General features: G+C 35.6%; 11 protein-coding genes across 13 annotated transcripts; 5 read left to right on the top strand and 6 right to left on the bottom strand.

The window, feature by feature from the left end:
* Positions 1-29,992: 29,992 nt before the first annotated feature.
* LOC133324523 (rab3 GTPase-activating protein catalytic subunit-like) lies at positions 29,993-115,658 on the bottom strand. Its single transcript, XM_061533359.1, is given in 9 exon segments — positions 29,993-30,129; positions 30,169-30,430; positions 30,506-30,592; positions 30,660-30,692; positions 30,694-30,786; positions 33,495-33,733; positions 33,796-34,235; positions 114,121-114,293; positions 114,361-115,658. Coding segments are annotated over 9 exon segments (2,754 nt in total). The 5' UTR covers positions 115,651-115,658.
* Positions 72,959-93,756, top strand: LOC133324513 (leucine-rich repeat and fibronectin type-III domain-containing protein 3). The gene is made up of 8 exons (XM_061533349.1): positions 72,959-73,138; positions 75,355-76,305; positions 76,370-76,753; positions 76,981-77,576; positions 80,306-80,444; positions 84,891-85,015; positions 85,380-85,688; positions 93,472-93,756. Exons 1-8 carry the CDS (start codon positions 72,959-72,961, stop codon positions 93,599-93,601), a joined length of 2,814 nt encoding a protein of 937 aa, XP_061389333.1. The 3' UTR covers positions 93,602-93,756.
* Positions 115,659-118,538: 2,880 nt separating the features above from the next.
* Positions 118,539-131,437, top strand: LOC133324512 (chorion transcription factor Cf2). Of its 3 annotated transcripts, XM_061533347.1 has the most exons (4): positions 118,539-118,692; positions 124,250-125,403; positions 126,223-126,401; positions 131,231-131,437. In XM_061533347.1, the coding sequence occupies exons 2-4, from the start codon at positions 124,307-124,309 to the stop codon at positions 131,404-131,406; spliced, it is 1,452 nt and encodes a 483-aa protein (XP_061389331.1). In that variant the 5' UTR covers positions 118,539-118,692; positions 124,250-124,306; the 3' UTR covers positions 131,407-131,437. The 3 variants fall into 3 exon arrangements, with proteins under 3 accessions (XP_061389331.1, XP_061389332.1, XP_061389330.1); XM_061533348.1 differs by lacking the exon at positions 118,539-118,692 and having other exon boundaries at positions 124,217-125,403; positions 126,223-126,317; XM_061533346.1 differs by lacking the exon at positions 118,539-118,692 and having other exon boundaries at positions 124,217-125,403.
* An 11,583-nt stretch (positions 131,438-143,020) lies between these two features.
* On the top strand, positions 143,021-144,618 carry LOC133324510 (PAT complex subunit CCDC47). The gene is made up of 4 exons (XM_061533344.1): positions 143,021-143,409; positions 143,473-143,914; positions 143,976-144,323; positions 144,379-144,618. The coding sequence occupies exons 1-4, from the start codon at positions 143,027-143,029 to the stop codon at positions 144,616-144,618; spliced, it is 1,413 nt and encodes a 470-aa protein (XP_061389328.1). The 5' UTR covers positions 143,021-143,026.
* Positions 144,619-144,906: 288 nt separating this feature from the next.
* On the bottom strand, positions 144,907-147,738 carry LOC133324522 (227 kDa spindle- and centromere-associated protein). Its single transcript, XM_061533358.1, has 2 exons — positions 146,747-147,738; positions 144,907-145,766 (listed from the first exon to the last, which is right to left on the bottom strand). The coding sequence occupies exons 1-2, from the start codon at positions 147,736-147,738 to the stop codon at positions 144,908-144,910; spliced, it is 1,851 nt and encodes a 616-aa protein (XP_061389342.1). The 3' UTR covers position 144,907.
* A 2,081-nt stretch (positions 147,739-149,819) lies between these two features.
* On the bottom strand, positions 149,820-151,517 carry LOC133324521 (coiled-coil domain-containing protein 158). Its single transcript, XM_061533357.1, has one exon. It carries the CDS (start codon positions 151,515-151,517, stop codon positions 149,820-149,822), a length of 1,698 nt encoding a protein of 565 aa, XP_061389341.1.
* A 5,439-nt stretch (positions 151,518-156,956) lies between these two features.
* LOC133324520 (uncharacterized) lies at positions 156,957-159,050 on the bottom strand. The gene has a single exon (XM_061533356.1). The coding sequence runs from the start codon at positions 159,048-159,050 to the stop codon at positions 156,957-156,959; it is 2,094 nt and encodes a 697-aa protein (XP_061389340.1).
* A 3,876-nt stretch (positions 159,051-162,926) lies between these two features.
* Positions 162,927-172,114, bottom strand: LOC133324519 (ATP-dependent DNA helicase DDX11). Its single transcript, XM_061533355.1, has 3 exons — positions 170,209-172,114; positions 163,714-163,911; positions 162,927-163,637 (listed from the first exon to the last, which is right to left on the bottom strand). The coding sequence occupies exons 1-3, from the start codon at positions 172,102-172,104 to the stop codon at positions 162,927-162,929; spliced, it is 2,805 nt and encodes a 934-aa protein (XP_061389339.1). The 5' UTR covers positions 172,105-172,114.
* A 1,026-nt stretch (positions 172,115-173,140) lies between these two features.
* Positions 173,141-176,702, top strand: LOC133324518 (protein Spindly). The gene is made up of 6 exons (XM_061533354.1): positions 173,141-173,691; positions 173,755-173,920; positions 174,051-174,266; positions 175,110-175,251; positions 175,698-175,796; positions 175,862-176,702. The coding sequence occupies exons 1-6, from the start codon at positions 173,161-173,163 to the stop codon at positions 176,700-176,702; spliced, it is 1,995 nt and encodes a 664-aa protein (XP_061389338.1). The 5' UTR covers positions 173,141-173,160.
* Positions 176,703-178,059: 1,357 nt separating this feature from the next.
* LOC133324517 (cell division cycle protein 23 homolog) lies at positions 178,060-181,272 on the top strand. Its single transcript, XM_061533352.1, has 5 exons — positions 178,060-178,837; positions 178,904-179,083; positions 179,152-179,316; positions 180,233-180,669; positions 180,730-181,272. The coding sequence occupies exons 1-5, from the start codon at positions 178,060-178,062 to the stop codon at positions 181,270-181,272; spliced, it is 2,103 nt and encodes a 700-aa protein (XP_061389336.1).
* Positions 181,273-186,000: 4,728 nt separating this feature from the next.
* On the bottom strand, positions 186,001-191,981 carry LOC133324516 (ATP-binding cassette sub-family G member 4). The gene is made up of 8 exons (XM_061533351.1): positions 191,936-191,981; positions 191,746-191,872; positions 191,494-191,683; positions 187,320-187,704; positions 187,143-187,259; positions 186,900-187,075; positions 186,417-186,842; positions 186,001-186,345 (listed from the first exon to the last, which is right to left on the bottom strand). Exons 1-8 carry the CDS (start codon positions 191,979-191,981, stop codon positions 186,001-186,003), a joined length of 1,812 nt encoding a protein of 603 aa, XP_061389335.1.
* Between the last annotated feature and the right edge of the window lie 11,655 nt (positions 191,982-203,636).

Below are 203,636 nucleotides of genomic sequence, written 5' to 3'. Positions count from 1 at the left end.
TGCGCACGTCATTCTAGACTTAATTCAGTACGCTATGCCAAATTTTGTGCAAACTGAAAGATATATAGGGACTTTGGTGCACCATTTACATAAAATCGGACGAAACTATATATGGGAGCTATATCAAAATCTGAATCGATTTTCAGGAAACTTAACACAGCAGTTAATTCAGTACGCTATGCCAATTTTGTGCAAATCGAAAGATATATAGGGACTTTGGTGAACCATTTACATAAAATCGGGCGAAACTATGTATGGGAGCTATATCTAAATCCGAACCGATTTTCATGAAACTTAGCACACATCATTATAGACGCAATTCAGTACGCTATGCCGAATTTTGTGCAAATCGAAGGATTTATAGGGTCTTTGGTGCACCAATTACCTTAAATCGGACGAAGATATATATGAAAGCTATATCTAAATCTGAACCGATTTTCAAGAAATTTAACACACATCGTTCTAGACTTATTTCAGTACTATGTGCCAAATTTCGTGCATATCGAAAGATGTATAGGGACTTTGGTGCACCATTTACATAAAATCGGACGAAACTATATATGGGAGCTATATCAAAATCTGAACCGATTTTCAGGAAACTTAACACAGTTCATTCTGTACTTAATTCAGTACGCTATGCCAAATTTCGTGCAAATCGAAGGACATATAGGGTCTTTGGTGCACCAATTACATAAACTCGGACAAAAATATATATATGGGACCTATATCTAAATCTGAACCGATTTTCACGAAACTTAGCACTCATCATTCGGGACTCAATTCAGTACGCTGTACCAAATTTCGTGCAAATGGAAAGATATATAGGGGCATTAGTACACCATTTACCTTAAACCGGACGAAAATATATATGGGAGCTATATCTAAATCTGGACTGATTTTCAGGAAACTTAACACACATCATTCTAGACTCAATTCAGTACGCTATACCAAATTTCGTGCAAATCGAAGGACATATAGGGTCTTTGGTGCACCAATTACATAAAATCGGACAAAAATATATATGGGACCTATATCTAAATCTGAACCGATTTTCACGAAACTTAGCACTCATCATTCGGGACTCAATTCAGTACGCTGTACCAAATTTCGTGCAAATGGAAAGATATATAGGGGCTTTAGTACACCATTTACATTAAACCGGACGAAAAAATATATGGGAGCTATATCTAAATCTGAACCGATTTTCACGAAACTTAACACACATCATTCTAGACTCAATTCAGTACGCTGTGCTAAATTTCGTGCAAATCGAAGTATATATAGAGACTTTGGTACGCCATTTACCTTAAATCTGACGAAAATATATATGGAAGCTATATTTAAATCTGAACCGATTTTTCCCAATTTCAATAAGGTTAGTCCTTGAGCCAAACAAATAAGCTGTGCCAAATTTCATCCAATTGGGATCATAAATGCGATCTGTACTTTGTTTACAATTTAACATCTACTGACGGACATACGGACGGACGGACATGCATAAATCGACTCAGAAAGTGATTCTATGCATATTCTCAAAAAGAAACCATGGGTCTATCTCGATTATTTTTGCCTGTTACCAACATATGCACAAAGACATTATATCCTGTACCGCAGTGTGGTGAAGGGTATAAAAATCCACGCCTTGGTATGTCCCTTGAAAAATATTTTTAAAAAATCCACGAGGCCAAAGAAAAATCATTCCTGTTTTGATAAAGATCGGTCAAGTTAGATTTTCGTGGAAGTTGTGTAGGGTTTCATATGGTCTGCCCCGTCCGACTATATTGCTCCGCTAACTGGTTTTAAATATTTTTTCAAGAGCCATATCAAGTCGTGCGTTATTTAGAAATATCTGCCAAACATGAAGTGCCATCATTTAAGTTAATATTAACAATTTATGCAGATTCGCAACAATAACATTCTTTTGGTTGAAGGAGTGGAGAAAAACTTACAAACAACTTATGTCACAAACTATTATTTGCATCTAATTAAAACGCCCTAACCCAAACTGAAGACAACGATGACGACGACAAAAAAGACTACGAATATCAAAATTGACATCAGCCAAGCCAGGCGAGCAATGAACGTTTCTGGCAGTTACCACTTTCATATAGAATTCCGCAAGAAAACGCACCCATCGCCATCTTCATCATCATCGTCGTCATCCTCACTCACAACTGCTGCCAAATATGGCCAACAATCGTCATTGCAGCCCGTCATCGCTATCATCGTCGTACTCATCAAATGTCTGTCGTCTAACAAAGAATTCTAGCTGGCTTTGTGTCTAAGTCGGTCGGTCTATGGGTTCCGCTTGTCGTCTGTTTGTTGTCTTTTGTCATTATTTACATATGCCCATACCCATGCTCATGGTGGTTGTATTAAATCAAATTGCAGTTGTTGTTGATGATGTTGGTGTTGCACCTACACCCCAATTAAAATGACAATCTATAAAACGCATTAGTATTTGCCGCCAACCATCCAACTAACCGCCTAGACATTTGTCACTTTGGCGAAAAATAAAAAACAGAAACAAAATAGAAACAAAAACTACAAAATGCAACGCCAACAGCCAACAGAGAGGAATGGCACGCATCGACACAATGCCGTGTTTTTGTTACAAAGCTTCGAGCCATCACATGCGATTTTTCCCTTCCCAGCCCTGGAACCAAACACCCAATCCATCCATCATGACACTGCCTTAACGTCTGTGATTTTCCATAGAGAGTGTCGGTGTGTGTGTGTGTGTGCGTTTGGTGTGCTGTCGTATCTGCGGAATTTTTCGCTTTTGTTTTAAAATTCTGTCAGGTTTTATAGTTTTTTGTTTTTTCAGAAAACAAATGAACACAAAATGCAAAAACATGAAAGGAATACGAGTGGGATATGTTGTTTGCAACATGTCTGAACCGAACATAGCAAATAACAATAAAAAAACTAGCAAACCAAAATGCAAATCCCCCTTGTTATTGGGAGCGAAAGCACAACATTAGAATACTCCCAGGAGAGACGGGGAGTGCTTTGTAGGTGTGAAGAAGCTCAAGGGAGAAGATATATTTTTTATGAAACAACATTTTGTTCAGGATTTTTTTTTAATATTTTTTTTATGAATCACCCAAAGGCGTGGATTTTTTTAAAATATTTTTTAAGGTTCACAAAGTCGTGTCATACCAAGGCGTGAACGAGGTGGAGGTGTTTTTCTCCATATAGGAGAGCTGGAGGTCTTCTTGTTCTTATGGAAGAGCTGCAGGTATTTTTCTTCCTGTGGAAGAGAGCTTCCTTTGAAAGAGTCGCAGATGTTCTGTTACCTTTGAAAGAGCTGGAGGTATTCTTCTTCCTGTGGAAGAGCTGCAGGTATTCTTCCCGTGTAGGAGCTGGAGGGCTTGCATGTAATTTTCATCGTATTGGAAAGCTGGAGGTATATTTCTTCCTAAGGGAGAGCTGGAGCTATTTTTCCTCCTACAGCAGAGCTGAAGTTATTCCTCTCCCTGTTAAAGGGCTACAGGTATTATTCTTCATGTGGAAGAAGAGGAGGCCTTCTTTTTCCTATGGAAGACCTGGAGGTATTCTTCTTCCTATAGGAGAGCTGCATGTAATTTCCTTCCTATAGGAAAGCTGGAGGTATTTTTCTTCATATAGCAGAACTGGAGGTCTTCTTTCAGTTGAATAGCTGCAGGTATTTTTTTTTTCCTATGGAAGAGCTCCCGGTATTCTTCTTCCTTTGAAAGAGCTGCAGATATTTTGCTTCCTTTCAAAGAGGTGGAGGTATTTTTCTTTCTAGGTATTCTTCTTTCTAGAGGAGAACTGTAGGTATTCTTCCTCCTGTGGAAGAGCTGGATATATTCTTTCTCCTAAAGCATAGCTGCAGATATTCTGCTTCCTTTGAAAGAGCTGCAGGTATTTATCTTCCTGTGGAAGAGTTTTTTATACTCTACACAACTATGTTGTCAGGGTATTATAGCTTTGTGTAGCACCAAAAGTTTGTAACACCGCGAAATAGACCCACCTTTAAGTATACCGATCGTCATATCTCGACTAGCTGAGTCGATCTAGACATGTGTGTCCGTCCGTCTGTCCATAATAATTTGTAAACACGATACAGGCCACAGTTATGGACCAATCTTCACGAAATTGTGCATGTAGGATGTGTTCTGGCCAATGAAGACCCCTATTGTTTTTGGGACAGATCGGCTAATATTTAGGGGATGAAATGGACCAAATACTAAATTTTTTTCGGTTTTTCTGGTCTCTCCAGAGGCCGCAATAATGGCCCGAACATCGTGAAATTTTGCATGGAGAAGGGGATCGGGCAAAATAATAAGCATGTCTGTTTTGATAAAGATCGGTCAATATTTACCTGGTCAAATGGACCCTGACTTTTGTGTGAAAAATTACAACATTTTTATTCTATAGCGTAAAGATTTACCCCTGAACCGAGAAGTTGATATTATATCCAAGAGGAGTGGTTGACCTTTAAATTAATAACCCATTATCTCTCTAGAGAGCGGAACTATTGCGCTGATCGCTTTGAAATGTTCCATGAGGTTCCAGTTATGGTCAAGGACAACGCCTATAATTTTGGAATGAAGTGGACCGAAAACTTAATTCTTTGTATTATTTTCGAATCGATCTATAGACCACAAATGAAAGCCGATCATCACAACACAACCCACGGTGAAGGGAATGTGGACAATAGCTGTACTGAACACTCGTAATATTAGGAAAATATGTCCGTGTGAGGAAGAGATGCTGTTCACCTCAAATCGGGCAAGAGGGTGCAAATATCACGAAATATTGCCCAGGCTCGGATTAAACATCCGCATAAAATTTTAGTTTCGTGGTAGTTGTGTAGGGTATCATATGGTCGGTCACGTCCGACTATACGACTCCGCTCACTGGTTTAACATTTTTTTTCAAGAGTCATACAAAGGCGTGGATTTTTTAAAAACTTTTTAAGGATCATTCACAGGCATGGAAAAAATATTTAAAAAAAAACCTCGCCTTTGTATGACCCTTGAAATTTATTCTTCAGAATATTCCCCAATTTTTAATTAATTTTTTGGCTCTTATTTGTATTTTGTTTTTAGATAAATTATTCAAATAAATTATCCTAATTGATTATCATCTTTGTAATCGAATTCATTATCCTTGTTTTTGTCCTCTGCAAAAATTTGGACACCCCATAATTTTTTGGCTCACGCGTTTTCCCCCAAAGACAATGAAGAAGTGAAGAGCTCACTTTACGATACTGTCATCGTCAATCATTGCCACATTAAATTAATGCTGATATTTGTCACATTCATCGTTGGCTGTCGTGGTTGTCGCTGTTCATTGTCGTCGTTGATGTTGTTACTGTTCTTCTTCTAGGAGTTGGCGTTGTTACAACTCCTCCACATCACTATTCGTGGCGGGACTCCATGAGTGGCATAGAAAATTTGCATTGGCTTCATTGTCGACTCAACGTTGGCGATGTTGTCGTTGTTGTGTTCTATGCAAAATACAAGATATGCACGTAATCTCTTCGCCGTGGTGTTGGCTGTAATTCCACCGAAGTGAACAAAGACGAACCTCATCTGCCTTGAATGCCAACGAAGCCTAAGCTCGAACGGCTTGCCTGATATCATGATGACATTTTCATAATCAAGATAATGATTAAGAAAATACGAAAAACTATTCATCGTAATCATGTTAGCGAGTTACTTTTAGGATGTTCTTGTGTGTGTTCTTCGACGAGCAAATACAACATTTTTGTGGTTTAGTCGAAGACACTCCCCTAACATTTTCTAACTGCCGAACAGGCGAAGTAAAAAATAAAATAAATGCGATTTATGCAAACGCCAAGAAAAACAGCTTGAGGATAGATTGGTATGCGCTTAAGATCCCTATTTGAAATTCCCCTTAGACACCGATCCCCACATCCCCCTTTTGGTCTCAGCATTTTTTCGAAATGTCATTGGCGATGTTGGTTTTGCTGAACTCCTAAACTTGATGATTACCATCATGTCAACGTTGTTGTAATGTTGACATTATGATATTTTTTCGGAGGGGGGGTATTCGACTTCTTCTACTGCAGATTTTTGTGCATTTAAGAACCACTTAAATTGATGGTCTCTAAAAATACTGCCAAACCACAACAACAACAACAACAGAAACAATAACATGGCATCAGTTTAGTCTTACACGTACATAATAAATCTTTGGGGTACTGCTGGAAAAAAAATCTCGGTAACATACAACAACAAAACATACATTAACAAAGTAACAAATACTATGCAACATATATTTCGAAGTTACACAGTGGAACGAAAAATAAAATTAAAAAATTGAGACCTTAAAATAATATTTCTAAAAAATCCGCGCCTAATGCTACACCTTGAAAAAATACTTTTTAAAGTTCCGGGCCAAATACTTACTTACTTAGCTGGCTTGTTACAGAAGGGTTGTTCCATAAGCCGAGCTTAAAAAGATTTCCAAGCGCGTCGGACTTGTGCGCATCTCCACCAGTTAGAAAGACCACGTTCCAAGATGTTGGTTTCTACTTGGTTTTTCCATTTGATTCGTGGCCTTCCCCTTCTACGGGAACCATCAGTCGGCTCGCCTTTATAAGCCTTTTGAGCTGGAGTATTCATTCACACAACATGTCCTAGTCACCGTAGTCGCTGCAGCTCAATACGACTGACTATGTCGATGTCCGCGTATAAATTGTAAAGCTCATGGTTCCTTCGACGCCGTTATTCACCGTCGACGCAAATCGGCCCGTAGATCTTTCGGAGAAATTTTCTTTCAAACGCCCCAAGAGCTGTGTCATCTGCTTGCGCAAGAAGCCATGCTTCAGATCCATATAATAGCACGGGTAGTATCAGCGTCTTGTAATGTGTGAGATTGGTCTGGCGGGAGGTGGCCCTGTTAATAAACTGCTTACTTAGATCATAGTGGCATCTGATGGCCATCACTATCCTTCTCCGAATTTCAAAACTAATGTCATTCGTTTTATTTATGGCGGTACCAAGGTATATAAAATCTTTAACTACCTCAAAGCTGTAGTTCTCAAGTTCCACAGTTTGTCCGAGTCAACTAGACGTCTACTGGCGCTTTGATACCATCAGCTTGGTCTTCTTGCCGTTTACTGCCAGACCCACTTTGGCAGACTCTCCTTCTCAATTTGTTCGAAGGTGGCTGTAACCGCTCGCAATGTTCGACCCATTATATCGATGTCATCGGCGTAGGCGAGTTACTGGTGTTGTTTGGTGTACAGAGTGCCATTTCTGTTTACCTTTGCGTCCCGTATGATATTTTCCAGCAGGACGTTAAAAAGATCACACGACAAACTGTCACCTTGTCTGAATCCTCGTTCGGTATTGAAGGGCTCTGATAGGTCCCTTCCGACTTTAACTGCTGACCTTGTGCCACTTAAAGTTATCCTGCACAGTTATTAATTTTGCAGGAATGCCGAACGTAGACATGGCTTTAAACACCTCTGAATGGATAGGGCTGTCGAATGCGGCTTTATAGTCGACGAATAGGTGGAATGTGTCGATGTGTTTTTCGTGGGTCTTTTTCTGGTCAATTGTGGATTTGCCAGGTCTGATAGGTCCTTTCCGACTTTAAATGCTGACCTGGTGTCACTTAAAGTTATCCTGCATAGCCGTATTAATTTTGCAGGAATGCCGAACGCAGACATGGCTCTAGCACCTCTGAACGGACAGTGCTGTCGAATTCGGCTTTAACTGCTGACCTTGTGCCACTTACAGTTATCCTGCATAGCCGTATTATTTTTGCAGGAATACCGAACGCAGACATGGCTTTAAAGACCTCTGAACGGATAGGGCTGTCGAATGCGGCTATAGTATAGGTGATATGTGTCGACGAATAGGTGATATGTGTCGATGTGTTTTTCGAGGGTCTTTTCCAGGATTTGGTATGGTATGGTCCAATAATGTCATTGACCATTGGCTTCAACCGTTCATACAGCACAATGGATAAAACTTTATATGCGATGGGAAGAAGGCTAATTCCTCTATAGTTGACACATATCGTCTTGTCTCTTTTTTTGTGCACGGGACACAGGATCTTGAGGTTCCAATCATTGGACAGGCATATTCCTCTAGCCAAATTGTACTAATCAGCATGCTCCTGACCAGCATATGACCACCAGTCTTGAATAGTTCGGCTGGTAGCCCATCAAATCCTGCTGCTTTATTTTTCATGAGCCGATTACTTGCTTTTATGGCCTCATGGTATATATGGCCAAGTGGTATACACTCTATTCCGTCATCTATTAATTGTTCTTCCTCTTCACCGCCACTATTTGATACCAGAAGTTTTTCAAATAGTCCTTCCAGATCCTGAACACTCTGTCTGTATCTGTCACCAGGTTTCCTTCTTTTTCTCTACAGGAGGATGTGCCTGCACCAAAACCTTCGGTTTGGTGTTTTACTCGTTGGTAAAATTTCCGGACTTCATTCTGACTCCTGTACATCTCGATTTGCTCACGTTTTTCTTCCTTCTTTTTTTCTGAAAACACGTTTTACCTCTCTGCTTTTCTCCCGATAGTTCTCCATTGCATTGCGTGTTGCTACTGTCTGCAGGGTTGCCCTATACGCTGCGTTTTTCACATCAGTAGCATTACGACACTCCTGATCGTACCACGGATTTCTGGATGGTGGTCTTTGGTACCCAAGTGTTGCTTTTGTTGCAATATGTAGGGAGTGGGCATATCTTTGTCATTGTGCTTCTATATTATTATCGGGACAAGAAGTGCATTCGTCAGCAGGTGGGTAAGTTGAACGGAGTAGGTCCCGGCTATCTGTTGTGTTTGCAGCTTTTCGACGTCGAGTTCCCGTCTTGTGTTAGATCGCACCTTGGCTGCTACAAGGTAGTGGTCCGAATCGATATTCGCTTCTCGGATCTATCGAACATCTAACACACTGGATGAATGCCTTCCGTCTATCACAACAAGATCAATTTGATTTCTCGTTGCTTGATCAGGAGAAATCCAGGTGGCCTTGTGTATATCGAGATGCTTGAGTCTGGTGCTGCTAACTACCATGTTTTTTTTTTTTTTTTTGCTTCTGTGATGTTAATCAAACTCATGCCGTTGTCGGATGTTTCTTCGTGGACGCTGAATTTTTTGACGTTATTTTCCCTTTCGTTTTTTGCTCCTAGCAGAATTTTAATGTCATGGCCAGGGCAGCGATCATATGCTGTTTCTAGGCGCTCGTAAAATATGTCTTTGGTCTGCTCATCTTTATCTTCGGTCGGAGCTTGGGCGTAAATAATACTGATGTAGAAGAACTTTGCTTTTATACGGATTATAGCAATTCGCTCATATACTGGAGTGAATCTGCAGACGAGGTCTTTTATTCTCCTGTTGACCATAAATCCGCAGCCAAATTCATGTGTGGTGTCATGGCAGCTATAATATAGTGCGTAATCGTCTGATTTACTTACGCCTGTCCCTTTCCATCGCATTTTCTGTAAGGCAAAAATATTGGCTTTGTACTTCTTGAGTACACCTGCCTAGGTGAGAACTGCGCCTGTTCTGTACAACGTGCGCACATTCCAAGTGCAGATTCGCAGATCGTGGTCCTTTATACGTTTGCGGGGGTCGTCAACATTAGGGGGATTTGGTTTGGTTTTCTTTTCTTTTTTAGTTTTTTCATAGTAGGTTGGGTTTTCCGAGTGCGTGCTACTAACCCGACGCCTCAACCCATTTGTTTTTAGTTCTTATGGGTGAACTCGCGGCACATATCAGCTCACTATTTCAACGGGTGATGAAAATATCTACCCCAGGTGATACCACGGGAAGGTCAGTGTCCAAAATTGAGATGAAAGAGGGACCAAGATAAGCCTGGACTTCGCCATGTTAAAGCCAATCAGAGCCGTTGCTTGGTATCTATCATCCCCTACGCCACCCTACACCTTAAAAAAGTATTTAAAAAATTGGAAAAAAATATTTAAAAAAGAAATGGAAAAATGTTTTTAAAAAATCCGCACCTTCTTATGGATGAACTCGCGCCACATATCTGCTCACTATTTTAACGGGTGATGAAAATAGCTACCCCAGGTGACACCGCGGGTAGGTCAGTGTCCACTATTAAGATGAAAAAGGGACCAAGATAAGCCTAGACTTCGCCATGTTAAAGCCAATCAGAGCCGTTGCTTGGTATCTATCATCCCCTATCCCATCCATCACCCTACACCTTTAAAAAATATTTAAAAAAATCCGCGCCTAATACTACACGTTGCAAAAAATTAAAAAAAAATCGGGCCTTTGTTTGACCCTTGAAAACATATTTAGACCTTTTTTAAACCACTTCTGTTGTTACCCCTTGAAAAAAAATTAAAAAAAAAAATCCACGTCTGTTTCTAACCCTGAAAAAAAATTGAAAATTTTCGCGCCGGTTTATAGGCTTTAAAAAATTATATAGGTCATTTTTAAAAAAATATTTCTAAAATATCCAATCCCATTTTTATCCCTTGAAAAATATATTTTTGTTTAAAATCTAAACACTATGCTTGCTCACTAAGACCTTAACATAAATAGCATGGGAGGTAACATATTCCAAACGTACCATGACTCTGCACCAGTCAACGGAGGAACAAATCTATGACACTCTGTGTGGCATTTCAGCATTGTCATTTTTTTATCTCTGCTACATTGAAAAATGTAATGCAGTTGAAATTCCCCCCGAAAAAAAGAACAGCTGAAATGAAAATTGAAATACAATTGCATGGTTTACTATCCGCAAAAAAAAAATCACCCAGAATTATGGAGTGGATTTGCTGTATAGAGTGGATCAACAGCAGTAAAAAATGCCACTCACCACCAGCGAGAAGAACAATGTTAAGAACGGCTTCATGGCTGGTTCAGCTGCATTTCAACATCAAGACCATTCGCCAGCCAGCCATCATCATCATCGAAGCCATGGTCGAGCGACCAACCATCCGTCCGACCATCATCCACCATAAACGACAAAAAATCTCAACGAATTGGTATTTTTGTGACGTTTATTTCGTATCGTCGTCATCGTTGCCGTTTTGTTGTTTTGTTTTATTTCTTTCATTTGCCATTCTTCAACTTTTTGAATAATTCATAACCTTAAGTATGCGAAAAACGAAAAGAGCCAACAAAACTACGAGTAAAACAAACGGAATACCCCAAAGTCTTTAACGTAATAAAATGCAATTATATAAAAAATATTCTTTAAAATGTAACAAAAACAACAACATAAGGAACAACAACAACAGTTGTTGTAAAATAGTTACAAAACATGATGCAGAAGAAAAAAAATTAAATAAGACTGCCAGCCACTAAAGAAGGAAAACAAAAATTTAAAAGGCAAACTTTTAATGGCATTTTATTACCATGTAGGTTTATTTTACTGGAAAGGGAAATGAGAGGAAAGGGTAATGGAGGCCAGGGGGAAATTTAAATATGTCTTCCAAGATTTTTAATTTTGTCAAAGATTAATAATTGTAATAATTTATTAGGCTTTTCATTACAAAATAAAGATTTAATGATCCACACGAGGCGTGGATTTATTAAAAAATATTTTTTCAAAGATCCACACGAGGCGCGGTTTTAAAAAATATTTTTCCAAACATCCACAAAAGATTTGGATTTTTTTTAATATTTTTTCAAACATCCACAAAAGGTGTTTTAACAAATTTTTGAGGTTTTAAGAGTTATTTTTAAAAAATCTACGCCTTACATAGGACTCGAAAAATTATTTTTTAAAAAATCTACGCCTTACATAGGACTCGAAAAATTATTTTTTAAAAAATCTACGCCTTACATAGGACTCGAAAAATTATTTTTTAAAAAATCTACGCCTTTCATAGGACTCGAAAAATTATTTTTTAAAAAAATCTACGCCTTAAATAGGACTCGAAAAATTATTTTTTAAAAAATCTACGCCATACATAGGACTCGAAAAATTATTTTTTAAAAAAATCTACGCCTTACATAGGACTCGAAAAATTATTTTTTAAAAAATCTACGCCTTACATAGGACTCGAAAAATTATTTTTTAAAAAATCTACGCCTTACATAGGACTCGAAAAATTATTTTTTAAAAAAATCTACGCCTTACATAGGACTCGAAAAATTATTTTTTAAAAAATCTACGCCATACATAGGACTCGAAAAATTATTTTTTAAAAAAATCTACGCCTTACATAGGACTCGAAAAATTATTTTTTAAAAAATCTACGCCTTACATAGGACTCGAAAAATTATTTTTTAAAAAATCTACGCCTTACATAGGACTCGAAAAATTATTTTTTAAAAAATCTACGCCTTACATAGCACTCGAAAAATTATTTTTTAAAAAATCTACGCCTTACATAGGACTCGAAAAATTATTTTTTAAAAAATCTACGCCTTGCATAGGACTCGAAAAATAATTTTTTTTTTTTTAATCTACGCCTTGTATAAAAAATAACAAAGAAACATTTTTAAAAAAATCTACGCCTTATATAGGACTCGAAAAATAATTTCTACGCCATATTTAGGACTCGAAAAATATTTCTTTAAAGCTCCGCTTGTTTTACAACTCCGAAAATATTCTTTTTAATAAATCTACAGTTTTCTAGGACTCCAAACATATTTTTTTTTTAAATCTACGACTTTATAGGAGGCATTGAAAAAATAGTTGTTAATAGCATATGCCCGCAACTTCGTTTGCGTTCGTAGGAAATATGTAGACATGTATTCCCGTACTATTTTATTTTCATAGAAAACTGCATATGTCAGAAAAAAACAATCCACACATTAAAATCGGCCATAAATTAAATTTCAGTACCATTTAGCACCATATTTCATGATTCGAGTTCTAAAGGTTCACCCAAATCCAAATATTACCAAATTATGCATTTAGCACATTTTATTTCCATAAGTAACCTCCTCAATCATTTAACATAACTTCCTGCATACCCCGATCCTACAACCCCACAATGATCCTAAATCCCAGTTTCAGAATTCCAAATCTGTCGGTTCATCCACAATTCAAATTGTACCACATTTAGTACACAGTAGTACGAATTTCAAAAACCGGCAACTTAACCCAAACCAACACCCCACAGTGATCATAAATCCAAGTTTCAGAGTTCCAATTCTATCAGTTCATCCACAATTCAAATTGTACCAAATTTAGTACACAGTGGTACGAATTTCAAAAACATTCTACATACCCCAATTCTCCACAGTGATCCTAAATCAAAATTTCAGGATTCCAACTCTATTGATTCACCCACAATTCAAATTGTACGAAATTTAGTACGCAGTAGTACCAATTTCCAAAACTTCCTACATACCACAGATCCTACACCCCCACAGTGATTATAAAGCCAAGTTTCAGGATTCCAACGCTATCGGTTCACCCACATTCAAATTGTACGAAATTTAGTACACAGAGGTACGAATTTCTAAAACCTCATTCTTACCACAAACCTACACCCCCATAGTGATCCTAAATCCAAGTTTGAGGATTCCAACGCTATCGGTTCACCCACAATTCAAATTGTACCAAATTTAGTACACAGTGGTACGAATTTCCAAAACATTCTACATACCCCAATCCTACATCTCCACAGTGATCCTAAATAAATATTTAAGGATTCCAACTCTATCGGTTCACCCACAAATCAAATTGTACCAAATGTAGTACACAGTAGTACGAATTTCCAAATCTTCCTACTTAACGCAAACCTTCACCCCATTGTGATCCTAAATCAAAATTTCACGATTCCAACTCTATTGGTTAACCCACAATTCAAGCTGTACCAAATTTAGTACACAGTAGTACGATTTAGTACTTTTCGTACACATAAGTAAAAAAAATCCAAAACTACGTACCAATCCCAATCCTACACTCCGACGGTAATCTTGCTTTAAATTTTCAGGATTCCAGCTAAAATTTGTGCCAAATATAGTACCAAATAGTACTTTGGTACACATGAGTGCACGCTTTCCAAACCATCTTCATAAATAGACCCTACACTCAGCCCTTATTCGCATTCCAAATTCCAAGTTTTTAGCTCTACCCATTCACATGCTACGAAATTGTACCAAATTTAGTACATTTCAGTACTTTTCGCAAACTTATAGTTCGAATGTATATCTATTCTACACTCCATCAGTGACCCTCATTCTAGCTCTACCAATTCGCCAAATACAAAGGGTACCACATATAGTACTTTTCGTGCCGTTCTAGTAGGAATTATCGATTATTTTGAAAAAAATATCTTCTTTTTTATAAATCTACGCCTCATCAAGGCCTTGAAAAAATATTTTTTTTATAAATCTATTTTTGAAGCCTTGAAATGTTTTTTTTTTTACAAATCTACGCCTTATTTAGGACTCTAGAATTAATTTTAAAATATTTGTTTAAAAATCTATGACATATTGAGGCATTGAATAAATTGTATGTATATTTTTTTTAATCTATTTTTTACAAAGCTTTCAAAAAGTTCTGTTTTGAAAATCTACACCTTAAAGACCTTAAAGATTCATTTTCCACATCCACCACTACAGCTTTATCACTAATGTCAAATCTTCTTCACGATGCAGGATGATGTTCCAACCATTTAACAACGTTGATAAATAAACTTGTCTTGCCTTATCTTCTTCATGACCTCTACCAATACAGACAGTCTGACTTCGGTGCTGGTGGCTGTCGTAACATCTGAGAGTTTTTTCTTGTTGTTGTAGTTTTTTTTTTTTTTTGTATTGTAATTGTATTATAACAAAAATTGACATTTTAAATCAATTATTGTTGATGGTTATGTTTGTTATGTCTGTATGGGTGTTGGCATATGAGTTGTTGTTGTTGTGGTTGTGGTATGAGGCGGTCAACTGAAGAGCCTTAGGTTAATAATGAAATTTAACCAACAAAAAAAAATTGGAAAATCTAATAAGAAAACTGAAGAAGTTTGAAAAAATTTCAAATGTATTTTTTAACTTTATTAAAAACATTAAATCTGATGATTTTAAAATTTAATTTAAATTAAATTTAAATATCTGCACACTTAGAAAAAATCCAAAACACATTTCAAATCAGATTAAAATTTAATTAAATTTGAAATGGAAGCGGTTATATATACTTTTTATATTGACAGGAGACCTTTAATAGGCCTTGGGTCGTAAAGAGTTAAAGTTCCTTTTTAGGGACCTTTATAAGATATGTCCTAATTAAGTTTCTGATTGGTTTGCTGTAGCCTATTCTACTAAACGGGTAAAAAATGTGCCTAGGAAAAATTAACGAATTTGGTCCATGTTTTGCTACTCATATTCGGTAGTTTTTGGGTTCTCATTGGGTGTGAAATTTACCAAACGAAAAAATATTAACATATGACCCCATTTTTGTGGTATGGAGCCCTTACTCTTATTTTTTGTTACTTCGCAGATGTCGGTATGTTCAAAGCCCTAGCCCAATTTTCCAACCTGGAATGACGTCTGCCTATAGAATAGCTCGAAAAGCATTCTACCCTTAGAAGATCTTTCGAAGCTGTACTGACTCTATAAGATCTTCTGGCTATTGTAGTAGAAAAAAATTTAGCTGCTGGATAACTATGGGAAATCTTTTAGCCACCGCAAACCTACCCTTGTATTGTACACTAAAAATACCAATAAAGGGTATTGACGCTACGGACAGGCACATCTTCTAGCCACCGAAGACCTACAGAAGTTATGTCAGGGCACAGATAACTTATAGGAGGTATTTCAGCTACAGATGACTCCTAGGTGTTCACAAATTACCTATAGAATTCTATCCACATAGGTCCAATAATAGACCTTCGTTGAGCCACAGCAAACCTGGCCTCGTCCTCCCGTTCTTCAGATTTTCTAGTCTCAGAAAACATATAAATAGTTTCCCAGCTACTGAATGCCTATAAAAGATCGTCTAACAATAGGTGACTTATAGAGGATCTATTGAAGGATTTCTTGCCTTGTTGTCTCAGTAGGTCACAAATGACCCATATAAGTTATTCTAGCCATATTTGTCATATAGCAGGTCTTTTAGAAATAGGTAGGTCTTCCAACCTCAAAAGACTTATACCTTGTCTTCTAGCCAATAAACGCCTTAATAAGATCTTCTAGCCCTAGAAGACCTATGAAAATTTTGCCCAGCTACCAAGTACCTAAAAAATGTCATCTAGCAATAGAGAACTTATAGAGGGTCGTCTAGAGATGTCTCCTAGCAACAGAGGACCTATCGAAGTATTTTTAGCCTTGTTTCAGTTCAGAAGATCACAAATTACCTATATTTGGTACTCTAGGCGCATAGGTTCTATAGCAGATCTTCCAGCCACAAACGACTCATACCTGGTCTTCAAACCTATAAAAGTTTGGATAAAATCTTCTAACCTCAGAACAACTATAAATAGTTTCCCAGCTACAGAGTAGCGATAAAAGGTGGACTAGAAATAAAGAACTTATGGAGGATCTCCAAATTTTGGCTATTTTGTTTCAAAGCCCATTTTTTATCCTGAGAGTTATTAGTTTGAAATTTCGTTTTCTCTTGGCAGCAATTTGCCATGATGTAGCCTCCATGGCATAGTCCCCATAAAAAGTCCCCATCGATTTTAGGTATTTTAGGAGAGTATAGATTTTTCATGTTTAGGGGAGTATGAGGATATGAGAAGTTCTACCCAGCCTATGTTAAAAATTTTTTATTGTTACTCTTAATTTACTAATTGTTATTATTTTTTCTCTTTCCAGATTTTTTAAACCTGAATAAATAAAAAAACAAAAACATATTTCATATAGATCCTAGTTTTAGGGTGGTAAGTAAATAAATTGTGATAAAATTTCTAGTTCCCGTTATTTTTTAAGGGTCTTTAAATAAACAGCTCAAAATTCACATCGATATTGGTATTTTGGATATATTTTGCACTGCAAGAGGGGCAAATATGATATTTTTTACTCTCAGAATCGACTACATGGAACTCCTGACACTTAACCTACATACCTCTTTGTTTAACCATATTCTGCCGTAGATTTTTTTTCTCTCTCCCAAAGGATAGAAAACTAGTTATGAATCCCCTGTGGCTGGAAGACCTGCTACAGGTGTTATTTGTTGCAATATTTCCTATAGATCATTTATGACCTTCTGAGGTTTATCTGTGCCTTATGCTCTTCTAGCTTCAGATGACCTCTTGAAGGCCTACAGAAGTTATTCCACTTACCGAGGATCCCTAGATGGACTTCTCAGCACACAGCATCTATATAAGAAACCTCTTATAACAAATAACTTATGGAAAGTCTGCTGGCCATAAAGGAGCCATAGAAGGCATTTTGAACACAGATGACCTATTTTTGTTATCACAGCCACAGAAGACCCATAGAAGCATCAGAATACTTTCAAAAGTATTTTCAGCTACTGAGGGTATTCCAGCCACAGAGGACCTACACAAGGTTTTCTAGCTATAGAAGCCATATGGAAGATCTTCCAGCCTCAGTAGATCTATAACAGATCTTCTAGCACCAAAAAACTGCTATGGATACCAAGCACTTTCAGCCGCGGATGATCTCTTGAAAGTTTTTAGTCAGGAAATCCCTAGAATGTGTTTTTTAATCCTCACAAGTCCCATAGAAAATCTTCTAGCCACCGAAGATCTATAGAACTTGTACCAGCTAGAGAGGACACATAGGGAAACCTCTCAACACAGAGGTCATCTGGTAAGCAAATTAAAGAGGCCTTCCAGTAAAGTCACAGAGTAGCTATACAAAAGTCATCTAGCACGAGAGGTATTTTAGATAGTCTTCTATACGCAGATAGCCTTTAAAAGATTTTCTACAGGTCGCTTAGCCTTTGTATACCAATAGGATCTCTTTTAGCCTTAGAAAATCTATGGAAGTTCTTCAAATCTTCTACTCTCAGATTATATTTTTTGACCTATGAAGACAAATAAAAGTTTGCTAAGCCCCTCAAGCCCTATAGAACGTGATCAGTCTCAGAAGTCCTTTAGAAGTTCTTTGAGCGAAGCGAAGCCTTGTAGAAAGTCTTTTAGAAGATCCTCTAGCCTGAATAAAAGTATTTGATTTTATTTTACTCTCTCCAACGAATACTCAGAACACCTTTCGCACTAGGTGTTCCGTTTAAAGGACATTGGCACCAAATGGGTTAATATACTTTCCCTATTTTCGAAACCTCTTTGGTCCACCATATTCTGCCGTCGATAATTCCCATATACATTTATTTACTTTTTGCCTGTGTCTCTCTCAAACACTTCTTAAATCTCAGGATAAGTAAGTATCCTGCACACATAAATTATATTCGTAAATCCACAATATCATAGGTTAATATACTCCCTCGCACACACACAGAAACATTTACACATTCATATGCCCTGTCATAGTCCATTGTAAAGCCATTGTTAACAATAAGCGAACAATAAAGTCTACCTCTTTTGGTTCGCGACTTTTTTTCGTGAAAACCAACCACAACAACAAAAACCCTTTGAATCGTTTTTTTTTTCTTTCTTCTTTCCCTGATTCCATGAGTCCTTACTCTCCTCACACATGTCAATGACACATGAAAGTGCCTCTATTTTATGGACCCATTCGTTCCGCGAATATTTTGTAAAAAAAAGTGTGCCAACAATCACCACAATGGCTCTATGACAAACAACCGCACACACACACACATACTCTCGAAAAGGTAAAGTTATGACCTACAAGTCAGATTTTTTTCATCCCGTTTAAACCAGCCAATAAATAATAACCCGCATACTTCGAAACGGAACAAAAAATAAAAGAAAAAACAATGAAAAAGAAATGTTGATGAAAACTCTCACACAAAGAAGCATTAAGAAAATCACAAGAAAAAAAGAGAAAATAAAATCTGAAATCTCCACTTCGCTTTGTTTACAATTGACTCCATTAACCGAATGTAAACAAAAGATATGACTATAATAGGCCTCGAAATAATACAGGGTCTAAAACAATGGGGTGTGGGGAAGGAAGGGCAATGAAAATCATTGCAGCTGAAAATGGGTGATAAGAAAAAAATAGAAAATCCTTTTTTGCCTCAGAGGACCTATTGAAGTTTTTTGAAACATACAAGACCTATAGAACGTAGTTTGGTCTCGGAAGCCCTGCAGAAGTTCTTTCAGTGATACAAGGCCTGTAGAAAGTCTTCTAGTCACAGAGGACCTAAAGAAGATCCTCTAGCCTCCAAAGAAAGCCTTCTAACTTCACAGAGGACCTAAGGAAGATCCCCCAGCCTCAAATAACCCATTGAAGGCCTTCAAACTTCTATACAAAAAAAAATCTAGTAATAAATGTCCCTCTACAAAATCTTCTACTTTCCGATTATATTTGTTGGCCTGTGAAGACATATAAAAGTTTGTTAAGCCCCTCAAGCCCTATAGAACGTAGTCTAATCTCAGAAGCCCTCTAGAAGTTTTTTGAGTGACAGAAGGCCTGTAGAAAGACTTCTATCCACAGAAGACCTCTAGCCTTAAATAATCCATAGGAGGCCTTCTAACTTCTATACTAAAACATTTTTAGTAATAAAAGTCCCCTTCAAAGTTCCTCTACTCTCAGATTATATTTTTTCACCTATGAAGACATATAAAAGATTGTGAAGACCCTCAAGCCCTATAGATCGTGGTCTGGTATCAGAAGCCCTTTAGAAATTCTTTGCGCGATAGAAAGTCTGTAGAAAGTCTTCTAGTCACAGAGGAAGACGATCCTCTAGCATCAAATGACCCATAGAAGGCCTTCTAACTTCTATACTAAAATATTTCTAATAATAAAAGTCCCCCCACAAGGTCCTTTACTCTCTGATTATATTTTTGTACCTATGAAGATATATAAAAGTCTGTTAAGCCCATCAAGCCTTATAGAACGTCTGATATCAGAAGATATTCTTTGAGCGATAGAAATTCTGTAGAAAGTCTTCTAGTCACAGAGGACCTGAAGATGATCCTCTAGCCTCAAATGACCCATTTTTAAGTTTTTTTTTAAGTTAGAAGGCCTTAAAAATAAAAGTCCTCATAGCTTTCTGAAAAGCCCCCAATCCACAGCTTTGGAAATAAGATATTCCAATATCATCTAGCAATAGAGAACTTATATATGGCAATCTACCCATAGAGGATCTATATACGGATTTCTAGCCTTAGAAGTTTTATAGAATGTCTGCCAGCAACGATGGATCTGTAGATGACCTGTAATAGGTCCTCTTGAATGTCCTTTAGCCAGATCCAAATCCTTCGAGCTACCGAAGACGACATATAGAAAACATTCCAGCTAAGGAGGCCCATAGAAAGTCGTCTTGCCACAGATCATCTACCGAAGGTCTGCAGGGTATCAAGCCGCAGAGGTCCTACAGAACGTTTTCTAGCCTAAAATGGCATATGGAAGATCTACCAGCCTCAGGGTATCTGTAGAAGCTATTCTAATCACAGGAGACCTATAATAGCTTTTCTAGTCACTGAAGGTCTATAGAAAGTACTCAAGCTACAGGAGATCTTCTAGATATAGAAGACCTCTTGATGGTATTTTAACCAGAAAATCCTTAGAAAGTCTTCCGAAGGCCTCCGAAGACATTCCTGCTACATAGGATCCATAGAAAGTGTTGTTGCCACAGAGTATCTATCCAAGGTCTGCAGATCACAAATGAAAGTCTTGTAGAACAGAAGATCTAAATAAGGAACTCCAGCCACAGAGAATCCACAAAAGGTCTTGCAGCCTATGAAGGCCCAAAAAAATCTGCTAGCCTGCTATATAGAAGATCTGCCAGCCTCAGTGGAAGGTACTTAGCCAGAACATTTTTAGCTTCACAAGTCGCATAGAAAATATTATAGCCACCGAAGATCTATAGAACTTAGTCAGCTATAGAGAACCCATAGCAGGACTTCTAGCCACGGAGTCTTCTGGTCACAAATAACCTATAGATCTGCTGGTCACAATGATACTATAGAAGCCCTTATAGCACAGATAACCCTATAGATATTCAGCCTCAGAAGACCTATAAAAGGTCTTATAGATACAGAGAATCTATAGATGATCTTCCAGCCTCAAAAGCGTATACAAAATAAGATCTTCTACATACAGAGAATCTATAGGTGGTCTTCCAGCCTCAAAAAAACCTCAGGAGACCTGTAGAAAATCTTTAGCGGCTAGAAGACCTGTAGAAGGTCTTAAAGCCTTAGGTAACTTCTAGAAGGTTTTATAGCGTTAGGAGACCTAAACATGATTATCTAGCTATGTAAGGCCTATAGATGTTATTCGATCTATGTAGAAGGTATTTTAGCTTCCGCAAAAATATAGAAAGCATTCTATCCTCTGAAAATCAATATATGGCATTCTAGTCTCAGCTAAAAAAAAATCATATAGAAGCCACAGAAGGTGTTATAGCCTTAAAAGTCCTATGGAAAATATTTTTTATACAGACAATCTATAGATGGTCTACTTACTCTAGAAGATCTCCTGGCTTTCTAAATCCAAAGAATAAAGGCCTTCTAACCCCACTGTAGGAGGTCTTCTGGAGCAAAAAGGCCTTCTGGGGCTAGAATAGAATAGAAGGTCTTATAGCCTTTAGAAGTTATATAGCTATACAAGACCTATAGATAGTATTCGATCTATACAGAAAGTCTTTTGGCCTCCGAACACATATCGAAGGCCTTTCATCCCCTAAGAATTAATAGAATCAAAATATCATATAGAAGGGTTTTTTAGCCTCTGAAATCTTGTTGAATCCCAGAAGCCACAGTAGCCCTTCTAGAAGGTGTTAAAGCCTCAGAAGACCTACGAAATGTCTTCTCGATACAGCCTGGAAAAGCCTTCTAAACCTACAGATGGACTTATAGCCATGGAAGACTTCTAAAAATTTGTAAAGCCTTAGGGCCTAAGTCATGTCGGAAGCCTTCTATCCGCAGAGAATCAATAGATGGTATTCCAGCTTCAGCAGCAAAAAATAAACACATAGAAAGATTTTAGCCTCAGAAGACTTGTAGAAGACCTTCTATCCTCAGAAGACCTATGGAAAGTCTTCTAAATACAGAGAATCAATAGATGGCCTTCCAGCCTTAAAAAGTCTGTATAAAATCTCCTAGCTTTCTAAGCTCACAGCAGAAAGGCTTTCTAGCCCCAGAAGACATGTAGAAGGTCTTATAGCCTCAGAGGACATAAACAAGTCACATTGAAGGCTTTCTACCCGCAGAGGATCCATACATAGTATTCTAGCCCATATAGGAGTTATCCCCCCCCCCCTCCGGAAGACTTGCAGAAGACCTTCTAGAAGGTGTTATAGAAGGTCTCATTATACAGAGAATCGATAGATGGTCTTCCAGCCTCAAAGATCCTATAGAAGTTCTCCTGGCCTCAGAAAACATATAGACGGATTTTCTCGCCTTAATAGAACTCTGAAAGGCTTTCTAAACCCAGAAGACCTATAGAAAGTATTTCTGCCTCAGAAGACCTATAGAAGTTTATCTACCCTTGAAAGACCTAAACAAAGCTCTCTAGCTATGCAAGGCCTATATATGGTATTCGATCTATTGGTGACTTCTTCAGCTCCGATCATTAAGTTACCATATTTCTTATACCCTCCCCCTTCAATCCACTACTTTATGCCCATAAATCTCTCTTCCGATTTAAAGTAGCATTCAATGCATCCACACAAAAAAAAAACGAAAAACCAAAAAATTAATCGGCATCAACAATTATACAAAAGGACTTTACCGAAAAAAAACAACAACTATCAAAGGATACGAATAACAAAAAAACAACAACAAATAAATTTACCTCAAACTAACCAAAGAAAATGAAAAAACATTTTTTGTGTTTTTAGCCAAAATGCAGGCCACAGAACACAATACCTGCTGCTGTTGTACTCAGCCACCATGCCGGCTTTGGATACCGTTCGGCCGACCAACTGGGTAATGTTCGGCTATGGAATGGAAAATATTCTTTTTTGTTCATAGAATTCTTACGACACAAAACAAGACAGCAACATCAAAAGAATGCCACCGTGAATGAGTGTTCACTTTGTTGTCGTCGTTGTTGTTGTTGTTTCTTTGCTGGCAGTTATTGTTCTTTGTTGGAGTTAAAAAAACATCTGCAAGCTGTTTGGCCACCACTGCAGGTGATATGGAGGAGGCAGGGAGTTTGGAAGCATCGAGCTTGGGAGTTTACCAGGAAGGTAGTTGGCCATTACTCAACTCAGTTGGCAATTGCTTTGTTGTGAGGTGGCTTTAGGCCACAGGTACCGAGATATGCTAGAGTTTCAAACTGGGTTGCCCGGCTAGCTTCATTAGTCATCTCCCCAATGGATGAGGGGGGGAGGGGTTGGTCGGTCGGTCGGCTCGTTTTTGGGCAATTTGAAATATTTAACTAAAAATTACTTCAAATAGGACTTACTGGTTAAGTTTGTCTATGTCTCTTTTTTTGTTGGCTGTCCGATTCGGTTCGGCATGGTTGGGTTCTTGTTTTTCTTTTTTAAGAAAGAATTCCTTTGCAAACACAAAAATTGTTCCCATTCTCGGTTAGGGAGAAACCTAGCCTGCGGTTGTGGCAAAATTATTGTGAGAATATGCTAACATGTCAGTCAGTCAGTTAGTTACTTTTTTATAGTTGTTGTCGTTGTTGTACACAGAAACATATTTTGGACAGTACTGCAGAAGACAGCTAGGCCTGCAGACGACGGCGTGAGGGTTCCTAACTATAATCGGTTGTGGCATTTTCTTGACACAAAAATGAATCTGCCAGACCACTGTTGAAAATTATTCGCTGTTGACGGTTCAGAAGAGTCCCTTAAAAATTGCCAACTAGTTGTTGTTCTATTTTTAGCATAGCTTCAGGAATAATTAAACTGAAAAAAATGATTCGTTGGTGTTTCTTACATCTGAAGGCTGTCTGGGGGAAACTGATTTTTTTTCGAATGAAAAATTAATGGTGACAGGTTTAAGGAGTTGATATTTTTTTAAAGATAGTAAAATGTTGGCTTCAACGGACCCATAGAAACTCTTGCAGCCTTAGAAGATCGATAGAAGTTCCTCTAATTATAGGAGATCTGTTGGAGGTCTTCTAGCCTCTGTGTCAAAAAGAAGACTTGAGGAAGCCCTTCTAGCCACAGAAGTCCTTCTAAAAGGTATTCTAAATACCAAGTGTTTAGCTCAGAGGGGCTTCGCCGATGGGAGTCGATACGCCAAATTCGTGGAGCAGTGGACCGAAGGGGAGGGGTGTACGTGTGCCGTAAAAATAAAAGAAATGAAAGCCTATAGAAAATCTCCTGGCTTTCAAACCCATCGAAGAATGGTATTCTGTCTATATGGAAAGTATTTTAGCCTCCGAAGACAAACCGAAGGCCTTCTATCTGCTGAGAATCAATAGATGAAATTCTAGCCTCAGAGTCACAAACGATATAAAAGGGTTTTTAGCCTCAGACGACTTATAGAAGCCCTTCAAGTCACAAAAGCCTTTTTAAGGTCTTTTAGCCTCAGAGGACCTATAGAAGGACTTCTAGATAGATAGAACCTATAGATTGTCTTCCAGCCTTACAAATCCTGCAGAAGTTCTTCTGCCCTCAGAAAACACATAGGCGGATTTTATGGCCTTAGCAGAACTGTGAGTGGCTACTTGTAGAATATATTTTTGCCTCAGAAAATCTATAGAAGGTCTTAGAGCCTTACAAGACTTCTAGAAGGGTTTAAGCCTTTGAAGACCTATATAAAACTCTATGCAAGGCGACGTATAGATGGTGTTCCTTCTATATAGAACGTATCTTAGCCTCCGAAGACATATCGAAGACACTTTATCCGATGATTATCAAATGAAAATGAACTGCAGCCCAAGAGTCAAAAAAATCGTATACAAGGGTTTTTAGCCTCAGAAGACTTGTAGAAACCCTTCTAGCAATAGGAGACCTATAGAAGGTGGAGTTGTCTCAGGGGACCTATGGATGGTCTTCAAGACACAGCGAATCTATAGATGGTCTTCCAGCCTTAAAAAGCCTATAGAAAATCTCATAGCTTTCTAAACCCACAGAAGAAAGTCTTTCTAACCTCTAACGACCTGTAGAAGGCATTTTTGCCTCAGAAGACCTATAGAAAGTCGTATAGCCTCAGGAGACTTCAAAAAGGTTTTATAGCCATAGGAGGCCTGGTCATGATTCTCTAGCTATGCAAGGTATCTTAGTCCCGAAGACATTTTGAAGGCTTTCTATCCGCTGAGAATCAATAGATGGTATCTTAGAATATATTGCCTCAGAAGACTTGTACAAACCCTTGTAGAAGCCACAGAGGCCCTATAGACGACACTGAAGACGCATAGAAGATCTATAGATGTTTTTTCCCATCTCAGAGGATCCTGTAGACGATCTTCTAATGATAGAGGACCTCTAGAAATTCTTCTAGCCTCAGATGACTTTTTGTTATGTTTTCTTGCCTCAGAAGTCTTCTCAGATTTTTGCCATAGAATACCTTTTACTCTCAGAAGACCTGTAGAAGGCCTTCTAGCCTCAGATGACATAATAAGCCCTGTAGAAGGTATTTTTGTCATGGCAAATAGGAGATCTTCTAACCCCAGGTGACCAATAGAAGTTTTTCTAATCTCAAACGACCAATAGAAGTTCTTTAACGCAATACTAAACTTATAGAAGATTATCCAGTATCCTAAGACTTATAGCAGTTCATATACCAATAGAGGCTCGCCCTATAAAGGGCATACTAGAAAAAGAACAACAGGTCTTCAATTAGTAGATATTTTAGTGGTAGAAGACCTCTAGAATGTCCTGTAGCCAGTCTCAGATGACCTGTAGAAGATCTTCTAAGATCTAATGACCTATAGAAGCCTCAGGATACCTATAGAAGACCTGATGGTCTCAGAAGACGTCTAAGAAGTTATTCTAGTCTCGAAGGAGGACTTATTAAAGTTTTTCCAACGATTTAAACGCCACGGAAGGTCTTCTAGACATAGCAGAAAATCGACTAGCTCAGAATGAAACATATTTTAACCACATACGCCCCACAGAAGATATACTAGCCGAAACATTTAAATATACCTAGAGAAGACTTTTTACAGGTCTAAAAGGCAACCTCTAGGTGTATTTAACTGTTTCGGCCTCGTATTTGTATTCTTCTAGAGGAGAGTAATACAGATAACCTATTAAAAATATAATCACATGTAAAGGACAAATCGTTCCACAAATATGTTTTCAAAAAATTGTATTACCTCTGTATCTGCCTTGTAATGAATTTTGTTGAATATTTTGAAATAAAAACAAATTTTTACAAACAAAAATGTGTGTTTTATTATCGTATGCTTGGGATCTATTCTGATCTTGACCTTGAATTTAAACATATCACAAACCGTTCGAAAGTTTCGCTCATTTAAAAAGTATATATCGATTACCCAGCGATATGAATTTCTGGGTGCCCACAGCGCCATCTGTTGACAACATGAAATATGTATGCTTCACTTTATTATACCCTCAGACTTTTGGTTTATGAGGGTATTGTTCGGCGCAGGGTACTTATTAGCTGGAAATTAAGAATCCATGGAAATTTTTATATTATATTAATGTGACAATTCTGTTAAATATACGCTGGGCATAGAGGATATTCTAAAAATATGTTCTAAGCTCTTAATATCCATTTGAATTATTTCTGTATCGTTAGGGATTCAAAAGTTATGCAGAATCAAAAATACCGATGATTTTCTGTAAATTTGCCAGCACTCACAAACTGACCCGTCGCCAGCGCCATCTATTGAATACATAGATCCAGCAATATTTTGACAACTTAAAAAATGTATGCTTAACTTTATTATACCCTTACCTTTGCCTGGTTTATGATGGTATTGTTCAGGTCACTTATTACCTGAAAAGAAAAAAAGAATCCATGGAAACTATAATTTGTTATTAATGTGGCAACTCTGTCAATTATACGCTAGGCACTAATAGATAGAGGATGTTCTAAGCTAATAATCATTTGAATTTTTCTGTATCGTTGGGGATTCAAAAGTTATGCAGAATCAAAAAATACCGATGATCTTTTTTTTTTTTTTGTAAATTTGCCAGTACTCACAAACTGATTTGTCGTCAGCGCCATCTATTGACGGATAGATAGAGGATCCTCTAAGATATCAGTATCCATTTGAATTATTTCTGTATCGTTGCGGATTCAACAGTTATGAAGAATCTAAAAATAGCGATGATTTTCTGTAAATTTCCCCAACACTGAGAAACTAACTTGTCGTCAGCGCCATCTATTGATGGGTAGATTTGATTATGTCAAATTTATACCTGTACCTTTTATATGCACCACTTTCATTCGAATATCTGCCCTACGAAGAAAGTTATGGTAAAAAGAAATGAGTTATGTAATTTTTATAAACCCCCTGTCATCAGCGCCATCTATTGATGGAGGGGGCAGATTCAGCAAACGATTATGCAAAATATAAACATGTTCTATATTGAAGGGGAATGATTCAAATCAGGATCATCAGTATTTCAAGCATAACTTTGGCCCAGATAATCGTCAATTAGTCGACATTTAAAATATCTTTTTCAACTTTCACATAATGCCAATTTCTCTTATAAATCATTGACTAAAATATGTAATGTCAAAATGGCCAGAACATATAATATAGGTCATCTGAGGATATATAATATTCGACTTAGCTAGAAACTGTATATTTTAAGCTTAAATTATCCCTTGGAATTTTCAATTTATCTCAATCCGTTCAAAAATTATGGTCATTTGTAAATTTTGATTTTTTGGCATCTCTGACAAAGCTATGCAGTTTTTTGCCTCCTCAGGGCCATCTATTGATTGGGCATGATCGCGTTATTCAATAATTTTTAATATTTAACAACAACAAAAATAAAAAATAACCAATATTCGCAAATATCTTTCAACTTGCACATAGTGCTAATTTTCTCCTATAAAACATTGACTTAATTATATATTGTCGATATGGAATAAAACTTTGCATTTCCCTCAATCCATTTCTGCAAAAATCATGAAAATCGTTTCGGTAGTTCCCGAGTTATTCGCATTTAAAGTCATCGATGTTCCCAAATATCCCTACTGTTCGATACTGGGCGCCTATTAGCTAAAAATAAAAATCACACGAAAATTGGTCGTAGAAAAAGGGAGAAAAAATTGTTTTCGTTTCTTCATAACGCCTTAAAGTATGCTCTGCTTTGCTATGGAACCAACCACAAAATTTGCCTTTTGTGAAAAATGCATTTTTGCTCGGTTTTTCATTTTCAGCTAATAGGCGCCCAGTATCGAACAGTAGGGATATTTTGGAAGATGGTTGACTTCAAATGCAAATAACTCGGGAACTTCTGAAGCGATTTTCATAATTTTTGTAGAAATGGATTGAGGGAAATGTAAAGTTTGATTCCATACGGACAATATATATTGAAGTCAATGTTTTATAGGAGAAAATTGGCACTTTGTGCAAATTGAAAGATATTTGTAAATATTGGTTATTTTTTTGTTAAATATTAAAAATTAATGAACAAAATGATCGTGCCCTATCAATAGATGGCCCTGAGGTGGCAAAAAACCGCATATCTTTGCCAGAGATGCAAAAAAATCCAAATTTACAAATGGCCATAACTTTTGAACGGATTGAGATAAATTGAAAATTCCAAGGGATAATTTAAGCTTCGAATATACAGTTTCTAGCTAAGTATCGAATATCGTATAATTTCAGATGACCATATTGACATTACATATTTAAGTCAATGTTTTATAAGAGAAAATTGGCATTATGTGGAAGTTCAAAAAGATATTTAAAATATCGACAAAAGATGCGAGTATGTGTGTCTAATTTGAATCATTCATTCCCCTCAATAGATGGCGTTGATGACAGGGAGGGGCGTGGTTTATAAAAAATTACATACCTCATTTCTTTTTGCCATAACTTTTTTTCGTAGTGCAGATATTCGAATGAAAGTGGTATCATATGAAGGGTACAGGTTTAAATTTGACAAAATCGAATCTACACATCAATAGATGGCGTTGATGACAGGGGGGTTTATAACAAATACATAACTTGTTCGTAGGGCAGATATTCGAATGAAAGTGGTGTCATATGAAAGGTACAGGTTTATATTTTGCATAATCGTTTGCTGAATCTACCCCCCCATCAATAGATGATGACAGGGTGAGGTTTATAAAAACTACATAACTCATTTCTTTTTGCCAGTGATGCAAAAAAAATCAAAAATCAAATACAAATGACCATAATTTTCTGGCCTCAGAAGACGTATAGAAGACCAACTAGTACGAGAAAACCTATAGAAGTTTTTCTGGACTCAGAGGACCGATAGTAGTTATTTTAGCTATAGAGGATCTATTTTGACCTATAGAAGGTCTGATTGAGATAAATTGAAAATTCCAATGGAAAAAATCAACATTTTTTACAAATGATCATAATTTTTGAACGGATTGAGGTAAATTTAAAATTCCAATGGATAATTTAAGCTGAGAATATCCATTTTCTAGCTACATCGAATATTATATAACCTCAGATGGCCTATATTATATTTTTTGGCCTCAGAAGACGTATGGAAAATCTGCTAGTACGAGAAGGCCTATAGAAGTTCTTCTAGACTCAGAGGAACGATTGTAGTTATTTTAGCGACCTATAGAAGGTCTGATTGAGATAAATTGAAAATTCCAATGGATATTTCAGAATATTTTCAAAAGTTTAATAAAATATAACACCACATTTATAGAGAAGTAGATGTAAAAGTTACAATGAAATATTACCTTTATAAAGGACAGTATTTCATTGTGACAATACACCGAAAAATTTTGAAAATTTTATTATTAGAATCGCCTAGAATAAAATGAGTATAAAAATGTTTACAATTTTATAGAGAGATACAGATATTAAAGGTACAATTAATTACATTAAAGAAAATTTTAAAGAAAATACTTTAAAATACTTTTTTTTTTAAATAGAAATACCCTACACCAGGACAAGACCACAAAGAATAAATAAAAAATAAAATAAACTAAAATCTTAAATTCATTCCAAAAATGTGGTATTTTCCGTGAAGGCACCACACAAACGCAATTTTTCACCCGTCACAATTGCACGTAAAAATTGCGGCATAATGGCATTGGATACGCCAGCTGATGATTTCTCCTTCCCCCCATCCAAATCTCTGGGACTCTCATCGGCCACCAAACCATCACCCAAACGTATAATGTAATCTTTACTCAACAGCTTATCACGCATATCATCTTTGAATAGCGATTGCAAGGAAAATTCCAACACATTTTGATCATCCGATTTACTAACAATATTACAGCTGCCATTATTTTGTAATATTTCACGGAATTTCGAATGTAATTTTTCTCGAGGCAAATTACGTATGCCCGGTAAATATTCAAAACATATATAATGGTAGAAATCTCTTTCCAATTTTTCGATTTTCTTCAGGAGGGGCTGAGGATTCGGCAGCTGGAGAGTGTATTTATTTTCATTGATTTTGGGGGTGTCCGTATTGGGACTGGGCAATGCTTCGACCAATTCAACATCACGTGAAAAACGACTTAGATCGGCCAGAATTTCATCCAAGCACTCATTGAATAATTCCAAGACTTTGGAATTGGCAAAGATGTCCTGAAATTGAGGAAACGAATTTTTTTATTAATATTTTGAAAAAAAAAAATCAATTTTTTTTAATTACCTTCAATTTCAGTATGGAACTATGCAACAGTGGGTACAATGGTAAGGCCAAATATTTCTCCCAAATTACGGGACTCCAAATAGTTGAGAATTTTATAGCCTTCTTGGGTGTCATCGAATAAACGTTTCTGGAAAGAACAAGGAAGATGATATGAAAAAATATTGAAAAAAACTTTAGATAATTTTGTTAAAAAATGCAGGCCTTAAAAAAATATTTATAAAAATAAATATGCCTTGAAAATAACTGTGGAAGTTCCTCTACAGGTCAAAATAGCTAGAAGAGCTTATAGAGCTCATCTAAGGCGAGTGAGCTTCGTATGCTTTACTAAGGGTAGAATACTTATATAAATCTTCTATACATAGATTTCATTCCAGGAAATTGGTCAAGGGCCTTGAACCGAAATCTTCGAAGTAGTAACAAATAGGGGAAAATGTTCACATTCAATGAGAACGCAACACCGAAACCCAACCACTGTAGAAAATCTATTAGCAATAACAAACCTATCTTAGTATCTATTCTACAGAGTATCTATTCTAAAGGGTCATATGGCTACGGAACGGGCACATCTTCTAACCACCGAAGAGGACCCACAGAAGTTATTTAAAGCACAGATAACTTATAGGAGGTATTTCAGTCACAGAGAATCCCTACATGGTCACAAATGACCCATAGAAGGTATGCTAGCCACAGAGGTCGTATATGAGGCCTACTAGAAAACTGTCGAGAAATTAGGACCTATAAAATAGCCACAGCAACTCTTTCCTATTATTCTACACTCATAATAAAAGGCATTTTAGCTGGCGGAAAACCTCTTTGCAGATCTTCTAGCCATGGAAGACCATCGATACAAGTTATTTCAGGCAGAGAGGGCCCATAGAAGGTCCTCTAGCCTGGGTAGGGCCTATAAAAGGTATTCTGGTCATAAAAGACTTCTTGAAAATTGTCGAGTAGTTAGGGCTTTAGCAGGTCCTCTTGTCATATATGGCCTATAAAGTTTTTTTGGTCACAAATAAGAGCAACCCTGCGGACAGTAGCAACACGTAATGCGATGGAGAACTATCGGGAGAAAAGGAGAGAGGAGAAACGTATTTTCAGAAAAGAAAAAGCAAATCGAGATGTACAACAGTCAGAATGAAGTCCGAAAATTCTACCAACGGGCAAAACACCAAACCGAAGGCTTTGGTACAGGCACATCCTCCTGTAGAGATAAAGAAGGAAACCTGGTGACAGATTCAGACAGCGTACTGAGGATCTGGAAGGAGCATTTTGAAAAACGTCTGGTATCAAATAGTAGCGGTGAAGAGGATACCCCAGAACCAATAATAGATGACGGTATATAGTGTATACCACCTAGCCAAGATAAAGTCAACACTGGTGGTCAGATGCTGGTAAGGAGCGTGCACCAGCTGATTAGTACAATTTGTCTAGAAGAATGCATGTCCAATGATTGGAACCTCAGAATTTTTTACCCGTGCACAAAAAGTCTATATATGCCAAGTCTCCTTCCCATCGCATATAACGTGCTATCCAGTGTGCTGTCTGAACGATTGAAGCCAATGATCAATGGCATTATTGGACAATACCAATGCGGCTTTAGACCTGGCAAATTCACCATTGACCAAATATTCGCTCTGCGAAAAATCCTGGAAAAGACCCACGAAAAACACATCGACACATACCACCTATTCGTCGACTATAAAGCCGCAATAGACAGCCCTATACGTTCAGAGGTGTATAAAGCCATATCTGCGTTTGATATTCCTGTAAAATTAATTCGGCTATGCAGGATAACTTTAACAGGCACAAGATCAGCAGTTAAAGTCGGAAAGGACCCTTTAATACCGAACGAGGACTCAGACAATCGTGTGACCTTTTTAACATCCTGCTGGAAAAGGTTATACGAGAGGAAAAAGTGAACAGAAATGGTAATCTGTACACCAAACAACACATGTTACTCCCCTACGCCGATGACATCGACATAATGGGTCGAACATTGAGAGCGATAACAGCCTCCTTTGAACAAATTGAGAAGGAGTCTGCCAAAGTGGGTCTGGCAGTAAACGGCGAGAAAACCAAGCTGATGGTATCAACCCGCAAGACGTCCAGTAAACTCGGACCAACTGTGGAACTTGAGAACTACAACATCGGGGTAGTCAAAGATTTTATATACCTTGGTACCGCCATAAATAAATTAAAAGAATGATGGCCAACCGATGCTACTATGGTCTGAGCGAACAACTCAAAAGCAACGCCACCTCCCGCCAGACCATACGCCATAGACTTCAAATTTTGTAATTGTTCACACAAATGTCTCAGGGTCAATTTAAACCGCTAAATAATGGCCGATCTTTATCAGAACAGGCATTCGTATTATTTGCCTCGATCACCTTCTCCTTGTAATATTCTTGTCGCAATATTTGGGCCATAATTGCGGCCTGTGGAGCGACCAGAAAACCCGACAAAAATTTAGTATTTGGTCCATTTCATCTCCTAAATATTAACCGATCTTTACCAAACACAATAGGGTCTTCATTGGCCAGAACCCATCCTGCATTGCATTGCACTTCGTGAAGATTGGTCCATAACTGACAGACGGACATCCATGTCTATATCGACTCAGCTAGTCGAGAAATGACAATCGGTATAGTAAAGGTCTAGGACCATTATTTCGCGGCGTTACAAAGACAACATTGTTGTGTAGCGTATAAAAATCCACGCCTATTGAAACACATTGAAAAATTATTTTTAAAAAATACACGCCTGTTGTTACCCCTTGAAAAAATATTTAAAAAAAATCCACCAATTGAACAAATTGTATTCTATATTTCTACATACCTGACGTGATGCTGGTACCGGTTTGGCCTGCTCCCACACCTTTTGCCACGTATTACCGGGAGCCTGCATGCGGGCACTTAATTTATGCCGAGTTTCCTTGGAATCCTCATCCACAAACTCTTCCCAATCGTTGGGACTGAACCAACGTATAAAATCCTCAAATTGAGCCTTGGGATTGGCAGCCTTAAATGCCTCGGCATCGGAGACCACAGTGGAACACATTAAATCGGTTATGAATTCTGCAAAAAATATTTCATTTTTTTATTTTATATAATTCGAATAAATAAATGTGTAACCTTACCAGAATCCGAACCCATTTTCAACATTACATCCGAGGCATCCTGTAGCTGATCTTCGGTTTTAGGTGCCAAATCCTGTGTAATCGGAACATATAAATAATCCTCACCATTGATAAGTTTTAAATTGTTTAAACGTTTCAAACGGCCTTCCGCTTTAAACGGATGCTTTGATGTTTTTTCCTCTTTATCCTTTGGCTCATCATTATCGTTGCCATCTGCTGCTGCATCATCTCCATCATCGGTCAGATCATAAAACTCTTCATCGGTGTCCTCAGCATCGTCATCCTCTTCATCGTCTGTTATGACGATTGTATCCTGAGGCATGGCCATTTCCGTTTTAATGCCCTTTTCACGCTGTAATCGTTTCTCAATGCATACATTAAGCATTTGCAGCTTTTGATGCAGCAAACAAGTTCGAGTATCGGGTAGGCCAGGAGCAACTCTGTAACACGAAACGAAAAGAAAAAAATCGTGATAAATAAAACAAATAAATGACTATTAAATTAAAAGAAGGTATTTTTATTTTTAATTCGTTAATTATAGTGTTCTTTATTTTCAAAGGATTTTTAAATAATTGCACACACACTCATACATACACCCACAAAAATGTACAGTGGAACTCTCATAATGAAGAAAAATTAAAAAATGTTTGATAGACTTTGATAGTTATTGAAAAAATATGCAAAATTTCGTATAAATCGGAGGATATATAGCAGCTTTGGTGCACTATTTATCTAAAATCGGACGAAAATATATATGGGAGCTATATGTAAATCTGAACCGATTCTCACGAAACTTAGCGCAAATCACTCTAGACTTAATTCAGTACGCTATGCCAATTTTCGTGCAAATCGAAGAATATGTAGGGACTTTGATGTACTATTTATCTAAAATCGGACGAACATATATATGGCAGCTATATCTAAATCTGAACCGATTTTCACGAAACTTAATACACACCATTCTCGACTCAATTCAGTACGATATGCCAGATTTCGTGCAAATCGAAAGATATATAGGGACTTTGGTGCACTATTTATATAAAATCGGACGAAAATATATATGGGAGCTATATCTAAATCTGAACCGATTTTCAAGAAATTAAACACACATCGTTCTAGACTTAATTCAGTACGCTATGCCAAATTTCGTGCAAATCGGAGGATATATAGGGACTTTGGTGCACTATTTACCTCAAATCGGACGAAACTATATATGGGAGCTATATCTAAATCTGAAACGATTTTCACGAAACTTAATACACACCATTCTAGACTCAATTTAGTACACTATGCCAAATTTCGTGCAAATCGGAGGATATATAGGGACTTTGGTGCACTATTTACCTCAAATCGGACGAAACTATATATGGGAGCTATATCTAAATCTGAACCGATTTTCACGAAACTTACCAATCATCGTTCTAGACTTAATTCAGTACGCTATGCCAGATTTAGTGCAAATCGAAGGATATATATAGGGACTTTGGTGCACTATTTACCTAAAATCGGACGAAAATATATATGGGAGCTATATCTAAATCTGAAACGATTTTCACGAAACTTAATACACAACACACATCGTTCTAGACTTAATTCAGCACGCTATGCTAAATTTCGTGCAAATCGAAGGATATATAGGGACTTTGGTGCAATATTTACCTAAAATCGGACGAAAATATATATAGGAGCTATATATAAATCTGAACCGATTTTCACGAAACTTAATACACACCATTGTAGACTCAATTTAGTACACTATGCCAAATTTCGTGCAAATCGGAGGATATATAGGGACTTTGGTGCACTATTTATCTAAAATCGGACGAAAATATATATGGGAGCTATATCTAAATCTGAAGCGATTTTCAAACTTAACACACACCATTCTAGACTCAATTTAGTACGTTATGCCAAATTTCGCGCAAATCGGAGGATATATAGGGACTTTGGTGCACTATTTATCTAAAATCGGACGAAAATATATATGGGAGCTATATCTAAATCTGAACCGATTTTCACGAAACTTAATACACACCAATCTAGATCCAATTTAGTACGCTATGCCAAATTTCGTGCAAATAGAAATATATTTAGGGACTTTGGTGCACCATTTAAATTAAATCGGACGAAAATATATATGGGAGCTATATCTAAATCTGAACCGATTTTCAAGAAATTAAAGACACATCGTTCTAGACTTAATCCAGTACGCTATGCCAAATTTCGTGCAAATCGAAGGATATATAGGGACTTAGGTGCACCATTTACATTAAATCGGACGAAAATATATATGGGAGCTATATCTAAATCTGAACCGATTTTTCCCAATTTCAATAAGGTTTGTCCTTGGGCCGAATAAGTGACCTGTGCAAAATTTCATCCAATTTGGATTATAAATGCGACCTGCACTTTGTTTACAATTTAACATGGACGGACATGCATAAATCGACTTAGACGACGATTCTATGCATATTCTCTAAAGGAACCATATGTCTACCTCGTTTCCTTTTGCCTGTTACAAACATATGCACAAAGACATAATACCCTGTATCACATTGTGTTGAAGGGTATACAAAAATCCACGCCTTTGGTAGATCCTGAAAAATATTTTTTAAAAAATTCACGCCTATTACTATGCCTTGAAAAAATATTTTTAAAGAATTCACGTCTTTGATAGTCTTGAAAAAAATATTATTTAAAAATCCAGGTCTCCCTGTAAATCCCTCCGAAGAAAAAATTCCGCCCATTTGATTTAATGATTGCCTAGATGAAAACCACATAAAAGAAACAAGTAAGTAACACCACAACAGCTGTCGACCATGAATGGACTCGCTGCTCTCTCTCTCGCTTCCTGAATCATTGCAGATGGTTTGCCAAGAATGGAAATCAATTTTAATGGCATTTTATTCGGGAATGATTGTTTCCAATTAATTGACTTTGGTCCTCTCTGATGATGATCATCATCTCAACAATGAATGAGAATTTCCGACAGCAACCACTTGAAGAAGATTATAGAGTTTCAAGCCAGCATGCAGTCACACACACACACACAGATATATACATGTATGTATGTATATGTGAAACCATATCAAACAAAGAAAAGGTTTTGTTTTCCCTTTTTGTTGTATTTTTTCCCCACCCATCATCATCGTTCGCAAAAGTCTGAACATTTTTCTGACCAAGATTCAAATGAATTCATTAACTGTATTGATTCAATAAGGATGAATCGTACGCACACACACACACATCCAACGAACGACTATAAGCCTACCAGCCCGACCAAAAATCCTCTCTTTTCTCTGTGCCATTTTGAAATTTTTAAAATGTTTATTCATTTGTTCATTCCTTCACATTGATTGTACATACATAAATATTGTGGTCGGTCGGTCAGTATTCTCCCCCAATATGATGCTTGTCAGTAGCTGGTTTTCCGGTGTTGTATATTTTTATTGTTGTTTTTATTTTATTTTTTGTGTATGCTTTTCAACAACTCTGTCCTGGCCAATTGATGAAGTTATAAAACAATATCCAAAATTTATTGCTTTAAAATTGAAACAACGGGGGACCCTAAAGAATATCGATAGGTGATAGAGAAGGAGAAGTGAGGGATAATAATTGATCTTGACGCCTTGTGTTGGTCCTGGTAAAAAATTAGAAACGCACGCCTTCTGTTAGATTGCAAAAAATTGTGTGCCAATCGGAAACATCGGGTCTTTTGTGCACAATTTACATAAAATCGGAAAAATATATATGAGAAATATATATAAATCTGAACTGATTTTTAGGGAACTTAACGCATCATCATTCTAGACTTTATGCAGTACGCTGTGCCCAATTTCGTGCAAATCGGATGATATATAGACACTTCGGTGCACCATTTACAATAAATCGGACGAAGATATATATGGGAGCTATATCTAAATTTGAACCGATTTTCAGGAAACTTAATACACATCATTCTAGACCTAATTCATTACCCTGTGCTAAATTTCATGCAAATCGAAAAATATATAGGGACTTTGGTGCACCATTTACAATAAATCGGACGAAAATATATATGGGAGCTATATCTAAATATGAACCGATTTTCACGAAACTTAACACACATCATTCTAGACTTAATTCCGTACGCTGTGCCAAATTTCGCGCAAATCGAAATATATATAGGGACTTTGGTGCACCATTTACAATAAATCGGACGAAAATATATATGGGAGCTATATATAAATTTCAACCGATTTTCACGAAACTTAACACACATCATTCTAGACTTAATTCTGCACGCTGTGCCAAATTTCGTGCAAATCGAAAAATATATAGGGACTTTGGTATACCATTTACTTTAAATCGGACGAAAATATATATGGGAGCTATATCTAAATTTGAACCGATTTTCAGGAAACTTAACACACATCATTCTAGAAATTTCGTGCAAATAATATTATTAGGTTGTATATATGCCAAAATTCGTTTTTACGCAACACACTCGAAAGATATATAAATCGGATATATAGGGACTTTGGTGCACCATTTACAATAAATCGGACGATAATATATATGGGAGCTATATCTAAATCTGAACCGATTTTCACGAAACTTAATACACATCATTTTAGACTTAATTCAGTACGCTGTGCCAAATTTCGTGCAAATCGAAAGATATATAGGGACTTTGGTGCACCATTTACAATAAATCGGGCGAACATATATATGGGAGGTATATCTAAATCTGAACCGATTTTCACGAAACTTAACACACATCATTCTACACTTAATTCCGCACGCTGTGCCAAATTTCGTGCAAATCGAAAGATATATAGGGACTTTGGTATATTATTTACTTTAAATCGGACGAAAATATATATGGGAGCTATATCTAAATCTGAACCGATTTTCACGAAACTTAACATACATCATTCTAGACCTAAATCACTAGGCTATGCCCAATTTCGTGCAAATCGAAAGATATATAGGGACTTTGGTGCACTATTTACTTTAAATCGGACGAAAATATATTTATGAGCTATATATAAATTTGAACCGATTTTCACGAAACTAAACACACATCATTCTAGTCCTAAATCATTAGGCTGTGCCAAATTTCGTACAAATCGAAATATATATAGGGACTTTGGTACACCATTTAAAATAAATCGGACGAAAATATATATGGGAGCTATATCTAAATCTGAACCGATTTTCACGAAAGTGATTCTATGCATATTCTCAAAAAGGAACCATGTGCCTATCTCGTTTCTTTTTGCCTGTTACAAACATATGCACAAAGAAATAATACCCTGTACCACAGTGTGGTGAAGGGTATAAAAATCCATGCCTTATGAGGATTCTTGAAAAAAATATGTTTAAAAAATTCTCGCCTTATTAGTCCTTTTGAAAATTATGGTCATGTATTGTTCCTTCAAAAATCATGTTTTAATAAAAATTCAGTGTGCTAGTATTGCTTACCCCCAAGCACATATTCAAATTCCTTCCATTGTAAATTATTTAAAAATTTCGATCTCCACCCACCTCTCCCTCTCAAAACCCATTTCATTTTATCCATTTGCACCATATATCCACCAACATATAGCATTGCTATGTTTTTGGCCACCACCACCATCATCATCATTCGCATCATCAGGACACAATGAGCAAGCAGCCAGCCTAACCACAAGCAAAACAATTAAAAACTAAATGAAATTGTTTCCTGGCAAATGAAGCGTTAGATTGTCCCAAAATCGCTCAATATGTGAGTGAGAATATTTTCGATTTTCAAACACCAACCAACAAAAAAAAATGGAATTGCAAATGAAGACCTATTTTGGGAAACATTGTTGTAGTCAAATGTTTTGCGGTAGCCGTTGATTGCCTGCCAGCCCAGAGGCTGCCCGGGTGATAATGTTGGTGGTAAATGGATATTTGAATAACTATCTGGTCCATGTATCTATCGATCCATCCATCCATTCAACTATCTATGCACATATTTATTTGGATTGATTTTGTATAGGCGGTTTACCATATTTGAGTTTCAATTTCAAACGAAACGAAACCAAAAACGAAAAAATTGGCATTGGTAAATTGGAAATGAAAAAGCGATACACGATTGATATGTAAAGGAAGGAGGACTACCACAGAACAGAAAGGATGGAGGCGAGGATTTAAAAACAAATAATTTAAAAAATATTTTTTTAAATTTTAAATTAAAAAAAAAATAAGTCTTAGATATTTAAAAAAAATATTTTTAAAAGGTGTGGTTTTAAAAAAAATCCACGCCAACTTAAGGCGTACAGGCGTAAGTAAATCAGACGATTACGCACTGTATTATAGCTGACATGAAACGAGACATGAATTTGGTTGCGGATTTATGGTCAACAGGAGAATAAAAGACCTCGGCCCCAGATTCAATCCAATAAGTGAGCGAAATCCTATAATCCGCATAAAAGCCAAGTTATTCTAAATCAGTCCTATTTGCGCCATGCTCCGACCGAAGACAAGGATGAGCAGACCAAAGACATTTTTTACGAGCGCTTAGAAACAGCATATGACCGTTGCCCTGGCAATGACATTAAAATTCGCTAGGAGATTTCGATACAAAAAATCGGAAGGGAAAATATATTTGGCCCCACGGTCGGAAAATTCAGCCTTCATAAAGAAACATTCGACAACGGCATGAGGTTGATTTCGCAAAAAACATGGTAGTTAGCAGCACCAGATTCAAGCATCTCGATATACACAAGGCCACCTGGATTCCTCCTGATCAAGCAACGAGAAATCAAATTGATCATGTTGTGATAGACGAAGGAATTCATCCAGTGTATTAGAAGTTCGATCGATCAGAGGGTCGAATATCGATTCGGACCACTACCTTGTGGCAGCCAAGGTTCGCACTCGTCTTTGTTGCAGCAAAGGTGCGATCTAACACAACACGAAAACTCGACGTCGAAAAGCTGCAAACACAACAGGTAGCCGAGGCCTACTCCGCTCAATTTACCCACCTGCTTGACGAAAGCACTTCTTGTCCCGATAATAGTATAGAAGCACAATGGCAAAGAATTGACCACTCCCTACATACTGCAGCAAAAGTAACATTTGGGTACCAAAAACCACCTCCAAAAAATTCATGGTAAGATCAGGAAGGTCGTAATGCTACTGATGTGAAAAACGCAGCGTATAAGGCAACCCTGCAGACAGTAGCAATACGTAATGTGATGGAGAATTATCGGGAGAAAGGGAGAGAGGAGAAACGTGTTTTCAAAAAAAAGGAAAAGAAGAAAGAACAAGAAAATCGTGAGCGTGAGCAAATCGAGATGTACAGGAGTCAGAGTGAAGTCCAGAAATTTTACCAACGAATAAAAAACCAAACCGAAGGTTTTGGTACAGGTACATTTTCCTTTAGGGATGAAGAAGGAAACCTGGTGACAGATACTGACAGCGTGCTGAGGATCTGGAATGAGTATTTTGAAGAGCTTCTGGTATCAAATAGTGGTGGTGAAGAAGATACCCCCAGAACCAATAAGAGATGATGGTATAGAGTGTATACCACCTAGCAAAGATGAGGTCAGAATAGCAATTAATCGGCTAAAGAACAATAAAGCAGCAGGCGCCGATGGGTTACCAGCCGAACTATTCAAGACTGGTGGTCAGCTGCTAGTCAGGAGCATTCACCAGCTGATTAGTACAATTTGGCTAGAGAAATGCATGCCCAATGATTGGATCCTCATCATTCTGTGCCCCGTGCAAAAAAAAGGAGACAAGACGATGCCAACTATAGAGGAATTAGCCTTCTTCCCATCGCATATAAAGTGATATCCAGTGTGCTGTGTGAACGAAAGAATGGTCAAGACATTATATGTGCCAAATCCGCCAAATCCTGGAAAAGACCCACGAAAAACACATAGACACACACAACCTATTCGTCGACTATAAAGCCGTATTCGACAGCCCTAACCATTCAGAGGTGTTTAAAGCCATGTCTACGTTCGACATTACTGTAAAATTAATACAGCAATGCAGGATAACTTTAAGTGGCACAAGGTCAGCAGTTAAAGTCGGAAAGAACGTATCGGAACCCTTCAATACCGAACGAGGATTCAGACAAGGTGACAGTTTGTTATGTGATCTTTTTAACAACACATGTTACTCGCCTACGCCCATAAGGGTATGGCATAAACGAGTCGAACATTGTATCAACGCGTAACAGCCACCTTGTGGAACAATTTTTTAAAAATATTTTTTGGGGCCATAAAAGGCGTGGATTTTTTAAAAATATTTTTTGGGGCCATAAAAGGCGTGGATTTTTTAAAAATATTTTTTGGGGCCATAAAAGGCGTGGATTTTTTAAAATCATTATTTTAGGGCCACGTCTGGAGCTACCAGAAAAATCGACAAAAATTAAGTATTTGGCCCATTTCATCCCCTAAATATTAAGCGATGTTTACCAAAAACAATAGGGGTCTTCGTTGACCAGAACCCATCCTACGTGCCAAATTTCGTGAAGATTGGTTCATAAGCGTGGATTTTTTAAAAATATAAAAGGCCCTGAAAATCATATTTTTAGGGCCACAAAAATTGTGATTTTTAACCATATCCATAAAAAAAAATAATTATCCTACACATCACCATGATTTTTTTCCAAAATTTATTTCTCCTACCTTTAACCTTCCAGCTAATTAAATAATTTTAAATTTATTTCATTATTAAAAAAAATGACTTTATAAATTGTTTCAAACTTTTCTCATTCACGAAAATTTAATAGAAATCTTGAGCTTGATGCTATGCTGGTTGCGTCACACCTTATTAAGAAATCGTAAATGACTTAATTCATCAAGAGGGAGCGGCATGGATGGCGAGGACAAACATAAAGGTACAAAGCTGGCTGGCTGTTTCCCTCCGGTTTTCTTGACAACATCTGTTTTAAGTTTCCTTCTTTTGAGCACAGTAAGATATCCTGAAGATATGGCATAGCGACAACATCAACACACACGCCCACACACACATATATATGCACACTACATGATGGTGCTGACGATGGTAGCAGTTCCATTCTAATTAGATTAATTGTATTGCTGCACCATATATAGCGAGAGCGAGAGCGCGGGAATAAGCCAAAGCGTTCTAGCCATCATCACAGCATGACATAGTTCATTGAGATTTTTCCATATGGAAAAATGTGCGTTAATTTGTTACATGGTATCATTTTGAAAAAAGAAGGTTTTCTTTTTTTTTTTTGCTGTTCCAACTGCTTTGCAAACGCGTCTTAATCGCTGTGAGTTTTTTGCTCTACGTTTTGTTGGCTAATTTGCCAAAAAGGTGTTTTTATCACAGTTCATAAAAGGAAGGAGAAAAAAAGATGAACATACAGCTTTCTTCCGGTTGGTGGGTGTATCAGCAGTCATAGGGAATCGGAAATGACAGCAGGATAAATGAACACACGTTCATACAGACACATGTTATCCATGATTATGATGATGGGTGATAAAGCTTTACAGAGATAGGATAATGACTCATAACATTAATAAAAATTGGCGCTAATAACTTTTGGGGAATTTGAAAACAAATATCCACACTAAAAAAGTTATTTAAACGGGATAGATGTAAGTCGTTGAAAACGACATTTAAACAAATCCATATCTATGTTGGTGTTTGAAAAAAAACAGTTTAAAAAAACCACACTTTTCGTGGTCTTAAAAAAAATATTTCAAATAATCAATATGTATTGGTTGTAAAAATTTGGTCTTTAAAAAATTATTTTTCAAATTATTACCGTTTGCTGGTCCTTAAGAAATATTGTTTTCAAATCTACACTTGTTTTGGCCCTTAAAAAATAATTTTTAAAAAATCCACGCGTATGTTAGTTCTTGAAAAAAAAATTTTTCTTCAAGGATCAACTTTGAAAAAATCCTCAGTTGAAAGGTCTCGAAATGTACTTTCAGAATATATACACCTTATACCGAAGGAAAAACTTTGCTAAACGGATTTTCTCGATTTTCCAGTGACAATGGGGAGTCTGTGTAGAACTCAGTGACAGTGGGGACTCTGTGTAGAAAACGCCATATTGCGCAAAAACTAAAATGGATGCAGTATGGAGACCCATATCAATTGAAAGGTCTCAAAATGTACTTTCAGAATATACACACCATATTCCGAAAAACAAACCTTCGCCTAACGGATTTTCTCGATTTTCATTGCAAGTCTCAGTGACAGTGGGGACTCTGGGTAGAAAACGCCATATTGCGCAAAAACGAAAATGGATGCAGAATGGAGACCCACATCAATTGAAAGGTCTCGAAATGTACTTTCAGAATATATACACCTTATGGCGAAGAACAAACTTTGCTAAACCTTATGCCGAAAAACAAACTTTCGCCTAACGGATTTTCTCGATTTTCATTGCAAGTCTCAGTGACAGTGGGGACTCTGTGTAGAAAACGCCATATTGCGCAAAAACGAAAATGGACGCAGAATGGAGACCCACAACAATTTAAAGGTCTCCAACTGTAGACTCTGTGTAGAAAACGTCATATTGCGCAAAATCTAAAATGGAAGCAGTATGGAGACCCACATCAATTGAAAGGTCTATTCTAAATAAACAAAGGCATGGATTTCAAAAAAAATATTTTGTTTTTAAAAAAGTCAAACTTGGATTTAAAAAAATACGTTTTATCCAAACAAACAGAGCAAAGATTAAAAAATATTTTTTTTCCATCACAAGTATGACATATTATCACAACAGGCAAAAGGAAACGAGATAGACCCATGTTTCCTTTTGAGAATATGCATAGAATCACTTTCTAATTCGAGTTATACATGTCCGTCCGTCTGTCCATGTTAAATTGTAAACAAAGTACATGTAGCAATTATTATCCGAATTGGATGGAATTTAGCATAGGTCACTTATTTGGCCCAAGGACGAACCCTATTGAAATTGGGGAAAATCGGTTGAGATTTAGATTTAATGTAAATAGTGTACCAAAGTCCCTATATATATTTCGATTTGCGCGAAATTTAGCACAGTGTAATGAATTAGGTCTAGAATGATGTGTGTTAAGTTTCCTGAAAATCGGTTCAAATTTAGATATAGATCCCATATATATTTTCGTCCGATTTAAAGTAAATGGTGCATCAAAGCCCCTATATGGCTTTCGATTTGCACGACATTTGGCACAGCGTAATGATTAGGTCTAGAATAATGTGTGTTAGATTTAGATATAGATCCCATATATAGTTTAGTCCGATTTAAGGTAAATTGTGTACCAAAGTCCCTTAATATCTTTCGATTTGCACGAAATTTGACACAGCGTATTGAATTTGGTCTAGAATGATGTGCGTAAAGATTCCTGAAATCGGTTCACATTTAGATATAGCTTATATATTTGAACAAATGACAAATTTAGTATCGGTTGCCCTTTAAAATTGCGACGTCTGTAAGGATTCATCTAGCTGAATATAACCAAAGTGGTGAAGGATATCATATAGTCGGCCCCGCCCGACTTTACTGCTTTCCTTACTGGTTATGATATTTTTGTTTGTTGTTGTATTTAACAGTGCTCGTGAGCATACGCGAAAATTTGTTTTTTTGAGATTTTCAAAAGAAATTTTATCGTTCGTGATTTTTTCGTATAATGCGAACATTCGCGACAGATTGAAAATGCTTGCTCATTCATTGTAACTTTATCATTCGCGAAACATTCGAATTCTCACCCGTGAGCATTCGTGAGAAAGAGCGTATTTTAATCATTCTTCGCACCCTATTTTTTTTTTTTTTTTTTGTCAATGAGGATTCATGTATGGTCAAGGACAACGCCTATAATTTTCGGAAAGAGGGTGCAAATACCGCAAAATATTGCCCAAGCTCAGAATTTAGTACCACAGAAGATTAGATTTTCGTGACAGTTGTGTAGGGTATCATATGGCCGGCCCCGTCCGACTATACTGCTCCGCTCACTGGTTTTTTAGCTTATTTTGAAAAAAAATATATATTTTTTGTTTTAAATCGTAAAAAAAAATTTTTGGAACATTTTTTTTCAAACCCCCATATTTTTTTTTTATTTTGAAAGAAAAAGTATTTTCCAAAAAAATATTTTTTGAAAATCCATGTTTCTGTTTATAAAAAAAAAAAAAATTTATAAAAACTCACGCAAAAAATTTATTTTTGTTATAAAAATCCACGCTTTTCATAATATTTTAAATATATTTTTTCCCAATCCCATCGAATATTCAAAATCTAAGATAACACAATTCAATTATTTTTTGTTCTTCTAACAACATCCATTTTTGATATTTCATTCCAACACTTGGTGTTTAGTCATCATAACTTCTGTCTATAAGAGACCTGGGGTCTGGGCGGACGCTCGGTCGGCCGGCTTCCCTTCTTCATTCTACAGACAGCAATGTGTTAAGCATATCAATAAGGTTCGTTGTTGTTATTGTTTTTTTTTTCTTTCTCTTGATTCGGAATGTGTTTGGTCACCATGTAGCTGGACATTTTTATGGTGTTCTATGTGGCATATAAATACTGTTATTCTTTTTCCAAGTTAAAGTGTCTGAATAATTGCCAAGGCGGATGGCGAGTAAGTGGGTGTTGATGATGACTCGCCTTAGATGGTTTTGGCCAAATACCATGTGGCTGCCGGTATTTCGTTTTTTGTTTGGAGGTAGGGACACATTTTTCTTTATTCATTCATTCATAATTTTAATAATGTGTTTTTTTATATCAATGACTACTTATTTGCCATTTAGATTTTAATTGAGTAGAGGGTCGTGTGCGGCCAGAAATAATGGGCATAACACAATTAACAGAGTTCACTGAACCTGAGGGACGGACCGAACTTAGTAATAATTATGTATTAAAGACCATATTACATACACGACTTCCTTTGCCAATTTTCGAGAGTCGGTATGTTTAGGGAGGCTAATTTATTTTCGAAACACGTAGATTATCTTTTTTTGTTTGCTTTAGGGCAGGTCAGGATTTGTATTTCGAAAGAATTTTGGAAAATGTACATTTCATTTGAGGAAGACTTAGATATTTTAAGAATTTTTTTCATATGCCATACAAGGCGTAGATTTTTTTTAATTATTTTTTTCAATGCATATAGAAGGCGTAGATTTGTTAATTTTTTTTTTTCAAAGGCCATACAAGGCGTAGATTTTTTAAAGATTTTTTTTTCAAAGCCGTAGATTTTTTAAAGATTTTTTTTCAAAGCCCTACAAGGCGTAGATTTTTTAAAGATTTTTTTTTCAGTGGCCATATAAGGCGTAGATTTTTTAAAGAATTTTTTTTCAAAGCGCATACAAGGGGTAGATTTTTTAAAGAATTTTTTTCAAAGGCCATACAAGGCGTAGATTTTTTAAAGAATTTTTTTCAAAGGCCATACAAGGCGTAGATTTTTTAAAGAATTTTTTTTCAAAGGCCATACAAGGCGTAGATTTTTTAAAGAATTTTTTTTCAAAGGCCATACAAGGCGTAGATTTTTTAAAGAATTTTTTTTCAAAGGCCATACAAGGCGTAGATTTTTTAAAGAATTTTTTTTCAAAGGCCATACAAGGCGTAGATTTTTTAAAGAATTTTTTTTCATACAAGGCGTAGATTTTTTAAAGAATTTTTTTTCATACAAGGCGTAGATTTTTTAAAGAATTTTTTTTCATACAAGGCGTAGATTTTTTAAAGAATTTTTTTTCAAAGGCCATACAAGGCGTAGATTTTTTAAAGAATTTTTTTCAAAGGCCATACAAGGCGTAGATTTTTTAAAGAATTTTTTTCAAAGGCCATACAAGGCGTAGATTTTTTAAAGAATTTTTTTCAAAGGCCATACAAGGCGTAGATTTTTTAAAGAATTTTTTTCAAAGGCCATACAAGGCGTAGATTTTTTAAAGAATTTTTTTTCAAAGGCCATGCAAGGCGTAGATTTTTTTAAAGAATTTTTTTTTCAAAGGCCATACAAGGCGTAGATTTTTTAAAGAATTTTTTTCAAAGGCCATACAAGGCGTAGATTTTTTAAAGAATTTTTTTCAAAGGCCATACAAGGCGTAGATTTTTTAAAGAATTTTTTTTCAAAGGCCATGCAAGGCGTAGATTTTTTAAAGAATTTTTTTTCAAAGGCCATACAAGGCGTAGATTTTTTAAAGACTTTTTTTTCAAAGGCCATACAAGGCGTAGATTTTTTAAAGAATTTTTTTCAAAGGCCATGCAAGGCGTAGTTTTTTTTAAAGAATTTTTTTTCAAAGGCCATATAAGGCGTAGATTTTGTTAAAGATTTTTTTTTCAAAGGCCATACAAGGCGTAGATTTTGTTAAAGATTTTTTTTTTCAAAGGCCATACAAGGCGTAGATTTTTTAAAGAATTTTTTTAAGGATAGATTTTTTAAAGAATTTTTTTTAAAGATTTTTTTTCAAAGGCTCTACAAGGCGTAGATTTTTTAAAGAATTTTTTAAAGGATAGATATTTGAAGAATTTTTTTTTTAAAGGATAGATTTTTAAAGAATTTTTTTTGTCCAGAACCACCGAGGCTTTAAATGTAGATTTTTAAAGAATTTTTTTAAAGGATAGATTTTTTAAAGAATTTTTTTAAGATATTTTAAAGAATTTTTTTTAAAGTATCAGAAGTAGCTCCCATAAAAAATGGCATGTGTACGTGCAGCATTTTACTTAAGAAAACAAAATCTCATCCTCCCCTCAGTGCTGTACCGTATGATTAATTAACTTAAACATTTAAGGGAGCACATATATAAAACATTTTCCAAAAATGTAACATCATTGTTAATTAAGGTTAAATTTTCCAGAGCCATTTTTTTCGACTTCTTCTCCATGAAAGTGATTTATAATAGGGCATTGCTGCTGCTCCAGCTTCGCCTGAGCAGAGCTAGGAGCCGAAATATAATTTCGTGATTATGAATATAATTATGTGGAACAAAAAAAATAAAATCTTGATATTTAAATGCTTTTAACGTTGAGGAGAAACAAAAATGAAAAAATAAAAGAAATTCCTTTGGAAAATCAAGGACTGGAAGAAGGGCCACACAATGTCCTCGAAGTCAATGTCGTGTTGTACAAATTGCTGAAGAAAATTTACTCCATATTCAATTAAGAAATATATTTTAAGGGAAAAAAATAAAAAATACATTGTAACAATTTGTTTGACACCAATACATGCACACACTCACACATGAAACAAATACCTTATAAAATTCTCTTCAACATACTGGCAGCATAATTATGTTGCTATTTTTTCGCTTTTTATTTTTTAACATGCCTGGCTGGTAGGCAAGGCTCTCCGCTGCAATTTAAGGGCAGAAAAAAAAACAACTACAAACTCTCATAAGCTGGTAATGCAATTTTATACTCCGAACATGAGTGAAAATCATATTTAAGCTTCACTGATTCGAACATAAGATTTTAACTCCTCAGCCATTAAAGCTGGGCCGTGACATGAAGTCCTTTTTGTTGAGAGCGGTTGAATGTGTGTGTGAACAGCAACTGTGACTGTTGCGATTAAAGGGTTCAAAATTGCACACACAGACAAATAGTCCACAATATCAACCAATCCAACACTACTTCACCAACAGCAGCATATGTGTGAACCTATACATGGATAAGGAGGAGCAGTCAGGAGGCACTCCACATGCTACAAGGTTAAATCATGACATGAAAGTAATAATAAAAATTAAATCCAGTTTTTTTGCGCGGTTATCATTAGCTCAAAATTGCCAAAAACTAAAAACAGAACGGAACACATCGTGTTCCTGCAGCCGGACAAATTAAATTAAAAAAATTTCAATTAAAAATCCACATCCTTTTTTCGCTAGAATGGATGGTGGGTATTTCAATTTAGAAAATATTTGCATTCAAGTGGCATACGGAAAGGATAACTTTCAAATAATTAAAAAATAACAATAATGAACAAACAGAGGAAATTGTCAGTAGAGCCCGAAAGGTCCCAAGCACTGTCAGAAAATTTTTCACAACAACCACACAAACCCTTGTATGGACCCCAAAAAAAATTATTTAAAAAATCTACGCCTTGTATGGACCTCGAAAAAAAATTATTTAAAAAATCTACGCCCTGTATGGACCTCAAAAAAAATTATTTAAAAAATCTACGCCTTGTATGGACCTCGAAAAAAAATTATTTAAAAAATCTACGCCTTGTATGGACCTCAAAAAAAAATTATTTAAAAAATCTACGCCTTGTATGGACCTCGAAAAACAATTATTTAAAAAATCTACGCCTTGTAAGGACCTCGAAAAATAATTATTTAAAAACTCTACGCCTTGTATGGTCCTCGAAAAAAAATTATTTAAAAAATCTACGCCTTGTATGGACCTCGAAAAAAAAATTATTTAAAAAATCTACGCCTTGTATGGACCTCGAAAAAAAATTATTTAAAAAATCTACGCCTTGTATGGACCTCGAAAAAAAATTATTTAAAAACTCTACGCCTTGTAAGGACCTCGAAAAAAAATTATTTAAAAAATCTACGCCTTATATGGAACACGAAAAAAAAAATATTTAAAAGATCTACGCCTTGTATGGATTTCGAAAATTTAAAAAAAAAAATCTATGCCTTGTATGGACCTGGCCATACAAAGCGTAGATTTTTAAAATAATTTGTTTAAAGGTCCATACAAGGCGTAATTTTTTTAAATATGTTTTTTTCAATAGCGTAGATTTTTTAAAGAATTTTTTTTCAAAGGCCATACAAGTCGTACATATGTGTACAAATATGATAGATACCAAGCAACGGCTCTGATTGGCTTTAACATGGCGAAGTCCAGGCCTATCTTGGTCCCTCTTTCATCTCAATTGTGGACACTGACATCCCCGTGGTGCCACCTGGGGTACATATTTTCATCACCCGATGAAAAAGTGAGCTAATATGTGCCGCGAGGTGAAGAGGTTACCCCAGAACCAATAATAGATGACGGTATAGAGTGCGCACCACCTAGCCAAGATGAAATCAGAATAGCAATCAATCGGCTGAAGAATAATAAAGTAGCAGGAGCCGACAGGTTACCTGCCGAACTATTCAAGACTGGGGGTCAGATGCTGGTAAGGAGCATGCACCAGCTGCTTAGTACAATTTGGCTAGAAGAATACATACCCAATGATTGGAACCTAAGCATTCTGTGTCCCCTGCACAAAAAAGGAGACAAGACGATACGTGCCAACTATAGAAGAATAAGTCTCCTTCCAATCGCATATGAAGTGCTATCCAGCGTATTGTGTGAACGACTGAAGCCAATGGCCAATGACATTATTGGACCATACAAATGCGGCTTCAGACCTGGCAAATCCACCATTGACCAGATTTTCACTCTGCGCCAATTCGTCGACTATAAAGCCGCATTCGACAGCCCTATCCGTTCAGAGGTGTATAAAGTCATGTCTGCGTTTGGCATTCCTGCAAAATTAATACGACTATGTAGGATAACTTTAAGTGGCACAAAATCAGCAGTTAAAGTCGGAAAGGACCTATCGGATCCCTTTAATACCGAACGAGGATTCAGTCAATGTGACAGATTGTCGTGTAACCTTTTTAACATCCTGCTGGAAAATGTCATACGAGAAGCAAAAGAAATGAACAGAAATGGCACTCTGTACACCAAACAGCACATGTTACTCGCCTACGCCGATGACATCGACATAATGGGTCGAACAATGAGAGCGGTACCAGCCACCTTTGAACAAATTGAGAAGGAGTCTGCCAATGTGGGAGAAGCTTGGTCTTCTGGTGGTATCAACGCGCGGACGTCCAGTAGACTCGGACCAACTGTGGAACTTGAGAACTACAGCTTCGAGGTAGCCAAAGATTTTATAAACCTTGGTACCGCCATAAATAAAACGAATGACATCAGTCTTGAAATTCGGAGAAGGATAGTGATGGCCAATAGATACTACTATGGTCTGAGCAAACAACTCAACGCAAGGCCACCTCCCGCCAGACCAAACTCACACTCTACAAGACGCTGACACTACCCGTGCTGTTATATGGATCTGAAGCATGGGTAATTGCGCAAGCAGATGAGGCAGCTCTTGGAGTGTTTGAGAGAAAAATTCTCCGAAAGATCTATGGCCGATCTGCCGTCGAATGAACCATGAGTTGTACCAGCTATTCTCGGACATCGACATTGTTAGACGTATTGAGCTGCAGCGACCACGTTGGCTAGGTCATGTTGTGAGAATGGATGAAGATGCCCCATCCCAGAAGGCATATAAAAGCGAATCAGCTGATGGTTCACGCAGAAGGGGAAGGCCACGAATATGATGGAAAGATCAAGTGGAAGATAACATTGCCGAATATGGTCTTTCCAATTGGAAAAACTGGACCGACGCTCCTGGAAATCGTTTTTAACCTCGGCTTATGGAACGAAAGTTCTGTCACAAGCCAGCTAAGAAGAAGATTCCAGGTGTAGATTTTTAAATATTTGATTTTCAAAGGCCATACAAGGCGTAGATTTCTTAAATCATTTTTTTTTCAAAGACCACACGAGGCGTAGATTTTTTAAAGAATTTTTTTCATAGGCCATACTGTTAGCGCAATGAAACACGGACACGTAAACGTTTAATGAATTCTTTATTAGAACTAAAAATAGGTATACATAAGTTTATTCGTGAAAGCGAAAGTGGAAGATGACAAAATAATATTACAGTTATTTCACTCGATCAATTGTTCCTCTGTTTACTTATGAATTTGAGTTGAAACAAACTTAGAATGAAACAAGAAAGCAATTGCAATATCTTACATACTCCACCTCAACGAAAATTCATACAATCAGAAAATTATTTACAAAGACGAAAATTCAATAAATTACATATATAATGATGTCTTACTTTAGGCAAACATTTAGTCAAAATATCAGATACATTTTCGTTTGAGGAAACATATGTTATAAAAATTTCATTTAATTTAATCTTTTCTTTTATAAACTGGAACCGAATATCAATATGTTTGCTCCGCTTTAGGGTCATCTGGTTCTTTGCTAAAAACTGCGCTCCAATATTATCGCATCTTATTTCGGTAGGATTTTCCACCAGATAGCCAAGCTCCATTTCCTTCAGTAGACTTCTATGGAATGCAATTTCTTTGGCACCTTGGCATAAAGCGATATATTCGGCTTCCATAGAACTTAAGGCCACAACATGTTGTTTTTTCGACTCCCAGCTGATAGGACCTCCTGCGAAGAATATAAAGAAACCACTAAAAGATTTCCGATCAATTGGATTAGAGCCCCAATCAGCATCGGTGAAACATAATAGACAATCATCATTCTTAAATGATATTACCAACTTTGGATAACTATTTAGATATCGTAGCACATGTCTTGCAGCGTTATGATGCTCCTTATGTGGATGGGCGTTAAATTGTGATAGACGAGAGACAACATGTGAAATATCCGGACGAGAAATTGTAGCTAAATACATTAAACTCCCAATGAGTGATTGATACGATTTTATTTCTTCTCCTACACATTTCTCATCATCACAACTTTTTAGCACAGTACCCGATGGTAGAGGTGTTGCTGCTTTCTTACAATTTAACATATTCCAATCTTCTAGAAGCTCCTTGACGAACAAGTTTTGATGTATGCTTATACAATCTCTCTCACCATCCCTTTCAACTTCCAAACCAAGAAAATTGCTCACTGGTCCTTTGTCAACTGCTTCAATGTGATCGTTCAGCATTTTTATAATGTTCTCCAATTCATTTCTTTCTTCACAAACGATCAGCATATCATCAACATAAATGGCAATAATGCTTAGCAGCTCTTTCTTTTTGCTGACGTAGACGCACATATCAGTTGCACACTGTTTGAAACCAATAGCATTTAAAATTTCATTTATTCTGATGTTCCAATCCTTTCCTGCTTGTTTCAGCCCGTACAATGATTTTCTCAATTTACACACCTTATTTGCATTTTCCGCATCCACAAACATTTTGGGTTGATACATGTAAATATCTTCCTTTAAAATTCCATTTAGATATGCCGATTTCACATCAATGTGATTTACCAAAAACTTAAATTTTGATGCAATGGCCAATATTAATCGAATTGTGCTATGTCTTACCACGGGCGCAAACGTATCGAAATAATCTTCATCGGGCTTCTGGAAACATCCAAGGGCAACCAATCTAGCTTTATATTTAATTATTTTACCATCAGCGTCTCTCTTTGTTGTAAAAACCCATTTGTTTCCAATTACGTTCTTATTCTCCGGTTTATTCACCAAATCCCACGTACAATTCTTCAATAACATTCCATATTCCGTTTCCATTGCAGCTTTCCAATTATCAGCGTCATCTCTATTCATAGCTTCATTCACCGTCTTTGGATCCAATATTATTTCACTCACTTCATTTACAACTTCAGGTGTTGAGTCTCTCAAATAATATTTACTTGCTCTTTGCACATTTGCATCGTCACTTCTTTGAACACGCGGTCTTCCTACGTTGCCTGTACGTATTATACGAGGTCTTCCCCTCTTCCTTTTTTCTCCGCACTCGCCATCATTATCACTCTCTTCTTCAAACATTTGCTCGCCAGATTCATAAATCGACAAGTTTGGGTTAACTGTTTCTTGCGTTGTTTGTGGCGGCGGCGGTAACAGCTCTGCATGCTCTCTTTGAGTGTTGCTGTCTTGCTTCCCATGAGTGATGAACCAATCGACACTATTCTCTTCATCAGCATTCTCATCTCTGCCAAACATGTTCTCAAAAAACACAACATCTCTTGATATAACAATGGATCTCTTTAATTTGTTGTACAGCCGATATCCCTTTGTTGTTGTTGAATAACCGACAAACATAAGCACATCACCTTTTGGTTCCAATTTATTTCTTCCGGGCTTCTTATTCAAAACAACAGCATTACAACCAAAAACCTTAAAATGGGAGACCGATGGATTATGTCCGTGCCATTTTTCATGTGGTGTAATATTTTTCAACATTTTTGTAGGTGAACGGTTCCTTATATAAACTGCTGTGTTGATAGCTTCAGTCCAAATATTTTTAGGTGCGTTCGATTCGGCCATCATACATCTCGCCATTTCCATCAATGTTCTATTGGCTCGTTCAGCTGTGCCATTCTGCTGAGGTGTATATACGGTCGTGGTTTGATGTATGATTCCACGTCTCTTTAAATAATTTTCAAAATCAATCGACAGATATTCGGAACCGTTATCACTCCTTAATACTTTCAGCTTTTGTCCAGTCTGATTTTCGGCCATGTTCACAAAATCCTTAAAAACTTTAAACACATCAGACTTGTGATTCAAAAAATAGACAAAGATATGACGCGAAAAGTCATCAATAAATGTCACGAAGTATAGTGAGCCACTTTGTGAAGCAACACGCATAGGACCGCAGACATCACTATGCACCAATTCCAATATTCTTTTCGTATGTATTTCATTTATTGATTTGAATGGGACATTTTTTATTTTACATTTAGAACAAATCACACAAATATTGTCTGTCTTTGAAAAGTTTTTATTTATATTAATACCGCGAACCATTTCGTTATTTATTAGTTTTTCAATATCGCCGTAGTTTAAGTGTCCGTACCGTTTATGCCATAAATTCAATTCCGAGTCGTCAACATTCAGCATCGCGAAATCACTTTTACTTTCCAAATACGTTTTAAAAAGTCCGCTTATTAATTTAGCTTCCAAAATAATTCCATTTGATGGGTTATTTACGATTGCTTTGTCTTTTGTAAACCGAACAGAATTACCATTCTTAATTATTTTGCTCACCGACAAAAAATTTGATTTTAATCCCGGCACATATAAGACGTCACATAGTGTAATGTCAGTATACTCTGATTTGACCATTACATTACCTATGCCTTTCGTATTCACACTTTCTCCTGAGGCTAAATATATTTGTTGTTGATGCTCTCTCAGTGAGGTAAATAGATTTTTGTTTCGACAGATGTGAGAGGATGCTCCGCTATCCAAAATCCACATGTTATCATCCATTTCTTTTTGATCTTGATTCGCACAAAAAACAACGGGATTATGAGTGGAACTTCTGCACTCCGATTTAATGTGACCACGTTTTCCACATGCGTAACATTTTATGTTGCTATCCCTTTTACGCTCACCGTACTTTTGATATTTTTTCTTGTTCTTTACTTCTCCTCTATTTTTAACCACCAACACGTGTTCTTCTGCATTGTTCTGCTTCTCACCTCTACGATTGTACTCCTCTAAAATCTTGACCTTCAAATGTTCCAATGTCGGCAACTTATCTCTGCTTTCCATAGCTACAACGAAGTTCTCGAAACTTTCCGGCAAACTGCAAAGCAGGATCAGGCTTATGAATTCATCTGACATGGTACTGTCAATTTCTTTTAGGGATTCAACACAACCACTAAATTCATTAATTTGTTGAGAGTAGGGTGAACCATCCTGAATTTTGAAGCGTACTAACTTTTTAAATAAATGTACCTTCCGAGCTGGTGTTTTTGCCATGTAAATACTGCTGAGTTTTTCCCAAGCACCCATTGCCGATTTGCAATGCTTAATATGTATCAATTCAGAGGGCTTCACACTTAATGTAATTGTAGCAAGGGCTTTTTCATCTATGGCTTTAAAACGTGCCTTGTCTTCTTGTGTGGCTGTTGACGGACAAACATTCTCACACACTGACCAGTAATCCAACGTTACCAGGAGACTCTTCATTTGTATACTCCAACTCGAGTAATTTTCTCCGCTCAACTTTTCAATTGGCATGGAACTTAACATTTTTAGTCAGGAAATATTATAATTTTCGACAAACGAAAAACATGAAACTGTCGACAAACACACAGTCAATTTTTTCCTTTTCAATTTCTTTTCAAAGCGCGACTTTTCGACAAACGAAAATACAATTTTAGGACGAACCAAGTTTTACATATAATTACACAATTTTTGACACACAAAAACAAATATGTAAAACGACACGAGGTTATGATATTTTAATTATGGCTCTGGGCCCATAACCTTTGTTAGCGCAATGAAACACGGACACGTAAACATTTAATGAATTCTTTATTAGAACTAAAAATAGGTATACATAAGTTTATTCATGAAAGCGAAAGTGGAAGATGACAAAATAATATTACAGTTATTTCACTCGATCAATTGTTCCTCTGTTTACTTATGAATTTGAGTTGAAACAAACTTAGAATGAAACAAGAAAGCAATTGCAATATCTTACAAGGCGTAGATTTTTTTAAATATTTTTTTAAAGGTCATACAAGGCGAACATTTCTTATTTTTTTCATGTACGAAACCTCTTCTGCCATATTAAACTGACATTTATCTAGATAATCATCATCAATCTTTTTCCACTGTCATGATCTGTGTATATTTGTCTCTAAATATCCATTTTGTGGCTATGATTGTCTTGTCTTGTTGGGGTCATTTACGTCTTTGGCTAGGAAAACATCCATCAAAAAAATGGGTATGGAAAAACTAATCACTCACTTACTTCATTATCATGCCACACACAAACAGAAACAATAACAACAAACAACATTCATTCATTCATTCATATATTGTTGTTTACAAAGTTAATTGTTGTTTTTATTGTTATTAAACAGCGTTTGGACATGACACAAAACATGCACACACGCCTCCCTCTAGCCTCCCGCCCTCAAGTTAGGCAAAATTTAACTTTTGTGGAGGAAACGCTGGCAATAACATGACAATGACATTGCCCCATTGACCATTCCCTGAAGGCATTTTTTTTTTTTTTTTTTGTTGGCCGGTTGGACGTTGGTTTGTTTGTTGTGTTTGAGTCGTGTCAAAGGTCATGTTGGTCACATAATCCCTTAGCACTGGCGGCTACTATTTTTGCCCACAATTTGTAGTTTTTTTGGTTGGTTGTGTTTCCTGGTAATTTGTTATTGTCATGGTGGGCGTGGTAATGTGTGGGTGGGTGTTTGGTTGTTTATTTATTTTTTTGTTTGTGTCCATTTCTCTGTCGCTCTGTGTAAACCATTTAAATTGCATTCGAACAAATAAAACATAAAAACCAAAGGGGAAAAATGAAAATTTGTTTCTAACTTTATTTTGTCCATTTGAAGTTTTTGTCTGTGGCGGACGGCCGGCAGAAGCATATTCTCACATTGTATCCGAGCTCAGTGACAATTACATATGCCATACAACAAACCCACCGGCCCTGGCCTCTGTGACAAATGGTCGTCTCTGTTAGGTTCTAGGTTCTAACAGCAAAAAGCCTGTGTCCAGCCAGTAGCGGCAGAAAAAAAATTGCCCAGTAGAGAATATCCTCGAAAATATTGCATTTTTTGTTGGTTCCGTACAGTGGAACCAAAACAATATTGCCACCTGTCTTTCAAATAAAAATCTACAATTTTGAATAATTATTTTTTGGACTCGGCAGGTTCCACTGTTGTTTTTCATATTCATGTTTTTCTCGGTTTGTGGCCTGCAGTAACAACACCATTGTGAATACTTGTTGTGAATAACTGAACTTGAACATTTAACAATAATTTAGTTTTGTATCTCTCTCTGGTGGTGTGTGTGTTTTAAACCAACCCCAAAAAAATATAAATAAATAAAATAGTCAACAATTATTCGTAAATGGTTTAGTGACATATGTAAACTTTGTTCACAAAACAAATATTTCATAATAAACACAAAACATTTTGAAATTTTTATATATATTTTTAAGAGGAAATAAGATAACAAACATAATTGATTGGAAAACTTGACAATACCGCAATGTATGGCCTTTGAAAAAAAATCTACGCCTTGTATGACCTTTAAAAAAAAAATCTACGCGTTGTATGGACCCCAAAAAAATTCTTTAAAAAATCTACGCCTTGTATGGACCTCCAAAAAAAATCTACGCCTTGTTTGGACCTCCAAAAAAATTCTTTAAAAAAAAATATGGGAGCTATATCTAAATCTGAACCGATTTTCACGAAACTTAACATACATCATTCTAGACCTATTTCATTACGCTATGCCAAATTTCGTGCACATCGAAAAATATATAGGGACTTTGGTACACCATTTCCATTAAATCGGATGAAGATATATATGGGAGCTATATCTAAGTCTGGACCAATTTCCAGGAAACTTAACACACATCATTATTATTTCAAAAATATGCGCCTGGTAGGGACCTCGAAAAAAAATATTTAAAAAATCTACGCCTGGTAGGGACCTCGAAAAAATTATTTAAAAAATCTACGCCTTGTAAGGACCTCGAAAAAATCGAAAAAAAATTATTTAAAAAATCTACGATCTCGAAAAAAATTATTTAAAAAATATGCGCTTGGTAGGGACCTCGAAAAAAAATATTTAAAAAATCTACGACCTCGAAAAAATTTATTTAAAAAATCTACGCCTTGTAGGGACCTCGAAAAAAATCGAAAAATAAATTATTTAAAAAATCTACGCCTTGTAGGGACCTCGAAAAAAATCGAAAAATAAATTATTTAAAAAATCTACGCCTTGTAGGGACCTCGAAAAAAAATATTTAAAAAATCTACGCCTTGTATGGACCTCCAAAAAATTCTTTAAAAAATCTACGCCTTGTATGGACCTCCAAAAAAATTCTTTAAAAAAATATGGGAGCTATATCTAAATCTGAACCGATTTTCACGAAACTTAACACAAATCATTCTAGACCTAATTCATTAATTCTAGACCTAATTCATTGTAGGGACCTCGAAAAAAATCGAAAAATAAATTATTTAAAAAATCTACGCCTTGTAAGGACCTCGAAAAAAATTGAAAAAAAATATTAAAAAATCTACGCCTTGTAAGGACCTCGAAAAAAAATATTTAAAAAATCTACGCCTTGTATGGACCTCCAAAAAATTCTTTAAAAAATCTACGCCTTGTATGGACCTCCAAAAAAATTCTTTAAAAAAATATGGGAGCTATATCTAAATCTGAACCGATTTTCACGAAACTTAACACAAATCATTCTAGACCTAATTCATTACGCTATGCCAAATTTCGTGCAAATCGGAAGATATATAGGGACTTTGGTACACCATTTACGTTAAATCGGACGAAGATATATATGGGAGCTATATCTAAGTCTGGACCGATTTCCAGGAAACTTAACACACATCATTCTAGACCTTATTCAGTACGCTATGCCAAATTTCATGCAAATCGGAATAGGGTTCGTCAATAGGGTTCGTCCTTGGACCGAATAAGTGACCTATGCCAAATTTCATCCAATTCGGATCATAAATGTTTACAATTTAACATGGACAGACAGACGGTCGGATGGACGGACATGCATAAATCGACTCAGAAAGTGATTCTATGCATTTTCTCAAAAGGAGCCATCGGTCTATCTCGTTTCCTTTTGCCTGTTACAAACATATGCACAAAGACATAATACCCTGTACCACAGTATGGGTATACAAATATTTAAAAAAATGTAAGCCTTGGGTAGACCTCCAAAAATTTTGAATATATTTGATTATTTCACTCTAATCAATAGCCTATAAATGTCGATTATTTATATCTGCTGTCGTTGGTCTATTGATTACAAATTTCTCACTTCCCCAAACATCTTCTAATAAATCTATCCTCCACAATAATAATATCTACCTAGATGTCTCGATGTAGTATCGTGTGTGTGTCTTTTGTTGTATTACTTTCGTGTTGTCACTTATTGACAAATGAAAATTGCTTTTTGTTTTGACAGTCATGGCTAAAAGTAACATTTCCCAAGGACCAGGACACTTAATGTTCAAGCAAACACTTTAAAAAGCTTGTAAACTTTGCCATAACCACGGGGAGGAAGGGGGGCAATTTTTGTGGGTAGGTATGTTGGTGCAATTGACAATGGTAAATAATAAAGCAAATGGCTTCATCACTTCTCTCCTCCAACACAGCTTCAATTGAAGATATTTTTAGTTTATTTTCAATACTTGAACATAAAGACAACTACTAGAAGTTCTACTCCTTGGTCTTGTGGACCTATGTGGTGTATGGTCAATTTATTATTGCACAATGGGGAGAGTGGATGGGAAAACGAGCACATACACTCACACATTTGACCACCATACGTTTTGAAATGGTATATAAAATTGATGATAATCTTCTTGCACTTGACGATCCAAACCGAACATTAATGGAACATATTTGGGGCCAGTATGTTCGTGGTTATTGATTGGATACAGTGGTGAAGAAATGTTCAGATAATCTACCTTTGAAAAAAATTCTTTAAAAAATCTACGCCTTGTATGGCCTTTGAAAAAAATTCTTTAAAAAATCTACGCCCTGTATGGCCTTTGAAAAAAATTCTTTAAAAAATCTACGCCTTGTATGGCCTTTGAAAAAAATTCTTTAAAAAATCTACGCCTTGTATGGCCTTTGAAAAAAATTCTTGTAGGAACCTCGAAAAAAATTCTTTAAAAAATCTACGCCTTGTATGGCCTTTGAAAAAAATTCTTGTAGGAACCTCGAAAAAAATTCTTTAAAAAATCTACGCTTTGTATGGCCTTTGAAAAAAGTTCTTTAAAAAATCTACGCCTTGTATGGCCTTTGAAAAAATTCTTGTAGGAACCTCGAAAAAAATTCTTTAAAAATCTACGCCTTGTAGGGACTTCGAAAATTTATTTAAAAAGTTCACCATCTGTCCTCTTAACCACCCTGCAGCATTTGAGCAAATGACTTACAAATGTAATGGCTTTGGAATTTATGGCTCCTAGAAAATGTAACCTCCCACCACGCTCCAACAACTAAACTTCAATTCGATTATTTACTACAACACACTAAATGTTCTGTTGGGAGGAGAAGTGACTAAGACGACAAGTTTCTACTTATGGACGTGTCATCAGTTCCCTGGACGATGGGAAGGCAAAGTACAAACCAACAATCCTCGTTTCTATTTTTGGCGAGACCATGACCATGTGCTATAGATTTAAAGATCCCTTTATAACCCCTTCAGATATTTGAAGTACGTACATTTACTGTTAACTATACTGCCGGTTGATCTAAACGGTGGTCGTTGCTGGTCTTTGCTTTGGTCCATTAATGTGATCTTCTTTCGAACTTATGTATGTGTGTGTGAGTTTCTTTTTTGTTACTTCACAGTGTATTGAATTGAATGGCCAAACGAGAATGCCAAAGTGTTTCTCTAACAACATCATTTTGAGGTTATCATCTTCGACATCATCATCCGCATCCTCTTTACTTTATCCTAAAGGTTAATAAGAAGACACTCAATGGCTTATGAAAAAAGAGGAATAAAAGCAGTCCTTCGGTTCCTAATGGAGTAAACGACAACATTATGACCAGGTTTAGTATTAGTATGGCCATAAAGACGCCACACATCTGATAGCCAGCCAGCCACATAGTTTTCGTATTAACTGAAAAGATTTTTGGAGTTGTGCAAAAGTTTGTTGCTTGAAATGTGTTCGCAAGTGAGATGAGGAGGTGGTTCATTGTTCTTATTGTCGGCCATTTGAAAAAAAAAATATTTAAAAAATCGATGACTTGTAGGGACCTTGCCTTGTATGCATCTCAAAAAAAAATATTTAAAAAAAATTAAAAATTATTTTAAAAATTTACGCATAGTAGGGACCTCGAAAAAAATTATTTTAAAAATCAACGCCTTGTAGGGACCTGGGAAAAAATCGAAAAAAAAAATTATTTAAAAAATCTACGCCTGGTAGGGACCTAAAAAAAATTATTAAAAAAATATAAGCCTGGTAGGGACCTCAAAAAAATTATTTAAAAAATCAACGCCTTGTAGGGACCTGGGAAAAATCGAAAAAAATTATTTAAAAAATATACGCCTGGTAGGGACGTCAAAAAAATTATTTAAAAAATCTACGCCTGGTAGGGACCTCAAAAAAATTATTTAAAAAATCAACGCCTTGTAGGGACCTTGAAAAAAAATCGAAAAAAAATTGTTTAAAAAATCTACGGCCTCGAAAAAAATTATTTAAAAAATCTACGCCTTGTAGGGATCTGGAAAAAAATCGAAAAAAAAATTATTTAAAAAATCTTGTAGGGACCTCGAAAAAAAATCGAAAAAAAATATTTAAAAAATCAACGCCTTGTAGGGACCTAATCGAAAAAAAATTATTTAAAAAATCTACGACCTCGAAAAAAATTATTTAAAAAATCTACGACTTGTAGGGACCTCAAAAAAATTATTTAAAAAATCTACGCCTTGTAGAGACCTCGAAAAAAATATTTAAAAAATCTACGCCTTGTAGAGACCTCGAAAAAAAAATATTTAAAAAATCTACGCCTTGTAGCGACCACGAAAAAAAATATTTAAAAAATCTACGCCTTGTAGGGACCTCGAAAAAAGTATTTAAAAAATCTACACCTTGTAGGGACCTCGAAATTTATTTAAAAAATCTAAGCCTTATATGGCCTTTGAACAAAATGATTTAAAAAATATACACCTTATAAGGCCCTTGAAAAAAATATATTTAAAAAATCTACGCCTTGTAGGGACCTCGAAATTTTTTTTAAATCTACGCCTTGTTTAAACCTCGAAAAAAATTATTTAAAAAATCTAAGCCTTATATGGTCTTTAAAAAATCTTTAAAATAGCTTTTTGATTTTTTTTTCCAATTGTCCTTTTCCAAAATCTTCTCACATTTCCTATCCTACTACATCCTCCAAGGCGAATATTGCAAGTCAATTTTTATTTCGATTGCCAGTATCTTTGGCATGCCTTTTCCCTTCGTTCGGTCGTTCGTTCAAGTTCCCATTTTGAAACCAGTTGACTTTCACATGATTATAGATTCAATAAGTTTTGGAAATACAGCTGCAACATCGTTGCCATTATCATTTTTTGGTCGTTGTCATAGATATGATTGTCATGTGAGATTCCCGCAACATGACCGGCCCCGGGGGGAAACAAATACAAACATACACACACACCCCAATGTTGTGTGTACAATTGTAAAAGAAAATCCTAGGACAAAATGCAGCATGCATGCATAATGTCTCCACAACATCAGCCACTCCGACAAGGATTCAGTTTCGGGAAGTTCGCCAGGCAACTTCAGACATTGTTGCAATAATGGTCCAAACAACTAAATGTACAAATGTGTGTGTGTGTGTGTGTGTGTGTGAATGTTCTGGCTAATGTCATTGTCGTCATTGTTATCATCATCAGCATCATTTCATTGATCGTTTTGGGAATAATACAAAAATCATTTTTGTTCGTACATTGTTGTTGTTTTTGAGTGGAGCAGTGTATCTGGCACCACGATGTTGCCCCCAAAATTCAGCACCACCACCACCACTTAACATACAAGCCATTTTCGAATGTTTTTATACCCTCTACCATAAGGTGGGGTATAGAAATTTCCATTTCGTTTGTAACACCTTGAAATATTAAAGTATTGACCTATAAGGTCCCGGACCTCGAAAAAAATTATTTATAAAATCTACGCCTTGTATGGACCTCGAAAAAAATTATTTAAAAAATCTACGCCTTGTATGGACCTCGAAAAAAATTATTTAAAAAATCTACGCCTTGTAAGGACCTCGAAAAAAAAAATACGCCTTGTATGGACCTCGAAAAAAAAAATATTTAACAAATCTACGCCTTGTATGGACCTCGAAAAAAAATATTTATAAAATCTACGCCTTGTATGGACCTCGAAAAAAATTATTTATAAAATCTACGCCTTGTATGGACCTCGAAAAAAATTATTTATAAAATCTACGCCTTGTATGGACCTCGAAAAAAATTATTTATAAAATCTACGCCTTGTATGGACCTCGAAAAAATTTATTTATAAAATCTACGCCTTGTAAGGACCTCGAAAAAAATTATTTAAAAAATCTACGCCTTGTAAGGACCTCGAAAAAAATTATTTAAAAAATCTACGCCTTGTAAGCATCTCGAAAAAAAGTTATTTAAAAAATCGACGCCTTGTATAACCCCCGAAAAAGTTATTTAAAAAATCTACGCCTTGTAAGACCTCAAAAAAAATTATTTAAAAAATCTACGCCTTGTATAGACCTTGAAACTAATTATTTAAAAAATCTACGCCTTGTAAGGACCTCGAAAAAAATTATTTAAAAAATCTACGCCTTGTAAGGACCTCGAAAAAAATTATTTAAAAAATCTAGGCCTTGTAAGGACCTCGAAAAAAATTATTTAAAAAATCTACGTCCTCTACCACATTTCGTAGGGTAAAAAAATGTTCGCTCCGACCTGTTATTGGAGTTGTTGTTGCTCTTATTGGAAAGCAAATGTTAGTCAATTGCAACAATTTGAGAGCCATTATTATGTCAATAGATATCATATGTGTATATGGATGTGTTTTGCTATTATTTTCCATGGAAAACTATTCGATGATGTGCCTTTGGAGCACAGCTACAAATAAGAGGTAATCGAAGTTCCAATTTTTGTGGAGGTGGGTGAAACAAAATACCTTGAGGAACTTATGACAATAGTTCCAAAGAAACTAGCAGTTCTTCGAATGCATTTTTTGTGGGGGTGGGAGTGATGCTTGCAACGCCCCTGTCATCATCGATTCTCCACCCTCCAGTCCATTATTATTGTTATCTATCCGATTTTCGTTGAAGTGAAAACAATAAAAGAACAAATCCTTCGAAATAATTGTTTCGATATTTGTTAGTGGTAATAGTTTTGACTACTATTATTTCATATGCAATGCACATGGGTTTTACTGTGAAATTGTGAATGCCATTATCCTTGCTGTGCGACAACTTAGTGTGAAGTGTGATATCCTGATTTCATTTTTCTATATTCATTTCACAACAAATTGATATTTGTTTGAAAATAATCATTTCTTTTTGAGTTCGTTTCCATTGGAGAACATTTGAAGCTAATTTGGTGTGTGTTATTTTGCTATGTGTAGATGTTCGGCTAGAGAGGTTGATACTAGGAAATTATGTAGGTTAAATTGTAATAATATGAACAATGAATGTTCATGTTCCATCATCTACCCCCTCCAAGAATTCGCAATATTCAACTTCGATAGGAACTATTTTTTCCCCCCATCATTTATTAAATGGCGATTATGTTCGGTTTTTTGTTATCTGACTGATAGATAAATACGATTTAGTAATCCATCAATGTTATCTCTAATAGCCTTGAAGGCTAAAAAATGTAATACATCATGGCTAGTTGTGGCCAACATACAACAGCATATCTTCCTTCCTTTTTGGAGGTCAAATACATAAAATGGCCTAACGCTGTCAGAAGATAGTTGTTTTAATGTCAGAGAAAGATATTAAAGATGGTGTTGATGGAGAACTTCGAAATACATTAAAAGATCTGAAAATACACTTTTTACGCTAGTAGATAATTTATCTACAATTTTTACTTCCCCATCCAGTTTAAATTCATCCGAAGCCTATTAGAAATTCTAATAACCAACTTCGAACTTAAAATCAACACACGAGGATAACACAAAAAAAAAACTAACGACATCCAGTGGAAACTGTCAATACTAAATAAGTAAAGACAGCAACCAATGTAAAAAAGTTCAAGGAGACTTTGTGTCTAGGCAACAATAGATGGCGGCTCAATTACCTAAGACATATTACAGCAGACCAAGTATCTACTTAGATGGAATGGAAAAAACAATGATTAACGAAACAAGAACAAGGATTAATCGAGTGATTAATCCTTGTTCTTGAAATGCATCCGAAGCTGACATTCTGATAGCTAACTTCAGAAACAAAATTCATTCATGAGAATAAAACCGCCGACATTCTGATAGTCAACTTCGCAATAAAAATCCACACATGTGAATAAAACCAAATAGGAATGACTGGAGAGAGATATATAGCGCCATCCAGTGGAAATTGGCAACACTAAATAAGTAAAGACAGCAATCACTGTAAAATTTTTGATGGTGTTGTATCTAGACAACGATAGATGGCAGTCCCATAACCGAGGACAAAGCTACAACAGAATACTCATGTACTTAGCTGGAATGACAAACAAATTATACAAGATAACACCAATATTTTGTCGAAAGCTATTAGAGCAAATAAAGGTTTTTTGAATAAGCAAATCTCTCAAAGATAATCGTAAAAAAATCGTATATGATCCAATATTGACACGTTTTTCGTAGGGAGATATGCTATCCAACAAGTAACCAAAATACCAAAGCATAAGCGTTCCGAACATCCCCAAAATTTCCAATATTTGGAGATATGGTGGTATGGTAGCTGCTACGCTTAAACGGTGACCGATATATCTCATTTGCAATACCAAAAATCCTATATGTTCTAGCAATGCCTGTGCAAAATTCTAGAGCTCTATCTTAAATATTTCGAATTCTGTCGCCAAATCAACAGACAATCAGGATAATTGTGGATAATTTATCTACAAAATTTTAAAAGGCTGAACCATTTATTTATATAGCTTTAAAGGGCTTGGATAATTTATTCATATGCATTTTAAAGGCCTAGATAATTTATCTAGACAATTTTAAAGGCGGGTATGATTACTCTAGATAATTGCAAAGACCCACAACGATCATTTTAAAGTCTTGGATAATTTATCTATATTAATTTGTATGCTTGGATATTTCAAGGAGATAATTTTAAAGGAGTATATCATTTATCTACACAATTTTGAAGGCCTAAATAATCCATCTAGATAATTTTAAAGGCGGGGACTTCTACTAATTTTAAAGTCATGGATAATTTATCTATGTAATTGAAAGAACGTGAATATTTCATTCAAAGTGTCCAATAAATGTGGATAATTTATCTAGATTGTTTTAAATGCGTGGATAATTTATTTACAACATTTTAAAGTCATGAATAATTTATCTATGTTGCTTAAAGGGCGTGGATAATTTATCTACATCATTTTAAGTGTGTGGATAATTTATCTAGGTTGCCTAAAAGGCGTACATAATTTATCTACAACATTTTAAAGGCATGGATAATTTATCTATAACATTTTAAAGGCATGGATAATTTATCTACAAAATTTTTAAGGCGTGGACAATTTATCTACAACATTTTTAAGGCGTGGATAATTGATCTACAACATTTTTAAGGCGCGGATAATTTATCTAAAACATTTTTAAGGCGTGGATAATTTATCTAAAACATTTATAAGGCGTGGATAATTTATCTACATTATTTTTAAGGCGTGGATAATTAAGCTGCAACATTTTTTAGGCGTGGATACTTTATCTACATTATTTTTAAGGCGTGGATAAGTTATCTACATTATTTTTAAGGCGTGGATAATTAATCTGCAACATTTTTAAGGCGTGGATAATTTATCTACATTATTTTTAAGGCGTGGATAATTTATCTACATTATTTTTAAGGCGTGGATAATTTGTCTACATTATTTTTAAGGCGTGGATAATTTATCTACATTATTTTTAAGGCGTGGATAATTTATCTACATTATTTTTAAGGCGTGGATAATTTATCTACATTATTTTTAAGGCGTGGATAATTTATCTACATTATTTTTAAGGCGTGGATAATTTATCTACATTATTTTTAAGGCGTGGATAATTTATCTACATTATTTTTAAGGCGTGGATAATTTATCTACATTATTTTTAAGGCGTGGATAATTTATCTACATTATTTTTAAGGCGTGGATAATTTATCTACATTATTTTTAAGGCGTGGATAATTTATCTACAATTTAAAGATGTGGATAATTTATCTAGGTTGTGTTGATATTTTATATACAACATTTAAAAGGTGTGGATAATTTATCTACAACATTATAAAGGCGTAGAAATATATTTACAACATTTAAAGGCGTGAAAATTTATCTTCAACATTTTAATGGCATGGATTTTTTCAATAACATGAAGGCGTAAAAAATGTATCTACAACATATTGAAAGTCTTGTAAAATTTATCTAAATAAATTTTAAGGCATGGATAATTCATGTAGATAATTTTGAAGCCATGGATAATTCATCTAGAGGCTTGGATAATTCATCTAGATAATTTTCAAGGCATGTACAATTGTTGAATATATTTTCTATTCTGCTGCTAGTGGATGAAAGGAAAGACACTTGTGCTCTGGCTGGTGGCTTTATTGAGAGTGAACAATTTTCAAATTACACACTAGACAAGAAATCTTACTACTACGAATATTTACATTGTTGTGTATAGGTTACACTAGGCGAACTAATCGCAATTACTCTACGCATGTATGTTGTGTGTTGGAAGTCCGTAACGCGGACATTCAATAATTACAACACTCCTCCTCAACACACATACATACATGCCCATATCGAAATCTCTCAAATCATATCTTTATTAACATACATTCAAAATTTGTACACCCATTACAAATTATAAATACACACAGTATTTTTCTTTACTATGATCAGCAATTCATCTCCTCCTGCATCTTGTCCCCCTCCACGGGTTCGACAATGGTTGACCTAACTGTGCCTTCATCTCATCGAAACACATTCGATACCGTTCGTCGTGGGCTCTCCCCATCAGTTGACCGTAACGGTATTGGCACTTCATTGGATTGTTTTTGTTTCGCCATAATCACATTTTTACATTTTACAAAAACAACTCCCCTCTCGCGGTCAGCAAACTCCTTTTGCTCGTCGTCTATTGCGCACATTTCTTCACGACATCTTACCGCTAGTCTGTCAACCGTCTTCAAAATTTTATTGCAGGTTCTACACGAACAACACACTATGAGATCTACCTCTTCTTTTTCGCCAGAGACTTCTTGCAAACAAATTACGCATCGTCGTCACACCGCTAGACAAACACACAATGCTCTTACTTGCATTGTTGTTGTCAAACACATCACTAATGGTGTACGCATGCTCGTGGGGATTTCTCTGCTCGACCTTTTTCGCTGCCTGCAGTCTCTGCTGCCACTACTTGTGCGCGAAATATTTTCTGCTACCTGCGTTGTTGTTGCTGAATTATTCTTGTGCGCCTCGGCAATCGCACCCTGCTTTTGTTGTTGTTGCCATTCACTCGCCTTTTCGAGTTTTCCAAATATCAACATTCTTATCTGCATTTTCTTCCATAGAATCACCTCCCAAACAAATTGGTGGACCAGCACTGATTCCCTTGCAGATTCTACCAGCCGTAATTGTCCCCTGACAATTTCTCTATGCAACACATGCATAATTCCATGTTGCGTATGTTGTCGACACACGATCAACATACCCGACACACAGTTATACAACATGGAATGACTCTCAATGCCCTTTTCTATTCCGCACACTTCGATCACACAGATCGGACACTTTCCACTGTCTTCCTTTCTCACACCATCCACTAGTCTCATTAGGATTCACTCTTTCCGGGCCGTGTGTTACTGATACACAAGTAACATAATCGCTGGTTTTCGACACACGAACAACCATGATCTGCTGGAGGGACACACTTCTCCAGAGGCCTGCCGGATACTACTCACTTTGTATTTTTCTCCATCAGAGTGATCCTGAACGTACACTATTTATCTCCTTCAGAGTCATCCTGGATTCAATGCTGCGACTGCTTCGCATGGCTATGCCTGGGGTGACTGGGCCCATAACCTGTTGAAAGTATTTATATTCTGCTGCTAGTGGATGGAAGGAAAGGCACTTGTGCTCTGGCTGGTGGCTTTATTGAGAGCGAACAATTTTCAAATTACACACTAGACAAGAAATCTTACTACTACGAATATTTACATTGTTGTGTATAGGTTACACTAGGCGAACTAATCGCAATTACTCTACGCATGTATGTTGTGTGTTGGAAGTCCGTAACGCGGACATTCAATAATTACAACAACAATTTATCTAGATAATATTAAAAGCATATGTAATTTATTTTGATAATTTTGTAGGCGTGATATCTAGATAATTGTCAAGAATATTTTTCTAGATAGTTTTTTTAATGAAGAGTTATCTACATATTGGCTGAAACGGTATAGATTATTTATCTACACATTTTTCGTAAATAAAATACGTATTTAAATAATGATTTTCAGCGTATTAAAAAATATATTGTTATATTTATCTGATTTAATATTATCTGAATTTCAGGCTTTTTCTATAGATTATTCTAAATTGACTAAATACATTTTTTTCAGATAATTCTTCGACTGCGAAAATGTATCTGTATAAATTGTAACGGTGTGAAAGAAATATACATATCATTTCACTATGTTAATTTCAGGATTTATCTAGATAATATTTTAAATTTATAAGGGAATTTGTTCCACTGTCTGAATTTATTTGGATATTTTTTGTTGACTGCGATTATTATTTTCACATAGTGAATAATTTATCTAAATAACTTTATAAAGCCTTGCACAATTTTTTAGATAATTTTTCAACTATGTGAATTTATCTGAATATTTTTTTTTTAAATCGAATATGAATTTATCTAAATATTTTATTTGAGTCTGAGCATAGTTTTCATTGAGTAGATAATTTATCTAAATAATTTGATAAAGGCTTGCAACATTTTTTTAGATAAATTTTTAACTACTTAAATTAATTTTCCACTAAGTGGATAGATAATTATTTTAGTGCATGGATATTTTATTAAATTCCTTGTGATTATAAATTATCTCTCAATAAAGGATACATTCTTTAATTCAGTGAATAAATTTCATTTTTTCTCTCCAAGGACCCAGCTGTTTCCCCTAAGACCTAAATGGCTCAATTCAATTTTAAATACCTCACAAGAAAATTCAATTTTCAATTTTGTCTTTACACGAAGAAAAGTTAAGCCTACCGCTCTCCTACCTAACAGGTCATGGAAAATTAAACCCTAATGGCCTTCGTATTTACTCAATCCTTAAAAAGGACTCTCTCTATTTAGATGGGTTTTCATTTTTTATTTACATTGTCATTCACCTGCTGGAGGAACTGTGATTTTTTTTTTTGAGTCAATAAGTTAAACATGTGTGTGTGTTAAATTTTTTTTCTATTTTGTCAACAGATTTATCATCTGAGGCATTCATGAACTTTTCACTGAAAGATACAACAACAACAGCAACAAAAAATCAAAAGCTATGACAATAAAGGAAAGAACGAACATAAACAACAACAAAACCGACTAACATCAAATAACAACATTAATTGTCCACTTTTTTTCTAAAGTGGGTCAAGTTGACCCAGGAGGGGAGTTGGGGGGCCACCTATTGTCTCCCACACAGTAGACTACTCTCTGAGATGAAATGTTCCGCTTTAAGGAGAAAAAATGACTGCCTAGGCAGGTCATTGATAGAATGGATGTGGAACAAAAAAAAACCCGACTAAGAAGGTTTCAGGAACAACAAAACAACAACAACATGGTGGGAAAAAATTACCACCTGCCATTTTTTTCTTTGGGTCTTTGGAAAAAAATTGTTACTTCATTGCAGGTTAACTGGTGCTGCTGCTGATATTTCATGCCCAGTAACCATACTAAGCTACCGAACGTCCGACCGACCGAACAATTTTCCCCATGTTCAATATATCTTTTGTCGTTGTCCCCTCTCCATACCCCTCTCACAACAAATTTTCACAGACGGACTATTTTCATTCATGTGCTTCACACTTTTATGTTTCCTTTGCTTTCACACTTTTTTCCTTCTTCTTCGACTTTTTTCTTTCAATCTGATACTTTATTGGCTTTTAGGAGAAAGAAGACAACAACAAAAAACGAAGCGAAACCCTGCTCACTGTCCTGTCGTTAAGTTGATTAATTTCTTTCACCTCAGTTTTTTTTTTTTTTTTTTTTTTTTGCATGCCGAGTTACCTTGGCACCTGTCAAGAAAGTGAGAAAGAGAAAGGGAGAGTGCGAGAGATATCTTCATAATAAAAGCTAACAAATGGATAAATGTCATCAAGATTTCAGAATCTTGATAAAAAAAAACGTCGAAGGAAGATATCGAACAATTTGATTTTTTTTAATTTTTTCTGAAGTGAATAATAAAGAAAAGAAAAGGGACCAATTATTTTTGGATAAATCAAGGGATAAACAAATCAGTTTTTTTTTTTGCAACCAATAAATGGATCTATTTACAGAGACCTTTTTCGATTAGGGAATCAATAGATTTATTATATAAAAAACTAATTAATTAATTAATGCCATTATTTTTTTTATTTTTTCAGTTATCTCCATCCCTATGCACCGTAGATGAAATTCGTGTCACTTCGTTCCTGCAGCAGAGCTCAGCATATTATGAATAGTGAACGCCGAAACAATATGTTACCGATGAAAATGCCTTCCCACCTATCCCTAAAGTCAATTTATTTACCGTTATTTGTAACACTGCTCTCGCTGAGCATTGTCACACCAGTTACCGCACAATGCCCCTGGCATAGAGATTTACCCGATCTACAGACATCCTGTATATGTTCATATAATTTGGGTCGTGAGCTGTCGGTGCAATGTGATCAGGTATGAGAGGCAATACTAATATATGATAAATTATATAAAAACTCGATAAAATATACTAAATTAATTAATCTTTGGTAGACAAATTAATTTTTTTCTACGATAGATAAATTCAATAATTCAGCTATGGTAGATAAATTCAAAAATTTATCTACGGCAGATAAATTAAATAATTTATCTATGGAAGATAAATTAAAAAATGTATCTGTGGTAGATAAGTTAAATAATTTATCTATGGAAGATAAATTCAATAATTTATCTGTGGGAGACAAATTAAGAACTTTATCTATGATAGATAAATTCAATAATTTATCCATTGTAGATAAATTAAATAATTTATTTATGGTAGATGAATTAAATAATTTATCTATGAAAGATAAATTAAAAAACTTATCTATGGTATATAAATTAAATAATTTATCTATGGTAGACAAATTCTGCTTTTTCAGCTCGTCTATAGACACTCCCTTCAGTTCGTCCGTAAAGTCCGTCTACAAAGACTCCTCATTCTCGCTTCAGCTTGTCTAAAAATGACTCCTTGTTTAATGTATCTATTGTAGATAAATTAAAAAAATTATCTATGGCAGATAAATTAAACAATTTATTTATGGTAGATAAATTCAATAATTTATCTATGACAGATGTGTCTTTATCTAGATAATTTCTAAAATTAGGCTTTTAAACATAGATTTATCTGCATAATTTCCTTTAAAAAAATGTTATCTTCAAAAGTTTAGATAATTCATCTAGATAAAATCTAAACAATTTTTAAAGGCGTGGATAATTCATCTAGATAATTTATCTACATTATTTTAAAGGTGTGGATAATTCATCTAGATAAATTTAAATGCGTGAATAACTCATCTAGATAAGTGTAAAACAGTGGATAATTCATCTAGACAATTTTTGAAGGCAGGGTTAATTCATCTAGTTAATTTTAAAAGCGAGAATAATTCATCTAGATACTTTGAAGACATAGATAATTCATATAGATACTTTTAAAGGCATAGATAATTCATCTAGATACTTTTAAAGGCGTAGATAATTCATTTAGATACTTTTAAAGGCGTAGATAATTCATCTAGATACTTTTAAAGGCATAGATAATTCATCTAGATAATTTTAAATGCGTGGATAATTCATCAACTTACTTTTAAAGGCATAGATAATTCATATAGATAATTTTAAAGTCATAGATAATTCATCTAGATACTTTTAAAGGCATATATAATTCATCTAAATACTTTTAAAGGCATAGATAATTCATCTAGATACTTTTAATGGCATAGATAATTCATCTAGAAAATTTTCAAAAATATTTATATAGATATTTTTTCAACAAGGAGTTATCTACATATTTGCTGGAACGGTATAGATAATTTATTTACATAATTTTCAATAATATTTATCTAGATATTTTTATCTAGATATTTTTTCGCTTTTTCATCATTAAATCTAAAATCTATCTTATATAAATTTTACAATTTATCTATTTCAGATAAATTATATTATTTATCTATTTCATATAAATTATATAATTTACCTATTTTAGATGAATTATATAATTTATCTATTTTAGATTTTATCTATTTCAGAAATTAAATTATCTATGTTAGAAAAAGTAGGCAATTTATCTATTTTAGGTAAATTAGACAATCTATTTCAGATAAATTAGAAAATGTATCTTTTTTAGATAAATTTGTAAATTTATCTATTTTAGATAAAATTCACAATTTATCTATTTTAGATAAATCGCACAATTATATTATATATTTTAGATAAACTATGTGATTTGTTTTTTTAGGTATACTATATAAATTATCTACAATAGGTAAATGTGGCAATTTATCTATTTTTGGAAAAATTAAGAAATTTATCTTTTTAAGATAAATGTGGCAATTTATCTATTTCAGATAAATTTGACCATTTATCTACTTTAGATAAATTTGGGAATTTATCTACTTTAGATAAATTTGGCAATTTATCTATTTCAGATAAATTAGGAAATTTATCTATTTCAGATAAATTAGAAAATGTATCTTTTTTAGATAAATTTGTAAATTTATCTATTTTAGATAAATTTGACAATTTATCTATTTTAGATAAATTAGAAAATTTATCTATTTTTAGATAAATTATACAATTTTTGCCAATTAATTTATCTATGTTGATTATCTAATTTTTATTTTGTATCTTTTTTCTCCTCCCCTATTTTGCAGGTTCACTTCCCCACCCTATTGGAGGCCTTAAATAAATACGTAAAACAGAAACCCATCGATTTGTTGTACATCAACAATTCTACAGTGGGCGATCTGACCGACGATATGTTCGCCAATCTGAGTCTACACAATGTCCAGTTGTCGTCATGTAAAATTTCCAAAATCAGTGACGGAGCTTTCCGGGGGCAAGAGGAGGTGCTGAAAAATCTCAATTTACAAGATAACCTGCTGGAGGAGGTGCCCACCACAGCTTTGAGGATATTGAAAATTCTCAATTTATTAGATTTATCGAAGAATCGTATAACCGTGATACCAGATGAGGCCTTTAAGGGTTCGCTGCGTTTGTCCACCTTGAAATTGAATGATAATAATGTCACCTTGTCGGTGGGGGCTTTTCGTGGCCTAGAGAATAGTTTAAAGAACTTAAATTTGAAGGGCACAAAACAGAGAAGGGTTCCGGAAAGTATTCGAGGCCTCAAGAGTTTGGCATTTTTGGATCTATCGCTAAATGGTATTAAGGAATTGCCTGGGCCGGGAGGTATACGAACCTTTGATGGTTTGGATTCCCTGACCGCCTTGAATTTGGAAAGGAATCTGATACAGAGCCTGGGAGAATCTTCGTTTGTGGGTGTCCGCAAGACATTGAGTTCGTTGAGTTTGTTGAATAATTTATTGGCGGATTTCCCTGTCGGAGCCATTCATTCCCTGAAAGAGTTGAGGGTTTTGGATATTGGTTTTAATCTGCTGACCACATTACCGGAGACTGCCTTCCGTGGTAATCCTAGCATTACCCTGCTGGCCTTGGATGGTAATCCTTTGGCGACTGTACCTGAAACTGCATTCCTGCATTTAAATGCCACTCTGAGGGGTCTGTCGTTGGGTGGACGTTTCCTGCACTGTGATTGTCATTTGAAATGGGTGGCTGAATGGATACGCAAGGGTGATCTGCAGGTAGGTTGGAAGATCTCGGTTAACTTTTAACGTCGAAATTATATGCTTCCGATTCCGATTTCAGGTTACATCCCGCGAACGTAATCCCCAGTTCTGTGGCAGTCCAGCCAGATTCCGGGATCGTGGTTTCTATTCCATACAACCGGATGAGCTGACCTGTAGTGACAGCGATAGTGAATTGCCGATCGATGATATTTTGCCAGCTGGACAAAAACCCACCGTAGCAACAAAAACAGTGCCTTCTGGTAATCCGCCGCAGCAGCAGCCACAGCCACCAGTCAGTACTTCAAATAATGAAGAAACCCTGATCAGTAGTGAGGTGGCCCCCACTGCCTCATCCTCACCTACCACAACAGCTGCATCATTGCCCAGTTCGAGTAGCAGTGCTGTGCCCACCCCCACATCAACCAGCACCACAACGACAACAACAACAGCTACCACTAAAACGGTAAATAAATTGAAATTAATCTCCTCCCCGCATTTTTTCCTGGGGCTGGAGAGGAAAAAAGAAATTTAATATCTCTCCGAAAATTAATCCTTTGCTTTCTTTCGCTTCCGTTGTTTTCTTTTCTTCCCATTTTCCTGCAGACAAAAGCCACAACAGTTTCAACTCCGGCCGCCCATTCATCGGCTGAGACGCCCAATAATTCGTCGCAACAACAACAACCCATCCAGCCAACACATCAATCAACATCCGGTATTGGTTCCGCCTCACCAACCACCATTATTCAATCACAGCAGAGTAATGGCGGCAGCGGGGGCAGTGCCAAACAATCACCCTCTTGGCGCCAAAATTCAAGCGGCTCATCCGGTGCCCCGGCACACAAACAACAGCGACCACCGCTGGTTTTGGGCTTCCCACCCCAACGCGGCACCCGTATTGATGACTCCAATGAGGTTCAAGTGAAAAATGCTTTCCGTCAGGATAGTTCGGTTATCATTCAATGGGATTCCGATACGGCGAATATTTTAGGTTTTCGGGTGGTTTATCGCCTCTTCGGGGAGAAATCATTTAAACAGGGTCCCCCATTGGAGGCTAGCGAACGTGAATTTAAAATAAAAAATGTCCCCGCTCAGGAGTGTATAATTGTGTGTGTCATCTCATTGGAAGAGTTGCATGTCACACCGGAAACTGTGCCGTATCAACAGTGTCGCGAAGTTCGAACGGTAGCATCACAGACATCGAATATGGATAAGATAACAATAGCGGCCAGTGCTGCCATATGTGGTACAATTATTGTGGCTGTGATTGTTTTTATTGCGGCTAGCAGGTGAGTTGAGAGTGGGTGGGGTAGTGGAGGCATGGCGGATTAGAGTGGGTGATGGGAGAAAAGGGTGAACAATTTAAGGGCATAATATTTGGAATCTTGGAAATTTACCCCCGCGTTTTTCAACCGAATTGGCTGAAATTTGATATTTAGGGTTCTCATTGAGTAGAACATTTTGGTACCAAAAATTATCAAAATTGATCCACTTTTTAGGTTAGCACACATATAACCGGACCTTCTAAATTTCGGTATTTTGCAGAGTTTGGACACATTTTACATCCGAATTGGCTGTAATTTGGTATTTTGGGTTCTCTTTGGTTAGAAAATCTTCCTACAAGAATTTATGAAAATTGGTCCGGTTTTAGGGATAGCCCCCATATAACCAGACCTTAAAAATTTCCTAAGTGTGGGGTTCTTGAGAGCATTTGTCACTCGAATATTCTGTAATTTGATATTTTGTGTTCCTAACAGATAGAAAACCTTCCTACCAAAAATTATCAATATTGGTCCACTTTTTAAGTTAGGCCGCATATAACCGAACCTAACAATTTTCGGTATTTTGACGATTTTAGGTAAATTTTTCAGCCGAATTAACTGTAATTTTATATTTTGGGTTCTCTTGGGTAACAAATCTTCGTACCAAAAATTAGCAAAATTGGTCCACTTTTTAGGGTTGACCCCATATAACCGAACCTTCCAATTTTCGGTATTTTGGACACGTTTTCAACCGAATTGGCTGCAATTTTATATTTGGGGATCTCAACAGATAGAAAATCTTCTTAACAAAAATTATCAATATTGGTCCTCTTTTTCGGGAACCACGGAACCTCCCAAATTTCGATTTTTTTGGGGAGTTTGGGCAGGTTTTTTAATAAAATTGGATACAATTCGATATTTGGGGTTCTCATTGCGTAGCGAATCTTCCTACCAAAAAATTATCAATATTGATCCATTTTTTGGGGTAGCCCCCATATAAGCGGACCTTAAAAATTTCCAAAGTGTGGGGATTTTGAGCGCATTTGTCATCCGAATTGGCTATAATTTTATATTTAGGCTTCTCATTGGGCAATAAATCTGCATACCAAAAATAATTATTATTGGTCCACTTTTAAGGTTAGCCCCCATATAAGGGTACCTTTCAAATTTCGATATTTAGGGAATATTGGGCTCGTTTTCTATCCGAACTGGCTGTAATTACATATTTTAGGTTCGCATTGGGTAGGAAATCTTAATACCAAAAATGGTCAAGATCGATATATTTTTAAGGATACCCCTCATTATTCGGTATTTTGGGAATATTGGGCTCGTTTTATATCCGAACTGGCTGTAATTTGATATTGTGCGTTCGCATTGTGTAGCATATCTTAATACCAAAAATTGTCAAGATCGATCTATTTTTAAGGGTACCCCTCATTTAAGGGTACACCTCATTATTCGGTATTTACGCGATTTTGGGTACAGATTTTAAACGAATTGACTGCAATTTGGTATTTTGGGTTCTCTTTGGGTAGCAAACCTTCCTACAAAATATTATCAAGATTGGCCCAAGTTTTGGGGTAGCCACCATATAAGGGTTCCCCTCATTATTCGATATTTCGGGATTTTTGGATTCATTTTTCAACCGAATTGCCTGTAATTTGATATTTTGGGTTCTCTTTGAATGGCAAACTTTCCTACAAAAAATTATCAAAATATGTCTACTTTTAGGGTTAGTCCCCATATAAGAGTTATTTCCGAATTTCGATATTATGGGAATTTGTGACGCGATTTTCAATCAAATTGGTTCTAATTTGATAATTTGTGTTCTCTTAGGAAAGCAAATCTTCCTACAAAAAATTGTCAATATTGGCCTATATTTCGGGATAGCTAGCTAAGGGTACCCCCCTATTATTCGATATTTTGGGTATTTAGGGCATAATTTTCAACCTAATTGGCTACAATTTGGCAATTTGGGTTATATTTGAATGGTAAACCTCCCTACAAAAAATTATTATCATTGGACCAAGCTTCGGGGTAGACCCCATACAAAGGCACCCCTCATTAATCGATATTTTGGGAGTTTGGGGTGCGATTTTCATTCGAATTGGCTGTAATCTTGTATTTTGCGTTCCCATGAGGTAGCAAATCTTCATACCTAAAATGATAAAAATTTGTCAAAATTTAAGGTTAGTCCCCATATAAGGGTACCTTCGGAATTTCGATATTTTGGGGAATTTTGAGAGCTTTTCTTCACCTAACTGAATGTAATTTGATATCATGGATTCTCATTGGGTCACAAATGATCGCACTAAAAATTATCATTATTGGTCCAAATTTCGATGTAGCTCCCATATAAGGGTACCGCAAAAATTTCCGAAGTGTGGGGAATTTGGCCACATTTTGCAATCAAATTTGCATGTAATTTATTATTTTAGATCCTCATTGTGTAGAAAATCTTATTTTTTAGATATTTTGAATCTACCACCTCATGGTGTTGAAAATAAGTTCGACCCTGCCGAATTTACCGATTTTTTTACTTATTTTTTTTTCTCTCACCGAGCTAATCTATAACAATTGTTTATGGCTTGATTTCTTATTCTTCTTCTATTTTTTTATTTTCCATGCATTTCATTTTGGATCGAATCTGCTTTGTCTGCTGCTTTGGATGGTCATTGTTCGTCTTACGATATATCATCCCGCCTGGCTTGCTGTTCGGGTGTATCGGTGTGTTAATAATCAACAACAAAATGTAGACGGTCGCGCAAAATGCAAACCTCACAACAAAAGAGTCCACTGCCAATTGGAGGTTTGCCCGTAAATTGTTGTGGTCCAGCCGGTTCACCAGGACCACTTGGCTCAATAGCAACGCTGTCGGCATTCAATAATCACAAGGTAAGTAACAGCATAATATATACCCTACACACACACACTCACATATACAAATATCTATGTTGTAAGTATAAAGAGATTTATAAAGCAATAAAAAACCGCATGCATGTAAGTATTTATTTGCTTGAATAGTTTTAGCCACACTGCCAAAAAAAAAAGGGAGGACAGTGGATCTTCGGGGTCTTAAAAAAATTGGAATTCATCTTCACTTTTTTTTTAAGAAATTTTTATCTTGAAAATCCATTATTTTATTTTGTGTAAAATATTTTCCCAATTTTTACCCCCCTGGGAACCACTGTGCCGGCTGCCATGATTGCCCTGCCAAAAGAAGAACAAAAGCGGGACATTACACGGCAAAGTAGTAAAATAGATTTATGATCATTTACAGCCCTCCAATTTGAACAACAAGAACAACAACAAAATGACTTACATGCAACGCTTTGGCCAAAAAATGTTCTGATGCTGGGCCCCATTGCTGGCTGTTGGCTGGTTAAACCATATTCAGGGCCATAGCCGATGATGATGATGACGACGACGATACGCGAAAAGCATATGTACAATTATGTCCGAACACAAATTGTGGGAAAAGATTGGCTGCTACATTGTAAATCTTTTGACTATCTATCTGTCTGTCTGTCCGAATATCACAAGGAAGGGAGAAGTATCAGCATCAGAACCATTGGCTTAGCCAATAATACCCACACACACACACACATCTGAGCACCAAAGACCCGATAAGCATAATAATGCATTCAGGTTTTTTGTTGCTTTTTGGCTCTTGGCTAACAAACTGGGCAAAGACATGGAGGGTGATGATGATATCCTTTGGATTTTTGGGAGATTTTGTGGTCGGACGAAGGGTGGGTTGGAGGATGAATTATGGCCCAAATATTGTAATGCCCTGCAAATCATTTATTTATGTTCGTGAATAGTTTTGGGAATACGTGAAATAATCTTAATTACAGTGTTCAGTGTTTCAGCAGTGGAGTGCCATGGCATGGAATGGGCTGCATCTTTGGCTGGAAGGTGTACCGAAGCGGTCATTACTTTTCATAACATGACAGCCTTGATTTTTTTTCTTGAGTTGTTGTGATTTTCAAAATAACCACCCGAGAGCAAGATAAATGGATATCATTTCAAATGGAGTCAGTGGGGGCGGGGGGATATGAAGGATGGATTTTTATTTCAAGAAATATTGTTTTTATAGGATTATTATGCGTGCTTTAAAAAAATCTTTTAGGACCCACCGATAGGCGTGGATTTTTAAAAATTTATTTTTTTAGAGAACAGGCGTGGCAAAAAAAAAATAGCAAATAGGCGTGGATTTTAAAAAGTGTATTTTTTTAAGATCAGCAATAGGCGTGGATTTTAAAAAATGTATTTTTCAGAGGTCAAAAAATATATTTTTAATTATCAGCACAAGGCGTGGGGTGACGTAGGGGATGATAGATACCAAGTAACGGCTCTGATTGGCTTTAACATGGCGAAGCCCAGGCTTATCTTGATCCATCTTTCATCTCAATTGTGGACACTAACCTCCACATGGTGCCACCTAGGGTACCTATTTTCATCACCCGATGAAATAGTGAGCTAATATGTGCCGCGAACTATAAAAAATGGATTGAGGTGTCGGGTTAGTTGCCCACACTCGGAAAACCCCTCTTACTATGGAAAAGCAAAGAAAAAGAAAACCAAACCCCCCAAATGTTGACGACCCCCGCAAACGTATAAAGCACCACGATCTGCGAATCTGCACTTGGAATGTGCGCACGTTGTACAGAACAGGCGCAGTGTTCGCTTTGGCGGATGTACTCAAGAAGTACAAAGCCGATATTATTGTCTTACAGAAAATGCGATAAAAAGGGACAGGTGTAAGTAAATCAGATGATTACGCCCTGTATTATAGCTGCCATGAAACGAGGCGTGAATTTGGCTGCGGATTTATGGTTAAGAGAAGAATAAAAGATTCACTCCAGTAGATGAGCGAATTGCTATAATCCGCATAAAAACGAAGTTATTTTACATTAGTCTCATTTGCGCCAATGATGAACAGACCAAAGACATATTTTACGGGCGCCTAGAAACAGCATATGACCGCCATTGCCCTGGCCATGACATTAAAATTCTGCTAGGAGATTTTAATGCAAATCGGAAGGGAAAATATCTTTGCCCTACCGTCGGAAAATTCAGCATCCATGAAGAAACATCAGACAACGGCATGTGGTTGATTGACTTCGCGGCAGCAAAAAACATGGTAGTTAGCAGCACCAGATTCAAGCATTTCGATATACACAAGACCACTTGGATTTCTCCCGATCGAACAACGAGAAATCAAATCGATCATGTTGTGATAGACGGAAGTGTTTTAGACGTCCGATCGATCCGAGGAGCGAATATCGATTCGGACCATTACCTTGTGCCAGCCAAGGTACGCACCCGTCTTAATGTAGCAGCAAAAGTGCGATCGAATGTAACACGGAAATTTCACGTCGAAAAGCTGCAAACACAACAGATAGCAGAAGCCTACTTCGCTTAACTTACCCAACTGCTTGACGAAAGCACCCCTTGTCCCGATAAAAATATAGAAGCACAATGGCAGAGAATTACCCTCTCCCTACAAACTGCAGCAAAAGCAACACTTTGGTACCAAAGATCAAGAAATCCGCTACTGATATGAAAAACCCTGCGTATAGGGCAACCCTGCGGACAGTAGCAACACATAATGCGATGGAGAACTATCGGGAGAAATGGAGAGAGGAGAACAAGAAAATGTGAGCGTGGGCAAATCGAGATGTACAGGAGTCAGAATGAAGTCCGATAATTGTACCAACGGATGAAACACCAAACCGAAGGCTTTGGTGCAGGCACATCCTCCTGTAGAGATGAAGAAGGAAACCTGGTGACAGATACAGTCAGCGTGCTGAGGATCTGGAAGGAACATTTTAAAAAACCCCACAACCAATAATAGATGGCGGTACTGAGTGCATACCACCTAGCCAAGATGAAGTCAGAATAACAATCAATCGGCTGAAGAATAATAAATCAGCAGGTGCCGATGGGTTACAAGCCGATCTATTCAAGACTGGTGATCAGATGCTGGTAAGGAGCATGCAGCAGCTGATTAGTACAATTTGGCTAGAAGAATGACATTCAGAAAATGTTTCTTAAAAAATCCAGGCCTAATTTTTTATAAAGATCCAAGACTTCATAAAAAATTAGAAAAATTCAGTAAAAATATTTAAAACCAGCGAGCGGAGCAGTCGGACACGGCCGACCATACTATACCCTACACAACTACCACGGAACTATAACTTTCTGAGAATTTTTATTCCAAGTATTGGCAATATTTAGTGATAGTTGCATCCTCTGCCCGATTTGAGGTCAACAGCAGCCATTCCTTACACTGACACATTTTCCGAATACTTGTCCATAGTCCCTTCACCGTAAGTTGTATGGTGATGATCGGCTTATAATTGTGCCCTATAAATCGACTCGATACAAAAAAAAATAAGTTTACGGTCCACTTCATCTCAATAATATTATCTGATCACCACCGAAAATTTAGTAAATTTGACCATAACTGGAGCCTCATGGAACAATTCAAAGCGATCAGCGCTATATTTCCGCCCACCAGTGTGGTAAAGGGTTACTAAATAATATCTGATTACGTAAGCACCTACAAATATTTAAGTTGAACTCCCACATCCGAATACATACGACAATATAATTGTTATTGTTATATAAGGCCAACCACGCCTCTTGGATATACTATCCACTTCTGGGGTCTATATCCTTCAAGGGTAAATATATACGCTATAGAATACAAATTTCGTCATTTTTCACACAAAAGTCAGGGTCCATTTGACCCGCTAAATAGTGGTCGATCTTTATCAAAACAGGCATGCTTAGTCTTTGGCCCGATCCCCTTCTCCATGCCTCTGGAGCGACCAGAAAACCCGATAAAAATTAAGTATTTGGTCCATTTCATCCCCTAAATATTAAGCGATCTTTACCAAAAGCAATAGGGGTCTTCATTGGGCAGAACAAATCCAACATGCAAAATTTCGTGAAGATTGGTGCATAACTGTGGCCTGTATCGTGTTTACAAATTATAATGGACGGACGGACGGACACACATGTCTAGATCAACTCAGCTAGTCGAGATATGACGATCAATACATTAAACGTGGGTCTAGGACCAATATTTCGCGGCGTTACAAACTTTTGGGGTGCACAAAGCTATAATACCCTGACAACATAGTTGTGTAGGGTATAAAAATACAGGTTTTAATAAAAAAATCCGTTCATTGTTTAGTTGCTTCAAAAAATTATTTTTAAAAAAATCCAAGCCTTTTATAGATGCCTAATAATTGTTGTGTGTCTTCATTAGATTTTTTTTTAATTGTAAAATAATTTTTTAACGTCATTTAAAATTGTTTCTTGTTCCAGGAATGGGATCAAGTATCAGCCTATAGTGGCCGCTCAATACCCCGACCCCGTGCCTATCCCATGGACAATCAAGATGATATGCGTAGCCATTTCTCGGGAATGCCAGGAAAGCTGGCGAAACCCAGGTAAGCTAAAGATTTCATGAGATAACGATTTCATGAATAAATATTAAAAAAATATTGCTGCTAAGCTTTCGTAGAATGCTTACGGTTGGAAGATTTATTTATTAAATATTTTTTGTTGTTGTAATAATTTGTGTTTTGTTGTAATATTATTATTTTCTTAGTTGTGTATTATTTTTATTTTAAATGTTTTTTTATTTTTTATTTTGCTTTTATTTCACGAAAACACCAACAACAACAACAAATCATCAACATTGCTCATTATGTCCACCCACTCGATTATACAAAAACAACAACACCCTATCGCCACACAACACAATCATTATCATTTTAAAAAACAAATATATATGTACTATATATAAACCAGATCCATTGCTGATGGCCAATCGCAGCATAGCTTTTCAAATAATTCACATCGCGGCTATTTGGGCACCGCATTTCCATCGAATTTAGTCAATTCCCGTCCCGAATTGCGTCAATCGCGACAGTCACTTGCTGCACCCTCGGAGAGAATGTCACGTGCCTCCTATGCCGGTTCAATACATGGTGGCGGCGGTGGCATCGGTGGTGGTGGACCCACCAGTGTGGCGTCTAGTACACGCCGTTCACGGCCGCGTTCTAGATCACGCGATCAATTAAATGCCACGCATTTACACAGTCATCGACCTGGAAGTCGGTAAGTAGGCTGACAATAAAAACAGCAGCAACAACCAAAACCAACAACAACTACAACAAAACCTGTTACACTACATTAACCACTAAACAACTCGTTCTCCCACTTCTTCATTTCAAAACACCCAGACAGACATCTTCCTCCAAAACACGAGTCACTTAACAACTCTTTAAAAAAAGAACAACAAATCTGACTCTGGTAATAGACCCACTTTTCTACACAAAAACAAATCTATGCTAAAAAATATATCGACACCATTTTGTGGAACCAAAACTGTGCTATGCTATACGGTCTACTCTACGGCCTAGCATTTTGAGGATGCCTTCTTTGTGTGTTACTAACTCTGGCCGGGTTGATCTGGTTTGGAAGCCCATTGCATGTTGTTGTTGCCTGCTTGGTTGCATTTCTTGTGCTCCAATGACAATGAAATGGAATGACAACATGCAAAGAGTACGCCACCCCCACTTCTCCTCCCCATCCTCCTCCTTTCGTATGGCAATTCTGCGTTTCTTTGGTGTGGGGCTTAATTATGTGTTTAGTTAATATTTGTTTTGGGATTTATGGAACATCACAACAGACACCTAATAATTTCATGACTATCCTCCACATTATCTTAGAATACGCCTATATGGGGACAACCACAAACACACGGAACAAATCGAACTATTTTAATATAAAAAAGTTTATATGAGGACTATCTCTAAAAGGGGGCGAATATTAATAACTTTTGGTACAGAGAATTCGTTTGAAACACGCGCTCAAGAACCCCGAAATAAAGAAAATTAGGTCTACCTTCTATATGGGATCTAGAAGAAAAAGTGGACCTATATTAAAAATTTTTTTAGTGGAGATTTTTGGTACCCAATACGAACCCAATGTACCAATTTTCAGCGAATTCAGTTAAAAAACGCACTCAAGAACCCCTGAATACCGAAAATTGGGGGGTACCTCTTATAGGGGGGGTACCCGAAAAAATTTACCTATACTTATAATTTTTTAAGGAGTGATTTGCTACCCAAAAATAACTCAAAGTATTAAATTACAGCCTATTCCGGCGAAAAAATGCGGTCAAAACCCATAAAATTCTGAAAATTGGAGGTACCGTTATACGGGGGCTACCAATAAAAAAGTGGACCGATATTTATAATTTTATGTATAGAGATTTGCTACCCAATAAGAACCCTATGTACCAAATTTCAGCGAATTCGCTTGAAAAACGCGCTCAAGAACCCCGAAATACCGAAAATTAGTGGTACCTTCTATATGGGGGCTACCAGAAAAAATTGACCTATATTTAAAAATTTTTAAGTGGAGACATTTAGTACCCAATAAGAACCCAATTAACCAAATTTTAGGGAAATCAGTAAAAATAACGCTCAAGAACCCCTGAATACCGAAAATTTGAGGGTACTCTTATATGGGGGCTACCAGAAAAAAATTTACCTATACTTATAATTTTTTTAAGGAGTGATTTGCTACCCAAAAAGAACTCAAAGTACTAAATTACAGCCTATTCGGACGAAAAATGCGGTCAAAATCCCCAAAAAACTGAAAATTGGGTGTACCGTTATACGGGGACTACCAGAAAAAGTGGACCGATATTTATATTTTTTAAGTGGGAGATTTACTACCCAATAAGAACCTAATTTACCAAATTTCAGCCAATTCGCTTGAAAAACACGCTCAAGAACCTTAGAATACCGGAAATTGGTATATGGACCGATATAGCCCAATTTCGAACATGAACTGCCTGCAGGCAAAAGACGACTCTATGTAAAATTTTGGCGATCTATCTCAATTCGTTTAGACGCTATAGTAATTACAACTGACGGACAGACGGACCGATATAGCCCATCTTCGAACATGACCTGCCAGCAGACAAAATGCGACTCTATGTAAAATTTTTTCGATCTATCTCAATTCGTTTAGACGGTAGAGTGATTACAACAGACGGGCCGATATATATATATATATTTTGGCGATATATATATTACAAGATATATATATATATATATATATATATACTTTATATGGTCGGAATTGATTATTTCGATGCGTTACAAACGGAAAAACAAAACTAATATACCCTCCATACTATGGTGGAGAGTATAAAAAAGTGCTCATATTCAGAGTTTTCAAAAAAAGTTTAGGGTCTTCAATAAAAATTTGCCGAACAGTAAATAGAAGGAAGAGTAAAATATATTCAGAATAAGATTTACAGTCTAGGTTAGGTAGTACATGAAGATCGTTTAACTTCTTTTAACTATGAACTATTACGCTAAGACTACTACTACATTCGGTAAGGGATATAGAATGAAGTTAGTGGGTTATATACAAGCCCTTTGGAATAGTTAAGACTCTATAACAGAAGGATATATTCTGCCAGAGAGAATGTATCTATTCTGATAGGTATTAGATTCACTATTATCTCTATGTTATATGCTAGACTTTTGTTTTCTTGTTGCAAGATGGACCTCGAAGTTATCTTGAGTCAATGTAAATCATATAAACGCATATAATAAACTTAAAAATCTAGAAATCATTTAACCACTATAAAATGCAATTATTCAAGCGCTGTATATAGTAGATCTATCAAAACTTTATCAATTCACCGGATGTTCGGCAGAAAACTCAATATCGGCATCTTCTGAGCTCCTGGTACGACTTCTTCAGTGATATCATTTCGTTAAGTGTAAATCATGTTTCTCGTTGTCACATCGGTTAATCATATAATTGACTTCATTGTTGATTTCCTCTACTACCAAATCATACATTCTGTAGTTCTCGGCAGGAAGATCGAGAAATATAATTTCAGATAATACTTCTTTCTTTATAATGGCTTCACACATTCCTGTAATCACCTTCAGTTCCGAATTTATTTTTTCATCCTTAATCTCGAATGCAAGTAAATTCAGTTCTTCCAACTTGTCTTTAATAATATTTACAAATTCCTTTAGTGGACCTCATATCCTGGAGGATATTCTTTTCGTCAAAAACGTAAAACATTTAACTTCTGACAAATCATGTTTCGCGTCGTCACATCGGCTAATCACATAATCGTCTTCACTGCAGATTTCCTCCAATGCTAAATCATACATTCTGTAGTTCTCGGCGAGAAGATTGGTAAATAGAATTCCACATAATCCCGCTTGATGTCACCCACTTTCTTTATAATGATTTCACACATTCGAGTAATCCGCTTCAGTTCCGAATTTACTTTTTCCTGTCTTAATCTCGGATGCAAATTGTTTCAGTTCTTCCAACTCCTCTTTAATAATATTTACCCATTTCTTTAGTAGACCTACTATCCCGAAGGATATTCTTTTTGCCAAAAACCTAAAGCTTTAACTCCTGACAAATTATGCCTCACATCGGTACATCGGTTCATTACATAATCAGCTTCATTGTAGATTTCCTCTACTGCAAAATCATACAACTTGGAGTTCTTGGTGAGAATATTGGTAAATAGACCTCCAGATAATCCCGCTTGATACTATACATTTTATCCAACTGGTCTTTAATAATATTCACCCATTCCTTTAGTAGACCTACTATCCCGAAGGATAATCGGCTCCATTGTATATTCCTCTACTGTAAAATCATTCATTATGTAGTTCTCGGCGAAAAGACTGGTAAATAGAATTCCAGATAATCTCGCTTGATGTCATCCACTTTCTTTATAATGGTTTTAAACATTTGTGTAATCCGCTTCAGTTTCGAATTTATTTTTTCCTGCATTAATCTCGGATGCAAGTTGTTTCAGTTATTCCAAGTTGTCTTTAATAATATTTATTTCCATTTCTTTAGTAGACCTACTATCCGGAAGGATATTTGTTTCATCAAAAAACGTAAAGCGTTTAACTCCTGGCAAATCGTGTCTAGCGTCGTCACATCGACTATTCACATAATCGGCTTCAATCAATCGGCTTCAATCGCTAATCAGATAATCCCGCATGATGTCATCCACTTTCTTTATAATGGTTTCAAACATTCGAGTAATCCGCTTCAGTTCCAAATTTATGTATTCATCCTTAATCTCGGATGCAAATTATTTCAGTTCTTCCAACTCATCTTTAATAATATTTACCCATTCCTTTAGTAGACCTACTGTCCGGGAGAGTATTCTTTTCGCCAAAAACGTAGATAAAATGTTTAATTCCTGGGTCATTGTATTAAGTCGCTTGTACTTCCTCTCTATCTCCCGCTCATCAAGTCTTTTTTCCGCAGCCCTTTGTGATCAAATCCGGCTCGAAGGACCAAAAATCTAAAATATACAATGGGATAACGGGATGACTTCTGCATCTCTAATTAAATTGTACCAGACATCCGTTGCTCGTCTGAATAAAATACGGCGCTACACGACTGTTCTATTTTAACATGCTGACAACTGGCAAGAATAGCTGACAAATTTCGTTTCAAAGCAGTCTGATTACAATAAATTAAGGCCATTGATCTTATGAAAAATTGAATAGGGTTCTTGAAAAAGAGTTTTGATCCTTAAAAAATATTCTTTCTAAAATTTATAGTCATCGGTCTTAGAATTTTTTTTTTTCTAAAATCTCCAGTTTTTTAGCGTTGAAAAAAAAATATTTTTTTTTATCTCCACAAAGGATTTGGTCTTTGGGGAAATATTTTCCAAAATCTTAAAATTAACCGAATATAACTTAATAATAACCATATAATAGTAAAATAAAATAGTCTCTAGTAATCTTTAACGTTATACGATCCTGGGACACGATGGGTTTATTGGCTCTAACAAAAATCTTACAGCAAGGACATTTTTTTTAGATATTAATATGCAATATAAAACAAATTCTCATCATATTTAAAAAAATTCCATATAAATCTAACATTAAACCCCTTAATGTCATTATATTACATTGTTTACACTTAGCTTAGCAAAACAATGTATCGCATTGCGTATAAGTGTTGTCATATCGTATACGCCTCCGCCTTCTCCTCCCATATGATATTACACAAAATAATAATTTACATACAGAGAGAGACAGTACACAAAATTAAAATATCATTATCAAACAGTATTCAAAATAAAATACACACAGAAACCCTTATATTGTTATTAGCATATTCCATACAAATATATATATATTCACAATCATATATATCCATATATATATGAGGGAAAAAATGTCATTATACACAAATCATTTGTATTTCCTGGAGCTAAATATATTCCCAATTACTATTGATATTATTACTAGTATTACATCTGTGTTTGTAGTTCGAGACAACAAATATATATAGAGATACATGTACTTTTGTATTGGTTGAGCATACATACATAACATACGTATATTTGGGTTTAGTTAGCTAGATTGGCTTTTCGGTAGATTTCAATACCATTACCATATTGAGCAGATAGTTATTGATTTTAAAATCTTTATTTTTTTCTTTCCAATTCTTTTAGATATGGCTACTAAAGGAATTTTCACAAATTGTATATAATTTTGTTATGAGATTTCGAAAAAAATTAAAAAAAAAAACACACACAAACTGAAACGTTGATGCTCCACAAGTGATTCAATTATTTTTTTGCCGAATAAATACAAAAATACATACCAAATAGAAATACTATAAAATATATACGTACATACCTAACTAGTTTGTTTGTGTAAGTAAATTTAGAAAAAATAATTTATTTTTAGAAATTACTATTAAATATTTATTACGATATATGTGAAAAAAATCGGTTCAGGGAAAACGGATGTAGCAAATATAATCGAATTTGGTTTGTATTTTAAAGGGAATAAAATATGAAGAGTTGGAAGAGGTGTGCGTATACGTGTTGACATAATGTATACGCTACTGATGATTATGCTGAATAAAAACAGGCTTTTCAAGCACAATTTGGGCCAAAAAATGGATTAGAAATAAAAATTTTTAATGAAAAATCAATCCCGAAAAAAAGAGAAAATATTTTTTTCTAAATTATAAATCGAAGTTGATTTAATTTGTATTTTAAAATATGAAGAAACAGAGTGCGTATACGTGTTGACATAATGTATACGCTAATGATTATGTGAAATAATGACGTTTTTCAAATCGCAAATCGGGATTAAAAATAAATATTTTTTATGAAAAATCAGTTCAGAAAAACAGACAATATTTTATTGAAAATTATAAATCGAATTAGTAATTTAAAGGGAAAAATGAAATATGAAGAAACCGAGTGCGAATTTTTCAGGGCAATCTGAGACGTAAACGGGGCGTAAAAATAAATTGTTATAATCATAAACAAGTCCAGGGAAACAGATGATATTTTTTCAAAGCTAGAAATCAAATTAAAAAATAAAATATGAAGTAACAGAGTGCGTATACGTGTTGCCATAATGTATACTCCACTAATTATGCTGAATAAAAACGATTTTTCAAGGACAATCTGAGACGTAAACGAGGATTAAAAATAAATTTTTATAATGCAAAACCAGCAAGGAAAGTAGTAAAGTCGGACGGGGCCAACTATATGATACCCTTCACCACTTTGGGTATATTCAACAGATGCATCCTAACAGACGTCGCATTTTTAAAGGACCAGTAAAATGAAATTGGATCCATAAACATGTCATTCTGCAACCGATACTAAATTTTTCAATTGGTCAGATATAGAAACCATATCTAAACCGATTTTCAGGAAACTTAACACACATAATTCTAGACCTTATTCATTACACTGTACCAAATTTCGTGCAAACCGAAAGATATTAAGGGACTTGGGTACACCATTTACCTTAAATCGGACGAAGCTATATCTAAATCTAAACCGATTTTCAAGAAACTTAACACACATAATTCTAGACCTTATTCATTACGCTGTACCAAATTTCATACAAATCGAAGGATATATAGGGACTTTGGTGCACCATTTACATAAAATCGAACGAAAATATATATGGGAGCTATATCAAAATCTGAACCGATTTTCACGAAATTTAACACACATTTTTCAAGACTTAATTCAGTACGCTATACCAAATTTCATGCAATTCGAAAGTTATATAGGGACTTTGGTGCACCGTTTACATAAAATCGGACGAAAATATATATATGGGAGCTATATCTAAATCTGAACCGATTTCCACGAAATTTAACACACATCATTCTAGTCTATATTCAGTACGCTATACCAAATTTCGTGCAAATCGAACGATACATAGGGACTTTAGTGTACCATTTACATAAAATCGAACGAAAATATATATGGGAGCTATATCTAAATCTGAACCGATTTTCACGATATTTAACACACGTCGTTCTAAACTTAATTTAGAAAGCTGTGCCAAATTTCGTGCAAATCGAAAGATATATAGGGACTTTGGTGCACCATTTACATAAAATCGGACGAAAATATATATGGGAGCTATATCTAATGTGCAAAATTTCATCAAATTCACATAGACAGACGGACGGACGGACATGCATAAATCGACTTAGAAAGCGATTCTATGCATATTCTCTAAAGGAACCATGTGTCTATTTCGTTTCCTTTTGCCTGTTATAAACATATGCACAAGGACATAATACCCTGTACCACAGTGTGGTGAAGGGTATAAAAATACAACCTCTTAAAAAAATTAAATTCTCATTTTTCTGACAATCTTTCTTTAAATATTCTATTAATTTCGTTAACTTTTATTTGTATAACATTTTTTTCTAATTTTTTTTTTAATTTCAAAACATTTTTTTCAAAAATTATTAACCATTTTTTAATGTTTTTTTTTTCGAATTTTTCTAATATATATTTTTTTCAAATTTCCCCAATTCACAGATACTCTACGGCTGGTTCGACACACACCCTCAACAATTATTGCGATACATCGGATAATTGGACCGATCACGATATGGACATATATATGGCTAGAAATCCGACAACACGCAATGGATTGGTGCCATTATGAGGGCGGGTTATGCTTTCCTGATATTTCGATGTTGTATTAAATTTAGATGAACTTTTCTGACAATACGTTACGCCTAATCGCCATGGGGAGCGGGAGCGGCGGCAGCGACAACAACAACAAAGACGTTTGATTAAATGTTCAAATGGTGGTGCTGGAGCTGCTGCTGCTGTTACAAATCGTGGCGATCAGGTGTATAATAATTTACAACAACATTATCATTTACAACATAATCATCAGCAACAACAACGACAACAACAACAGCCATATCAGTATCACAATCATCCGCAACAACAACACCATAATTATGACCATTTAAGACCCATTTCTTCGTATCCCCGTTGTACCTCCCCGCCCGATGTTGTACCCCGACCACAAAATGTTCAATCCAATCATGGCAAATCCTTGACGCCGACCATACCCGAAGAATATGAAACGAATGGTATTGTTGTTGAAAACTATTTCAACGAATATGAACGTCAGGAAATTGTACATCATCCTCCGGCGGCAGCAGCAGCAGTTAAGCGGAAGTTAAAATCCACAACAACAACAGAGGCAGCTGATGTTGCACCTCTACCATCACCACAACCACCTAACCTGCCACCGTTGTGTTCCATTATTATTAATAGTAATACCACTAACACTAAAAGTTCCGCCGCAAATGTGGTCATGTCACAGCAGCCGTCAATATTCACTGTGACAACAGCAACACAGCCAGCAGGTGGTGTTGGTGTTCATCCGAATCAGCTGCCATCCGCCTCATCATCGCCAATAAATTTCAATTATCAACTTCAACACCAGCAACAATGTTATGAACAACAACAACATCCATTGAACGAATCAACGATTAAGTCTAATATTAATTTTAAAAATTATAATATTGAAAATAATAATTTTAGCAATAACAACAACAAAAACAACAACCACAATAACGATAGCAATAACAAAAACAAATTTAGTAATTGTAAGGAGTTCTTTAAGGAGTCGTCTACAACTAGATCTATAACTAATAGCAACAACACCTCTACAACAACAACAACTACATTGTCAGAAAATACAACAACTTCTGTGGCATCCTCATCATCTGATATAAACAGTGGTGATGAAAATTGTAGCACAAAATAATTATTCGTAAAAAAAATTGAAATTTTTTTTTTTCAAAATTAAAAAAAAATTCAAAATTTCAAAAAAAAAATTTGGATATCACTCTCTACTGTAGTCATAAAAAACACAACGAATTCTTTTAAAAGTAATTTATTAAATTATATAAATTATTAATATATAAATTAAAATTATTATTTTTTGAAAAAAAATATTTTTTCAAATTTTGAAAATTAAAAAAAAAATATTTTTTGAAATTTAAAAAAAATATTTTTTTTTTCTAAAATGTTTTGGTGTTTTTTTTTTGTTTTTTAACTAATGAATATTTTTTCAAAAAAAATTTTTGTTTTCAAATTTCGAAACAATTTTTGAAATTTAAAAAAAAAAAAAAATAATTTTTCAAAATTTAAAAAAAAAGTATTTTTTCCAAAATGGAGAATATTTTTGTATAAATTGTATTTTTTCGTGTTTAAAAAAATGTTATTTTTAAAAAAAAAAAAAAATTAAATTTCGAAAATTAAAAAAAAAATATTTTTTTTTCAATTTTGAAAATTAAAAAAATATTTTTTTTTCAAAATTTCAAAATCATCAAAAAACACAACGAATTGTTTTAAAAGTAAATGATTAAATTATTATTTTTTTGAATTCTGATTTGAATTTTGAAAATTAAAAAAATTAAAAAAAAAATATTTTTTGAAAATGAAATAATTTTTTTTTAATTTAAAATAATGTTTTGGTTTTTTAACTTAAAAATTTTTGTTTTCAAAATTCGAAAAAAAAATTTAACTTAAAAAAATATATTTTTTGAAATTAAAAATATTTTTCTCCAAAATGGTATTTAAAAATAGTTTTTTCCAAAATGTTATTTTTGTATAAATTGTATTTTTTCGTGTTTAAAAAAATTTTATTTTTTTAATTTTTTTTTAATTTTGAAAATTAAAAAAATATATATTTTTTGAAAAATTTTTTTTTTCAAGAATTCAAAAAAAAATTCAAAATTTCAAAAAAAAAATTGGGTATCACTCTACTGTAGTCACCAAAAAACACAACGAATTGTTTTAAAAGTAAATGATTAAATTGTTATTAAAAAAAAAATATTTTTTAAATATTGAAAATTAAAAATAAAATATTTTTTGAAAATGAAAAAAAAATATATTTTTTTGAAATTTAAAATAATGTTTTGGTTTTTTAACTTAAAAATTTTTTGTTTTCAAAATTCGAAAAAAAATTTAACTTAAAAAAATATATTTTTTGAAATTAAAAATATTTTTTTTCAAAATGGTATTTTTGTATAAATTGTATTTTTTAATTTTTGTTTTCAAAATTCGAAAAAAAATCTTTTGAAATTAAAAATATTTTTTTTTTTTGCAAAATGGTATTTAAATTTTTTTTTTTTTAATTTTTAAAAATTTAAAAAAAAAATATTTTTTTTCCAAATTTTTTGAAAAAAAATATTTTTTTAAAATGAAAAAAAAATATTTTTTGAAAATGAAAAAAAAATAGTTTTTGAAAATTAAAAAACAAAATATTTTTTGAAATTTAAAATAATGTTTTGGTTTTTTAACATAAAAATTTTTTGTTTTCAAAATTCGAAAAAATATATTTTTTGAAATTAAAAATATTTTTTTCCAAAATGGTATTTTTGTATAAATTGCATTTTTAAAAAATAATAACTTTTTAATATTTTTTTCAATTTTGAAAATTAAAAAAAAAATATTTTCGGAAATTTGTTTTTTTTCCAAAACTTCAAATGATTTCAAACAGTGCCAACAGTATGCTGTAAAACAATAATGACTTGACTGTTCGAAATCATTTGGACTAAATACTATATTCTAATTTCCCCCTAACAATTTGTGTCTTTTTATTTCTAAAAATATATAGGAACCTACTTTTAATATTAAAAAAAAAATTAAATTAAAAAAAAATAATTAAATTTAATGTGTATTTCTTTTTCAATGCATGTTTTATTTAATTTGCAATCTTAAATTTCCAAACATAATTACATAGTTTATATATATATATATATATATTCACACCCCTCTGCAATAATAGTTTTAAATATTTTATAAAAATATCTTAAATTTTCAATAGCTTTCGTTAAAATTTATATTATTTTTTAATTAAAAACATATGAGGTGCAATTTTGTTTTTGTTTTTAAAAATTATTATTTTTTTTTGATTTGTACAAAAAAATAATAATTTCTTTTTCACAAATGTCTTATATTATTATCAGGTTCTAATTTCTACTAATATATTTTTTTAATTATGTACTCAAACATTTATTTTACTATAATCTTTTTCAAATGTGTATAAACAAATTAATTATTATATTTTTAAAATTAATAAAAGTTAAGCAATATATATTTTTTCATTTTATATATACAATACATGATTTTTGTTTTATTTTTATTATAATTTTTATTATGCGAAGCAATAGGGGAAAGAATAAGACCGGGCGATAATATATATTGGAGTTATTAGTTAGTTAAAAATTTGTAACCATTTCAACAAGACATGTTTGGTCCCTGGAAAATTAATTTTTAAAAAAATATAAGTCTAGTGGTCCTGGTAAAAAATTCTCGCCGGTTGGTATTTCAGAAAAATATTTTTCAAGCCTGTTGATATTTAAAAACCAGTAAGCAAAGTATTAAAGTTGGACTGGGCCGACTATATAATACCCTTCACCACTTTGGATATATTTTACATTTGTCTCCTAACAGACTCCGGCTTTTCGAAAGAACATTGACATGAAATTGATGCTAAATGCTAAATTTCATTTCATTGAACCGATTTTCAAGGACGAAATATATATATGAGAGCTATATCTAAATCTGGTACGGTTTTCACGAAGCTTAACACACATCATTCTAGACTCAATCCAGAATGCTCTGCCAAATTTCGCCCAAATCGATATATATATATATATATATATATATATGTACGGACTTTGGTGCACCATTTACATTAAATCGGACGAAAATATATATGGGAGCTATATCTAAATCTGAACCGATTTTCACGAAACTTAACACACATCATTGTAGACTCAATCCAGTATGCTATGCCAAATTTCGTGCAAATCGAAAGATATATAGGGACTTTGGTGCACCATTTGCTTTAAATCGGATGAAAATATATGTGGGAGCTATATCTAAATCTGAACCGATTTTCACGAAACTTTGCACACATAATTCTAGACTCAATTCAGTACTCGATGCCAAATTTCGTGTAAATCGAAAGATATATAGGGACTTTGGTGCACCATTTTCGTAAGATCGTACGAAAAAATATATGGTAAATATATCTAAATCTAAACCGATTTTTACGAAACTTAACACACATCATTCTAGACTCAATCCAGAATGATGTGCAAATTTCGTACAAATCGAAAGATATATATGGACTTCATTGCACCATTTACGTAAAATCGGACGAAAATATATGTGGGAGCTATATCTAAATCTGGACCGATTTTCGCGAAACTTAGCACACATCATTCTAGACTCAATGCAGTACACTATGCCAAATTTCGTGAACATCGAATGATATATACAACACAACCCGCCGTGAAGGGAATCGGAATAAACATCCGAGTTCTGTGGTAATTGTGTAGGGTATCGTATGGCCGGCCCCGTCCGACTATACTGCTCCGCTCACTGTTTTTTTTTTTTCGAGTCGTTCTATAGGCCACAATTGCAAACCGTAAATCACAACACAATCCAAGGGAATCTGGACAAGTAATTAGAAGGGCTGTACTGAATATGAGTAATATTTGTTGACCTCTAGTCGGTCAAGAGGATGCAAATAACGCGAATTATTGCCCAAGCTCAGAACATAGAACCGCAGGAAGTTAGATTTTCGTGGAAGTTGTGTAGGGTATCATATGGTCGGGCCCGTCCGACCATACTGCTCCGCTCAATGGTTTTTAAACTGAATAATCTTTGAGTGTTTATAGTTCAAAAAATATTTTTTTAAAAAAACACGCTTGTTGGACCTTCTAAAAAATATTATTAAAAAAATCCAAGCCTATTTTTTTTTTTTTTTTTTTGAATCTATGCCTTTTTGTTTTTGAACAAATAGTTAAAAAAATCACATATGTTGGTATTTCAAAAAATTCACGTCTGTTGATATTTCAAAAAATATTTTTTTACATCCTTGGGAAAACATTTTTTTTAGAAATCCACGCCTGTCGGTCCTACCAAAAAAATATTTTTTAAAAAATCGTCGCCTAGTGATCCTTTAAAAAAATATTTTTTTTTAAATCCGCGCTTGTTGTTATTCCTTACGCCCGTTGGTCCTTCCAAAAATATTTTTTTTTAAATCCACAAAAAATAGTTTTTAAAAATTCACAAAAGTTGGTCCTTCAGAAAGATAACTTTTTAAGAAATCCACACCTGGTGCTATTTCAAAAATAAATATTTTTAAAAATCTACGCCTAGTTGTCCTTTTTACAAAATCCTCAAATGAAATTCACATCCACACATCTCTATTACTTTCAATACTCCACTACATTTAATTGAGCTTCAGTTCTGAATTACACCACAAAAAGTTACTTAACAACTAACATAAGTTTCAATTAGGCTTATGTTTTCAACGCCACCGAACACACCACCACCCACCCAAACACAAAAGTTCTCCGAAAGCAGACAAACTACCCAAAGAAAAAACTTCGCTTACAAATGACAATATAGTGGTCGGTAGTTTTTTATGTCCTTTTTTTCTTCTCACATTTTTTTTGGCTTTTACTTCGATGGCAGTGTTTTATAGAAATTAATGTTGTGCAATTTCGAAAACAATTTACGAATGGACACTTACAATGGGCACTCACACAACGACAACACACGAAAAAAAAATTCTCTAAATGAAATGTCGAGAAAAATGTGAGTTTGGGAAATTTGTACCATTTTTTTCCTTCCTCTTCTCTTCTATGGGAGTGTGGCAAAAATGCGGCAAAAGTTGTAATAAATTAATTTTTAGTTTTTGTATTTTTTGTTCCGAACTTGTTGAAATTTAAAATAATGACTTTAAAGATTTTTTAATGATTACTTCGTAAAGATATTCGAAATTGTTCTAAACGATTCTGGGGGTGCGTATGATTGCTGTCACAATGTATACGCCACAGGGGCCATATATTAAATATTCAAAAGAAATTAATTGTGCCCATGATTTTGAAGGAAATATTTTTGCATTATGGATTATGATTTTTCGACATTAAAGTAGTATATACATACATGTATTGTATACATACATGTTGCGCTAATAGTAAGCTACCGAAACAGAAAGTTTTGAATAAGGAAGCGCTTTTTGTAGGTCAAATTTTAAATCCGTAAATTTCGTTCGGGTTATCATTTGTTTTCTGTATGTAATCTTTTAAACTTTTTCTAGCCTGTTCGGGACTTTTAAGATGTGAATCATGAATTTCCATAAGATGCAACTTTTCGTCCTCATTACTGGATTATTCAATTTTCAGTTTTATTGAATCACTCCTTTGGCACGTGTCTTTACGAGGAGTATGACAATTTAGGTTGAACTCAGTATTAAATATAAAGTCCACTCCTTTACATATGATGTATTATTTTCATCTCATTTTTCCACATATAGCCCAAACATTTTTCGAATATTAAGTGGTTATATATACTCTTTCGAGTCGAGCTTGATGATCTAAGTTTGCAATGAAAAGGAAAGCCAGGAGAAGAACCTACGTACCCACCATTATGCGACGCGTTTCGCCGTTGGTTAAGCGGCTCATCAGGCATATTGGGCTATGTGGCTTTACAAATGTCGTACGTTGATAACTTGTATTTATTCCGCCCTGATGCGAAACTTGCATATGCGAATTAAATTCAAATTTGTCAAAGTTCAACATTTGTCTTCATTCTAGGAACAGTCCTTTTCAAAGCAGATGTTTGTTGTAGCGATGTATAATTAATCCACACACCTACAATTGCTTCCTGGTATACACATGTTTTTGCGCAACCGTTTTTGGAAGTGTTGATGGCTCAGAACGTTAAGCGGTCTTGGCAACATTTGTGTTGCTCTGAGGACCTAGGTTCGAGCCCTAGCCGTGCTCGGCTGAAATTAATTTTTGTTATTTGAATTTTGCCTTGTAAGGGCATTGCAAACTTAGATCATCAAGCTCGACTCGAAAGAGTATATATAACCACTTAAAATTACTTTCAAATGATCACTGCCCTTACAAGGCAAAATTCAAATCACAAAAATTCATTTTTCGAATATCTAAGTCAGCACTGAGATACTTTCGGCCTGAAGTGTGCGCTAATCTCATGTAATGGCTCTCACATGCTGGAAAACTCTGAATATGATCTCGTACTACATTAAGTTTTTCTTCATCTGTTTTTCTAGATGAACTAGCCATTTTGCCACGACCATCCATTCCAGGTGTTTCAGAATTTAAAGCACGCCTTAATCTTCCGTTAGATATTTTGAAAGTATCCAAAAAAAAAATGTTTTGCAAACAGAAACTTCCGAACTTAAATGACACTTAAGAATCCATTTTCTCATATATCCTTTGTGATTTCTGGGGCGTTTCTGTTTTATTAATTGTTTTGTAATCAAACCATACAGAAACAGATTCTGTTTTTCGAAATTGGCTAATTTCCAAAAATAATCTAAAATAGATTTCCTGTCTTCGAACAAAGACAATCTTTGTTTTCGAAAAGTTTAGCACTCACGTGCTTAGAGTTTTTTGTTTCATATTCCTCTCCACTCTTCTCTCTTCATTTTTCTTATATTTTGTGCATAATTCTGTGGATTGCGTGTCCTCTTTCGTGATTTCATTTTGCGCTCATCCATTTGTATGGGTTCTGCATCTGAATCATCAGAAGACGATATCATTCTTATTCGTTTCCATTTCTTGGGAGCCTTACTTCCATTTATTCGTCGTAAAATTTCTACAATTAACTTTAAATAGTAGGTTTTAACATTAAAAGTTTTACTTCATCCTACCTGAACCACTATCTGAAGACATGACAAAATTACTTTGTGAACACACTGACTAATACCACTATCAAAACCAACAATGTCTGTATTTCAGTTAACGACTAATTTGCATGGCATCCTGCTACTTTCTTCTGATTATAATATTTTATTAAGATTTGACAAGTAAAAGTTGATAAAGTAGATTTTTAAAATTTTTGACTCATACCACTTTCAAAATCATGGATGCAATTATCCCGGTTCAAGTAGCCTCCAAAGCGTTAAAAAAAAATAATTTATTTGCATATCCGACATTAGTTAACAGTTAGTATATGTGGGGCGTATGATGGCTGTCACAACGTATACGCCCCAAAGGAAATAATAATACAGACTTTAGAGGAACCTTGAAAATGTATTCCTTAGAAAATCCAAGCTTTGAAATGTTCAGGAAAAATATATCCAAAAAAATGGATGCTTCTGAAATTATTCTAAAACTCATACATGCTTCTGGTAGGCCCTTCAAAAAAATATTTGAACAAGTGAAAAAACGTTATGCTCGGCCTCCACCATAGATATACATACTGATAAGTACTTGAAATGAAAATATATAGGAACATACCAAAAAGTGAACCTATACCGATATTTCTAAAAACGGATTATGTAAACCATAATACAAATTTCAGAAATTTTTAATGGATAATTATACCCTCAATGGATAATGAGGGTGTATACACTTTAACACGATGAAAATGTGCCTCATCAAGATATTGGTTCTAGACCCCATGTTTCTTTGGACCAAATCCGTTTCAGAAAATTTAGATTTCATCCAAACTTTGCTCATCTTATTATTTCTTCCAAAATTCGTTCAAATTCGAAGATGGGGAATATCGGTCCACTCCTTCTAGGTCTAAATGCGGCTATAGTTCATTATCGAACCTTACGTTCTAATTTTTTATCTCGCTATCCTCCGCCGGTGAAATGAATACAACAGAGTCTTAGCACCAAACTCAAAACGCGTAATAAATCAGATTACTATTTTAATATAAAAAAGGGGTTATATGGGGACTACCCCAAAGAGGGGGGCGAATATTAAAAAAATTTAGTAGGGAGATTTGTTACCATATATGACTACAAAATACCAAATTGCAGCAACTTCGGTTGAAAAACGCGCTCAAGAACCCCAAAATACCGAAAATTGGCGGTACCCTTATATGGGGGCTATCCTAAAAAAATTGACCTATATTCATAATTTCATATATTCATAATTGTGGAGAGATTTGGTACCTATTAAGAACTCAAAATACTAAATTACTGCTAATTCGGCGGAAAAATACGATCAAAACCCACAAAATACTGAAAATTTGTAGGTACCGTTATATGGGGGCTACCAGAAAAAGTGGACCTATATTTATAATTTTTTGTGGTGGCATTTAGTACCCAATAAGAACCCAATGTAGCAAATTTCAGCGAAATCGTTTGAAAAACGCACTCAAGAACCCCAAAATGCCGATAATTGGAGGGTACCCTTGTATGGGAGCTATGCCTAAACGTGGACCGATAAAGCCCATCTTCGAACTTGACCTGCCTACAAACAAAAGACGGCTCTATGCACAATTTTGGCTCTATGCAATTCGTTTGGACGCTAGACGGACATGGCTATATCGTCATAGAATTATACGCTGATCAAGAATATATAATTTATAGGGTCGGAAATGGATATTTCGATGAGTTACAAACGGAAAAACAAAATTAATATACCACCCACATACTATGGTGGAGGGTATAAAAAATGGACCCTTGGAAAAAATATTCTTTAAAAAATCCACGCCTTGTGTAGACCCTTGAAAAAATATTTTAAAACCAGCAGTATAGTCGGACGGAGGCGACCATATGATACCCTACAGAACTACCACGAAAATCTAACTTTGTGTGGTTCTATATTCTGAGCAATATTTCGCGATATTTGCAACCTCTTGACCGACTAGAGGTCAACAAATATTACTAATATTCTGTACAGTCCTTTTCTCTTCTACTTGTCCAGATTCTCTTCAACGTGAGTTGTGTTGTGATTTTCGGCTTATAATTGTGGCCTTATAGATCGACTCGAAAAAACACAAAAAAAATTAGTTTTCGGTCTACTTCACCCCAAAATTATTATCTGATCACCAAAAATTATAGGCGTTGTCCTTGACCACAACTGTAATCTCATGGAAAATTTCAAAGCGATCTGCCCTATATTTCCGCCCTCTAGTGTGGTAGTGGGTTACCAAAAATAATCTCAGTACGTAAGCTCCTGAAAATATTTAAGTGTAACTCCCACATCCGAGTACATACGACAATATAATTGGTATCGATTTAAAGGGCAACCACTCCTCTTGGATGTACTACCAATTTCTCAGGTCTATGTCCTTCAGGGGTAAATCTATACGCCACAGAATAAAAATTTTGCCATTTTCACACCATTTGGGTCCATTTGAAACGCTAAATATTAACCGATCTTTATGAAAACATGCATGCTTATTCTTTGGCCCAATCTCCTTCTCCATGTAAAATTTCGATATTCGGATATATTCGATATTCGAACCATAATTACGGCCTCTGGAGCGAACAGAAAAACCGACAAAAATTTGGTATTTGGTCCATTTATACCCCTAAATATTAACTGATCTTAACCAAAAACGATAGGGGTCTTCATTGGCCAGAAGATTGGTCCATAACAGTGGCCTGTATCGTATATACAAATTATAATGGACAGACGGACGGACACACATGTCTAGATCCACTCAGCGAGTCGAGATATGACGATCGGTATACTTAAAGGTGGGTCTAGGACCTTGGGGCTGCACAAAGCTATAATACCCTGACAACATAGTTGTGTAGGGTATAACCAGTAAGGAAAGTAGTAAAGTCGGACTGGGCCGACTATATGATACCCTTCACCACTTTGGGCATATTTTACATATGTATCCTAACAGACGTCGCCTTTTCGAAGGAATACAAATTTCAGTACGTTGTGTCAATCAATTTACATTAAATAGGACGGAAATATATATGGGAGCTATAACTAATTCTGAACCGATTTTCACGAAACTTAGCGCACGTCATTCAAGACTGAATTCAGTCTTGAATGACATGTGCAAAATTTCGTTAAAATCGAAAGTTATGTAGGGACACATCATTCTGGATCTAATTTAGTACCCTATGCCAAATTTTGTGTAAATCGGAAGACATATAGCGACTTTGGTGCCCCATTTACCCCAAATCGGATGAAAATATATATGGCAGCTATATCTATATAGGGACCGATTTTCACGAAAGTTATCACACATCATTCTCGACCTAATTCAGTAACCTTTGTCTAATATCGTGCAAATCAAAAGATTTCAAGGGGCTTTAATGGACTATTTACCCAAAATCGGGCAAAATTATATATGGGAGCTATATCTAAATCTGAACCGATTTTCACGAAATTTTGCGCACATCATTCTAGACCTTATTCAGTACGCTATGCCAAAATTCGTGCAAATCGAATGATTTTCAGAAACTTTGGTGCACCAATTATCTAAACTCGGATGAAAATATATATATATATATATATATATATATGGGAGCTATATCTAAATCTGAACCGATTTTCACGAAACGTTGCACACATCATTCTAGGCTTAATTCAGTACGCTGTGCCAAATTTCGTGCAAATCAAAAGGTATACAGGGACTTTGGAGCACCATTTACATTAAATCGGACGAAAATATATATGGGAGCTATATCTAAATCTGAACTGATTTTTACGAAACTTTGTACACATCATTCTAGACTTAATTCAGTACGCTATGAGAAATTTCGTGCAAATCGAAATATATATATAGGAACTTTGGTACACCATTTACCTTAAATCGGACGATGATATATATGGGAGCTATATCTAAATCTGAACTGATTTCAACAAAACTTGACACATATCAATCTAGACCTAATTCAGTTATCTGTGCAAAATTTTGTTTAAATCGGACCAATATTGGCTGTATGGTGCACCATTTACCTTAAATCGGACGATGATATATATGGGAGCTATATCTATATCTGAACCGATTCTTTTCCAATTTCAATAGGGTTCGTCCTTGGGCCAAACAAATGAGCTGTGCCAAATTTCATCCAATTCGGATCATAAATGTGACCTGTACTTTGTTTACAATTTAACATGGACAGACGGACGGAAGGACGGACAGACGGACATGCGTAAATCGTCTCAGAAAGTGATTCTATGCATATTCTCAAAAGGAACCATGGGTCTATTTCGATTCCTTTTGCCTATTACAAACATATGCACAAAGACATAATACCCTGCACCACAGTGTGGTGAAGGGTATAAAAATTCAAGCCTTGTGTTTATCCTCAAAAAAAAATTGTAAAAAAAAATTTACTTTTTGAACCTTCAAAAAATATTCTTTAAGAATGTACACCTCTTGTTGAACATTCAAAAAATATGTCTTAAAAATCCAAGCCTTGCGTAGGCCCCCTTGGAAAAAAATATTTTTAAAAAATCAACGCTTCTTGTCGAACTTTCAAAAAAAATAATTCTCGATTTGGAATAGTTAAAAAAATATTTTTTTTTTTTTTTTTTGGAAAAAAATTATTTATTAATTTTTTTTGACAAAAAAAAATAATATAATTTTATATATACATTTAATAATTTTTATATTTATTTTTTTAATATTTTTTTTTAATATTTTTTATTTATTTATTTTTTTTTACTTCAAAATTTGTTAAAAAAAAAATACGCCTCTTGTCGACCTTTCAAAAAAATTATTCTCGTTTTGGAATAGTTAAAAAAATATTTTTTTTTTTTTTTTTTTTGAAAAAAAATTATTATTTTAAATTAAATTTTATTATTTTTTTTTAAATAATATATATTTATATATAAATTTAATAATTTTTATATATATTTTTTAATATTTTTTTATAAATTTTTTTATGTATTTATTTTTATTTATTTATTTATTTTTTTTTTTTTACTTCAAAATTTATTTTTTTTTTTAATTTTTTGATATTCTTTCCTTTCAATTATATTTCAAATTGAATAATGAATTTCATAGAGAAGAAGAACTTGTGTTGTGTAGGGTGTTTAACGGCGAAATATAAACTATAACACAGTAGATTAATAAATAGTTGAACTGTTATTAAATAAATTAAAAAAAATATTTGAATAAATTTGTAAATTATTCAAATGTATATATAAATAAAAAAAATAGTTAAAACAAGAAAAATATTTCTTAGTTCAATTCATAGAAAAAAAAAACAACAACAAAAGAGGTTTCATTGTAAATAATATCATTGATGTAAATAGAAAGGCAAATGGCTATTTGAAAATTTTCAAAAAAAATGGAATATAATTTTGCAAAACTTTATAAAAAAAAAATAAATATTCACAGCCTGGTTTAAAGTGGTTTTCCTTTAACAATGACCTATTAATTTGCTGAACATTAAAAATAATAAAAAAAACTATTCCAAATCCTACTAACAATATTTGTACAATTTTTCTATGTATATACATGTAAATCTATAAAACACACATCTATAATTATTTATATATAAATATTATAACAAAAAAAAAACAAACAAACAAAATTGATAAGGAAAAAAATATCAAACACAGTTGACAGTTAACAATATTTAATATCATGACACAAACAAAGTGTGCAAAAACCAACAAAAAAAGAGCAAAAAAAAAGATGGGAGAGATTGGAATTTAAAAAAAAAAAAAAAAAACAATGAAATCAGAAGAAGAAAAGGACTCCCCATTTACTAAACAAATAAACAACAGCAACAACAACAACAACAATGAATTCCAATTAACAAATAGCATTTTATGAGTGTCATTGATATTAAATGCAAACATTAGTATTTAGAATAAATATAATTAAACAAAAAAACAATAAATAATAAAAATAAATTAAAATTAAATAATTTAGTCGATTAGTAACGATATAGCAATGTAGCATTTAAATTAGATATAGAATTGAAAAAATTATTGAAAAATAATAATAGAAGAAGAATAGTATAGGAAAATTTAGCAAATGTAAGTGTTGAAAACACAAACAATTTTAAATTAGATTTTAATTAGAAATAATAAATAAATAGCATATTTCAAAATAGCAAGTGGGAGCAATTAAATTAAAAATAAATATTTAATATAAATAGAAAATAAAAAATTAATGACATTTAAATATTGGTTAATTAAAATATAAGATATCACATAATTAATTATCATCTAAATATTTTAAAAAAATCTTTTCAATTTTAATGGAGTTATAACCACTTATCAATACCATTAAAAAATCCATATTTAATAAATATTGTTTCCAAATTACGGTGCTATTTTTTTTTTTTTTTTTTTTTTTGAAACTTTTTTGTATGAAAATTCACACCTTTAGCTACTTTCAAAATATTCTTAAAAAAAAACATCCGTATTTTGTTGAACTTAAAAAAAAACCTTTTAATATTCGATTTTTTTAAAAATATTCTTTAACGCTTCGTTTTAATCTATCCTGATTTCAACAAACAAAAAATTCCCGCTTCGGTTAATCCTTCTTCTGATCCTCGAAACATATGCTTAATAAAATACGCGTCACGGTTGGTTCTCAAAAAAAAAAAAATCTTTTAAAAATTCACGGTTCTTCTGATCCTCGAAAAATATTTTTTTTATAAAATTCACGCCTCGGTTGAACCTCGAAAAATATTCTTTTAAAAAATTGATTGATCCTCGAAAATCAAAAAAAAAAATAAAAATGAATACTTCGGACGGGGCCGACCATATGATACCCTTCACCACTTTGGGTACATACAAGTATATACAACTACAACTATATTAAAACAACCCATACACATATCAATCTGAAATTTATGAAAAATTGAATGTGTAAATGGAGGAAAATTGAATACACAAAATCGGAGGAAACTATATATGGGAGCTATATCTAAATCTTAACCGATTCCAAAAAAAAAAAACTTTGCACACATCAGTCTGTACCTAATTCAGTACTCTGTGCAATCGGACCAAACGGTCTTAATCGGACCAATATTGGCAGTTTGGGGCACAATTTACATAAAATCAGACGAAACTATATATGGGAGCTATATCTAAACCTGAGCCGATTTATCCCAATTTCAATAGGATTCGTCGGATAATAAATGCCATACATAAAACGACTCAGAAAGTGATTCTATGCATATTCTCAAAAGGAACCATAGGTCTATCTCGATTCATTTTGCCTATTACAAACGTATACACAAAGACATAATACCCTGCACCACAGTGGGTGAAGGGTGTGAACTCTCACAGGGAATTCATTTCAGCAGGGAATTCATTTAATTCATCCAATAATTAAAGATAAATATATGGGGGCTACCCAGAAACATAGGTCAACAATATTCTTGGCAGTGAGATTTGACACCCAATAACAATACAAATTTCCAATTTACAGTCAATTCGTTTGAAAAACGTCTTCTAAATCCCCAAAATACCGAATATTGTGGGTACCGTTATATAGGAGGTACCCTGAAACTTATATCAATATTAATAAATTTTAGTACCAAGATGTGTTATACAATGGTAAACCAGAATACCAAATTACAGACAATTCGGTGGAAAAATGTCTTCAAAATCGCCAAAATATCGAATATTAGGAGGGTACCCTACCTAAAAAGTGGACCAATATCGATAAATTTTCGAAGGAGTAATCGTAGGAATACTAGCAATGTCTGTTCAAAATGTCAGAGCTCTATCTTAATATATTGCAATGCATACATATATATATATATATACTGCGGTAAATATAACGAGGTGTTGCAAACGGAATGACAATGTTTACATATAATTGTTTACATATAAAATCTGATTTTGAAGCAAAATTACAAAATTTTGTAATGAATCAAATTGACTGTTTGAAAATCGAGAGTTCATTATTATACCCCACGCAACTATGTTGGCTTTGAAATTTTTCATGAGGATCCAGGTATGGTCAAGGACAACGATTATAGTTATCGATGATGATCAGATAATAATAATAAAGTCGGACTGGACCGACTATATGATACCCTTCACCACTTTGGGTATATTCTACATATGTATCCGAAAAACGTCGCCTTTTTGAAGGAATTTTGACATGAAATTGAACGAATTTAAATATGTGATGTTTATATCTTTCTGGAACCTATGCTAAATTTCATTTCATTTGGGCAAGTTTAGAGTCGTTTGCGCACAGTGGGAGAGATTTGTGTAAATCGATTTAAAGCAAACTTGACACACGCTATTCGGTATGCTGCATTGTTTAAAATTTAATCTCAATAAATAAGTCGATAAGTGGAAGCTATGAGATATCTATATTTGAACCGATTTGAAGCAAACTTGCCAGAGATTAATTTATACTAATTTCAATCGGCCTAGCTGTGGATCTTCCGTGCACAATTTACATAAAATCGGACGAAAATATATATAGGAGGTGTACACATCATTCCAGACTTCAATCAATACGCTATGCCAAAATTCGTGCAAATCGAATGATTTTCAGAGACTTTGGTGCACCATTTACCTAAAATCGGACGAAACTATGTATGGAAGCTATATCTAAATCTGAACCGATTTTCAGGAAACTTAGCACACATCATTCTTGACCTAATTCAGTAGGCTATACCAAATTTCATGCAAATCGAAAGATATATAGGGACTTTGGTATACCATTTGCCTAAAATCGGGCGAAACTATATATGGGAGCTATATCTAAATCTGAACCGATTTTCACGAAACTTAGCACACTTCATTCTAGACTTAATTCAATACGCTATACCAAAATTCGTGTAAATCAAATGATTTTCAGGGACTTTGGTGCACCATTTACCTAAAATCGGGCGAAATTATATATGGGAGCTATATCTAAATCTGAACCGATATTCACGAAACTTGGCACACATCATTTTAGACCTAATTCAGTAGGCTGTACCAAATTTCGTGCAAATCGAAAGATATTTAGGGACATTGGTACCTCATTTACATTAAATCGGACGAAAATATATATGGGAGCTACATCTAAATCTGGACCGATTTTTCCCAATTTCAATAGTGTTCGTCCTTGGGCCAAACAAATGAGCTGTGCGAAATTTCATCCAATTCGGATCATAAATGCGACCTATACTTTGTTTACAATTCAACATGGACGGACATGCAGAAATCGACTCAGAAAGTGTTTCTATGCTTTTTCTCAAAAGGAACCATGGGTCTATCTCGATTATTTTTGCCTGTTACAAACATATGCACAAAGACATAATACCCTGTACCACAGTGTGGTGAAGGGTATAATTAGTAATATTCGAAAATATGTCAGTGTAAGGAAGAGGTGCTGTTGACCTCTAATTAGGCAAGAGGATGCAACTATTACGAAATATTACCCAGGTTCGGAATAAAAATCCACAGAAAGATAGAGTTCCGTGTAGGGTGTCGTATGGTCGGCCCCGTCCCAATATACTGCTCCGCTCACTGTTTTTTATATCCTAGTTTCTATATCTTAAATAAATTATATTGTAATTTAAAAATAGAAAACAATAGAATACAATATCACAAAGTACTTAAATAAAAAACAAATAAATGTAATAATATTATTAATAATAATTTTAATATATATATATATATAATCAATAATAGAATATAGGTAATATATAAAATAAATAATGATGATAAAAAACTGCCTTAATATTAACACCATCACAAATCCAAAACACATACACACACGCTTATTATTAAACATAGAACCATAAAGGATTGGAAAAATTTGCTACAAATTGTTATTGAAAAAGAGATAAAATATTAAAGAACAGATGTGGAAATTGAATTGATTTGTCATAAAATTATTTTGTAAAAAAAATTCTTTTTTAATTTGTATAAAAATTAAAGATCCAATATCAAAACAAATATATTTCTATTTGTAACTGAATTTCATTTGTTTAAAATTTTTAGACCATTGCAAATTTAGAAAATAAAAAAAAAAATGTATCAACATGTCTGTAACATTTTTTTGTTATGAAAAATCAAATAAATGTTATTTATTTTTCAAAACATCTCAAATCGGTCCTATAAACAAATAATAATAACTGGTTCTAAATTATAACAAAAGAAAAAAACTATAAACTATTGAAAAACATGAAAACTTATCTGAAAAACAACAACAACAAAAATATTTCTGTATTAAATTTAAAAATTCAAAAAAAAAATATCGAAATAAATATCGAATTATTTACTCTATAAGAAAAATCCAAACGAAACGAATACATAAATGCACATTTTAGATGCACAAGACTCAGACACACACACACACGCATTTATCACAATCAAAGCTAACAAATCCTAAAAAAAAAAACAAAACATTTCTAAATCTGTAAATATACTTTAAGAAAAAAATGTGTTATTAAAAAATCAAATAAAAAATACAAACGAGGAGGATTTAATTCCATTTTGTGACAGTGTAGCACAATATTATATTAGAAAAAAAACTAGATTATGTAATATTAAATCACAATAATTGGTTTCTGATTTTAAGAATTTAGTTTCGAAAGTGTTGCGTATTTAAATATTATTAATTTTGTACATTTGTTATAATAGCTAATAAGAAGAAGATGAAGCAGAATCAGACCTGAATGAAATGTTTATTAATTATTGAGATGCTTAAAAAAACACACACACACATGTAAATGCATTATCAAACACACACACATTCATTTGACAAATAAAATTGCATATATAATGAAATTATGGATTTTAATTTCTAAAGAAAAAAAGGCTGAGGTAAGTACAAAAAAATATATAATTTTTTTTTTTTTGAAATAATGTCGTCAAACTTGTTATACCCCTTTCCACCATGAGAGAGAGACACATTCAAAATAACCTGAAATTTTTTTTTTATTTTGAAATAATGTCGTCAAACTTGTTATACCCCTTTCCACCATGAGAGAGAGACACATTCAAAATAACCTGAAATCGATCGGTTGTTTATGCTCTGACGAAATTAAATAAGATAAAAAGTTTTTATGGGAAGATTTACTACCCAATGAGAATCCAAAATATCCAATTATAGCCAATTCGGTTGACAAATGTACTCAAACTCACCAAAATACCGAAATTCGGAAGGTATCGTTATATGGGGGCTATCGCTAAAAGTAAACCAATATTGGTGATTTTTGGTACAGCGATTTACTACCCAATGTGAATCCAAAATACCTAATTACAGTCAATTCCGATTAAAAAAATCTACCCAAAATCCCAAAAAACTGAAATTTTGGAGGTTCCTTATAATGGAGGCTAACCTAAAAAGTGGACCAATATTGATAATTTTAGGTGGGAAGATTTACTAACCAATGTGAACCCAAAATACCAAATTACAGCAAATCCGGTTGAAAATTTTGCTCAAACTCCCCAAAATACCGAAATTCGGAAGGTACCGTTTAAAAACCTACCCAAAATCCGAAAATAAAGAAATCTGGGAGATACCTTACAATGGGGGCCAACCTAAAAAGTGGACCAACATTGATAATTTTTGCTGGGAAGAGAACCCAAAATACCAAATTGAGGCAAGAAGGTTTAAAGACCCTACCCAAAATGCAAAAAAAAAAAACAGAAATTTGGGAGGTACCTTATAATGGAGGCTAACCTAAGAAGTGGACCAATATTGATAATTTTTGGTTGGAAGATTTGCTGCGCTATGAGAAGCCCAAATGCCAAATTACAGACAATTCGGTATAAAAAATTAAACAAAATTGCAAAATACGGAAATTTAGGAGGTATTGTTATATGGGAGCTATCATAAAAAGTGGGCCAATATTTATAAGCTACGCTTTGAGAAGCCCAAAACCAAATTTTAGCAAATTCGTTTGAACAAAAGTTTTCCCAACTTCCCAAATTATTGAATACCAAGGGTACCTTTATATGGCGGACTATACCAAAACCGATAGATCCCATTTTCAATATGAAATATCCTTGGAGTAGTAGCAAAGTACGTGCAAATTTTCAAAGCTTTATCGTGATTCAAAGCTCTATCGTGATTCAACAGGCAGCAGACGGAGATGGTTATAGTTAAATCGACATAGAATTTTATTCTGACCGAGAATGTGGTCGCGATGAATATTTCAAGGTGTTGGAAACGGTTTTTATACTGATCTAGGATGTGGTCGACGATAATATTTTGAGTTGTTGGAAATCGAAAAAAATTAAAATTGAAAATACAATTCAACCTTATTTTGGAGGGTGAGTATAAAAAACATTAATAAGGGAACTTAAAACACCCATCAAGGGGGAAGTATCGAGAAATTCCCCTGTTGTTGAAGCCTTATTGTGTTTAGTTCTAATCAGGATTATTATAGAATTACTTTTTGAGAACTATTCTGATTTTCCATATATTTTCACTCGTTTAAAAAATGTATATATAGGTGCAAAAACTTACCCCGGTATAAGAGTGCATGACTCCCAAAGTTGGCGTAATTCACGCGTAAATGCGGCATACAATTGGGCGAGACCACTTTTACCACCAAAATGGGCATGGACAGTGGCCAAGAGGCAACTGAGGCGATATACCAAAGAATCAGACTCGGCCGATTTAATGCGATGGGGATCGATCTAAAAAAGTAAAGAACGGATTAAAAAAAAAAACAGAAAACATTTTTCAAAAAAACAAAACCCTTACCTTATCCTTACTCAATCGCTCATAGGGGAACAATGCCATATCCGGTCTTATATTCGGAAATAAATAATACAACATTGGATTCAATTCATATTCCTTCATGGGTCCGGGTAATTTGTTTTGTCCCCCAGATGTGGTGGTGCTCTCAACATACTGTTGTCGATGATGTGTTGCCCCGATTTTACCCAATTGATCCAAGGGATTGCGTTCCTCAGCCATTGCTGTGGCACCGGAGAAATTACGTCCCACATATGACTCCAGCGTATTTTTGGCCGTTATTAAATTGTAGTAATCCTTTAGACAGGCAGTTAAATACGAATTGGCATGTACCGTTTGATATAGGGTGCCACATGGAGCCTTCGATGGTATAAATTGTGTTTGCAGCGGTGAGTCTATAAACATATTATCCATCAATTCAGGCCATGTAAATGTGGCAAACATTGTGGTATTCGAACCGGGAAAATAGCCATGTGGCAATGCCGTGAAATACGAAACATCTATTACCGAACGTTCCTCATCCACCTGCGGGGTCATGCCAAAGGGAACGTACATGGGTACACGTAACTTCACCGTATCCATGGCATAGGTATTACGCACCGAGACCACAGCAGGTTTATCATGATTTCTGGGCAACTTTTCTTTGAACATTTTTACCAAGCCCGATAGATATAAATATTCGGAGGGTGCCTGTTCCAAGGCCACGGAATGGAAATTTGTGCGCATATACGAGGACATACCCACACCCAAAAAGAAATTCCATTTTGGGTCGTGTATATGCAGGAAAATGGGAACTGCAGAACACACTTCGGCAGCCACAACCGATATGGAACTCAGGAAGAAACTAAACCGGGAGGTTTTTGTTAGGTAGTGATTCTGCAATTGTGTCGGATGCATGACCACAAATCGCCGCAGACCATACATGCGGGCCAAATAATGCACATCATTAGCTTTCTCATCCAAAAAAGTGGGTTGAGCCAATGTGCTCTCCACTCGCATTAGATCTTCATGGAATGGTGGCCTCTCATTATCCGCCGACAAATTAGCGTCTTTGGCATTCGGTTTTAGCAATGCCTTGTAGTATTTTACAGTCATTTGTTTACCTACTACCTCCAATTGTTCCTCCTCAATTGCCCATTGGGCACTGTTCACATCAAATGCACCGCCCCAGCCACTCGAGCTGGAAAGCTCCCATCGTTGAAATAAATCACACAGCTGGGCATTGAATACCTCCCAATCAGATTCGGCACTAAAATCTTCACGATAAAAACCGTTATCATCGATTTCTTCAGCCATTTGATTGGTTTTGTTTGGTACTATGCAGGATTGATTGTGTTTTGGAACAATAGAACAGCTGATTGTTGAGAAACAAAACAAAGACGGCAAATGTTAGGGGTTTGTAAATCGAAAAAGGGAAAATGAGTGTAGGGATGTGAAAATCGAAACATTGATATGGTCGACCAGCTGATTAAAGGGGGAGACACATAAAGGCTAGTACACACTATTACACTCTCAGCACCCACTTTCTTGGACGACAAAGTCAATTTTGACGATGATATCAAGAACTTTTCAAGTTTCAGGGACCCCCCAAAAGTCTAAATTTAGCAGAAATCTTTGGCATCATTTTCCTGGTTGTGCTCTGGCTAAAGCAACATTCACACGCGATATAGGAATTCTTGCGATACTTCCGAGAGACTCAAGGGAAGGAGTACATTTTCTCAATCACATCGAGAAGGTCCCTACATCCCACCAGGCTCGTATCTATGTCATCGAGAGTACTGGGTTTGGGAGATTGGAGATTGGGGATTTAAATTTATATTTGGAGTGCCCAGGTAGCCACATCGCAGTCATTATCCCGGCAACTCACAGTCTTCCCCTTCGTTGAGGGGTAATCGAAGCCACCTTCACACTCGATGTTAGAATTCTTTCGATCAAGAAGTCCCCCGCAATGCCATTCGGATAGTTCCGTGGTAACAGGGATGACTCAAGAGTCGGGATACTTCTTACCTGAGGCAGAAAGAACTGGTTTCGTCAATCAGATTAAGAAGTTCCGTGTATCTTATTAGACTGACGTTTATGTTATCGATAGTTATGGTGTTCGGTGAGATTAAAAAAATCCGGTCGATATTTGAAGCTGCTCTTGTAGATGTCGAGACAGGACAGTGACAAGGCAGCCACACCAACATCAATCAAAATATCGGAGTCATTATCCCTATTAGGCTCAGATTATTCACACCCTTCTCCGCCATTGGTGGGGTAACTGTAGCCATTTATTTTGATCAATAAGTCCTTGGAAAAGTCATGCGGATAGTTCCGTGAGACTCACCTTCTAGGGATTTTTTTTTTTTGTTTGATTGAAACTGAAGGAACCGATTTCGTCAATCAGATGGAGAAGGTCCCTACCTCTCTCCAGGCTCGTGTTTATGTCTTCAAAGGTGTTGGGAGATTCGTGTGGTACATGAGCTGTTGTCGATGTTTTGGGGGGTTAAGTTTATATTTGAAGCTGATGATATATCAGACGAGAGATAACTCCGTTGGAGATTTAACTCAAATATGAATTGAGGCAGCTACACCTTCCAGATCTTAGAGGTTGTCAAGACCACTCTGGTTCGTCGTGGAAGCTGCTGCTCTTCTGCTGCTATGGGTGAGATGAGTGGGTTTTGGCTGAGCTCTCTCTCTCTCTCTCTCCAGATCTTGAAGATCCTTCCTGACATGACTAGGAAGAGGGCTGCTTATCCATAAGGTGATGATTTGTGTGGCTACTTCAATAACACCCAAGCAGATATTGCACCTACATCTCGTTGTGTTGACGCACAAGAATGATCTTCGGCTCCTCATGTAAATAGTCTATTGGGAACATCTTCTTGCAGTCCTCAGGGCGCAATTCTGGCAGGATTGAAGATTTTTCCATTGCGTTGCACTAACGTTGGCGGACCACACTGGAGCCGCATAATTTTCCACAGACCAGCCTATTGCTGTGTGGGTTGTTAACAAGGTTTCTTCGTGAGAACCTTGTTTCTGCTTCTGGCTTTATAGCAAATAGTCTGGCATGTGCGGACGGCATATAGAGGCTATCGAGCGTAACCCCTATTGTGGACCCATTTACCTGCACATTCAAAGGTAGCCGCATCTCCGCTGTCCTTTTGGTGTGGCCGTTGACTTAGTGGCGGATATGATGATCAACTGAGTAAAATTCACGAATTCCTCAAGAGTCTTAGCTAATGGCGACAAAAGTGAGATCGGCCTATATGATTAAACTTTGCCAGCGGTAGCGGAACCACAGGTATCCATTTTACAGGTATCGTGCATTATGAGGATGGCCAACGACAAGACAAATGCTACTATGGTATAAATAAGAAATTCTGAAACAAAACCCCCTCTCGCCACACTAAACTCGCACTCTACAAGACACTGATACTACTCGTACTGTTGTATGGATCAGAACGATGGGCACTTGCACAGGCAGATGGGACAGCTCTTGGAGTGTTTGAGGGAAAAATTCTCCGAAATACCTAGTGACCGACCTGCTCAAAAGGCCACGAATTCGATGGAAAGATCAAGTGGAAGACAACATTGCCGAATATGATCTTTCAAATTGGAAAAACTACGCACAAGATCGACGCGCCTGGAAATCTTTTTTTTTAATTTTGACTTATGGAACAAAAATTCTGTTATGAGCCAGCTAAGTAAGTAAGACCTGATTTTACAACACTTCAGATGTTCTAGACACTTTTTCCGCTTGTGCCCGCCGACTAACCTTTTCACATCCACCGTCGGTTCTCTGATTCTAGGGTTAGTACGAAGAAGCTCAGCACTCTCATTTGCTAATCCAAGAAATTATCGCTGCTTCGGCTTTAAATAACGTGATTTATTAAAACACATATAATATAAACACCAACATAAAACAATCTCAAAATAATCCCAATTTGAATCCAATTACCGTTATGTATAAACAGCAATAATGCAACTGCACATCCCCAGGCTACTATGCCACCATACAACATTTTTTGACGGCGTTCATTTTTTTAATTTATTCATTTGTTTGTTTTGTTTTTCTTTCGAGCAACGCCGTCATCGCTGTCCCCCCAACTAATCAATTTTCAGTCTGGCTCGGTGGTTCTTCTTCGCTGGCTAGAATTATTTTATTTTTTTATTAGTGAAGAAGAGAGAAGAAAACGAAAAAAAGTGGACGAAATCCAATAAGAATTTTTGTTGAAATTCCAAGTGTTGTTGGTATTTCGGTCATATAAATAGCGCCAAAGAACGACATGAAGTAGTGAACCGAAGCAAGAAGTAGACAAATAATTAAATGTAAATAAGAGCTCAAATTTTATTTTGGTAAGTTTAGAACGACAGCGAATGACCAAAAAAAAGAAAAATAATCTAAAGCAAACAAGATTGACGAGAATCAATACGAGAACAGAAAAAAAATTGTTGGAACCCCCCTCCTTTTTGCTACGGGCAAAGGGAGAAAAAGTGTTGGAACTAAAAAAACGAAAAAAAGAAATAAAAATCATATTTTTTTGAAATGGGGAGCTGAAAATAAAAAGTGAAAATTCGGAAATTGGTCGAAAAAATATCAAAAAAAAGAAGAGCAACAAAACACACTCACACATACAGTCATACCCACATAGAATCAAGAAGAAATACACGGACCGACACACACACCAAATCAGAAGCAAAGGAATTGAAGATAAGCAGTGAAAGGAAAAATAAATGAAAACTGTCGTCTCCGTTGTTGTTGCCGTTGTCGTGAATGTTTTAATAATTTCATGAACGGGAGTGAACGAATGTGTGTGTGTGCTTTCGTTGAGGCAGCACAATATAAAAATTGTTTGTGCCTGTGTTTAGAAGTGTAAGTGCGCGCGCGAGTCTTTTTTGAAGAGTGTCGCCCGTCCATCGTTTTAAACAGTGTTGTCAATTTGGAATGTGTGTTCTCAAGTGTTTTGGCGTTTTTTTCTTTGTTGACATAATTTATAAAAAGAATATCAAAATTTATTTTGACAAAAACCTAGACATCGTTCATGGTGAAATTTTTGGAATAAAATGTTTGAAAATGTTGGAATCTTTTCATACGTGAAAATCTCCAAACGAAGGCCAGTAAAATTTTCAAAATAATAGTACGTTTACATTGTACCGGATTTCGTTAGGTTTAAATTATCAATTCCATTGGATTTACATTGAACCGGATTTGGTTAACCGTGTGAGTTTAAATTTTCAATTCCTTTGAATATATGCCAAATAAATGTATATTTTCTAAAAATGTAATGCCGTTAAAGTAAAAAATGTCTTTAAAAATCTGGAATCTGTTCATACGCCAACTTTTTGGAATAAAAAGCAGAACATTTTAGAATCTATCCATAGGTCATATTCTTTAATCTCCGACCGAAGGCCAATCAAATTTTTAAAAAAATAGTACGTTTACATTGTACCGGATTGAATTGTCAATTCCATTGTATATTTGTCCAATAAATCCTCGAAGTGGGTTAACCCGGTAAGAAGTTCTAATGTAAATGTTGTTTAAAAAACTGAAATCTGTCCATAGGTGAACACTTTTGTCACCCACGAAAACGATTCTATTCAAAAGGAAATTCCGATTTGACACTATTTTAATCAGGGTCATTGGGTCTATAAATTTCAAAATAATCGCAACCGCCCCTAATCTTGACTCATTTATTGAGTAAAAAATATATATTTTTTAATTCCCTCCACCATAAGGTGTATATGTATGTATATTAAATTTGTCATCCCTTATGCAACACCCCGAAATATTCACCGGAATCCCTTAATCAGAATAAAATTCTATGTCAGTTTACCCATGTCCGTATGTTGAAATCACAATATTTAGGATAGGGCTTTGCACAGGCGTTGCTAATACTCCTACGATATTGGTATTGCAAATGGGGCATATCGGTCCACGACTTCGTGTAGCTCCCATATTACTGTAAACACCCAAATATTCGGTATTTTGGCGATTCTAAACATGTTTTTCAACCGAATTGCCTGTAATTTTATATTTTGGGTACTCTTACCATCAAAAATTATTAATATTGATTCACTTCTCAGGATACCCCCATATTAGGGATCCTCCCAATCTCCGAGTTTTTGGGTTTTATGTGTAAGTTTTTTAAGTTTGGACGCGTTTTTCCGTACCAAAAATTATTGATATTGAGGGCAGTCCTCATACACTCCAATGTTGTGTATTTTGGCGATTTGGGCACGTTTTTCAACCGAATTGGCTGTAGTCCCCTATATGGGACCTACCAACTTTCAGAATTTTTGATGTTTGGAAGCGTTTTTCATTGTATATCACATCTCCGTATTAAAAATTATTAATATTGACCAAAGTTTCAGGGTAGTCACCATATCACGGTACCAGCCCAAAAATTCAGTAGCATTTCCCTTTGCCTTTTGACACGGGTTAGGCTTCGGGCTATGCTTCGGATCAGAAGTCAGCTTCGCACCCCTGTCAGAGGCAGAGGACTTCGCCGATTCCACTACTTCATTCAGAGGTCTCCTTGGAGATTTTTGATCCAGCAGTTAGATTCGAGAGGGAGATCCACTCCATCTGAAGCTCACGAGTAGGGCTTCGCATCGGATACTTCTCGGGCATTTCCGACATTTGAGCCGCTGTCCGTTGCTAGGGTCTCGATAGATTCCCCCATCGTGGGACATCGCCTCCGTCGCAGTTTGCCTTCGAAATTTATTGCCGGCAAGTGCCGACACAGGACATGTTGCAGTCAGTCTTGAAGTCAGTCGGTCGACAAGGTCTTCGCTTCATTCGTTGAGCCTACAAATATCCCCCTGTGTAGACTTGACCGGAATCACCGTGGTGTCCAGCTCATCATTAGTCAGGTTAAGATTTAGTTGTAGCTTCTCCGGAAGCGTATCCTCACTTTGCTCTTCCGGTAAATCCTATCTAGTTGGCCGAAGATTTCCCTACTCTGCTCCTCTAGACTATCGCGGATAGCGTTAAGGGTCCCGTGTAGGTCGTCCCCTGCCAGAACTACAGTTCTGTCAGTCATAGACTGATTTGCACTAGTCTTGACTTGCTCGTTTACCAATTGAATTGCCGATTCGTCACAGTTATTGGGGTTTAAAATTGATGCGCTTGTAGCAGGTATAGCTACAGGTGCGAAGGCAACGCAGCCCGATCACAATCGTTTGAGCCGGATCACAATCGCTTGATCTCGTCGACAAGTGTCTTGTGGTCTCACCAACGATTGCCGCCTGCACATCATGGAGACTCCCTTCCCATCCGCCACACGGGAAGACGCCCCCAGTAGGAGATTGGCAAACCCCCTGCAAATGTAGGGGATCTAATTTAGAACGAATACAGAATCGAATTCGGGTCACATTTTTAAAACAATAATATTTAAAAAATCTCGACACTAGGATGGAGGTACCAGAAGGTAGGTTGTGCAAAGATTCTCGTAATATTATAAAATACATTTTCAGCAACATTTTTATCACTTCGTGGGGGTGGACCGATATCCTCCATCTTCGAACTTGAACTAAGTTTGGAATAATCTGTTATTAACTTCGAGAGCACCAGCCTGCTAAATCGACTCAAAATTGTCTGAAATCAATATTTCGATGAGACACATTTTGGACATATCCTATACACTTGGATACGGCCCTCATTAGCCATAAGGCTGAAGGTTTAAAAAATCCATTCATTTTTGCCATATGCTAATTGTGGGTTGTATTATTTCTATCACGTCCATTTGTTGTATTATATGTTTCTTCTTTTGTAAATTCCATCTGTGTAAACGATGCTTAACATTTTACGAATTTTAAAATTCCACCATTTTCCAGGAATTAAGACAATTTTTTACGACAAAAAAAAATTCCTGTCGTTTTTTTAATTCGCGTTTTTTCTCTTTGCTGTGTTGACAACACTAATTTCGCTTGTTGTTTTCTTTCGTTTGATAGTCCATCTTCGTTAATGTTATTGTTGTTGTCGTCGTCGTCGCAGTAGTAGTGGTCGTCGTTGTCAGATTTTTTTTGATTGTTTTTGTTAATATGCGATGATAGGATGGATGGTTGGTTGGATGGATGTTTGATAATTGGCGGAGGAAGGAGATGAAAAAAAGTAGCATCACCACCTCTCGCCTTTTTTCAAAATTCTTTTTTTATTTTAGATTTTTTTTTTAATAATTGTGTTGTTGCTTTTTGCTACGTTCGAGATAGATTGACTGGGAGCGTGTATCTGTTGTTGTGTTATTGGTGTTGGCAAAGGTGTGTGTGGTGGTGGTGGGGGTCCACTTTGTAGGGGGTGGTGGCGGTGTTGGTGCTGCTGCTAATGGTCAGCGATGTGTTTGGTGGTTTTTTCTTGTTGTTGCTGTGTTGCCTGCATGCCTATGCCTCCGTTGTTGTCGGGGTAATTATATTTATGGTGTGGATCTACTTTTACTGAAGAGCAAACCGACCGACCACCGAGGTGTGGATCAAGTCAATTGCATTGTTTGTTCGTGTGTGTGTGCGCCAGTAATGGTGGTATGAGGAAAAAGGATGCTGTTAACAATTGTTTTTTTTTCTAATCAAACATCCGTGTATTATTTTGGTTTCTTTTCTCCTCCTGTTCCTTCGTATCACACACACACACAAACATATATTTCCTTTTTCACCAATGTTGTTGGTGTTGTTACTGCTGCCGCCGTGACGTTGTTATTTTTATTTTGACGAATGACACTGACAACCAACCAACCATCCTATTGACAAAACAAGATGAAACGAGAAGAGATGAGCTGTTCTGCGATGTGTGTGTGGGAGTGCAATTATGGCAAAACAAGAAGAAAACAAAAACAAACAAAACAAAAAGGGGCCTAGTGCAGCTAGTTTTTTGTTTGTTTTGTTTTGTTGGGAAATGCTAATAAAAGGGAGGGGGTGGACTGTGCTATAAAATTTTGTATTATTATTATTTTAGTGCTGGTTAATTGTTATTGTTTGTTATTTTATTTTGTGTGTGTGTTTTCTAAATAAACGTGATAAACATTTGACAAATCCTTCAGGTGTGTTTGGGTGATCTGTCATGAATTTGCTTGCTGCTTCTGTCACCATAATCAAGAGAGTGTTTGAAAATTGATAGCATACTTTTAGGCGTAAAGTGTTGTTAAGCAATTGATGATGGTACAATTAAATATATTTAATTATAAAATTATAACAACAATATCAAATAAAAATATTAACTAATAAAATTATTAATAAAAATATTTTTTTTATTAATATTCAAATAAGAATAGATTATTAAAAAAATAATTACCTATAATAAAAATTAAAATAAAAAAATTATAAAAAAATAAATGAAAAAATTATGAAAAATTAAAAGAAAATATTCTGAAAAATTAAATGAAAAAAACTTATAATAAAAAATAAAATAAAAAATTAAATGAAAAATATAAATAAAATTAAAATAACAAATTATATAATAAAAACTAAATAATAAATATTTTAAAAATACAAGCCTTTGATGGTCTTTAAAAAAATATTTTTAATAAATCCACGCCTTGTACTGGTCCTTCAAAATAATATTCTTTAACAAATTCACATTTTCGTTAATTAATATTAAAAATCCATTTTAAGGGGTTCCAACATGTTTTTTTCTGTATTGTTCTCAATAGAAAAATCTCGTTAATTGCATTTTTAAAAAAAAATCATTGCCATTTATTTTTTTGCATGTGTTTTTCTTGCTTTTTTCTTTCTCTCCCCCCAAAAAAGGGTAATTCAGGCCCATAAATATACTAACGCCCCCACTAACAATTTGCTGCGTGCCTGCTCCCCCTTGAACGCTGTTGCTTTGTTCGTTTCCAAAAAAAAAGAACAGCTCTGCTCTGCTGCTGAACAAAATTTCTTTACAAAATACGTCATGTTAAAATCTCCTTCCAATGCCCAGGAAATACGTTTACCGCGCCCTGAGCAACACAACAGCAGAGCTCAGTCGCCCGCCACCATGGACGCTCTGAAGACATCGTTTCTACCCAATCTGAGCATGGATCCCGCCCTCGTATCGAACACACATTTCTGCCCCATGTGTGGCCAACAGTTCGAGAGTCCCCAGCAGACCACGGAACATATGCATCTGTGCCATGGGGGGCTGAGTGTTGTGGCCGGTGTGGGTGGTGGCAGTATATTGTTGGCCCCGCATCATGTCTCGGCCAGTATGTCGGATTCGATGAAAATCGATTATCCCTGTCACAGTTGTGATGAGAAGTTCGCCAACGAACAGGATTTGGACGATCATCATCGGCTGGTGCATCAGGCGCCGGCATTTTTGGCCCGCTGTCCCGCGTGTAGTTTTTATGGTATATCACCGGCCGCCTTGCAGGGAGCCAACGAGTACAAGTGTATTCATTGCGGCTCCGTGTGTACACCCTCCGCCCTAGCAGCTAGTCAACCGGGTTATGAGCCACAGACACCGGAGCATATGCCAACAATGGCGCCGCACGATATGAAATTATCGAATCATGAGCTGTTGCAGCGTCAGTATCAGGAGCAGGTGTCGATTCTGCAGCAACACCAAGAACAGCAGGAGCAACAACAACAGCAGCAACAACAACAACATTTGCAACAACAGGAACATTTACAACAGCAGCAACAACAGCATCAAGACCAGCAACAGCATCATCAATCCCACCATCAGCCACAGCAGCAGCCGGATGATAATAGTCCACATGAAAGCGTCCAATTAAAAGTGCCACCGCTAACAGTCAAACTGAACAAAAGTGTCAATGGTACTGCAACTGTGATTCACCCGCATGTGATAATCAAAGAGGAGCCCCTCAATGGCGATGGCATGGATGGGGGTTCACCAACATCGGTGCCCGTCTATACCATACAACAGAATCCCGGTGCTGCCACAAGTGTTGTGGTCAGTTCATCGCACGATCACTCCGCAGCCGTCCTTAGTAATCAAGCTAGCACAATAACGACAACAGCCATCGTCGGTGGTGTACCGAAAGTGCGTCACAAGTGTCCCGATTGTCCGAAGACCTTTAAGACACCCGGTACATTGGCTATGCACCGTAAGGTGCATACTGGCGAAGCAGAGTAATGTTGAACAATTTTTTTTTTACTATTTTTGAAATTTGTTTTCTTAAATTATTTATTTGAATATTTTTTTTTCAGATGGTTTTAGCATTTGTTTTAAGTAAATTAAACGAAAATTTTCTATATACTATATAACGGGAGTCAGTTTTTATTAAATCGATGCCTTGGATGGTTTTAGAAAAAATATTTTTTGTAAATCCACGCCTTGTTTGCATCCTTGAAAAAATATTGTTTTAAAACCAGGTCTTTAAAAAAATATAATATATTTTTTAACCCAGGCTTTAAAAAAATATATATTTTTTTAATCCACGCCTTAAAAAATATTTTTTTAAATACATTGAAAAAATGTATTTTTTTTTTTAAATCCAGGCCTTGAAAAAATATTTTTTTAAATCCAGGCCTTGAAAAAATATTTTTTTAAATCCAGGCCATGAAAAAATATTTTTTTTTAAATCCTGGCTTTGAAAAAATATTTTTTGTTAAATTCAGGCCTTGAAAAAATATTTTTTTATAAATCCAGGCCTTGAAAAAAATATTTTTTTTAAATCCAGGCCTTGAAAAAATATTTTTTTAAATCCAGGCCTTGAAAAAAATTAAAAATTCAATCCTTGAATATTAAAAAATATTTTTAAATAAATCCACGCCTTGAGTGGGCCTTGAAAAAATTACGTTTAAAAAGGATTTAATAAAAAAAAGTATTTGATATAAAACAAATGCTAAATCCAATATTTATTATATTGAATATATACATATTTATCTCTACTATTTCAATATTAACTAATATCTTTTTATATATGTATACAAAATTGAAATATTTAGCCTCACACCGAAAGAACGCCCCTACACATGCTCATACTGTGGCAAATCATTTACACAATCGAACACATTAAAGCAGCATACGCGCATACACACAGGTGAGAAACCCTTTAGATGTGGCTATTGTGGCAGGGCGTTCACAGTCAAGGACTACTTGAACAAACATTTAACAACTCACACGGGTGAGAGAAAATAATAATAATAATAATAATAATGATTTTTTTTGCAATGCAAACTCTCAGATATATCCTCTTCAGTCAATCAATCAATCAGTCAGTCAATTTCAGTATCAGTCTCAATCTCAGTCAATCAATCAATCAGCCTCAGTCAATCAATCAATCAAATCTCAGTAATAAAAATATTAAACAGCTTATTTCTTTTTCGTAATCAAAACTAAAAAACAAACGAAATTTCAAATTAATCTCTAATCAATGCAATTTTTAGAAAACGAAATTTAATTGCACCAATTTGGTTTTTTCTTCTTCAATTATTATTAAAAATTATTGCAAAATCACATTCATACTTACAGTCGTCAAAAAAACAACAACAAAGAATGCATTCTTTTTTTCGATTATTTGGTTTTTATTTTTTTTTTTCGAAAATGATTTTTGATTTTCAAAATTACTTCAGAGCATTTTATTGTATGAGCGGCAAGTTACTCTACTCTTCCATTGCATACTCTGGGCAACATCGAAAATAATTGCAGGGAAAAAGGACTAAGGAAATGTGAAAGGGGGACTAAAAATGACGGGAAATATTCTCACAATAAAAAAAATATTTTTTAAAAAATCCATGCCTTGTGTGGATGCTTGAAAAAATATTTTTTTTAAAAAATCCATGCCTTGTGTGGATGCTTGAAAATATATTTTTAAAAAAATCCATGCCTTGTGTGGATGCTTGAAAAAATATTTTTTAAAAAATCCATGCCTTGTGTGGATGCTTGAAAAAATATTTTTTTAAAAAAATCCATGCCTTGTGTGGATGCTTGAAAAATCCATGCCTTGTGTGGATGCTTGAAAATATATTTTTTAAAAAATCCACGCCTTGAAAAATGGGAGGTCTTCTCTTTTTTTGGTTATCATTCGATCTAAACTTTCAAAACCTCAATGCACAGGTCTTCTATTTTAAGTCCCCTTTTCTTAATCCATTGTCCTTTCCCGTTAATTTTTGAAAAAAAAAACCTATGTTGTTGCCCAGTGTTCTTCTCCATTCATTTGCAAACAATTCAAAATTTTCTTGTGTAACTCAAACCCACCCACACACACATTTGCAATACCATTCTTTGCCATTTCTTGAATGTTTGTTTGTCGTCGTAACAATGCTACCACTTACAACCATAATTGACTCACTCACCCAAACACCCACGGAACCATAGTGCATAATTTTTGTTTTCACATAACCTTACTTTCTCTGGTGTCTCTCAGATTCATGCAAATGTTGAAATTTGAAACCAAAATCCATTTTAAATTGGAATATTAATTTGAGTTACATTTTTTTTATTATTTTTTCAAATCATTCCTTGTTGTCTGTCTGTCGTTCGTTCGATGCATTTAAGTATTCTTTGATAAAAAAAACTGGAAATTCCTTTGGGAAAAATGTTTTGAAGTGAATTAATTTCAAAACCAAAAATAGTATTCGAATTTCGTTTGCAACTAATTTATTTATGTTTTTCAAAAGTCCTAAAAAAAAATACCGAACCAAAATCAAAAGAAATTAAGACAAGAATATTTATTTGCAATTAAAAAAAGTCTTACCATTTTTTTCACCTCCACAACCACCACATCAAGTCTAATTTTTAATTTATCAAAAAATACAAACTCATTCATTTTATTACTATTATTATTAATTAACAAAATAAGGTTATAAAAACAAAGGCATTGTTTTTAATTATATATAAATTAATTTAAGTATATATTATTGATATAAAAATTAATAATTTTTTAATATTTTTATTTAAGATTATAGGATTATAAGTTTCGCATTAAATTCAAAAATTGAAAACCAGATGATTTACTGTGGAAATCAATTTCAAGGTAGCTGGTTTTTTGTGTTTGCTGAGTCAATCTGATGCATACAACCAGCTGATTTGGCATCCATGGCGACTACTTTCGGTTCCAAATTTTTATACATTATTCTATGTATGTATATTTATGGTATGAACTGATAATCTGTAATTTCGGTCAATGAACGGACTCCCCTAGATAATGCGACCTAGTACCGATCGTTCCCTTTGCTGAATAGTTCTTTTGAACTAGTTCATTTCGAAACGATTCAGCTCTAGTAGATACCAAATTTCTAGGCAGGCCTAACACTGTACACTTTCTATGGGTGCCTAGCCATAGCGGCATCGATGGAAACGAGTATGTGGACTTCATTGCCACTAACCATAATCCAACCGATTCTTACCCAAAATTATGTCCATCTGACTTGAGACAAAACGACAAACCTTAGGCAGTCACAAAGTCAACTGTATTCCTTGGTTCCGAAATGTTAAAATGCTCCGAAGTGTCGCAACAACTACAATCAGACTACAATTTGGCCACAATCAGATAAAACGTCATCTCCACAGAATTAACATAACCAGCTCCGACAGATGTGATTATTTAGACATCCAAACTATGGACCACATCACCTTTAATTGCCCTGACATTGACCTAAATACCAGACGTTCTTTATTGCAAAATCTACAAAAACTCGGAATTTATCAACCTTCAGTCGATATAATACTAAAATCTAATGATATTAGGGCATACTTTGCCTTAGAAAAATACTACAAAAATGCAGCAATCCAAATTTAAAAATAAACAAACTAATCAAAACTATATTGAAATATAAATCAATTCTACCCATAGAACACATAAAATCCCATGAAATATATGTATACCCGTGAAGGTGGCAACATAGACCCAGTGTATCATGCCACTTTATATACCACCCGATATTGTTGTGCATTGAAAGAAATTCGTGACGAATAAGGCTTTTTGCTTAATGCTACGCAACCTACATCTCCAAATGTGTCTCAGACACCCAACTTTTTAAATCCTGAACACCGTACTTTTCTGAAACCCCAAATGGTTCAGAGACCTTTCTCTGGAAGTCAACAGATTAGAGAAGTTTTTAGGGCAATCTCATAGGGGTCCGTCTGATACCGATCGACTGGCAATCAAATAAAGCGCGTCGTCGCAACTGGAACATAATTTTTAAATTTGACGTCATTCGATGTTTTATTGTTTCCTACTAGAAGGGTCGAGTCCCGAGATATAAAAATTTAAGAAAATCAACCCATTTTGGGCTACAATATTTCCAAACATTTTTTGGATTATTCTGAGAATACATTTTTAAATGAAAACCCAGCGGGCGAAGCAGTATAGTCGGACGGGGCCAGCCATACGATATCCTACACAACTACCATGGAACTCAAACTTTCGTGATATTTGCACCCTCTTGCCCGATTAGAGGTCGACCGCACCTCTTCCGTACACGGACATATTTTCCGCATATTTATAATATTTGTGGCCATTAGATCGACTCGAAAAAAACACAAAAAATTAAGTTTACGGTCCACTTCATCCCGAAATTTTTTATCTGATCATTACCGAAAATTATATGTGGTAAATATATATATATATATATATATATATATATATTTTCCCCTAACAACATAGTTGTGTATATAGGGGGTATAAATAGGCAAAATTGGACGATTTTCGGGGATGTCAGATTTTTCTGAGAGGTGGCCCTAAATTAAATTTGTTCCACGACAGCATGCTTCTCATCCTAAGACTTCATCCACTGCCCCGGCACTGGTTTCCAGAGTTCTAGAGTTTGTCAGTAATATCCAGTTAGGATATGAAGGTGACTTATGTCATAACCTCTTACCGATTTTCACTAATCTCAGCAGATATCATTCTACACTCAGTTAAATACGCTATGCCAAATTTCGTACAAACCGAAAGAAATACAGGTGCTTTGGTGTACCATTTACATTAAATAAGATGAAAATATATATGGGAGCTATATCTAAATCTGAACCGATTTTCATGAAAGTTAGGACAACATCATTCTAAACTCAATTCAGAACACTACGTCAAATTTCGTGCAAATAGAAAGAAATATAGAGCCTTCAGTGCACCATTTACTTTAAATCAGACGGAAATATATATCGGAGCTATATCTAAATCTGAACCGATTTTCACAAAACTTTACACACTTAATTTTAGACCTAATTGAGTATGATGTGCCAAATTTCGTGCAAGTCGAAAGAAATATAGGGGCTTAAGTGCACCATTTACATTAAATCGGACGAACATATATATCGGGGCTATATCTATAGTCGAGCTGAATTGAGTCTTTATAGTTGAGCTGAAGGGACCTGAAGGGAATCTCTATAGACAAGCTGAAGGGAGTCTCTATAGACGAGCTGAAAGGAGTATTTATAGACGAGCTGAAGGGAGTCAAATAGTCGTTTTTTCTTTAATCTGAAAATTGGTTGAAAAAATCGAAAACATTTTTTTTTTACATCTACACTTATCGATCAGTTAGTCATTGAAAATAATGTTTAAAAAATCCACGCTTATCGTTCAGTTAGTCTTTGAATAAAATTATAAAAAAATCCAAGATTATCGATCAGTTAGTCATTGAAAAAATCCTTAAAAAATCTACGCTTAGGCTTTGACAATTCAATGCTTATAGGGTCATATAGTTGTTGAAAAAATCCACAACATCGAGTCTAAATAGGTTTGAACATTTTTCAAAATCCACAAAATTACCTACAAATTGAATTTTTTTTATTTTCCGAATTAATTTATTAGAATTAAAATCCAATAATTGAACTGAAAAGCAATGCCTTTGTCGAATAAACCTTTTTTTTGATATTTTGATCATTTTTTTAAACAATATTTGGGCTTAACAGTTATTGTTTTTCAATTGTTAGCCAATATTGTTTAATTAAAAAAAATTAAACAAATTTATTTATTTATTTTTTTTGTGTCATTTTATTTTTCCTAACCAGGCGAGAAACCTTTCCAATGCACCTATTGCGAAAAGGCGTTCAGTGTCAAAGACTATCTGACCAAACACATACGCACACACACTGGCGAAAAACCCTATACATGCCCCTATTGTGAGAAACGATTTACGCAGCGCAGTGCTCTAACGGTGCATACAACAAAGTTACATCCGCTCTAGGAAAGGCCTAATGGTGGTGGGGGTGGTGGTGGTGTCGAACGTCGAGGAGGAGGAGGTGGTGTAGTTACTAACAACTCTATGGGTGATGCTGGCGGTATTGTGACCTCGGTCCGCAACATTGTTAGTGTGGGTGGGGGTGGTGGCGGCAGCAGTAGTTGTGGTGATGCTGACCTTGATGACGATACCACCACCACTGGCGATGATGATGAAGATACTGGCAGCCGCCACAGCCATATTTTAATTAATCGAAATTCCGCACACCCAGATTTACGAATACCAATGACAAATCTAAATCGCCACACTGTGGTGGTGGACAGTGAAACACAAACAACTCCGGCCGAGTAATGTGTCCCCATCACACACAGCCCCCAGCCTCCACCAAAAACAAAATGAATGATAAATATGGGAATTGTGTAATAATTTTTTTCTGTACGAAAAAAGCAACAACAACAAAAAGAACGAGAGTAGTTTTATAATTAAAAATATTTTTTTAAACAAATTCGCTTATATATAAATATTTTTTTTTTTTTTTTGTTATAGTCAAAGTTTTAAACAACAACAACAAATAAGACACCCTCTTTGTTAACTACTATTATTAAATATTACAAAAAAAAAAAGAAAAACAAACAATACAACAACAAGCAACAATCATATTAAGGAGTTCTCTCTTCCTAATATTTTTTTTCTCACACGAAGTTTGAACTCTGTAAGAAAAAAATTATAAAATAATATTAAAACAAAATTAATAACGTTTTATTAGACTTCTCACAGACACACACACACATATGTAATAAGCATAATGATGATAAAAAAGAAACAGAAAAACTAAAAAAACGAACTTTTTATCTCCTTGATCTATGGCTTAAAAATGAATAACAATCTAAATTAAAAATAATTAAAAAAATAAGAAAAAATTAAAAAAATATAAAAATTAAAATAAATTTTCAGTCACTCATAGAATTTATTATTAAATATTTTTTTAAAAAACAATTTTTTAATTATATAAATATTGTTAAAATGTAAAAAAATGCTGTTATCATAATAATTATTATTATTGTAAATTCATATTTATTAAACAATTTTTTTTAAGTTCGTTGTTCCCTTTAAAATCATTTTATAATTTTTTTTAATATTTTTTTAATTACATGTTTTTTTTTTATATCTTTTTTAAGACCCACTCTTTTATATGTTACACATTGTTCTTTTTTTATATAAATTATTAGTTTTCTTTTAAAATAATTATTAAATTAAATTAATAGAAAAAAAAAACAAATTAAAAATTATTATTGAAATTTAATTTCAATCTTTGCTGATCTTATAACAATTATTTTTTTATTTTAATTGTCTTATTATTTTCAATTACTTTTTATTTTCCTTAAAAAACGAAAGTGATGATAATGAAGTTTTTTTAATTAAAAAAAAACAGACAATTTGAAATGTCTCAACATGAGCAGGATCTCGGTTGGTTTTTACAACAATTTATATATACATTTATTTTTAACAACTAAATTTTATTATTATTAAAACTATAGCTTTATATATTTAACATTTATTTTTTTTTGCAGTTTTTATTTATTGTGTTTTTAGTTCCAATTTTTTTTTTAATTTTATTACAAAATTTTATTTGTTCGCCAATATTTTTAATTTTATTACAAAATTTTATTTGTTCGCTTTAATTTTTATTTTTAATTTTATTAATTGCCTATTAACCTAAAAAAAATAAATCAATTTTGTAAAAAACAACAACAAAGAAACAATTTACTCAAACAAAAAACGCAGCATGATGTTGTCTCTGATAATAAATTTTGAATTATATAACATATTTCTAATTTTAAGAAAACAAAAAAGTATCAAAAAAAACAAAAATTTGTGATATTTAAAAAAAGTAAAGGTACTACGACTAGTGCTACCGCTCTGCTTAGCTTTCTTCTTTTTTACAATTATTAATAATAATTTAAACAAAAATAAAAAACAACAACATAAACATAATCTAAAAACTGTAAACATTTTTGCTACAATTACGAAAACACTAACCATAATAATAAAAAAACGAAAAAAATGAGAATGCCTATTTTCACCATAACCTAAAAAATTAAATTTTTTTTATTTTTTTTTTTAATTTATTGTTTTTCTACAGTTATTTTTTGTTACAATTTGAGTTATCTAATTTTTATTTGTAAACAAAAAAATATTGTATTATTAATTTTCTTATTGTTCAAAACGCAGGATTCCAGAAAAAAGAAAATGGTATTATTTTTATTCGGAAAATTTTCATATTTTTTAAGGTACTAGGGTAATGATAAGAATTAATTGTACGTACCATGGTACTGGTCATGAGTTATGGGTATAATTTGTATTTGCAGAAGATACCATGATAGACGCATAATTACTTTTGAGGTTATGTTTAATTCGATCCATGTATTTTTTGTAAAAAAATAAGGATTGAGGTCGCATTTATTATACAATTGCAATGAAATTTCACAAGGCTTATTTTTAATGGTTCAAGAAGACAAACCCTATGGAAATTTGTGAGAATCGAGAGAGATTTTTATAAGGATCAAATGCTGGAAAAATTCGTCCGACTGGCACGAAATTTTGCATGGCATATTGCATTGAGTCCAGAACAACGTGTGTTAAGTTTAGTTAAAATCGCTCAAAATTTAAATGTAGCTCCCATATATATTTTTGTCCGATTTCATGTAAATGGTATACCAAATGTACTTCGTTTGTCCAATTGATTCGAAATTTTACAAAGGCTAATGAATTGAGTATAAAAGAACGTGTGCCAAGTTTGATTGAAATCGGTCGAGATTTAGATATAGCTCTCAAATAAAACTTCGTCCGATTTCAAGTAAATGGTATACCAAAGGCTGAAAAATTTGTCCGATTGAAAAGAAACTTTCCATAGACTATTGAATTGGGTCCAGAACAACGTGTGCCAAGTTTGATTAAAATCAGCTCAAGTTTAGATATAGCTCCCATATATATTTTTATCTGATTTAAAGTAAATGGTTATCAAAGGCTTAAAAAAAATGTCCGATTGACACGAAATTTTGCATGGCATATTGAATTGAGTCCAGAAGAACGTGTTTTGAGTTTTATTAAAATCGCTTCAAATTATATTATATAAAACTTCGTTCGATTTCATGTAAATGGTATACCAAAGGCAGAAAATTTTGCATAGCGTATTGAATTGAGTCCAGAACAAGGTGTGTTGAGTATTTTTTGTAATCGCTTAAAATTTAGATATAGCTTCCATATATAACTCTGTCCGATTTTAAGTAATTGGCGCCCCAAATGTACTTCGTTCGTCCGATTGACTCGAAATTTTGCATCGAATTGAGTATAAAAAGATCTGTGTCAAGGTTGATTTAAATCTCCCCTGGCTTTGTACTCTCATTTGAAGTGTTTCATGGTATGTTCGTCCGATCGGAATGAAAATTTAACACGTTGATGGACAGTTGCGTCTATAGCCGTCAAGTTCACTATGTGACATGACGGCTGTAGCAGTACAAATGTGCATTTACCAGCATACAAGTAGAAGCCTAGTGTCATGTTTTCGAATTTCACTTGTTTCTACTGTCCGTCAACGTGTTAAATTCTCTTCAGATGGATTTCAATATATCCTCCTCTTCTTAGCTGGCTTGTGATAGAACATTTGTTCCATAAGCCTAGATTAAAAAAGATTTCCAAGCTCGTCGGTCTCGTGCGCAGCTCATTCAATTTGAAAGACCCAGTTCCGAGATGTTATCTTCCCCTTGACCTATCCATCGTATTGTGGCCTTCCCCTTCCCTGCGTGTGACATCACTTTGATCGCTTTTATATGCCTTTTGAGTTGGGTCATCCTCATCCATTCTCGTACGTAGTCGATGCCACTCAATACCTCTGACAAATGCCGATGTCCGAGAATAGATGGTCATTACGATGTGAAATGATTTACAAATTTTCAAAATGTTGACACGTTTTTGAGGATGTACTAGAAGTTCTTTCTGAAATAACCGAGAGGAACCAAACATGACTTTGACCCCATTTAACAATATCTTGCTATATTAAAGATTTCAAAACCCCACAAAAATGGGCATTTTTCGGATTCTTTTTTGTACTAAATTTATAATTATATTAAATTCATATTCATTTTAAGTTACGGTATGTATTATAAAAATAATAATAATTTTTTAATATTAAAATACTTCAATTTCATTATTATATATTTTTTGTTTCTTTACAGTTGAATATTTCGTTTATTGATTTAAAAAAAAAAAATAATTAAAAAAGTAAAACAACTACAACTCAAACAAAACATGGAAACAAGCAAGCACAAGACAATTTTTTTATATAAAATATATTTATAAATATTATATAAATAATAATAGCAAAAATGCCGTTCAATTTACGAAAAAAAAATGTGTAAAAACCACAACAACAACAATATTAAGCAAATACAAATTTTAAAATATTTTTTTAATGAACTGTAATTAGTAACTCTTTTTTAGAACTTAATATTAAAAATCAAATAAAAAAGGATTAATAATAATTTAACTTATTAATAAAACAAAAGAAAACAACAACAACAATTTAATAGCAACCCAATGAAGCCAATTCATGTGCAATGTCTATATCAATAACAACAAAAGATAAAAAAACAACAATAATTTTCCTTCTTGTAAAAAACCATAGTAATGATTATAATTATTATTAAATTTATTTAGCCCAAGAAGAGGACGTGAGGACCTTATAATGGTCTCTATCAGCTTCTCCCCTACCTTCTCACACCGCAATTCGGCATTATGGTCCATGGAAGTGGGTTGATAATGGCAGATCAAAAGTCTCTCTGCCAGACTTAGTTCATGTTCCTTCGCTTCGCTTAATACTACCTATAGATTTTGGAACTTTAGATATTACTCTATGAAATCTGGCTGCTTCGTTGACACCTTCGATCGACTCACTGTAGCAAACAAAAAACTCAAGTTTAGTCTTTTTTATTTCACTTTTTTGCCTATTGAATTGTTCTCTGTAAACGTCTCAATCTGCACTAAGTTTCGAGATACTAGTTTTATTATAAGATTTCATAGCAGCTTTCCAAAAGGAGGTCAGGTTTTTTCCAACCACCATAACGGCTGATATTTCCTCCCAGGGTATGTCAAAAGGACAAGAAGAGTTCCTGCGTCATCGTTCACAGCTTTGTCAACGTCCTCAATCGTTCCGAGGTCTAGGCGCCAAAGGATTGTGGATGCTTTTTTTAGCTTTGAACTTATCGCAGTTTGTCTTCCGATGGTTCCTTTTATAAGGTTTTTGTTTTCCTCTGGAGGTAGGAATCTGAAAAAGTATCATCGTATGATAAGAGAAGGAGTATTTCTGTAGAGTTCCTCAGAAGAGTTCCTGCGACATCGTTCAACGTCCTCAATCGTACCGAGGTCTATGCGCCAAGGTTTTGAATGCTGTTTTAGCTTTGAACTTATCCCAGTTTGTCGTTCGAGATTTCGTAGCATTCTTCCTAAAGGATTTTTTCAACCACCATAATGGCTGTGATTTCCTCCCAGGGTATGTCAAAAGAACAAGGAGCCTTATAGCTTCTCAGAAAAGTCCTTGTGATATGGTTGAGAGTTTTCTCAACGTCCTCAATCGTTACGAGGTCTATGCGCCAAACGGTTGTGGAAGCTTTTTTAGCTTTGAACTTATCTAGTTTGTCTTCCGATGGTTCCTTTTATAAGGTTTCTGCTTTCCTCTGGAGGTAGGCATCTGAAAAAGTATCATCCTATGGTAAGAGAAGGAGTATTTTTGACACTTTCAATGACTCTCACTCTATTTACGAACTTTGCTTTGTTGGCCCTATTGCATATTCTAAGATTATATCTAAGTATAAAATCAAATATGGACTCAGCTATTGGATTGGTGTCACTGCTACCACAGTGGAAGTGATGAGCATTGATATCACATCCAATGACTAGGTCACCAATCCTGCTCCATAGCCTCCATAAGGTTGTGTACATCCGGTCCGGCTGGGTTAGGAGCCTCATACGGGGGATAGACGACATCTATCCCTATCTAGTCTGGCTGAAATTCGAAAGAATCCTTAGATTTATTTTGTTTCTAGCTACAGATACAGATTCGTATCTTCTCTCCTATGGAGGCGGTAAAAACCAAGTAGTTTTTGTCGCTCAAGTAAGTCACATTATCTTTGTAGAGATATGGTCCGTGGATGAGGAGAAAATGGTGAGGAGCACTTCAGCAGCTGTTGCTTTACAATGATGCAGTTTTACCTGGCGGGAGGCGAAATTGTAGTTTCCCCATCCCATGAAACAGCTCACCCTTGATCCGCATTAGGTATTGTTCACCAACAGTGTGGGCGAGGTACCAGAAGGAGTATATCGATGGGTCCCATTTTCGAACTAGATTTGGTAAAAATATTACTATGTTCAAAGTTTAATTGAAATTGGATAATAAATTCGCTGCTGGTGGGGCATATCATAACATGACCTAGCCAACGTAGTCCCTGAAGCTCAATACGTCTAACAATGTCGATGTCCGAGAATAGCTGCCTATTGAATTGTTCTCTGTAAACGTCTTAATCTGCACTAAGTTTCAAGTTACTAGTTTTATTATATGATTTCATAGCAGCTTTCCAAAATGAGGTCAGGTTTTTTCCAACCACCATAACGGCTGAGATTTCCTCCCAGGGTATGTCAAAAGGACAAGAAGAGTTCCTGCGTCATCGTTCACAGCTTTGTCAACGTCCTCAATCGTTCCGAGGTCTAGGCGCCAAAGGATTGTGGATGCTTTTTTTAGCTTTGAACTTATCGCAGTTTGTCTTCCGATGGTTCCTTTTATAAGGTTTTTGTTTTCCTCTGGAGGTAGGAATCTGAAAAAGTATCATCGTATGGTAAGAGAAGGAGTATTTCTGTAGAGTTCCTCAGAAGAGTTCCTGCGACATCGTTCACACCTTTGTCAACGTCCTCAATCGTACCGAGGTCTATGCGCCAAGGTTTTGAATGCTGTTTTAGCTTTGAACTTATCCCAGTTTGTCGTTCGAGATTTCCTAGCATTCTTCCTAAAGGATGCCAGGTTTTTTTCAACCACCATAATGGCAGTGATTTCCTCCCAGGGTATGTCAAAAGAACAAGGAGCCTTATAGCTTCTCAGAAAAGTCCTTGTGATATGGTTGAGAGTTTTCTCAACGTCCTCAATCGTTACGAGGTCTATGCGCCAAACGGTTGTGGAAGCTTTTTTAGCTTTGAACTTATCTAGTTTGTCTTCCGATGGTTCCTTTTATAAGGTTTCTGCTTTCCTCTGGAGGTAGGCATCTGAAAAAGTATCATCCTATGGTAAGAGAAGGAGTATTTTTGACACTTTCAATGACTCTCACTCTATTTACGAACTTTGCTTTGTTGGCCCTATTGCATATTCTAAGATTATATCTAAGTATAAAATCAAATATGGACTCAGCTATTGGATTGGTGTCACTGCTACCACAAAGTGAAGTGATGAGCATTGATATCACATCCAATGACTAGGTCACCAATCCTGCTCCATAGCCTCCATAAGGTTGTGTACATCCGGTCCGGCTGGGTTAGGAGCCTCATACGGGGGATAGACGACATCTATCCCTATCTAGTCTGGCTGAAATTCGAAAGAATCCTTAGATTTATTTTGTTTCTAGCTACAGATACAGATTCGTATCTTCTCTCCTATGGAGGCGGTAAAAACCAAGTAGTTTTTGTCGCTCAAGTAAGTCACATTATCTTTGTAGAGATATGGTCCGTGGATGAGGAGAAAATGGTGAGGAGCACTTCAGCAGCTGTTGCTTTACAATGATGCAGTTTTACCTGGCGGGAGGCGAAATTGTAGTTTCCCCATCCCATGAAACAGCTCACCCTTGATCCGCATTAGGTATTGTTCACCAACAGTGTGGGCGAGGTACCAGAAGGAGTATATCGATGGGTCCCATTTTCGAACTAGATTTGGTAAAAATATTACTATGTTCAAAGTTTAATTGAAATTGGATAATAAATTCGCTGCTGGTGGGGCATATCATAACATGACCTAGCCAACGTAGTCCCTGAAGCTCAATACGTCGATGTCCGAGAATAGCTGGTACAACTCATGCTTCATTCGACGGCGATATTCACCATCAACGCATATCGCCCCATAGATCTTTCGGAGAATTTTTCTCTCAAACACTCCAATAGCTGCCTCATCTACTTGCGCATGTACCCATGCTTCAGATCCATATAACAGCACGGGTAGTATCAGCGTCTTGTAGAGAGTGGGTTTGGTCTGGCGGGAGGTGGCCTTGCTTTTGAGTTGTTTGCTCAGACCATAGTAGCATCTGTTGGCCATCACTATCCTTCTCCGAATTTCAAAACTGATGTCATTCGTTTTGTTTACGGCGGTACCAAGTTATATAAAATCTTTAACTACCTTGAAGCTGTAGTTGTCAAGTTCCACAGTTGGTCCGACTCTACTGGACGTCTACTGGCGCGTTGATACCATCAGTTTGGTCTTCTCGCCGTTTACTGCCAGACTCCTTCTCAATTTGTTCAAAGATGGCTGTTAGCGCTCTCAATGTTGACTCATTATTTCGTAGCAAAGAGTATATGGCCTCATAACCACCAAAGGCCGAGGGTAAAATGAGACAGAGAACGGAGGTTTTGAAAAAACTCAATTTTTTTAATTCAACTCAAATTTATTTTGCCCAAATTTTTTAAAGATCCTTTTTTTTGTTATGGCTGCCTCTATCTGGCACAAAATCTATTAAAATTATTATTCAATATTTTTTTTAATCTATATAGGGTCCTCATAGGCCATTCTTGGCAGGCAATAAAACACAAGCCACAACTGTGGCATGTATGTATGTAGTTAACTATATATGTAGCTATCCATAACTACCCCCAATCCCTCCCAAATCCAAAAAGTAAAACACCAATATACAATTAGTATTAAATTCGAATTAAAAAATATATATATCCAAATAAGCCTATAAATAGTTTTAATTCTCTTATATTTTTTCATCTAAAAAAACACAGAAGTAGATGCTAAATAAACAATTAATTAATTAAAAATTAAGCCAATTTTTTATAGCAAAACTACTTTTAACAAATAATAATAATCATAAAACTATCAATAGCAAAATGGCCTAGCTATACAAGAAAAAAAAAAACTATGTAAAAACACCAAAAAACAACAACTACAACACAAAACAATTAAAACAGCAGGATGAAACACATATTAGTTCCAAGCCAAACAAAACACATACACACAAACTCTCTTATACAACAAACAATCTACATCAGGGTTGGGCAGAAGCAGTTGTTTTGGCCTCTTTGGCACAGAAATAACTGTCAAGGAGAGCACGCATGCGGGAGTTTGCCTGATGCAGTTATTGCACTCTCTGGCTCTCTCTCTCTCTGGATAAATGCAGTTATCAACTACTATTAACAAATACACATACATATATACAAACTGACACTTAATTGTACAATAATTATTTGTACATTTCAAAAAATTTAATTTTTAAAAAAATAATTTTCAAATTTATAAAAATTAATTATAATAACAACAACAATCTCCATGCAATGCAAATTAAATGCAACAGCAAAAGAAAATTAAGAAAAAAAAAACTAAATGCTACAGAAAACTAACTAAAAGAAATTATAAAGAATCTAAGTAGAAAAAAGAAAGAAAAGACAAAAACAACAAAAGAAACTAATAAAAAGAAATCAACATAACTCTTATCTTTGGGAATCCATTTATTTAATAATAGTTATGCCTTACAAAGAGCGTAGGGGATGATAGATACCAAGCAACGGCTCCGATTGGCTTTAATATGGCGAATTCCAGGCTCATCTTGGTCCCTCTTTCATCTCAATTGTGGTCACTGACTTCCTCGCGGTACCACCTGGGGTAGCTATTTTCATCACCCGATGAAATAATGAGTTAATATGTGCCGCGAGTTCACCCATAAGAACTATAAATAAATGGGTTGAGGATGTACTCAAGAAGTACAAAGCCGATATTATTGCCTTACAGGAAATGCGATGGAAAGGGACTGGCGTAAGTAAATCAGATGACTACGCCCTATATTTTCGGCTGCCAAACCGAAGCCATTGGTACAGGCACATCCTCCTGTTGAGATAAATAAGGAAACCTGGTGACAGATACAGATATTGTGCTGAGGATCTGTAAGGGGCATTTTGAAAAACTTCTGGTATCAAATAGTAGCGGTGAAGAGGATACCTCAGAACCAATAATATATGACGGCATAGAGTGTATACCACCTAGCCAAGATGAAGTCAGAATAGCAATCAATCGGCTGAAGAATAATAAAACAGCAGGTGCCGATGGGTTACAGCCGAACTATTCAAGACTGGTGGTCAGATGCTGGTCAGGAGCATACACCAGCTGATAAGTACAATTTGGCTAGATGAATGCATGCCCAATGATTGGGACCTCAGCATACTGTGTCCCGTAACCAAAAAAGGAGACAAGACGATATGTGCCAACTATAGAGGAATAAAAGTGTAAACACATACGACTATTCAGGCTTGTCCTGTTAATTTGGCTTTGTGCATATTGTCAATATATAAAGGAATATCAGATTTGAATTTGGACGACTTTATTGTAAAAGAATAAAGGAGGTTCTTTTACAATAAAGGAAGCCAACGTAACATGCCAAGCCTGAAAGTCCTCTTATGTGTTCCCCCTTAAGTCTCTTTCCCATTGTGCGTGCTGTGTGAACGACTGAAGTCAATGACATTATTGGACCATACCAATGTATCTTCAGGCCTGGCAAATTCACCATTGACCATGTTTTTTATATTTTTTTAACTTCAAATTTTCTGTGATGTGCCGTAAAGTGCATTTAAGCCCCTTCTTTTCTGTACCTTACGTTGGCTACAATCTTACTCTTATGTGTTTATTTTTAATTTATATTAATATTTAATTAAAATAATCACAAAATTATTATTCTATATTTTATATTTAAACTTTATTTTTCTGCGTTACGTTACGTTGCTGCAATAACTACAATGCAGATAGCTGTCAGACAGCCTCGTTCTGTGCGTTACGTTAAGACTACAATCTTGTCTCATAAAATAATCACAAAATATTATATTAATTATTTTATTCTATATTTATTTATAATAATCTAAAAAACAAATTATTTCTGTTTTCTTTCCTATACGTTACGTTACTGCAATAACTGTAATGCAGCTAGCTGTCAGACAGCTTCTCTCTCTACTCTCATGACATATGTCATTGTGTGTGGCAAAACAATGCACGTCGGCAACTCTATGCAACTACCCCGATGAGAAGAAAAGTGTAATAGTTTTCATTCATTTTTATTTAATTAAAAATGTGTGACGTGCTCGTTTCGGTTGCTTAAAACTTTGATAAAAACCAACGCGGGAAGATCGTTAATTAGTGATAAGATAAATCTGTGTGTTACCATAAGGGTAACATTACAAAAAACCGAAAAAACGTCGTGACTAAATCCATAAGCAATTTGACCTAAATCCAAAAAACAACAACATACAAATTGAGGTTATGTTGTTAGAAAATTAAGAAAGTAGTCTAATTTTTTTGTTGAAAGGAAGAAAAAACGTATTCATTAAAATGAAATTAATGCAAATTGCATTAATTTTATGTTGTGCTTTAGCAGCATTTAATTTCGCTGCGGGTGCTGCCTCATTTGAGGACAATGACTTTGCAGAATTTGAAGATTTCGATAGTGATGATGATTTTGTAGAGGTACCAGTGACCGGGGCAGGAGCTCCTGCTGCTGCTGCATCTAAAGATTTGCCAACGAAAGAAAAGGAACCCGTTGTTGCCAAGGCAACACCACAAATGCAGGACGATGAAGAAGATGGCATTGTGGAGGATGAAGATGAATTCTTCAAAGATGATGAAGAGTTTGAGGGTTTCGATGCGGGTGAGATAAAAGAGGAAGTGGGCAAAAAACCAGCTGAGCCCAAATTGACAGTGGCCAAGATACCCATGCATTTCAGGTGAGATTTGTGATTTGTTTAAAAAATTTGAGATTTTTAATTTGTTTTTTATTTCCCCCCTAGAACCCATTGGGATTCCTATTGGATGGAAATGTTAATGCTGGCCGGTCTCATGGTCTATTTCACCAATTTCTTTGCTGGCAAAGCCAAGAATGCCAAATTGGCCCATTTGTGGTTGAACACCCACAAAGGCCTGCTGGACGATAATTTCGTGCTGGTCGGTGATGATGGCAAGGTGGAAAATGAAAATCCTGGTCTCATGAAAGAGAGTGAAAGTCTCTACACTTTGTGGTGTTCTGGTCGCACCTGCTGCGAAGGCATGTTGGTCGAACTGAAAATGATCAAGCGGCAAGATTTGGTGTCGCTTGTGGCGGGACTAATGCGCCCTCAACAAGATCAAGTCCATATTAAAGTTGATTTGACACGTGGTGTCATGGACCCATTTGTATTCTGTGTGGGTACAAAGAAAACGATAACTAAGGCCTTTAAAGAATATGCCGATTTGGTAAGGCACACAAAAATTACAAATTATAGAGACTTTTTAAAATATTTTTTTTCTATTGCAGAGCAAATATTGTACTCTAGTCAGTAAACCAGAGACACGTTATAATGTCCCAGCTGGTTTTAGTGTATTATCGGAAATTCCCGAAGCCACATCTGCCATATTGGAGAACCGTATTATCACGGCCCTCAGTAGATACCAACAATATATAGATTATATTCATATCTCGGATCAATATAGTGGTCCCGTACAAGTCGAAGATGCCAATAATTTGAAACAACCCGAAACCAAACCAGTACTTATGGCTGGATTTAATTTACCCAAAAATGGTGATATGGAGGCTGTTAAACCACTGTTGATACTCATATTTTATTTAATGGAACGTTTGAAGGGTTATCGCTTATCGAAGGAGGTAATAAGACACAATGAAATTTAAATTAAAAAAATATTAATTCTTCTCTTTTTAGGGTCAACAAAAAGCCGAAAAGAATCGCAGCCGTGTTGAGGAAGAATTCCTAAAGAGCACCCATGCTGCCCGTGCCGAGGCAGCCGCCCAGCGTCGTGAAGATAAACGCAAGGCCGAAAAGGAACGCATCATGGCCGAGGATGATCCCGAAAAGCAACGCCGCTGGGAAGCCAAGGAACAAAAACGTCAAGCCAAAAAGAAGGCCCCCAAAATGAAACGTTTGGCTGTCAAATCCCTTTAATTTAGGAGAAATCAGAAACAGAAATTTACTTTCAAAAGCCAATTTTATTCTTCAATCATTTTTTCATTTGTCATAGAAATGTATACAATTTGTCGGTTTTAGTTTGGTAGCTTTATTAAGTAAAGAGAAAGACAAAAATGGCCGGCGGATATTTATAGATTTAAAAACAAAAACGAATTAACTTCTTAATTTATATAAAGGGATGCTAGAGAAAATGCAATATTATTATTATTTCCATTTGGCCAATCAATAAATGTGTATTTAATTTAAAGAATTTATGTGTGTGCGTTTAACATTTTGTGGGAAAGCAATTTTCATTGGACATATAGGCAATGTGGTTACGTAGAGTTTTAATTTGTTTTTGGGCTGCATCAAAACTATACGATAAACTATTCAGTTGGCCCTGCATTTCACGTATAACACATTCACGATCGTTAACGGATATGCTAGCCTTGGCTCGACATTGGGCCAATTGTTTTTCCACACAATCGATGTGATGTTGTTGCTGTTGTTTTATCAATTCAAAACGTTCCGTCATACGTGCTATAATTTTAGCCGATTCTGTACGCAAACAATTTAAATCTTCCTGGGCAACATTCAATCTCTCACAGAAGAGATCGCGTTGACGTTGAATTTCTTCGAGAGATTTTTTTGATTTTTCCAATTCCTGTTGACATTTTTCTAACTGGGGTCGGCAATCTTCAACTGGTCCAGTACCAGAGGTATGAGATTTATTCTTGTGTGCCTTTAACTCCTTGCACACAATTAACAGTTTACTTTCCAACTCCTCCTTTTCTTTGCACAGCTTTGCCACTTTGATCTGTTCATTTTCCAGCAGTTTTGGAAATTTCACCAACTCATTCAATTTCTCTTGAAATTTACAGCGTATATCCTTAATTTCTAAATTGATTTGTTTTTCAATACGCTTATTGTTCATATTGAGTTTTTCTATCAGTGCCCCCTGCTCTTCGACCTTCTGCTGGGCCTTCAAATATTTATTGCGATAATCATCTAATTGCACGGATTGTTCCTTCATTAGACATTTGAATTCGATTTGTTCTTCCTTCAAGTCGTTAATGCGTTTGGTTAACAAATGAATTTCCGATGAATCGGCATTTTCACCTGCGGAGCCACAGGAATTTTTGACTCTGGATTGAAATTAAAAGCAGACAGATTTTTTTTTAAAGAAGATTTTTTGAAGGACTAAAAGAGCCTTAGGCGTGGATTTTTTAAAGAAGATTTTTTGAAGGACTAAAAGAGCCTTAGGCGTGGATTTTTTAAAGAAGATTTTTGAAGGACTAAAAGAGCCTTAGGCGTGGATTTTTTAAAGAAGATTTTTTGAAGGACTAAAAGAGCCTTAGGCGTGGATTTTTTAAAGATTTTTTGAAGGACTAAAATAGCCTTAGGCGTGGATTTTTTAAAGATTTTTTGAAGGACTAAAAGAGCCTTAGGCGTGAATTTTTAAAGAAGATTTTTTGAAGCCTTAGAGCCTTAGTGGATTTTTTTAAAGAAGATTTTTTTTTAAAGATTTTTTGAGGACTAGGCGTGAGAAAGAAGATTTTTTGAAGGACTAAAAGAGCCTTAGGCGTGGATTTTTTAAAGATTTTTTGAAGGACTAAAATAGCCTTAGGCGTGGATTTTTTGAAGGACTAAAAGAGCCTTAGGAATGGATTTTTTTAAAAGATTTTTTTAATATTTTTAAGGCGTGGATTTTTTTTTAAATTTTTTTTTTCAATTCGTGGATTTTTTAAAAAATATTTTTTCGAAGCGTGGATTTTTTTTAAAAAATATTTTTTCGAGGCGTGGATTTTTTTTAAAAATATTTTTAAAGGCGTGGATTTTTTAAAAAATATTTTTTAAGGGCGTGGATTTAAAAAAAATATTTTTAAGGGCGTGGATTTAAAAAAATATTTTTAAGGGCGTGGATTAAAAAAATATTTTTAAGGGCGTGGATTAAAAAAATTTAAAGCGTGGATTAAAAAACAAATTTTAAGGCGTGGATTAAAAAATTTCAGGGCGTTTTTTTTTTTTTTTTTTTTAAATATTAAAAAAAAAGTTTTTTAAGGCGTGGATTTTTTAAAGATTTTTTTTTTGCAAAATATTAAAAGGAACAAATCGCAAAATTTACCTCTTTGTCAACTCGTTCAATTCCTTTTCCTTTTTACCAAACTCCTGCAGCAGATAGGCATACCTATCCTTGAGGTTGTCGAAATTTTGACTTCTTGGCGATTGACATGGTGTTTTTGTACAGCATCCCTTCTTCGATGATTTATTCCCGTTACGATGTTGGCAAATTTCCTCCTTTAGGCTATCCATTGTTGCCTGCATGGTTTTCAATTTCTCTTTCAGAACATCCATATCATTTGTATCCTTGAGATTCGATTTTGTTTTACACGGTGGTTTATGTTTAGGTTTTGCATTCGAACAACTGTTGTAACTCTGTAGGGTGGCTAGAATTTCATTCATCAGCTTTTGATCTTCGGATTCACAACGATCCGCATCATCTTCATATGAACAGGATTTTTCACTTGTTGTTGTATCACCCCCCGAAGCACGCCAACGCCGGCATACTGGTGGCTCACGTTTAACACTGCATGTTTGTGGGCGTGACTCCTCCTGCATTGCATCACAGCAATGCATTGGCATGGACAACATGGGTTCCTCATCGAATGTCGTCACCAATTCAATTTCCCGATAATGTCGATGGGAGCCATAATTTTGTAAATGCATTGCCCTGTTTGTTAGGTCACGCAACTTAAGGGTTTCCCTCTCCATGCACTCTTTAAGAGCGCACAATTGTTTCTTCTCCTCCGGGGAGAGGCGACTCTCCGTCTTCGTCATCGATTTTTTGCATTGTAATTTTCGTATCTCATTTTTAATATCTTCGATTGTGACATTCTGACAGTGAATCTCTTTTTGCAGTCGCTTGTATTCCTTGTAATTTCGTGCCCTTTCCGGATCATCCGCAGATGAACCCATTAAAGGTTCATCTGGTTCAGAATCGTCATCTTCTAGGGTGTATTGCTCTTCTGGGCCATTTTCAAATGTTTCGATTTGATTTTCATCGTCTGTATTCGCAATTGTTGCATCGTTTGCCATTTGATCTTCTTCGCTGGCCATTTTCTTTCGGTTTTTTTAATTTAAAATTTTTAAAAAATTACTAAAAAATTTGGATTTTTTTTTCAAACTTTTCTTCATAAAATGCTAGGAATTTGCAACTTTTTTATCAAAAATTTGACTTAAATTTCTCAGGTTGTAATGGAAAAAATACTTGTTGAAAAAAACAAGTAGAAAAATATTCTTCATAAAATATATTAAAAAAAATATTTTTGTTAAATTTTACAAAAACGAAAAAAAATAAAAACTATTTTTTAAATTGGCGCGGATTTGTTATGGGATATAGGCGTTAATTTTTTGTTTAATAGGCGTGGATGTTGGGTGACGTAGGGGATGATAGATACCAAGCAACGGCTATGATTGGCTTTACCATACCGAAGTCCAGGCTTATCTTGGTCCCTTTTTCATCTCAATTATGGACACTGACCTCCCCGCGGTGTCACCTGGGATAACTATTTTCATCATCCATTGAAATAGTGAGCTAATATGTGCCGCGAGTTCATCCATAAAAAAATGGGTTGAGGTGGCGTTGGGTTAGTTGCCCACACTCGGAAAACTCCTCCTACTATGAAAAAGCAAAAAAAAAAACCCCAAACCCACCTAATGTTGACGGCCCCCGCAAACGTATAAAGGACCACGATCTGCGAATCTGCACTTGGAATGAGCGCACATTTGTAGAGAACAGGTGCAGTTTTCGCCTTGGCGGATGTACTCAAGTACCAAGCCGATATTATTGCCTTAAAGGAAATGCGATGGAAAGGGACTGGCGTAAGTAAATCAGATGATTACGCCCTGTATTATAGCTGCCATGAAACGAGACCTGAATTTGGCTGCGGATTTATGGTTAACAGGAGAATAAAAGACCTCGTCTCCAGATTCACTCCTCCAGTAGATGAGCGAATTGCTATAATCCGCATAAAAGCGAAGTTCTTCTACATCAGTCTTGTTTGCGCACTGAAGACAAAGATGAACAGACCAAAGACATATTTTACGAGCGCCTAGAAACAGCATATGACCGTTGCCCTGGCCATGACGTTAAAATTTTTGGTAGAAGATTTTAATGCAAAAATCGGAAGGGAAAATATCTTTGGCCCCACCGTCGGAAAATTTCTGACTCGATGAAGAAACTTCAGACAACGATGTGGAAAAGACTTCATCGAGAGATCGTCTATAAAAACTCCCTCTAGAGCTCCTCTATAAAGACTGCCTCCTTGGCCCCACCGTCGGAAAATTCAGCCCTAATGAAGAATCATCCGACAACGATGTGGAAAAGACTTCCTGTAGAGGCCGCCTATAAAAACTCCCTCTAGAGCTCCTCTATAAAGACTCCCTCTAGAGGTCGGCTATGAAAAAGACTCCCTCTAGAACTCATCTATGAAAAGGACTCCCTTTAGAGGGAGCTCTCTAGAGCTCCTCTATAAAGTCTCCCATTAAAGCTCGTTTACAAAGACTCCCTCTAGAGCTCGCCATTGCAAAAGACTCCCTCTAGAGATCTGCGTCGACTGTGAATATCGGCGTCGAATGAACCATGAGTTGTACCAGCTATTCTCGGATATCGACATTGTTAGACGTATTGGGCTGCAGGTGCGACTACGTTGGCTAGGTCATGTTGTGAGAATGGATGAAGATGCCCCAGCCCAAAAGACATATAAAAGCGAACCAGCTGTTGATTCACGTAGAAGGGGAAGGCCACGAATACGATGGAAAGATCAAGTCGAAGACAACATTGCCGAAAATGGTCTTTCAAATTGGAAAAAATGCGCAAAAAACCGACGCGCCTGGAAATCTTTTCTAAGCTCGGCTTATGGAACGAAAGTTCTGTCACAAGCCAGCTAAGTAAGTAAGTAAAAATAATTTTTAATATAAATTACCTAACTGCAAACATTTTAGAAATGGTAATTTATTTTAATTTGAATTATTTTTAATAAAAATAAATTGGCTTTCAACACACAACAAAAAAGTGAATTTTTATTAAATAAATTTTCAAAAAAAAAATTAATTTTTTTTTTTTGAAAAATGTTATTTAATAAAAAATACTTTTTTCAAAAACAAAAAACAACAACAAATATTTTGTTTCATTAAAATCAAGACGTTTCAACGAGAATACGATTCCGCGCGATTGCATCCCGAGAATTACTACCACCACCCGCGGACATATTGTAAATATGCCTTCTCAGTATCCGAATGTGCTTTTGGGAAATTTCAAAATTGTGCACCAAATTGTTGAGTTGAGTTTGTAACTCCGCAATGAGAGCATCTCGTTCCTGCACCAAACTATTGGCCGAAGTTTGACTGCGACTCAGTTTCAATTCCAATTCGAAAATTCGTTTCTGTAGATCCCGTTTCAGCTTTTCACTCTGCTCCCGCTGACGTGTGATCGAACGCTTATTGGAATTTTCCAAGGTATGCATTTGATCGCGCAGCTTCGAGAGTTCTTCGTTCAGCTTCCGCTTCTCGTGTTTCAGCGCTGTGTTGTAATTACGAAATATTTTCAAATCTCTTTCCGCGGTTTTGAGCCGAGCCATTGTGGCTAGTTTCCGCTTCGAGATTTCGTCGATTTTCTTTTTCATCTGAGTCGCTTCGATCTGTATTGAACGTATTCGGTCGTTAAGTATCCGATTTTCACGAGAGATGCGATCGTTTTTCGACTTTTCTTCCTTCATTAGTTGCGGTAATTGTGAGAGGTCTCGAAGTTTGGCTTCGATTTTGTGCCGCAGCTGTTCGAAGCCATGCGTTATTTCCGATTCCAAATGATGATTATTTGTATTGAGTTTTTCAATTTCCCGTTGTTGGGTTTTCATGACGCGTTGGGCGCGAACACAACGGCTGTGATAGTCTTGAAGGCAATTTTGTTGTTGTTCAATGATGGAGCGGAATTGTTGTTGTTCGCTTTGTAGGCTGTTAATGGTGTTTTGGAGTAGCGCCACGGGAGGAGCTATAGAAGCTGAAGACATTTTAGGGGGTGCGGCTGGAGTCAAATACGATTTTGCTTTAGAAATCCTATCATCTCTTCTGTTTTGATAGGGACTTTTTAAAGGTGGCCGGTTTTCTTTATCTCGGTCCCAATTATACGAGTCCACATCACCTACCAAATATCTTTCCTGGGGAACAACCTGCATAAAACTACTACCTCGATGAAATATTTGTGTTGATTTCCGTTGCAGTGAAATATCCGAATCGGTTGTGGTGGTGCCGGTGCTGGTGTTATCCGAATATGTCTCATCATCCCGGAGACTTGGACTCACCCCATGCCTTTCGTGCTCTTTCATAAATCGTTGATGTTTCTCCTGCATTTCACACAGTTCGGTGTTGATTTTCTTGTATTTATTTTCCAGCTCTTGGGTGGTATCTTTATATTGCCTCAGTTCTTCTTGGTATTTTATAAGTTCCGAATGTAATTCATCGCTCCTTCGATGTCGTTTATTCAAATCATAACCTTCTAAATTGAAATCAATGATATCATCCTCATCGTCTTCAGCATCACTTTCGTCGGGAAGAAAATTTTTTAAAATTGTTTCCGACCCCATTGGTAATGGTTCTCTTCCTTCATCTTCTCGTTCCCCTTCCGCTTCTTCTTCCTCTCCTCTATAATATTCCATAACTGGAATTTCCTTCTGGAAATTATCTTTGCCTAATATTTTATTATTGCTCGAATTTTTGAAGATCTGCAACCCCTTATTGAAGCCCAAAGAATTATCTCCGGCCGATCTACTGGTGATGACATAACAATTTGATGTCCCGTCCATCTGTGAGAGATTCAAATCCTCCTTTATGTCGCTCATATCATTACAAAATTTAAAATTTTGACTCTTCGATTCCACGTGGTCCATGGTGGATGAATCAATAATTGAATTTTTTACAAAATCTAAAATTTACAACAAATTTTTACAAAATTCACTTTTGACGTAGGATATCAAATCAAGATAATCAAAAAATTAACTACAAATAATTTATAAGGTTGGTACGAAATAAATTTAAACAAGATCTTTCGGAGAATTTTTTTTCAAACACTACAAGAGCTGCCTCATCTTCTGGCGCAAGTACCCATGCTTCAGACCCATATAACAGCACGGGTAGTATCAGCGTCTTGTAGAATGTGAGTTTGGTCTGGCGGGAGGTAGCCTGTGTTGAATGTGTCGATGTGTTTTTCGTGGGTTTTTTTTTTTTGGTATGGTCCAAAAATGTCATTGACCATTGGCTTCAATCGTTCACACAGCACACTGGATAGCACTTTATATGCGATGGGAAGAAGGCTAATTCATCTATAGTTGGCACATATCGTCCTGTCTCCTTTTTTGAGCACGGGACACAGGATGCTGAGGTTCCAATCATTGGGCATGCATTCTTCTAGCCAAATTGTACTAATCAGCTGGTGCATGCTCCTGCTTTATTATTCTTCAGCCGATTGGTTGCTATTCTGACCACATCTTGGCTATGTGGTATACACTCTATACCGTCATCTATTATTAGTTCTGAGGTATCTTCTTCACCGCTACTATTTGATATCAGAAGCTTTTCAAAATGCTCCTTCCAGATCCTCAGCACGCTGTCTGTATCTGTCACCAGGTTTCCTTCTTCATCTCTACAGGAGGATGTGCCTGAACCAAAACCTTCGGTTTGGTGTTTTACCCGTTGGTAGAATGTTCGGACTTCATTCTGACTCCTGTATATGTCGATTTGCTCACGCAAAATCGATAGTTCTCCATCGCATTACGTGTTGCTACTGCCCGCAGGGTTGCCCTATACGCTGCGTTTTTCATATCGGATTTCTTGATGGTGGTCTTTGGTACCCAAGTGTTGCTTTTGCTACAGTTTGTAGGGAGTGGGCAATTCTCTGCCACTGTGCTTCTATATTATTATCGGGACAAGGGGTGCTTTCGTCAAGCTGTTGAGTAAGTTGAGCGGAGTAGGCTTCTGCTATCTGTTGTGTTTGCAGCTTTTCGACGTCAAATTTTCCGTGTTACATTAGATCGCACCTTTGCTGCAATATTAAGACGGGTGCGTACCTTGGTTGCCACAAGGTAATGATCCGAATCGATATTCGCTCCCCGGATCGTTGGGATGTCTAAAACACTGGATGAATGCCTTCCGTCTATCACAATATGAACGATTTGATTTCTCGTTGTTCGATCGGGAGAAATCCAAGTGGCCTTGTGTATATCGAGATGCATGAATCTGGTGCTGCTAACTACCATGTTTTTAGTTGTCGGCGAAGTCAATCAATCTCATGCCGTTGTCTGATGTTTCTTCATTTTCCCTTCCGATTTTTGCATTAAAATTTCCTAGCAGAATTTTAGTGTCATGGCCAGGGCACCGGTCATATGCAGTTTCTAAGCGCTCGTAAAAATGTCTTTGGTCTGTTCATCTTTATCTTCGGTTGGAGCATGGGCGCAAATGAGACTGCTATAGAAGAACTTCGCTTTTTAAAAAAAATTACATCTTGAAAAATTTTTTTTTTAAATACACTCCTTTAAAACAATTTATTTTTTAAAAAAATCGAGGATTTTAAAATAATATTTTAAAAATACATGCCTGTTTGGGTTTCTTGAAAAAATATATATGTATATTTTTAAATCCTCCTCCTCTTTTGTATGTGTCTTGAGATCTTGAAAAATAATTTAAATAACAATTTGGTGTTAATGTATATACTTTTTATAAAAAATATCTAGATGTCGCATCTCTCTTTTCCTTCCTTCTTCTCTCTCTCTCTCTCTTGAGTACATTATCTCACACACAAAAATTCACATTCACGTTTTGTACCAAAACGATTATCATTTCCACCGCAACCGCCATAGATAAAATAAACACACGAATTGTTTCGCCGAACATAGGTCCATGAAGGCCGATAGTCCATGCACCAAACTCTACTGGGTCCATTCATGGCTGATGGATATGAACACCGGGCTAGAGAAATAAACGAATTACAGAGAACTACAAATTTTCAATTCGAAATTCTGGCGATAATACTTTGAGCTCGGTTGCAGGTGATTAATAGCAGTATGCCCCAAAGCGGAAGAAAAATATTCATATTTTTTTCGAATCAAATTAATGGAAATGTAAGATGCTACTGAACGGATTCTATTGTAAATAATGGAAATGAAATTTCAATTTTGTTATTGAATGTAATAATATCGTTATGTGACCACAATTTTTTTAATGCACAACTACGTTATATAAATACAATTAACATGATGTCAGAATCACACAAGGTCAAATATACCAACGATAAATGCGGAACGATGAAAAAATACTTTTAAAAATCCACGCATATTTGGCTACCTTTAAAAAATATTTTTAAAAATCCACGCATATTTGGCTATCTTTAAAAAAATATTTTTAAAAATCCACGCATATTTGGATACCTTTAAAAAAAAAATATTTTTAAAAATCTACGCATATTTGGCTACCTTTAAAAAAATATTTTTAAAAATCCACGCATATTTGGCTACCTTTAAAAAAATATTTTTAAAAAATTCCACGCCTATTTGGTCAGGCTTGAATAAATATTTTTGAAAAAATCCACGCCTATTTGGTCAGGCTTGAAAAAATATTTTTAAAAAAAATCCATGCCTATTTGGTCAGGCTTAAAACAATATTTTTAAAAAAATCCAAGCCTATTTGGTCTGTCTTTAAAAATATATATTTTAAAAAATCCCCGCCTAGTCATTGAAAAAATTATTTAAAAAATCAACGACTAGTCACTGAAAAAAATTTTAAAAAAATCCACGCCTAGCCATTGATTTGTTTTAAATCCACGCCTAGGGGATACGATAAAAAAAATCAACGCCTAGGGGTCATATTATGGTCCATTTAGAAAATGTGCCGAAAACACCAAATTATCAAATATCAAATTACACACAATACGATTGTAAACCCAAGCCCAAAATCTTCAAAATTCCAAACATTTGGATGTACCTTTTTATTGGCGCTACCCTGAAAAATCAGTGAATATTGATTATTTTTAGTTGCGAGATTTGTTACCCAATAAGAGCCCAAAATATCAAATTACAGCCAATTCCATTGATAAACGTGCCCAAGATCCCCAAAATACCAAAAATTTCGGGTACCCTTATATTGGTGGGATAGGTCCAATATAAGGGTACCCAAAGTGCACCAATATTGCTAATTTTTAGTACAATGGTTTGTTACTCAATGAGAAGCCAAAATATCTAATTGCAAACAATTCGATCGAAAAATGTACCAAAAATACTGAAATTTGGGTGGTACCCTTATTAGGGCGTCCATTGCAAAAAGTGGACCTATTTTAATTATTTTTGATAGCTGAGATTTGCTAACCAATGAGAACTCATACTACAAAATTACAGCCAATTCGATTGATAAATGTGCCCAAGCTCCTCAAAATACGGAGGTACCGTTATATTGCGCCTATCCCAAAAAGTGGACTAATAATGATTATTTTTGGTAGCGAGATTTGCTATCCAATGGGAACTCAAAATATCAAATTACAACCAATTTGATTGAAAAACGTGCTCAAAATACCGAAATTTTGGAGGTACCCTTGCATGGGGGTCCATCGTAAAAAGTGAATCAATATTAATTATTTTTAGTAGGAAGATTTGCTATCCAATGGGAACTCAAAATACCAAATTTCAGCCAATTCTAAATTTGGTATTTTCGGAGGTACCCTTGTAAGGGGGCCCACCACAAAATGTGGACCAATAGTGATTATTTTTGGATATGGTGATTTTTTACACAATGAGAATCCATAATATCAAATTACAGTCAATTCGATTGAAAAAGTGGCAAAATGCCGACATTTTGGAGGTACCCTTTTAAGGGGTCCACCCTAAAAAGTGGAGCGATATTATTTATTTTTGGTAAGGATATTAGTAACCCAATGAGAACTAAAACTGCCAAATTTCAGCTAATTCGATTGAAAAATGTGCCCAAAACACCCAAATGTTGAAGGTTCGGTTATGAGGGGTCTATCCCATAAAGTAGACCAATAGTGATTATTTTTGGTATAAGGATTTGCCACCCATTAAAAACTCAAAATACCAAATTTCAGCCAATTCGTTTGAAACATGTGCCCAAAATACCGAAATTTTGGAGGTACCCTTGTATGGGGGCCCATCGCAAAAATGGACCCACACTAAATATTTTTCATAGTGAAATTTGTTACACAATGAGAACCCGAAATACCAAATTACAGTCAATTCGATTGAAAAATGTGCCCAAAATACCCAAATGTTGGAGGTTCGGTTATGAGGGGAGGTTTGGTTAAAGTGGACCAATAGTGATTATTTTTGTTATAAGGATTTGCCACCCATTAAAAACTCAAAATACCAAATTTCAGACAATTCGTTTGAAACATGTGCCCAAAATACCGAAATTTTGGAGGTACCCTTGTATGGGGGCCCATCGCAAAAATGGGCCCACACTAATTATTAGGGAAATTTGTTACACAATGAGAACCCGAAATACCAAATTACAGCCAATTCGATTGAAAAATGTGCCCAAAATACCCAAATGTTGAAGGTTCGTTTATGAGGGGTCTATCCCATAAAGTGCACCAATAGTGATTATTTTTGGTATAAGGATTTGCCACCCATTAAAAACTCAAAATACCAAATTTCAGCCAATTCGTTTGAAACATGTGCCCAAAATACCGAAATTTTGGAGGTACCCTTGTATGGGGGCCCATTGCAAAAATGGGCCCACACTAATTATTAGGGAAATTTGTTACACAATTAGGGAAATTTGTTACACAATGAGAACCCGAAATACCAAATTACAGCCAATTCGATTGAAAAATGTGCCCAAAATACCCAAATGTTGGAGGTTCGGTTATGAGGGGTCTATCCCATAAAGTGCACCAATAGTGATTATTTTTGGTAGAACGATTTGCCGTTTTGGGTCCCTTAAGAAAATATTTTTTTTATGTAACCATTGTATCACTGTTATATTCCTGGAATTATTTGGTTACACCCTTTGCAAATTGGCACAGGCTTGCCCCCAATCTGGCTTCCTTATTCGATGTGTATCAAAAAATTATACGCAAATACTTTTAGTTGATTATCTACCCCCAAATTGAGGTGTATCATAATTTTTTTTTTTATTTTATTATCAGTCAATATATATTTTGTTTCTGATTGGGAAATGTAAACAATAATAAATAATTCCGCCATTGGTAGGAAAAAAGAGGGTGAACAAATGAAGAAGCCTAAATTTTAAATTAAGAAAAAACTAAGAATTTTTGTTTATTCAAATTGCAAATGATCGTAGTGTACATGATGAGGTTGTTGTTGTAGTGGTGATTTTTGGTTATCTAATTGTTGTTGTTTTTGTTCTTCATTATCACTAACACTTATTATCTCTTCATAGATTTGATGCGGTAACTCCTGAGGTGATGTATCGCCATATGTTATGTGCACGGTTTTTTGACATTTATCCGCTTGATTGGCATAGGCCAATGATTTACAGTTGCATTCCGAACACATACCATGCAGGGGGACTTCATAACCCCCGGGGTCATTGCAAATTGCAGGCGGCGATATATGATGATCAGCATTTGGTCCATTTGTTATTGGTGGCAATTGTCGTACCACATCAAAACGTTGTGAGGTAGTGGGTACCTGATTCCTTACACATGAGAAATTTTTATAATACGATAAGTGGAACATTTTCTGACAATAGATCCACATATAGAGCAGCAGGAACAGGAAGGCTATACCCAGAGGTAACATGAAAACGATGATAAGGGCCTCGGCCCGTTGATTGCGTTTAAATTCCCATTGATCGCCATTGGGTCCACCGGCCGTGTAGAGCACGGCAAAAGAGGAAATGTTATTTAGAGGGATTTGGGGGGTGGCGGGAGTAGCATGGGCTGTTGGTGTTGAAGCAGTGCTTTGAGTTAATTCTTCTAATTCCTGTTGTTGTTGCTGTTGTGGTTTTCTTGCCTCTTGGCTTGCCTTCGGGGGATTTTCTGCCGGCACGCATTCCAGTCCATTAACATTTATTCTCGATATAAATTTATCATATTGTAGTAAACGGAATTTCTCGGGATATTTATGGGCAAAATCATGTAACCATAGACAATCCCATGGATTGTGATTGGCTTTTATGCGTAACATTTGCAACGTTTGCCATGTTGGAAATTCTCCATCAACTTCGTTTAGCGATTGTAGCTGATTTTCACGTAAATCCACATGGTGGGCAAGTGGTAGGCTGACCATTAGCTGTTGAAGCGATATGCGATGTATACGATTTGATTTCAGTGACAAACGTTCGAGGGTGGTTAAATTCACCAGCCATTCATGGGGAAAATACTCCAAACGATTCGAACTTAAATCTAAGTCTTTCAATTGATTTTCATAGGCGTGAAATTCCTGCAATGCATTACCGTGTAAATTAAGCACCGCCAAGCTTGAATGGTCATCGATTAGGGTAAAGGCCCGCAGAGCACAACGAGCTATTGTTAGATTGCCAAGAGCATGGGGATTGATTAATTCGACATATCCGCCGTCGCCTCCCTCACCATTTTCAATTACCGTATCGGAAACATAAAGTGTTTGCAGCGTTTCGGGCAAGTGGCGGAAAATTGCTGACGTCATCTGTTTGAGTTCCACCAAATGTATGCTGATGGCAGCGGTGTGTTCAAATAAATCAGCAGATTTCAAAATGAGTACAGGTTCTTGGATGATCGTCAAATGTTCTAAGGCCCTTAGCGGCTGTAAAGATTTACTCTGCAACACCCTTAATGAATTACTCTTCAATTCAAGGATCCTTAATTGAGGATATCGTTGACCTTGAAACGTATCATCATCAATACTGGCAATTTCATTGTACTGCAAATGCAAATATTCCAATTCAAGTTGTTGTGTGGATGCGGCATCACACCGCAGTGGCCCCAACGAGTCCATATGGAAATGTTGTAATGCCACTTTGGTAACATTTGCACAGATGGGTAAAAATTCCAAACCATACGTTTGTGTATTCAGTGGTGTTTGGCAGCCATCCAATATTACAGATTGTATGCCCATGAAACGACGACGTTGCCACAATACGGAAAATGCGGCTGATTTTGTTGAAACATCTTCCTCGGGTAGTTCGTCTGCGTTATTTTCCAAATTTCCATTAATTTTATCCGAACAATCGATATCCATTGCAATGCCATTGCTAGAGGATTCCAAATTTTGATATAACTCAGCACGAATATTACACACCTCCGAACTTAGCCAACAGGATTCATCATGACCGAGACTACTACTATCCGCCCGAATCAAGGGCAATCCCTTGGCCAATAGGGGTAGTAGAAAAATAAGTTTTTCCCAAAATTTCCAAATGATTTTCATTTCACATCGACAACACCTTGGTAAAATTTGGTTTATTTATTTATTTCGGAATTGTCTTCTTCTTCTGCTTGCATTACAAAAAACGAAAAACCGATATTTGGAGATCCATACGATACGATACCGTTCTTTTGATCGTTCACTCGTTCGGCTTGCCAGCGTCTAAACAACTACCAGTTGGCGAGGGAGAACAAAATTTCCTTTTTGCAGCTGAAAAAAATACAAAAAAAAACAAAATTAAAAAAATTCTCAGCAGCAACTGATTCAATACTCACTCAGTGTCTGTGTGTGTTTTGTTGATATCTTCTTCTTCACAGTTGATTTGGCGATTCCAAAATTGTTTCTGTGTTTTTTTTTTCAATTTTTGCTTCGATGAGCAGAAAGCGGAGCGGAACAGCAGCACATTGACGCTTTTCTTTCGTCCATTCGCAAGCAAATTTTCAATCAAATGTTTACCCGCTGTGTGAAAACATTGCGTCCGTCCCCACACTCGCACACACACACACACACGGGGAAATGTGTGAAAAAAGTAATGGGTGGGTGGGTGATTGGTTGGTGGCGCCTAATAAATTGTTCTGCGAGCCCATTATCTATGTCAGACTGGCCGCAACACCTTTCTTATTAGATAGATGGATGGACGGATGGATGGACAATGCGCATGAATGAAGGAATTTAAATAAATAAAAATTTGGTGTACAGTGGTCGAGGGAGGGTCAGTGAGTGAGATCAGAATAGAATTCAATGCCATGATTCCATTCAAATTTCGGTATTTTGGAAACGTTTTTCCAATAGTATCGGCTGTATTTTGGGTTCTCATATTGGTCAACTTTCTTAAGTGGGTCACTTATAAGGGTACCTCCCAAATTTTGATATTTTGGCCACATTTTTAAATCGAATTGACTGAAATTCTATATTTTGGATTCTCATTGGGTAGCAAATCTCCCTACCAAAAATAATTAGTATGGGTCCACTTTTTGGGATAGACCCCTCATAACCGAACCTCCAACATTTGGGTATTTTGGGTACGGTTTTCAAACGAATTGACTGTAATTTGATATTTCAGGTTCTCATTGTGTAGCAAATCACCCTACCAAAAATAATCACTATTGGTCCACATTTTGGGTTGGGCCCCATACAAGGGTACCTCCAAATTTTCGGTGTTTTGGGCACCTTTTCCAACCGAATTGGCTGTAATTTGGAATTATGGATTCTATATTGAGTAACAAATCATTGTACTAAAAATTAGTAATATTGATGCACTTTGTGGGATAGGTCCAATATAAGGGTATCTCACAAATTTCAGTATTTTGGGGAGCTTGGGCACGTTTATCGAATCGAATTGGTTGTAATTTGGTATTTAGAGGTCTCACGGTATTTTCTCTCTCTACTAAAAATAAGTAATTTCACTGAATTTTTAGGGTAGCCCCAATATAAATTTGCCCCAAATATTCGGAATTTTGACGATTTTAGGCACAATTTTTCAATCGAATTGCCTGCAATTTAGTATTTTGAATTCTCATTCTACAAACAATATTAATAATGGTACACTTTTTGGGGTAGGGCCCACATAACGGAACCTCACAAATTTCGCTATTTTGGGGATCTTGGGCACGTTTTTAAACCGAATTGGCTGAAAACTGGTATTTTGCGTTCTCATAGGGTAGTATCTCTCTCTACTAAAAATAATCAATATTCAATGAATTTTCAGGGTAGCGCCCATATAAAGATACTTCCAAATATTCGGAATTTTGAACATTTCGGGCACATTTTTCAAAGGAATTGTCTGTAATTTGATATTTTGGGTTATAAAAAACCGGACCATACTTTTCAAAATTTTTTTCAATGACTATTTATTCCCAAGGCGATTTTCTAAAGAAGTTTTTTTAATGACTATCAGAACCCTAGGCGTGGATTTTTTAAAGTATTTTTTCAATGACCCTCAGGCCTCTTGGCGTGGATTTTTTAAAGAATTTTTTTCAATGACTATCAGGCCTCTAGGCGTGGATTTTTTAAAGTATTTTTTCAATGACCCTCAGGCCTCTTGGCGTGGATTTTTTAAAGAATTTTTTTCAATGACTATCAGGCCCCTAGGCGTGGATTTTTTAAAGATTTTTTTTCAATAATTTGATACAGATTTTTTTGAGATTTCTTTTTTCAATAATTTGATACAGATTTTTTTGAGATTTCTTTTTTCAATAATTTGATACAGATTTTTTTCAGATTTTTTTTTTTCAATGACAAACTTTAAATATTTATTTTTTTTTTAATTTTGCGATACAGCCCAATGTACATGTATGTGTACTTATAAGCAAAAATTCAAATGTTCTTTTCTATTTATTGTTTATAAAAAAAATCATACTGACCGCTTTATTATTGAATCCACTATATCAAGTTATTTATTTATTTTGTTTTTCAATAATTTGATACAGATTTTTTCAGAATTTTTTTTTCAATGACGAACTTTAATGACTGTCTTTGATTTTTAAATATTTATTTTTTTTCCAATTTTGCGATACAGCTCAATGTACATGCATGCGTACTTATAAGCAAAATTTCAAATGTTCTTTTCTATTTATTGTTAATAAAAAATCATACTGACCGCTTTATTATTCAATCCACTGGCCGACCGACCAACACTTAGTATGTTTGTCTTAATGTGTTATCGACCAAAAAAGATTATTAGTAAACATGAGTAAATATAAAAAAAGTGAATTCCAATACCACTGACAACAAAAAGAGATACACAACAAAATGAGCAAACAAACGCACGTATAAAAATAGAGATTTATTTAAAAAAATTAAATTTTGCATTACGTGACGCCAAAATGGCTGCGAGATATATTAAACTAAAATATTTTTAATAAAAAAATGACAAAAAATGGATTTGAAAAAATATTAACAATATTGGGTTAAAATAAAAAAAAAAAACTTTTTAGCCCACTTTGGATGATCTACAGAAAAAAAACTAAAAACAAAAATATTTTAGATTGCACCTTTGCTGCTCCCAAATTCAGTATTTTGAAATATATTCTCATCTCTGTTGGACCTTAAGAAATATCCACGTTGGTCCAAATTTTTTTCAAGGTCTAACACAGGCTAGGATTTTTTAAAGAAAATGTTTTCACGGAGGCGTGGATTAAATTTTTTTTCATTGCGGCGTGGATTTAATAAGAAATTCATTACAGCGTGGATTTAAAAAAATATATATTTTTCATTAAGGCGTGGATTAAAAAAACATTTTTCAAAAAAAACAATGTTTTTCTGTTAGATCTCAGAAAATATCCACGTCTATGCTGGACCTTGAAAAATATCCTCATCTCTGTTCGATCTTAAAAATATCCACGTCTCGGGTGGATTTTGAAAAAATATCCACATCTATGATCGAACTTGAAAATTTCCTAATCTCTGTTCAACCTTAAAAATATCAAAGTTTCTGGTGGGTATTGAAAAAATATCCGCATCTATGTTCGACCTTAAAAAAATATCCATACGATGGGATAATTTGCTGTCAAAAAAAAACCCCATGAAACTTTTATAATACTTTAAGGTATTTTATTTGAAAAAGAAAATAAATAAAAAAATATATTTTAAAACTAGAAAATGTAAAATAATCAACTTAAATACTAAATATTCGAAAATACACCGACAATAATACACAAAAATGCAATAATACTCAATATAAATGCACATACATACGTAGGAAACAAATTAATAAAAACTTCGTATACGAAAAATTCGACAAAAATTATAGATATAGAAAATACAATGATGTAAAAATAAATAAAAATTTGAAAATATACAAAATATTTCCTCTAACATTTAGATATGCATGAGAAAAAAATATAAATCCATTTATATCCAAAACATATAGAAAATCGATTACACATCTTCCTCCGCCTGCTCGCCTTTCAATTTCTTTTGTTTGAAAAATTTCACAGTTCCAGCCTGAACTTTACCATATGTGGTGGCCACTTGTAAATGCCGTGATATCCATTGCGGCAGCTTACGTTGTATATTCTCACGAGCATATCTTTCGTCCAGCAAATAGACACAGGCATAATCACGAATATGACGTACCGAACGACCAATACATTGATTAACAGCTTTCATACATAAATTCTCATAGTATTCGGCACCGGATCCGGCACCCAATGTTTTATCCAAATGCGACATACGTTCTTGTATCTCTGGGGAATTACAATATGGATAGGGTAGACCGACAACGATAACACCACGGCCCAAATTATCGGCAAAATTGAGACCCTCACTAAGTTTACCACCCACAACACTTAGCAATAAGGCACCACCACCACCCTGTTGATTTTTAATGACACGACTATATTCCGACAAAATTTGTTCAATATTTTGTTCAACAGCGGAACCACCAACACCAGAACCACCTCCTGAGCTCTGATTATCACTGCGTGGTTCACGAAAAATCCTTTTTTTATTTGAGATCCTCTGTAGAATACCAGTTTTTTGTAATTGCTCATAGACACTATTCAGATAATCATATGACGGTACGAAACACACAACGCCAGCGGGTATGACATTACACAGATTTTCCAAAACACTACAAAGTTCGTTAAGCTAAAAAAAACGGGAAATGGGAGGGGATAGGGTTATTCACATTCGCATTGGAGGAAAAAAATTGAATTTCAGTTACCATAACCGTTGATGATCTCTGTTGAAAATTAAAACACAAATTACGACCACTTGGTCCCTTGGTAACAACAAATGGCAAGACGGCATCATCAGGCACCACATGATCGTAGAAATGTTGTTTTATACGCTCAGGACAGGAGCTAAATAATTGTTCCGTCAATTCGTTAGTTGGCTGCATTGTTCCACCGGCAACAATAATCTAAAAAGGGAAAGGAAATTGGGGGAGGTAGGGAGTTAGGGATTTACTGCAACGCTTATAATAATAAAAAAATTCAAGGACCTCAAGTGGACTTTGAAAACAATTTAAAAAAATCCAAGCCTCTAAGTAACTGAAAAAAATCCACGCCTAGGAAAAATATATATTTTTTTGAAAAATCCACGCCTACAAAAACAAAAATTTTTGTAAAAAATGCAAGCCTAGAATTTTTTTTAAATTGACGCCTAGGAAAAATATATATTTTTTTAAATCAACTCCTAGGAAAAATATATTTTAAAAATCCACGCCCAGAAAGAAATGTTTAAATCCAAGCCAAGAAAAAATATTTTTGAAAAATTCACGGTTAGAAAAAATATTTTTGAAAAATTCACGGTTAGAAAATATATTTTTTTTTAAATCGACTCCTAGGAAAAATATTTTTTTTTAAATCGACTCCTAAAAAAATATATATTTTTTAAATCGACTCCTAAGAAAAATATTTTTGAAAAATCCAAGCCAAGAAAAAATATTTTTGAAAAATCCAAGCCAAGCCACTCGAAAAAATATTTTTGAAAAAATTCACGGCTAGAAAAAATATTTTTTAAAAAATCCACTGCTAGAAAAAGTATTTTTTAAAAAATCCACGTCTTGAATTTAAAATAATATTTTTTAAAAAATCCACGCCTTGAAAAAATATTTTTTTATATATTTATATATTTTTAAAAAATCCTTAGAAAAAACTTTAGAAAATCCAACCCTCTTAATAAAATTTAAAAAATCCAAGCCTCTTAAAAAAAATTAAAAAATCCAAGCCTCTTAAAAAAAATTTAAAAAAATCCAAGCCTCATTGAAAACAACATTGATTAAAAAATCCACGGCTCCTTAAAAAAATTAGTTGGACTTTGAAAAATATTTTTTTTAATCCACGCCACTGTTGATCCTTGAAAAATTTGTTTTTTTTTAAATCCACTCCTCTGTTGGTCCTTGAAAAAATATTATTTCAGTAGTGTTGGCGGTTTATTTGGGATACCATTTGTATTTTGTTTTTGCAAAATAGTCAGGCTGAATCCCAGTTTGTTGTTTTTTTTTAAAAAAAAAAAAAAAAAACAACTATTTATTAGTGGGGAATGTATGGCATTGTTTGCCGAGGGGTAAGGCAGGGAAGACTATAGTTTCGGATCACGCCACTGATCCTCATCAGTTCCCTTAGTTTTTTGTTGGGATATTCTCCCCAGAAGCTATTGCTTCTATACAAAAAACCTTTCATACTCAAATGTCTCTTGTAACAAAGCGAAGTACTTAGCTGACCTCACTTCGAGGTTAACAAGGCATTTACAAACAATACCACCTGTTGTGTTTTTTTTTTTTCTGGAGAATTTCCTCACTTCGAGGTTAACAAGGCATTTACAAACAATACCACCTGTTGTGTTTTTTTTTTTTTTTAAAACAACAAACTGGGATTCAGCCTGACTATTTTGCAAAAACAAAATACAAATGGTATCCCAAATAAACCGCCAACACTACTGAAGTTGTAGACGCAGGCACGGTTAAACTGTTTGGTTTGTTGCTGTACACTAGCAACACCAACAAAGTCGTGTGCATTTGTCGCGATGTGACAACACACAACAGTGGGAAAGGTGTGGTATTGTTTGTAAATGCCTTGTTAACCTCGAAGTGAGGCTCCAGCGAAATTCTCATGCAGTTTATGTCGTTGGTCAGCTAAGTACTTCGCTTTGTTACAAGAGACATTTGGGTATGAAAGGTTTTTTGTATAGAAGCAATAGCTTCTGGGGAGAATTCAATTCAATTTTATTTAACTTGTAATTCAAAGCCTTCAGGCCCATTAAAGATAAATTACAAAATGCATATGATATGCTTAACCTAATAAAGGATAAACTACCCCAAAAAAATAACAATAAAAATTCAAAAAATTAAAACATAAATTCATACAATCGTAAATACCATAATAAAAACTACTCCTACACAATCTAACATAATTAAATTAAGTTAGAGAAAAATATATAATAAATGCAAAACAACATTAAAACTAACAATATAAAGATATTAACAATATATAAATATATATATATATATATATATATATTACATAATAACAGAATAAATAAAAAAAAAATATTAAGTGCACTTCCAGAAACTTTCACAAATTAAAATAATAGGCACAAAGCTCAAGAACAAACAAGTGAAACCACCAAAATATAAATCTATTATTTTCCAAAGGTCAACTCCAACAGGAATTGATACAAAAAAGCATCAATTAATATCACCAGAAAATATCTGATACAACAATTTTGAAAAAATATTTACAGAGACGCTAAAATTTCTCAAATAAATAGGAAACAGGTTAAATATTCTGGCTGTTCTAACCACAAAAGAATTTGTCATAAGAAGAGAAGCATTAGGAACAGACAATTGATTAAGTCGCGTAGAGTGCAAAAAACGAAACGATTGAAATAGGAACATAGGCGATTGAGCTTTCATCATTTTGAAAAAGAACAACATTAAACGTATTTTAATAAAGTCATGAAATAAAACCCCAAGGAATCTCATAACATACGGCGTTACATGCGCACGATTATTCAAATTATAAACATAACGAACAGTCCTGTTTACCGCCAACTGAACAAAATGTAAAATAAAATGCGAAGTACCGGAATAAATCTCCAAGCCATATAAAATCATTGGCATTATTAACGCCCGAGCCAACCTCAACCTCACTTCTAGGGGAAGAATCAAATCGGAGTTATAAAGACACCTCAAAGAAAAATTTATTTTTGCCACCAATAAACAAACGTGTTTTTCAAACGAAAGGCGGTCATCTAAAACAACGCCAAGGCAATCCAGCTGATTCACGAACTGAATGCTTGTACCATCATACGAGACACTAATATTAAAATTTCTATTGCGGGAAAAACAAATTGCCTTTGTTTTTAAGGGGTTTATCCTAAGATTATTATTTACCATCCAAGATAACAAAATACCCATTGCCAGATCTATTTTCGACTGGGCAACCAGAGAAGATCGAACATCGCCTCTAAACAACAACTGGATGTCATCAGCATAAGCAAACTGCATACACCAGGTACCCAGTTGAGGGAAAAGATCATTTATAAAAATTATAAAGAGGAGCGGCCCCAAAACCGAACCCTGGGGTACACCACTTGAAACAGGCAACACGCTGCTATACCTATTGCCAACACAAACAAGTTGTTTTCTATTTGACAGATAGGAGTGAAGCAAGGAACATGCAGTACCAGAAAATTTGTAAAAAGCACAAAGTTTGTTCAACAACAAATTGTGATCAACTCTGTCAAATGCTTTTTCAAGGTCCAACGAAAGTAATACAGCGAATTTGCTACAATTGCAGTTACTACGAATAGCATCCGTCAAGCCTAATAACAAAGACGACGTGTTCCTACCTTTACGAAACCCACACTGTGCATCATCCAAAAACATATTAGTCTCAAAATGTGACTGAATTTGAGCTCTTATAATATGTTCAACAACTTTCGATAGGATTGGAAGCATTGAAATAGGTCGGAAATCACTTGAACCCTTTTTCCTTATGGGAATTATCCTAGATATTTTCCACTCATCAGGAAAGACCGAAGTTGACAAAATAGTGTTAACAATATGCAAAAAATCACGAGAAAGAAGCGGGAAAACTTTTCTAAGGAATTTCAAAGAAAAACCATCCAATCCAGAAGCATTTGACTTGATCATGAAAAAAGCTTTTTCTAATTCCCCTAAATCAATACAGCGAAACGAGAAACCTCGATCAATATTCAGGAATTGAGTATCAATGTGAGACAAAGGCAGTTGATTACGAACGAACGTTTGATTCCATTCATCGACATCTAGATCACAATCATAGGAATCAGTATCCAACAACCCTCTAGATTTGACAACATCCCAGAAATCTCTAGAAGAAGAAATATTAGTAAACAAATTTGCATGAGCCTCTTTTCTAACCTTCCGAATCATACCTTTAGCCCTATTCCTCGCCCTACAAAAATATCCCAACAAAAAAAAAAACTAAGGGAACTGATGAGGATCAGTGGCGTGATCCGAAACTATAGTCTTCCCTGCCTTACCCCTCGGCAAACAATGCCATACATTCCCCACTAATAAATAGTTGTTGTTTTTTTTTTTTTAACAACAAACTGGGATTCAGCCTGACTATTTTGCAAAAACAAATACACCGTACGCTTCACCTCCTTTACCACTTGGGCCAATTGGGTATGGGTACGACTGCAAAAGAATATTTGTACATCACGATATTTCATGGGTTTTTCCAATTCTCCATCCTCGTCGTCATCATCATCACTATTATTGGCCTCTTCGAGTACGACATTTTGCTGATCCAAAATATCTTCCTTTGCCACACCATCAACTGCTGATGAGGAGGAGGAGGTCTTCTTCAGGCCTGGGATTCAGCCTGACTATTTTGCAAAAACAAAATACAAATGGTATCCCAAATAAACCGCCAACACTACTGAAGTTGTAGACGCAGGCACGGTTAAACTGTTTGGTTTGTTGCTGTACACTAGCAACACCAACAAAGTCGTGTGCATTTGTCGCGATGTGACAACACACAACAGTGGGAAAGGTGTGGTATTGTTTGTAAATGCCTTGTTAACCTCGAAGTGAGGCTCCAGCGAAATTCTCATGCAGTTTATGTCGTTGGTCAGCTAAGTACTTCGCTTTGTTACAAGAGACATTTGGGTATGAAAGGTTTTTTGTATAGAAGCAATAGCTTCTGGGGAGAATATCCCAACAAAAAAAAACTAAGGGAACTGATGAGGATCAGTGGCGTGATCCGAAACTATAGTCTTCCCTGCCTTACCCCTCGGCAAACAATGCCATACATTCCCCACTAATAAATAGTTGTTTTTTTTTTTAACAACAAACTGGGATTCAGCCTGACTATTTTGCAAAAACAAATACACCGTACGCTTCACCTCCTTTACCACTTGGGCCAATTGGGTATGGGTACGACTGCAAAAGAATATTTGTACATCACGATATTTCATGGGTTTTTCCAATTCTCCATCCTCGTCGTCATCATCATCACTATTATTGGCCTCTTCGAGTACGACATTTTGCTGATCCAAAATATCTTCCTTTGCCACACCATCAACTGCTGATGAGGAGGAGGAGGTCTTCTTCAGGCCTGGGATTCAGCCTGACTATTTTGCAAAAACAAAATACAAATGGTATCCCAAATAAACCGCCAACACTACTGAAGTTGTAGACGCAGGCACGGTTAAACTGTTTGGTTTGTTGCTGTACACTAGCAACACCAACAAAGTCGTGTGCATTTGTCGCGATGTGACAACACACAACAGTGGGAAAGGTGTGGTATTGTTTGTAAATGCCTTGTTAACCTCGAAGTGAGGCTCCAGCGAAATTCTCATGCAGTTTATGTCGTTGGTCAGCTAAGTACTTCGCTTTGTTACAAGAGACATTTGGGTATGAAAGGTTTTTTGTATAGAAGCAATAGCTTCTGGGGAGAATATCCCAACAAAAAAAAAACTAAGGGAACTGATGAGGATCAGTGGCGTGATCCGAAACTATAGTCTTCCCTGCCTTACCCCTCGGCAAACAATGCCATACATTCCCCACTAATAAATAGTTGTTTTTTTTTTTTTTTTTTAAACAACAAACTGGGATTCAGCCTGACTATTTTGCAAAAACAAATATTATTTCCTCAAAAAATATTCTTTAAAAAATCCTAGCCTCCTTGAAAAACTATTAAAAAAAATCCTCGCCCCTGTTGAACCTTGAAAAAATATTCATTCCTCTAGGAATATTCTTTAAAAAATCCTAGCCTCCTTGAAAAACTATTAAAAAAATCCTCGCCCCTGTTGAACCTTGAAAAAATATTCATTCCTCTAGGAATATTCTTTAAAAAATCCACGCCTCTGTTGGACCAACATTATCCTGCAATAATACAAAATATTTAAAATCAGTTTTGTAATTAATGCCCTTCGAAATGTTTTTTCCAACATCACTACCTCTAGGGACTCCATCGATCATGCATTCCTCCCAAATATATTCATCGCATTATTTATTACACGAGTTGGATATCAGATTTTGGATTCATGTTTGAGATGTCAAGAACATTTAAACCCGATATTATAGAAAATTTAGCAGAATTTATAGATAACGATAATAGATTTATATCGGAACTTGATTTTAGCCTTTTTCAATTGTTTCAGAATCATTACTACTACTATTCAAAAAGTCTAACTAAATAAATAGAAAATTTCCAGCACTTACCGATCTTGCCTCTTTAACGATATCTTGAAAATGTGATTCGGGACGTAGTAGAATATATTTCAAACTAGGTTGCATGTCATACTTTCCCGCTGGGGCCGTTTCATCACTACTCACATTGACAAGTATACGACCATCATCAGCTTTTTCACAGAGAGCTTCAAGAAATGCCAATAGGGGTCTTAAAGAAGATGTTAATATGGCGGGTGTTTGTTTTTTCTCCTCTGACGGATTTTGTGAAACTTTCACATCTCCCCCGACATCTTGCTTTTTCGTTTTATTTGATGATTTCATGAGTTTCTCCTCATGATTATGTTGCAAACGCTTGAGAAGACCAACGGCAGCAGCTTTTCCTCCACCTGCTGCTGTTGCTGCGTGAGGAGCAGGAGGTTGATTTTCACTTGGTTTTGGTTCCATTGTTAGGGTCTTAGCAAAACCCTGTAATTTCTGGGCAAATCGTGTACGCTCACAGAATTTGAGTAATTCGAAAAGATCGATATTGAAGAAATCACCTTCGGACATCAGTTCATAGGTGCAGAGCATACGAAATTTATTTGATTTTTCACTGGCCTCGGTGAGAGTGGCAGCGGGTGCTGTTAGTAATTTGACCAGCCTTTTGATGACAAATATTAATCGGTTTATGGATAGCAGATTTGCCGAATTAAAACGCGAAGCATATTTCATTTTATATGCGACAATTTGATGCTGCACCGATTGTAGTTGGGCCAACGAAATCTCACAACTGTATATATCCGATATACAATCCAATAAGTTGTGGGCCTCATCAATGATGACAATCGATCCGCGCAAATCAATGCCAGCCAGCTCACGACTACGTTTGTGCAACAGCAGCTGATAGGGTAACATAACCAGTTGTCCCATTTGTATTGCCATTCGGGCTGCATAATATGGACATGCCTTCAACTCTTCGCCTTCGCTCACCAAATCTTCAATATCAAGAATTTCTGCCAGAGATAATTCACTCAGCTCCTGAACAAGAGCTTGTGATTTATGTGAACACTTGCCCATCGATTTCATATTGATGCGGGACTTCTTTTTGGCACAGCCATCGCCATCGCACGAGGTTACTTTGCTGTTCGTGTTCTTGGCCATATCCAAACAGAGTTCATTAATTAGGGCGGTATTTGTGATTTTACGTAAATCTTTGTGTATACACAATTGTTGGCGTGACGCCATTGAGACACAACGTACACGTTCTCCATACACCGTACGCTTCACCTCCTTTACCACTTGGGCCAATTGGGTATGGGTACGACTGCAAAAGAATATTTGTACATCACGATATTTCATGGGTTTTTCCAAGTCTTCATCCTCGTCATCATCATCAGCATCACTATTATTAGCCTCTTCGAGTATGACATTTTGCTGATCCAAAATATCTTCCTTTGCCACACCATCAACTGCTGATAGGGAGGAGGAGGTTTTCTTTGTTTTCTGCCCACTTGCCCTCTTTTGTTGTTTGAGAATTTTGCGTTTTTCCTTAATCACTTTCAATCGATCTTCATATTCATCCAGCAGCTTTTTAATACCCTTCAATTCCAGCAGTTCTTGTTTTTGTTCCGATGTCTTGGAATGCATCGATATCCAATCGCTGGCCACATTTTGTTCTTTTTCCAATTTTTCTACATCTTTGGTGATCTTCTCTAAACGCTGCAAAAGTTCCTTTCTTATTAAGGCCTCATGATCTTCCAACCACTTGAGGGCAGCACATGTCAGTGTTAACGATTTTCCCGTTCCTGTTGGACTTTCAAATATACCAATCTCTTTATTTTCCAGCACCTTATAGAGTTCGGTCATCAATTGTTGTTGTATTTCATAGGGAGGAAATGGAAAATTAAAATCGCTTGGTGTGGGCAAATGCTGTTGTGGTTCATACATTGTGTCTGATGATCATATTGGAAACTCTGGAGAGGTGGAGATTTTAATTGTTGGAGTTTCTTTCCAAGAAAATTCACTTGTTGATCTCCCGCATAGTTAATTCACAAAGAAACAAGAACAAAACGTAAACAATGGCAAAGCGCGCGCAATCGCTGTCAACTAATACGAGGTCGTTTGACAATTTTTAACGCCGTTATGGAATTGATAATTAACGGCTGTGTAGATATGGTGTATGTATTTGATATGTCATAGCAGGAATAATTAATATTTGCTACAAAACGAAGGAAATCGGTGTAAATATTCCGTGGAGAACTTATTGGTTCAGGTTTTGGTGCAGATAAAGGTGCTGCACACTTTCAGGCAGCATTTTTATAGCTTTAATTAAAAAGCTACTGGTTCAATTTTTGTATTTTGTATTTCAAAAATTTTGTTCGAGGAGGCTGTAGCGGAACCAACAGCCTACTACTGTGAAGGCATTAGTTGCTCTTTGAAGGAGCCCTTCGGTCGGCTATCGTCTATGGGACGGACCAGGGGGATCGTCAGTTTGGTAGGGTAGTTGGAAGACCCCTTATTTTTCAACGCCGTTACAATCACACACCTACCATCTCTCAGTATGCCTATAAAAGAGAGAAAGTGGTCACAACATCTTTTTTCCACAATTTACAATGATTTGATCGATTTTAAGTATTTTCTATGTCCAATTCGGGGCGAAGGATTTGGAAATTTCAGCGGATTTACATTTTTTATATAAAAAACCCTTATTATGTGTAATCGCATAGTTGGAAGCCCCCTTATGTTTGAACGCCGTTACAAATGTCACAGACCTACCATTTCTGTGTATGCCTTTGAAAGACCGAGAGAGAGAGTACTCGGTACTTGCCTTTGTGACGATACTGTGTGTGTGTATGTGATGTTGGTACATTATATATTTGAAAGTGTTTGTGTGTAGCGGCGGCAAAGTTTTATTAAAATCTAAATTAAAAAAAAATCGAAATTAAATTTATAAATATTCCCCAAAAATACGAAACGGAAAAACACAACTAAACTGGCAGCATCATGGTTGATTATCCCGATATTATTAACTTTACACGAGATGAACTGTTGGAGGAATTTTGTAAACTCTTCGATCGCTATCAAGATCTAAAGGAATCGAACGAAGCCGATACACAAAAAATACACGAACTCAAGCGATCATTAGATACAGCGGTTGCAGCCCAAGCCTACCTGTCACAAGAGCTGGAACAATACACGAGCAGTGAAAATTGTCAAGATGATGCGAATGAATTGCAAAAGACCCTATCGGAATTGGCGGAGTTGCGAAAGCGTTATAGCAAATTGGAGCTGTCCTATAATACACTGCAACAGGATCATAATGCATTGCTCGAGGAAAATGCAATGCTAACCAAGACCGTGGAAGAGTTGAATAAACGTAAAGAAAGCGAACCTGCGGTTGTGGAGAGTAAATCCTCCGAGGAAGATTTGCAGCGTATCCAAATGTTGGAAACGGAAAATATGGATTTGCTCGAGAAAATGGAAGATTTTCAAGAGCAAACTGTACGATATACGCTAACGATTGCCGAGTATGAGGTAGATTTGGAAATAACTACATAGTTCAAAATTTTTGTTTTATAAATTTCATTTTCTTTTTAGAAAAATATTGAAATTTTACGTGATCAAATCAATTGCCTGGAGGAAAATCTACAATCGAAAAAGGCCGACCTTGATGAAAAGGTTCAAATCCTGGAAAGTACTCAAGAACAATTGGCCGAAGCCAATGCCCAAATTGCAATGTTATCGGCTGCTCCGGAAAATAATGGTAAGGTTTCATAACCAATATTATTTTCAATCTTCCAAATATCAATTTTTTTTTTTTAAAAAAGTGGCAGTTTAAAACTGTTCAAAAATTTCTTATTCAATATTTTGTATTTCCTCTTCTTTTTTTGCAGATCGCAAAGGAAATTCCTTATTTGCCGAAGTGGATGATCAACGCCAGGTCATGAAACAATTACTGAATTCCCAAAAGAAAAGCTACATGCAAATGAAAAAGATTTACAATGAGAGTGAACACGAGATTCGCCGTTTGAAACGTGAAAATATTGCCATGCACACAGAGCTGGAGGCATGCAGTGCAATATTCTGCAATGCTGATAAAGTGTATCAAGGTATGATGGGATGCCTTTTTAATATATATAATTTTTTTTTGAGTTCAAAATCTATTGAAGGTCCTTTAGACGTCTTGAAAATTTTTTTTAAAAAATCCAAGCTTGAAAAAAATCCACGTTTTAAAAAAATTCTTTAAAAAATCCAAGCTTGAAAAAAATCCACGTTTTAAAAAAATTCTTTAAAAAATCCAAGCTTGAAAAAAATCCACGTTTTAAAAAAATTCTTTAAAAAATCCAAGCTTGAAAAAAATCCACGTCTTGAAAAAATTCTTTAAAAAATCTACGCCTCGGAATCAGATAATCGTTGAAAAAATTCTTTAAAAAATCTACGCCTCGGAATCAGATAATCGTTGAAAAAATTCTTTAAAAAATCTACGCCTCGGAATCAGATAATCGTTGAAAAAATTCTTTAAAAAATCTACGCCTCGGAATCAGATAATCGTTGAAAAAATTCTTTAAAAAATCTACGCCTCGGAATAATATAATCGTTGAAAAAATTCTTTAAAAAATCTACGCCTCGGAATCAGATAATCGTTGAAAAAATTCTTTAAAAAATCTACGCCTCGGAATCAGATAATCGTTGAAAAAATACCTTTAAAAATCCACGCCTCGGAATCAGATAATCGTTGAAAAAATCCCTTTAAAAAATCCACGCCTCTGAATCAGATAATCGTTGAAAAAATACCTTTAAAAAATCCACGCCTCGGAATCAGATAATCGTTGAAAAAATACCTTTAAAAACCCCACGCCTCGGAATCAGATAATTTTTGAAAACTTCATCTAAATAATCCATGTCTCTGTATGGATGGATTTAATAACTAAATTTCCTTTTTTTCTTTTCAGAAAAACTCAATGAACGCGTACGCAGCCTGCTTAGCCAAAATGAAGAGCTTGAACGTAAATTGAAATGGAATCAAGAGCGTCTGAATGATTTGGCCAAGGAAAAGGGTGTTCTCTGGCTTGATTCAATGCTCAGTTATTGCAAGTATGAGTTAACCAAACGCGTTGCCACGTGTATAGATTATATAGGGAATTTTATGAAGTCTTGGTGTTTTACCAAGCCACGCTTTTTACTCTAAACAGAAACACTTTCAAATCAAACCCCAGCCCCCCACTCCATATGCATCTCAAACCAAAGCATGTTATTTTTAACTCGAAACAATGATAAGACACGATTACTAAAAACATATATCGGAGTACATTTAAAAATGTATTTCATTTTAATAGAAATTAAGTAGTTTTTAAGACATTTTTTCAAAAAATTGCTTCCTTGGTTGTTTATAAAACGTAGTTATCTATCTGTCTGCCCCCCTATTAGTATGGAATGTCCTGTACATATATCTTATTAGCATCGTAAGACAAACATAAGAATTAAGAATGAAGCTGATTTTTTCGTCGATAACAATTATCCTCCCTCCATCTTTGTAACAGAAAGGAGACGGAAGATTTCAAACGGCAGCTACATAGTGTACGGCTACAAAAGGCGAATTTGGAGGAGCAGCAACGAAATTCTCAACAAGATTTGGCTAGGTATAAAATTGCAATATTTTCGTTTTTTAAATTTAGAAATTTATTTTTCTTTATTTTATTTTTAGATGGAGATTTGAGGCCTTGAAATCACGTTGTTTACTATTGGATCGTGAACATCTATTGACGGAGCATAAAATTGATTTTAAACCCGTGCATGCATTTGATTTTCACATCACCGAAAAGGAACAAAGCGATGCAAGGCCACGTATTGTTAGTAGCCGTAGAAGTGCAACATTTGAGAATCTCAATCGTAAATCAATGACACCACAAAAAAAGGAGGCCACAATCAAAGATGAGAATGATAATTCCTTGGAACCACCAACACAGACGCCTACATCTATTAAAAAGGGAATTAAAGAAGAAGAGATTTCGGAAGTTAAAGAAGAGATTGATGAAAAACCAATAATCGTTGATAATAAATTATTAGAAGATAAGGAAAATGTGAAACCAACCTCGATGTCCGAAAATGCCTTGCAACCTTCCGCAAAATCATCCGTCTCTCCCACTAAAAAAAGTCCTTTGGGAAAATCTACATCATCATCTTCGTCGACGTCATGTTTAGTTACGGAAATCACAAGTACCCCACCGGCCCGTTCCATACTCACCAAACAACGTGATTTATTCTCCAAAGAACCATCGAAAATTGTTAAATTCTCCTCCAAAGAAGATTTGGTGCATAGTTTTACTCCCCAAACACCATCACCAAATGAATTGCTCACAGCCGGATTAACTCCAGTAGCCGCTGCCAAGACAGATGATAATAAATCTTCGTCATCATCGACATCATTTGCCACAACTCCAGCTGTCAAAAAGAACACCACCAGCAAAGCTGTTGTCAATCAAACTCGTGCAAAATCAAATATTGTCGTACGTCATGTTTTTGTAGGTTCTAAGCATGACAAATGAGAATATTTTTAGTAACTATTTTTTATTATTATTATTATTATTTTATGTTTTATCTTTTTAATAACGTATAATATTTTATTGGAAAATGTAACACTAACTACTATTGTCTATTTAATTTATGTGTAAACAATGCCCATTGTCCTGTCTTTTATTTACAATTCTTGCCAATTAAAAAAAACATTTTACGAAAATTAATTGCAAATTCTTTGACAAAAATTCCTTTTAAAAAATTTAAAATGTGTTTAAAAATCTCCGCCTAAGGTTTAGGTAATCGTTGACAAAAATTCCTTTAAAAATCCACTCCTAAAGACCTCATAATCATTGACAAAAATTCCTTTTAAGGTTTAAATAATCGTTGACAAAAATTCCTTTCAAAATTCACCCCTAAAGACCTCATAATCATTGACAAAAATTCCTTTAAAAATCCACACCTAAAGACATCATAATCATTGACAAAAATTCCTTTAAAAATCCAGACCTAAAGACCTCATAATCATTGACAAAAATTCCTTTAAAAATCCACACCTAAAGACCTCATAATGACAAAAATTTCTTTAAAAATCCACACCTAAAGACCTCATAATCATTGACAAAAATTCCTTTAAAAATCCACACCTAAAGACCTCATAATCATTGACAAAAATCCACGCCTATGGGTCTGAAAATGGTTGACAAAAATTCCTTTAAAAAATCAACGCCTAAGGGTCTGAAAATGGTTGACAAAAATTCCTTTAAAAAATCAACGCCTAAGGGTCTGAAAATCGTTGACAAAAATTCCTTTAAAAAATCCACGCCTAAGGGTCTGAAAATCGTTGACAAAAATTCCTTTAAAAAATTCACGCCTAAGAGTCTGAAAATCGTTGACAAAAATTCCTTTAAAAATCCACGCCTAACGGTCTTAAAATCTTTGACAAAAATTCCTTTAAAAATTCCAAGCCTAAGGGTCCGAAAATCTTTGACAAAAATTCCTTTAAAAAATCCACGCCTAAGGGCCAGATACCGGATGAAAAAATCGCTTTAAAAAATCCACTCTTTTGTGTCTTATAACCGTTGAAAATATTGCTCTCTCGCTCTAACACCTTCATATCGTTGTTGTTTTTGCCAAATGTCAAACATTCCTTGAAGTGCACGCCGATAATTTCAACAATCAGCGCCTTTGTATTGCCCATTGCAAAAAAGCAATCATCTGCGAAGAAATTTTTTAGCGCGGCAACAATGACAACAATAAAAAGCCTGAGAAGAAGAAGAAGAATACCGAGAAGACGACCCCTAAACAAAACCAAACACAACTCAAACTTTGTGACGCCGAAATCAAATTTCCAAATTTCAAATAGCCGCAAATCCATAATCCACCAACATGGAGGACGACTATTTCAATGTACCTCTGCAGGATGTTAAACGGGAGCTGAGGCGTGGCATTGTCGAGTGTCAAAAACGCGGTCTGCTGCACAGTGTCAAATGGCTGGCCGAAATGAACCACGGCCTGGCGGATATTGAACTGGATGGCGATAAATGTGATTTCAGTGATGCCGCTATGGACGGAATAACTCCCGCAGAATACGATAGCTACTATTTGGCCAAAAGCTATTTCGATGTACGGGAATATGATCGGGCGGCATATATGGTGAGAAATTGTGAATCGGCTGTGCCAAAATTTCTACACTATTATGCCACCTATATGGGTTTGGAGAAGAGGCGGCTGGATTCCACCACAGATCAATCGAATTTAAACGATTCGGGACATGTCAAAGACTTGGCTGAACTCTTGGCCACCCTGAGAGCTGAATATTCACGTGGACGTTTGGACGGCTATGGCATGTATTTGTACGGGGTCATCCTCAAAGCTTTGAATCTCAATCAGGCGGCACATCAGGTTTTGGTTCAGTCAATACGTTTGGCACCCATGTTATGGGCTTCATATGTGGAATTGGCACCCCTGGTCACCGAAAAGGAAAAACTGCAGACAATGCATTTTGGTGGCCATTGGATGCGTCACTTCTTCGTCGCTCATACATACATCGAAATGTATTTGAATGATGAAGGCCTGAAGGCATATGAAGAGCTGCAGGCAGCTGGTTTTCGTAAGTGTGTTTATGTGACATCACAGATGGCGTTGGCGTATCACAACAAGAGGGGTGGGTATTAAAATTGGCAATTATTTTGAATTAAATTTTCAAAAATATAAAAATTGTATTTTACAGATGTGGATAAGGCCATTGAAATCTTTCAAGAACTGCAAGAAGCGGATCCATATCGTCTCGACAACATGGATACATATTCGAATTTACTCTTTGTCAAGGAACTGAAAACGGAAATGGCACAATTGGCCCATAAAGCGGTGGGCATAAATAAATATCGTCCGGAAACGTGTTGTGTTATTGGTGAGTTGGTTGAGTTGGAGATTTGAAATTTGAGTATTTTATTTTATTTATTTTTAATTCTTATATAGGTAACTATTATAGCATACGCTGTGATCATCAAATGGCCATAATGTATTTTCAACGCGCCCTGAAATTGAATCCCAAATATCTGGCTGCCTGGACACTGATGGGCCATGAATTTATGGAATTGAAAAATACAAATGCCGCCATACAAAGTTATCGCAAGGCTGTGGGTAAGTTTGTGAGCTTATATTTACAAGGGACTCTCATTTAAAAAATCAAAACCCATATTTCGGATAGTGGTTGAAAAAAATTATTTAAAAAAATCAAAGCCTAGAGGTTAGATATTGGTTGAAAAAAATTATATAAAAAAAATCAAGGGCTAAGAGGTCGGATAGTGGTTGAAAAAATTATTTAAAAAAATCCACGTCTAAGAGGTCAGACAGTGGTTGAAAAAAATTATTTAAAAAATCCACGCCTAGGGGCCAGATAGTGGTTGTAAAAAAATTATTCAAAAATCCACGTCTGGTGGCCAGATATTGGTTGTAAAAAATTATTAAAAAATGCAGGTCTAGAGGTCAGAGAGTGGTTGAAACAAATTATTTAAAAAAAAATCAAAGCCTAGGGGTCAGCTAGTTGTTGAAAAAATTATTTAAAAAATCCAGTCTAGGGGGCAGATAGTGATTGAAAAAAATATTTAAAAAAATCAAAGCCTAGGGGTCAGTTAGTGGTTGAAAAAATTATTTAAAAAAATCAAAGCCTAGGGGTCAGATAGTGTTTGAAAAAAATATTTTAAAAAATCAAAGCCTAGGGGTCAAATAGTGTTTGAAAAAAAAATATTTAAAAAAATCCACGTCTAAGAGGTCAGATAGTGGTTAATTTTTTTTTTAAATCCACGCCTAGAGGTCGGATAGTGGTTGTAAAAAAAATTATTTAAAAAAATTCACGCCTAGAGGTCGGATAGTGGTTGAAAAAATTATTTAAAAAAATTCACGCCTATGGGGTCAGATATTGGTTGAAACAATTATTTAAAAAATCCACGCCAAGGGGTCAGATAGGGGTTGAAAAAATTATTTAAAAAAATTCACGCTTATGGTCCTTAAAAATATATTTTTAATTATTTTTTTTTTTTTTACTGTTCTCTTTCAGAGGTCAATAAACGTGATTATCGTGCCTGGTATGGCCTCGGCCAGGCTTATGAAATCTTAAAAATGCACTACTACAGTTTGTATTATTTCAAAATTGCACATCAGTTGCGACCCTATGATAGCCGTATGCTTGTGGCATTGGGCGAGACCTATGAAAAATTGGAGAAATGTGAAAATGCCATTAAATGCTATAGCAAAGCGTGTGATGTGGGTGATATTGAGGGTATTGCCATGTTCAAAATGGCAAATCTTCACGAGAAATTGGGTGAATTCGATTTGGCTGTCAATTGTTATATGTTGTATTGTGCCGATGAAAGGGCTGCAGCCGATAAACAGAGTCTCTATCATGGCTATATGACATTGGCCAATTATTATGAGAGTAAGGGGGAATATGATCGGGCCTCACATTATGCCTATAAGTGTTTGGAGTCTGATGATGTGAGTAAAACAAATAAATGTATTTCGACATATTATTAATTGGTTTCTTCTTTATTGTAGCGCAAATCGGAAGCCAAATCCCTACTGAAAACCATTGAAAATAAACGCAATGGCAAGGTCATTTCTCTGGGCACATTACCCACCAGTTCAACGGCAACTGTGGCAAATGCCGACACCTCTTCGGATGATGATATGGACATGGAATTAAGTGATTATAAACTATCAGTACATAATTTTTTGTGGACAAGTAATCGTGGTGGTGCCGGGGCGGGTATGGGTACCAGTGCTGGTGCTGCTGCTACCAGCAGTATGAAATCAAGTGTAAATGATTTGGCAGCAACCTCCACCAAATCATCACTGGGTGGTGGTATACAGAAACACTCTTCATCCGTGGCCACCGATGAAATGTCACTAAGTGAAAGTGATATCAATACGAACACCTCAATGCCTGCCACAAATACACCATCATCAAACCCGTCGTCGTCTATGCCACGACGAACATCTAGTTCGGGTACACAACCGGCCATTGCAACCACATCACATGTCGGCGAACAGGATGAAGATACTCAATCCATGGAAATGTCATCAATTTCAATAGACTGAAATATCGCATAGGCTAGGCCATAGAGTCTATTTTGTTTGTGTGTGTTCTACAAAAGGTTCCTTACACCAATTAACCTCCTCCAAACCTTCATAATTTCAATTGACTTTAAATGTTACCAATATTTCGGCGTATAAAAACTATTTGAAAATAGTTTTATAAACTATTTTCGTTTGAGATTTACAAAATAATATAGTAGTTCAAGAATGGATGTTGTTATAATTTAAGTCGTAAGTTTGTTTTTTAAGCATCTTTAGTTAGTTGATTTAAATTTATTTTCCCCTTTCTCCCCAAAAAATTGTAATTATTAGAATTTTAAATATTTTTCTATTCCTTTTTCTGTTTCTTTTTTTATTTTTTACTTTCTTTTAATGTGTTCAAATCACAAAAACAAAACTAAAAACAGATCAAATACAAATCTTAGTGAACTCTTCTGAATTTTATTGTTTCAACTATAAAGCGGTGTGATTAAGCAAGAAAAGCCGTTTTCAAAATTATCTTCAAGATTGAAAATAGATTTGGAATACAAACTTGCTAAGGTAAGATTTATGTAAATTTTTGGGAACAAATTAATTTAACTGGCGTGGAATTTTTAAAAATATTTTTTAAAGGTATTACAAAAGCCGTGGATTTTTTAAAAATATTTTTTCAAGGTATTACAGATGGAAATAGATGGCAACCCTCTTTTGTGCAACATGAATGCTGTTGTAACTTCTTTTTATACCCTTCACCACACTGTGGTACAGGGTATTATGTCTTTGTGCATATGTGTGTAACAGGCAAAAGGAAACGAGATAGACACAGGGTTCCTTTCGAGAATATGCATAGAATCATTTTCTGAGTCTATTTATAAATGTGCGTCCGTCTGTCAGTCTGTAGATGTTAAATTGTAAACAAAGTACAGGTCGCATTTATTATCCGATTTGGATGAAATTTGACACAAGTCACTTATTTGGCCCAACGACAAACCCTATTGAAATTGGGAAAAATCGGTTCAGATTTAGATATAGCTCCCATATGTATTTTCGTCCGATTTAAGGTAAATGGGGCACCAAAGTCCCTGTATATCTTTCGATTTGAACGAAATTTGGCATAGAGTACTGACTTAGGTCCAGAATGATGTGTGCTAAATTTCGTGAAAATCGGTACAGATATAGATATAGCTCCTATATATATTTTCGTCCGATTTAAGGTAAATGGTGCACCAAAGTTCCTATATATCTTTCGATTTGCACGAAATTTGGCACAGCGTAATGAATTAGGCCTAGAATGATGTGTGATAAGTTTCCTGTAAATCGGCTCAGATTTAGATATAGCTCCCATATATATTTTCGTCCGATTTAAGGTAAATGGTGCACCAAAGTCCCTATATATCTTTCGATTTGCACGAAATTTTTCGCAGCGTAATGAATTAGGTCTAGAATGAAGTGTGTTAAGTTTCCTGAAAATCGGTTCAGATTTAGATATAGCTCCCATATATATTTCGTCCGATTTAATGCACAAAAGTCCCTTAATATCTTTCGATTTGCACGAAATTTAGCGCAGCGTAATGTATTAGGTCTAGAATGATGTGTGTTAAGTTTCGTGAAAATCGGTTCAGATTTAGATATAGCACAAATGTCCCTTAATATCTTTCGATTTGCACGAAATTTAGCACAGCGTAATGAATTAGGTCTAGAATGTGTGTTAAGTTTCGTGAAAATCGGATCAGATTTAGATATAGCTCCCATATATATTTTCGTCCGATTTAAGGTAAATGGTGTACCAAAGTCCCTTAATATCGAAATTTGGCGAAGCGTAATGAATTAGGTCTAGAATGATGTGTGTTAAGTTTCCTGAAATCGGTTCAGATTTAGATATAGCTTCTATATCTGACAAAATGAAAAATTTAGTATCGGGTGCAGAATGACATGTTTATGGATCCAATTTCATTTTACTGGTCCTTTAAAAATGCGACGTCTGTTAGGGTTCATCTGTGGAATATACCCAAAGTGGTGAAGGGTATCATATAGTCGGTCCCGTCCGACTTTAGTGGTTTTCTTTTGTGTTTAGTCTCACAGTTGATTTCGTTGTGTACAGAAGCATAAAACACTACTTTTAATTTCAATAAAACAAGGTTTTATCAGGTTATGGACCCAGTTTACCCAACACTGGCAATTTTTATTAAAAATTTAAAGTTAAGTGAAAAGGAGAGATAAATGAGTGCACCAATTCTTCAAATAGATAAGTTGGACGAGAACAATTATGACCTGTGATCAGTTCAGTCCAACAAAGAAGGATGGCAACGAATCGGCAATAGCCAAATGGGAAGCCAAAGACGAAAAGGACCTATCGTCTATTTTCCTGGAAGTTAAACCGACACAGTTGGGTTATATAAGAAATGCGAGAACTTCACATGAAGCCTGGAAAAAGCTAGTGGAGGTCTACATGCCGAAGAGTCCGATTCAAAAAGTTTCCTTTTAAAAGAAGTTGCTACATTTGAAGATGGCGTCGAATGGTAATGTGGTGCAACATTTGAACGAGTTTTCGGAAGTGTACTAGAAATTGCATGAAACCGGTATAGAGATTAAGGTGGAGCATTCTGACCATTATGTCTGACCATCATGTCCAGCCTTCCTGAGGAATTTGATAATTTTGTGATCGCAATGGAAACGCGCGATGATCTTCCTAGTTTGTCATCTCTAAGACAAAAACTTTTAGAGGAGGGAAAGAGAAGACGAGAAAAAAATGAAGAAATAGCCAATCTGAAGGTATTCGTCGCAAAACCTGCAAATTCTAGAACGGACAAGAAAAAACAGCGGCGCGACGTCTCATATGTGCAACTTCAACGTACACAAAGAGAGAATTGCGCTTGCGGGTGACAAGTACATCAACGCTATTGGTAAGAGTGACGTGCACATGTATGCCAACGATTTTAAAATTAAAATTAAACTTCAACGTTTGATGTTTTGTACTCGTCGGAGTTGTAAGCTAATTTAAATCGGTTAACAAGGCTGTTGGCAGAGGTTTAACCGTTACTTTTGATGAAAAGAGAACCTCAGTGAAGAGTCTGGGAATAAATCCAAATTCGATGCTAAAGGCAGACGTTATGTAATAGTTGGATATTCATCGACACCTAAGGCATGTATGATGCGGAAAAAACAAAGTAATCGAATGCCGGGATGTGCTATTTGATGAAAATCGTTTTGGTAAATACAGTGAGACATCTGATGATGAAGGATCTTTGATTATATTCTTCAAAACAAAATTGAAGCCGATGGCAATGAAAGAGTCACAGACAATAATTTACATCGAAGTCAAACATATGTTGCTGGAAATAACTTGAGGATGAAACTCAAGCTGCAGAATGTTCCGAGGATGATATGAGTGATTTCGAAGGGTTCGAAACAGCTGAAAATGAAAGTGAGTCTAGAGATACGGGAATGGGTGCTGCACAGGATATGCCGAAGAAAGTTGGTGCAGGTAGACCTAGAATTATACGCAAGGGAAAGCCTTGTCGTCCACGAAAGCAACCTAATGATGTTCTATGTCATGCTGTTGATGAAAATATTCCAAATACGATGGAGCAGGCAATAGCTAGTAATAATGGAGACAAATGGCTAAAGGCCATAATGGAAGTTGAATATCATACTCTTTGCAAGAATAAGACCTGGTCGCTGCTAGATCTTCCAGGAGGACAAAAAGCTATATATGTGGGTCTATGCCCATAAAGTGGAATGTAAAGGGTGAAATTGAGAGATATAAGGCTCGCCTAATAGCCAAAGGCTGTCACCAACGATACGGAATAGATTTCAACAAAATATATTCACTTGTCGCTCGTTACTCTACAATTCGTATTTTATTTGTCACTGGATGTGAAAGAATGAATGTTTCTACATCAAATCGATGTCAGTACGGAATATTTGAACAGTGAACTGCATGATAATGTATACATGAAGCAGCCACCGAATTTTGAGGAAAATAGTTCACCGAACAAAGTTCTACGTCTCCATAAGGCTATTTATGGACTGAAACAAAGCGGACGGGAGTGGAACTCTAAACTTGATGCCACATTGCGTAAGATGAATTTCAAACCATGTGATAATGAACCTTGTCTCTACAAAGGCATGAGGAGAAACAAACTAATGTTGATCGCCGTTTACGTAGATGACAGTATTATTGGATGCAAAGACAAATTGGTTGTTTTGAAGATCAAAAATAATTTGCCAAGTGAGTTCGATGTCAGCGATAAGGGGCAGTTAGGTGAATCGGTTATGATCAAACTAGGGCAAAGCCAATATATTCGTGGTCTATTACAACAATATGGAATAGAAGATTGTAAAACACATCAAGTACCATTGGAACTCGGTTATAAGGTAAATTGGAATGATTATGACCAACGTGTAGATCAAACCGAGTATCAATTCCTCGTTGGAGCCCTAATATATTTAGCAACGTCTACGAGACCTGACATCTTGCTTCAGTGTCGAAATTGGTTCAGAAAAATGCTGACCCTCGAAAGGCAGATATGGTTGGTCTGAAAAATATTCTGAGATACTTGGCAGGATTGGACGGGGATTTTTTAATATATTTTTTAAGGTTTATCCAAAGGCGTGGATTTTTAAAAGTATTTTTATTTTCATTTATTTACAATAACATAAAAAAGTATAAAAAATATTTAACATTTGTAATTGTTATCTCTTATATTATACACTGGGGGTTTAATCCCCCTTCCTCCTACAATTTAACTACTACAGTGCCTTTTTGATGCGCACCCATAAACTGAATAAAAATAATACCATTAAAGCCACAATCCATATACACAAGGCCATTACATCCTGCCCATAAAGATCACCAAACATTCCAAAATCCTTAAGAAACTTCTTCGGCTGTCGATAATAACAAAAATCAAGATTACACTCCAGTTCCGGACGGTCATAGGCATATAATGCGCGCAGCAAGCCCTCTATGGTATAGCGGAAAAATGAAATATCACAAAGTATTTTTAAATACGAGGCCACTTCGAAAATGCGTATAAAGAAACCGGAGAAGATTAACAAGGGTATGGTGAGACATGGTACCAGGAAAACACCCATCTACCGAAGAAAAAGGAGAAGAATTGGAATTTAATATTTAAACTGTAAGAATTATTTAATTTGCTGCTTACCTGCATTTGAAACATTGAACCACACACAAGGCCCATAAAGTGTCCAATCATCCCCGTCAGCAGACACATACCCCAAAACATAACGGCCCGACCCAGTTCCATGGGTTGGCCCGTCATAAAGTATGCAATGCATGTCAACAATGTTGGACACACAAATTGCAAGGGTAAATCGGATATAATTTTTGCTATATAATAGGATTTGATGGAATACCAGCCATTCAGGTATTCCCTTATGAACACCGCACATTCCTGGGGACAGAGGAATATCGAGGGCATGGCATTGCCAAAGAAGACAAACATGACAACGAAAAATATACACGAGGCATTTGTGAGGGTCTTGGCTCCATCATTGCCAATCTGCCAGAATACCACACCCAACAGAATGGCCACAGCAATGTGCATAATTATCCGAAGACGCACCGAGAGCTAGAGGTTGGAAAGAGGTTAACTATTATTTGTAAACTTTTCTATATTTTTCCATACCATATTCCGATAGGTTGAGGTGGTGGATCTTTTCAGTAAGACCATAAATTGTCTGCAAACAGATACCCTTTCCTTGGGTCGTATACCCTCGGCTTCCAGAGAAATTGTGCTAAGCATATCGACAGTTGTGTGGAGGGGTGCTGCTGGTGTAGAATTTGAGTCTTTTAAAAGGGCGGCTGGAAGGAAAGGCAACAAATTCTATAAATTTGGATTTTGTATTTCCTCTCAAAAACCATTATTTACCCGATTCCGAATTTCCATTATAATTTGCCATTTTCCTGTCCGCATTGTGTTTCAATCTATTTTCATAGATAAGTTTCGATAGTAAAGGATTTGTAAAATCACTGCTGACCTCCAACACTAAAAAAATCGAAAACAATTTTTTTCAAATAAAGAAAGAAAATCTCCAAATTCCCTTACCATAATCAGCTGGATTATAATATTGTGGACATTCGAAACCGGATTTTTTAAACTGCTCCAACATGCCGTCCTGTGCCCCAGAATACAGAATACAACCCTTTGACACCACCATAATATCATCGAATAATTTCATCAATCTAGAACTTGGCTGATGGACCACACACACAATGACCCGACCATCTCGGGCCAATTTACGCAGATAGGATATAATTTGATAGGATGCAACACTGTCCAGACCACTGGTCGGTTCATCGAAGAACATAATGGGAGGATTTGTGACCATTTCAACGCCAATTGATAAACGTTTATATTCACCGCCCGATAGATTTTGTACCAAGGTGTGACGACTGTGGGTGAGGTTTAACATTTCCAAAATGTTGTTGATCTGGAAGAAAGGAGAATTAAAAAAAATATTTTTCCAAGGATTTTTTAAAAATATTTTTTTTCAGGGCCAATAAACAGTCGTGGATTAGGGGATAATAGATACCAAGCAACGGCTCTGATTGACTTTAACATGACGAAGTCCAGGCTTATCATGGTCCCTCTTTCATCTCAATTGTGGACACTGACCTCCCCGTGGTGTCACCTGGGGTAACTGTTTTCATCACCCGTTGAAATGTGCCGCGAGTTCAACCATAAGAACTATAAAAAAATGGGTTGAGGCCTCGGGTTAGTTGCCCACACTCGGAAAACCCCTCCTACTATGAAAAAGCAAACCAAACCCGCCTAATGTTGAAGACCCCGCAAACGTATTAAGGGCCACGATCTGCGAATCTGCACTTGGAATGTGCGCACGTTGTACAGAACAGGCGCAGTTCTCGCTTTTGCGGATGTACTCAAGAAGTAAAAAGACGAAAGGCACAGGTGTAAGTAAATCAGACTATTACGGACTGTATTATAGCTGCCTGCCATGAACCGAGACATGAATTTGGCTGCGGATTTATGGTCAACAGGAGTATAAAAGACCTCGTTTCAAGATTCACCACAGTAGATGAGCGAATTGCTATAATCCACATAAAAACGAAGTTCTTCTACATCAGTCTTATTTGCGCCTATGCTTCGACCGAAGACAAAGATGAGCAGACCAAAGGCATTTTTTACGAGCGCCTAGAAACTGCATATGATCGCTGCCCTGGCCATGACATTAAAATTCTGCTAGAGAGATTTTAATGCAAAAATTGGAAGGGAAAATATTTTTGGTACCAACATCCGACAACGATGTGTAAAAGACTTCCTCTAGAGGTCGTCTATAAAAACTCCCTCTAGAGCTCCTCTATAAAGACTCCCCCTAGAGGTCGTATGAAAAAGACTCCCTTTAAAGGTCGGCTGTGAAAAAGTCTCCTTCTTGAGCTCCTCTGTAAAAACTCACATTAAAGATCGTTTACAAAGACTTCCTCTAGAGCTCGTCTATGAAAAGGACTCACTCTAGAGCTCGCCAATGCAAAAGACTCCCTCTAGATCTCGTCTATGAAAAAGACTCTTCCTAAAGCAGGTCTATGAAAAAGGGCTCTCATCTAGAGTTCGTCTATGAAAAATACTTCCTCTATGCTCGGAAACTCGACGTCGAAAAACTGGAAAAACACTACAGGTAGCCGAGGCCTACTCCGCTCAACTTACCCACCTGATTTACGAAAGCACTTCTTGTCCCGATAATCGTATAGAAGCACAATGGCAAAGAATTGCACTCTCCCTACAAACTGCGACAAAAGCAACACTTGGGTACCAAAAACCACCATCAAGAAATCCGTGGTACGATAAGGAGTCTCGTAATATGAAAAACGCAGCGTATAGGTCAACCCTGCAGACAGTAGCAACACGTATTGTGATGGGGAATTATCGGGTGAAAAGGAGAGAGGAGAAACGTGTTTTTAGAAAGAACAAGATAAACGTGAGCGGGAGCAAATCGAGATGTACAGGAGTCAGAATGAAGTCCGGAAATTTTACCAACGAGTAAAACACCAAACCGAAGGCTTTGGTGCAGGCACATCCTCCCGTGGAGATGAAGAAGGAAACCTGGTGACAGACACAGACAGCGTGCTGAGGATCTAGCCATGATGAGGTCAGAATAGCAATCAATCGGGTGAAGAATAATAAAGCAACAGGTGCCGATGGTTTAAAAGCCGAACTATTCAATGATAGTGGCTAGATGCTGGTCAGGAGCATGTACCAGCCGATAAGTACAATTTGGCTAGAGGAAAGTATGCCCAATGATTGGAACCTTAGCATCAAAAAAGGAGACAAGACGATATGTGCCAACTATAGAGGAATAAGTCTCCTTCCCATCGCATATAAAGTTTTATCCAGCGTGCTGTGTGAACGACTGAAGCCAATGGTCAATGACATTATTGGACCATACCAATGCGGCTTCAGACCTGACAAGTCCACCATTGACCAGATTTTCACTCTGCGCCAAATCCTGGAAAAAATTCACGAACGACACATTCCACCTATTCGTCGACTATAAAGCCCCATTCGATAGCCCTTTCCGTTCAGAGGTGTTTAAAGCCATGTCAACGTTCGGCATTCCTGCAAAATTAATACGGCTATGAAGAATAACTTTAACTGGCACAAGATCAGCAATTAAGGTCGGAAAGGACATATCTGAGCCCTTCTATACCGAACGAGGATTCAGACAAGGTGACAGTTTGTGGTGTGACCTGTTCAACATCCTGCTGGAAAAGGTCATACGAGAGGCAAACAGAAATGGCACTCTGTACACCAAACAACACATGTTACTTGCCTACGCCGATGACATCGATATAATGGGTCGAACATTGAGAGCGGTAACAACCACCTTTGAACAAATTGAGAAGGAATCTGCCAAAGTGGGTCTGGCAGTAAACGGCGAGAAGACCAAGCTGATGGTATCAAAGCGCAAATACACCATGTACCAGATTTTCACTCTGCGACAAATCCTGGAAAAAATTCACGAACGACACATTCCACCTATTCGTCGACTATAAAGCCCCATTCGATAGCCCTTTCCGTTCAGAGGTGTTTAAAGCCATGTCTACGTTCGGCATTCCTGCAAAATTAATACGGCTATGAAGGATAACTTTAACTGGCACAAGATCAGCAATTAAGGTCGGAAAAGACATATCTGAGCCCTTCTATACCGAACGAGGATTCAGACAAGGTGACAGTTTGTGGTGTGACCTGTTCAACATCCTGCTGGAAAAGGTCATACGAGAGGCAAACAGAAATGGCACTCTGTACACCAAACAACACATGTTACTTGCCTACGCCGATGACATCGATATAATGGGTCGAACATTGAGAGCGGTAACAACCACCTTTGAACAAATTGAGAAGGAATCTGCCAAAGTGGGTCTGGCAGTGAACGGCGAGAAGACCAAGCTGATGGTATCAAAGCGCAAAACATCCAGTAGACTCGTACCAACTGTGGAACTTGAGAACTACAGCTTCGAGGTAGTTAACGATTTTATATACCTTGGTACCGCCATAAATAAAACGAATGACATCAGTTTTGAAATTCGGAGAAGGATTGTGATGGCCAACAGATGCTACTATGGTCTAAGTAAGCAGTTTAGAAATAAGGTCACCTCCCGCCAGACCAAACTCACACTTTACAAGACGTTGATACTACCCGTGCTGTTATATGGATCTGAAGCATGGGTACTTGCGCAAGCAGATGATGTAGCTGTTAAATAGTTTGAGAGAAAAATTCTCCGGGCCGAAATTCTATGGCCCGATCTGCGTTGACGATGAATATTGCCGTCGAATGAACCATGAGCTGTACCAGCTATTCTCGGACATCGACATTGTTAGACGTATTGAGATGCAGCGACTTCGGTGGCTAGGCCATGTTGTGCGAATGAATGAACGAGAATGCCCCAGCTCAAAAGACATATAAAAGCGAGCCTACTGATGGTTCCCATCGAAGGGGAAGGCCACGAATTAGATGGAAAGACCAAGTAGAAAACAACATCTTGGAACGTGGCCTTTCAAATTGGAGGAGATGCGCACAAGACCGACGCGTTTGGAAATCTTTTTTAAACTCGGCTTATGGAACAACCGTTCTGTCATAAGCCAGCTAAGTAAGTAAGAAGTCTACAGGCCATGCAAACATATTTTTAAAAAATCCACGCCTGTCTATAGGCCTTAGGTTCAGGGTAAAATGTCGCATATTTAAGAATTTATTGTCATTACTTACAATTTTATCCTTCTCTTGTATTGTTGTCTCTGCAGGTAATTTCAAATCCGTCGAAACTCTCAGTGTCTCCTGAACTGTTAATAGATCCAACATTGCAAAATTTTGCGGAATATATGATGACATTTTACGAAATTCGACAATATTTCGTGGTCTGCCATTCAATTCAATATTTCCCGTTACACCAGAAGCCCTAGAAATTTACGGGTTTTAAAAAATCGATATAGAATAAAATCGTGGAAGCTCCTTACTTACTTGAAACCGGAGAGAGCATTTAACAGTGATGTTTTACCAGCACCCGATGGACCCAATATGGCGGTGAGCCGGCCCGATTTAAATTCACCACAAGCATCATTGAGTATTTGATTTGTCACCGATTTACCTGGAAGGAATTTTGAAGGTAAGTTAATTTTTTTTCAAGGCCTATAAATTTTATGACAGATACAGACATAAATTAGGGTGGCGAATATGTTAATGATATTCATCGCCATATTTAATATTTAGATGCTATATTTGTCGGCAACACCGACAGGCAAATACATTTTTACTAATTTTTATACCCTACACAACTATGTTGTCAGGGTATTATAGCTTTGTGCAGCCCCAAATGTTTGTAACGCCGCTGTGTCGATCTAGACATGTGTGTCCGTCCGTCCGTCTGTCCATTATAATTTGTAAACACGATACAGGCCACAGTTATGGACCAATCTTTACGAAATTTTGCATGTAGGATGGGTTCTGGCCAATGAAGACCCCTATTGTTTTTGGAAAATATCGGTTAATATTTAGGGGATGAAAGGGACCAATAACATTATTTTTGTCGGTTTTTCTGGTCGCTCCAGAGGCCGCAAATTTGGCCCAAACACCGCGAATTTTTGCATGGAGAAGGGGAACGGCCCAGAGAATAAGCATGCATGTTTTGATAAAGATCGGTCAATATTTAGCGGGTCAAATGGACCCTGACTTTTGTGTGAAAAATGACAAAATTTGTATTCTATGGCATATATATTTACTCTTGGAGGATGTAGACCCGAGGAGTTGATAGCATATCCAAGAGGAGTGGTTGGCCTTTAAATTGATACCAAATATAGTGATGTATCTACTTAGATGTGGAAGTTACAGTCTAATATTTACAGGTGCTTACGTATTCAGATATTATTTAGTAACCCATTACCACATTAGAGGGGGAAATATCGCGCTGATGGCTTTGAAATTTTCATGAAGTTCCAGTTATGGTCAAGAACAACGCCTACAATTTTCGGTGATGATCAGATTAAAATTTTGGGATGAAATGGACCGAAAACTTAATTTTTTGTGTGTTTTCGAGTCGAGTATAATCCGAAAATCACAACACAACCCACCGTGAAGGTAATCTGGACAAGTAATTAGAAGGACTGTACTGAATATTCGAAAAAAGTAAGGAAGAGGTGTTGTTGACCTCTAATCGGACAAGAGGGGGCAAATATCACGAAATATTACTCAGACTCGGAATAAACATCCTCAGAAAGTTAGAGTTCGCGGTAGTTGTGTAGGGTATCGTATGGTCGGCCGCGTCCGACTATACTGCTCCGCTCACTGGTTATATATATGTATATTGTATAAACCTAGTCGGATCGATTGTGAATCATCATCCTGCCAAAAATTTCGAGGGAAAAATGCATTGTAAACCTAATCAAGTACAATTAAAGAGATTATTCTGTTCGATTTGTGAATTTGGCTTATCGGCCAATATACTTCGATTTCAAAACCCTAAGTTCAGGCTATTAATCTTATCGGTGGATTTAATGCGGCGATTATAGAGATTATAGTCATAAATTTTGTCCCAACTATCTGCCTGATAGAAATAACCCACAAATAGCTTTTTTTAGTATCCGAAAAGGAGATATTTAAAGCTTATTATGTTCGGCGGGACGGATCGGACTGCCCTCTACACCATAAGGGGGATATTTAAAATACCCTAAATTGATTGGGATTTTTATGCAGGATAGCCACTCCTATGGTAAATCCATGGTAAATTGCTGTCGAAAGAAAACGAAATATTAAACCAGTGAGCGGAGCAGTATAGTCGGACGGGGCCGACCATAGGATACCCTACACAACTACCACGGAACTCAAAATTTTTGCGGATGTTTATTCCGAGCCTGGGCAATATTTCGTGATATTTTCCCCCTCTTGCCCGATTAGAGGTAAACAGCACCTCACAGTGACATATTTTCCGAATACTTCGAGTATTAAGTACAGCTATTGTCCAGATTCCTTCGGCTTTCATTTGAGGTCTATAGATCGACTCGAAAATAACACAAAAAATTAAGTTTTCGGTCCACTTCATTCCAAAATTATTATCTGAACATCACCGAAAATTATAGGCGTTGTCCGTGACCATAACTGGAACCTCATGGAATAATAATATATTGATGTTCGTCTTTCAATGTGGCCTAAAGATCGACACGAAAAAAACACAAAAAATTAAGTTTTCGGTCCACTTCATTCCAAAATTATTATCTGATCATCACCGAAAATTATAGGCGTTGTCCTTGACCATAACTGGAACCTCATGGAACATTTCAAAGCGATCAGCGCTATATTTCCGCCCTCCAGTATGGTAATGGGTTACTAAATAATATACGTATACGGAGATACCTGTAAATATTTGGGTGTAACTCCCACATCCGAGCACATACAACAATATAATTGGTATTAATTTAAAGGTCAACCACTCCTCTTGGATATAAAATCAACTTCGCGGGTCTATGTCCATCAGGGACAAATATATACGCTATAGAATAAAAATTTTGTAATTTTTCACACAAAAGTCAGGGTCCATTTGACCCGCTAAATATTGACCGATCTTTATGAAAACAGGCATGCTTATTCTTTGGCCCGATCCACTACTCCATGCAAAATTTCAAGATGTTCGAGCCAATATTGCGGCCTCTGGAGCCACCAGAAAAACCGACAAAAATTTAGTATTTGGTCCATTTCAACCCCTAAATATTAACAGATCTTTCCCAAAAACAATAGAGGTCTTCATTGGCCAGAACCCATCCTACATGCAAAATTTCGTGAAGATTGGTCCATAACTGTGGCCTGTATCGTGTTTACAAATTATAATGGACAGACGGACGGACGGACACACATGTCTAGATCAACTCAGCTAGTCGAGATATGACGATCGGTATACTTAAAGGTGGGTCTACGACCAATATTTCGCGGCGTTACAAACATTTGGGGCTGCACAAAGCTATAATACCCTGACAACATAGTTGTGTAGGGTATAACTACAGGTGTTCATGATGGGACCCTGAAAACCACGTTATATGTAGACTATAGAATAGTGTGGACCGAAAATGGTCAGTTTTACAAAAAGATTTGACACTCAATTTTTTAAAAATATTTTTTTTTTAAATGAGAACCCAAAATACCAAACTACAGCCCAAAATATCGTAATTCGGAATGTACCTTAATATGGAGAACATCCCAAAAAGTGGACCAGTATTGATAATTTTTGTTAGTGAGATTTTCTAGCCAATGCTAATCCCTAATACTAAATTTTAGCCAATTCGATTGCAAAATGTGCCCGAAATGCAAAAACGTCGAATATTCGGAGGTACCTTTATGTGAAGAGACCATCCTAAAAAGTGGGCCGATATGGATAATTTTTGTTGGGGGGATTTTCTACCCAATGTTAATTTCAAATACTAAAATACAGTCCATTCGGTTGAAAATTTTGGACAAAATATCGAAATTGGGAAGTTACCTTTATATGGGCACTACCCTGAAACTTGGACCTATATATATATAATTTTTGTTAGACAATTTTTATCCTCAATGAGAATTTCAAATATTAATTTCAGTCAATTCTGTTGAAAAAAGTGACCAAAATTCGGAAATCAGGGAGGTATCTTTATATGGGGGCTACTTCGATAGTTGGACCAATATTAATAATTTTTGGTAGGAAGATTTACTACCCAATAAGAATACTAAATCCCAAATAACAGCCCATTCGATTGAAAAACTAGACCAAACTTCTCAAAATACCGAAATTCGAAAGGTACCGTTATATGGAAGCCATCCTATAATGTGGACCAATAATGATAATTTTTGTTAAAGAGATCTATTACCTAATGCTAATTCCAAATACCACATTTCATCCAATTTGATTGAAAAGCGTAATCAAGCTCCCCAAAATTCCGAAATTCGGAGGGTATCTTTATATGTTGACCACCCTAAAATATGAACCAAATTTCATAATTTTTGGTAAAACGATTTTATACCCAATGAGAACTCTAAATACCAAATTACAGCCCATTCGGTTGAAAAACGTGCGAAAACCCCTGAGTATTGAGGGTACCGTTATATGCGTGCTACCCTGAAACATGGATCAATATTATACAGTATTGATAATTTTTGTTAGTGAGATTTTCTAGCCAATGCTAAATGCCAAATACTAAATTTTAGGCAATTTGATAGCAAAATGTGCCCTAAATGCAAAAACATCGAATATTCGGAGGTACCTTTATATGAAGGGACCATCCTAAAAAGTGGACCGATGTGGATAATTTTTGTTGGGGGGATTTTCTACCCAATGCTAATTTCAAATACTAAAATACAGTCCATGCGGTTGAAAATTTTGGACAAAATCCCCAAAATATCGAAATACGGAAGGTACCCTTGTATGGACAGTGCACCAAAATATTGACCAATATTGATAATTGTTGGTAGGAAGATTTACTACCCAATGAGCACCCCAAATACCAAATTACAGTCAATTCGCTTGAAAAACGGGTCCAGACTCTTCAAAATACCGAAATTCGGAGGGTATCTATATATGGTGACTACCCTAAAATATGAACCAATTTAAAAAAAAAACGATTTTATATCCAATGAGAATCCTAAATACCAAATAACAGGACATTCGATTGAAAAAGTGCGAAAATGCTGAATATTTGGGGGTACCGCTATATGGGGGCTGCAGAGAAATTTGGACCTATATTGATTATTTTGTATTTCCTAGCCAATGAGAGTCCAAAATACCAAATCACAGCCAGGTTGGCAGAAAAACTTGACCCAAATTCTGAAATTGGGGAGGTAACTTTATTTGGGGGCTACCCAAAAATAGGCCCCTTTTAGATAAATTTTGGTAGGAAAATTTATTACACTATGAAAACTCAAAATAACAAATTGCAGCTAATTAGGTATTTCAAAATACGGAATATTAGGGGGTACCCCTTACATTGGCGTCTTCTATACCAAAACCTGTTATATCCCATTTTTAATAACTAACATCCTTCGAGCTTGCAATCTTCGCTTTAAATTGTTTCTGATCTTCAGCTAGTCCACAGAGACTCTCTGACCTTCAGCTCGCCTAAGACTGGCTAAGGCTCAGAAAACCTAAATTTTTTTACAGATTCCCTGCCCCTTTCCTTTGCCTATGAAGAATCTATATTGATGCTCTGAATTATGGTTCCTCCTAGAGACTACCAGAACTTAGGCTCGCCTCTAAAGACTCTCTGACATCTAGCTCGTATAAAAGACTCTCTGAACTTCAGCTTGACCCATTGAGACTACACTTCTATAAACACTCACAGAGACTCCTAGAACATCAGTTCGCCTGTAAAGACTTTCTAGTCTTCAACTAGTCTATACTAAAACTCCCGAAATTCTGCTCTCTATCCTTAAATTCGCATATAAAGTGATATCGATTCTCTGGCCTAAAATTCCTTTATAAAGTATCCCTGACCTTCAGCTCCTATATAATGATTTCCTAACGTTCACCACGTCTACAAATACCGCCTGACGTTCGTATATAAAGACTTTCTAACCTTCCACCCGTCTATAAAAACTCCCTGACCCCCAGTTCGTATATAAAACTCTTCTTCGATCTTCAACGCGCATATAAAGACTTCGAGAACTCTCTGAAGACTCTAAAGACTCTCTGACATCTAGCTGGTGAAAAAAACTTTCTGAACTTTAGCTGACCCATTGAGACTACCTGTCCATCAGCACTTCTATAAAGACTCTGTGAATTTCAGCTGATCTCACAGAACTTCAGTTCGCCAGTTAAAGACTCTCTAGTCTTCAACTAGTCTATAAAAAACTCCCGAAATTCAGCTCTCTGACCTCTAGCTCCTTTATAATGATTTTCTGACGTTCACCACGTCTACAAATACCCCCTGACGTTCGTATATAAAGACTTTCTAACCCTCCATCCGTCTACAAAAACTCCCTGACGTCCACTGCGTATATAAAACTCTTCTTCGATCTTCAAAGCGCATATAAAGTCATCGACTTGCAGTTGGCCTATAAACGCTTCCTGGTCTTCAATTTGTCTATAGATCCTCCCTCTGACCTCCAGCTCACCCATAGAGACTCCCCGATCTCCATTTATTATCCTGATCTTCTTTTTGTTTATTAGAGCCCGCATAAATTAAATTCGTCTACATACATATGAAGAATCTACATTGATGCTCTGAACTACGGCTCCTCCTAGAGACTACCACAACTTAGACTCGCCTGCCCCTAAAGACTCTCTGACATCTAGCTCGTGTAAAAGACTCTCTGAACTTCACCCATTGACCCATTGAGACTACCTGTCCTACAGCACTTTTATAAAGACTCTGTGAATTTCAGCTGTTCTCACAGAGACTCCCAGAACTTCAGTTCGTCTGTAAAGACTCTCTAGTCTTCAACTAGTCTATAAAAACTCCCGAGTCCTTTATAAAGTATCTCTGACATCTAGCTCCTGTATATAAAAACTCCCTGATCCACAGTTCGTATAACTCTTCGATCTTCAACACGCATATAAAGACTTCGTTCTGCAGTTAGCCTATAAAGGCTTTCTGGCCTTCAATTTGTCTATAGATCCTCCCTGACCTCCAGCTCGTCCATGGAGACTCCCCCATCTCCATCTATTAACCTGATCTTTTGTTGTATATTATGGTCCGCATAAATTAAATTTTTCCGATCTGTTCTTAAATTCTATTTATAGATTCCTATAGAGGGTCTCTGGCCTAAGGTTCCTCTGTAGGGAGGTCAGAAGACTGATAAAGGTTCCCTGAAGCTCTATAAATGTTTGCTGATCTTCAGTTCGTCTAAAAAGAACTTGGATTTAAAAAAAAAAATATTTTTTAATGTTGCAGAACAGCAGTGGATTACGGTAGAGGTTATAATTATGTTCGCTAAATAATAGATATTTCAGGGTCTAAAATTCATCTCATCGAGATTAATTGCAATTGAAGTCAAGAGTAAGGTCAGGTTCAAAAGTTTAATGCGATCAGGGGTAATTATCAAACGAGTTGTACAATTTTTAATTTTTTTTATGTGCTGCACTTCACATCAAGTTAAAAAAATTAAAGTACAAAAGTTACTGGTCCGGCCCCGCATAGTAAAACCCACCCAAGAAGACCTTGTTCTAGAGACCGATATATTTTGTTCTGTTATTTTCAAGTGCCACGAATTCGGCATCCGGTAGTAAAACTTTTGCCAAGTTGTGCATCTGGACTATGACAAAAAAAGGAAAAACAAACGGATTACGATGCCTCCAAGATTCTGCACAGTGGGCCATTGGTATAAACGCAATAAAACCGGTTTTAATACATATGCATTAGAAAGCAAACGAACTAAATTTATTGAACGGACTATTTCGCGTTTGTTTATTAGCTTTCTTTTGGTATGCAAATAAGATTTAAAAACCGGTTCTATTATCTGAATATCCGGTTCAAAAATTTTAGGAACCCGGGTTTTCTTACTTGAAATAGCTGGGTTAAATAAATTTAGAGCGTTTGTTTATTAGCTTTCTAAGGGTAATCATAAAAGGTATTTAACCCGGTTTTCTTACCCAAGAATCCGCTTCAAATTTTTTGAAAACCGAATTTTTTTCCTCGAAAAAGTCCGGTTTAACAACTTTAACACGTTTATTTATTGGCTTTCTAGTGGCATGCACATAATATATTTAATCCGATTTTATCATCTGAATATCCGGTTCAAAAACCGGAAACCCGGTTCTTTCTTCCTTGTAATAGTCTGGTTCCGCTTCCTTATGATATGCATATAAGGTTCTAAATCCTGTTTTATTACCCAAATATCCGGTTCAAAAATAAAGAAACCCGGAATACGATGCCTCCAAGATTCTGCACAGTGGGCCATTGGTATAAACGTACCGAATTTTAAAAAGTCCACATTTCGTGAGTTCAAACGTACTTGGGACTCAAAGTGAAACATTTTATGAAACCCCTTTCGAAGTGTACCTAGCTTAGAACCCAACGTCTCCGAAACTTGGCACAGTGGACCAAAAGTCTAAATATGCCTAATTTGAAAAAGTCCAAATTTCACAAGTTCGGAATACTTACATTGTTTGTGAACATAATTGACATTACGAAAATGTAATCTTAAATCATTTTGTTGGTGTTGTTGTTGTTGCGACTGTTGTTGTTGTGTCATTTTCAAGCTGACTGCTGCAGCAGATGCATCTGTACCGTTTGTGGAGGGATGTGCGGCGGGGAAGTGGTTTGTAGGTGTCGTCGTCGCTGTATTTCTGATGGTACCATTGACCGTTATTACTGGTTTCGATTTACAGCCGTCGCTGCCGCTGTCGGTTAATTGAAATTCATCTGGGTGGCTATCCGAAGGCATTGTTGTTATATTTTGTTGTTGTTTTTCGGTTTATTAAAATTGTTAATATTTTTAATTTAATTTATATTAATTAGACATCATCTTCTGTAAAAAAAAGTATTGAGTTTTTAACCCGATTTCGATGAAACCACGTGTTGGATTTTTGTATTGAAAATTTTTATCAGTTATGATAGCGGGTCAATTAACAAATTCCGTGGCCCGATTCAAAGATGGCGCTAAGCAGATAAAAATAAGTGAATAATTTCCCCAGCTTTCTTTTATATATTAAAACACTTAAAGCCATTTTCGAAAAAATGTTCCGAAGGAACATGCTGTGATTTAAAAATTTTATAAAAAAAATCAGGACCTCTATATAGAAAATATATCGAATTGTCGAAACTGTGAGACAATATCGGTATCAGGGTGTGGGCTAGTAAAATATTTCTTTGGGCTATGAAAGAAAATTTTAAAAACATCCCCGAAAGGAAAAATTCGCCATAGGCCACAGTTCGAAGATATTCAGTGAACCTTTTTTTACTGACGATCCTATTATACATGATCAAGAAATTGCTCAATATCTTGATTTGTAGCCATTCTGTGTATTTTTGGCGATTACATTTCTTCAGTAAAATCGAATGAGGAATTTTTTCGTAGAACATGTCCTTTTCGTCCTTAATTTATTGAACCGGACTGCAATTAGCACAAGATGTGATTTTTCCACCACGCAATGGTCTACAAAAATGTTGCTCATAAGATTTCAGCAAGGGTCTTCACATACAAGAAATCGATATTTTAACGGTCTAAGTGGATTTTCTCAATTTAACTCGGGTCATGTTACTAAAACCCGATATGGGTATATTTCGGAAAAAATCTTTATTAAGAATAACTATCGGATTTGTCCATAATATTTACTAAAAACGTATTTAGTTAGGTTTAGTTTAGGAACCTGTTTCTGAAACCGGTTTTATACCCGAATATCCGGTTCGAAAATTTTTGAAAACGAAATTAGTTTTGTTGGCTCTTATTATAACGTGTTAACGTTTTAATGGTCAATTCTCAATTTAACCCGGGTCATGTTACTACAACCCGATATGCACGCATTTCAATATATTCTGAAAAAATTCTTTATTATGAAGAACTATCGGATTCGTCCATATTATGTACTAAAACATAAACAGTTAGGACAAATAAGCAAAAAAAAAAAGAAGAAATTTCGAAGAAGAAAGAATCGGTTTTCTCACAACTTTTTGAATCGAATATTCGGTTAATAAACCCGATAATAGTTCGGTTTAATAAATTTAGTTTGTTTTAGTTGTCTTTCTAAAAGTATGCTACAATGTATTAAAACCGGTAAGCTGATAAAACCGTACTATATCGGTTTTATTATCTGATTATCAGGTTAAAAACTTTGAGAAAACCGGATCGTTCTTCCTCGAAATAGTCCGATTCAATAAATCTAGTGCGTTTGTTTATTAGCTTTCTATTGGTATGTTTACAAGGTATTAAAACCGGTTTTATTACTGACCTTCAGCTGGCCCATGGAGACTCTCTGACCTTCAGGTTACATATACAGCCTCTCTGATCTCTAGCTCATGTATACAGACTTCCTAAATTTCAGCTGGTTCATAGATTTTCTCTGTCCTCTAGCTCGTTTATAAAGAATCTCCTACCTTCAGCTCGACTATAAAGGCTCCCTAGTCCTGACAGCTCTTCTAAAAAATCAATCTGAACTTCAGCTTTTAAAGAGACTCCCAGAGCTCCAGCGCGAATATACAGACTTACTGTATATTCTTGCTGACCTTCCGCTCGCCCATAAATACTCAAGGACTTTTTAGACTCCCTCACCTCAAGTTTGTATATAAAGACTTCCTTACTTTCATCTGGTTCATAGAGGTTCCTTGACCTCGAGCCAAACCTTCAGCATTCCTATAAAGACTATCTGAACTCCCTGACCTTCCACCAGCCTATAAACCTAACTCGTATATAAAGCCTTGCCAGGAAAGTGTGGAACTCATGCCAGGAACTCTTAATAGGAAAACTGAAGGTCAGGGAGTCTTTCTCTCTCCTATAAAGCCTCTTTCTGACCTTTCACTTGCCTACAAAGACTGCCTGGTATATAAAGACTTATTGATCTTTAACGCGCATATAAAGTCGCTTCGAACATCAGTTAGCATATAAAGACTTGCTGAGGTTTCGTTCGCCTATAAAGACTCTCCGGCCTTCAATTCGCCTATAACGACTCTCCGATCTAACGTTTGTTCAGATTCCTCGACCTCGAGCTAATCTAGTAACAGTCCCTGACCTTCCGTTCGTCCATAGAGACTCCTCGGCCTTCAGCTATATATTAAAATTTTATGATCTGATCTGATTAAGGTCCACTGAACTTAAATCCCGTCTATATAGACTACCTGACCTTGAGTTAGATTTAGAGGTCCATAGATGCTCTCTGGCCTAGATTTTCTATGTGGGGAAGTCAGGATGGCTGACTAGTTACTAGAAACCCTTCCTGCAGTTTTTTTGAGATTGGTCCACATTTCGAATTTTCTAAGCGCTTGAGTGCGTTTAATATACAAATATTCCAAATAGGTCAGATTTTTAAGAATGAAGGCACGGCGTGATGTTTATGTTTATGTTTTTTTATTCCTTAAATTTTGGTACATATTTTTTTAATTTATGTAGAATCAATTTGATTGACCCGATTGACCTGATTCTGTTACACCCGATCCATGTTCTCAAAATGCACTTCAATTATATTCCATTGAAATTACTTTGTATTTTTTTTTAATTTTTATTATTTACTTGTTTTGTTATTATTTTTTATTTTCTTTAAATATTTCTTTGTTAGATTTTGTTGTTGTTGTTTTTTTTCTGATAAGAAAACAATTCTGAGTAGATTTACAGGGTTCAAACACTTCTGCACTTTTGTTTTGGATTTTTTTTGTAATTTCAATTATGTGTAGTAATTGTCAAAAAAAAAATACTACAGCAACATTTAATTAAACTACAACACTGGAGATCACGATCGCGACCACGACACTTTGCCACAACAACAGCCGAAAATAAAAATTAAATTGAATTTCCAATTTTTTTCAATTACCACTCACTGGTCGTTGACTGACTGACTGGCTTTCTTGGGCAAAAATATTTTTTGTTTTGGTAAATTATTTTTGAAGTGGCCCAACCCTTAATCGCTACTTCGATAGCGATAGTATTATTGGCTGGACAAGAAAAATTAAGAATGAAAATTCGATTTGATTGTCGAGCTACCGCGATTTCTTATCTTCTCCTGAGGGGAGAAGAGAACCCGACACAAAACGAATCGAATTTGTTGCAAATCCGCAAATTACCGCCACTTAACCTCGAATAGTTGAGTTATAATAGCAGCTCCGACGACTTCCAAATGCAAACTAAATTGAAAAAATTTCTCACTCATGTGTGGTGTGTGGACAACAGATTCCAGATCCACAGACGGCCGACCGACCATTCATTCCGTCGCGATCTATCCACTGTACTCAAATTGCGTTTGTCGTTATTTT

The sequence above is a fragment of the Musca vetustissima genome, unplaced genomic scaffold, assembly GCF_032173495.1.
Source record: "Musca vetustissima isolate MV318-11 ecotype Yass unplaced genomic scaffold, APGP_CSIRO_Mvet_v1 utg20277, whole genome shotgun sequence".
Classification (NCBI taxonomy): domain Eukaryota; kingdom Metazoa; phylum Arthropoda; class Insecta; order Diptera; family Muscidae; genus Musca; species Musca vetustissima.
This window is presented reverse-complemented; position numbering and strand designations above follow the sequence as displayed.

What these genes read in the sequence shown, in the direction of transcription:
- LOC133324513 (XM_061533349.1), top strand. Translation starts at nt 72,959, where the DNA reads ATGCCTTCCCACCTATCCCTAAAGTCAATTTATTTACCGTTATTTGTA. An exon ending in GGAAAGCTGGCGAAACCCAG is followed by an intron (nt 85,016 to 85,379) that starts GTAAGCTAAAGA and finishes TATATAAACCAG; the next exon opens with ATCCATTGCTGATGGCCAAT. An exon ending in AGTCATCGACCTGGAAGTCG is followed by an intron (nt 85,689 to 93,471) that starts GTAAGTAGGCTG and finishes CCCAATTCACAG; the next exon opens with ATACTCTACGGCTGGTTCGA.
- LOC133324512 (XM_061533346.1), top strand. Translation starts at nt 124,223, where the DNA reads ATGTTAAAATCTCCTTCCAATGCCCAGGAAATACGTTTACCGCGCCCT. An exon ending in GTGCATACTGGCGAAGCAGA is followed by an intron (nt 125,404 to 126,222) that starts GTAATGTTGAAC and finishes TGAAATATTTAG; the next exon opens with CCTCACACCGAAAGAACGCC. An exon ending in ACATTTAACAACTCACACGG is followed by an intron (nt 126,402 to 131,230) that starts GTGAGAGAAAAT and finishes TTTCCTAACCAG; the next exon opens with GCGAGAAACCTTTCCAATGC.
- LOC133324510 (XM_061533344.1), top strand. Translation starts at nt 143,027, where the DNA reads ATGCAAATTGCATTAATTTTATGTTGTGCTTTAGCAGCATTTAATTTC. An exon ending in AAGATACCCATGCATTTCAG is followed by an intron (nt 143,410 to 143,472) that starts GTGAGATTTGTG and finishes TTTCCCCCCTAG; the next exon opens with AACCCATTGGGATTCCTATT. An exon ending in GTTATCGCTTATCGAAGGAG is followed by an intron (nt 144,324 to 144,378) that starts GTAATAAGACAC and finishes TTCTCTTTTTAG; the next exon opens with GGTCAACAAAAAGCCGAAAA.
- LOC133324522 (XM_061533358.1), bottom strand. Translation starts at nt 147,738, where the DNA reads ATGGCCAGCGAAGAAGATCAAATGGCAAACGATGCAACAATTGCGAAT. An exon ending in TTGAACGAGTTGACAAAGAG is followed by an intron (nt 145,767 to 146,746) that starts GTAAATTTTGCG and finishes ATTTCAATCCAG; the next exon opens with AGTCAAAAATTCCTGTGGCT.
- LOC133324521 (XM_061533357.1), bottom strand. Translation starts at nt 151,517, where the DNA reads ATGAGCGACATAAAGGAGGATTTGAATCTCTCACAGATGGACGGGACA.
- LOC133324520 (XM_061533356.1), bottom strand. Translation starts at nt 159,050, where the DNA reads ATGAAAATCATTTGGAAATTTTGGGAAAAACTTATTTTTCTACTACCC.
- LOC133324519 (XM_061533355.1), bottom strand. Translation starts at nt 172,104, where the DNA reads ATGTATGAACCACAACAGCATTTGCCCACACCAAGCGATTTTAATTTT. An exon ending in TCGTTAAAGAGGCAAGATCG is followed by an intron (nt 163,912 to 170,208) that starts GTAAGTGCTGGA and finishes TTCCCTTTTTAG; the next exon opens with ATTATTGTTGCCGGTGGAAC. An exon ending in AGAGATCATCAACGGTTATG is followed by an intron (nt 163,638 to 163,713) that starts GTAACTGAAATT and finishes CGTTTTTTTTAG; the next exon opens with CTTAACGAACTTTGTAGTGT.
- LOC133324518 (XM_061533354.1), top strand. Translation starts at nt 173,161, where the DNA reads ATGGTTGATTATCCCGATATTATTAACTTTACACGAGATGAACTGTTG. An exon ending in GGCTGCTCCGGAAAATAATG is followed by an intron (nt 173,921 to 174,050) that starts GTAAGGTTTCAT and finishes CTTTTTTTGCAG; the next exon opens with ATCGCAAAGGAAATTCCTTA. An exon ending in TCAATGCTCAGTTATTGCAA is followed by an intron (nt 175,252 to 175,697) that starts GTATGAGTTAAC and finishes TCTTTGTAACAG; the next exon opens with AAAGGAGACGGAAGATTTCA.
- LOC133324517 (XM_061533352.1), top strand. Translation starts at nt 178,060, where the DNA reads ATGGAGGACGACTATTTCAATGTACCTCTGCAGGATGTTAAACGGGAG. An exon ending in GGAAACGTGTTGTGTTATTG is followed by an intron (nt 179,084 to 179,151) that starts GTGAGTTGGTTG and finishes ATTCTTATATAG; the next exon opens with GTAACTATTATAGCATACGC. An exon ending in AGTGTTTGGAGTCTGATGAT is followed by an intron (nt 180,670 to 180,729) that starts GTGAGTAAAACA and finishes TCTTTATTGTAG; the next exon opens with CGCAAATCGGAAGCCAAATC.
- LOC133324516 (XM_061533351.1), bottom strand. Translation starts at nt 191,981, where the DNA reads ATGGCGATGAATATCATTAACATATTCGCCACCCTAATTTATGTCT. An exon ending in TACAAGAGAAGGATAAAATT is followed by an intron (nt 187,705 to 191,493) that starts GTAAGTAATGAC and finishes CCTTTCTTCCAG; the next exon opens with ATCAACAACATTTTGGAAAT. An exon ending in CCTCAACCTATCGGAATATG is followed by an intron (nt 186,843 to 186,899) that starts GTATGGAAAAAT and finishes TCCAACCTCTAG; the next exon opens with CTCTCGGTGCGTCTTCGGAT.